Source organism: Aotus nancymaae, unplaced genomic scaffold (assembly GCF_030222135.1).
Source record: "Aotus nancymaae isolate 86718 unplaced genomic scaffold, 86718_ANA_hifiasm-v0.15.2.pri h1tg000006l, whole genome shotgun sequence".
Classification (NCBI taxonomy): Eukaryota; Metazoa; Chordata; class Mammalia; order Primates; family Aotidae; genus Aotus; species Aotus nancymaae.
In genome coordinates this window covers 9165244-9447988 of record NW_026988417.1, presented here as the reverse complement: position 1 = coordinate 9447988, position 282745 = coordinate 9165244, and the positions used below count along the sequence as shown (strand labels likewise).

The 282745-nt window shown below is 45.8% G+C and overlaps 2 protein-coding genes across 2 annotated transcripts; one reads left to right on the top strand and one right to left on the bottom strand.

Moving 5' to 3' along the window:
* The first annotated feature begins 58733 nt into the window (after positions 1–58733).
* Positions 58734–217118, top strand: SLC2A9 (solute carrier family 2 member 9). The gene is given in 9 exon segments (XM_064365677.1): positions 58734–58936; positions 61125–61223; positions 92771–92903; positions 118491–118559; positions 118562–118677; positions 128694–128804; positions 150091–150166; positions 184743–184870; positions 214068–217118. Coding segments are annotated over 9 exon segments (1119 nt in total). The 5' UTR covers positions 58734–58804; the 3' UTR covers positions 214323–217118.
* Positions 217119–264597: 47479 nt separating this feature from the next.
* DRD5 (dopamine receptor D5) lies at positions 264598–266290 on the bottom strand. The gene has a single exon (XM_012466993.3). It carries the CDS (start codon positions 266288–266290, stop codon positions 264860–264862), a length of 1431 nt encoding a protein of 476 aa, XP_012322416.1. The 3' UTR covers positions 264598–264859.
* Between the last annotated feature and the right edge of the window lie 16455 nt (positions 266291–282745).

The following is a 282745-nucleotide window of genomic DNA, read 5'->3' as shown; positions in this document are numbered from 1 at the left end:
TAAATTTGCAATCCCAGTTTTAAAAAACGCTTTGAAGGATTTAATTATACTGCTTCTTAGAAAAGTCAGGTAATAAAATGTTAGTCTATAACATCTGAAGCTGGGGCTGCCTCTTAAAGTCTGCATTGTTTCTATGTGTATTTTGGGTTAGGAGCAAGGTATCTTTTTTTTTTTTTTTTGAGAGCTTTCCGCTCTTGTTGCCCAGGCGAGAGTGCAATGGCACAATCTCTGCTCACAGCGACCTCTGCTTTTCAAATCAATGGGAGTGGTGAATCATACAGTAAATGGTGATGATAAAACTGGGTGACAAGAGTCTTACTTACCTTATCCTTATAGCAGACTAAATTAAAAGATCAAAGTTTTAACTTTAGACAATAAAACCATAAGAATTCAAGAAAATACTGAATTTAGTCACACAAACAGGAATGTTTCTCAGAATGACAAAAATGGTAAAGAATGGTTCCATTTGTGAAAAAAAAAAGCCACAGACTGAGAAGGTACAAACAAGGAAGGCCCTGAGGACCTTGTAAGGTCCATTGCAGAGGGGAGAGTACCTGTTTCATGTAGTGAAATTAAAGGCTTAAAAATATCTCTACCCAGGATCTCCATCAGTTTCAAGGAGGAAGATGTGTATACTCACAAGTAAGCTTTCAAATAGAAAACTAAAAATAAGCCATTTTTTTAATCCCTGGAGAGAAAAGAATGCAGGCAGCATTTTCAAGCTAATTGTTTGTTGGTAATCCGTGATCACAAGCCTGAGCACCAATTGGAGTCATTTTGGGAGAGGAGAGAAGCTGGACCCCAGGCATGACCCAGATGGACCCAATCCTCCACAGCTCCGTTCAAGGCAGGGTGATACCTTCGTGCACACCAGCTGCATTCTGCAGATGAGCTTTGGCTACCTAGAGCACTTCAGGATTCCAAGACCCTAGGCTGCACTGGAACTAGACATTGAACTGAAGTCAATTAGCAATGACCAGCAAGGATCAACACTTGTGGATGGAGAGGGAAGGTAGTGTGCAGGCATCTCCCATGCTCATCGGCCAGCTTAGGGCCTTGGAGACCTGACACTCACCCTAGAGGAAGCAGTGTAGTGAGAAGAAAGCCAGACTAAGGGATTCTGTTTCCAGCTCTGACACACTGACCTCTTGGTAAGAAGCAGCTCAACTAGAAGACTTAGCTCCTAAGAGCCTCCTGGGGATATATATAACAAAGTCTGTTTCCATTAGGGCACCGCCCATGTGAAATGAGCATGTAGATAACATGCATTTGAACAATTTGATCAGTTGTTGAAAAGTGAATATGTTTGTGTTTACCTGTGCACACTGACAGGATATGGTGGAATCGAATCCCTGCTGTAAAGGGGGATTTACGTTTACTGCTAATCACTGCATTAACAAAAATGTATTGATCACCAAACTGACAAATTGTTTAGCATAATGATTTTTCTTCAAATGATTACTATGTTAGCAAAAGAATGTTGGATTGGAAAATTTGTTCAGCATTTGACCCCGAGCCTGTGAGAACAATGGATCGTATCTGCACCTCGGAGAGCTGGGAACCCCTTTGTGCTGTAAACTAGTACAGTGTGGTACTCTTGACACTAGGAAATTATTGAATACCCAAAGAACTTTTGGTTATGTGGAGATGTACTATACCAAAAATGGAAAGTCAAAACAATTTTAAACATTTATTAATGTCCCTACAACTCATAAACCCATAACATGTTATCATAGCAAACTTTAAAGAAAAATCTTCAAAACAATAGAAGAGTAGCATTGTTTTACATCTTGGAAAATCTCTTTCATGCCCGGCTTCTCCATTCAATGTGTGCACTACATTGTTTTAGTTGAAATATATGAAGAAAATCTGGTTTCCCACAGATTCACAGTCGGAAAAGGGATAAGAACTTGAGTAGCATTTTCAGAGAACTGGATTTTCATCCTTGGCACTGTACCAAAATCCAACAAGTGAAAAGTTCTTAAAGGTTCATGCATTGTGAAATCTGAAACCCTATCAATGAACCTTTTGCCCTCTGTCAAAATCCACTTTGAACATATCTTTTATCTATGCACAATTTTGTACCATTCTTTGATTATTTGAAAAAAAGTGATTCCTTGAGTTTTGCTGATCTTTCAAATGTGGACAAGGTTCAGAAAGTATTTTCAAAAATCTTACTTCTCCAGATTACCACCAGTGTCGACAGAAACATTGTTTAACTGTTAGGGACCCATAGGACTCACAGAACTTGCATTTCCAAATGAACATTCCAGGTCCTGGGTGTGTGTGTCTTCATGCTTTCCCACATCTGTCTTGTTTGCCAGGGTGAGGTGTTGTATCTACATTTTGTTTTAGGAAGAGGCAGAAAGCATGGCAGAGGCACACGTGCAGTCTTGAGGGCCGCACACTCACCATATCCACTCCCATTTTATGAGGAACTCTTAGTCATGTGAGCACATCTACCTTGGAGGGGCAGGTGGCTGGAGTAGGAGGCTAGCAGCCCCGGGTTAGGGGGCCCCAGGCCCAGCTATGTCTCCATTGCTCCAGGGGTCAGAGGAGAGCCAGCCCACTGTTCATGAGCCAAATTCTAATATAATACGTCCTTGGCACATTAATTTGCCTTGCTAAGCTTGAGTTGCTTTGGAGCAGATCTGGGAATATAATTTTTCCTGGCATCTCTACTAACAGTATCCTTGGATTGCAAGGTGAATTTTAAAAAATACTTCATCAATTGTAAGTGCTCATCTGCCTGAACCAAGATTTTCTCAATACAGTTACTCTGCAGCGAAAACAAAGTGGAGAAATGTTTGATTACTGAGATTGACATGAAATTGCTGAGACTGATATAAAACTGCAAATGTCCATGATACAAACATGATATGAAGCTTCAGTCCCGATCTGTAATCTAAACTTACTTAAAAATAAGGACGTGATTATTGAATGGGTAAAAGATAAAAGGTGTTTTCAGCAATTTTGGGGGTCCACCTGGCGCCATGCCCAGGTCACCTGCCTCTTCTGGCAGTTCCCTTCACTTTGTTTCCAGCGCAGTTCGGAGGAAGGAACGCTGGGCTCGAATCAAGGACACTTACGTTCCAGACTCTTCTCTGCCATTGCCAGTTGGGCATCTTTTGCCACAGACAAAATGCCTCTGTGGTTTTCAGTTTCTCCCTTTGTTCACTCATTTCTTTATTCATCATTTTTGCTGTTTTTTTGAGCATTATGTCAGGGACTGTGCTAGGTTAGGGGCTAGGGATATGGGAACTACAAATTATAATAATAGCTGCTACTATTAACTAGAGGCTAAGTAATATGCAGACGATGTGCTATGCACTTCACAGATATTTAGGTTCGCCTGATAAAATACAAGGTAGGCTGGGTGCGGTGGCACACACCTGTAATCCCAACTATGTGGGAGGATCGCTTGAGTCCAGGAGTTTGAGACCAGCCTGGGCAACATAGTGAGACCCTCCATCACAAAAATAAATAAATAATAAAATACAGGACATCCAGTTACATTTGAGTATCAGATAGATACTTTTTTAGTACAAGTATATCCCAAATATTGCACAGACATACTAAAAACATTGTTGATGTGAAAATTAAATTTAACTGGGCATCCTGTACTTTTTTTTTAAACTAAATATGTCAACGTTACAATTCTCACAATCGTTCTATGAGGAGTGGATGCTATCCACATGTAGCAGACAATGAAATGGACAATTTTCAGCCGGGTAATTTGGGGCAAATGATTGAACTCCTGCAGGAAGTTAAGACTTGAAATTAATTCTGCCTGACACTGAACGCTGATGGAAGTTCTTTGTTATTTCAGATGCACAGTCAAGACCAAAGGGCAAAAGATGCAGGAAGACAAGTTGCAGTTGTACGGTTGCTGCCTGTGAAGCAGTGAGCCACCAGTCCCTGTTTGTGTGCAGCAAATGAATGGCAGCTCCAAGGGTAAAACTGAAGATAATTGAATGAAGGGACCCTTTGGAGAGGCACAAGGATTAGGGAAGGCAGGAAGGGGTGGAAGCACTCAGGAAGTAGCTCAGAAGGAAGCTGTTTCCCATGCTGGGCCTGCAGACACAAGGAGACGGAACCTGTACCCACCAAGAGTGGGAGCCCAGAGCGAGAGGCTGGGGTGTATCTTGAAGTCTCCCACTGGCCAAACCCAATGGGAGCCATAAGGGGCCCTGGTTCACAGAGCCCCTCCCCAGCTCTGCGGCTGCTCCCACTTGGCAGCTGCTCTTAGGTGCACAGCAGGACAGAACAACCAGTGTCCCTGCGGACGGGAGCAGTCCTGTGCACGGCCTCTATGGAACATCACTGTCCAGCTCCCATCCTGTGACTCCTCCAGCTTCAGATTGCGTCTTTTGTCCACATGCTGCTGCATCCACGTCCCATTTTGGCAGCTCGCCCTCCAGGGTAGCATCTGTATTCTGGGAAGGAAGCAAAAAGCTAAAGAAGGGAAGGTGGAGGAGGAAGGAGTTAGTGCTTATATCAGAGTAGCACAGCTTTTTTTTGAGGCAGAATCTCGTTCTGTCGCCCAGGCTGGAGTGCAGTGGCACAATCTCAGCTCACTGCAACCTCCAACTCCCGGGTTCAAGGAACTCTCCTGCCACAGCCTCCCGAGTAGTTGGAACTACAGGCAGTGCCACCATGCCCAGCTAATTTTTTGTATTTTTAGTAGAGATGGGTTTTCACCATGTTGGTCAGGCTGGTCTCAAACTTCTGACCTCAAGTGATCCGCCCACCTCGGCCTCCCAAAATGCCAGCGTGAGCCACCACACCTGGCCCAGAGCATCAAAGCTTTTTCCTAGAATGACTGCTGACTTTCACTTAGGTCTCATTATGAGAATTGGGCCACTGCTGGGTGTGAGGAGGACTGGGGCATGCAACATCTTAGCAGGACACACAATCACCTTGAACAGAGCTGGCAGACTTGTCTGTGCTCACCCAGTATCAATTGGCTCCTACGTTTCTTTCCCAGCCTCCTTACAGTGCAGCCAGGGCCCTGTGACTGTGACAGGGAGTATGGGGCACCCCCTGGCAGGCAGTTAAGAGCAGTATGCATCCACCACCTCTCTCAGAATACGTGTTCTTGGAGGACACATGTTCCAGAAAGATCTGGGCTTGCCAGACATGGTGGTCCATGCCTATAATCCCAGTGTTGTCAGAGGCTGAGGCAGGAGGATCACTTAAGGCCAGGAGTTTGAGACCAGCCTGAGCAACACAGTGAGACCCCATTTCTACAAAGATAAAAAAATTAGCTAGACATGGTGGTGCATACCTGTAGTCCTAGCTATTTGGGAGACTGAGGTGGGAGGATGGCTTGAGCCCAGGAAGTTGAGGCTGTAGTGAGCTGTGGTCATGCCACTGCACTCCAGCCTTGGTGACAGAATAAGACTCCGTCTTTAAAAAAAAAAAAAGATGTGGCCTTAGGATGGAAGAGTCACCAGATTTGCAGCAGACTGTGGTGTGAGCAAGAAATAAATCCCTATTTTACCAGCCTACTCAGATTTTATTGTTTGTTTGTTATCATAGCAGAACGTATCCTATGCTAACTTATATAGGCAAAAAAAAATGATGAAATGCCTGCCACAGACTATCAGCAGTGTCTACAATAGTGTGCGCCCATTTCCACATCTGCAAAATGGGAAATTTTGCATGTCTCATAGGGCTGCATGGGGATCACATGAAATACTCCAAGTAAAGCCCCAAATTAATGCTTGACCCACAGTAAATATAATTGATATGAGGCATTATTACTGCTGTTTTGTAGATGTGAAAGAAAGGCTGTTACTAAACTGTGAGTAATGTACACATGCTGGTTACCACTGTGAATGCAGAACGTGAAATAAGTATCCGACTAGTGATAATATACAACAAATTGTGACTGTACTCCTAAAGAAGCCAGGTGGAGGCCAGGGGAAATTCACAGGATCATCTCTGACTGGGAAATCAGGGCAGGCTTCCTGGAGCGGAGGTCCTTCAAGGCTGGAGAGGACACTGTGAGGAAATCAACCAAGACGCAGGATGTGACATTCCTGGAAAGTATCAAAGTGGAATTTAGTATCTTTCAGTGTTCTTCTTACGTGGAATCATTTGTTCATTTCTCCTGTGGAGATTACAAAACTACAAACCTCACATTCTTTAACATAAAAATCTCCATTTTAAAAAAATTCTTATATTTAGTCCTAGATTTCTGTGAGTCTTCTGTTTCCTCATTTGCCCCTGGCTATCATCATTCTATATAAAATCAGGGACGGCTGGCATCCTAACTGGCAGCTACTAGGAAATGGAAACTGAGAGAAGATAGGATTCTGAGGGTGCCACTGCTAACAAATCTTGTTAGCTCATGATGAAAGGAGCATTGATAACAACACACGAGTTTTTCACTAGTGACATCTAAATTTTGGGTCATCCAATTATCATCCTACTCTTTGCCTTGTCGCCACAAGAGTCTGAATTTATTAATTACCTATCAAGCAATTTTATCAATAATTTATTCGAATATTTTAAATAAATAGCAATACAGATTAATCATTCATGTGATTAATTCTTAATCAGCTAATTAAAAGGGAAAAAAAGAACCTTAGAAGAAATATTCCAGAGACATCCCAAGACATCAGCTACCCCATGCCGAGAAGGCACGTTTTCTCGTCCCGTGATCCAGGCTAGCCCAGGGACCCTAAACTGGGTCTTTTCACTTAGATTCTGTTGCAGCACTTTGCAATTATATACCTGATCTGGTACAATGACCATTCCACTCTTCCACTCCCTAAGTTTTTTTTTTTTTAAGGAGGATGAAAACCTCCTTGCCCATTGTACTCGTGTCTTCCATATAAATGGTTATCAAGGTTTGTGTCTTGATAGGGACTTGAACAGAGCAAAGCTATTCAGTCATACAACAAAACCAGTCATCACCACGGGCCCTGGTGGGATGTCAGCATTATCCTTTCCATGTTTTGTTGTGGGAAATGGAATTTCAGGGCAGCTAGGTTTGGAGTGACTTGTATCCCTGGGATGATGGAAGCGGATGCAAGACAAGAAGCCCGGTTCATAGCCGAGCGTGCCCAGTGGACGGGCCTCACTGCTACTGCAGCTGGACAAAACAGACTCTGAAGGGTCTTCACAACAGCGAAAGGAACGCAACTGCAGGACTTGCTTGATGGCCTTCAGGGAGCAAAGATGACCAGAGTTGGACATGTTAAGCTTGATGCAAGCAGATGTGGGCCGAATGACCAGTATAAATTGAAGTGCACTTTTGGGGCCCACCTTCAACATTAGACACCGTTTGGACCCAAACACGCTGCCATAGAGGTGTGTGCTGTCTGATGAGAAAAGCTCAACCCTTGTGTTCCTGCAGCTGCTTCTCACCTAGATTAATCCTGGACAAGGTAATCATAGACCCTGAGCCCCCATGCATAAAATGGCATAACACGCTCCCACCCCAACATACGCTACCAGGTTGGTGAGATGCAGGAAAGCCACGTTTGCGGGGAGTTTATTACCTAGGGTGATTTAGGCACACAAGCAAGGAATTAGTTCTTAAGAACATAATCTAGGGCTTGTGCTCTTGTATAATATATACTTTCATTTGAGCTAGCACGGCCATCACAGAAGAGCACATCATGCAGCCGAAAAATTAAAAGGGTTGTAACGGATAAGCTGGCTGCAGCCATCCATGTGGCCCCATGGAGAGCAGCATGAGGACATTTACAGATAGAGTCAGACACCATCTCGCGGGCAATTGAATTAGCATCATCAGCTTAGCTTGCTTCTGGTCCCGTCACAGATTAATCTAAATGGCACCCCAAGGAGATATCATTTTTTAAGCAGTTTGGGATTAGAAAAGGTCACACTTCTGAGAGTGCTCCAGAGAGAAACACAGTGGTACCCTTGTCTTCTGAATTCTAGCTTACTCTGATTTTGTTTGTCGGCATAAAGTCAGGTCAAGCAGTATGCCTCAAATAACTTGCCGGAGTTTTGACAATTACGCCTTCTTTCATGCCTGCCTTCCTGCCCTCCCTCTTGCTATTCCTCTCTCCCTCCTACCTCCCTCCCTTTCTTCCTTCTTTCAATTACAGCTTCTAGTTCATTGGCTTTGGAAACAAAATTAATATTGTTTGAAGATTGCAAAGTATTATTTATCAAAACTCAGTTTTGGCCAAATTAAATGGCCACAAACAAGCCACAGTCTTTGCCCTGGGAGGAAAGCTGCCTTGATCACTGTCTCAGCCACAAGAGGCAAACACATTCTTGGATATAGCTGACATGTCCCATAGAGTGTCCCATAGAGGTCTCATCTGTCTCTTCACTTTCTGGCACATGGATGTACTAGTTATTTAGCTTTTGCTCATGTAATCTGTAAAACCTTCTCTAAGTGGCTTAAAAAAATTGATGAGTCTCACTTGGTTGCCCGGGCTGGAGTGCAGTGGTACGATCATGGCTTTCTGTAGCTTCAAACTCCCGGGCTCAAGGGCTCGTCACATCTCAACCTCTTGAGCAGATGGGACTATAGGTGCGCACCACCATACCTGGCTTCTAAGTGGCTCTTGCTCTTTTCAGTTTTTCTCTTTTCTTTTCTTTCTTTCGTTCTTTTTTTTTTTTTTGAGATGGAGTCTCGCTATGTTGCCCAGGCTGGAGTGCAGTGGCGCAGTCTCGGCTCACTGCAAACTTTGCCTTCCTGGTTCAAGCAATTCTCATGCTTCAGCCTCCTGAGTAGCTGGGATTACAGGTGCACACCACCATGCCTAGCTAATTTTTGTATTTTTAATAGAGACAGTTTTCACCATGTTGCCCAGGCTGATTTCGAACTCCTAGCCTCAAGTCATCCACCCACCTTGGCCTGCCGCAGTGCTGAGATTATAGGCATGAGCCACTGCTCTTTTCAGTTTTTCCATCTTCACTTTTAACTGGAGCACAATTCTCAGCAGCAGCTGTTGCTGTAACTTGTGGCGAGCAGTGTCGACAGCAGCCCTCTTTCCCTGAGCTGGCTTCCTCCACCTCAGCACGACCAACTACTCACATTTAGGCTGGGACAGTTCCTTATGTGGGACTGTCCTGTACATTGCAGGGTGTCAGTGACATCCCTGAATTCCGTGACATACCAATAGCTCCCCCTGCCCCAGTCGTGACTACCAAAAATCTCTCTGGACATTGCTAATTCAGAAAAGAATTCCCTTTTATTTTTAACGAGCTAGGTTTTTGTTGCTGTTGTTACATAGAAGAGCTTTACAACTCTGTGATCTTAAGAGTAATGTTCTTAGAAAGAAAAATCATGATCAAGATATTTAGCTTCTTCACTTTATAATTCAAAATTCACTCAATCATTTATTCACTCATATAATCAGCTGCAGGGGCAGCAAAATTATACTTCCGTACTCTTAGGGTGGGCTGGAGAATTTAACTGACACAAGACAGATGAACAGGAGGAAAGCATGCACATTTTTAAATACAAGTTTGATGTAGCACAGGCACCCTCGTAAGGAAATAAAGACCCCAAGATGTAGTCAGTTACTGATATGCTGAATTGGACAAATAGTAGTAAGTCGTGAAGAAGCAGCTAAATGATGTGTGGAGGCTTAAAGGGTAAGAGTGATTTTCACAAGGTTGGTACAGAATTGTTTCCATCCTGACTCGAAAGTAAGGATGTTGCATCTTTCACGTAGGGATCTCATCTTTTGCTTTTAAGAGACGGCATGAAGGTCAGAGTGATCTTCTTGCACCGGCTGTTTTTTAAGTGACTTTAACTTGAAGAGACAACGTGCCCGCGTGGCATAATTTAACTTTTTCACAGCCAGTGTTCAATGGTCACTTACTAGGTACCAGACACCTCACCTGGCGTTGAGGACACACGCAGCTTTGAGAATAAAACAGACATAGGTTGTCTTGTGTCACTGCATTTATTTTATTTTATTGTTTTTTTTAAAAACAGCGTCTCACTCTGTCACCCAGGCTGGGGTGCAGTGGTGCCATCATAGCTTACTGCAGCCTCGAACTCCTAGACTCAAGCGATCCTTCTACATCGGTCTCCCAAAGTGCTGGGACTACAGGCATGAGCCACCACACCTGGACATTTCACTGTATTTATAGAACAGTGAGGAAGAGGTTAAACACGGGATTCCAGGAGAGTAGTGCCGTGTTGGTAAAGAATGTTCAGATAGCCGTGGGAGCCTGATGGACAGGAGGCCCAGCCTGGGATGGGTGGGAATGATCAGCCCACCTTTCTGGTTTCAATGAGGTCCTGAAGTACAGAGCCTGGCATACTGCCACGTCCTTGAGTGCCCATTTCCCATTCTTCCTGCCAGCCTTGATGCAGAAGCCCTTCTCCCACCTCTGGAGGCCTGCATTGTCTCTGGTTTCTGAGGTTCATGGTTGCAGTGCTCAGCTTAAAACAGCAGAGAGCAGCTTCAGAGCATGGCTGGGCAGAGGCTGAGTCAGCCTGCAGGGTAACTGGCTCCAGCAGAGGCACTAAGGAAGCCTAGTGTGGGCCGACAGACCAGACAGGCCCTCCTTCCAAGCCTCGGCCAACAGGAACCGCTGTTTCCTGGCTTTCAGCCTTGCAAGAAACTGCCTGAGTCTGTTTGGAAACATCTAGAGTTGGCTGGAAGGGACAGTTTCCCCATAACTGGCACTGGTTGTCAAGCCTGCTGGGCCCAGCAGGAGGAATGCCATCTCTTTTATCTCACCTTCTTTGTTAAGAGGATGGGCTGGCAGAGAACCGCTTTGCAATTATCTTGTTGAAGATGAGCAGAGGAGATAGTTGCTCCCTGCAGGGATAAGCCAGGTCCCCAAGCCATCTCCTTTTACCAGTAAATAAACGAGCATTATTCTAACCCATGGCCAGGGTGGGAGGAGGCTTGGTTGACCAGACACAAGTCTGGCACCTCACTCTCCCTATCAAATCCTATCAAAGCTTCTCTGTTCTCCGCTTCTTTCTCTTGGGCAAAAGAGGTAAATTGCAATAATTTGTTCCAAAGGGGTGCTAATGGATGGCACTCAGTTGATTTCTCATTCTCCCCTCTTCCCCAAATCACCTAGCTGGTATCTCCGTGTAAGCAAGCTCTTCTCTACTTGAACGGAGGACTAAAGGAAATATAGTTGCCCATACAATGGGGCTTTTATCCAAGTAGCACTTCTCACAGTGTGGTCCAACACCGCCCATATCTGTAACCACTTACAAAAATGTGAATTTCCTTCAGCTCATCTACATTGCCACAAATGACAGGATTTTCTTCTTTTTTTGTGGCCAAATTTGTATTCCATGGTGTATGTACGTTTTCTTTAGCATTCTTCTGCTGATGGGCACAGGCTGATTCCATATCCTGGCTGTGGCGAATAGTGCTGCAGTACACATGGGGGTGCAGACGTGTCTTTGAAAAACTGGTTTCCTTGCCTTTCCTTTGGATATATACCCATTAGTGGGATTACTGGGTAATATGGTAAGTGAAATAAGCCAGGCACAGAAAAGTTAATTACCACATGTTTTCACTCTTATGTGGAAGCTTTCTCACTCATATGTGAGCCTCTAAAAGGAGGGAATAGAACTGTGACTGCTAGAAGCTGGGAAGCATGGTGGGAAGAGGCGGCTAGGGAGAAGTTGGTTAATTGATACAAAATTACAGCTACACGGGAAGAAAAAGTATAGCATTCTATGGCCCTGTAGTTAACAATTTGTTTTCAATAATGGTTTCAAATATAAAAGAGAATTTTGAATGCCCCCAGCATAAAGAAATAATAAATATTTGAGGTGATGAATATGCTAATTACCCTGATTTGAACATTACACATTTATTTGCATGTATCAAAATATAATATGTGTCCCATAAATATGTACAATTATGTGTCAATTAGAAATAATGTTCAATTTTAAAAATAAGGATTTCTACTGTTTGGCAGTGTCTACTGGAATTAGACATATGCCTGTCCTGCGTCAATCAATTCCATGGCTAAGTATACACAGGAGAACGGCGTGTTTATGTGCGGCAAAAGATATGGTTAGGAACATTTGAGCGGCACTGTTCAAGAGCCCCAAACTGTAATCAACCTAGACGTCCATCAACAGGAGAACAGAGGGGTGAACAGATTGTGGTTTATCCTTACTGGGCAATGAAAGAATAGAAACTACAGATACAGATAACACGATTCATCTCATAAACATGACATTGAGCAGGAGTAGCCAGACATAAGGAAGCTCAAGAAAAGGCTCAACTAATCTGTAGTCCCAGAAGTTAGAATAATGTTACCTGGAGTGGAGCTGGGAGTTACTGACTAGGAAGAGGCATCAAGGAGCCTTTTGGATTATTGGAAATCGTCAATATCTTGGTCTAAATGGTGGCTACACAGGTACGTGCATATGTAAAAATGCACTGAGTTCTATGCTTATGATCTATAAACTTTACTATCGGTAACACACACACACACACACACACACTTCCCAGCCTTATTCCAGACCTACCAAACCCAAATCTCTCAGCGAATCTGCGTTTAGCATCCCGGATGGTGCCAATGCACGTTGACTACCGGTGTTGCAAGTGGTGTGATTGTGAGGGGGTGCTTTTGTCAAGCCCCAAATCACACCAAACCCCATTTTCCATCTGGGGTGGAACATCACAAGATTTTCATACGTCAGTCCCTCAGGGAATGAGATTGGTGTGAGATTTCCCACCTGTTAAGATTATGGACTAGGACCCTGTGAACAAGATTGTCACAGTTCCTACCAAGACAGAAGTCACACTGTTATGGAAATACATTTAGCCAACACTTTCACTTCCTTTAAATTGAAAATTAAAAGCAATTATTTCTATCTGTCAAACTTTTTGTGGACAAACATGTATTTTAAATTTATAGTTGGTCTATATGGAATGTTTGATTCTGTCCCTTGTTCTTTGTGTGTTACATCATCCCACGCTCAGCATTATTAACAAGAGGAGGCGCAGACGCTCGTCAGGTGTCTGCAATATGCAAGACTACTTTATTTAGTCATCTCATTGGATCCTTAAAACAAACCTGTGAGCAAAAAAATAGGCTCATAAGGATTAAGCAACTACCACAAAGGTACACAGCAAATAGGTGCGTCGTGGGGATTTGACCCTGATCCAACACCACAAATAAATGCTCTACTGCTAAGAGCCCACTGCAGGATTCCAATTTTATCTTTCTTTTAACTTATGGCCATGAGTTACCTTTGTCATTAAAAACTATGAATAAACCTCATCTTAAAATATCTGCATCTTACCCAACAAGTAAACCATTCTTTAATTATTCCCCTAATTTCAACATTATCTCCATGTTTGCCAATCAAATGTCTTGATAAATGTATTTTAACATAAACCTTGTATGTAGGATTAATACATTAGGAGAGATTATTACAAATGGAATAACTAGGACGAAGACCATACGCATTTGAAAGAGAGGAATAATTTTACCGAACTGCTCTCCAAAAATATTCTATTAATTTGTATTCCTTTCAATGGTGAGTGAAAGCCTGTCTCATCCCACCCTCGTCAACTTAAGGCATCATAACTTGAAACAAACTTTACTAGTATGGCACTGCAATTCAACTTGCATGGGTGAGTTTGATCATTTTTAATGTATTATTATTTGTCTATGTTTTTCCTTACATAAATGTCTTAGACTTTGAAGTGTGAACTCTTCATATATATATTCAGGAGCTGGTACTATTTTATATTTGTCATAAATATGCCTCATGGATTAAATTTTGTTTTCTAATGTTTAAGCTGCTGAATGGTAAAATGACTTTGATCTTTATGTAGTCAAATCTATCAGTAAGTTTCTTCATGACTTTTTATGTCTTTTAAACTTAGACATCTTAGAAAGTTGATTACAAAGTCAGAAAAATATTCACGTATATTTTCTTTTGTGTTGTGATTTTACTTTCTGCATATCCATCAATCAACCACCAAGGTAGAAGTATGTGGATGTGTGACACTGTGTGTGTGTGTGTGTGTGTGTGTGCAGCCATAAGCACACTGTGAGGTGAAGATTCAACTCGATATTTTTAACTTGCTACTTTATTGAAAAGTCCTTTTTTAAAAAAACTGTTATGCCAACATTAATTTATAGTAATTTTTCTCAAGATATTTTGTCTTTACTATTTATTTCTCAAGATCAATTTCAAAGTTACATTTTCAAGTTAAAAATTACCCCATTGACTTTTATTTATTTATTTATTTATTTATTTTGAGACAGAGTCTCACTCTGTTACCCAGTCTGGAGTGCGGTGGCACAATCTCGGCTCACTGCAACCTCTGGCTCCTGGGTTCAAATGATTCTCATGTCTCAGCCTCCCAAGTTGCTGAGACTACAGCCATGTGCCACCATGTCTGGCTAATTTTTTGGTATTTTTACTAGAGAGGGAGTTTTACCATGTTGGCCAGGCTGGTCTTGAACACCTGACTTCAAGTGATCCACCCGCCTCAGCCTCCCAAAGTGCTGGGATTACAGGTGTGAGCCACAGTGCCCAGCCCTCATTGGCCTTTTTAAAAATTGCTAGTTAGGTGTGTGCTTGCTATTTATATTTTCAAAACAAAACATACCTATTTAGTGATACATATATAGGTATTAACTCTATACAGAAAAGCAAAGGAATGATCAAAACAAAAGTCAGGATAGTGCTTGCTTCTAGGAAAGAGAGAGGAGCTGTGTTAGGAGGGGTGCATGAGGGAGTCTGAAGTGATGGTAATATTCTATCACTTAACTTGAGTAGTGGCCATATTATTTATCTTTGGTGAATAATAAAATCACAAATAATTTAGCAACTGAAGCAATAGATGTTTATAATCTCACATTTTCTGTGGGTCAGGACTCTGGGCACAGCTTAGCTGGGGCCTCCGCAAGACTATAATGAAGGCATTGGTTGGTTGGGCTGCAGTTTTATCTGAGGCTTAATTGGGGAAGGATTGGCCTCCAAGCTCATGTGGTTATCAGCACCATTTGGTCTCTTGCCTGCTGAGGACTGGAGGCTGCCCTCGGTTCACTAGTACTTGGCTACCACATAAGGTGGCTTACAACATGGCATCATGCTTCTTTATAGCCAGCAAGGGGCAGAGAGTCTCCAGCAAGACTCTTGTTGCAATCTTTTTTTTATTATTTTTTAGATTGAGCCTCACTGTGTCTCCCAGGCTGGAGTGCAGTGAGGCAATCTTGGCTCACTACAGCCTCTACCTCCCAGGTTCAAGCTAATCTCCTGCCTCAGCCTCCCAAGTAGCTGGGACTACAGGTGTGCACCACCACACTCGGCTAATATTTGTAATTTTTTAGTAGAGTTGGGGGTTTCACCATGTTGGCCAGGCTGGTCTTGAACTCCTGACCTCAAATGATCCACCCACCTCAGCCTCCCACAGTGTTGAGATTACAGATGTAAGCCACCACATCCAGCCAAGACTCATGTTACAATCTTATGTAACATAACACATAATCACATATGTGGAACACATACATGTCCTTACCTTTACCATACCCTGTATGACTAGAAGCAGGTCACATGTTCTGCCCACACTCAGAGGCAGGGGATCCCAGGGGTTCTGTGTTCATTTACATTATATGTGTTTATTTATTTGTCAAATTATAAATATACATTTGATAGGTATTTCTAAATCTATGATAGGTTTTATAATTTAAATATTTGTATATTTAATTTATATAATATAATATATTTAATTTATATTATATTTTATATTTATATTTTATATTTAATTTAATTTATATTTATTTATATTTATATATTTATATTTTATATTTAATTTATATTATATAAATATATATTGTAATTTAAATATTAAATATTGAAACAATTATTTTAACTGATTAATTTAGATCTGAGTGCACCCACATACATCCAAGCAAAAAGGATCTCACTGCCATCCATGGCTGAGTCTGAAATAAAATCTAAAATTGACTCAGGTGCCCAGGATGACTGACTAATCACTTCTGAGATGTTGGCACTTTCCATGAGCTCAGAAGACACGCTCTATATTGTACTTAGAAATATTTAAATTGTTTAGAAATTACTCCAATGCCCAATTTTGATTTGAAAAAAAAAAGAGGAATTCTTTTAATCTATAAGCAATTTGGAAAGAATTTTTAAAATAATATTTATGATGTACACAGACTGTATCTCCAAAGGTTGAATCTTCTTTGACCCCTTAAAAAAGTTTAGTTATTTTATTCATTCATAGACTACACCTTCCATGACAAACTTTTTCTATATTTTATTTTTGTTCCATTGTGAATGGGTTCTTTATTTTTAGATTTCCGTGGACTGGTGCTATTAACCAGGAACATGACTGAGTTTGGATATGCACCAAGTCTCCTGGCACTGTGCTAAACTACCATTAATTTTCCAAGAATTTTGACTTTTTTTTTTTAGGTTTCTACATACACAATGGTGACATTTGGAAACTACACCAGTTCTTGTTTCCTCCATTTCAGTGGCCATAACCTTGATTGACGTCTCAGGGATGCAAGTTTCATAAAAAGCTGTAGCTGTCAAAGTCATACATCTCAGACTGTCAGCATCTACAGCAGGCAAGTCACTTAACCACTCTGTGCCTTGGTTTCCTCATTTAGAACATGGAGCCATCATGGAATCTTCCTCGTAGGGTTATTGTGAGGATTAAATAAGATGATACCTGCTTTAGCACAGTGTCCAACTCAAAGGTCAATACGTTTATTGATAAAGCATCATCATTGTTATAGTTTAATAGGAACGAAAATAAAAATGAAAGAGAGGAGACTCCCAAGTTGTTAACTTCGTGCTTGGTGGCAGGAGCAGGCAACAGGGGACAATGATACCTACTGGGCCACCTTCCTCCCAGGGACAGGCTTGGGTGCATTCTAGGCAGCATTTGATTTATCAAGAGCTCCAGGGAGGTGAAAGGGCAGTCCCAGCACCCTATTACTAACTTGAAGAGAAGTGACACTCAAATCCAGCCCACCTCACTGCAAAGCCTGTGCTCACCTCCCCAAGTAACCATCCTGGAGGGAGGATTTCCTTGGCCCAGAGGTTCCCAACTCCGGCTGCACATAGGAATGTTGCAACATCTCTAACAATCTCTATTGATGCCTGACCCCACCTCAGACTAAATGACTTTGATGCTCTGAGGGTAGCTTGACTTCAGTATCTTTTCACAGCTCTCCATGTGGTTGTCACTACCAGGGTTGTGACAACTTGAGACCACAAGTGGCCTTAGTCCAGCATCTCTAACACTGACATTTCAGGCAGTAACCATGGAAACCTGGCCCAGATTCTAGATGAACTCACGCACACCCCTCTCTTGGCAATAAATGAATTCATCTATTGCTGCCTATAATGGTTATTTTGAATGTATCAACTTGGCTGGGCCACAGTGTTCAGATATGAAGGTGTTTTTTAGAATGAAACTCACATTTAAATCCATGGATTTTGAATAAAGTGGATTGCCCTCCATAATGTGAGTGGGCCTCATCCAATCAGTTGAAGGCCTTACTAGAACAAAGACTGACCTTACCCTAAGCAAGAAGGAATTCAGCCAGCAGATAACCTTTGAATCTGGGCTCCGCATTTTCCCTGGAACTCCAGCCTGTCTTACAGATTTCAGATTTACCACGCTTCCACAATCTCTTTGTAAGTGATTTTCCAAGTGATTTTCCAGCACAAATTTTTCGTTTTTGAGACAGAGTCTCATTTCTGTTGCCCAGACTGGAATGCAGTGGTGCAATCATGGCTAACTGCAGCCTCCACTTCCTGGGCTCAAGTGGGAATATAGCCTTTGCAACAGCTGGGACTACAGGTGCACTCCATCATGCCTGGCTAATTTTTTTGTATTTTTTGTAGAGATGGGATCTCACTATGTTGCCCAAGCTGGTCTAGAACTTCTGTGCTCAAGTGACCTCCCTCCTTGGCCTCTCAAAATGCTGGGATTATAGGTATGTGCTGCTGTACCTGGCCATGTACGTCAATTTTTAAAAATAAATCTCTCTCTCTCTGAACACATGTACACACACACACACACACACACACACCCTATTGGTTCCATTTCTCTGGAGAACCCTGATGAAACACTGTCATGATAAAACCTGGCCTCTTACTCAGCATAGTCATAAACAAAGCATCCCACTTGTATTAGTCTGTTTTCACACTGCTGATAAAGACATACCCGAGACTGGGAAGAAAAGAGGTTTAATTGGACTTGCAATTCCACATGGCTGGGGAGGCCTCAGAATCATGGCAGGAGGCAAAAAGCACTTCTTACATGGCAGTGGCAAGAGAAAATGAGGAAGAAGCAGAAGTGGAAACCCCTGATAAAGCCATCAGATCTTGTGAGACTTATTCACTATCACTAGAGTGCCACAGGAAAGGCTGGCCCCCATGATTCAATTACATTCCCCTGGGTCCCTCCCACAACACGTGGGAATTCTGGGAGACATAATTCAAGTTGAGATTTGGGGAGGGACACAGCCAAACCATATCACCACTTGTGCTTCTTTTAAAAAGCCTGAGTAGACAATGAGTGTCACAGAAGCACTGGATTTTCAACCTTGCTAGGGCAATGCAGACTACCTTGTCTAATTAAAATGGAACTGTAGTTAGAAATAACCCTGGGGCCATTATACACCCCAGGAGACATTTGGCAATGTCTGGAGACATTTTTGATTGTCACAACTGAACGGAGGTGCTGCTGGCATCTGGTGGGCACAGATGAGGGACAGTGCTCAGCATCCTAGAGTGCATAGGACAGCCCCTGCCACAGAAGTCTCCAGTCTAAAATGTCATGGTGCCAAGGCATTAGGAGGAGGAAACACTTTGTCATTGTGGAAACGAACTTCTCTTCTCACAAAAGGTGATTTGGATCTCACAAAATGTGATTTCGAAGGAGCCCTAAAGAGGCAACAAGAAACTTCTTCTTGTGTTTTTTTGTAGAGATGGGGCCCCCATTATATCACCCGGTCTGGTCTCAAATTCCTGGGCTCAAGTGATCCTCCCACCTCAGCCTCCCAAAGTGCTGAGATTATAGGCATGAAACACCATGCCTCACCAACAGGAACTTTTCGATGAACTGGAAAAAGAGGTTGGGGGAAAATACTACTGGCAAGGCCAGAACACATTGGAGAAATTATTTAGAAACCAGCTTTACCTTGGAGGAAGGACCAGAGTCCAGCCAATGGGAGCTTCACGGACATGGATGTGTGGCTTAAATTACGTCTCTATGTGGCCATGAATCAGACGCTCTGCCCATGAAGAGTTCTAGCACCAAGTCAGTGCGAGACCTGAGGTGGTGAGCGACCATCTGTGTTTTCTTGCTGCAGCTGTTGTTGTTTTAAATATCAGGAGCAATCTGATAAACTTTCTGGAGGAGCCCAGGACAGAGCACTAGGAGGCCAGACTGGCTCTCTGTCTGCTAAGAATTATCCCATTGTACTTGCTGTAAGATGTGCATGACTTCATATTCTAACCTCTGGAAAACTGGGATACATCCAGGCAGTAGCAGTCATGTGTGATGTTCAGAACACAACACCTCGTTTCCTCAGAAAAGGTTTATTAAAAGAGTACATGAGTAAGTGGGAAAAATGAGTTAGGTACTAAACAAAAATACCATATTTTTGTTTCTTCATTTGTTAATGGGGAGATCACAACAAAGTTGTACTAATCCATGAGGATGACATAGACAAGGATTGAAAAGGATTACGCGTCCTTTGATGTTCTTCTCTCCTGCTCGTCTTACATCGCAAAGGAGGTTTCTCAGATGACGTTAAAAATCAAAGAAAAACGGGAAAGTAGAGCTGCATTGAGATGAATCACCTCAACCTCAGGAAGGCAAACACACACTCAGCCAGAGGCACAGAAGCGGGTTGGGCAACAGGGTCATGTGAATTTCCAGTTGAGCATTTTAATGTATGACCGATTCCATATGAGGCAAGCGCAATGTGGCTGCCTTGAATCAAACTGGTGAGTCCTCTGGCGATCCTTGTAGGGGCACTAGAAAGGAGAGGGCAGACGTGGCTCCACTCCACGGCGTAGATGGGCTTGTGTCCCACCACACACCAGGACAGATGCAGAGGTTATGGGGCCCTGTTGATGTTACAGGGCCCCTGGCTATTGTCTCCATTCATTCACTTATTCACTCCATCAGCAAATAGTCATTAGTGCTGAATTAGTTTCCTGTGGCTGCTGTAACAAGTTTCCACAAACTTGGTGGCTTAGACAGCACAGGTTCATTACCTTTGAGTCCTGGAGAAATGCATCTCGCTGGGCTAAACTGAGGATGATGAGGTCCTTTGCTTTTAGCGCTTCTAGGGGCTGTCTGGGTTTTTGGCTCATGGATTCTTCCATCTTCAAAATCAGCAAGGGTGAGCTGGGTCCTTTCCATATCACATCTTTCTGACACATCTCTCTGACTCTCTTTTGTCTCCTCTCCCACCTTCTTTTTCTTTTGAGACACTGTCTCACTCTGTCACCCAGGCTGGAGTGCAGGGGGTTCCATCACGGCTCACTGTGGCTTGACCTCTAGGGCTCAAGAGATCCTCCCACCTCAGCCTCCAGAGTATCTAGGACTACAGGCATGCACCACCATGCCCAGATAATTTTTAAAATTTCTTAGGGATGGGGTCTCTGTATGTTACCCAGGCTGGTCTCGAAGTCCTGGGATTAAACAATACTCCACCTCCCAAATGCTGGGGTCACAGGCATGACCCCCATGCCGAGCTCCTCTCCCGCTCTCCTGTCCCATCACAAGGACTCTTGTGATGACAGTGGATCCACTCAAATAAACCAGGATGATCTCCTCGTTTTAAGGTTAGCCAATTTGCAACACTCAATCTCTCTGCCACCTTAATTTCCCTTTGCCAGGTAAGGTGACATATTCATAGCCTCCTGGGATTCAGATATGGACATTTCTGGGAGCAGGTGGGAAGCATTAACACGCCTGCCCCACCAGTTCCTAGGCTGTGCCAACACTGTTCTAATTATACACGGGGCAGATCAGAGGTGGCCTCTCCTCCCACAGGGAGTATGCACTGTAGAGAGGAAGACAGCTCTCAAACAGTAGTTACATATACCAAGTAGTAATAAGCGATACCAGAAGATACAATATGGTCCAGCGATAGCTAGTTAAGGGGTGTAGTGTGACTGGTTTTGAGAGCATGGTCATGGAAAGCCTCTCTGTAAAGGAGGCATTGGAGCAGAGACCTGGGTGTTGAGGAGGAGTCTCCGATCTGGGGCAGAGTAACCCAGGCAGAGGGGAAAGCAAGAGCAAAGGCCCTGAGGCACGCACAGGGAATTGCCAGAAAGCCAGCCGTGTGGCTGGGCCAAGGTGAAAAGGGGGCCAGAGAAAGGAGATGATGGTGATGAAAGCAGGGATCAGATTACTGGGACATTATGGGTCAAGTGGTTTGGGATTTTTTGTTGTTGTTGTTTTTTTTTTTTTATTTTTTGAGATAGAGTCTCTCTGCTACCCAGGCTGGAGTGCAGTGGTGCAGTCTCGGCTCACTGCAGCCTCCACCTCCCAGGCTCAAGCAATTCTCCTGCCTCAGCCTCCCGAGTAGCTGGAACTACAGGCATGTGCCACAATGCCCAGCTAAGTTTTGTATTTTTAGTAGAGATGGGGTTTCGCCATGTTGGCCAAGCTGGTCTCGAACTCCTGACCTCAGGTGATCCACCTGCTTCGGCCTCCCAAAGTGCTGGGATTACAGACTTGAGCCACCATGCCCAATCCCTGAGTTTTTATTTTAGGGAAATTGGGAAGCCACTGGAGGGCTTTAGGAAAGGTGGCAGCATGCTGTGATTGACGTTGAAAATGATCACCCTTGTTGCTGAGTGTGATCAGTTTGCAGGGACAAGGGTGGAGGCCGTGAGAGCTTGTGAGGAGGCCTCTTGGCTGACTGAGGGTAGAGTAGTGAAAGCAGGATCTGTTTTGTCGTGGAACCCGAAGCACCGCAGACAGCGTAGATGTCAGGTGAGAGAAATACAGATGGCTCAGGGAGGATTAGACTCTGCCTGAGCCAACAAGCTCTCCTTAAAGGAAGGGGCTGGTTAGCCTGGAGCAGAGATCATTTGGATCAGGGATTCATGAACACTCTCTTGAATTGCCTGAATGCCTGTCATGGGGGAACCAGATTCTCTTGATTCTCTATACCCTTATGAACAACAAAGCCCAAATGAAGGACAGATGAAGAGACGGAGATTTCAGCTAACCTAGACATCTCACATTGGAAGTGGTGTGAGCTGCGGGACCAGAGGAAATAGCGTGTAACCCTGACTCGGCTGTTCCAGGGCTGGGATTGGGACATGTTATCTGAAGTCTCTGAGATGCCATTTCAATGTCTCTAACATGATAGAGGTAAAGGTACTATAATACTAAAACCAACAGCAAATGCTTACATAGCTGTGATTTGTGATACAATAAGTTTATTTTGATCTCTGCTCTCAGTTCTTGAGATAGGCTTCCTAAAACCCTGGTAGGTAGGGGTGCTAGGAGAATATTTTGCTCTAATATATTTGGTCTTTGCCTCTTGGTTCCTGACACACAATTCCCAAATCCCTTGGCATTTCCAGGGTGACAGGGGCATTTTCTGTTCTAATGATGTGACTCTTGATGGGCTCCTCGAGGGCCTCAGGGTAGGGGGCTGGTTGCCAGGGGAACCAAGCACGTGATTAGAGGGTGGAAATTTCATCCCCACCCTTTAGGGAGAGGAGATAGGCTGAAGGTTGAATTGATTACCAATGGCCAGTGATGTCATCAATCATGCCTATGTAACGAAGCCTCCATAAACACCCAAAGGGACAGGGTTTGGAGAGCTTGCAGGCAGCTAAACACGTGGGGATGCCTGGAGGCGGGAAGGCACCACCAGTAAGGGCATGGAAGCTCCCTGCCCCCTCCCCACACCTTTTCCCATGCATCTCTCCCATCTGGCTGCTCATCTCTATCCTTTGTAACATCCTTTATGATAAATGGGTCATTGTAAGTCAACGTCTCCCTGAGTTCTGCGAGCCGCTCTAGCAAATTAATCAAACCTGAGGAAAGGGGCACGGGAAACCCCAATTTATAGCCAGTTGGTTAAAAGTACGGGTCACAACCTAGGGCTTGCGACTGGTGACTGGCGTCTGAAAGAGGGAAGTCTTGCGGGACTGATCTCTTAACTTGTGGAATTTGACGCTCTCTAGGCAGACAATGTCAGAATTGAATTAGAAGACCAGCTGGTGTCTGCTGGAGAATTAGTTCCTATTGAGGAGAAATCCTCATACATTTTTGGTGACCAGAGGTGAGTGCCGTGTGTGGGAAAGTAGGAGAGACTGTTTGGTTCTTCCTGTCTCTCACAATAGCACTTTTAACATGTGAAACACAGTTCTAATAGCTGTTTGTGTAGAAACTCATTCCTCATAGCAGCCTGAGGACACAGGTGCTCCTATCATCACCATTTTAGAAAGAAGTTATTTGCTCAAGGTCACATAGCAAGTACAAGACACTGTCATCATACATCATACAATCATCTTTACAAGATACAGACTGCCTATCCTTCACCTCAGCTTATCAAACATGTCAATCAAACATGGCACATGCCATTATTAACTGTTTTGTGATGATACAATGCTATTTAATTTCAGGATCAAAATTCAGCTCCGTCTCAAAGTCTGAAATTGTGGCTGGAAAGTAACACGTTGGCACATAAAGTGGATAAAAGGCAAGACAGTTCTGTCGTTAGATTCTAGATGCAATCACACAAACTCACTCTATAGCACTCAGACCACAGCTGGAATGTTTTGCCCCAGTGGTGATCCCTGGGGACTGCAGCTGACCAAGGGCTGTGGCTCCTCTGCAGAATGTCCAGGATGGCACCCTGGTGGACCCTGGAGAAAGGTATTCTCAAGTTGAGTGCATCACCAGGCTGTTTGCCTCTCCTTCTGCCCTCTGGCACTGCACTTCTGGTTGCATTAAATTTTGCAGCCCACTATTTTGTAAACATGGAGTAAAAGGGCTTCATTCCCATGACAGTGGCTGATATTGTCCAGATCTGAGTGTTGCACAAGAATGTACTTTGGTACTAATTCAGCCATCTTTTAATTGCATGTTAAGTCCTAACGTATCGCGCTTTTATTGAGCACTTTCTACGAGCTGGACACCACTGGGGATACAACAGTGAATAGGACAGACAGTTCTGCCTTGTACTGAACTTATGCTACCCTGGGGAAGGCAGCCAAACACCAGGTCAACAGACAGAATGATTGTCAAGAGTGACAAATACAGCATGTGCTGGCTGGAGCGTGAAGAGAGGACATGGTGGAAATGCAGATTGTCCTCCAAGTTCAATGAGAAGCACTGAGGGACGATCTGGCAGGAGAGTGATGAAGGCGGGGCTTGGAGTGGCAGCCAAGCCGAGACAGAGACAGAGCTGAGATACAGCTTGGATCAGAATCAATATCAGATTGACAGATGGATGAGGTTAAAAAGGAAGCAGAAGGACTCAAGGGTGATGCTGAGCTAAACAAGGAAGCTGGTGGGGTCGTCCACTGAGATATTGGGGCAATCACCGGGCCGGTGATGAGAGAAGACTTTGGCGGAGAAACTCAAGAGCCTGTGAGTCACCACGTGGTAATGTCAGGTACACGGCTGAATATGCAGGTCTGGAGCTTAGAAGGGCTGTCTGGACTAGACATTCTGGTCTAGTTTTTGTCCCCTGTGAATGCAAACTACTTCTGATCTCCCTTTCTGAGACACATGCGATTTAAAATTTCACTTGCCAATCAGTGGCTGCATGTGATATGCCTCAGGCTGTTCATCTGCACTAGAAAAGATGCCATGTCAGGCAGCACCTGCAGTTGGGGCTACCACTTGGCTTCGTTTCTAAAGTTCCACGGTCTTCTGCTATGATCCATACAATTTTTGTAGGATCAGGCTGGTGAATCAAATAGCATATGAGAGGCATCCTGCTCCTGGATGCTTCAAGACTCTGAGGGTGGCACTAGCTTTTGCCATTTTCCTGGGATGCAATATTGACAAGTAAGAGAAGAGAAGATCATTCCCGATCTTGGCAGGAAGTTGAAATTCTAGGCCTCCAGTTTGTCTTTTCTACTGTAACAACTTTTATGCTGCAAGTCAAGGGCAGAGTAAGGGTCCTCCCGATGGCTAAGAGTGTCCTTCCTACAAACATTTAGGGCCCAGAGAAATGACCTTGGGTGGGTTTGTGGACTCAGTGCACCACCATGAGACACAGCCAGGGTGAAACTCTATTCGCCACGTGACTCCCATATGGCCGATGATAATGCGGAGCTTGGGTGATGCTTTGGGTCCCTGGATACCAGCATCAACCCAGACCCTGTATCCAGTAGCCCTTGAAACTTTTCCCTAGTGTGTGGTTACTTTTCCCTAGTGTGTGGTTACTTGTGTAAGTAGCCTCAAGGTCTTTAGGGGTATTAAATGAGGGAGTCACTACTGCCTCTACTTCTGGTTCCACCTTGAGGGAAGAGGACCTGCCATTTACGCCCCTGTATCGGGAAGTCATTAGCCAAGCCTGAGGTTGGTGGCCTGCCTGGTAGGTTGCCTGTTGACTGGGGGCTGTTCTGCAGAAAAGGGAGCAGCTGTGAGATTCTATTAGCACTGGACTGCGGTGTGGACTAAGAGAGGGGCTGCAGGTGGAATATCGGTAGCATTCACCAGTCATCTGCTGAGGGCAAGGGATACATGGGGAGGCTAGAGGAGTACAAAAAACAAAGGAGCCTCAAGAAACACTTTTTAGAGAAGGAGATTTTGAACAGCATAGCCACTATCTGAGCATAGCAACATGTGTTGTGATGGAATCTGCATTAGCCAGTGTTCTCTAGAGAAACCTGAACCAGTAAAAACACAGAGAGAGAGAGAGAGAGAGAGAGAGAGCGAGAGAGAGAGAGAGAGATTTACTATAAGGGATTGGCTCATGAAATGATGGTGGGCTGGTAAGTCCCGAGGTCTGCAGTTGGCAAGCTGGAGACGCAGGAGAGCTGACAGTGTGGTCCTAGTCTGCATCTGAAGTCCTGACACCTATGAGAGCCACACAATTGGTGGCACAAGACCCACGAAGGGCCAACATTCCTGTTCAAATCCAAAGGCAAGAAAAAGACCAATGATCCAGCGCAAAGCAGTCAGGCAGGAGGGATTCCCTCTTACCTGGAACTTCTAGTCAGGCCTTCAACTGATTGGCTCACCCACGTGGGAAGAGCGGCCTGCTTTATTCATTCTACTGCTTCAAATGCTAACTTCATCCAAGACCTTCACAGAAATACCGAGAGTAGTGTTTGACCAAATGTCTGGGCACCTCCTGGCCTAAGGAAATTGATGCATACAGTTAAACCATCACAGAGTCCATCTTCCGGACTGGCCTGTCCACAAGGCAGAGGAGAAAGTGGAGAGTTGGAGCCATCTCGGCTTGGGATTCTGCCATAAAACTCTGAAGAAGGAAGGCAGCAGAAGGGTTTAGGATACGGGTGAATGTTAAGGTAAAATATGGGATCTGGCTTAAAAGAGGAGAACAGAGAGGGCTGGTAAACTTGGAAGAGGCTAAAGTGTCAGTGGCTCATCACAGTCACAGACGGAGCAAGCAGAAGCAGTATTGGATGAGGTCACTAGCATTGCCGTAGTAAAGTCTAACAAACCAGGTGGCTTTGAATAGCAGAAATGTATTCTCCCACAGTGCTGGAGGCCAGAAATCCAAAATCAAGGTGTCAGCAGGGCCGTGTAGCCTTTGGGCAGAATCCTTCCTTCCCTCTAGCAGCTTCTGGTGGTGCCCGTGGGCCCTTGGCATCCTGTGGCTGGCAGCTGCAATCTCTTCCTCTGTCATCTGTGGACGTCCCTCTGTAATCTCAAGGACGACTGTGTCACAGTCTCCTTTTTATACCCAGTCACACTGGATTAGGGCCCAAACCAATGACTTCATCTTGACTTGATTTCCTCTGTAAAGAATCTGTTTCCAAATAAGGGCAGATACGCAGTCCCGGAGGTTAGGACCTCAACGTGTCTTTTCAAGGAGGTGCAGTTGAACCATAACAGGCATAAATTCGAAACGTCACAGCTTACTATGTGACATGGCTGGGCTCTGTGTCCCCACCTAAATCTCATCTTAAACCGTAATCCCCACAGGTTGGGGGAGGGGTCTGGTGGGAGGCGATTGGATCCTGGGGCAGTTCTCCTATGCTGTTCTTGTGATAGTGAGTGAGTTCTCATGAGATCTGATGGTTCAAAAGCGTGTGGCACTTCTGCTCTCTCTCCTGCCCTCACATAAGCTGTGCCTTGCTTCCCCTTTGCCTTCCTCTATGAAAATAAATTTCGGCCAGGCGTGGTGGCTCACACCTGTAATCCCAGCACTCTGGGAGGCTGAGGTGGGTGGATCACCAGAGGTCAACAGTTTGAAACCAGCCTGGCTAACATGGTCAAACCCTGTCTCTACTAAAAATACAAAAATTAGCTGGCTGTGGTGGTGTGCGCCTGTAGTCCCAGCTACTCAGGAGGCTGAGGAAGGAGAATTGCTTGAACCCAGGAAGTAGAGGTTGCAGTGAGCTGAGATCGCGCCACTACACTCCAGCCTGGGAGACAGAGTGAGACTCTGCCTCAAAGGAAAAAAAAAGGAAGTAAATTTCCTGAGTCCTCTTCAGCCATGCTGAACTGTGAGTCCATTAAACTTCTTTTATTTATAAATTACCCAGTCTCAGGCAGTTCTTTATAGCAGTGTGAAAATGAACTAATACACCATATTGCTGTGAAAATTAAATGAGATGATGAATGATAAGATATTTTTGAAACGAAGAAAGGAGAGCAAATGATTGTTTCTTACACTAATTAGGTCACTAGTCACAGTCTCTTGCTTGTCTTGGAATGGAAGTTCATTCAGGTAAAGATGATTTGTCAGTCTCAAGGTAGAGAAACTTTGAACTAGAAGATTCTGACCTATCGGCATTTCTTTGCTTGAAATAGTTGCAAAGGCAAATGATTACAAAAACCACAAGCTCAAGCGTCTTATGAGCCATAAATATAACAGCATTCTTCCAGCCAGCAACATGGAACACGTTAATTATTACTGAGATGCGAAAACATGTCACAGCATTGACAGTGAGCTTTATTCATTCAAACCTCCTCACTTGGACTTTGTGATATTTCCACCCAGAGATTTAGTGTTTTTATCTGACTATCTCATAAAAAGGTATGTTCACTTTTCCTGCCCTTTTTTAATGGTAAAAATACATAGCATTAAAATTATTAACCTTCTGGCCGGGTGTGGTGGCTCATGCCTGTAATCCCAGCACTTTGGGAGGCCAAGGTGGACGGATCACCTGAGGTCAGGAGTTCAAGACCAGCCTGGCCAACATGGTGAAACCCTGTCTCTATTAAAAATACAAAAAATTAGCCAGGCATGGCGGTGTGTACCTGTAGTCCCAGCTACTCAGGAGGCTGAGGGGAGAGAATTGCTTGAACCTGGGAAGTGGAGGCTGCAGTGAGCCAAGATTGCACCACTGCACTCCAGCCTGGGCAACAGAGTGAGACTCTGTCTCAAAGTAAATAAATAAATAAATAAATAAAATAAACTTTCTTAACCACTTTTATGTGTAAACTTTCTTAACCGCTTTTATGTAAACTTTCTTAACCACCTTTTATTCTGTACACATAAAATATTGAGTATATTCACATTGTTGTGCAACAGATCTTTATAACTTTTTCATCTTGCAAGCGTAAAGCTATATCCACACGCCCTTCCTGCCTGTCTCCCTTCCCTCTGGCCTTTGTTAACCACCTTTCTACTTTCTGCTTCTATAATTTTGACTACGTTAGATACTTCATAGTCAAAATAGAATCCTACAGTACCTGTTCTTCTGCAGCTGGCTTCTTGTGTTTAGCATAATGTCCTTGAAATTCTTCCATGTTGTAGGATTTTCTTCTTAAGGCTGCATAACTGTCTACTGTATGCATAGACTATATTTTCTTCATCCACCCATCTATTGATGGAAATCTACATTGCTTACACCTGTTGCCTATTGTGAGTAATGCTGTGGTAATTATGGATGTATAGATGTCTTTTTGATATTCTGCTTTGAATTCATTTAGATATAAACCCAGAAGTAGGATTGCTGGATCATATGGTAACTCAATTTTCAATTTTTTTGGGGAAACTTCAGTATTTTTTTCTGTCATGGCAGCATCATCTTGTATTTCCACTAACAGTGCAGGAGTTCCAACTTCTCCACGTCCTTGCTAACGCTAACTGTTTTCCATTCTTCTGGTAGTGGCCATCCTGATGGATGAGGTGATAACACATTATGGTTTTGATCTGCATTTTAGCCACGCCCCTGCAGATATTTATGAAGGGAAGACGGTTCTTGGCAAAAAGAAAATGGCATGTCACTGATAGCTTTTACTCAAATTGTTCATTCGTTTGCAAACTCTGCGGCCTTCTGGCCTGCCTTGCCCCATTCCCCATTCTGCCTGCATAGGCAGGTCTCATCGCATTTTCCTCTTTTCCCATTTTTACCTCCTTGGGAACCAAGTGAAGGAAAAGCCAATTCCTGTGTTTGGAACAATTGGTCTGGTTTTTGGTTGTAATGAGAAGACCCATCAGGTGTTTCACCAAAAAACGGGGCCAGAAACAAGGGGTTGGTTGATTTTTGCCTTGGCATGGGAAAGTCAGCCATGGTAAGGAGCTCATTGCAGATGCTTGCTCCAGTGGCTGACGCCCCCAAAGGGAGGCGCGACTATTCTCCGCACACAGAGAAAAGAGCCTAGCTTGAGACCTGAGTCCCAGATGCCAAGAAGTTAAGGTGACGCTCCCTGAGTGCTGTTTGCACTGGAAACTTCACCTCCCTCCCACTCAAGTCACAAAGGAGTAATGACTTGAAATCTAGTTCACTGCAGGAAGGGAGATGTCGAACTGAGATTTGTGTGTGGCTAGGCCAGCAGCCATCAGATACTCTAGGTCAGGCAAGAAGCCTATTGCTTTAAAAGCCTCTAGAAGGCTCTTCACCAACACAGTGGAACTAATCTTCAGGCTCTGATACTAGAGATTATGTTCTCCTTCTCCAGATTCTTTGGACATTCGAATCTCTACATGATCAGGAAGCTGACTCTCCAGTGATCCCGAGAGCTGCTTCCCAGCTCTCACAAATAAAATCCTCTAAGCTTCAGAAGAGAAGGGTGGCTCTGCAGTGGCTATGGGGTTGATGCAGAGAACACAGGGCAACTGCATGGCAGTTTCTCTTGTGTCTGGTGGGTAGCTGGGCATGGGGAAAGATCAAGGGCATGGGGGCTGCTGAACTTCAGTTCCAGTTCCTGGCTGTGTGACCTCAGGCAAGTTATTTAACCTCTCTGAATGTATACAATGGGAATGGCAGAGCTTCTGTATCACAGGAGAGACAAGATGACTCGTAGAAAGCACTTACATCAAAAGGTAATCAAAAGTCAGTTTTCTCCCTGGGATGTGAGCAGCCACCTGGAAAGAGAGTTCCTCAATGGCATAGTGCAATGTGAGCTCCTTTTCTGTTTCTTTGCTTGGCATTACCGTATGATTAATTTTAAAGCATTACTCGAACAATTACAATTCAACTTGGCCAACATCAGTTCTCGCAAATGGAAGCTGACTCTTATTTATTCACTCAGTTCCTGTTGGCTGAGTGTTGGCTCTGGGACTGGCACCAGGCACTGGAATGAAACATTCTGGACTCCAGAGGGGAACATAAACTCTTCCTGAAGGCTACAGAGGAAAATTCGAACTGGAGGCAAACCCTAAAATGTAAGTAGGAATTGGTCAGGCCAAGAAAACAGGCAGAGGGCACTCCTGGTTGGGGGAATATGAAATGCCAAAGAAGCATTGGGAGCAGGGCAAGGTGTGTGAGGAAAGCGGAGCTCTCTATGCTGGGAGCCAATGGTGTCTGCAGGTCATGTGCCAGGCACGGGTGGGTGCAGAGGAGATGACGCTGGCACAGTGCTGCCCTGGAACTGGCACTCATCGCAGATGCTTGCAATTCCCTCCTCCCTCCCTTTCTGCTTCCCTCCCACCCTTCCTTCCTTCCTTCCTTTTCCTCTTTCTCTCTTTCTTTCTTTCTTTCCTTCTGTCAAGACTTAATCTAGAACTGAGCAACTGAAAGCCATCTAAGGGTTTAGAGCAGAGAAGCTCAATGATACCGCCTGCTTTTGAGAAAGATGACTCCAGGGATGCTGAAGAGAATTGGGCTGGAGGGTGGAGATCACCCATGGGGGGACCAGTCGGCAGGCTGATGTCCAGGTGGGAGAGGACAAGGGCCTGGACCAGGAGGATGACAGTGGGGATGGAGGGGACCAAGTCAGAGCCATCTTTGGAGATAGAACTCCCTGAATGTGGGGACCCGGGAGAAGGAAGGCAGCGGGGAGGATGAGGCAAGTTATTAGGGCATCACCTAGGATAAGCAGAAGGGACGCGTTTGATGTTATTGTTCATGAAGATAGAGAACAGAGGGGGATGAGGAGAGAAAAGAAGTGTTAGCTTCATGGGAAACTGGGTTTTGTAGGAAGTGGCTTTTGCAGGCCTTCCAGTTTCCTCTGGCCCTTCACTTCCCACCCTGCACGAACTGCTGTTCTGCACAGATGAACACTCGCTCATTCCCTCCTCCATGCACTGGCCCTCCACCAGCTTCCAAAAGGCTCACATTGCACGTGTATGAGGGTGTTCCGCGAGGCACTGTTAAGTGTGTGCGGCACTTACACTGTCAGAGAAAGGTTCTGAATAAGGTGGTTATACTGATAACTGTTAGGGGACATTCCAGGTCCATTTCTGAGACAGCATGAAGTTGGAGAGTCATTGAGCTGACATGAACTCTAGAGCAGGAGTAGTGAACTTTCACTCACATGCCAAATGGGCCTGCTCCTTGCTTTTTTAAATAAAGCTTTACTGGAACACAATCCTGCTCATCTGTTCACACATTTCTATGGCTGCTTCTACACTAGAACGGCAGAGTTGTGAGAGCAACAGAAATTGCATGGCTAGCTTAGCCGAGACTATGCAGACACCTAGCCCTTTACTAGTGTGACCCTCCTCCAGTGTGCTGCCATCTCTGTTTGATGTGAATGGGTGTTTGATGGTGATGGAGGGACCTCGGTGCTCCTTTGCCTAAAAGCCCTCCGTGCCTAAGAATCAAGTTCAGGATCCTTAACTTGCCCAAGTCCAAGGCTCTCCCAGGATGTGAAGCAGACATGCTCCACGTCCTTGTGTAAAACCTTGGTGTGAACATCGAGATCCATCAGGAGACTTTAATACGTGCATTGCATTTAGTTCTTCTACCTTGAATTTGACACAGTAGTTCCGTTGACTGAAATCTATTCTAAGGAAAGAATCCAAGCGACAGAGGGAACAGTTTGCTCCCTGGCCTGGCTATATCCGGTTGTCTGGACTAATTTTTTTTTTTTTTTAAATGGGGAGCCTCGCTTTGTTGCCCAGGCTAGAGTACAGTGGTGTGATCTTGGCTCACTGCAACTTCTGCCTCCTGAGTTTAAGCGATTCTCCTGCCTCAGCCTCCTAAGTAGCTTGGATTACAGGTGCCTGCCACCACGCCTGGCTAATTTTTATATTTTTAGTAGAGACAGAGTTTTACCATGTTGGCCAGGCTGGTCTCGAACTCCTGACCTTAAGTGATCCGCCTGCCTCAGCCTCCCAAAGTGCTGGGATTACAGGTGCGAGCCACTGTGCCCAGCCCCCGACTTTATTTAAAACGTTGATGTTTTGTTTGTGATGAAGTTGGGTTTCTGGGGTTTTTTTTGCATTCATTTTATTTTTTTAAACTATGTCATTAAATATCATTTATCTTGATGACTGAGTTTTTAGTATTCCCTTTAATTTTGATTCCCAGGCAAGTGCCTCAGTCACTTTACCCCAGCCTCAGCTCGGGGAGGAACACCTAAGGAAGTAGAGAAAATGGAAAGAGTGCTGTGTCGAGAGGCCAGGAGAAAAGGTTTGCCCAGAAATAGGCTGATGCTACAGGATGGACGTCAAAAACGTGGCACTAAGTGAGAGAAGCCAGACACAAAAGGTCATGCACCCTATGATCCCATTTTTATGAAATGTTCAGAAAAGGCAAGTCCATAATCTAGACAGGCAGAGCATAGATCAGTGGTTGCCAGGGGCTGAGGTCTCATTTTGGGATGATGGCAACGCTCCAAAATTAGATTGCAGTCATAATTCCATACTGCTGTGAGGGTACTAAAAAACATTGAATTGTACTCTTAAAATGAGTGCATTTCGTGGTACATAAATTACACTTCAACAAGGCTGTTAGGCTGAGTAAGGTGAGGATTGAGAATTAAGCACTGAATGACTAAATAAATGAGTGCATGACTCAAAGACAGGCAGTATTTCTAAACAAGAGAGTGCGGCAGGATTCGAGAGTGGGGAGAATTAAGTCCAGAGGCCCCGGCTGCTCCTTAGCAAGCCCAAGGAGAAGCAATGGGCCCCACAGCCTCCTGATACTTACCAGGGTGGAAATCCCAGACTAGACCACTTTTTGGAACATGAATCATCAATGCCCATCAAGAGATTTAAAAGTGGGCACCGCATGTTGTTTTTGTGCATTGCCTTTTGATACAATAATTCCATTTCTCGAAATCTATGCTAAGGATAGAATCCGAATGATGGAGAAACAATTTACTCATACGTGCTCACTGCAGAGCTGTGTGTGGTACTGGAAAAAGGGAGACACCCCAAATGACCAACTGGTTAAATGAAATGTGGCCAAGTAAAAGGCAGAATATTAAACAGCCGTGCAAAATGATGCTAATGTTGAGGGAACGTCCGCTGGAATGGAAACTGGAAAAGCAGGACAGCAAAGGGTAAAGAGAGTATTGAAAGCGGCATGTGGAATTGTGTGTGCAGCGTCAACACCCAATAGCAGCACAGCACAGTGTTACGGGAGAGCGATGAGCTGTGGACTGGTTGGATTTCACTGTGTGATAAGCACTTTCCACACTGTGATAAGACATTTCGTACATGATCTCTTTCATCTTGACTCCGAGTCTGTGACTTAGTTATCCTTTTTTTGGTCAATTTTACAAATAAGAAAACTGAGATTCAGGCTTAAGGAAATGTGTACGGGGTCACACAATTTGCAAGTGATGGAACCTAAGCCCAGAGGGATGGAACTGGGCCTTCTCAAGTGTTGTTTAGCCAGGGTTCTCTAAGGAGACAGAATATGTGTTGTAACCTATCTCTATATACAGGATATGGACAGCTAGCTAGCTAGACAGATGGATGGATGGGAATTATTATGGGAATTGGCTCAACGTGATTATGGAGGCTGAGGAGTTCCATGACAGGCCATCAGCAAGCTGGAGGCCCTGGGATGCTGGCAGCACAGCTCTGTCCAAATCCAGAAGCCCCAGCCCCAGGAAAGCCAATGGTAATTCTCAGTCTGAGGTCAAAGACCTGAGAACCAGAGCAGTGGATGGGGTGCTGGTGTGAGTCCTGAAGTCCAAAGGTCAGGGAGCTTGGAGTTCTGATGTTCAAGAGCAGCAGAAGAAGAATATCCCAGTTCCAGGAGAGAGACAGAGAAAAAGAGCCTGCCTTTTTTTTTTTGCCCATTTTGAGTGATCTAGACCACCAGCCAATTGGATGGTGCCTGCCCTCCTGGAGGGCAGATCTGCCCCCTTCAGACAAAGGATTCCCACGCCAGTCTTCTCCAGAAACACCCTGACAGACATCCCCTGAAGTGAGGCTTGACCAGCTCTCTAGGGATTCTTAATTCAGTCACCTGAAATTAACCATCACACCCAGGATCCATGCAGGTATCCCTCCAGCCAACCCATGAGGTGGGGTTCATTGCCCGTATCCACCTTAGAGATGCAGAAGGTGGAGTCTGGGATGGTTCAATTACGGCTCAGCGCCAAGCAACCAGCATTGAGGGGAGCTGGAACGCCCAGGATGAGCTCCTGAACATCTCACGTCCCCCAGGAGGCCGGAGTGTCCCTGATCTGATAGTGAACAGAAGGCCTGGCACTGGGCATCATTGAGGGAAGGACTTCACTCCGCTTCTTTTGAGAAGTGTTCTTTGTACCGTACAAAGACCAGGGATGCTAGTGATACAGCAGCACAAGCCCAGCCTGGGTGCCTAGGATGCAGCTTAGCAGGTCAACTCTCAGTACTGCCAGGGCTTGGCCCTCGGAAACCTGCAGGCTGGCAGTGTTCTACCAGGAGGGGCCAGCTTGACAAAACCAGAGAGGGTGAAACATCCTGCACCAGAGCCTTTCAGACATCAGCAATGGACTGGTTGACTGGTAGTGTTCTTGGTGAGACTGATGGTGGACTCCCCATCCAAGAGATCCTGGATTCCTTCAGGTCAAAGGTCAGCAGTTACACTGGAGCTTTCCTGACCCCTATGTCCAGGTACAAAGAAAACCCATCACCTGAGAGCCAATGGCCTCCAGAGCTAGTGTGGCAGAGGGGTCTTGGTTCATGTGTCATCCTGCTTCCTTCTTGCTGTGTGACTTTGGGCTAGTAGCTTTACCTCTCTGAGCCTTGATTCCCCTACTGGTGATCAAACATTTGTAGTGCCAGATGCTGTTCTAGGAGCCGTGTACCTACTATTTCAATCCTCGCAACACTCCTATGAGGCTGGCATCATTGTCTGCAGACCTGTTTATGGATTAGGACACAGAAGCCACATGAGGGGAAGGGACTTGCCTCAAATCACAGTGAACAAGGGGAGGAGGCAGGATCGGAACTCAGGGAGCATGGCCCCGAGTCCTGCACTGCTCACAACAGGCTCTGGCTGCCCTGGTGTGGAGTCAAAGTCTGTAAGGACGAAGGCACACAAAATGCCAAGTGAGAGCTCTGGTCACCTTCCCTTTCACCATTTCCCAAGGCAAACCCCAGGGCTGTGGCCTTAGCTTTGCCAGAAACTGATTCCATGCTGCTCTCCCAGTGGACCCTGAAACTGCAGGTGTGCCAGGACATTCCTGGCTGACAAGTGCGGGTCGCGGGAGGGCTGGAGGGCACGTCTCTGTGTGCATCAGCAACTTGTGTGCATGTGCTCATATACGGGGTTTAATGACTGAAATGATTAAAACCTGGAAAAATGCCATTGAATGTATACTTCAGTTCGACTCCATGGTTTTCTTAGTTCTTGTGAGTCATGAAATAGTAATCGTTGTCCAGATTTGTTACTTTTCTTCTTTTGTTTCCCCCAAGAAGATGTAGGAAGCCGATCCAGTAGGAGGCATTTTGTGGTGTATGTCAGGACTGGCTCGGATCAGGGTAGCTTGGTGGGTGTTGGGGGTGCTGCCGAGGGGAGAGTTTCAGTAAGAGAAAAACGTCCCCGGGGGCAGAGAAGGGGAACAGGGGCCGGCGGGGGAAGCCCTTGAAAAGGGTGGAAAGCTCTGCAGGGTGGAAGGACTTGGGGTGACATGAGCCCTGGGGTTTAAGGACACGGGGTCCATGTGATTCTTTCAGGGAGCAGTTTGGATGGACCTCGCCCTGGATTTCAGACAGCACCACCAGGGTGACAGCTCACAAGTACAGCCAGACCAGTTTCCCACCTCGGCGTCCCAGCCCCACCCAGGTCGGCCGGGCAGCTGCAGGTGTTGCTGAGTGAGTGGGTGAGTGGGCGAGCGTGGAGCAGAGAGCGTGCCCACTGAAGCAGAGAGTGGCCGTATCGGGGTAACTAACACAGAAGTCTGCCCCTTAGACATGGAGCAAGGCTTCAGTCACACAGCTGCTTTTCCCACATACCTATTTTAAGAGGGCCAGACACTCAGAGGAAGCCAGGCTGGGATTTCTTAGTACAGTGTTTAGAAAACATTGTTAATCATCCAGAAGATTTCTGGGTAGATATTGAAGATTTCTTGGAAAAGGAAAGACCGAAGCTAAGTTTTGAGGGGCGAGTGCATTCGTATAAGCAGAGCGGAGGGAAGAGTGTGTTCTACATTCATGCTTCGGCTGCTGGAACGCAGTCTGAGTCAGAAGGAAGCAGTCTGGGAGTAGACAGACGAGCCTCCAGCGGAGACGGGAAGGTGGGAAGCAGCCCGGCTGATAGACAGTGGGGGTGACATACCGAAGCTCTAACTCACTTATCCCATCTGTTGCAAGACAAACAACCTTAGCTCTTTCCTGTAACACAATCCCACATAACAGACTCCAGCGAGTGATAATAAGCCATTAAGAGCAGAGATTTGACTTTCATGGAGCCTTAGATAAAAGGAGGAAATTGAGTTAGACCATCAGAGACTCCTCAGCATGTGAAAAGAATGAGGGAGGAGTCTGTGCAGAGTTGGGGGCTCGGGGAGGACTCAGGTTTAGTGACCGGCTTGGCAGTGCCCGACTTTGCATGCATCTTAGTTCATTGCAGCTCTCGATCTGCAAACAGAGACTCAAATTTCTCTTTACGAAAGAAGCATTGGTGGCACAGCTTGGTTACACAACTTGCCCAGGCTCATGGTCAGGTCATCAGAACTGCAACCTCATCATGCCACTGAAGCCAACGTTCACTCCCTTTCCACAAGATACTTCCTGGAGAGTTTTGAAAGAGTGTAAGCATCACCTGTCCAGCTTAGTGTCGGGCTGCACAGGCTGGGTAATGACAGTAGCTACATGGGTCTCCTGTCGACCGTGGCCAGGGACTGTGTGCACGCAGGACTCGTCAGGGCTTGTCTCCTGTGATCCTTGGATTCGTTTACTATGAGTAGCCTTGCTCTGGTGTAAGTCTCCATCTTTTTTTTTTGAGATGGAGTCTCACTCTATCCCCCAGGCTGGTGTGCAATGACGCAGTCTCAGCTCACTGCAACCTCTCCCTGCTGGGTTCAAGCAATTCTCCTGCGTCAGCCTCCCCAGTAGCTGGGACTACAGATGTGTACCACCACGCCTGGCTAATTTTTTATATTTTTAGTAGAAACGGGGTTTCACCATGCTGGCCAGGCTGGTCTCAAACTCCTGACCTCGTGATCCGCCCACCTTAGCCTCCCAAAGTGCTGGGATCACAGGTGTGAGCCACCGTGCCCGGCCATCTTGTCTCTGTCATCTTTTATGTGGGCCAAATTAGGTCTCCCTGCTTCCACCTTGTCACCATCCCCCATTCTCCCCAACCCTGGCAGCCCAGCAGCCCGTGGCTACCACAGAGATCTTTGTAAAGAGCTCCCCTGATCATCCTCCAAACTCCTTGGCCAAATATAGAAACCATCTAGATTTCCCATGGGTCTCAGGCTGCAGTCCTGCATCCCTAACCTCATTACAAGGCAGGCCTTGCCAACCCCACCACACCAGTCTCTCGAACCCTCACACACACACTCCTTCCAGTCCCGGCCCTTGCTGCTCCTTCTGCCTGGACCCCCACCCCACCCACAACCCACATCTACACATGTGCAGTTAATTCCCACTCTTCCATCACGTCAGACTCTCCTGATATTGCCTCTCCCATGACCTCACACCACTTTCCAGGGTTTGCTGTAATTGTACCTGAACATCAATTTAAGTGTGTGGTTGGTTAGTCTGATGCTCCACTTGGTGTAAGGAGCTCAAGGCAGGGACTTTTCCCACCTTGTTGGCTCTGGGTCCATAATGCCTAGACTAGGATGGGTCTGACACAAGGTAGGTGCTCGATATACACCATGGAATGAGTAAGTGAATGCATGAATAAATGAACCTAGAACAACACCCCTGCACACCTCCTTTCCAGCGCTCTGTTTTGCCTCTGTCAGAGCATGAACGACAATATGCGGGAATGTTCTTTTTATGCCTGTGACCTCCCGGCCACCCTCATTTCCATTGCGTTCTCAGGGCACAGTGGCCAAACCTTAATTGTCACAGTATTTACAGTGCTCAGGATCTGGAATGGAGTCAGCCTCAGGACAAGGGACGTCCTCTTCCAGCTCTGCTAACCGGCCGCTTCACTGAGTCTTGTTTCCTGATTTCCACAAGGCAGGAATTCTGCAGCAGGAGTCCTCTGACCCTGTCCTGGCTAGGACTCGAACTTTCTAGAATTTCCTAATCAGAAACATTCACTGTTTTCTGTTTAAAAATAAAATAGATTTGGGGGATCTCCTCTCACATCCTACTGTGCCCATTAAGACGGTGCTTTGGAAGCCCCTCAAAGACTCAGCCTCCGACGACAGAGCTGTCTTGGGCTGCCCAGGAGCAGAGAGGCCTCCTTACTCGTGCTGGAGAACACACAATGCATCTCATTGATCTAACGCTGGTCTGGGAATTGGAAGCTAATTAGATTGGATCAGCAAACAATGCAGCCTGTTTTCAAACTGTGCGGAGCTTTCATGCGATTAGGCTTTGCCAGGAATGAAAGGTCATGGGCCAGCCTGTTAGCTATGCAAACAATTGAATAATGAAAACTCTGATCATTACAGTGCTGATTATTAAAGCTAGGCTTTTCTGATGTGAGTGAAACTTTATCCCTTTTTTCCAATGTTGGAAGAAACCAGAGGGAGTCAATGGCGTGGGTGAGAGTGCTAAACCTGGACTGTCTGCAGAGTGACGTGCTCATCCGAGCACTCCTGGTCCCTGCTGCCAGTCCTTTGGAAGGTCTCTGCTTAGCTGATGTCACAAACAAGTAACACAAATGGAATCCCAGCTCCTCAGTCTAACCCCCCTGAAAGGCGGGGCCGCTCACTTTTCGGCTCCTGACATGATAGAAAGCAGAGGCATGCAGCCGGGGGTGAGTTCTCTGCAACTAACTTTTTAGCTTTAGGAGAGTCAGCTTTGGGAGCCTCCTAGCCCTGTTTCCAGGTGTGACAATGACCTCTGCTGAGGGCCGCTGTCAGGTGCCATGCCGTCACACAGGCAAAGCGACCTGCTGGGGTCTAGCACAGAAGAGGGGCTCGATAAGAAGAACGCGGTCATTTCCTCGATTTGGACCAGAAAGGTGGGAAAGGCCGGAGCATCTAGTTTAGAGTTTCTCGGAACACGAAAGCTGGGATGACGTTTGGTTAGTTGTGGATGAGCACGTTTTTGTTTTTTTGTATTTAGAGCAGCTTTACAATAGGTTCGTGGAAAAATTATGAGGAAGGTACAGAGATCTCCCGCAGGCACCCACCGCCACACACATGAGTGGCCTACACCCCCACCCATGAGCAACATCTCCCCAATATGCGGCATTTATTACAATGTAAAAGGAACCTGTATTGACACATCCTAATTACCCAAAGGTCATTTGGACATTAGGATTCACTCTTGGTATTGTGCATTCTGTGGGTTTGGACAAAGGCATAATTACTTGTATTTACCATTATAGTATCATACAGAGTAGTTTACGGATTTTTGATTGACAGAGAGTTGTATATATGTATGGGGCACAATGTGATGTTTTGATATATGGATACAATGTAGAATGATTCCATCAAGCTAGCCCATCCCCTCACCTACTTATCAGTTTTCTGTGGTAAAAACATTTAAAATCTAGTCTTGTAGCAATTTCAAAATATACGTTATTATTAACTATGCTTGCCATACTATACAATAGATTGGGAAAACTTCTCCTCCTGTCTAATGAAATCTCTGCTCCCTTTGACAGATGTGAACATGTTTTGGGTATTCATATACATGCATGTGTGTTTATGTAGATATTTTACTATTAGATTTCATACACATCATTACTTAAGACAGTGATTATTTTAAACAGCACCACACCTTGCAACTGCCCAAAAAGCTTTTAAAAGAAAATTCTCTCTGCTGGGCATGGTGGCTCATGTCTGTAATCCCAGCACTTTGGGAGGCTGAGGCAGGTAGATCACCTGAGGTCAGGACTTCGAGACCATCCTGGCCAACATGGCAAAACCCCATCTCTACTTAAAAAAAAAAAAATTTAGCTGGGCATGGTGGCAGGTGCCTGTAATCCCACCTACTTTGGAGGCTGAGGCAGGAGAATTACGCCATTGCACTCCAGCCTGGGTGACAAGAGCAAAACTCCATCTAAAAACAAAAAAATTATCTCATCCAAAAAGGAGCCTGGCTTTGAGATTTTATACATTGTACATTTATACATTAATAAACAGCCAGAGTAAGAACCCCTGGCATAGGGCATAACCAAGTAAAAGGATAGCTAAGTCTACCCCATCATCAAGATGGGAAACTGAGCTAGATTCTGCGAGACTCTGAGAAGCCAATGGTTTGGTTGGAGACTGTGCGTCGGGGGTCAGGAGGATTGGTGCTTGGTAAAATTCAGATGCACTGCCCCAGCTCAGATCCATTAAATCGGAATTCCAAGAGTTGAACTTATGTTACAAAGGTCAAGGCCACACCCAGGAAAAACAGACACCCTGTGAATCTGCCCAACAGAGGAGACTGAGCAGATGTTGGCCGGCTGAGGATGTCAATCAGTCAATCGGACTTTGATGACTGGAAGGGACTGAGCTGAAGCTTCACCCCAGGGCAGTGAGGGGCATAGAGGCTGCAGTGCTGGGAGCACTGGGTGTTCTCTGGGGGAACTCTGTGATTAGTGCTTGAGAGGTAAGGCTTCTCCAAGCTCATCCGGCAGGTTCCCTAGGACAGAAAGGAGGCAGAGGCAGCCCCCTACCTAATGCCAGGGTGCCTTTGGCAGGAGTGTTCCCTGGGCTGCAACTTGCAGCAAGGTTCAGTTTAGACAGATTGCAGAATGGTGAGTAATCCCCTTCCTAGAAGGCATCAGGATTTACAGATATTAAAAGTCTCTACAATTTACAAGTCTCTGCTAGGTGTTGGGTATGATGTCCATGCATTATTATTGGTCCCTATGCAGGGACAATGTTGCCCTTCCCGCAATGCAGGTAGGGAAGCTGAGCTCAGAGAGGTTAACCCAGTCACCTGAGCTCACACAGCTGACTGCGGGCAGACCCAGGGCTGGACCCCGGGCCGATGTGGGTGCCAAGGCCTTGTTCTTCCTGCTTAAACCAAATGAGGAGCCAGGAGGAGGGTGAGTCTCAGGACATCCAACTCCACTTTTCAACCACTGAAATTCTGAGGGGGTCTCAAGTGCTGCATTTATGGGCCTCTCTCATGAAAAGGGAGTCATATAATTCACAGTCGTAAGTTGTCAGATCCATGTCAGGACCGACCCATGGAATTGCTTGGTCCCGTGGGACCCGCAGTCAACCAGATGGGGGAGCTGAGGGCAAAGTGGCCTGATGTGGTGGCCCGAAGGGGCTGCCTGGGCAGCTGGGTTCCTGGTAAATGCAGCAGAAACCCTTCTGGAGGGGCCCAGGCAGAAAGGGAATTTAATGGGAAGCTCATGAGTAAATCAATGGGGAGGCTGAGGATCCAGGTTCTGGAAATGTGCAGAAAACAGCCTGGAAGAGAGGTGGATTCATGGATAAAACAGACGGAAGAAATAAAGCCTGGTGCTCCGTAGATCAGCAGGGTAACTGTAGTTATTAATCAACCGTACATTTCAAAACACCTAGAAGACGAGAATTTGGATGCTTCTAGTGTAAAGATTGAAGGCGATGGCTGTCCTAATTACCCTGATTTTGATTATCAGGGTACCAGCTTGTCACATGTACCTCCCAGATGTGTACATCTAATATGTATCAATTTAAAAAAATGCCTGGGTAGGCAGTCCTACCCCTACCACCAACACTCGGCCCCAGTGCCCCAGACTCACGAGGCTGGCACCACTGCACCACCACGAGGAGTGGTCAACCTCCCTGAAGATGCTGGGAGGCTGTAGGAAACTGACCGTTGGCTCTGGCAAGATGTGCCTCACGGATGCGCTCATTCAGAGCAGTTTTAATGTTGTGTGCTGAGGAGAGAATGGAAGCTGGCGAAGTGAGTTCTCTTTGGGATTGTTTTGCTGTAACAGGGAGCAGGGAAATGGGTGGTTAACAGGAGCCTATGGATTAAAGACACTTTCTGTTTTTTCCTAACATGAGGTGAAATCACATAGCATAAAATTAACCATTTTGAAGTAAAGAACTCAGCAGCATTTACTACATTCACAGTGTTGTACAACCACCATTTCCATCCAGTTCCAAAACATTTCTGTCACTCCCAAGGGCAACTGCTCATCTGCCAGGCTGCTGCGTCCACTGCCCCTTTGCCAGTCCCGGGCCACCGCTGACCTGCCTCCTGTTTCCATGATTTACCAATTCTGGACATTTCATATAAACGAAGTCATAAAAGTGTGACGGTTTGTGTCTGGGTTCTTTGTTTGTTTTTGAGATGGAGTTTCACTCTGTCGCCCAGGCTGGGAGTGCAGTGGTGAGATCTCAGCCCACTGCAACCTCCACCTCCCGGGTTCAAGCAATTCTCCTGCCTCAGCCTCCCAAGTAGCTGAGATTACAGGCACCTGCCAGCACGCCCAGCTAATTTTTGCATTTTTAGTAGAGACAGGGTTTTACCATGTTGGCCAGGCCAGGCTCTAACTCCTGACCTCAGGTGATCCACCTGCCTCAGTCTCCCCAGCTGCTGTGATTACAGGCATGAGCCACCGTGCCCAGCCTGTCTGGGTTCTTGGCAGAATGTTTCCAAGGTGCATCCGTGTTGCAGTCTGTATCAGCACTTCATTTCTGTTTATTGCTGAGTAATTTTCCACTATATAGATAGACCACATTTTGCTTATTCATTCATTCATGGGTGGATACTTGGGCTGTTTCCACCTCTTGGCTGTTGTGAATATCATTGCTGTGAACATTCATGCCCAGGTTTTTCTTTGAGCAGCTGCTTTCAGTTCTGTTGGGCATCTACCTAGTGGTGGAATTGCTAGGTCATGTGGTGATTTTATGTTTAGAGGAATGAACAAACTATTTCCCACAGCGGCTAAACCATTTCACATTTCCACTAGCAAAGAGAATTGTGTCCAAGGGTTTCAATTGCTTCACGTACTCGCTCACAACTCTTAGTTTTTTTTTATATTTTTAAAGTGGGTGACACTAAGACATTTTTGTACATACCCTGGAGAGATCCAATAGAGAGAAAGAAATTGATGATGCAGAAGGAATGGGATCATTGCTGGAGGGAAATTTTTGGAAGATGAGGGGACACAAGACCCTCAAAATGGGGGATGCTCCGGAATGGGGCGTCTGCTGGGACGCTGGACTGCCCAAAGGAAAAAGAGAACTGTCTCTGACACTATGGCCCTGCGGCTCACTCTGGTGAGCTCATCCCCTCCCAGTGAGGGGCTCTCCCACAGAGCAGCATAAATGCGGGGTAGGGAGGAGAAAGGTAAGAGCGGAAGTCTCTCTTTAAACCTCAAGTCTCACCCACAGATCTGGTGCTTTTGGGCAAGTGGTATACCCTCTCGAACCTCACATCCTCAGCCATTGAATAGAGATAACAAAACCTCGGTGGGATGCTCTAGGACTCCATGAGGCTATGTGCGACATGTGTCTGCCATTTAGTGGATGCTTCCTAAATGTAGGTCCCTTCCATCAACTGGTCCTGTAGGCTAGCTTGCGAATTACCAGAGAGAAATAACAGCTTTGCACTTCTTTGTGGCTTTCTTAATATCTAGGACAATATTGGGCACGTAATAGGTGCTCCATAAACACCTGAAAATACATAAATGAACAAAAATAAAAATAATGATAAAGACATTTCCCAACAATAGCAGCAGCAGCAAACATTACTGAGCACTTGCTGTGTGGCAGGCAATCCCAGGACAACGTCTCCTTTGGTCTGAACAACATGACCTCGAGGACAGCACCCCCTTGTCCCCACTTTGCAGGGGAGTGACTTGCCTGCTGTGGCATGGCTGGGAAGAGGTGGGATTTGGATCCAGGCATCTGACATCAATTCTAATAGTATACTGTTATCTTTCTTTTCTTTCTTTCTTTTTCTTTTTTGAAACGGAGTTTCGCTCTTGTTGCCCAGACAGGAGCATAATGGCCCGATCTCAGCTCACCGCAACTTCCGCCTCCTGGGTTCAAGTCATTCTCCTGCCTCAACCTCCCCAGTAGCTGGGATTACAGGCATGTGCCACCATACCTGACTAATTTTGTATTTTTAGTAGAGGTGGGGTTTCACCATCTTAGCCAGGCTGGTCTTGAACTCCTGACCTCGTGATCCACCTTTCTTGGCCTCCCAAAGAGCTGGGATTACAGGGATGAGCCACTGCACCCGGCACTAATATCAACCTAAATAACAGAGGCTTTGTAAAGAAAAATATGTTTTTTTGGGATTGGAGCCTTGCAATGAGAATCCACATGCCATAGTACACTACGTGCATGTCTAGGGAGGTAAAGGAAGACACGGGTTTCTTAAAGAGAAAGAAGAGGATTACAAAACTGTTTTAAAAATAACTTATTGCACCTAAAAAGACGTCAAGAGAGAGGTTGGTTGACCATATGAAGAAAGGGTGTGGGCACCATCTGGATACTTAGGGAAGATTTGAACTTCCTGGGAAAGCAATCCCTTTGCCCACAGGGAGCTGCTACCTCGATGTGTTGGCATCTCCTCAAGCCTTAGCTGAGATCATCCTGGGCACGGAAATGTCATCTTTCCAGGCTCAGGTGGTGTCAGACATTGGAGGTTGGTTGATGAAGACATTTCACATAGGTGTCTCCCAGGGATTGGGTGATCTTTCTGCTCCAGGCCACCCCTTTGTCAACATCAATGCACCAGGGAGACAGAATTTGCCATGGCAAGGTTTCCTGGCTGCTCTGAATAATGCCAAGGGATTGAAGTGAGCTTTTCCAGGTTCCTGAGAGAGTGCTCTCTCCCAGGGTCCGAGCTTGTACCTGAGCTGGCACAACCTCCCTTTCCCACAGTGCCCATCTTTCTGTGCTCCTCCTAGAGAACCACCTGCCCTTCGCTTCCCATGCCCTCACCTCTCTCACTGCACAGGTCGGAAGGAGGCTTATCAGCCTGTGGCTGGACGTGGATTCTGCCCTGGGCTACCAGCAATACTCCCAGATCCTTCACCTGCTTCCATCCCATCTCCCTGACGCTCAGCCCTCCCCTTCTCTCAGGCTGCTGCAGAGTGAGACAAGCTCACATGGGTGCAGCCCTTTGAGCTAGGGAAAGAGGGCAACCAGGCACTGGTAGAATTATAACAGTGACAATGACCATGGGCGTGGCATTTTGCAAGTGATGGTGCTCAGGTATTTCACTATAGCTGAGTTTCCTGCCGCGTGGACGGAGCAGCCCCTCACCTTGCTCCTTTGGATGTAGGACTGAACCCACCTACTTCTTGGGTTCCTGCTTTCCCCCTCTTCCATGTCACTTCACTCAATCCTCCCCTCACACCAAGCAGGTGGGCCCTGAGCTGGGCACATCCTCATGTTAAAAAGAACGGCTCTGACCCCCCAGGAGGCGGAGCTCAGGTTAGTCCATTAGTCAGCAGTGGCTTTGCTAACACACTTCTGCCTTCGGACTCCTGGTTCAGAATATGCTAATGCACACGTGAGCACATTTGTAATAAGCTGAACTAGTCATCAATAGTCAGCCGTTAATCATTAATCACTTATCAAGATGGGCATTAGAAAATGTTTACAGTAACAGCTGGATGGAGTTAAATCATTAAGGCTATTTTCCTTGACAGTTTCCCAGGTTTACATCTGATTACATGGAGAGCCCATCTATGTATGAAGCATATTCCAGTTGCTCTTTAGACTAGAACCGGCAAGGGAAGCTCCAGGAGACAGGTAAGTCACACTCACAGACCTGGATCTGCTTCAAAGAGGATTTCAAGGATTACCGAGGCTGTTACAGAACAGCAGGAATGAGGGATTTGAAAACTGAGGGATTTGCAATCAACTTTACAGGATTCTGGTGAAGATTAAGGGAGACTATGCACATAAAGTGCTTAGCGTGGTGTCCGAGAAGTGTTAACACAGAAAATGAAGTTGATGATGAGTGATTATGGCTACAGCCATTACTGCAGTGTCTGATAACCTGGTAATCTCTCTCTTTTCTTTCTCACTCCAATCCCTCTATTCTCCCTTTACCTCTCGCTCTGTCTGTCTTCTCTCCCTTCTTCCTCCTCCTCTCTCTCCTCCCTGCCTGTTTCTCCCTCTCTCTTCTTCCTTTCTTCTCTTTTTTCCTCTTCCTTCCCTTCTTTCTTTTCTCCCTCCCTTCCTCCCTCTCTTCCTACTCTCCTGCACCCTTCTCGCTCTCTCTCCCACCTTAAAGCTGCTCTATTTTTTGCATTCGTTTTCAATTTCTTGTTTTGTGATCCACTTTAGTTTCATGCCAGAGTCAGCAGACAACCCTGGAAATTAAGAATAAAGTCACAGCCAAGTGTGAGTAGGAGAACTCGGGGCCCTGGGTGTGTCATGGGGCTCTCTGTCCAGAGCTGTTGGCCAGCGACTTGCAGGACGCATATGGCTTTGCCCTTGTAGGGCCACATCTTAGAGTGGACAGTATCTGAGGCAGCGACCGCAGGCACTTCAAGGAAGTGTGATCTCCAGCTGGCACGAGCGGGGATTGGGAGAACAAATCCACGTTCGCAGTTTGCCGACCTTTGTGCACACTGACGCTTACCATTCTTTTCTTCACCTTGGTCCTTCTACCCAACGCCAGCTTCCAAGTGAGGGTCTGCGTTCACGCCGTCTGGGCTCAGATCCAAGCTCTGTGACAGGTTGGGTGGATGAAGTTACTTCTCTGAGCTTTGGTTGCTTTCTTTCTAACGTGGACCCAGCAAAGCATCAGACACAAGGTCTTATTAGCAGCAGCAAAGGCCATTTTCTAAATCTTTAATCCTAGATGCAGCCTAGGTGGGGGCCAGATTGCCTGGAGCAGAGTCCTCATGCTCTGCTGTGCTGTGCTGTGCTGGATGGTAACCTTCCAGCCACTAGGTTATGGGGAGGCCCTGCCGAAAGGCGCGTGGGCTGCCTAGGTTGCAGATGGGCACTCAGGGAACCTGGGGAGGTGGCTATTTACCAATGGGCACAGCAGCATTTTGATCTTTTAAGAACCAGTATGACCGCAGCGGTGGGCACCAGCAGAGCATGAGTCTTGAATAGCAGTGATTTCGGTATTGTTGCTGCAGATGGGAAAGGCAGGGAGCACACATGCTCAGAGCTCTCACCATACACAGAGGTTGTGCTTTAATCTTGTGAATTTTATTTATTATTTCATTGAAGCCTTAGAAAATTATTTTGAGGAAGTTTAAGTTTCTCTAGTCAGAGACCAAATGCCCCCCCCTTCTCTCTCTCTCTCTCTCTTTTTTTTTTTTTTTTTGAGACAGCGTTTTGCTTTGTTGCCCAGGCTGGAGTACAGTGATATGATCTTGGCTCACTGTAACCTCCACCTCCCAGGTTCAAGCGATTCTCCTGTCTCAGCCTCCCGAGTAGCTGGGATTACAGGTGTGTGCCACCATGCCTGGCTAATTTTTGTATTTTTAGTAGAGATGGAGCTTCACAATATTGGCCAGGCTGGTCTTGAACTCCTGACCTCAAGTGATCCACCTGCCTCGGCATCCCAAAGTGCTGGGATTACAGGTGTGAGCCACCATGCCTGGCCCCTTTTTTCTTTAAACCAGTTTTAAGACAGCATCCCTTCCACAAAGCATTTATAGACAAGGAGCACCTTTTCTGTGTTCCACAGAGGCTATTACTTGCTGTGCCTCTGGGGATGATGAGGATCGCTTGGGTGCATCTAGCATTTGCTCTGTGTTTCACGTACACGAACTCACGTAATCCTCGCGACAGCCAACTGAGGTAGGTCCTGTTATTCCCTCCATTTGAAACATTACCAAATGAAGGTACAGAGAGGTGAAGCAGTTTTCCCCATCACACAGCTAGTAAGCCGTAGAGCTGGGATTTGAACCCCTGGCTCCAGAGTCCCTGCCTGGGATGCGAACTGTCTGCATGTGGCCTTGCACTGCACAGGCAGGCAGCTTCCCACTGTGACATCCCAGGTACAATGAAAGCATCTTCAGCTCTGTAGTGATCTCTGAAGAGTGAAGCACACAGTTTTGAGCCTCTGCTAGAGACAGCTCCCTGGCAGTGGGGTCTTATTGACCTAGCAACCTTCTTCTGTTTCCTTGCTGATGGGGAGTAGGAGAAGATGGGAGTTGACTGTGACCCAGGAAGAAGGACAACCCACCACCCACATCCTCCTGGAGCTGACCATGTTCTCTAGCTGCAGCATGATTTCTGGGAAGAATGCACAAGTGTCTCTTCGTCCTCGACCTCTTCTCTCTCAGCACAGAGGCTTCATCATTCGGGGTCTGCTGAGCACACTTCACCCACCTGCCGCCATGTTCCGTTGCCCTAATCACACCCCACAGGAATACCCTTTGCAAACGTCCCCTCGCTGCCTTTTCTTCTCCTCCCCCCAGTTTCTGTACTTGCTTCTTCATCCACATTTGTGGTTTCTCTTCTGCTCTGACCTCAGTTTCTGGGTGTCCCAACTTTGGATGCACACGGCCTATCCCAATGAAAGCTCGGCCACAGCTGGCATCACAGCTTCCCTCTGTTGTTCTCAAAGCTAAAGCAGGGGTGTCCAATCTTTTGGCTTCCCTGGGCCACATTGGTAGAAGTGTCTTGAGCCACACATAAAACACACTAACAATTGATGAGCTAAAAAACAAAAATTGCCCCCCTCAAAAATCTCATAATGTTTTAGGACAGTTTACGAATTTGTGTTGGGCCACATTCAAATCTGTCCTGGGCTGCATGTGGCCCTCGGGCCAAGGGTTGGACAAGCTTGATCTAAAGTGTTAGCTCTGGACGCCCACCATCTTTCTCCCAAACCCCCGTCTTCTCCACTACTGAGCCATGAATAGGCCCTCGACACCTTCTCACAACTTGACCGGGCTTGTTGTGAAGACAGCTCTCCAGACTCCCTCGTGGCTGCTTCATGGCTCCTCACTTCTGCCACCGTCGCCCTCCTTCTGTTCCCCACAGTTGATTGCTTTTCCCCATCCTTCATATGGGCACCATTGGACTCAATATAGACGCCATTGGAAGGTAGTTGCCATTGGAGAGAATGGCGTCTTCCCCATGGTCTTCCCTTCCACATCTGCAATCCTTGCTGTACTTTACCCGTGTCCCATACGTCGACCCACATCCCCACCACCTCTTCTGCTCCGACTCACATTGACTTTCTCTGATAACTTTCTGCACACAGACTCCTCTTGCGGACTCTCCAGCCTCACCCTAACCACTCCACTCAAAGCGCCCTTGTTGCAGTCTCCAAGGACCTCCATCTGGCCACGTGCCATGGATGCTGATCACGCCTCTTACTTGACCCCTGATTAATAATCTCTCACATCTCCTTATAGTTGTCTTGCCACTCCTAACGCTTCACTCTCCCTGTTTCTCTGACTATATCTCCTTTGCCATTTCCTATCTCTAGCTTCTCTCTAGGCTGGAGTTTCTTATGAAGTTTCTCCTTCGACCATTTCCCCCGGGTGACCTCACCTAACTCCATGGCATTAAAGCAGTTGATTTACCTCCAGCCCAGACCACTTCCTGAGCGCCACTCCTATTTCCAGCTGCCCCTGAGAGATTTATGATTTGATGTCCCACAAACATTTCGAGGTCGACAGTTCCTGTGCGGGTAGGCTGGTGGCCACGACTAGTGTTGTTCTGGCTTTCTTTGTCCCCTCCCACCCCACCTGGCTCCATTCTGTTTCATCTCTTCTCCCCTCTTCCACCTCACCTATTCTGTGTACCTCTGGCCAGAATTCTGTCAGAGTGTGACACAGAGATGAATCAGTTATGGTCCCTGAGCGTGAGGGGTGTAGGAGTGTATCAGTCAGGGTTCTCCAGAGAAACAGAGTCAATAAGATGAATAAATAAATACACATGCATGCACACACCATACACACACACCACACACACACACCACACACACACCACACACACACACCACACACACACCACACACCACACACCACACATACACACACCACACACACACACCACACACACACCACACACACACCACACACACACCACACACCACACACCACACATACACACACCACACACACACACCACACACACACCACACACACACCACACACCACACACCACACACACACCACACACACACACCACACACACACCACACACACACACCACACACACACCACACACACACACCACACATCACATATACACACACCACACACACACCACACACACACCACAGACCACACACACACCACACACACACACCACACACACACCACACACCACACACCACACACACACCACACACACACACCACACACCACACACACACCACACACACACACCACACACCACACACACACCACACATCACATATACACACACTACACACACCACACACACACCACACACACACCACACACCACACACCACACACCACACACCACACACACACCACACACACACCACACACCACATATACACACACCACACACCACACACATACCACACACACACCACACACACATCACACACACCACACACCACACATACACACACCACACACCACACACACCACACACCACACACACACCACACACACACACAAACCACACACACACCACACACACACCACACACACACCACACACCACACATACACACACCACACACACACACCACACACACCACACACACACCACACACACACCACACACCACACACCACACACACACACCACACACCACACACACACCACACACATACACACCACACACACACACCACACACACACCACACACCACATACCACACACACACACCCTGTCTATCTAGTTCAATTTATTTGAAAAAATCAGCTCATGCAATTGTGGGGCCTAATAAGCCCCAAATCCACAGGGCAGGCTGGGAGGCTAGAATTTCCGGCAAGGCTGATGTTGCTCGCAGTCTCGGTCTGAAGTTGGAAACACAGGCAGAATTTCTGTGCTGCAGTCTTAAGGCCAAATCCTCCCTCTTCAGGGGACCTGAGCTTTTTCTCTTAAGGTCTTTAACTGATTGGGTGAGGCTCACCCACATTATGGAGAGCCATCTGCTTTACTTAAAGTCAGCTGATTGCAAACGTTAATCATATCAAAAAATTACCTTCACAGCAATATCTGGATGGTTCTCTAGATGCTTAATCAGACAACTGGGCACCACAGCCCAGCCAACTCATGAACCATTACAAGTAGGTCACAGTCAGTGGCAAAGACACAGATGAGAGAACAGTCAGCCCACACCTTCTGCTTCCTGCTGGGCTAACGGATACACTGTGGGATGCACGGAGGAGTGATTCAGATTTCCAGAAGGGACACATGGATAGAGGAGGCGAGCCTTGAAGGTGAGATAGAGAAAGGAGCAAAGGCATCCTGGGCCAATGGTGCAGGCTGCGCAGTGGAAGACAGGCCTGAGAAGCACACGGCTTAAGGAACGTGGAGGTCCAGAGGCTGGTGCACCCCTCACATGCGTGCTGGGACGGGACAGGAGGGGCTGGCCCCTCAGTGCAGGGCCTCGCATATCACAGTACAGTTTGGCCCCGGTGGTTCAGCAACCATCATTCTTGTCAGACCAGCTGAGACCAAATCAGTAGCTCAGAGTTCATCATCCTGTAAGAAATGGATATTCTTCCAGAATTGTATTTTCTGCCCTAGGAAGCAGGACATTCAAGCATTATTCTAACTCTTCCTGGCTACTTGAGACTTTAAGGGCTTAAATCTTACATCAACTTCTTTTATTAATTTAAAGCAATTTTAAAAACTTGTTTAGTTATAGAAGTATTTTTTCACTGCAAAATATTGGAAAACTATAGGAAAACCAAGAATAAGATAACCATTGGCTAGAATATCCTGGCCAAGCGGTACCTGCTATTAACGGTTTGCTGTTTCCTGCTGGTCTATTTTCTGTGTCCGTAAATATGCATCTGTGCTCTGCTCATCTCCATGGCCGGTCCCTGCTGCTCTCCCATCCCGTGCTGGGCCAGGCCTCTCGCTTTCCACTCGCCCATGCATAGTCTGCGGCCAGTCCCTGCTACTCTTCCATCCCGTGCTGGGCCAGGTCTCTCGCTTTCCACTCGCCCATGCATAGTCTGCGGCCAGTCCCTGCTACTCTCCCGTCCCGTGCTGGGCCAGGTCTCTCGCTTTCCATTCGCCCATGCATAGTCTGTTGGCTCTTCTGAAACTACCTCTTCTCCTAAAATGTGAGCTCCATGAGGGCAGGGTGAGGTCTACCTTCCTCAGAATTGTATCCCCATAGCCTAGAATACGAGGCACTTAATATGTGTCAAATAAATAACTTAATGTATAAATATTATGTCTTAAGTTTAAGCAAAATGACATGTGAACATAGTTAAGAAGATATATTTTGTGACTCTATTAATAATTGCATCTTTTTTTTTTTTTTTTGAGATGGAGTTTCACTCTTGTTGCCCAGGCGGGAGTGCAATGGTGCAATCTCAGCTCACTGCAACCTCTGCCTCCCGGGTTCAATAGATTCTCCTGCCTCAGCCTCCCCAGTAGCTGAGATTACAGGTGTGTGCCACCATGCCTGCCTAATTTTTTGTATTTTTAGTAGAAACAGGGTTTCACCACGTTGCCAGGCTGGTCTCAAACTCTTGACCTCAGGTGATCCACCAGCCTCAGCCTCAGCCTCCCAAAGTGTTGGGATTACAGGCGTGAGCCACCGCACCCAGCATTTTTTTTAAAGGAGTCTCACTCTGTCGCCCAGGATGGAATGCAACGATGCGATCTTGGCTGACTGCAACCTCCACCTCCCAGGTTTAAGCGACTCTCCTGTCTCAGCCTCCCAAGTGGCTGGGATTACAGGCATATGCCACCATGCCAGGCTAATTTTTTGTATTTTAATAGAGACGGGGTTTCACGTGTTGCCCAGGCTGGTCTTGAACTCCTGAGCTCAGGCAATCCACCTGCCTTGGCCTCCCAAAGTGCTGGGATTACAGGTGTGAGCCACCGCGCCTGGCAATTACATCTATTTTTAATGTTGAATAATGTTTGTTTATATATCTTCCTTTTTCTTGTCAAGTAAGAATTTATTATGAGCATTTTCCCTGGCACCAAATGTTCTTCTATAACATAATTTTTAAGGACTTTGTAAGATTCCATCATATGGATGTACTGCAATTTATCCACATTTTTCTGCTAGATATTTTATCCTGTTACAAATACCATTTTTCTGAATTGTAAAATGCTGCAGTGAACATCTTGACCTTAAATCTTTGTGCACATTTTTATTCCTGCTTTAGAATTCATTTTTATAAGAATAGTGGTTGGGCCAAAGGGCAGAAATATTTTTATGATTCTAGAAACATATTTCCAAACTCCAGAAAAGCTAGGCAATTTTCTATTTGTGTCATGCCAGTGATTCAGGGTATGATTTTGGTGACTGTTTCCAATTTGACAGGTGAGATTGGCACTTCGTTTTAATTTGCACTGATTTTATTTTTGCATCTTGGAGACAGCCAGCCTAATGTTTTCAAAACATGCCTCATCATGACAATTACCATCTGAATGAAAATATTCCAGAGAGCAGCCTGTATTTAATAAGGAACAAGGCAAGTGTGGAAAGCCCTATATTCAAAAATAGAGAAACTGAGGCCAGAGGAGAGCAGGGAGGTACCCAGGTCTCCGGGGTACTTGGGGTCCAATCGAGGATGCTGAGTGTCCCATCCTGGCATCCCAGCCAGAGCCCCTCACAGCAAACCTTTCGCAGACTGCTCCGGGCCACCTCCCCTGACTTGCACATGGGAGACAGTAGCTGTCTAATGTCTAGTGGCTTCTTTCTTTTTCTCTTTCTCAGAAACAATAACAACAAAAGTTCAACACCTGAAAAGCGAACCATGAAGCTCCATGAAAAGGACCGAGGAGAAGACAAGGAAAGTGATTCAGCGAAAAAGAAATTGGTCAGTCCTGTTTTTTTTTCTCTCTCCCTTAGATGACTATTCTGGTCACCCACGGTGTAGTTGTCCCTTCCCCGGGTCAGGGGGAGGCTGTTAAGGTGAAGCCGGGCAGCGAAAAGATTGAGCAGCAGCTGAAAGTCAAGTTCTGTGGGAAGGGGCCATGGGGATTGTAGAGTGTACGGGGTGAGGCTCAGAAGAGTGAAATTGACAGTCCCGATATGTTGGTGACTTTCTGGGCTTGAGGCAAAAGTCTCCATTACAAAAGTCATTGTTCAACAAGGGACATTGATGTTGACAATGATTATGTCATCATCCTTAAAGATACACTAAAACCCACCCCCTAATCCATCACAAGGCTTAGTCCACCTGCCCCTTCCTCCAGGAATTCCTCAGCAGCTCTTAATAGAATGACTTTCTTCCTTCTTGGGACACATCAGACCCTCTCTTTAAACCTGATTTAAGAACCAACAGCCAGAGAGTGCCTACTCTGTGCTGGACCTTTACATAGGGCTCCCATTTAAAGAGAAACTCTTTACATGTGTCTCTCTGGATCAAACCATGGTGAAGGCATCACTAGCCCCATTTTACAGGCGATGAACTGAGGGTCAGAAAGGGCGGAAGCCACTTATCCAAGGCTATGTGGCTAGCACAGGTTTAAGTCGGTCTTAAACCTTGGACCATCTGTGCCTCGTCTCCTATGAAGGGTGTGGAAGCTACTGCAACACCAGGGAAGATGTATTTATATTTGTAACACACCTGTATTTGGTGACGGAGATCAACACAAGTCCATTTACCAAGTTACCAAGAAAGTGTGAAATTGGCAAGCTGAACATCATTGTCTCCACAGAGGTGCAAAATGGAGGATAAGGGTGTAGTCACCTGTTTGAGATCACCCAGGACCCCACGCAAGGATCATGTCAACAGACAGCACTTCCCTCTAAGTAGACACTATGTCTTTTCTTGGTGAGTCAAGGATCGACTGTCTAGGTATTTGGTGTAATGAAGGAAGGGATTTTAAACATTCTGCTTAAATGATGCTCAATAGAAAATGCCCCTTCTTTTCCAACTCTTCCCTCCTAGAAAATTTCCACCTTGTCCAAGACAACTTTCTAGCCTTAGGAAATCATCTGGAGGACAGTTTCAGGTCAGTTCCAGAGTGATGCCTAGCTACTGGACCCCGTCCCTGAGCCAGGCTGAAGGACGGCTAGGAATACAAAGAGGCTTAGAATACTGTGAGTTTGCTGGGGTTGCCGGGACAATGTCCCATGGGCCGGGCAGCTTAAACAACAGAAATGTATTGTCTCACAGTCTTGGAAGCCAGAAGTCCAAGCTCAAAGCGTCAGCCTCCCTTCTTGGCTTCAGAAGGAACTAAGCTGCTGACATTTTCCATGCATGCCTTCTCCCTGCATCCTCACGTGGTCATCCCTCTGGGTGCATCTGTGTCACCTCATCTCCTCTTCTTATAAGGACACCAGGCATACTGAATTACTGCCTCATGCATATGACCCCATTTAATCTTATTACCTCTCCAAAAACCCTATCTCCAAACACAGCCACAGTGTAAGATACTGCGGGTGAGGACTTCAACACGTCAGCGAATCTGGGGGAACGCAATCAGCCCACTGAGATGCACACCATCCCTGCCCGCAGTGAGCTCCTGTGCAGAGGGGAAGGTACATGTGAGCAGAAGCACGTAGAGCACAGAGGCACGTAGAGCACGTGAGGCCAGGGAGGCTGCTGGGAGGAGGTGGCGAGGCAGCTGAGTGCTGAAGGGTGAGCACAGTTCAGGGGAGTCAGAATGGAGGGCCTGAGCAAGGCCAGGAGAACCTGAATGAGTAGGAGCTCCATAAAGACAGGCAAGTGATGAGTGAGTGAAGAAACCAGTGAGTATCAGAGCAGGCGGAGCGTGCTCCAGCCCAGAACACCTGGGATGTTTGTCTTATGACTTCATCTATGATAGGAGTCGCTTCCTTTGCACCTGCCTGGAGCTCAGGGCTGCTGGCCGTGTGGAATGGGAAACCGGCCCTGGCTTTGGAGGCAGGCTCCTCTATGCTCCCCCCAAACTTCAGCTGTTGCCCTGAAATGTAGGTCTGATAGCTCCTCTGAGGACTGGACGATATTATGAATGTGAACGTGCTTGGGAAAGCCCCATGCACGTGTAACATGAGCTGAAGGTGAGGCAGGTGCTTTGGCTACCGGGAGCCCCGTTAGCTGCCATCTGTGTTTGGGAGGGACTCATCCTCCCTCTTACTTTCTGTCCAGCTGTGGTTACATATTTGCATTGACCACCTAATTTCTGGCACCTTTTGAGTTTTCAATCCCAACAGAGAACTATGAAACAATTTTTAATGAGATAAGGGGTCACCTCATCCAATTTGAGCTTTAGCAAAATCTGGTCAGGTCCCTGCTGTTACAGATGAGGAAACAGGAAGGGTACAGAGAAGGGAGTCACAGCAATGGCATGAGGAGGAGGAAATGAGAAGATGAAAATGCAGTCCCCATCAGGATGGCACAGGGGCAGAGGGGCCCTCCATGCACCGGGATGGGGCTGTCCCTGCCCCTCCTCTGCCCACCTCCTGCACTTCAGGCCCCAAACATGCCCCACTGACAGTGTTGCTCCCACACACACCAGGCATCTGTGCCTGCAAGCCCTGGCTCCTTGCCCTCTCACCCCATATCCTTCTCAGTCTGCTCAGAAGCCACCTCTTCCAGGGGGTCTCTGAGATACAGCTGAGATTGGTGCGGTGCCTTCTCCATGCTGTCCTGGGAAATCCTCCACTGTTTCAGGTCATGTTATAATCGAGGATTTGCACATCAGAATGCCACTCTAGGCCCACCACTCAGTGAGGAAACCAGGCTGCATGGCTGAAATCCAGTTCAAGTAACAGCCACTTCTCCCAGGGGCGTGCCTGACTCATCAGTATGCAGAAGGACGACTGCACTGAATGACAGATGCTCTCAATACACCCCAGCCTAACTCCTGAGCGGTGGTTTTCCTTTTGGGAAGTCTTGGTTCCCCACTTGCTTTGAGCGGCCACATTCCCACCACCGTGCACGTCCAGGCTGGATGCTTCCGCGTGCATTTCACATTCCAGGTTCCTGGCATGTCTGCTGTACTCCACACCTTTTATTTTAGTGTGTGCTTTTTACTAAACCTACTTTGCTGGCTTTTCAGTCTCTCTTCTGTGGACTGAACCCTACCTTGCCTCCTGGGCATCCTCCCTTCATCAAGCCTGTCCCTGGCTCTGGCCCAGCCTCTGCTCTGCTCTGATTCTGGGAGCAAACTGTCCTGGCCAAAATTGAAGGTGCTTCTCTGATATCTGAGGCAGCATGGCCATGCAATGAATTGGTTCTCAGAATGCCCTGTACCTTCTCAGTGCGGTCCTTGAGCCAGCCTGGGGCTGGCACACAGGACTGTCCCCTCAGACAATGACGAATGAGCAGGAGACAGTAATGAGACCAAGAGGCGAATTCTTTTTCTTGCAAACCCAGAGCCCTTGCCTTTGTTCTAGGCTGCGGGATAGCCGGCGCTCATTTCCAGCATGCCTCTTGGGGCTGAGTGTTTTCTATTTGAGCTTCCGAATAATTCTGCAGGACAGTCAGAGTGGGGTCAATCTTCCATTTTGCAGTGGTAGAAGTGGCAGCTCAGAGAACAGTGACCTGCCTGAGGACACACAGTTAAAAAGTGGAGGAGACAGGGGTAAAGCCCTACCCAGGCTTCTGAGTCAATGTCAGCCACCTCTCCATTCTGTCCCAAGCCTTAGGGAGGTAACCTAGGATAAGGGCAGTCACCCTGCTCCAGGCCTTGTTAAGAGAGAAAAATAAAAAGATGCTGAGAAAAAAAATCCGCCCCCTGGTGGTGATCCAGGAGAGGACAGATTTCCCTTTTGGACTCTTTCGTTGCGGTAATAACTTAGCAACAGTGAAAAAAATGTTGCCCCATTTCCTGTTCAGGCATGATCAAATTGCCACACTTCCTGTCGGAAACTCTCGCCTTCCTTCCTGTGGACTCTGCCTCCTTATTCACGGAGATGCCTTGGCAGAGTCCGGGGTCCCTGGGCCGAGCTATCAGCTGGGTCACCAAGACTCGTGCCAAGGAAACAAAATATGAATTCCAAGGAACTGGGCCTAATTTCCCTCACAGATGACACCAGCCATGCTGGGCCTCCAGGGCCAGGGAGGGCGCTGCCAAAGTGTGACCACCTGAGGAGCTGGGTGCCAGGTGGGAAGAGAAGAAAGGTAAATACGGACAGCGGCTCTGCGTGGCTGGAGGGCTAGGGGAGGGCAGGTGGGGGTGGCAGCCGTGTGACAGCACTCGACCCCAGCCTGGCAGCGTGTGGCTGGGAGGTCTGGGTCTTTGAGGCAGGGAGGGCCCAGTTTGAGTGGCACTTCCCCAGCTGTGTCACTTTGGCATACGCTCTCCAAGCCCCAGCTGACTGGGCTGACAGTGTCTTTGGTAGGCTGGCTGTGTACATGAAACGAGGCCACGGTGGAAGACTGCCCTGTCCCGAACCTGCGCGGTGGTGTCCCTCTTCTTACCCTCCCCAGGGCACGGCACAGGCAGCGGCACCATAGTCAACGGGCTCCCTCTGCCCCTGCAGTGAGTGGGGAGCAGGTGGAGGGCACAGGCGGGCCACACGGGCAGGGGGCTCCAGGGAGCACAGCTGAGGCAGGAGGAGACGACCCCCACCTGCCCTTCACTGGCCTCTGGCAGGCTCACTTCACACCAGGTGCTCCCAATCCATGGGGTGCAGACGAGGGAGGAGTCTGTGTCCTCTAAGGTCATCAGGGCTGGGAGCAAAAAAGGCACAGGGCACAGAAACAACGCCCAGTGCAGCCCAGGCACTCAGAAGAAGCAGAATCTGTGCCGAGACTCAGAGGATGGGTTTAAACAGAAAGGGTGATGGAGAGCAGGTGTTTTGTCTGAAATGTGATTCATTGGGGATCCCCATTCAGCTCAAGCTCCTCTTACGGCAGAAAAATATTCTGGTCCCACATTTCACTTGGCAGCACCCATCCCCAAGGCTTACGAACGCTCCCTCTCCCCCCTCTATGTGATCAGCAGCCTCTACCAAGCACCTCCACAAGCACCTCCTCTGCAGCAGGCTCCTCAACAACATACGCGTCCAGTGCTGCTATTGAGATCCCATTTCACAGGCGGGCAAGCTGAGCCTCAGAAAAGCAAGTCACTTGCTCAGGCTCCTACAGCTGAGTGGTGGGGCCGTCCCTGCAGGTAAAGCTGATATCACTTGACTCAAAGCCCCAACCCTGTATCTCATGGCTGGTGGCACTAGAGGAGACACATGAGATGGGCAGAGCAGGTAACTGGCGATCAGAGACCCGTGTTCCCTTGCAGATGGGATTTGACTGATTCCAGTCCCTGAACCATGGACTCGTCTGTCTTGTTCACTGCTGCATCCCCACAGCTTTGTCAGGGCCTGGCCTCTGCAAAACAGACACACACTCACAAATTTGTCAAATGATGGCAAAGAAAGTGCCTTCCGGAGCACCTGGTCCCATCCACTTGGCCCATATTCCCTGCCCGGCTGAGGATGGCCGTCCCTCCTGCCCTGGCTCATGCCAGCTGGTCAGCCTTTGCCAGCGGCTCAGGGGTTTCTGTCCTGTGGCCCTGTTCTGGCGGTGGCCATCCTTAGATGGGCAGGACAATGCCAGGGCCGACGCCCTGTTCTCTGTGCCAAACCTTGCATCTGTTTGCAGGTCCTTGTTCCCAGGCTTGGACCAGCCCCTGTAGATTGATGCCTCAGCCTGGAATTATGTGCACGTGCGCACATCTGTGTGGCTGTCGGCAGCCTCAGGCCCCTGGACACCGCACTCAGGTGATGAGTCAGCAGGGGACAGGCGGTGCAGTGCAGTGGTGACTACAGGGGCACTGCAGCCAGGCCACCTGGACTCCAGTCCCCAACCCAGATAGCACCGGCCACGGTTTCAGGCCCCTCTTTCCTCGTCTGTAATACAGGATAAAACAGCACTGATCTAAGGACTCAGAGGCAGTGCGCAGAAAGTGCTTAGAATCGCGCCTGGCCGACAGCGCTTGGAGTCTGGCTTTGCTTTTTTCTGTCCGGGTCAAACTCACCAAATTCAGCTAAAAGGATCCTGTGGAACTGCTCAGAGCACCTGCTGAAAACGTTAGGTCTGCGTTTCGGGGATCCTCACTGAACCTGGGAGGAAGGCAAGGGCGTGGCCGCTAGACCCGAGGGCGCCCGGCCTGCGCACGCGGAGCTGAACGAGAGCCCTGTCCGCAGGTCTCCAACTAGCGCCCCTTCCCTCCGTCTCTAGCCCGGCCAAGGACAATGACTTCTTCCCGGGAAGGCCTGCCCCAGCTGAGGAGGGGAGGCCTTCCCAGGCCGTCCCTCTGCCCTGGCTGCGCGCCCAGTGCCAGCTCTGACGCACTTTCCTTTCCCCCCAGGGCTGGTCCTGCTCGCTCCTCGTGGCCTCCCTCACCGGCGCCTTCGGCTCCTCCTTCCTCTACCGCTACAACCTGTCGGTGGTGAACGCCCCCACCCCGGTGAGTGCGCGGCAAGCCCGGCAGAGGGCGCTGCAGCCCCGCGGAAACCTTCTGGTGCGCACGGGCCCTGGGCTCCAGCGCCCCCTCCTGCAGTGCTCGCGGCGCGGGACAGCGCGGGGACAGAGACCAGCCCCCGCTCGGGAGAGAGGGGAGACACAGAAACAGACAGTGATGACACGGGGACCAGGGGCGGGGGGGATGCCAGTTCTTGCGGCCGGAGGGTGGGTGTCCTGGGAGAACGTTGGGAGACCAGATGAAGGGGGTTTCAGAAGTCCCGGGGGATCCTCTGGCCCCTAATGTCAGGGAAAGGAGCAGGAGGGGCCTTATGCATGGAAACTTGGACATTTTCTTGATTTGTTTTGTTGTTGTTGTTGATATTTCTATCTATCTATCTATCTATCATCTATCTATCTATCTTTGAGACGGAATCTTGCTCTGTCACCCAGGCTGGAGTGCAGTGGCATGATCTCATCCCACTGCAACCTCCACCTCCTGGGTTCAAGTGATTCTCCTGCCTCAGCCTCTCTAGTAACTGGGATTACAGGCGCCTGTCACCCTGCCCGGCTGATTTTTGTATTTTTGGGAGAGATGAGGTTTCGCCATATTAGCCAGGTTGGTCTGGAACTCCTGACCGCAAGCGATCTGTCCACCTTGGCCTCCCAAAGTGCTGGGATTATAGGCTTGAGCCACGGTGCCCGGCCTGTTTTTGTTGACTTTAAATTACAACCAGAGGCCGCTTGGGTGTCTGCTGGATAAGACCCATCTTCGGCTTTTGTTTCACTCTGAAGTCAGATCCAGGTGCAATTCCCCCAGGCCCTCTTCACGTTGTGCCTCTGGTTCGCAGTTAAAGGTTGGGTCCCACCTACCTAGGCTGTAAGGTTTAGGTGCTATCCCATGGGTGCTGGCTTTGGCTTTGACCTACCACCACCCACGGGTAAGGGCAGGATGGAGGTGTGAGGGAAACTTTCCTGCAGGAAGTGATGCCTGACCAAGTTTTGGAGGTGGAGTGATAGATGGAAGCCTGGGATGTAGGACGCATCTGGGGAAATGCGGGGAGCTCCAGGTTCTTGGAGCACAGGCTGTTTTGGGGACGGACAGAAAGCAGACCAAGGACAGCCCTGGGTGCCTTCCAGGCTTTTCTTGCTTCGGAGTCCAGCATCCTTGTGTATAAAATGCAGGGGAAGCCTGGGACAGTGAGTCTCAAAGGTTCCCAGGAACCCTGGAATTTTGCGGAGGTGCCTCAGGGATCTAAGCACTATTTGTGCAGGTCAGTTCTGTTCTGTTTATTTTTTTTTTAATTGTACTTTAAGTTCTGGGGTACATGTGCAGATCTTGCAGGATTGTTGCATAGGTACACACATGCTATGGTCTGTCTCCATCTCCCTGTCACCTACATCAGGCATTTCTTCCAATGTTATCCCTCTCCAACTTCCCCACCCCACACTGTTCCTCCCCTAGCCCCCCACCCCCCAATAGACCACAGTGTGTGATGCTCCCCTCCCTGTGCCCATGTGTTCTTATTGTTCATCACCCGCCTATAAGTGAGAACATGCAGTGTTTGGTTTTCTGTTCTTGTGTCAGTTTGCTGAGAATGATGGTTTCCAGATTCATCCATGTCCCTACAAAGGACATGAACTCATCCTTTTTTATAGCTGCATAGTATTCCATGGTGTATATGTGCCACATTTTCTTTGTCCAGTCTATCATTGATGGGCATTTGGGTTAGTTCCAGGTCTTTGCTATTGTAAACAGTGCCACAATGAACATACGTGTTCATGTGTCTTTATAATAGAATGATTTATAATCCTCTGGGTATATAGCCAGTAATGGGATTGCGGGGTCAAATTGTATTTCTAGATCCTGAGGAATTGCCACACTGTGTTCCACAATGGTTGAACTAATTTACACTCCCACCAACAGTGTAAAAGTGTTCCTATCTCTCCACATCCTCTCCAGCATCTGTTGTCTCCAAATTTTTTAATGATCACCATTCTAACTGGCGTGAGATGGTATCTCAATGTGGTTTTGATTTGCATTTCTCTAATGATCAGCAGTTTTTCCTATGTTTGTTGGCCTCATAAATGTCTTCTTTTGAAAAGTGTCTGTTCATATCCTTTGCCCACTTTTGAATTGGTTTATTTTTTTTCTTGTAAATCTGCTTTAGTTTTTTATAGATTCTGGATATTAGCCCTTTGTCAGATGGGTAGATTGCAAAAATTTTTTCCCATTCTGTTGGTTGCCGGTTCACTCTGATGATTGTTTCTTTTGCTGTGCCGAAACTCTTAAGTTTAATTAGATCCCATTTGTTTATTTTGGCTTTTGTTGCCATTGCTTTTGGTGTTTTAGTCATGAAGTCCTTGCCTATGCCTATGTCCTGAATGGTATTGCCTAGGTAATCTTCTAGGGTTTTTATGGTGTTATGTCTTATGTTTAAATCTAAAATCAACATCTGGAGTTGATTTTAGAGTAAGGTGTAAGGAATGGGTCCAGTTTCAGCTTTCTGCACATGGCTAGCCAGGTTTCCCTACACTATTTATTAAACAGGGAATCCTTTCCCCATTGCTTGTGTTTGTCAGGTTTGTCAAAGACCAGATGGTTGTAGATGTGTGGCTTTACTTCCGAGGCCTCTGTTCTGTTCCATTGGTCTATATCTCTGTTTTGGTACTGGTACCAGTACCATGCTGTTTTGATTACTGTAGCCTTGTAATATAGTTTGAAGTCAGGTAGCGTGATGCCTCCAGCTTTGTTCTTTTTACTTAGGATTGTCTTGGCTATGTGGGCTCTCTTTTGGTTCCATATGAAGTTTAAAGTGTTTTTTTCCAGTTCTGTGAAAAAGGTCAATGGTAGCTTGATGGGGATAGCATTGAATCTATAAATTACTTTGGGCCAGTATGACCATTTTCACGATATTGATTCTTCCTAACCATGAGCATGGAATGTTTTTCCATCTGTTTGTGTCCTCTCTTATTTCCTTGAGCAGTGGTTTGTAGTTCTCCTTGAATAGGTACTTCACATCCTTTGTTAGCTGTATTCCTAGGTATTTTATTCTCTTTGTAGCAATGGTGAATGGGAGTTCTGTTTTTAAAAATGCTGTTAATTCTTTGACAGTTTTGAGTTCTGTTGCTAAAAACAGTTTGAAAACAGGGGACCTAGCTGGCTTCCAGAGGCACTAGCAGCAGTCAGTGATCTTTGATTTTGTCATTGTGATGTCATCCCGAGATGGGGCTCTGGGTTGTCCATATTTGTCTTAGAAAGAGGACTGGAAATTTGGGCTCTTGTTTCATCTTGAAAGTTCATCAAAACATCCAGCAGAGAGCGGGGAGAACCTTTGCACTCATGGCTCGTGGAGCAGAGATATGAGAAACTTGCACCCGGCATAGAATGATATGGGTTCAAGCACTGATCGTGAACACGGGGAAGGAGCAATCCCATTACTCACTCATTCATTCAGCGAGCATTGTTACGAGTCTATAATGTGTCCAACTCTGGGGATCAGGGACGGCAACCTGGAGGAAGTGGTGTTTGAGCTAAGCCTTGAGGGATGTGTAGGATTTCCACGGGTGTCAGAGGGAGGTGGGGAGCTGAAGCACACACACGAAGGGCTGGCTGGGCCCACGTGGTAGTATATTAGGAAGTTAGTAGGGTGTGACGTGCCAGTGCCTGGGGGAATGGGAGCTGGGGTCTTCAGCAATGGACATTTATTTTCCCATCTTTCTGCAACCTGGAAATCCAAAATCAAAGTGCCAGTGGATTCGTTGTCTGCAGATGGCCTCTTTCTCACTGTCGGAACATGGCAGAGAGGAAAAGTTCATGAGAGCAATGTACTCATCCCACCATGAGGCCGCCCCATGACCTCCGCTAACGCCAGTAACCTCCCAAAGGCCTCATCTCCAAACACCATCACTTCAGGAGTTAGGGCTTCAACACGCCCTATCATTGCAACAAAAATCATGCAACATTTTTGGAGGGGACACAATTCAGTTCAAGGTAGCTAATTCTTGATGTGACCTTCATTTCACGAACAAGGAAACAGAGGCTCAGTGTTTAAGCAGCTTGCCCAGGATCACACAGCCGGGAGGCGACAGAGGTGGAGTCCAAACCCAAGACCCATGCCGTGCCCTCTGCCCCTCCTTCCTGCCCCTGACCACTAATGGCAGCCATGGGGGAGTGTGGCTTGATCAACAAAGGCAAAGGGGAAGAAGGGGAGACGAGAGGAGCCACAGCCAGCCCAGGGCTGCTTACCTGCCCATCTGCCAACCAAAGGCAATGCAAGGCTTCCCTACAGCAACCCTAGGGCCTCAAGAACAAGGTGGATGATGCTGCCATGTGTTACAAGTAGGAAGCTGTGATTGTCTGAATCCTGTTCTGACCCCTCCCTCTCTCTGGTACTTGTAAAGCAATCCTCATAAAGGACCTAATCCAACTGAGAAACCAAAGACGGCTGTATTATTAGCTAGAACCACTCCACAAACTCTTCCCTTCCCTTCGGGGTTTCGGGTCATGTAGCCTCTTCTCTGCTCTGCCTAAAGGTTCTGACGTTTTGTGTTTACTCATGTTGCTCTGTGAGAAGAAGGGCAGCTGTTCAGGCGATCCTTCAGCGCCCTTCCCTGGGTGTTGCCCTCGTTGTGTCACGTGGTTAGGGGCTGGGGTAGAAAGATGAAAAGGACACACGTCCATGTCCTCGAGGTGCCCCCGGACCAGCAGCACTGACAGATGCTCAATAGATAATCAGCAGACAGTGAGGCAGGCTGCATGGAGCCATGGGACAGCTGAAGGTTTATTCTACCTGGGGAGGCCAGCGGGGCCTCGCTGGGCTTGAAAGAGAGAGCTCAAGGCTTTCTGGGAACTGTGAAGACCTAAGTGTAGCTGGATGTGGGGTTCAAGGCAGTGGGGAGGTAGAGGCTGGAAAGGGGAGCTGAGGCCAGACCAGAAAGGTTGCAGAGGGCAGGACAGGAGCACGATCCAGGACCACACGGGCTATGAGCAGGCTGTGAGCAGGCTGAGGGCCAAGGATCTCCCTGGGAGGCCCTCCCACGTAGATGCCTCTGCAGAGCGTGGCGTGGAGCCCCTTGTGAGGTCGCTGTGACATGAAAGGAGACGTGATGCTGCAGGAGCTCAGCCCAGCGTCCAGCGATCACCTCGAGTTCTCTCTTCCCCTTCAGTGGGTGTGGGGATGGGTGAGTGAGGCAGCCCCAGGACCAGGGAGACCAGAAACAGCAGAGACTCTAAGGAATGGGATCTCACACAGGCTGGAAGGACCCAAGCCTGGCGGGGTGTTGGGGTGCGGGAGCCGGGCTTCACCTGGGCTGCTGGGCTCTCGAAAGGAGAAGAAACCCTTGGAACGGAAGAGGTGCAGATACTAGTGCTGGTCTGGAGTGGGTGGGGGTGTCTGCTCACAAAGATGATGAACAAAGCCTGCCTCCAGGGGATGGTGTGTGGATGCTGCCTCATGGGAGCGGGCACTGGCTTTAGCACTGGCCGGGTTCTCAAGGCCCCGGCCCAGCCAGCCTCGCGTCTCCAGCTGTTGGATAACTGGGAGCCCAGGTGATGGGGCACAGACTCCAGGCTGTGGGCGTTTACCTTAAGGGGAAGCAGCTTTCACCGTTAAAACAATCCATGCAGTAGCTGCCATCGGCCCTGCGGCCACCCGGACTCAACCTTAAAAAACTCGGTGCTCCTCTGTCCTCAGATATTTGGAAACTTTCTGAAATGCTGAAAACGAAAATAACTCACCTCTGGGCACCAGCTCTGCACTTGGCCCAGGTCAGGATTGTGCACACATTGGATCCTTGTTACAATATGCAAGGGGGCCATCACTAACCCCCTTTTTTTTTTTTTTTTTTTTTAGAGAGAAAGAGAGAGAGAGAATGGGGAGGAGGAAAAAGGAAGAGAAAGAGAGAGAGAATGGGGAGGAGGAAAAAGGAAGAGAAAGAGAGAGAGAATGGGGAGGAGGAAAAAGGAAAAGAAAGAGGGAGAGAGAATGGGAGTATTGCTTTCTTGCCCAGGCTAGAATGCAATTTAGTAATGGGTATTGAAAACCTCTTGTATACTGATAATTATACTTAATGATGTAGTCAGGAAGGAATAAGGGAAGAAGATAACAAACAAACAGCCAACCAATATTTCATTTAAACCTATGAAATGCTATGCGATTACTGAGGAGTGATTTACTTCCAATTATATAGTCACTCCCGGAATAGGTGTGAGGTGGTAATGTATGTTTTGTGTATTTGAAGTGGAGAGTTCTATAAAGGTTTATTAAGTTTACTTGTTCCGGGTCTGAGTTCAAGTCCTGAATATCCTTGTTAATTTTCTATCTCGTTGATCTATAGAATCGTTAGCTCTTCCTGTTACATTGATCCTTTTGCCATTATGTAATGTCCTTCTTTGCCTCTTTTGATCTTTGTTGCTTTAAAGTCTACTTTATCAGAGGCGAGAATTGCATTTCCTGCTTTTTGTTTATTTGTTTATTTTTACTCTCTGGTTGGTAAATCTTCCTCCTTCTCTTTGAGTCTTTGTGTATTGCTGCATGTAAGATGGGTCTGGATGCAGCATACCGATGGGTTTTGGCTTTTTATCCAATTGCAATATATATAAGTTTAATACTGGCGTTTGATGCTAGCTGGCTGTTTTGCCCATTAGTTGATGTAAATTTTTCATTGTATTAATGTTCTTTGCTTTTTGATATATTTTTGGAAAGGCTGATATTGGTTGTTCCTTTATATGTATAGTGCTTCTTTCAGAAGCTCTTGTAAAGCAGGCCTGGTGGTGGTGAACTCTCTAAGTACTTGTTTGTTCGCAAAAGATTTAATTTTTCCTTCGCTCTTAAAGCTTAGTTTGGCTGGATAGGAAATTCTGGGTTGAAAGTTCTTTTCTTTAAGGATGTTAAATATTGGTCCCCACTCTTTTCTGGCTTGTAGGGTTTCTGCTGAGAGATCTGCTATGAGTCTGATAGATTTCCCTTTGTGGGTAACCTGACCTTTCTCTCTGGCTGCCCTTAGTATTTTCTCCTTCATTTCAACCCTAATAAATCTGGCAATTATGTGCCTTGGGGTTGGTCTTCTTGAAGAATATCTTTGTGGTGTTCTCTGTATTACCTGGAGTTGAATATTACCTTGCCTTGCTAGGTTGGGAAAGTTTTCCTGAATGATATCCTGAAGAGTATTTTCCAACTTGGATTCATTCTCTTCATCACATTCAGGTACACCTATCAAACGTAGATTAGGTCTTTTCACACAGTCCCATATTTCCTGGAGACTTTGCTCATTCCTTTTTATCCTTTTTTCTCCAATCTTGTCTTCTCGTTTCATTTCACTGAGCTGGTCCTCGACTTCTGATATCCTTTCTTCTGCTTGATCAATTTGAATGTTTAAGCTTGTGCATGCTTCGCGAAGTTCTCGTGTTGTGCTTTTCAGCTCCATCAATTCACTTATATTCCTCTCTAAATTGTCCATTCTCGTTAGCATTTCGTCAAACCTTTTTTTAAGGTTCTTAGTTTCTTTGCATTGGGTTAGAACAAGTTCTTTTAATTCACAGAAGTTTCTCATCACCCACATTTTGAAACCTGCTTCTGTTATTGGAACACACTCGTTCTCCATTAAGCCTTGTTCCGTTACTGATGAGGAATTGCGGTCCCCTGTAGAGGGAGAGGCATTCTGATTTTGAGTATTCTCTGCCTTTTTAGGCTGCTTTCTTCCCTTGATTATATATTTATCCATCTGTCGTCTTTGTAATTACTGACTTTCTAACTAGGTCTCTGAGCGGACGTCCAACTTTTTGATTCCCAGCGCCGAAATCTGAGCAATCCACTGCGCCGGCCAAGACAGCGGTGTTAAGGTTGATGGTGCCTTTCTGCCCAGGAATCTCTGGACTCTGCACCAAGAACTGCCGCTTTAAGGCGCCAGCAAAACCGCCGCGCCGGCCACAAGAGTCACTCTGGCGACCCGTGGAGCTCCTCCGCTGGGAATCTCCTGGCCCGTGAGCTACAAACATTCGTCTGAAAGTGTGGCGTCCTCTCGTTCTCTGCGCTTTCACTGGGAGCTACGTGCCCGAGCTGCTAGTGATCAACCATCTTGGATCTCTCTCTCACTAACCCCCTTTTAAAAGCGAGGAAACTGAGGCTGAGGGAAGTCAATGCACCCAAGTTCCAAGGGTGGGACACTTCCTAAAAATTCTCACTGGCCTCTCCTCAACACAGTCACCTGGACGTGCGTTCTGGCCACTGGGCTTTCCAAGAATCCCCGGCATCTGACTAGGTTTCATGCCCCGTGTGGAAGAGAACACTGAGACTCGTGCATCCACAGGGTCCTTGGCCAGCTTGGTGGATGGGATGTGAACGGAGGTGCTGATAGGCCACGTGAGGCCTGGCTCCTGGCAGCATCCCGCAGGATCTTCAGTTCTTTCTTCCCCAGATGGCAGAGAACTGTTAAGCGCACACTGGACTTTGCATGAACTGGCAAGAGGTTTTATTGTCCTTAGCTGTTGAAACTCAGGGTCATCTGTGCTGTGGTGGTGGATTGATCGCCACGATCAATACCCTAGGAGCTACCCCTGTTCATTCTCCAGACTAAACCCTAACTAGCTTCTCTGTTACCATTCTGGTTCCTACAGTTGATTCTCTACCCAAAGGCCAAAGGGATCCTTGACAAATGAAGGAAGATTATATTGTCCCTCTACTCAAAACCCACCATACCTAGAAAGCAAGCCAGACTGTGGTGGCCTACAGGGTACCTGGTGCCTTGCGACCACTCTGTCACCATCATCAGCACTTTCCCCCTCACTCCCTCTTCTCTGTTTATACAACCTTCTCTCTGATTGCTGCCCCTCAAACACTGGAACCACAGGGCCTTTGCACATGCTGCTCCTGCTCCTGCTGGCTGCAGTGCTCTTCTCCTGATTTTCCTGTGTCCTCTCCTTTGATTACTTCTGGCCTCTGCTCAGATGTCCCCTCCTCAAAGATGTCTTCCCTAACCAGCCTATCCAAAATGGCGCCCCTCCATCATGCTTTAGCCCTCATGGAATTTATTTCTCCTCATGCTATTTAACACTACCTGAGACATGATATGTTCCTTTGCTTCTTGTCTGTCCTTCCCTTCACTTTAGTAGGGTCCTTGCTTCTGCAGTGCCAGCACCTAGAACAATGTCTGACACATTGTAAGCATTTATAACAAATATTTGCTAAATGAGCAAATGGATGCAATTAAATTTAAAGTGAACCCAGGGCAAGTCCTTAGGTCTCTTCACTCTGAAACAAATTGCCAGCTCTGAGTCTGTCCTATGTAAAAATTCCAGGACCACCTCTACCCTGTTCACAGGTGAGGACTTGGACCCAGGTCCGTCTAATTCCCGAGTATTCCTTCTTTCTGTTCCACTAGGCTGATGTGCTGCATTCTGTGAATCAGCAAATGTTCTGCGAAGGTCCAGTAAATATTCTGTGAGGGTCCAGATAGTGCGTGGTTTTTCCTTTTTTGGCCATATGGTCTCCGTTGCAACTACTGAACTCTCCTATGTAGAGAGAAAGCAGGTATAGATGATATGTAAATGATTGGGCGGGTGTATGTGCCAATAACATTTTATTTACAAAACAGATGGTGGTCTAAGATTTGACTTGCTGGCCAATCGTTGGCTAACCCCTGTGCTAGATGTTTTAGGAAAGGGAGGAGGCTCCTGAAGACGCCTTGTGTCATTAGTACCTCTGGGCAGAGGGCTGGCTGGCTGAACTTAATCCACAGCCTATGCTTCTTAGCATCTAAATGGGAGGTAAATCTTCCTGAAGATGTATGTTTTCTAATCTCCTTTCTTTTGTTCACGTATTGCTGATTGTCTAGGCTTTGTCCTTTCTGTTTCCAAGAACTAGCTCTAATTGGCATAGTTGTAACTTTCTGTCTATCCATCCACCTACCTACCTGTCTGTCTGAAACATCCTGAAGTCATTATAAAAGACTGCCAAATTCAGGGCTAATCTGCATGCCAATCAAATGTAGCATGATCATTGCCTGAATTTTCAGTCAGTCATGCACACAAGCGTGCTAATCTGAAACTTTGCAGATGGCTTCAGATTTATGCCATTGTAATCCTTGACCTTTCGTAGGAGAATGTTGCAGTGCCTGGAACCAGCTTCACTGTGCTGCTAGAATCATCTGGGATGATTGCCAGAGGTGTGCTAAAAGATGGCCTCTTGGTACCTGTGAGCACCCAGTGTCTAGAATCTACCTGAGAGGTTATTGAGGGCTGAATGGAGACCCACAGGCTGGAGTGGGGGGCTCTGAGCCCCAAGGGTCATTCTCTCGGGACTGAAATGGGCAGACAGGGCTGATACGGGCCTGGGTGGGATGATGGTGCCTGGGCAAAGCATGAGTCAAAGCTCCTCTTGCTCATGGGTGTTGTCCACACAGCCTACAGGAAGATTGTGGAAGCAGTGTTCTAAAGAAATGCAAGGTCTGCGACTGGGATGATAATATGGAGCCCAGACTTCATCCAAAAAGGCCCAACCAAGACAAATATCAAGCCAATGGGTGTGGGGTTCAAGAGTAGCTGATCCATGGAGGCGGTGGATCTGGGTGGATTCCTGACCCGGGACTCACACACTTCCCTTGACTGTAGGAGGAACCCACGTTGCAATGAGCCTGAGAGAACAGCCAGCCTAGGCAGAATGACCACTTGGGGCGGACATTAAGAAAACTCACCAAGAAAAAAGGACCAAAGTTGAGATAATGAATGTGTTGAATAGGAGACATGAGTGAGAATTAAAATGAGACGGCAAACAGGGAATGCAGTGGTTGGGGGAACAGAAGGGGAGGTGGGAGGGACAGTTCAGGGCTAATCACAAGGATACAGAGTGAACTTGGTGCCTGTTTGTACAGTTCCTGGCCTGTGGCTTAGGGGAAGTACTTGGAGACTTAGCAAAAGTATAGCAATGAGGATTGTACAGATCAAAGTGTCTTCCCAAACAATACTTCCTTTGTTTCCCTGGAGTCTATCAAAGTACCTCGCACAAAGCTTTGCCATGACTCCCTATGCTAACTAGCCAGTTAGGCCAGACTTCACAAGAGCACAGTCTTACACAAGACTGTGTAAGCCCCAACCCTCTATCCCATGGCTGGTCTTTCTGGCATGGCCAACCACCATCCTGAGTTATCTAGTTAACATACACTATCAAAGCGGGTCTAAGAGATCCACCATGAAGAACCCAAGAATCCCAAGAATTCACAGGCTACATCCCAAGAACTAGGGACAAAGGGCAGCCAAACTTTAGTATACAATTGTCTACTATATAAGATGTGCATCACACAAATGCATATTATAAACATAAAATGCTCAAAAAAATGTTTGTTGAATGAATTATTGAATGAGGGAAGGAAGGAGTGAGAAAGACTGAATGAGAATTTAACTTTAGGAGTCTAACACGTTGGCTCCACACCAACCAATATAAATTAGGACTTATTTGATGCAACACTGGCAGTCACACAGATGATACTGAATGGCTTTTATCAGAAATTACTCACCTTTCCAGTGGTTTTTGAGTTGGCAATGTTTTCTCTTCTTGGGAGGGGAGACACAGACTCTCATCCCCCGGGGTGTTAGTATTAAGCCCAGGGTTTCTGTAGAGAAATTAACTTGACTTCCCATAAATTTCCCAGCACAAATGGTATATTCTGTTATTTTCCCCTCTCTGATCCTTCCCTAAGGGCAGATAAACAAATGGTAATAAAAAGCAAAATCAACATTTCTCCCAGTAAGGGTAGAGCTGCCCAATTAGCCGCAGATGTTAGAAGCTGATCAAAGAAGAATTCAAGTGAACCAACAGAGAGAGAACCCGAAAGCAAGTTCTGGTGCTTTCAATTAATCCCAGCCCACAAAGCCATCTTAGCAGGCTGCTCTGGGAAGCCCAGCACTCTTAGAGAAAGAAGCCTGACCCATGGCAGTTGCCTCTGGTGTGGCCTGAGACCCATTCTCAAGGAAACCAGGAGGGAATGATGAGCATAGATTGTTTCAAATGACATAAATAAGTTCTGCTTTGGGTGAGGGGGAGGCGTAGCAGGGCTCAACACTGGTGGAAGAGGGCTGAGATTACAGGAGGACCCTGTGCATTTGTTCACTGCAGAAACAAGGGCTGTAGTGTCTATGAAATGGGTAGCTCTGAATTCCAGAGTCTCATCCCCTCACCCCTGCTCTTTTCATTTTTCCCTCTTACTTTCATCTCACTTTATCTCAGTAACTATAAAAGCAACAGACTTCCATTAGGAAAAAAACTCAGCACAGAAATTTGACAATGAAGCTGCGCATACAGATGTCGTTCTGTGAGTGAGAGACGATGTCTCTCATTTGTACACCAGCCCCGCATGGCAGATATTATGCTGATAACCCCATTTTACAAATAAGGGAGAGATGGCGTGACTGGCCCAAGGCTACCTAGCTAATAGACGGTACCCTTGGGTCTGAACACAGTCAAAACCCAGACTCCATCCAGAGGCTGCTTTTAATGTTTCATCTAAATCCACTCTTTTTTCCAAAGATCATCTATATATGCTGTTTAATACCCTGGTTTTTGGCTTACTATTTATAGTGTAAGTGCCTCTTTTTTGGCTTACTATTTAGAGCGTAAGTGCTAGTGAAAGTTCTCCATCACCAGGATGTTTAACAGCCGTGTGGAGCTGCCTCCCATGATGCCCCATCTTCCTAATGTGGGCCTCTGAGGTTGTTTCCAATTTTTCTCTAATATGAGACACCGCTGCATTGTTTAAATTGGGAGCTGTGAGTCATTGTTTGGTTTGGTTTGGCTTGATCAGAGCCAGCACAGCTGCTGACTGATGGGTGCCCAGGGACCTTTTCCAGCCTGGGGCATTGGTGTCCAGGTGTCCCTGGCTGTGGGTGCCAACCCTCCCTGCACCATGCCCTGGAGGTCCTAGGTATTAGAGCTGGATGACCCGCCTCTTTGATACAGAATTTTCTCATTTCATGAAGTTTCTCCAAGAAAAATGCCTTTGTTGAGCCAATTGGGGAAGGACCTCAGTCCCATCAAATCTCAAGGAAGCTCAGCTTAGTGTGGTATGGGGAGTGGTTGCTGCAGCCAGAGAGCTGGGGATAGCTGATCCAGCAAGATGGGAGGTGGGGAAACTTGGAGGGGGCATCATTGGAGTGGCAGAGCTGCTGGTGTGAACCAGCCAGACAAGTGAAACTAGAAGCACCCTATTTCTGACCCACAGGGGAAGACCCTGAAATTTATTGAGCACCTGCTGTATGCTGACATCATGCTCAGGACTTCACACACCTTATTTCATCCTTCTGTAGCCTCATCTACAAGCTAGGGGTTCTTATTCCTGTTCTATAAATGAGTTATTCCAGAATGGATGTTGCAGACAGGGCCCCTGCTACTTCAAGCAGCCAGAGGCGATTTGACTGGTAATGAAGACAATTGCCCTTTTCATTCCGGCCAACCGGAAAATATGCAGGAAGGAGAGCAAAATATCATCTCGGGTCTGCGTAAATGCACTGTCGCCTGTAAACACAGCTATAGGACCTCTCAGAAGAACGTTCATTCAGCAGGAGGAAGGTTCAGGATTGTGACTGAATAAGAATGATATTGGCGGTGCTTCTGCCTGGGGCAAAATAGACAATGAAACCTACCTTCTTTATGTTTTATCTAATTAAACCCAAGTGTTCGGCTGCCCCCTCACTACAAAGTGGTTGAGGGGAAACCCAGGAGGCTCTGAAAGCCTTACTTGCCTGGCTGTTGCTTGTAATTGATGTCTCCTCTTTCATCATGTTTCATTTCATGCTGAAAGCCAGCTATGGGAACAAAATAGTCTCAGGTGTCTAGAGGCACAGGAGCCTCTTTCCCAGCCAGCCAGCCAGCCAGCCTCCCCCGGGAGAATCACACGGGCAGGAGGAAACAAACACCACAAACCTGCAGACTAATGATCAAGTCAGCCAAAATAGGAGCTGCTTTCCTTAGGACAAGGAAGGTGTACTGGGGTCTCCCAACGCCATCCCCAGGTAGCATAATTCACTGGCATGAGCCACAGGCGTTAGCACAGGAATGCAGTAGTACTCACAGCTATGACCGATCGCAGTGGTGGAACCCAGCACTTAGTCAGCAAAGGAAAAAGGCGCAGGGGTGAAGTCCAGGGGAAACCAGGGGCAAGAGCCAAAGAACCCTTCCAGCAGAGCCCCACAGGACGCGCTTCATCCCCACAGCAACAAGCTGCGACAACTCCTGTGAAATTTGTCTAACAAGGAAAGCAGATATAAACCACACTGAGACAGCATAAACCACACTGTTGCACAGTTTAGGTGCAGTGAGTCACACTTATCAGATCTGGGAAGTGTGGCAACCCTTCTAACACCCAAGTTCCTGGATGCAAGCCCAGGGCTTACCTGGCAGCAGGTCTTTCTAGGAAGAGCCGACTCAGGCCTACCGTGCAAGCTCTTTTCTACACAGAAGGCCTTACCTCGGGGAGCCAGCTGACTTTAGGTAGCACTGCTGGGCTTGTGGAATTTTGTTCTTGTATAGCCCTAACTTCAGAAGGCCTGGGTCAGCAATGGGCACTTTTTTAAGGATGTCTGGACTGCATTCTTCCCCGTGCCAGTGTGTTGAGTGGTACAGAGTGTCTTTATAAAGCCCGAAGGCACTGTGGGCATGACTTGCTCTCTTATGCAATGCGTGTGTACTCTGGCCCAGCCACCAAGTGTTCTGCTTCTGTGTATTTTTATAGCACTCCTGAGAATAATTCCAAGTGAGTTCATGATAGGCTCTTTGTGAATCAGTAAGGTACATTAACATTGTTAAACAGGCTGCGAGGTAATTTGCCTCCTATTGTCTGGCAATTTCTTTTATTATTTGGAGATGCTGTAAGCCAGTCTTCTTGGCTGGGAATTACAGAGTTCAATTTTATATCCAGAAACTTGCCCCCCAAGTTCTTGGCCTGGGAGATAATGGTGATTCCTGGATTCTTGAATCTGACAGATAAATGAGTTTTAGGTCCCTTATTTTACAAATGCAGAAATAATATCAACAACACGCCCACCAACCCGTCAACCACCCCAACTTCCGGTTTTTATTATGTACTTCATATCGACCCAGCACTGTGCTATATCTTCATTCTCTCATTAAATCCTCACAATAACTCTTTAAGGAGGGCTATGATTTAACAGATGAGGAACGTGAGGCACAGAGAGGTTAAGTAACTTACTTAAGATCACCCAGCAAAGTAGCAGAGTTGAGAGTGGAATAAAGCCAATTCCCAAATCCTATAACATTGACAACACTGACAGAGAGGCACGCGGAGTGCCAAAGATCACCCAAGGCCACAGAAAGACTCAGTGGAGCAAGCAAGTGTTATACCCAGCACTCTTGACTCTTTGTTAAGCCTCCTTTGCTTTAACCATGTAGCCTCTTATTTAGTTGTTTAGGGTTTAGGGTCTAGTTAGTACTAGCTGTAATATCAATACTTCTGGATAAACTCATTCAAATTTTGATCAGACTCATCATCTCATACCAATTGCAGGAGCTTCCTAACAGGCCTAGCAGCCCCTAGTCTAATCCCTGAAATGGCCTTCACACTACACCTATAAAGAACATTCTTAACCACAAATTAGAGCTGTCAATTCCGTGCTAAAACCCTCCAATGGCGCCTCAGTGCCCACAGAATTTTGTGTAGACTCCTGAGGCTGGCAGGCAAAGCCAGGTACAGGCAGCCTCCAACCTTCTGCTAGGCTACCCTTCAACCCACTGAGTCTTTTACAGCTCCTCTGTGGCAACCTGTGGCCTCCAGGTTCTGCACCTTCAAGAATTCTGTTCGCTCTGTCTGTCATCCTCCAACTGAGCCTACTCCGTCGCGCTTCCTGCTTGCTTGACTTGGGTTCCACAGCCTTTCTTGGTTTCCTACTATCACGGCATTTTTACCTCATGTTATAATTGTGTGTTTACTTGGCTACTGTCTCCACAAGATCCTGAGCTCCCTGAAGGCAAGAAACAGCAGAATCTGTATCTAGAAGACAGGATGGGAAGCTGGGCCCCTAGTAGTGAGGAAGCAGACCTGTAAAGTCAGACAGAAAGATACAAGAATGTGCCTCGTGGTTGTTGGCTGAATGAAAAAGTAAAACAAGGAATCTCGCATGAGATAGGAATGAGTGAGACACCCCAAAGCAGGCTTAGAGCTTACCTATCACAATGGTCTTAAAGCAAATTTTTATTGCAGAATGTTTTTCTCAAACAGAATCAAATTCTCTGGGTAAAGGTTTATATTTCCACACCTTCGTGACTTGGCTTAAATCTCTCCTCTTTCTTGAAGCCTCGGGTCACAGTGCAATTGTGATGGCGTGGGCTCTGTAGTCGGGTTGATTGTGTCAGCAGGGTAAACTTGCTGCTATAATAAACAAGCCCTGTATCTCAGAAAGTTCCCGCTCATATCACCTCATTTGAAGCAGATGATCAGGAACACTGCTCCATGAAACCATTCAGGGACCCAGGCTCCTTCAGGAAGTGGCTCCACCATTCTCTAGGACTTTGGAGTCCTCTGCTGGTTCCTCTGTGGCTGGCCAGCTGACTGGAGCAAGTGTGGAGCAGAGCAGGCAAATAGACTCTCAATGCCTCGGTGAAGAGGTGACACATGTCCCTTATACTCGCACTCCTTACTTGAGAAGTAGTCACATGGCCCCACCTAGAGGCAAGGGACTGCGTAAGGTGGCCTGGCAGTGTGTCCGGGAAGAGGAGAGCACTGTGAGGTCTAGCAGGCTCTGCAGTTCTACCATCTTTGGCATGGCTATGGGATGTGTTCCTCCACCCCAGAGTTCTCTGTTGTGAATGAAACTTCTCAGGATGGCTACAAGGCTTAAGTGAGATGAGATATACAGATGTCTGATATGTACTTCGCAGTCAACCAATCTTCATTCCATCTCTCCTCTTCTCCCCTAAAACAGAGGGTATTGATATCATCATCTTTGTATTTTCTATACTTAGAGTTGAAATAAACTAATGGTTAAGAGATGGACTCTGGATCCCGGCTCCCTGGGGCTGAGTCCTGGTGACCTTGCATGCCAGTGGTGTGAGGTTGGGAGGGTCCTTTGTGGCTCTGTGGCTCAGATACCTCATCTGCCCAAAACAGAGGTAATGAACAGTACCCTTGTGGAGGGCAGGAAGTGAGTCAGTGTGCCTCCAGTTCTTAGAATTGTACACGGCATTTTTAACTATGGTGTGTGAGTTACCTGTTATTATCATGTGGTTACTGCCACACAGCAGAAACTCAAAATTCAAATTCTTTTTTTTTTGTTTTTGAGACGGAGTCTCACTCTATTGTCCAGGCTGGAGTGCAGTGGCGTGATCTCAGCTCACTACAACATCTGCCTCCCGGGTTCAAGCAATTTTCCTGCCTCAGCATCCTGAGCAGCTGGGATTATAGGCACTCGCCACCATGCCCAGCTAATTCTTGTGTTTTTAGTAGAAACAGGGTTTCACCATGTTGGCTAGGCCAGTTACAAACTCCTGACCTCAAATGATCCACCTGCCTCGGCCTCCCAAAGTGCTGGGATTACAGGCATGAGCCACCGCGCCCAGCCCACAAATTCTTATTTAAGCACCCATTCTGTATCATGCATGGCAAGTCACGTGTTCACATATGTGAGGTTCACAAATCTCAAGCTTGGGGAATGTTTGTGCAGTGGGTTCTCTGAGCAACTTCATCACCGGCTTCAGCCTTGTGGTAACAAGGCCTTTCGCCTGGGCCATTGCTGAATTCAGACCGGAAGACAAACATTCAGTTGCCGAAAGCATTGCTTAAGAAACAGCTTTCAGGGAACTTTTGACAATTGTGTTCCTGCAGGGAGCCCAGGCCAAGCGGCAAGTCTTCCGGGCCCCTCCCGATTCTATAGAGGCTTCTGGCAGCCATTTCTCAAAGTCACAGTAAGAAACTCCTACAGACTCCCAAAGCAACGCTTGGCAGTGGGTGAGCTGAAAACCCTCTTTTCATCAGGCTCCTGAGAGCAGTGCAACACAAAGGAAAAGAGAAAGTTTCCTCCTGAACAGCTTCCTTTTCGTTTCCTTACATTAATTCCAGGAAACCAGTCATTACTGCAAGAGTGGTCATCAGAGGCCTTCCAGAGTGGGTATTAGCCAGACTCCTTGCAAGAAAGCTGCAATTGCTTGAATTAGTATAAGAGGGCCATAGGGAGCACGTTCATGTGCAAGAATGACCTTGCACATGTGGAGGTCTCCCATTTATCAGGTGCAGGAGGGGTGTCTGTGAAGTCCTGGCTACTCATTACCTTTGCCAGCTTCTCTGAAGGGTCTTTACTCTGTATGTCCTTGCAGTAGCCCTTGGGGCGTCCTCTACCACCTGTCTTCCTGTGGCCCTTCTAATCCTTGGCCTTAGCAATCATCACTGTTTCTCCCACTAGACTCTGTGCTCCTTGTGGGTAGTTGCTACTGTATTCACCAGGGTCTGACAGAGTATCCAGCCCATGGCAAGGGCTTGGTTGATACAGTTGATATTTACTGTCTCTCTTTTTTCTTTTTTGAGATAGAGTCTTGCTCAGTCACCCAGGCTGGGGTGCAGTGGTGTGATCTCAGCTCACTGCAACCTCTGCCTCCAGGGTTCAAGTGATTCTCCAGCCTCAGCCTCCTGAGCAGCTGGGACTACAGGCGTGTGCCACCATGCCTGACTAATTTTTGTATTTTTAATAGAGATGGGGTTTCACCATGTTGGACAGGCTGGTCTCAAACTCCTGACCTCAGGTGATCTGCCTGCCTTGGCTTCCCAAAGTGTTGGAATTATAGGCATGAACCACTGCACCCAGCCAATATTTACTGTTAAATCAATAAATGCATCATTAGATTTATCTGCTTAACTTTCACGTCTTAATCATGAGTTTAAGAGTTCAGTTTGTGGAGCAGTTGCATTTGTGCCCTGAAGTTAGGCAGCTCCAGGACAAAAGCCCTTTGGGCACATAAAAGCCAAGTGACTGTGGACGGGTTATATAACTCTCAGGCCCCGTGTTTGTAAAGGAGGGCTTTTACCACTAGGGTTGTCATGAGGATGAAATGAGGTTATTTATGTGCTTTGCTAGACTTTCCATATATCCATGGTTGTAAGGAACAAAATCAACCTTATCTGATTAAAGCTAAAAAAGTTGTTGATAAAAGAGTGGGTTGCTCACAGCATCAGGGGGAGGGCTGGAGAGCCAGGCTTGGAAGCTCTGTAGCTGGAGATCCTACCCTAAATCGCTCCCAGAGCTGGTCCTGTGGGCTCCCTGGGAGCCACCACTGTTGTTGACTGCACCACTGGCACAGGACACTGCAGCTCCCCTGCTGCTGCCCCCAAACCCAATCCCGCCAGAGCATCCTCTGCTGCTGGAGAATCTTCTTCAGCCCCATGTCTTAGCCCCACTAGCGCCTTGATCAACGTTCCAGTGTCTGATTGGCTGAGCCTTAGTCATATGTCCACTTCTAGCTACAGAGGATTCTGGGAGAGCACATGCCTGGCATGTTTAGCTTCTGTAGTGATGTGCCCTCTGTTTCCCACTAACAATTCTAAGGCAGGAAAGTCTCCCAAGTGGGCAGAGGGCTTCTGATGCTGGGGATCCTAAAAGGCAGATAAATGTCCTATAAAGGACAGAAAGCCTTGACATTGACTAAGTGGTCAATGTCAGGTAAATGTCCAGCCACTGAGAGAAAACACAGTCCCATTCAGAAGACTGCTGGCAGCACCCTGATGAGGGCTTAGGAATCAGTGTCTTGGTAGCCCCAGTGAAGGGATGGCAGTTTGGACCAGCTGAGTGGTGGAATGGTGGAAGTGGTGAGAAGCCTTTTGGAAGCCAGGCAAAATATTAGTTTTCTATAGCTGCTATAACAAAGTACCATGGACTAAGTGACTAAAAGAACAGAAATGTGTTATTCCGTAGTTCTGGAGGCCAGAATTCCAAGATCAAGGTGTTGGCAGAGTGGGTCCTTTCTGAGGGCTTTGAAGGAAGGCTCAGTTTCAGCCCCTTCTCTCTGGCTCACAAATGGCCCTCCTCTCCCTATGCCTCTTTACATCATCTTCCTCCTGTGCCTGTCTATCTCCATATTTCCTCTTTTTATCAGCATACCAGTCATGTTGGATTAGGTCCCACTCTAATGACCTCATTTTAATATTATTCGATTTGTAAAGACTCTGTCTCCAAATAAGGTCACATTCTGGGGTACTAGGGGTTAGGACTTCAACATAGGAAGTTTGGAGGCAGAACAAAATTCACTCTACCAGTGTGTCTCTCTGAATCCTCTTTCTATAAAGGACATCAGTCATGTTGGAGTCTAACTCGATATAGACTAATTAGTTTAAAATCAAATCACCCTCCACTTGGGCTAGTTGTGACTTTACAAACTGGTAACGTCCATTGAATTCTGGAAAGAGAAGTTCTTGAGGACCCTGGCATGTTGGGCCCTGACCTTTCTGTTGCTGCTCCTCTTCTGTCTCTTGCTGGAGAAGCAATACCAGCAGCTCCTGTAATACCACAATATCGTGCCATGCATATGTAACGTATTAATACTTGATCTTGCTGAGCTGCAAAGGTATCTTTCATAAAATATGGTCCCCAGGAAAAGAAGGTCTGTGCTCTAAATCTCAGTCAGAGCTACGGCCTTCCCTTTGCCTTTAACCTCTAGTTTAGTCTTTTCCTCCAGGCATGAAAAGTAAGACTAACCTGTGGTGTGTCCATTCTTCCTTATAGGAATTTCCTGAGTTTGCAGGAGACATGAGAGCGGTTTTTAGAGAGTGAGCATCTTAGTGGGAAGTTGTCAACTTTTTAGGAATGAGCAGTTGACAAGGGCCAGAGCCTGTCCCTTGTCAGCAGTAGGATGTTCCCAGAGCTTAGGAATCGAAAGGAGAACTGCTGACTGTCTGGCACTGTACGGGAATAGGGGAACCCAGTAATGGATGGATAATAAGCCAAGTCTTGAATCATTCCTATCAAGATTAGTGTATGTTAGGAAGAGAGGTGGCATGGGGGGAAGGGGCTCTGGGAGTTCAGAGCTGGGTGCTTGTACCTGAGGGGAGGGGCCCCAGCGGATCTGGGCTGATCCCTCTGCATTCTTGGTCCCAGTTGGTCGTAACACCAAGGGCTTTGCTCTGCACTGCTTTGCCACTGTCCTGTCTGCTGCCCTCTACAGCTCCTGTCCTTCCATGTCTTTGGCCATGTAGATTAAGTCCAGGCATCTGTTTCATTCTTACCTGTGTTCTGCCATGTTATTTTATTGCAAAGTCACGTTGAAAGGGATGGTATGAAATGCTGCTGGTGGGCTGGTGAATCCAAAGGGATATGGCTTCAGTGCTGTTGGGAGCCCGTTGGCTCCAAATGTCTGACTATCTTGAGGGAGAAACAAGCAGGTTTCCACTAGTGGGTGTCTTCTGTTGTATTAACTTCTTTCCTCTGTGGTATCTTGTATCCTGTTTTAAAAACGAAAAGGGAACCACATTAGGGCCAATGCCAGCATCCCATTGTAGTGCCTCCAGCTCCAGTTAGATGGATTCTGGAGTTTGGAGAGGGTTTAAAGTTTGGCTGAAGTAGCCCCTCAAGTGGGGTTTAGTCTTCTTTTTACCAGTGGGCATCATGGGCGATTTAGAGGGAAGTACAGGATGGTGGTGTGATTTGAACCTGCAACAAGCAGGCATACTGGAGTTGAGTGATCCCTCTGGAGATGAAGGGTGGACATGGATTGACTGGGAAAAGGCCCGGGTCCATTGGAGTGAAGATAATCTGATTGATTGAATTGGCCGTGGGAGGTTAGGTCACAGTCTTATTAAAAAAAGTAAATGGGACAGAGACTAAGTTTTAGGGAGACATCTTGGCCTCCTAGGCTGAGTTTACTAAACGACAGTGAAGCTACAGTACTTTCTAGTTGGGAAAAAGTGTACACTACAGTTGAAGAGCTGAACCTTATTAGGTTGGATGTTGATCAGGAACCTGTTTGCCCTTTGCTGGGAAGCCTTCACCCTCCAGCTTCCCTGGGGTAGGGAAGATCTCCCACATTATGCAATAATAAAATAAGCATCTGGGTCGTTGCAGCTGTCAGTTGCTCTTTCAACTCTAGGATCCGTCTTTGGACCAGAAACCTAGTCTGGGCCTAGGATGACACTGGCCCCAGAGATGCTAGAGTCGACTGCACTCTCTCCTTAGCTGCAGACTGTGCGCAGTGCCTGGGGCGGAAGGAGGAGAGGTGTCCTGGTTTGGCCTGCTGCCTCCCCAGCAGGAACAATAGTCATAAATGCACTTTTCACAGTAAAGCTTTCTTTATTAGTTCTCCTGTTAAACCTAGACCCCTCCCTGGTAGATTGCAAACTCAAAGTCTTTGTGATCCCAAAGCCATTCCACTGCAAATGCCCAGCAGTGAAGATGGCCTCAAATTGGGTTCCTGCCTGCAATGTGTGTGGCAGCAGCCCATGTGCCTTTACCTATTGTCAAACTTGCAAGCATTTATTTGTCTTTATGACTGTCATGGGGACTGAGGTTCTTCAGAGAGAAAGAGAGAGAGAGAGAGAGAGAGAGAGAGAGAGAGAGAGCGAGCACTGATGACACAGTGGTTTTACACCCACCCCTGGACAGGGAGTTTGCATGTAGTTGTGAGCTGTGAGCGGTTAGTGCATTGCTGGTATTGCCAAAGGCAGGATTGATCCCTCACTAGCTTGATACTTCCCACTTGCATTCAAGATAATCTAGATTGTGTTGGGTAAGGGACTGACTGTTCTCATGGCTAACTTGAAGTATTAAAATAAGGCTGTCCCCTACAACCTTCTTAGTCACACAGGATCCCTGTAGCCAAAACAGTATATGATCCAGCTGCAGAGAGCAGACTGCTCTCAGCGTGCACAGCATCTTAGGTGAGGGAAGAATATATGGATAGGGAATGGGGTGGAGAAAGAAGGATGAGAATGTTGTCATCCAGGTGGCTTTAGGGTCCTAAGGAGTGGAGGAGGAGGGCACTGGGGAGGTCTGGATGGATCTGGTAGGAGTTCCCTGTAGATAAATTACTGATCCCCCATCTACTATCCCCAGTATGTAATGGCTGAATTAATATGCAGTCAACTGCATTGTATCTAAAGCCTTAGAACTGGTCAGGTGCTCCCTCCACCCAATACCATTTCTTACCCTCTAATCCTACCTGATCGTTAACAAAGCATTAATAATTCTAAGGATAATCCCTATTCTGTTGTGCTTTTTTGTAACTGCTTTAAATAAATCAATTTGTACTGTACATTTGTACTTTTGTGAGATCCTTTTTGCTGTTTCACCATCTTAAGTCTCTGTACTTGGCTACACACAGATTGTATTTTTATTGTTAATGCTCTTCTTATGGATACCTGCATTTAACTTGTGGACTATGTAAACATAGTATCTATCAATATCTATATGTCTATATATCTATCTATATAAACAACTAGCTTTTCAGAAAAAAAAAAAAAAATGGTATCAGATTCTTGGTTAATCTTTCCTGAATCAGGAAAGGACCTGGAAAAGAAAGGGGATTCTCTACAGAATATGGATTTTCCCGCACAAGACACAGCTTTGCAGAGCCATTTTAAAATATGTCAAAGAAACATATTTTGGGATAAAATACTTTGAATTTCAGGATGTGCTATCTGTCACGTGACGCTATACTAGAGTCAGGTTGAATTTGACATTTTATAGCTACAAAGAGTCTATTTTGTCTTCTTGGTCTTAAGATCTGTTTTAATATTATTGCTGGTCAGTTGTGCCTGAATTCCAAAGGGCGGAGGGTAAAATGAGGCATGTCCGACTCCCGCTTTTCATCATAGCCTTAACTAGTTTTATTTTTTTTAGATTCTTTGAAATCCCTTTGGCCAAGAAGAGGGGTCCATTCCATCAGTTAGAGGGCTTAGAATTTTGTTTCTGGTTTACAGATTCGTAGGGTGAGCAACTTTAAAAACAGCATGGATTTCTCTCTCTAAAATAGAGAAGGGAGTAAACTGGACTTCATAAATAATATTACAGCAAGACTTTCAAACAGTCTCTCTACCTCTTCAAACTGTTTTCTTATCTGTAAAATGGGAATAATCGCTTCTGACCTTACTTTCCTATAAGATTGCTTGAGAACTAAGCAAGGCAGAGGCCATCCAAACCCTTTGAAAAACAGAAAATGTTTTAGGAATAGGGGAAGGCCTGGCATTTCCTGAAAGATGACCTATGGCGGGACTCTGTGTGGGTACTTCTTTCACATTCAGTCCTCAAAATCACTTTTTGTGTGGTGAGTGTCGTAGCCTTGGAAGTTCACCTCGTTGTTATTTCCAACAGAGAGCCCATGTTCTTGAGATTCCTGTTATTGTTAGTGTTGAAATAGAATCAGACCATGAATGCACACCAAAAGTAGCAATTCCAGAACAACACATTTGCTGCAGTGAATTGAACCATCTTACTAGCTGGCTTGTACTCTGTGGGGTCAAGTGTGGAGAGGGTGACATTGACCCTCATGGCCAGTAAGTAAGGTTGGTAAGGCAAACACAACCACCCGCATGCACCCCAGCCCTGGATTCAGTAAAGCTGTGGCCAGCAGGGTCCTTCCCAGGGGATGGTTGTTGGGAGGGATGGTAAGGTCAGAGGAGCTCCATGAACACTTGCTGACTGGTGCTATTTCCCTGTGAGGCCCCACTCCTAAACAAGCAGGAAGCAGTCAAACATTTAACAAAGCAACCCTTCTGAACGTGAGTACAGGCTTCATGATCTTGATGTTTTTGTAATAGCAGGAGCTACTGGCGTCGAGCTTGAGTGATCACTGATGAGTTCTGTATAGGACCTGCCATAGAGGAGTGTGACAGGTTCAGCCTGATAGAATCTGCATATAAATTCCCTATTCAGCTAGCAGCTGCCACCACGAGGGAAGGGAAGGTGGCAAGGCGGCATTGTTTTGCTCCAAGAACTGCAGATCTGAGGAAAAATGTCAAGGAAAGAGCCCCATGCAAGGATCAGAAGAGCCAGGCTCTTGTTCTGCTGAACCCCCTAATTTCTCATGTGCCTTTGTGTGAGTTACCTGACCTTTGCAGGCCTCCATTTTCTCTTCTATGGACTGGAAATTATAATAATACTTCATGGGAGAATGTCATTTATAATACCATAAAACATCAGCCCCCTAACAGGACAACATATAGGAAACTTTTAGCATTTTTTAAAAGTATTTTAAGAGCAGGAGTGTCTGTTTTGTCCGGGGTTTCAGTCTAGCTGGAGAATCTCTCATCTGTGCTGTCATTCATCCTCCCCAACAGGCATTCAGTAAACAGGCATTTATTAAACACCTGCCTTGTACCTGGCACTGGGCAGATACATACAGGAACAAGGCAGCAGATGGCCTTTCAGGAGCTCAGTCTGTAGGGAAATACAACCATAAAAAGCACATTGCTATGCAGAGTAACAAGTGCTTTAATGGAAATTGGTACCAGATAAAGAAGTCATCCGTGGAAGGGAATACTATAACGTAAAAGATGAGTACATAGACAGGCTGTAGAAAGGGGTTCTTGCTAAACTGGCCTAGCAGCATCCTTTGCTAAAGCCAGATGTTACAGGGAAGTACACAGATGGGCCTAGGATGAATTTCAATTGACTAACTAATGTTTGGCCAAATAAATAATTTTCTTCAGATGTGTGATGTGTGGGTGGACGTGAAGATTTAGAATCGTGGGCCCATAGGTGTGTCTTAGGTTGAGCTCCCCAGAAAAGAGACCCTGAGATGGAGATTTGGGCAGGAAGCTGGAGAATGAGCTCAGACCAATGCCTGCAGTGGAGACAAGGGAGCAGGATTCAGCAGAGGGAAAAGGTGAGCAGCCCGTAGTCACCACAGAGGTCTCACTTGGGCCCATGGGGAGCTCTGGAGCTTGGATGGCCCATCAGAGTTAGATCATTTGAACGTGGAGGAACAGACCTTTATGCCCCACATCAGTCAGCCATTGGATGCAGTTTGTTCTTGGGGAGGCTTGGATAGCCTTGGTGGAGGGAACATCCTTCAAGGGCAATTCCAGGGAACAGGCCCAGCTGTGGTCCACATCCAGCAATGCTCCCAGCAGCTATAAGACAAGCCTGTCAGTCCTGGGCCATGCACCACCATCCACTGCAGGTGACACAGGCGTGGGGAAGCCCTAGGACAGTGGCCGTCAAATAGCTGTACGTTAGAGTCACCTGGAGAGCTTGAACAACCCCAGCACCTAAGCCGCACCCCCAGACCAATTCACCCCGAATCTCTGAGTGTAGGGAATGAGTATCAATAGTTTATAAAACTCCCTAAGTGATTCCAATGGGCAGCCAAGTTCAAGAATCACTGCCTGAGGGTGTGTGCGAGATGAGTGAGAGGAGGGCTTGCCTCAAAACCCCGAGAAGCTGGAAGAGAACCAGGGAGAGTGGTCACAGAAGGCAAGGGGTGGAGGATTTTAGAAAGAAGTAAGTGGCCACCTCCAGCAAGAACCTCCATGCCTGAGTGAGAGGGGCAACCAGCTGTTCTAAAATGTACTCAGAATTTGTATTAATCAGGTAAGGTGAGGTAATGGACATGGATGCAACTGTGTTTGAAAGAAGAATTTATTACTCACAGTTCCCTAGAGGAGGGCACATGCCACACCATGCAGGGCCACGCGGGGAGGCACTGGGGTCGGTCAGGAGGCAGGAGGAGGGAGGGGACAGCCTGCACCAGAGCCTTTATTGTGGGCCCATGGCAGGAGTGAGTGAGCAGGGGAGGCAGGCTTGGGATCACGTTGCCAGGCTCTGGGCTACAGGGCTGTTCCCTAGTTGTCTGGTACCTGGCTCTGGAGTGACCTGGGAGAGGGAGAATGTTGGCTCAGAGAGTGAGAGTTTGACAAAGGAAGTGATTGGAGTGTAGGCTTTGGATTGGTGGGTTTGCATATAAAAGGTGTGCTCTCAGGCAAGTTGTTCACTAGCTCTAAGAATTCTCAATAGCTAGGGAACTGCTATTAATGACTGCTCTGGGAAAGTCAGTCTCTCTGAAATCAGAAAGGCCATACGATATGAAAGTGTAATGAAATACAGGAAACATAAAACATGATAAATATTAATACACTAACCTCATGGCCACCTAGGTTGGGGGTCAGAGTGGGCTGGATTTAACCTCAGCTCACCCCCTTATCAGGGAGGTGAGTGCTGGGTGAATCTTTCACAAATATACAGAGTAGCCTTGACCCTGGATCCTTTGGGCTGCAGTGGAGAAACAGAAAGAGATGTAATCCTTGCAGCAGAGACAGAGAAAGAGCACCTGTACACCCACAGGCTAGGAGAACTGCAGGGGTGAGCAGGTGATCCCAAGGTTGGGACACTCCAGAACCCTCAGAAAGTGCTCATGAGGTGACAGTATCAGTTTTACACATCCGTCGGCCCCAGAGACCCAAGGTAGAACCTCACGCACTTGGTCCCTATAGCCATCAGACCTTGACTAGCGAGCCTGCGGAAGAGGCGTAGGAAGGAGAAGAAGAGAAATAGAGAAGTCAGTCATCTACCTCCCACCCCAGCTCTTTCCACTGCAGGCTTCCAGCCTAAAGCAGGCTTGGAGGAAGGGGGACAGGAGATGGAAGATGTGTCATTCAATCTATTCAATTGGGTTGATTTTGATTATTATTTTATACTCGCCATTCCGATGTCTAAATTGAAATTGTAATTCTAGGATAGGACCCTGCTCAGTCTGAGCAGAATAGAGCTGAGCCCCTAGAATGGGGCAGGGAAATAAAACCCCAGGGATTAAATTTTAGAGGAACAAGGAGACAAAGACCCAGGTTGTGTTAGATGCCGCTCTGGACTGTGTTTATGCAACACAAAGTTACATTTGTAACGCACTTAGCGGGGAGCTGGGCGCGTGGAGAACACTTGGTCAGTGTCAGCATTATTAGAATAGAAGCCTAGAATAACAGCCTAAATTCGATGAAATATAAAGAAGAACATTTCCTTTAATCCCCCAAATTGCTCTGTAAGGTAGGTCTTGCTCTTTGCCTTTCCAATCCAGCAGCATGGAGCGATGGCCACCTCTGGAGCCCTTTTGCTGTCAGCGGCATAAGTGGCCCAACCAGCATCCAACCTCCCCCTGCCTGTCCCGCTCCACTTGACTGGGGGCCATGGGCATGTTGGGATGTCCTTTATAAGAACTTGACTTGGAGTAAGAGCAATGCTTTCAACTCTACGTAAACATTTTTTGCTGATTCATCATAGTTCAGGAAGATATTATTTATGGACTAAAGCAGTCTATAGCTTATGAGAAATATGACCAGAATTCTATTTAAAAAATGGAAACCTTGCAGATTAAAGAACAAGATAATAGAGTTATTGCAAGGCCCATTCACCTGACCTGATTGGGAGTTAAAAATCACCCCAGCCGACAACACTGTCCTTTTCCCTCCTCCTGAGTGAAATAGCAGGTGCAAACTCTCTGCCCGTGTCCTCCTATATGGACGCTCTTGGGTTTTACCAAACCCAGCAGGCTGAACTGACACCACAGAGGCCCATCTTTGAGGCTGTCATTTGGTGGCACCTCGTGGTCTTGTGTCAGGCAAGTAATACCCAGTTTTTTAAAACATGCCTTTCTTTTGTACAGCCCCTGAGAAAGACACCCAGAGGGCACTGTCTGCAAATGGCAAGGGCTGTTTGTGAAAGGGACCAGTGTGTAGAAAAGCCCTTTCTCATGCTCATTTGTTCCTTCAGTAGACACCTATCTATCCGCTACCATGTGCTGGCAGGCCTCTGCCTCCAGGCCACGCACAACTATGTAAAATGCTGAGGCCTCAGCTCTGTGTCGGGACTGAGTGCCCAGGAGCTCCGTCAAGAGCCACTGAGGGTCTGAGGCTTCACTGGCCCTTCCCCTGAGTCTGGTGGCCATGTGGCTCCTCCCTGGTCACTAGGCATGTCTTACCAAGCCTCCTGGATCTAAATTCAGACTCTGGGATACCAGACTTGGTGGCTAGTCATGCCTCTATGACCCAGTTGTGGCCTCAATGAACCATTGAACCTCACTGTGCTGCAGTTAACATTTCTGTAGAGGGAAGATAGTAACAGTCTGTCTGTCCCGAGTTGCTGTGAGGATGAGAGGAGATGAACTATGCAATGTACTTGGTAATAAAAACCAATCTTTCCTGTTGAACACCTACAGTGTGTGCAGCCCTGCGCTCTGCACTCCAGACATCCAGTCATGGACTTCATCCTCCCAACAGCAATCCTCCCTAGGAACATGTGTTGTCTTTATCCCCATTTTACAGATGAGAACACTGAGGCATGGGCATTTCAGTAACTTGCCCACAGCCTCAGTGAATGGGGATAGAGGCAGAATCCAAATCGGGACAGCCTTCAAGAGAGCTGTGCCCAAAACCGCTCACTAGGTCGTCCTGACCCAGGCTGCAAGCCCCTACTCAGTAGGGGTTGCTGGTGGCGATTTCATCTTTACCGCTGCCATTGGGAGAGAAGACATGCGTGGTCATCGGCAGAAACTCTTCCATAAAGCACAGGGCACAGCAGAGTCTTTATTGTGGCCCCATGGCCAGAATGAGTGAGCAGGGAGGCAGGCTTCCTCATTGAGATGACGTGTGTGCAGGTCATCCGAGCTATTTTTATTATTTGGGTGGGCCACATTTAACACACACCTATCCACACACCCAATCGCACTTTTCTTGGCAAAAGGTGAGGGGAATAATCTCTTCTAACTACAATACCTCTCCCTGCAGCCAACTAATATTTCCAGGAAAACTCTGAACATTTTCTGGAAAAAGCCAGGTTCACAGATTCTGCTGCTGGCTAAGCTCAGTCCCTCTGGAGTAAACTCTTATCTGAGCTCCACTCTGGACACTCCCGACCCACACCTTTTCCACTGTTCACCCCAGGGATGTGTACAGAGTGGCCACTGCCATTTTCCTTCCCCAGTTCAGAAATGTTGGCATCCCAAGCTGGGGGTTGCCCACCCTGAGGTTTAAAGAATCCGCCTTTTGTCCAGAGGTAGAAATAAGACCACACTCACCCATGTGGCCTCCCTTAAGAAGGAGTCCCATGTCCTTGTAATTCAGACACCAGAGATCAAAGGCTATACCATGAGCTTGATAACAGCCTTTCAGGAATAAGTCATGCAAAGTTAAACGTACCCACTGACTGTATGATTTTAAAAACACTGAATCGTAGACTCAAGGAAATAGAGAGTGTCCATCTCAGTTAGTACATAGACCCCTCAAAGGCTCCCGTTGTCCTCAAGCCAAGTCCAAGAGCCATGGAAAGGCAGCCACCCATGACCTGACCCCTGCCCAAGGCTCCAGCCTCAGCTCCCACATCGGTGGCATTCCCAACCTTGCGTTCCCAGTACAGGTGTTGTTCCCGTGAGCCTGGGAGGATCATGCCTCTGTGTGGTTGTACGTGCTGCTCTGGGGGTGCCCTTCCATCCAGTGGCAGCTCCAAAAACCACCCCTGGGAAGTGCCCCCTCTGTGATGATGCTGTGGGGAAAGACTGGGCTCGATTTCCACGTGCGTGGCTCCTGGCTGGGAGGCCTCAGCACAGGAATCCCTCGCCACGCCTTTAATGTGCAGCAGCAGTGCTGGCTCGGTGTGGGGCTGGTGGCTGTGCGGTGGAAGGAGACAGCCGTGGGAAGGGCTCACACCACATCTGGCATGTGGTAGGAGCCTCATGGGGTTGGTTCCCTTGTGTTTTCTCAGATTCTGTTTTTGCCCTTACTGAGACAGCAGCCAAACCCCAAGAGAAAACAGAATCAACAACAATACCACAGACAGGCCTAGTGGGAATTCCACTTCTATGTATGTTGGGTTTTTTTTCCTTCCTGGTCTTTCTTTTTAATCAAGCTATGACACACATGCCATAAAATTCATCCTTTTAAAGTATACAGCTCAGCGGGTTTTGGTATCTTCACAGAGTCTGGCCACCATCAGCCTTCCCTAATTTTGGTTATTTGCATCACCCTAGAATGAAACCGCACATCGGGGAGCAGTCACTCCCCACACCCCTGTCCCCAGCCCTCCCAGCCCTCCGGCAGCCCTAGCCTACGTCTCCTAGCCTTCTAGCGATAGCTTCCCTGAAACTGGAAAGCTGACATTGGCCTTGCCAGTTCCTCAAAAGGCGATAGAAGGGCTATGCTGGCTGGAGGAACCAGAGGAGTTTTGTGAATAAAAACTGTTATTAAGTACAGAAAAGGGAATCAAATCTAAGGCACCCCTTAGTTGGAGATGAGGGCTGGACCAGCTGCTGGCCACGTGCTCACTCTGGGCCTTGGGGCCCTACTACTCTGGGGAGGTGGAGTCAAGCAGCCCCTATGGCCTTGGCCAACCTGAGCCACCTGCTTTTCAGAGCCACTACCCAGGTCACAGTCTCACAGGGGACTCTGAGGAGTCTCTGGACTCACACATGGAAAATGCTGTATACACGGGACTGGTGCCCTACCTGACTCAGTTCCTTCCCTCAGCCTTTGCTCGTGGGGATCATGCTGGGCAGGAAGACCTTCTGCAGGGTCGAAAACACCTGGCCCAGTTGCCCAGTCCCCTCAACAACGACCAAAGGCCACTGCATTCAGCAGCATCTCCTTCTCCCTCAGGAGAGTACCTGGCTGTACCTGTTTGGAGTGATTGCAGTCCCTGCCGTCGTCCAGCTGCTGAGCCTGCCCTCTCTCCCTGACAGCCCATGCTACCTGCTGTTGGAGAAGCACAACGAAGCAAGAGCTGTGAAAGGTAAGGGCCCTTTCCTTTCCACCACAGCTCCAGCCCCTGCACAGGTCAGCCCTGCAAGGCGTGCTGGGACCTGGGCCGATGGGCACAGGAAGGGGTGTTGTCATTGTTCCTCTTTGCAGGCACTGGGCTGGGTGTCATAGGGTACCTTCTCATTTCATCTTCCCAACAGCCTTGCTGGGGGGACAGAGAGGGGACACAGAGTCACCCAGGGAGTCACCCAGGGAGTCTGGAAAAGCCGGAACAGACAAGATTAGATGCAGGTCCCCTCACTTCTGTGCATTGTGTCCCCACTGCCGCCTCTCTGGTTGTTTCCAACCACAGAAATGAACCCATCTCAAATTTCTGAGTGACTTAGGTACATGGCAGCCCTCCTTCCACTCCTTCTCCCTTCACTAACTTCCTTTGCCTTAACGTTTACGTGCCAGCAAAGGAAAACATGCCATCACAGATTGAACACCAGATCCCACCAGGCACTGGCCTGAGTGCTTCTGCACAACGACCCATGGGACCTTGCCAGCAGCCCTTCGAGGGAGGAAGGAGTAGGCACTCATTTTACAGGAGAGAAAAATAAGGCTTGCAAAGGCGCTTGGAAGTCATCTCAGGCTTTCTTTAAATGCCCTAAATGGGGGGATGTTGAAGATTCAAAACCTGGGTTTCAGAATCAGAGACATCTCTCTACAGAGCCCTGAACAGGTAAAATTATGTTGCCTAGAGATAGATAATGCAGAATGAACAATCACATTCTCATTCTTTCAGTTTTATAAATCCAGAGGCAGTTGACAGCACCAGGGTTAGTTAGTCATGTGAAGGTAACCAGCACTACTTTCATATCCAGCTCTGCTGTCTGACCTTGAGCAATTTTTTTTTAACCTTTCTGAGTCTCAGAACCTTCGTCTGTAAAAAGGAAATGACACAAACTTCCCTTGTGGGGCCATTGTCAGGATTGAATTAGATGGCACATATATAAGGTTCGTAGTATTATCTGCTATCATTATTACTGAGAACTCTGTGCATTTTAGTTCTAATCTAAATTTCACCTATGTCCAAATCCAGGAAAATACTTGAGAATTATATATACAATTTGTGCAACATCTTTTGAAATTCACCCTACCTAAGTATTTTCTGAATTAACAAATAGCATAATGAAATAGTAACAATTGCCTATATTTGTCTAGCAGTTTATGGATCAGATTCATTTTCTCATTTATAACATTTCTCTGAAGTGAAGTCGGAGAAACTAATTGTTATTACCTTCATTTTGCAGATGAAGACACTGAGGCTTACAGGGATGAAGTCAGTTTCCCAAAGCAGTGGGTTTTGGCTGATAGAGATTTACAGAGGCTTTTGAAAATGTGATGGAAATGATAGTGTTTTCTTCAATACAATGACTGTATGCACAAAATTCTGCCTGTGGCTTGGTGATGGCCCTGGGACTTGAGTCCTCTTTTCTCCAGAGGACCCTGCTTACTAACTCCCACCCCCTGTCTCAAGTCCATTAGTAGCCAAAAGATTGGAACCCAAGGAAGATTTTCCTCTGTGTACCCCTTGTTTACAGAGAGACACCAGGAAAGGGAAGTAGTGGGTATTGTATCAGGTGACTTCCCATGGGGCCAGTGAGGAGAAAAGCCAGCTACAAGTTGAGTTCAGATGGTTGTCAGATGGCAGAGGCTCTGGAGTGAAAAGAAGGGGACTAAAAGAGAGAACCAAGGGGATCTGATTCCAGAAAGCACCAGGGCTGTGCATTATTGGAAGAGGGCGATCCCTCCAGCTCTGTCTCCACTGGGCTGGGAGGGTACCCCGCACCCCATCTGGCTCTACTTGGGAAAAACTCTTGAGAAATGCTTCAATTAAGTACAGTTGGAATGAATAGTGTATGTCAATGCCAGGCAGTGAAGATGGTTTTAAAGTTTTATTTCATAGCACAGTAGGGAGTGAGGGAGAAGTGCATTATAAATATTACATGTATGCTTTATAAAAAGAACAGATGCTGGCCTTAAGTTGAAATCGATTATTGAAATTTTCATCTCTACTTACAAAAGTGCTAATTTTACTCCAGACATTCAGCAAGCAATGGATATTTACCATGTTGGGCATTCTGCCAGGTGATGGGCTAAGACAGGGGCATGAGAGAGGGTGAGGTAGGGTGATGGTCTAGTTAAGGGAGATGGGCAGAAACACCCACTAATGACTCATCGGTTTTGAAAACTATTTCATTCTAAGCACTTCACATACATTAGATCTTTAAATCATCACCACAACCATAGAAAGTAGGTCACATTTTTATTTCCATTTTAAGACCCCCAAAAAAAACAAAAAACAAAGAGGATGGGATAAGTTGGCCAAGGGCATAAAGCTAGCCAGTGACAGCACTGAAATTTGAATTCTGACGGTCTGGCTCTGGAACTTTTGAATGTAAACAAAATCCACTTTATTACCTAGCACCATGCTCGGCACTGTGGGAGATACCCCTTCTGCAGCCCGTTGATAGTTTGGGGAAAAGGGGCCCTGTATCAGTCATCTATTATCATAATACTGCTGTATAACAAAACACCCAAAATACATTGGCTTGAGATAATAGCATTCCTTAGTTCACAAACCTACAGGTCAACTGTGTTGTTCTGTTAATCTTGGTAGGGCTTGACCTTAAAGTCCTTCTTGGGGCCAGTTGAAGTTCACCCACCTGTCTGACCTAGGTTGGTTCTGGCTCTGTTCGACATATCTCATCCCCAGCTGGCCAGCAGGGTACATTCTCATGGTGATCAGAGAGGAAACAGAAAACACAAGCAGTTTCTCCAAGCTTGAAATCTCCTAAAATCCTACTGGCTAAAGTAAGTCACATAGCTAAGCCTAAAGTCAGAGTAAAAGGGGGCTTCAGAATTTTAGGACAGAGGACAGAAATGTAGGGAGGCCACGAACTGGGGCCATCAACACAATCACTTTAGACAAGAGGCTCCTTTTGGGATGTTCCTATCCCCACTCCAGCCCCACCCCCAGTTCACAGTGACAGGGAATGAGTCCCAGGCCCTGGGTCTTATTTATTTATGCCACCCTTGTCAGTTTAGGAAAGCCCGCCCTCTAGTGCCTAAAATGAGGGAACCCCCAAACTTCTACTGTGAGAAAGGGAAATTTATTTAATTGAGTAAAAATGGAATATTACTATAGGGAATGTAAGAGGACGGACAACAGTTCAGAAACTAGTGTCAGGGAAGTTGCACTGAAGGCTGTAAGAGGCAGACACTGCATCCAAAGCAGTGTAAGCGAAAGGGAAACTTGACTCATGTTGCTCCTGATCTGAGGGCACCAGTAATGAGCACTTTCCTCTTTCCAGCCAAAGTTGGAACCAGTCAAGAGATGGATACACAAGTGGAGGAGGTGGGATCAAAGTATCACTTTTGGTGTGAATAACGACCACTAGGAGATTTGGCGTTAGGTCTGGTGGCCAAGAGAGCCTCATAAGGTTGTACTCCAGAGCTGAACCTGCCATCTCCTCACGGCTCTCTGACAGGGCCCCTCCCTGAAAGGCTTAGAACATGGAACAGAGTGTGCTCTTTTAGCTAGATAGGTCCCAAAAAGAAAGGGAGGAACTAAGCTGTACAGGCCATTTCTGTCCCCCAGCTTAAATGATTAGTTAAGTTCCCTCTCATCTCCTGGAGAGGAGCGAATGAGGTGAAGAATGACATACTAATGCCCTTCCATGAAGAAAGCAGTATCCAGAGCTGGTAATAAATATTCTCCCTAATCATAACCAGTGAAAGGGCTGGGTTTCCTTCAGGTATGGTGAAATCCCGGAGCTAAATCCAAGTCATTAAGGTACTGCCTCTCTCTCAAGGAACCTTGGCATTCTTAGTATTTCATTGGCTTCATTCTTAGACAGTCTTTCTGTACTTGATATAAAGACAGCCCTGAGCAGCTCCAACTTGGTAAGACTATCTCAGAAGGAGAGACATTCTCTTTCACACAACATACATTTCAGTCTCTGAAGAAACTAATTCTAATCAGTCCTTCCTGGGCCACAGCCATCCTTGAACCAATCACAGCAGTGGGAGTTAGAATTCCCAGATTGGTAAGTTACCATCCATTTTGGTGATTGGGAGATGGAGGGTTATGAGGTTTGATTGACATATCTGCTGAGATTATTCGGAGCACAGGAGGATAGCTTCAAGAAGAAGATGCAACAAGAGAAAAAAAGTACAGGATGCCCATCATCATGCAAAAATGACCCTTTTATCCCATCTGGACGTGCCTTCCCTGGTAGTGCTATGTCCCCTGTCCCCCATGGTCTGTGTTGGTCTTTGCTGTCAGAACTCCAACTGGGGATAGACTTGGTGGGGAGCTCAGACCACAGCCCCCAGATAAGCAATTCAGAGCGGTCTTGACGCGTCTCCTTTTTTGTTGCTTTGTGTATTGGAAGGAGTGTGTTTTTGTGGGATGTAGCATTTGGGAGATAATTATTGGCTGGAACCCTGGCCTAAATGGAAAAGGAAGATTATCCATTATTGGCCAGCATTGGAATGTCCCAAGTAGCTGGGAATTATAGGCACCTGCCACCAGGCCCTGCTAATTTTTGTATTTTTTTTTTAGTAGAAACAAGGTTTTGCCATGTTGGCCAAGCTGGTCTTGAATTCCTGACCTCAAGTGATCTGCCCGCCTTGGCCTCCCAGAGTGCTGGAATTACAGGTGTGAGCTACCGTGCCTGACCTCATGCCATTTCTAAGGACACTCTAGTGCCTTAGGGAATGGCACTGTGCAGCTTCTCTGTGGAGGCACTGGGCCACAGCCTCACTGGCCTGAGCTGGATCAAATGGCTGCCCCAGAGCCCAGAATTGGCCTTAGAACTTCAGACACAAGGACATATATCAGCAAGTCACAAGTGGGTCCCACCAGTAGCCCTGATGAAGACAGCTGACTTCCTTTTCTCCTTTGTGCTAGAAGCTAAAGTGTGTTGCCTTGGTTCTATAGGGTCTGGTTTTATTAAGGTAAGAAGGAAGTATACTCAAGTTAATTCATGCAAGAGGTGAGCTGAAAACACAAACTTTTTCCCAGACCACTGCAACACTTTGCCCTCAAAAAAAAGCATCAATTCCTTGGGGTGACCAGATCTGAAGTCCAGGTTGTCAGACAGAGATTCATCTGCTAGGTCAATTTTACCCACCACTCCCTTTCCTGACCATCTTCGCATCCCAAGCATGTTTTCTTATTACTGTTTTCATTTTGTTGCGTATGGTTGGTGGAATAATGGTCCCCATGTCCAGTACTCACATCCATGTCTCAAGCCCCAGAACCCATGAATATGTTGCCTTCCATGGCAAAAGGGTCTTTGTGGGTGTAATTACCTTAAGAATCTTGAGCTGGAGAAATTATATTGGATTATCTATGTGAATCCAATGGAAATACAAGGTCTTTAAGTGAAAAAGAAGGCAGAAAAGTCAGTGAAGGCGATGTGATGATGGAAGCAGAGGTCAGAGAGAGAGAGAAAGAGGAGATAAGATGCTATACTTTTGACTTTGAAGATGGAGGAAGGAGGCCAGGAGCTCAGGAAAGCTGGAAAAGGCAAGGGATACCACTGTTTTGGGGCACAAGAGGCAGGGCAGAGTAGTTTGAGAAAAAATAAAAAGCCATCTGTGGCCAAGAAAGTGTTTAGCTACCCAGGGAAGCATCTGCTCCAGGGGCCCCAGGAGATACACAGTGTCTTCGTCTACTTGGCATCATTTCTGTGCTTACCCTGGTGAAGTGGTGCAATGGGCAGACAAGCTGTGAATTTTGCTTTGTACAAAGAGGGGATTCGATTGGGAGATCTCATGACTTCCTTTGTTTGAGTTCCTCTTACATGCTAGTGTGGGAGGCAGAATAATGACCTCCACCCCACCCTGAAAGATGTCCACTTTCTTCTTCCCAGAACCTGTGAATATGTTAGGTTATATGACGAAGGAATTAGGGCCACAGATGGAATTAAGGCTGCTCATCAGCTGACTTTGGAATAAGCAGTCCTGGACTACCAGGGTAAGCCCAATGCAATCACAAGGGTTCTTGTAAGTGGAAAAGGGAGGCAGAGAGAGAGAGAGCCAGACAAGTGGCAATCTGAAAAGGACTTGGCCCAAGGTTGCTGGCATTGAAGATGGACGAATGGGACCAGAAGCCAAGGAATGAAGATGGACCATAGGAGCTGGAGAAGACAAGCATTCTCCCTAGAGCCTCCAGAAGAAACACAGCCTGCCACACTCAATTTTAATCCAGTGACACCTGCTTCAGATTCTGACCTCCAGAACTAGAAGATGATAAATCTCCATTGTAATTTGCTGTAGCAGCAAGAGGAAGTGAATAGAGCTCCGTACGTGGCAACCATTACCTTAGTCTGCCCCAGCCACCAAAAAAAGCCTACAAAGTTTCTACCTTTAGCTTTATAGATGAGGAGACCAAGACTCAGAGAGGAAATGTCAAGATCACTAGCTAGTGCATTGGTCAATGTTCCACTCAGGAAAGTGGAAGTAATATTTCAGAGAGGCACTGGATGCCAGGAAGTGGTTACAGAGGTGCCAGTAGAGCTGGGGGAGCAGAAGGAGTCAGGCAGAGTTACCCTGGAGCGCATGTGTTCATCCTCCTGCCCCTTTCCAGGAGAAAGGGCTCAGTCCCAGCTCAGCCACTGGCCCGCCCAGTGGCCTCAAAGTGCTCACCTCTCTGCAAAATGAAAGGATTGCGTTGACATTGGCTCACTTCTAACTTCTGAAGCCTAAAAGAAGCTCCTCTTTGCCTGAGCTCAACTACTCTCCTCCAGTCACATTCCATTTGTGTCAAACTTTGTCCTCCTTTTTGGGTCACACCATGCATACCCCAGATTCTATGGTCTTACAGAGCCAGCTGTGATGCCAGGTGAGTTTGGGTTCAAGAACTCATCCCACCTCTTCCTAACACTGCTGGAAGCTTGACCGTGGCAGCGGGACAGATGCTGGAGCTGCTGTCGCGAAGACGGCTGATGTCCTTGGTATGGATGACGTGGGAACCACAGCCTGTGAGGCTAACCAGGAGCCACCACTGATGGTGCTGGAGCTTTGATTAGCAGAAGAGGTCCTTTCTTCCTCCAACACTCAGCCATGCGTCAGCGCCTCTCACTGCTGGAATCTAACAGGAAGCTGCTAGCAGCAGAGTAAGGAGATGTAGTCTGTAGGGAGTAAGGATGTGCAGTTTGTAGGCTTCTAGCCCCCATGACAGAAGAGTCCTAAAAGGGTGGTTTAGGGGCTGAGTTCCAATGGGGCAAATGCAAAAAGCTCATAAATGGCGGGATGCTCTCAGCACATTTCATCTCAGCATCTGTGCGCTGGCTCCTTCACCTGGAAGGCTCGTTCCCCAGATGTCTGCACAACCCACACCTCCCTCACTTCCTTTAGGTCTCTAGTGAAATAGCATCTTCTCAAAAGCATCTTTTCCAGCTGCAGTAGCTCAGTGTCCTCTCTTCTCACTGCCACTTACCCTGATTTATTATTCTTAGCACTCATTATGACCTGAATGATATGTTTATAAATGGATTTGCTGAGTATCACTCCCCTCCACTAGAATGAAAAGCTCCATGCCAGGAGGGACTTTTCGTGTTTTGCTTGTTGCTGAAACCCCAGCACCTAGAGCAGTGCCTGGCATACAATCGGTGTTTACTTACTAAATTATTGTTACATGAATGAAGAAAACCAAAGTATACCAGTCTGTACTCAGCCCACTGTAGCACACTGCTGCTTAAAGTTCTGTGGTACATACTTGGAGGTGTTTATAGCAATCAGATGGAGACTTACTTGCTGTGGGAACATGAAGCAATTTTGCCCAGAGGAGAAGCAGGCATAGAGAAAGAAAGAGAGAGAGTGCCATTTTTACAAGGGAAATATTTCAAATCATTGCTTTGGGCCTTCTGTGATGTTTCTGTGTTGATAGTTTCTACCTCTGATCTGGAGAGGTCTTCCTCATGATAGAGATATTTCAAGTGGCAAGATACACACACACACACACACACACACACACACACCTGTAGTCATCCTCATTTCAGGTCTACCTGCAGGCACTCTCCATGTGGCAGGGAAGGTTATCCAGGCAAGGATATTTGAAGGTGTTCTGGGAAGGAAAGAACCAGACCGTGAAATGTTTACGAAGTTTTCAGTAAAGGTGCAGACTCTTCATGTTTACAGAGGCTTCAGTCCAAAGCTCTTTTAGCCAACCATGGAGATCTCCAACGAAGTATAAGAAGCTTTCTACAAAGTCAAATCCTGAGTACTAGGAACCGAGGTTAGGGCTCACAGAGAGCTGTCTTTTGGTATATAATGCATGCTCAATAAACGTGTGTTGAAGGAAGGAACAAACCGATGAAGCTCCTTAAAACACAGGTGGAGGGCATCCTAAATCTGTGCAGTGGTGTGAGAAGAGGCAGGAGAGGGGCTTGTCCTGTGCTAAGGCCCTGTGGCATACAGCCGCATTCTGTTGGCTCACCCACTGCAGCATTCTCTAAGTCTTAAGAGATTTTCTAGCTATGCATGGCTTTGGCGTGGTTCCCGTCTGTGTCACTAATCTCATTAGATTGTTTTGAACGTTTAAATAATTTAATTCACATAAAGAGCTTATCACTTTATACAGAAATTGGCTAGGTTGCAAGAGGTATTTCCGTTATTTTCTGGAAAGAGGCACTAAATTACCCTGTGAGCTTCCTGGTAGCCAGGGCAAGAGAAGGAGCTGGTTCCTCCACAGACTCTCTCTTTATAAATAGCAGACCAACTTACCAGAAGAAACATATAGTCAACTCTCAAAATCATGTATTACAAGGGGCCCTGCATATTACCTGGGACCCGTAACAGACAGGTTTTGAACTAAAGTCAAAACAACTGCAAAAGATTTCTCTCTGTGGTTCCTTTCCTTACATAGACCCTCAGGAGAGCAGAAGGAGCCTGAACTGCAGCCTGGGGAAGGCCATTGTAATATAGTCTGAGTTATCAGGCACCTTCTGGAGCCACCACTCACTCAACACCCACATACTCATTGAGTTTCTGTTGAATGCTGGGCACCATGTTAAGCCTTGGGGATAAAATATGTGTCAAAACCAGACAGGCCTCCTGAGTGCCCAAGTATGTGGTCAGCCAGGGACCTTGACAGGACAGGTGCCAGGTGCCCCATAAATGAGTGTGGGGTCACCCTGGACCAGGAGCTACAAAAGGAGGAGCTGGGAATGCCAAGTGGATTAGCATGGGAGTTCAGGGAGAGCTTCCTGGAGAAGGTAGCAGCTGAGCTGGGGCAGGTAGATGAGTTGGCATGAACTCAGTGAAGGGACACAGGGCAGCAACCCATCCATAGATGGAGAGTTGACTATAAGCTCATGAATACCTGTGGCTGGCTGGGGCAGATGCTGATCAGGGATGATGCCTGGTTTTGTTGTTGTTTGTTTATTTGGGGTTTTGGTTGGTTGGTTGGTTTGGGGTGTTTTTCGAGATGGAGTCTCACTATGTCGCTCAGGCTGGTCTTGAACTTCTGGGCTCAAGCAATCCTCCTGCCTTAGCCTGCCAAGTACCTGGGACTACAGGCACAAGTCACCACACCTGGCTCTGTTTATTTGTTTCTGACAAGTGCTTCCACTGTTGCTAACTTCCATAGCTGTCGTTCATCAGGGCTAATCCCTGGACTCATCACCACACATGCACCATGTCAGCTGATTCTTACAAGTAACCCCTCAAGCCCAGAGCAGCCCTCCGTAAATGTTGGCTAGTCTTGTTCATGTTGATATTGACTCTAATTCCTTACAAAAGAGAACTGAGATTTTAGCTGTCAAGTAACTTCCCAAGTCACACAAGGACCCTGTGGGCACAGGGGTGGAAACGTCAGCTCTCTATGGGACTTCATCCCTATGAGCCTCAATTTCTTCACCTACTAAACGGCAATGAGAGAGCTGAGTGTCAGGGGTTTCATGGGACTCCCGCAGTCCCTGCATCAAGCCCCACTGACCTCAAGTGGTAGTGAGTCGTGTTGGTCTCTCACTAGAGACCTCCTGGGAGCAGAAACTGTTCCTTGTTCTTCCGTTAACACGGTGGTCTTTGCACCCCATCCTGGGCACACAGCAAGCTCTCACAGCTGCTGGATAGATAATGGAAATGACCTAAATTTGGTTCCTTATCCTCTCAGCCCTGAGGTTTCTTTTGAGGTGTGTGGAAAGATCAGACAACAGACCTAGGTCGGAGCATGAACTCCTCGCTGTTCCCCTGTGGGACCTTTGGCCCAGGCTCAGTGGACTGAAACACACTTGCCTTGAAGGGCTGTTTCTGTAAGACCCCTCACACAAAGCCTGGCACACAGTAGGTGTGCAATAAACGTTAGCCTCTTCTTCCCTGCTCAGTGTCTCTTGACTTCCCCTTGAATAAAGGTGAGTCTGTAACTGAGGCAAGATCTGATTATGTAGCGGCTCCCTCTCCCAGCCTGAGAGTTTGCCATGCTACCCATAGGGTTTTTGGGTTTTTTTTTCCCCAGTTGGGAAATGCAATCTCTTATTCTTCTTTCATGTTCTTTGGAGTTAGTGATTAGAACATGGCCAGGAATATGCATGAGGTGTGAGCCATAGGAAGGCTTCTCACTTTCAAGTTGAAGGGAGAGGGTAGGGAACGTGCACTCAGAGGGCAGGGATGGGACGAACTATTGTTAAATGACATGGAGAGTCAGGAGAATGAACTCCTCTGAGACGGTTACCTTCCATAAGCTCATGTATTTTCTTAAGTGGGGTGATAGCAATTTCTCGGCCACTTCCTCATTCTCCAAGGGCAGCCAGTTTAAACTGGAGGTGTCGGCTCTGTTGCCCCCCACCTGTGGGTGACATTGCCCCATCTCCTCCCAGCCATTCACAAAGCTTGCACAGGTCTGGGGTTCTGGGCTTGCTTTAGAGACCCTGTTGTTCATCTTCCTCTGCAATGCCTGGGTCCCTTCCACAATATGCTTGACAGGTGGTCACCAGGTTCCTCTTGCACACCTTCAGGGACGGGGAACTCACTGCTCAAAAAACATGTTCATCCTTGGACACATCCATCAGGCAGTTCGTCCTTGTGGTCCCACACATCAGAGCTCCTGCCTGGGGCCCTTGTTCTGACCTCAGAGCCAAGGAAAGCAAATCCCAATCCAGGCCTCTCCTCTTGGAGGACTCCCTTCTTCAAACTAGACATCTGCGAATATGAGTAGGGTTCATTACCTTCATGCAGCATGGTGTGAGCACTTCTCTATTCTAGGCGCAAAGAAAAAAGTCTCTTCCATGTCTGCCACAAGCCTTACCCTAGTGCAAGTGCTGCCCTGAGCCAACAGGACTGTGAGAAATGGAGCCAGCACAGGTGTGGCCACTTACCAATCACAGCACACCCCCAACACTGCACTACAGGCAATTGCAAGATTAGCACCAATTTTGTGACATGTTGGAAGCACAGAGAGGATTTTCTGGCTCTCACTCCTGTCCTCTTTTTCACCCTGGGCCCGTGAGGAGCTACATTTCCTTCCATCCGTCTTTAGGGGAAGACCTGGCATCTGCTAAACTTGCAACACAGACATCTGTCCTGCTCTGATGAAAGTGATGGCGAAGAGAAGGTTGGGTGAAAGTCAGAGAGTCTGATAAGTGTCTTTCAATTTCAGATGAAATTGAGAGAGAGAGGAGGAAAGGTGGAAGGGAGGAAGGAGAGGTGAAGGGAGGAAGGAGAGGGGAAGGGAGAGAGACAGGCGGGATTGGAGGGGAGGACAGCGTCCCAAAGCTCTGAAGGGTCTGATTCTAAGTTCCCGTCATGGTCTGAATGTTTGTGCTCCTTCCTCACCCCTAATTTCTATGTGGAAGCCCCAACCCCTCAGAGTGATGGTCTTTGGAGGGGAGTCTTTGGGAAGTGAGGAGGGCTGGATGAGATCATGAGGGTAGTGCCTCCTGAAAATCGAGAAGACAGCGTCTGCAACCAGGGAGCTGACCCTGTGGACACCCTGGTCTCAAACTTCTGGCCTCCAGGACAGTGAAGCCTGTTGTCTAAGCCACCCATCTGTAGTATGATGTTATAGCAGCCCCAGCTGGCTGAGCTCCTGGGGAGCATTGCTGAACATTGGGAAAGCGAGACTTCTGGAGCCCTAGTGTGGGTTCTAAGCCCAGCTCCTTCACTCCCCTGCTGAATGACAGCACTAGCCCCTTCTGGTGTCCCCTTCACATCCTCCCTCTAATTTCAGCCCAGCTGTGGCAGACAGTCTGTGTGGGCTCAGGTGTGGGCCAATGCTTGCCCATATTAAGCACAGCACATGCCTCTCCAAATGCTCAGGCCCTCTCCATGGCCAGGAAGCTGCTCAGCCATCTGCTGCGCAGTGTGGAGGACATTCAGGGACTTAATACCCTTAGGGGCAGGAACTGGTGGATAAATGCCCCAGCCTCCCCTGTGACACAGTTCTGGAGATATTCCATGTGCTGCTCAGAAGCCCTGCAGAACTGATGCCCTTTGCCCATAGAAGCCTCCCTGAGATGCACCTTGGGCTGCCTGGCTCTCCAGCCTGTAAACTTCCCACACCTAGCGTGTGTCTCGGGCTCTGCTGCGAGGGCACCCAGGATCCCTGCCCGTGGGCAAGCTTCTTCCATTCATCACCTGCAAAATGGGAATACTGACTGTGTCTACTTCAGGGGATAGTTACATGAGAATTAAATAAATAAGGGCACATAAAACACAAGGAACCCTTCGCAAGTGTGGCCAATATTATTGCAGTGTTGATAGTTCAAAAATGAACCTCCTGAAACGATGTAGCTCCAAATGGAAGCAGCTGACAAGGCTGGCTGAACTCAGTGCAGCGATTTCCACCTGTAATCCCATCTACCAGAAATGAAATGTTTTGGGAGGTGAAAATGCAGGCTGGTGAATTCCATCTTCCTTAGCATCAACCGTTTGTCCTTGCTGAGTAGTAAGAAGATGGTATCATTTATATTTTAGCAATAATCTTTTAGCAAAACCTACTGAAACTTTTCATTTGAAATATTTTTAAACAGAAAGTTTTTAAACTGCTTGCAAGTTTTTCTTTTTGAATGTGCAGATCCGAGAGATTTTTTTTTTCTTTTTTTTTTTTGAGATGGAGTCTTGCTTTGTCACGCAGGCTGGAGTATAGTGGTGCAATTTTGGCTCACTGCAAACTTTGCCTCCAGGGTTCAAGTGATTCTTCTGCCTTAGCCTCCTGAGTACCTGGGGCTACAGGTGCCTGCCACCATGCCTGGCTAATTTTTTGTATTTTTAGTAGAGGCGTAGTTTCACTATGTTGGCCAGGCTGGTCTCAAACTCCTGATCTTGGATGATCTGCCCGCCTCAGACTCCCAAAGTGCTGGGATTACAGGTGTGAGCCACCATGCCCAGCCAAGATCTGAGAGTTTTTATCGGTGACCTGTGTGCATAACTTTTTCTACCAAACCACATGACAGACACATCTCTTTTTCTGAAACGTTTCTTTTCTTTTCTTTTTTTTTTTTTATTGGAGACGGAGTTTCGCTCTTGTTACCCAGGCTGGAGTGCAATGGCACAATCTCAGCTCACTGCAACCTCCGCCTCCTGGGTTCAGGCAATTCTCCTGCCTCAGCCTCCTGAGTAGCTGGGATTACAGGCATGCGCCACCATGCCCAGCTAATTTTTTGTATTTTTAGTAGAGACGGGGTTTCACCATGTTGACCAGGATGGTCTCGATCTCTTGACCTTGTGATCCACCTGCCTCAGCCTCCCAAAGTGCTGGGATTACAGGCGTGAGCCACCGCGCCCGGCCCTCTGAAACAGCTTCTTATAAAAGATTGCTACTTTGTCACTCCTGTTAAAATGTTATCTTTATCCTGAAGTAACAGATTGACTACATCTTGAATTTTAGAATCTCTGCAAGGCAGCATACTGTCAATGGTCATTGAGGCTAGCAGCAGGCCGGTACCTGGAGTAGAGAGAACGGGTTCTCCTATTGATTGCCCTGTCTTTCATTGTGTGGGCATTGTTAGTGTTACCCTTAATTTGTGATTTCTTTTGGGGATTTTTTTCTTTTCTTGAGATGAGGTCTTGCTATGTTGCTGAGGCTAGCTTCGCACTACTGGGCTCAAGAGTTTCTCCCACCTCAGGTTCCTGAAGAGAATAGCTGGAACTACAGGCATGTACTACTATGCCCAGCTTTTGGAGATTCTTTACAAGACAACTGTACATTCACTGGGGTTAATTCAGTTGAAACCAAATACTACCATTCCCAAATCTGCTAACTGGTAAATCGCACAAGTAAACAGTAAAGTATCAAAAGACAGATCAAAGGCACCCTGTCAGCTTCTCCACTCAGTGGAGCCCTGCCCCCCACTCACATAGGCCACGTGAAGGCTCCAGGTTCAGTCCATAATAAAACGTTATAAAACTAAGTAGGAGCTCCAATATCTCCTCCTACACCCCTTCTTATATACCCCACTTTGGATCCGACTGCTGTGGGTAATAAAAAGACACTGAACCTAAGTTAAAAACCCAGTCTTAAGTTCCATTAGTAGTTGAAAAATAAATGCTTTGATAAAATCTCCTACTTTTAGAAGCATGAGGCCTGCAATGTGCAAGAGGGAACAAGCTCAATGCCACTCTGGGCATGCGACCTACACGAGGCTATGACCCGCGCTCCATGTGAAGTCCCTTTGCCTGTCTCATCCTGGCACTCGTTCCACCATCGCAAGAGGGAAGAGGCCCCTGGGTTGTTCTACACTGTGCTCTAGCAGGAGGTGATAAAGTGTGGCTGCTGCCATAACAAAGTGAGAATTGGTGGCTTAGAACAACAGAAATGGAGCCAGGCACAGTGGCTCACACCTGTAATCCCAGCACTTCGGGAAGCCGAGGCAGGTGGATCACCTGAGGTCGGGAGTTCAAGATCAGCCTGACCAACATGGTGAAACCCTATCTCTACTAAATACAAAAAACTAGCCAGGCGTGATGGTGGACACCTGTAATCTCAGCTACTTGGGAGGCTGAGACAGAAGACTCTCTTGAACCTGGGAGGTGGAGGTTGCAGTGAGCCAAGATTGCGCCATTGTACTGCAGCCTGGGCAACAAGAGTGAAACTCTGTATCAAAACCAACCAAACAAAAACCAGAAATGGATTTCCACACAGATCTGGAGGCCCAAAGTCCAAGGTCAAGGTGCCAGCCGGGTCATGTTCCCTCTTCTGATGGTGACCAGCAGTCCTTGGCACTCCCTGGCCTGCAGCTGCATCCCCCAACCTCTCCTCCATGATCACGGGCTTGCCTTCCCTGTGTGTATCTATCTGCATCTCTTCTTCTCTTGTAAGGACAAGAATCAAATTGGATCCGGAGTCCATCCTCCTACAGTATGACTTCCTCTTAACTTACATCTTAATTGTATAGGCAAAGGTTTTATTTCCAAATAAGTTCATGTTCACAGGTACCAGGAGTTAGTACTTCTGCATATGAAGACACAATTCAACCCACAACAGAAGGTTGTGGCATTTTGTACCCACTGTCAGGCTAAAGATGAAAGGGAGAGGGAGAATGTAGCAAGTACCCACAGTGATAGCACATATATTCATAATGTCCCTTGCTCATCAAGAACCAGGTACCAGGCCAGGCATGGTGGCTCATGCCTGTAATTCTAGCACTTTGGGAGGCCGAGGTGGGTGGATCACGAGGTCTGGAGATTGAGACCATCCTGGCTAACATGGTGAAATCCCATCTCTACTAAAAATACAAAAAATTAGCTGTGAGTGGTGGCACATGCCTTTAGTCCCAGCTACTCGGGAGGCTGAGGCAGGAAAATCATTTGAACCTGGAAGGCGGAGGTTGCAGTGAGCTGAGATTGCACCATTATGCTCCAGCCTGGGCGACAGAGTGAGAATCTGTCTCCAAAAAAAAAAAAAAAAAAAAAAGCCAGGTACCGTTCTGAGTACTTCGTGTGTGCCAACATTGAACACTGATTACAACCCCAATGCTACTATGTTTATTTTACAGACAAGGAAACCGAAGCATAGAAACATGAAGTAATTCACCTGGTATCATACTAGATGGAAAGTGGTGCAGCCAGGGTTTGAAATTTGAACCCAGGAGGGTGGGCCCTGAGTGGGCCGTCATAGACACCACTTTGTACTAGTGCACAGCCAGGACACAGGTGCACGTGAGCTCAGCAGATGTTATTCCACTGAACTGACACACTGACCCATATCAAGGCTGAGGAAGGGAGGTGTCTGAGGCGACAGCGCCCTGCCAGCGTTTCACAGTCATGGGCAGCAGACTGGGGATTTGAGCCTTGTTCAGTGTCTCCATCCACTTCAGGTTTTTGCTTCAGGACACGGTATTTTTCTGGGTGTTTGAGGGCCTGAATCAACTTCCGGTTCTCTCTCTGAGTCTGCTCATGGTGTGCACAACTTCCAGACACCGCTTTGTCGATCAGTGGGTCAGACCTTCTCTCCTGTGTGTCATGCTGAGGGCATGGAGCCTGGGCTGGCAGAGTGCAGGGGCTCAGCAATCCCTGCCAGCAGAAGAAGGGGCTTCAGGCATGTACCGTGGGCTGAATCGTATCTCCCAAACTTGTGTTGAATCCCTAAAACCCCAGTGTGACTGTACCTGGAAATGGGAACTCTAAGAAGGGAATTAAAATTAAATGAGGTCAGGAAGGTAGAGCCCTGATCCAACAGAGCTGGCTTTTTATGAGAAAAGGAAGGGACACCAGAGCTTGCTGTCCTGCTCTCTCTCTCTTCCATGTGAGGACACAGCAAGCAGGCAAGAAGGCGGCCATCAGCAAGCCAGGGAGAGAGGCCTCACCAGGAACTGCACGGAGGAAGAACCTTGGTTTGAGACCTTCTGGCTTTCAGGACTGTGAGAAAATAACTGTCTGTGGTTTCAGCCTCTTAGTCTGCAGTACTTTGTTATGGCAGCCTGAGTAGACCAGGACAGGATCGTACAGGCTTCATTCAGTACCCGTTTCCCTAATCGGCACTCCAGCCCAATACAAACCCCAAAGCCATCCATGCTCTGGCTGCGAAAGATCTCACAGTCGAGTCCCTTGGAGGCTCATAGCCCGTGTTGTCCATCAGGGTCCAGCTAAAACGTGTCTCCTGAGTCACCACCTGCCGTTCTGCATTCCTGGAGCCAGCCTCAGTCCAGCACCCATACCATCTACACCCTTTCCCACTGGGCAGAGGTGACTACCTCGAATCTTTCTCAGCCCCGTCCTCCAGGCAGCTGCTTTTTTTTCCCACTGCTGCTGCAATGAATGAACACAGACTTAGCAGCTTCAAACAACACAAAATTATTATCTTATAGTTCTGGAGGTCAGATCTCAAAATGGATCTTCTAGAGCTAAAAGCAAGGTATGACCCGGGCTGCATTCCTTCTGGAAGTTCTAGGGAAGAACGCTTCCTTGTCTTTTCCACCTTCTAAAAGGCTCCTGCATTCCTTGGCTCACGGTCCCTTCTCCCACCTCCAAAGTGCATCCCTCCGGTCTCGGCTCTCGTGGTCGTATCTTCTCCTCTGACTGTGACCCTCCTGCCTCCCTCTTATAAGGACACTTGTGATTATATTGGGTCCATCAGATAATCCAGGATAATCCCCCACCTGAAGATCTTTAATCACTTCAGCAAATCCCTCTATGTAAGAGAACATATTCACTGTCTCCAGGGATCGGACACAAGCTTTTCTGGAGGGTCATTATTCTGCCTAGCACAGGCTGTCTCTGCTTCTCAAGGTGCCTCCTGCAAGACAAAGATGGAGAGTAGCCTGGTAGTATTTGCTTCTTCTCTCTGCTCAATGCCCCTATGGGATTTCTCCTCCAAGCCCCCAGGACATTCTGAATTCATCCCCTCTGTGACACACACCGTGTAACATTAGAACAGCATCTCTCAACGTATTTCTTCAGGTTCTTGGTCACTTCCTCAGCAAATGCATTTAGGAAATGTGGAACAAAACATGAGTAAATGAGTACCATTGCTGCAGGACTTATCAGAACCTTTATTATTCTAATGTGAAGTTCCAATCACCAAAAACTAGAGTGAGCAATGATCCTCAGATTCTTTGACCAGGGAATCCTATTTCCATGGAACCTCTCGGAGGATTCAAATTACATAAAAGGCACATAAGGAAATACGTTGTGACTATGCAGATGAGGACACCACCTGAACAAAAGCCTATAGCTTTTGTTCCTTCAGCTCCTACGTATAGCACAGTGCCTGGCACAGAGGAGGTGCTGAGGATGCTGAGCACAGGCTCTGAATGGAGCCATGATTTCACTCAGTTCGCTCAGAGATTCTCCCTTTAATGGGTTTTGCTTTTCCCCAGGAGTGCGTGCTCCTTAGAACTTGCTGGAGCTGCTGATCAGCCTGGGTGCCTGAAGCTCAACTGTCAGTCAGTCAGTGGGTCCTGATAAAGCCAGACTGTTTCCCCGCAACAGGCCTCGGGCTGCTGCCAGGAGCACGGACTTGTAGCTGAGGCCGAGGAGGATTCAAAGCCAAGTCTCCACTTATCAGCAGGAGTCTGGCCTCCAGGAGAAAGAGGGCATTTGAATTTACTGAAGGCAGCCGCAGCCAGGAAGCTCCTCACCCCTTCCCTGCCCCACAGGATCCAACACCCAACTGAGCGCCATGGGCCATCTTAATCAAAGCAAGCTCTAGTTCGCAGTGGTGAGCAGCCACTGCCCCGAGACAATGTGAAGCCCAGGTTTCTCCAGCTCCAAGGCCCGCCCTCCCCAACTGTACCACCGCGTCCCTCAAGTGGCCCTTGCTCGGGGGGCACTCCCAGGGGTGGACTCAGCAGGTGTGCAGACACCTGGAGGGGTCTCCAGGCCAGGATGACACCTGTGCTGACAGCATGGCTCTCTGAGGACCCCGAGGGAGGCTGGCGGGCTCAGTCTCATCTCCTCGCAGCCGTGTGTGGGCCACCCCCACATGTATCAGTGTCTGTCACTCTGCTGTGCTCCACGGGTGTCTGAGGACCATGCGGAGCCTGCCATTGGAAGACCACACCATGCCGGGAACAGAAGGGAAAACACCGCGCAGATGCTGGCTCCCCTGCTGATTCAATTTGGTTGACATCTAGCATAATTTTCCTGTTTCTATTTGCTCAGCGCCCCCCAATTCTGTGTTTACAACATGCTCCCTCTCCTTCCCTGTCACCTGAGTCTTGATTGTTACGCTTTCATTCAAAACACATGGGTTGGATGTACATTCTATGTCAGGCTCCACAGAGAGGAAATAAAACAATAATAATTGCTCAGTGAACACCAGTTATGTGCCAACCCTTAACACACATTGATTTTATTCCCAAAACAACCTCATAGGTAGGTTTTATGATTTCGTGGAAGAGCAAGCACGGGGCAGAGAGAGTAGTCCAGGGTCTCCTCGCAGAGACAGGGCTGGGTGTGAAGCCCAGGTTGCTCCCCAAGGCCCCCCCGTTTCCACTGTACCACAGCATCCCCTAAGTGGCCCCTGCTCAGGGGGCGCTTCCAGGGGTGGGCACAGCAGTTGTGCAGACAGAACACCCCTGACAAGAGTGAAAGTGCCCAAGAGAGACGACACAGGTGCAACAGTGACCCAGATGCGAGAGTGACAGTGATTAGCCATCATGGGGACAGGGAAGGCCTCCAGATGTGACTGCTGAGGGGGTCCTCGGAAAAGGATGTCCTAGGCAGGCAACAAAGTGGCAGGGTGCTCTGCGCACAAGGAATGGCACGTGCAGGGCACAGAGGCAAGACCATGCGGGTATGTGGGATGGAGGAGGAGTGCTCTTCCAGGGCAGCAGCCAAAAGAGATGGGTAGGAGCCTCCAGCTGCCACAGGGAGTGAGAGTGGAGGCTCTGCATGGTGGATGAGAATTCGGGCGGATCCTGTGGGCAGGGGCAAGACAGCACAGACTTGCATGTGGAAGAGTGGCCTGATCATCTTGGAGAATGGAGCCTGGGGGTAATGAGCCCAGCAGGGAGAGGCTGAGGCCTGAACTAAGGCAGGCCTGCGCTCAGGCAGAGAGGAGCACGTGGACTCCAGACACTGAAGGGGCCCAGTCAAATCAGATGGCGGAAGTCGTGTCTGGGTTATGTGACCACGGCATCTAGTTTAAGTGATTTTGTGATTGTTGTCAGGTGTCCCCAGAGCCTGAGTGAAGGTTTTGAGACTGGGAAGTTTATTTAAGAGGTGACTTGAGGAAGCACCACTTCCCCATCTGCGAGATGGGACAGGGAAGCAGGGAATGCAATTGAGGAAGCCTCACTTCCCAGCTGGGAAATGGGACAGGGAAGCAGGGAATGCAATTGAGGAAGCCTCACTTCCCAGCTAGGAAACTGACAGGGAAGCTGAGGGGGCAATTGAGGAAGCATCACTTCTCAGCTGGGAAATGGGACAGGGAAGCAGAGGAGGCAATTGAGGAAGCATCACTTCCCAGCTGGGAAATTGACAGGGAAGCCGAGGATGCAGTTGAGGAATCATCACTTCCCAGCTGGGAAATTGACAGGGAAGCCGAGGATGCAGTTGAGGCATCATCACTTCCCAGCTGGGAAATTGACAGGGAAGCCGAGGATGCAGTTGAGGCATCATCACTTCCCAGCTGGGAAATTGACAGGGAAGCCGAGGATGCAGTTGAGGAATCATCACTTCCCCAGCTGGGAAATTGACAGGGAAGCCGAGGATGCAGTTGAGGAATCATCACTTCCCAGCTGGGAAATTGACAGGGAAGCCGAGGATGCAGTTGAGGAATCATCACTTCCCAGCTGGGAAATTGACAGGGAAGCCGAGGATGCAGTTGAGGAATCATCACTTCCCAGCTGGGAAATTGACAGGGAAGCCGAGGATGCAGTTGAGGCATCATCACTTCCCAGCTGGGAAATTGACAGGGAAGTGGAGGATGCAGTTGAGGCATCATCACTTCCCAGCTGGGAAATTGACAGGGAAGCCGAGGATGCAGTTGAGGAATCATCACTTCCCCAGCTGGGAAATTGACAGGGAAGCTGAGGAGGCAATTGAGGAAGCATCACTTCCCAGCTGGGAAATGGGACAGGGAAGTGGAGGATGCAGTTGAGGAAGCATCACTTGCCTAGTTGGGAGGGGAGACAGGGAAGCAGAGGAGCCATTGAGGTTCATCAGTGAGCAGGAGCTGTGGGCAATCAGGGCCCCACCCACGCAGGCACCTCTGGGGGACAGAATAGAACTCACTCAAGTGTCTGCAAGGAAGCGAGGTATACCTATGTTAACATTAGCCTTGTCATTAACTGAGGGCTGCTCCTGGGGGTGTTAACTGCTGAGGGCTGAGCACACACCTGTGCCCAGGGATAGCTGCAGACAGAGGCCCAGGTGCTGGGCGTCGGAAGCTGTCCATGTGCAAGGGAGACCTGGGTGGCATGCAGTGCCACCTACAGGGACACAAGGAACACGTGCAGCAAATTAAAGCAAACAGGTTCTGTCTTTGTGCCTTGTTGGTCATAAGACAGTGAGTCTGGACCAGAGGATGGAACAATCTGGGTTTTTTTTAAATCACCATATGCCCAGCTCCTAAGCCCATGCCTGGCACCTTTGGGGCTCTCAGAACGATTGGTCTTGCCACCAACCATGGCCTGTGGGCAGGAACTTCATCCCATGCAAACACTCAAGGCCCTCCTTGGCCTGCTCCTCCCTTGCCTTCCAGCCAGGAAAGCATCAGAGAAGGCTTCCTGGAGGTGTCTGAGCTGAGGCTCAAAGAACAAGGTGAGTAGCCAAGTGCAGAAAGGTCAAAAGAACATTCCAGATTGAGGAAAGAGCCAGATGTGCAGACCAGTGTGTCAGGTTCTAGCCCCAACTGAGCCCCAAGGAGGGTGGGTAGATGGATGGGTAGCTGGAAAAACACTCGAGCAGGGGGCGGGGGCCATAAGCAGGTCAATGTGGTTTTACTCAGCAGCTCTCTCATCAGCAGCTCTCTTACACTGTCCATTCTATCTCAGCTGCCTGAGCCGGCCGCTCCCACACACAGCTGCACAGCCAGCTCTCCCTTGCCTTCAGGGGCAGCAGCTTAACTCTTTCTCTCTCTCGGCAGGACTGTGAGCCATGCCATGCGTGCTGTGCCGAACCCTGCCCTGGCTCCCCTCTGTCCATCTGCAAGATGGACAGCTCTGGTTCTCTCTCTCTCTTTCTCCGGGCACCAGCGCCTGCACAAGAGCGATGTGGCACCATGCCTAAGAGCCCCTGTTCAGTGTCAGCAGGGCAGTTATACCTTTGCAAACAATAGTGGCTCCAAGCCAAGTTACTTACACAAACAGGTTCTATAACAAGTGGAGTATGCACCTGCACACCAAAACTCACTGAGTCTTTCTGGCCCAGATGTTCGCCTCGGCCTATTCCTTGACCAGAGCACATCCATGTACCTTATAGAATATCTCTCGCTTTTCCCAGTGCCAGGAATAGAAGGTGACTTTCTGTCCTTCTGCTTCCGTCCCAGAGTGCCCCCACCTTCTCTGACAACCTGAAATGCCCCCTCCTTGGTGCCCCCTCAGGACTCCAGCTCAGTCTTCTGTGTTTGCTAGTTTCAAAAGAATATCTGTGAGCCCTCATCCAGAAAGGGTACATGTGGAATAGGGAGGACCCCAAACCCAAATCCCAACAGACCGTTGTTAGGAGTGATTGAAAATAGTGAGGGATGACCGGGTGCGGTGGGTGGCTCATGCCTGTAATCTCAGCACTTTGGGAGGCCAAGGTGGGTGGATCACGAGGTCAGGCATTCGAGACCAGCCTGGCCAATGTAGTGAAACCCTGTCTCTACTAACAATACAAAAAATTAGCTGGGCGTGGTGTCAGGCACTTGTAATCCCAGCTACTCAGGAGGCTGATGCAGGAGAATCTCTTGAACCTGGGATGTAGAGGTTGCAGTGAGCTGAGATCACACGACTGCACTCCAGCCCAGGTAACAGTGCAAGACTCCATCTAAAAAAAATATAAAAAGAAAGAAAATAGTGAGGGAGTCATGGAGGGGTTGGGGTCGGGCTTCATTGGCAGTTAGGGAAATAGAAGGGTGGCCCTCTTGGGCCCGTGTCCTGCAGGGCTGTCCTGCACTGAAGAGGCAGGGGCCGAAGGCTGTGGGAGATCCCAGCAGGTTTGCGTTCTCCCAGAAGCAGATCTGAGAACGAGTTAGGAGTGCAGAAGTTTCACTCGAAGGTAGCCCCTGGGAAGTGACAAGGTTAGGAGAACTGGGCAGGAGGACCTATGAGGCCACAGTGCCCCTGGCAAAGTCTCAGCAAGTCCAGCAGAGAGCTCTGGAGAAGCTTGTGCATTACAGGAGCTCCCCGACAGGGTAGAAATGGCTGGGCCCTTGGATTGCCTTCTTGCCCAGTCATGGGCTGGGGGTCATTCTGAAACCGTATCACCCGCTTTTTGAACATATATACAATAGGAAGGTTAAACTGAAGATTTAAAAAAAGATCAGAATTCTTTTAAATTTTTATTTGTATTTTAAGTTCCAGAATACATGTGCAGGATGGGCAGGTTTGTTACACAGGTGAACGTGTGCCATGTGGTTTGCTGCACCCATCAACCAATCACCTGGGTATTAAGCCTCCCATGCATTAGCTATTTTTTGCTAGTGCTCTCCCTTCCCCCACCCCGCCCCATGACAGGCCCCAGTGTGTGTTGTTCTTCTCCCTGTGACCCTGTGATCTCATTGTTCAGTTGCCACTTATAAGTGAGAACATGTGGTGTTCGGTTTTCTGTTCCTGCGTTAGTTTGCTGAGCAATATTCACAATAGCAAAGACATGGTATCAACCCAAATGCCCATCAATGATAGACCAGATAAAGAAAATGTGGTACCTATACATACACCATGGAATACTATGCATCCATAAAAAAGAATGAGATCATGTTTTTTTCAGGGACATGGATGGAGCTGGGAGATAGGAAATTTTAAGAGAATGAAGAGAGATTTTTTTTTTCCAGGAAATTCTTTTAAGGGCTAAACATTGAATTTGTCTGAGAGCTTCCTGGCAGCCATTGTGAAAAGAGAAAAAAAACATAGGTTATGAAGTTATCCTTATTTTATAATAGAAAATATGTATCCCACGAAGGAAAGAAATAGTTTTCTACTCCAAAAGTCTAGAGTTATTTTATCCCATGGATATTGCATTTTGAACTTTGAGGAAATAGTAGAAACATTATACTTAATGAATGAAACAGAAACATTACTCATTCAGCTGCTTTTCTCATTTACCCTTAATAAATGCTGGGGAAAGCATTAAATTATAGTTTATAAAAAAAAAAAAAGGCTTTCTGAAGCAGTTTTTAGTACTCTGCTGGAAATAACACTCTAAAGCTTTCAGAAGGGTACTTGCTTGTTTACTGGCTTTTGCTTAAAAAGAGCCTTTTCACATACCCTGAGGTGCAGTGACTTTTTTTTTTTTTTTTTTTTTTGAGATAGAGTCTCTCCTTGTTGTCCAGGCTGGATGATCTTGGCTCATTGCAACCTCTAACTTCTAGGTTTAAGTGATTCTCCTGCCTCAGCCTCCCGAGTAGCTGGGATTACAGATGCCTGCCACCATGCCTGGCTAATTTTGTATTTTCAGTAGAGATGGGGTTTCACCATGTTGGCCAGGCTGGTCCTGAACTCCTGACCTCAGGTGATCCACCTGCCTCAGCCTCCCAAAGTGCTGGGATTATAAACCACGGCACCCGGTCAAGCCATGCTTTAGGGATGCTGCCTGCTGTGTCTGGAATGACTGTCCACAGGAACCATCACAATAGCCACCTTTCCCTGTAGGAGTAATAAATATCAGAGCAATGAATATTTAAGTCTGTATTCTAAAAGCGTGCCCCAGGATCTGACAATTGCGATTTCCGGGGTCTAATCAGTCAGCTCGCCTTCAGGCATACATTCTTGGAGGTTTGCACAATTAAGGTCTTCATTCAAAAAAAAAAGACAGGTTTTCTGAAGGGGGAAGTTAGCAGTGTTCAACATGAGAAAGGCATAAATCACCAGAATGGGTTTGAATCCTGGGAAGATTCATTCTTTGGAACTATTTCCACTCACGTTTTCTTGTATTTCTGAGGGTCACATGGAAAGGGCCATGTAGTCATTAAGTTCAATCTTCTTTTCATGATAGAGTGGACTGCAGGGCATCCTGGCCAAGTGACATGCCACTGCTCTCAGGAAACCTGTGATGAGGATGAACTCATGGGCCAGGCAAACAGGAGGCGCTTAATGAGTATTCAGCGAACGAGTCCCAGTGTGGGAAGCTCCGAGCCCTGGTTTCATGTATATGATATCACGCAATTATTACAATAGCCATTGGAGGCAGGAATGATAACAAAAGCTGAACAGGGACACAGCTGCCCAATGGTATAGATGGAATTGAACCGTGGGTGTGCTCTGCCTTGCGTTGGAGGCAGTCAGGAGGCTCACATTCTCTCCCAGCTTTTCTCCCAGCCAGCTGGGTGGCATTGGGCAAGTCATGGCATCTCTCTGGGCCTCTGTTTTCCCATTTTTAAACTAGGGCTTTGGACTCCATAGTTCAAAGGCCCCTGACAAGTTCCACCCCCTGCTAAGGTATGCGGCTGGAAGGTGGGACCTATCCCTGCAGGGCCCAGCATGAGACATGATGAACACTCTAATCCCTGCTGAAAATCCATGTATGCCCCTGTTTGCAGCCTTCCACACGTTCTTGGGTAAAGCAGACATTTCCCGAGAGGTAGAAGAGGTCCTGGCTGACAGCTGCATGGGCGGAACATCCGCTTGGTGTCTGTGCTGGAGCTGCTGAGAGCTCCCTATGTCCACTGGCAGGTGGTCACCGTGATTGTCACCATGTCCTGCTACCAGCTCTGTGGCCTCAATGTGGTAAGTTCTGGAGCCCGGTGGGCATTCCTGCATGACTAGAGGGACCAGTAGGGAGGTTTAGGGCTTGGGCCCTGGATGCCCAGGTTCAAATCTCAGCTCTGTCATCGCCACAAACTCTGTGCTGTTGGACATTCATGTAACTTGATTGATCCTCAGTTTCCTCATCTGTAAAATGGGATAGCATAGTATGGAAAGACACGATCCATGCAAAGTGTTCAGTTCAGCCGCTAGCCACAGAGATTGCCCATAATAAATGCTGTCACTGATTATTTATCCCTAGATGTTTCTAAAAATCCTATTTCTTTAAAAAATGGATATTAGGAAGTCAGAGTGAGAGATGTTGAGATGATTTAAATAAAAGTACTCTTGGCTGGACTGTCTTCAACTCACAACTTTGGCTTGAAAGAAACCTCAAAGCTTTAAGTAAGAAATGCTCTGGGGCTTCAGCTGCTGCAGGCAGGGAAGTCAGAGGAGGTCTCTCCATGAGGTTCCCCAGACGCTTGGATGTTCACCACAGTCTCCTCTCTCTTGAGGGCATGCGAAGGTGGAATTTCTGGTTGGAGACTTAGGGAGGCAGAGTCTGGATCTTTGCTGTTAGCTGCTGACAGATGGAGTGTGTTGCTTCCAGGGCTGGTAAGCTCCCCATCTATGGAGGTGTGCAAGCAGGCTGGCCGAGCACTTGGCAGGGAGTGTAGAGGAGATTCTTGCATAAAGCATCCAAACTGCCCCTGAGGTCACTCATGTCTCTTGGGAGAAGACTGGCTGAACCCAAAGGGAGGGAGAAGGGGCAGCTGCCAGCGCCCTTCCGAAGAGCCCCAGGTAGGAGAGCTTGCATTTATACTAAATGAGCATGAGCCCAGCACCCCAAAGGTGGGCAGGGAGGGTGTTTGGGGGTGTCTAGGGAAGGTGAGGTGAAGGGGAGTCATTCCTGTCCAGAGAAGGAACGGCAGCAGCATAGAAAGCTACAACCACAACGTTCCACCTCCTATTTTCGGAAACGCTGGGATGAAATGAGATCCCCTTGCTTCTTGCTTTTACCTTTCTCCCTGGTCTGGTTGAAGTCAGCAGACTGAGCAGTCACCTGGGTCAGTGGCTCTATTTCCATTAACCGAGTGACCCTGGGAGAGTCCTGCTGTCTCTTCCTGTTGATGAGACCAAGGTTGTGCCAGACAGTCTTAAGGAGGCGCTCCTCGTTCCCGGAGAGTAGAGAGGGGAAATGCTTCGCTTCTTAAACCTGACGCCTGAAGCCTTAAAGACTGAATACAGAGCCTGTAGTGAACAAGGCATTTACACTGGGAACCATGACAGTGCTCAACAGAATTCACTTCCCACAGGGACATACTTTTCCCATTTGCATCACCCTTAAACTTCATAGACTCCGCTAGGGTGTACCTGCAAGGCCCGCTCCCTGAGCACATGATGAAAAAAAAATCTCAGCTGCTCCCAAAGCCAGCAGTCGTCAGGCGCCAGCCTCAGGCTGTTCCGCTGATCTTCAGTCTTTAAGTCGGGAGTGGTATTTCCAGCTGAGCCTGCTTTGCCTGACCTGGAACAGAGTTCTGGACCAAGAGTCCGAGGCCTGACTTCCCATCTCAGTGGGACACAAACTGTAGTGAGAAACCGGGCCAGCTGCTCCCCCTCGCTTGGCCTCCACCTGCTTCGCTGCAAACCTAATTAAGTGTGCTTGCATGTAGCACTCAGTGTGGACCAGGAGCTGTCCCCGTGGCTGCCCTGTGAGTTAGGCCCCACTGTTAGGCACAGAGACATTGAGACACTTTTCCAAGGTCAAACAGCGAGGAATAGTAGAAAAAGGATTTGAGGCTGGGCGCGGTGGCTCACGCCTATAATCCTAACACTTTGGGAGGCCGAGGTGGGCAGGTCACAAGGTCAGGAGTTCGAGACCAGCCTGGCCAATGTGGTGAAACCCTGTATCTACTAAAAAATACAAATACAAATACAAAAAATTAGCCGGGCATGGTGGCATGCGCCTGTAGTCCCAGCTACTCGGGAGGCTGAGGCAGGAGAATCACTTGAACCTGGGAGGCAGAGGTTGCAGTGAGCTGAGATCACGCCACTACACTCCAGCCTGGGCTACAGAGCAAGACTCCATATAAAAAAAAAAAAGAAGAAGAAAAGAAAAGAAAAAAGATTTGAGCCCCAGCTCTCTGGCCCCAAGGTCATGCATGTCACTCAGCCTGTGTCCCCACGCCATCCCTAGGCAGCCAATGGGACAAGTCTTCTTCCGTGTTACATACAGAGGGACCCATACTGTTTAGTGGTGAATGCCAGCATCACAGCCGTGCTGTGGTCCAGCTTTCCTCTGCACCTGCTGCCTTGTCATCCAAATTCATGGGACAGAGAACTAACATGGACCCAAAACTTTAGCTGCCTTGGAAGACCTGCTTTGTTGTCTTCAGTTTCCCAGACATTATTTAGGGACATGATCTGTCACTTGAGACATCCATAAATAGTGCCAGACATCTCTGTGTTTGTCATCTTATTCCAGCTCCAAACAGGCCCACAGGGTAGGTGGCATCATGCCCATTTTCTAGATGAAGAACTTGTGGCTCTCAGAGGGTCAGGCCTTGCCCAAGGCTCAGGGGTAGAACCTGCACAGACAAAGTCACACCTGCTGCTGCCAGCCGCACTCCCTGGACTGCCCGCCCAGGCACTTTGTACCAAACTTGCATTTCTCAGCCTCATAACTGTCTACATGTTGAGCTGGAAAGTTCATTGTCACGGGGGCTGTGCTGTGTGCCTAGGCTATTCAGCAGCCTCCCTGGCCTCTTTCCATTAGGTACCAGCAGCACCATCTGCCCCACCAGCTGTGACCACCAAAAATGGCTCTGGACGTTTGGCAGTCAGCATGGGAGCAAAACTGCCCCCTTTGGTATGGAATCTTTGCTCCCATGGGAGCACAATTGCCCCCAGCTGAGAACCTTTATATCAAGCAAGCATCACAGACAGCTCAGTATATTTGTGCTAAACAGTTGATGAACAGTTTTCACGTACTTTAGAAGGCACTCAAAAGTTGGCTGGGCACAGTGACTCATGCCTGTAATCCCAGCACTTTGGGAGGCCGAGGCAGGTGGATTATTTGAGGTTAGGAGTTTGAGACCAGCCTGGCCAACATGGTGAAACCCCATCTTTACTGAAAATATAAAAATTAGCCAGGCGTCGTGGTGTGCACCTGTAATCCCAGCTACTCAGGAAGCTGAGGCAGGAGATTCACTAGAACTTGGGAGGCAGAGGCTGCAGTGAGCCAAGATTGAGCCACTACACTCCAGCCTGGGTGACAGAGCAAGACTCCATCTAAAAAAAAAAAAATCACTCAAAAGTTGGATCGAACAACATTTATTTATTTATTTCTAAATTCCTTTTCGGTGTTGAATTTTTTTTTTGTCCTGCCTCACACAATAAGCTTCTCTAAAATTAGACCTGTCGCTTAAAATGACTTATTTTAGGCAGCTGCCTTCCTTTGGAGCAGTTTCTACTTGGCATGAAAACCAGGCTTTGCTGTGCGTGTCAGTCTGTTGCCAGTGTGAAGGAGGCTGCTGGCTTCAGGGCCATCCCCCTGTCCCCATTGCTGGGGTGGCCACAGCGGTTCCTACCCCTCCACTGTGCTCCCCTCACCTGGAGAGAGCTATTAGTGGGTCTCCATCCTTGAAGATGGAGACTGCATCTTATCAACCCTGTGTCTCCAGCACCAGAGCAGCCCATGCCACGTGCTGGGCACCTGAGTGGCTGGGGAAGAAAAGGAGGTGAGGGCAAGAGATAGGGAGTTCTTGGTCTGAAAATTGGATCAATACCAAATGTCAAGCCCAGTGCAGGGAAGCCTTCATTTTCTTGAACCTTCCTGAATCTTCCAGAATGCTCAAGGTCATGATGGTTCTCTTATCTACCTGGGATGACCCTTCCTTCCTTGGGGTTTCTTTTTTCTTAAACATAGTTGCAAATCATAGTCACTTCCCTGGGCCTCAGTCTCCCATCACGAAAAATGGGGATGATAATACTCAGTTTGCACAGCTGCTGTGAGGGATCTGGAATTGTGTAAAATATCTCACAGGTGGCACCTGCTCAGCTGGCATGAATCTTCTCCCAACCTCGCTGTCATCAGCATGACTTTCTAGCCTTGTTTTCTCCTCTCTCTATGCCATGCAGTTTCAAAATCTGCTGCTTCCTGATATGCAGTCATGGTTGGGAAACAAGACACCCAAGTGTGTTAGAAATAGATATAAAATAAGAGTGAAGAGGAGCAGAGTGCCGGCTGCGAATGAGCCATACGGGCCTGGTGACGTTGGTTCTGGGTGCACACTGGCGGTGAACTGCTGCCTGGCTTTTTGCACTCGGTGGGATGCCTGCGCATTACAGGGTTCCTGGTGTGTTTCCCTAACCACTTCCTTGGGAAATTATTGTGTACTCCTCCCTTCCTCGCTTGACTAAAAGGTCTTCTAGGGCAGACTAGGACTTGTGTTGTCTGCTGTCACCTTAGTGCCTAAGAGACTCCCAGATTTCTTACGCTTTCTGTAAACAGTTGAGTGGAGGGGAGGGAAGGGAGGTGACTGGGAGGGACAAGGGGAAGGAGACACAAAAGCCTTAGATGTGTGTACAGAAAACTGTGGTCCTTTCCTCCTCTTTTGGCCTGGAACCATACGAAGGTCCATCTGATTTGTTGAACCATTATTAGGAGTTCTAGAGCCCAAATCAAGTTTTGTACAGAATCTCAAATTGCAATTTCAGAAGCAGTTCTTAATAGCTTTTGTTTTGAAAAGATTCTCTTGAAATCACTTCCTAAATCAAATTGGAAGAATCTAAAATGTTCTGTAATCATAATAGTGGAGACCATCTCACTGCAGCGGTTCTCTGTGTCCTGATGAACAGGGAGAAAGCTGAGAAGAGACCCTCCATATGGGCACCTAAACTGTCGTCAGGAGCCAGCCTTGGGGTCATCTGTCTTCATGCAATGTGCAACAGTGAACTTTTGAGTTATGGGACCTTGGCCTGCCCCATGCCTCAGTTTTCCCAACTGTAAAGTGGCGGTGAAGATAGATGAAAGGAGACGTTTAAAGTCCAGCACTGGGTCAGTCACATAGGTGGTGCTCCGTAATCTCAGCTGTTACTTTGTTGAAGGAGCCCCACCCTGAGACCACCGGGGAGACTGTGGTTCTAGCCTACATCCTCCGACTTCCCGGCTGTGTAACCGTGGGTGAAACACTGCACCCCTCTGAGCCTCAGTCACTCGTGTCAGAGTTCAAAGGAGACCATGCCAGACAGGTATTATCATTGGGCTAACGGCCGGATCAGTGTGAGCTTATGTTTTTATCTATAAGATGAAAAGCGAGACTGGGTGATCCGACACTTTTAGAAAACCTTTAAAAAGCAAGCATTTTCTGGCCACTCTTAAAATTTGAGTCCTTACTCTGTATTCTTCTGGATTTTTATAAAGAAAGAGAGTGGAGGTCAGAGAAGGAAGCAGCCCTTTGCTGAGCATGGACCGGCTGTCAGGCATCTATATACGCTGTCCAGTTTCATGCTCACATGTGCTGTAAGGATATAAAGCGAGGCTGGGGTGGTGGAGATGTGTATTCACGTTCTCACCACCATAGACTGTCCAGCCCACAGACTCCCTTCCCTCCAATGAATATGAGCTCATAGAGAGGGGACGTTAGCATGGTCAGTTGCCCTACCTTGAGGATTCAGCCACCAGGGGCCTGAGCTTCAAGCCCTGCTAGTCCTTCAAGGCCAGTGAGTGACCCACGGGTCCTGTTTTGTGAAGCATAAGGTGCACAGCTGTAGTCAGGGTGCAGCTGGTCCCACTGAGAGAGGCAGGAGAGTCAGCTCATTCCTCCGCCTCCACTGCCAAGCTGAAGCGAGGTCTGATGAGAATGGGAGCTGGCATTTGCTTGGGGCTGTGGATCAAGCAGCTCTGCTGAGAGGGAGCAGGCTTCCATGCATTGCCGAGAAGCGCATAGCCCGCCCCTTGCTTTGCTTGGCAGCTGCAGGCAGTGATCTGTCCCCAGTGCCCCCGTTCCCTCTTACCTCTCGGATGATTCCACTTGCCCTGCTCCATAGGACTTAGCACCCTCCCCCTAGCATCTCTGGAAGGAAAGCAGATTCCTTCTCACCCAGAGGCAGCAGAGGCCAGTAGAAATGTTTGAGATGACCTGGGTTCGATCCCAGCTCTGCCACTCATAGCCGGGTCACCCTTACCTGGCTGAGCCTCCGTTTCACGTCTGTTAAATGGAGACAGCAGTGATAGCTACCTCACCAGGCTATGGCAGGAATGCAGTTAAGTCACATAGGAGATAGGTTTGGGAATTTACAATTGATAAGCCTCCTTCTCTGAAATTCAGAACAGGTTAGACAGGTGGAGACAGAGAGAGGCACAGGAACCAGATGGGGATGAAAATGTTAGCTCTATTTTAAGTGGAGCTGGATGAGGCAGCATGGCTTCATAAGCGGCAGATAGTTCGGCACCTCCAGCCTTAAGGTGCTGAGCAAGCCACAGGCAGAAGGAGCAATCCCAGACCCCTCTACAGGGCAAGTCCTTCCCTGGGTGGAGGCGGCAGACAGGTGTCCAGCTTCCTGCAGGAGGCAGGTACAGAAAGAGCCCGGGGATGTAAGAGGGCAGCCTCTAGCTGCGTCGCTCCCTGTCCTGTGGGCTGAGAGGGAGGCATATTCTCTAGTGGACGCCCCCAAATGGGAACAGGAAATAGAAGGGAAAGGAGGTCCCTGCCCAGCAGTAGGTGAGGCATCGGCACAGTTCCTGGAACACAGAATTTAATGAATGGGCAAGGTCTTCTCTGTCTTCTGCACCTCAAAATAGATCGTACACATCACCATTTGTTTGTGGCAACCACCTCTGTGTTTACAGCTCTCTCTGTCTCTCTCAATCTGTTTCTCTCTCTCACATACACACACACAGGAAATGCATAAATGAATAGTGTATATGAATTATATCTTTACCCAGTATATATTAGTTTTCTATTGCTTCTGTAGCAAATTACTACAATAGCTTAGCCATTATTTTGTTGAAGGAGCGCCACCCACAGGGTGGCTTAAAACCCCACCAGTTTATTATCTTACAGTTCTGGAGGCCAGAAATCCTAAAATCAAGGTGTTGGCAGGGCCACGTTTCTTTTGGGGACTCCAGTGGAATTGCTCACTTCCTTGACATTCCGACTTCTAGATGCCACCTGCATCTCTCGGCTTGTGCCCCTTTCTGCATCTGCAAAGTCAGCAGCAGATGGTCACGCAGGTCACGAGAGGCAGTGCTGGGGTCGGAATCCCTACTCCAGACCTTCAGAATTCTGCTCCTGCCACACGGCACAGGCAGGCTGGGGGCAACCTGAGAGAACGGAGCTGTGTGGTGAACAAGGTCAACACAAACACACTCCATGGGAGCAGGGGGGCTCTCAGGCAGAATGCACTCTTAAGTGTCCTGGGTGCTTTCTTATTTTACAGCGACCTCAAACTGTCCAGTCAAATAAGCGTCAGTGTGAGCAGAGGTAGAGCTGAAGGCAGTCACCTTCCCACTCTGTCAACTGGCACAGGGGAAGGGCAGTGGCTTCGTGGCACAAACAGACTAAGACTGGCAGTGTGTGTGACATCCAGGCCTGCCCCGGTGGGGAGAGGGCCAGCCTGGCAGGACCCCTGCAGGGCCTGGACTGGGAGTGAGGATCTGTGGGCTGATTTCTTGCCTTTTGATGCATGAAAGAATATAAGAACAAATATGGCTTCGATTGCTGTTTTTATAACTGTCCCTCACTCAACTTAGAATTTTATGCACAATGGCTCTCTTCACTAACCTGCTAAGGGACATCTATAGCAGTGTCTCTATGGGGAGAATTGAAACCAGGGAAGATGGGGTTGTGGGGAGTGAGAGAAGCCCGGAAGGAGACGGAGGTGTTGGCCACAGCATAAGAGGACTCATATTAAGTGGGATCTAGGGCTGAGAGCCTCAGGAACACAAGCTGGGCAGGGCACGGGGTTCAGAGCCACAGCTGTGAATAACACAAATGTCAGACACCTTCACATGGGTGACAGCCTGGCAGCCTGAGGGCGTGAAGAAGGTCCCTAGAGAACTTTGGCCATGGAAAATCAGTGAATTTGGCTGATGACTAAAAAGGGCTCTTACACTTCTGGAATCCAACCCCGAAGGTGCACTGGGAATCACAGTTACCTTCTAAAGGGAAGGCGATTGTATAAACATATTCAACGGACACAGGGTTTTCAGGACAACGTTAGCTTCAGTCACAGCCCTGAGAACTATAGGAATTAGTGGATTTGTTAGGCACTACCTCTGTACACCATGGACGTGACGGCAAAGGTTCAGGCTAACGATGGAGTCTAACGTTCACTCAAGTGAGGGACAGGTGCAGAGCCTGGAGGTTCTTGTTTTACAAGCATATTAAAACCAATAGATGTATCGATGCCTGAAAACTTGACGAAATGGGTGTAGTAGGTTTCAGTGGCGTCTCTCGGGATGCCCATAACTTTATGGAGATTTACTTTCTTCACAAAATTTAACCATCTCTAGATATAAGTAGGTCCTAAATCTTCCCCACAACATGTGAATAATTTTTGCTAAAAACTTCTAGTAATAAGATAAATCTACAGAAACAAGAGCTTCATCCAGAAACAAAGAGCAAGATGCAAGAGTGTGGCCAGCCGACACTGGGCCTGACAGATTATGAGCAATGTGCTCTAACACTTCTGCTGAATGGGGATCAAACTGTTCACAAATGTTCATAAGGGCCTTTAAGGAAGAATTAATCAATTAGGACAATGTGGTTTTCTATCATTCAGCAAACTCTTGGTTTTAAAGAAATAGCTGTGATGGGGAGAAACCAGACATCGTTTGTGTCCAGGCTAAAACCCTCATAGTGAATACTGAAGAGTGACAATTCTCACCCGGTTCCTACCACCTCACGGGACAGGCAACATAAGCATGGCCTTGTTCATTTGGCTGGAGAGGAATAGGAATCTCCGCAGGGCAGAGCGAATTGCCTGAGGTCACACAGCTAGCTCGAGATGGAACCAGGTCGACAAACTTCTAATCAGTGATTTTCTGATGCCCGTGAGCGTCAGTTAGGATTTAGCTCTAACCTCATGTGGCAGAAACTCCAACAGAGACCTCAACCAGGTGGAAGTTTTCTGTCTCACATGAAGTAAGTTGCGAGGCTGGTATAACAACTCCAAGACCACACACGCTGGTTTTCCTAGGACACACTCAATTTACGTGTGTTGTGCCAGCATAGTTATCAACACTCTCAAAAGTGCTCATGTTTGGATAATAAATTACAGAACCACTGTGGTCAGTGAGGGCACAGGCTAACTCTGTAACTTCCGGGTACAGCATCCGAACAAGCAGTCTTCATCCCAAGCCAGGGGCTTTATGTATAGTTAAACAAGTTGTGCATTACACAACTCTAGGGAACGTCTTTCTCCTTGTATGCGTTGTGGATTTACTATGGCAATTTTTCAGTGGACGACAGTAAAGGATTTTGTGTAGTGGGGGCCTTTTCTGGTTCTCACAAAGTTGCTGAGGGTTCATGGCAGTGCTGTTCTGAAGTCACCTAGTAATTCATAAAAGGCTGCTGAGGCTCCAGCCATCATCTCCACCATCCTGACACAGAAAGGAGAAAGGACAAACAAAAATAAAAAACAAAAATGGAAGCACATCTCCTTGATGAAAAGTTTCTTTTTAAAAAAGGAAACTTCCTGGAAGCTCCACCACCATTACTGTTTCTGTCTCTCTGCCACACTTAGTTGCAAGGAAAACTAGGAAATATAGCCTTTTAGCTGGGCACTCCCACTAGTGCAAGAGTTCTTTTAGTAATGAAGAAAGGGAAAAGGTGAGATGAAGGTGAAAAATGAGCATCCACGCCACTTCACCTTGGGACTCTCTGAGTTTGGCAGTGAAATCCAGAGGCTACCTTCTACCCAGATTTGATTTAGAAAATAGATTAAGTCCTTCCACTGACCATTTTCCCTTCTCGTTCTTTCCCGCATTACAGATTTGGTTCTATACCAACAGCATCTTTGGAAACGCTGGGATCCCTCCGGCAAATATCCCATATGTCACCTTGAGTACAGGGGGCATCGAGACTTTGGCTGCCATCTTCTCTGTAAGTCAACTGAGGGTTACTTTTGAGAATGCCACAGGGGGTTACATAGGACAGTGGGAATGTTCATAAGGTCCTTTAAGGTAGGAGGGTTCCCCATCAGAATTATTCAGTTAGGACAATGTGGTTTTCTATCATTCAACAAACTCTTGGTTTTAAAGAAAGAGCTGGGATGGGGAGAAACCAGACATCGTTTGTGTCCAGGCTAAAACCCTCATAGTGAATACTGAAGAGTGACTATTCTCACCTGGTTCCTGACACCTCATGGGACAGGCAACACAGCACTGTGGGAACCCCAGGCAACAATCCGGCATCCCTTTAAAGGATCATGTCCTCTGTCATGCCAAAGGCATCTAGATTTTAGGAGTTCGTCATGCAGTTCTTCGCTGAATTTTACCCATCTAGAGAATATTCCTTTCTACATTTTGCTTCTTTGTCATCTTCCTTTTAATAAATAACTCCATCCTTTGAATTCTCACCTGGTCACAAATGATGGCATATGAATGCCCTGTGAAAGAGGGCCATATTGTCCCTGGGAGTTCAGATTAGAGAATTGGTGTGAGTCTCCAATCTCAATCTCTTGCCCTGACTTTAAAAATGTTTCAAAACCGTTATCTGTCATCTCATTACCCCAAACGTGGGAGTTTGCAAGGCAAAAAAGAAAGGACATTCCATTCAACCAGTATAATAGTAGAGGAAAACTTTAATAATAAGCCAACATGTTCAAAAGAAGGCATAGAACTTGTCACTTTTTCAACCTCCAATACGCAAAACAAACGTTTGGTGAAGAGGAAAGTTTGGTGGCTTCAGAACCTAGCAGAAATTTCCAGATCTTGGAATCAGACCAAACTGGATTTGAATCCCGGCTCAAGCCATTCTTGGCCGTGTGGCATTGAGCAGTGCACTCAACATCTCTGAGCTTCAGTTGCTCTCTTTATGAGATGTTTGCGTCTCTTCTTCCTTGTAGGCACGTGGTCTGTGCCTCGCATTTTAGGCACGCAGTACACAGTCAGGTTCCCTTCCAAATGGAAAGAGAAAGGGCTAAAAGTCGAGAGTTGTATTCTCTGACCTTGATGGAGTAGTTCATTTCTTTTCACTCTTGCTCGCTGATTTGCACTGACAGGTTGATGCCCATGCAAACAGGCAGAGGCTTGCAATTGTATGTCTGACTTCTTGTTGACAGAACACTTTCCTTTGCACCTTGCACTTAATGGGTCATTCTAGCAAGATACTTTTTAAAAAAACAAGTATCATTAAAAATGTAGAGGAATGATGTCTTGTCTCTTTCCCTTTCCACTTCACAGTCTTTTTGTTAGAGGAAAACATTTCAACGTTTCATGTTCTGGAAGTTTCACAAGACTCATTCTTGCTATTCTCAAGTTATAGACTGCACCGAGTTTTGTTTATTTATTTTTATTTTGAGCAAGGGAAAAACACAGTCAGTCTGAGATGAAAATTACGGGGAAAGTACAGGAGATTTTTGTTTTTGTTTCTTATAAAGTATTTTATTGGTATTGTTAAGAAATCAATAGCAGCTCATTAGGGCAAATTAGCAAAATTCAGAAAAATAGGAACAAAGAAGAAATTACCTACAATCATAGTAACCAAGGAAGTTTGGCAAATTCTTCCCTGTCCTTCTATGCATAGATGTATATTTCTTACACAGTAGCGCAGTAATCCTATTCTAAATACTAGCTCTAATCTGCTTTTGTTCACATAATCTTATGTCAGAATGATTCCTATTTTATTATTTATTAAGTAATTTTTGTGGAAGTATATTATATATGCAGAAAATTATGTAGATTATCACCCTCCTTGAATTAACACTGGTGCTGAAAGATTTATCCTACTCCAATAGTTTTCTGTATGATAATTTCCTTAACCATTGTCTTGAGAATGGAGTTGTTGAACATCTCTGCTCAGAACCTGATGGCAGTGCCATGCTTCTTGGGTTCCAGTCCCAGCTCTGTGTCTTTTTTTTCAGCTGTGTGACCCCAAGTAAGTTATTCAGCATCTCTGTGACTCAGTTTCTCCACTTCTAAAGGACATCATCCCTGCTCCTAGGGATGGGCTGAGGATTGTACAAATGAATATACATTAAGTGATTCCAGCAGTGGCTGTCAAATGGTGTGCACTCAGTAATTGGCAACTATTCTTGTCTTATTTAGGTAGATTTCCATAATTTGTGATTTTAAATAAGGCTGTGATGGACATCCTTGCAGAAGGCAGAATTTTACAGGGACTATTGCCATCTTTTGATAGTCGAGGAAGCCAAGACCCAGAGTAGTGACTTACTCTGGGTCACACGGTCAGCTGGCTCAGAATCCAAGGGAGTGGGGAGAGAGAAGATCATGGGGCCCCTATTGCCCCCCAGCCGAGACCCCGAAGTGTTCTACATGAGACCTCATGAATGCTCACGTTATGCCTCAAAGTCCAGTGATTGCCCTTGTTTGAAAGAGGAGCACACTGAGGAAGTGGCTACACTTCTTCCCTTGGCCAAGAAGGACTTCATGGGAAGCCATTCTTATTCATTCCAGACTCCAGAAGCAGCTCCTTCTCATCCCCATGCTCTGGCTAGCAGTTCATTTTCCTTAAAAGCTGACAATATTGGGCAACGTATTCCTTGGAAATACCAACCCCAGCAAGGAGGGTAAATGACTTCACAGTCCTGAAAGAGAAGGAGGGGTCCTTTCTAAAGTCAGGACTCAGAGTCACAGCCTCTGGAGAGTGCTCCTGCCGCCACCTTTAAGTGTAGACCTGGTGGATCTCAGTCATCTGGACCATGGCCAGTTGGTCCCCTGCCATTTAGTGAGCTCTCACCAGCTCCTCCCGTGGTCAGGCTGTTGACCCTGTGCTGGGGCTTATAGAGGACTGTTGCCATGGTGCCTGCCTGCAGAAGTTCACAGTCCAGTGGAGGAGGTTGACTATGACCCAAGGATAAATGATGTCTTGCTGTTCTAGAGGTGCAGGAACCTCGGTGTGGGAGTCCTCTGAGCAGGAAGTGATGTTTCGGAGCTTTGGTGATGGATTCATTCATGCAGGCATCCATTCTTCCATTCCACAGACACCTAAGGTGCATTCATATGGTGCCAGCTGTCACAGGTGAAGCTGCCAAGATCTAGAGAGAAAAACAAACCCAGAAACAGACAATTACCACATGCAACACTAAGACAAGCTTCCCTCTCAAATAAGGGGTTCTGGAAGAGCTTCCTGGAGAAGGGAACCAGGAACCTGAGAGCTGAAGGACCAGAGTTAGGTGAAGGGAAGAGAAGTGCATTGGGTGGTCTGTCCCCCTTTCATCTTTGCAAAGAGCTGGAGATGCAAGGACAGATGCAGAACAGTCCATCGGAAACAGTCCTTCCAATGGTAGCATTTACCCCAATTCCTGGAAAGCCATGAGATTAACTTCAGCATGAAGCTGAGAGTGTGGAATGGAAAAATGTTCTGGGAAGAAAGAGCTTTGGCTTTAGGATGAGGCTACTGTTAATTCAAATTCTGATCACCCATTTACCAGCTGAATGGTCTTGGGAACACTGCCCAGCACCTCTGAATCTATTTGCTCATCTGTAAAATGGACATAACCATGCCCACCTGTGGTAGGCAAAATAATGGCTCCCCAAGATGTCCACACCATGATTACCTTACACAGCGCAAAGGAATGTTGCAGGTGGGACTAATCTTGAGATAGGGAGAGGACCCTGGGTTACACAGGTGAGCCCAATATCATCACGGGGCCCTTATGAGTGAAAGAGGGAGGCAGGAGGGTCAGAGTCAGAGAAGGGGATGTGGTGGTGGAAGCAGAGGCAGGAGTGACGCCATTGCTAGCTTTGAGGTGAGGAAGGGGTCACAGGCCCAGGAATGCAGATGGGCTCTAGAAGCTGGAGCAGGCAGGATTCTCCCCTGGAGCCTCCAGAAGGAACCAGCCCTGCCAACACCATCGTGCTTCACTGCAAGATCTACTCCAGACTTCTGAGTTCCAAAACTGTAAGATAATCCACCTGTGTTGTTTTAAGCCACTGCGTCTATGGTAACTCGCCGCAGCAGCAATGGGAAACTAATATAGCATCTGACAGAATTATGGAAACAAAATCCAAACTGTGTGAAAGCCATTCTTCTGTTCCTGACAGAGTGTCAATATAAAGTAAATTCCATGCCCTTTCCAAAGTTTATATATATATATATATATATATATGTAGCATATTTATGTATATCATATATTATAATATCATGTTATAATTTATATAATACATTAAAATTCCATATTATATTTGTATATAAAGATACATATTTGAAAACAAGAAAATAAAAATATACAAATATATATTTATATACGATATATAAACATATCTATCAATAACATAAATATATGATACATAAGTATATGTGTTTATTACATATATAATTATATATATAAATATATGTATTATCTTGTTTTCAAATATACATGAATTTATTACACACATAATTGTATATATAAATATGTATTACCTTGTTTTCAAATATACATATTTAAATATATTGAAAATGTATTACCTTATTTTCAAATATACATATTTGAAATGTATTTGAAAACAAGGTAATACATATATATTTATATATACAATTATATACGTAATAAACACACACACATATATACACATATTTCATCCAGCCCTTTGAAGTGATTGCCTATCCAAAAAGATTTTCCAATTTTTTTCATCTCTCTTATGAGATTTTTACAGTCTATTAAAATGGCTCAGAAGGCTAATAAAACTGAGAAGGGAAAGACATTTTTGCTCATTTGATCTGCAGTTAATTTTGGCTCAGGGCATCAGTCATCAGCTTGAGCAACCGTAAATCATTGCCATCTTTCAGAAACAGCTGGTTTTCCAAATCGATTTGCTTGGCACCGAGTTAACTCTCTGATGAGTGAACTTCCAGTGAGCATCGTTCAGGCCACATAGGGCAGGGGCTTTGTGGGGTGAGGGTTTACTCTTGAGAAGCAGACTGCGCTTTTCCAAATCAGGAGTCAGAGTTCACAGTCATTCTTAATCATTGCAGTAAGTTTTCATAATTGTCAAGAATGGACTATGCTATTGACTTGTGGTAAAAACAAAATCCTTATGGTTTCTGCTGCCTGTAGTCCCTGCTGCTTCCCAAGAAATTCCACAATTTCAGAATCAAAGGCCTCGGAGTTTACTGCTGGAACTTGGGACACCGGATGCAGCACGTGTGAGAGGAGAACATGGTAAAAGTGAGAAAGCAGGGTGATATAGGCTCTGTGTCATACACACGTTGTCACCCGCACCTGCTAGCTGGGTGACCCCGAGCTAGTCACTTAACCTCTCTGATCCCCATTTTTCTCTTAGGGAAAGTAGCAATGATAACAGACCTAAACCTCGACAGGTATTGTCCTGATAATCATACTGTAATTCACAGTGCTTGGCGTAGAGAAGATTCTCAATAAATGTTAACTGTTGTTATGGGTTGAACTGCGCCTCCACCAAATGCGTATGTTGAAGTCCCCAGTACCTCAGAATGTGACTTGAATTGGAAATAGGATCGTTGCAGTTGTAATTAGTTAAGCTAAGATATGGTCATATTGGAATAGGCTGGCCCCCTAATCCAATACGATAGTCCTTATGAAAAGGGGAAAGTATGGCTGGGCATGGCGGCTCATGCCTGTAATCTCCGTACTTTGGGAGGCTGAGGCAGGTGGATCACAAGGTCAGGAGACCAACACCATCCTGGCTAACGTGATGAAACCCCGTCTCTACTAAAAATACAAAAGTTAGCAGGGCGTAGAGGTGTGTGCCATCCTAGCTACTCGGGAGGCTGAGGCAGGAAAATCGCTTGAATCAGGGAGTTGGAGGTTGCAGTGAGCCAAGATTTTACCACTGCACTCCAGCCTGGTGACAGAGCGAGACTCTGTCTCAAAAAAAAAGCGGGGAAGTGGAGAATTTAGATGAAGACACACACACAGGCAGAACACCCACTAAAAATTAGAATTGTGCTGCCCAAAGCCAAAACACACCAGAAGCCAGGAGAGGGCCCTGGGACAATCCCTTCCCTAGCTCCCCAGAGGCAGGGCCCTGAAGACACGTTGATCTTGGACTTCAGCCTCCAGAACTGTGAGACAATGCCTTTCTATTGCTGGAGCTGCTCTGTCTGTGGGACCTGATCATGGCAACCCTGGGAAACTCACACAGTTACTCTTGTTATTAATATTCCTGAAGAGAAGCAGACACAGAAAATGCCAAAGATGCCCTGATGCCTCTCAAAAGCCTAGAGGATGAGACCAAGGCCGGGGTGTTTCTTCCTCCAGCATTCAGCAAGTGCTCACTGGGGCCCCTGCTCTGTTCCTGTGGGCAAAACAGGCAAAGGTCCCTGCCGTGGAGAAGGAGAGCTCCTCATGGGGGCACAGACAGTGTACCAAGGGAGTACCCCACCCGCACCGTGTTTCAGAAGGTGAAGGATATTTTGAGAAAACAGTAGAGCGGAGAAAGGGGAATGGAGAGGCAGGGGCAGGTTGCCATCTAAAATACTGTGGTCAGGCTCCAGGTGAGCCCAGATGTCTGGGAAGAGCAGGCAAGGAAACAGATGAAAGGAAAACCTTTGGGAAAGAGGGACACGGTGAACCTGAGCAGCTCGAAGGCAGATTAATTCAGGGCAGCGGAGGGCAGGTAGGGTGGGTAGGCCACCTATCAGGAGCTGCAACCTTTGGTAGAGGGACAAAGCCAGCCAAAATGTCCCTGTAGGAAGTGAACCAGGAAACCAACCCCTGGCCTCATCCTCTTTCTTCTGCCTTCTGATTTCTGACCGCTGATTTCTGATTTCTGCTGAAACCTCTCAGAGGTCAGAGGGCAGGGAGCTTGTTGATTTGAACCCGTGAGTCTCCCTCTAGGACAGAGAGCAAGAATCGGAGAGGTGACAGGAATGTCTGCAGCAGGACAAGGCAGGAGCAGGGATGTGTCTGCCGCTTGAGGGACCAAGGGGCTGGTGGCGGGGGCGCGTGGGGCTTGAGGGATCCAAATATGGTTTACAAATGTTTTCTCCATTGTGTAGGTTTTCTCTTCACTCCGTTGATTGTTTTCTTTGCTGCCTATGAGGCTTTTAGTGGACAGGGGTGTTAAAAGGAGAGTGCCAGGTCATGCTTTAAATCCCCCTGGCTGCTGACAAAATAGATAATGATGGAGGGTGACAGGAGTAGAAACAGAGTTGTCACCAGGCTTGTAGAGAGGCTGGTTTTCCCTGTGAATTATCAGACTGACATGTGCTCTAGAAATGGAATCAAAAGGACTGAGTTCAGTTAATTTCCCTGGACAGACATTCCTTTTCATTGATAAATAATGATTCTATGGCATTTCTATAGGTCACAGACTAGAAGAAACTACACCCTTCATCCACTAAAATATTAGAGCAAGTCCCCGGTTTATTTAACAAGGGTTACAGGACCTTATAGAGAAAATCTGCTCTGCCAGCAGAGGCAGAGCTAGATTTTCCCCTTGGCTCCCGACCCAAACCCCCTGGAAGCATGAGTGGCTGCCTGAGCTCAGTCTGATCTGGGCAGTACCCCTAGATCTGAGAAGCTAAAACTCAGGCTAAATGGCTCTTCATGTTCAGAGCTTATTGTTCCAAAAGCATTAGTATTACCATTGCCTGAGCAGGAAGCAGGCAAAGAAGTGAGGACCCTCCTTGATATGTTTTGCCTGTGTCCCCACCCAAATCTCACCTGGAATTACAGTTCCCATAATCCCCATTGTCATGGGAGGGACCCGATGGGAGGTAATTTAATCATGGGAGCAGTTACCCTCATGCTGTTCTCATGATAGTGAGTTCTCACAAGATCTGATGGTTTTATAAGGGGCTTCCCCGTTGACTTGACTCTCATTCTTCTCCTTCTGCCACCATGTGAAGAAGGACATGTTTGCCTCCTCTTCCACCATGACTGTAAGTGTCCTGAGGCCTCCCCGGCCCTGTGGAACTTTGTCAATTAAACCTCTTTCCTTTGCTGCTATAAAGAACTACCCAGTCTATAGCAGCATGAAAATGGGCTAATACATTTCTGATTATGACAAGTCATCCTCATGGGGTGGGGACTGGGTGGGGATGAGGAAGGGGAGAAGCAGAGCCAGTGCCCCAGCATCCCCACGCAGAAAGGGTGTCATTTTACCCTGGAAACCCATTCCCTGCAGTCCCCATTCCCACCCACCGAAGCTCTGGATAATATCTTTTAAGTAAGTAGCACTGTTTTTGAGTTTGGCTAAGGACATACCCACAAGTCCATTCCTGCAGCTCACCCTCTGACTCTTGGGATGTGCTCCTGAGTCTTTTACTTCCCACCAATTTTTTTCCTAATTTCTTCCCCGTTCCTCTGATAACATCCTTTGGCTCCCCTGTATCTGGACTGGCCCCACCAGCTACTCCCCAAAAGAAAGTGAGGATGTGGCTCATGGGATGCAGGTGGAGACAGCACACAGCACCCCCTTGTGTCAGTTCTAAATGGTGGCTGTTCCCACCATCCCCTGCCCTCTGCTGACTCGATGCTCCTGGTATGAAAGCCCTGATTCCTTTTTTTTTTTTTTTGAGACAGAGTCTTGCTCTGTTACCCAGCCTGGAGCACAATGGCACACTCTCAGCTCACTGTAACCTCCGCCTCCTGGGTTGAAGCAATTCTCCTGCCTCAGCCTCCTGAGTAGCTGGGATTATAAGCACGCACCATCACACCCGGCTAATTTTTGTATTTTTAGTAGAGACGGAGTTTCACCATGTTGGCCAGGCTGGTCTTGAACTCCTAACCTCAAGTGATCCACCCACCCTGGCCTCCCAAAGTGCTGGGATTACAGGCATGAGCCACCATGCCCAGTCGGAAGCCCTGATTTCTAAGCCATCTGGACATCCAGTGTCTTTTTCTCTGCTCCTTGAAGAACTAAATTTTTTTTCCAGTTGCCCAAATTTGAGAACCGTTTGAATGTATATTCACAAACCTGTTTAGAACCACCTTTTTCTTTATTTTGAGTAGGGTAAGAGGATGAGGGGGCGTGCTTCACTTAGAAACTGCAGAAGCTATGGCCTCAAGCCAAGGTTGTGAAGTAGCCCAAGAGAAAAGACATCCACAGGACTGGAGAACCTGGAGAAGCCTGTCTGCTGCCGACCTTTCCTTCCAGCCCAGCTGGCCCCGCCACACGTCTGTTTTGCACTTTGGTTGAAATATCTCAAGACGTTTTAATTTGTTACGCTTAGAGATCGTGGGCCACCCTGGAATGACAATTATGTAAAAGGCAGTGCTCGTTTCTCACAACTTTGGCCCAAACAAATATACAGGTAGTTTTTATGCACATTCATCTTTTAAGCAGAAATTTTCAAAAAAGTTTATAGTTCAATGAATTATTATCTATTTTTGATTTAGAGAGAGCCTGTCTCAAGCAGAAAATTATTTTTGGCACTCTGTCCTCTGAACATAAATTTGAAAATTTCACTAACTTGCAAGAACCACAGCTTTCCAAGGTCTTGGCTTCTTTTCAGAGAGAGATTTGTGAAAGTAGAGATTAACATTTGCATGTTTAAAACAGAATTACTAGCAGCTGAAAGTAATACTGGACTGTGAGGTTTCTTTTCTTTCTTTCTTTCTTTTTCTTACATTGCAACATATTTAATAATAAAGAATTGGAGACAACTAAAATTTGTAATATAAAATAGATGGAAGAATGTACCTTGGCCTTCTTTTCTCTGCTGAGGGAGCTGAGTCAGTGATAATCATACCATTCCCCGCTCCTTTCTCCCATCCCTTTGTTGCTAAAACTTTTACAGTAACCCTTCTGACTAGAAAGTCAACAGTTGCTCCTGTGTCAAGGGCTCCTCAGGAACTCCTCTTTTATACACTTTATTTAATCGTGATAAATATTGTAATACACATTGAATACAATATAGACAAAGAGCAATGTGTCAAGATTAGGAAACGTGAGGTATGCCTGGGGCCTGGCCCTCCTCTGGGCAACATCTTGCCCCAGCATTTACACTTCTCTCTGAAAGAGTTTCAGTTGTCTCCACCGCTTTGGCTGAGTTATTAGGGGAAGTCTCATTGAGTTGCTTTAACGTGTAAATTTCAAAGAGAGAGGGAGAGTGTGTGTGTCCTGCGTCAGGTTTAAAGAAATGGCAATGGTAATTGCCATTCATTCAACACCATTAATGGTTGCTCAGTGGAGTACCGCTCAAGTAAAGCCTGTTGGGAAAATCACACCAGCTGACTAAAGAGGGCGCTCTTGCCTTTGGCTGGGCTCCCTTCAGGGAGCAGTCACAGGGGATGTCCTGAGAGAGGCAGAGCCCACCAACAGGGCTCCCTCTAGTAGGCTTCTGGGGCCCCTGTGCACAGTAAGTCCACAAGACCCACAGACCCAGAAGGATCGAGCCAGGCAAGGACAGGGATTAGGCAAATCAGCAGAATTAGAAAAGGCCCCAGCCTGGAGTTGGACATGGAGAATGGGGCATCTTCTATGATCAAAAGGCTCACCCTTGCACAGGAATGAACCCATGCAGGACACTGTAGCCTGAGAAAGTCAGGAACTCCTGCCAAGCACTGAGTACCGCATGCAGTTTATATAGAGAGATGTTCACATGGAATACAATATACGCAAAAAGCAGTAAACGGAAGTGTATGTAAAATAGTGTAAAAGCACATTAAATCAGATTTGAAAGCTGTAATTGAGATACATTTGACATAATGAAATTTTAGGCAATATTTTCCTTCCCTCCAGCTCTTCCTTTTTAAAATTGTGTTTATTGACATATAATAGTTGTACATATTTGGGAGTACCTTCCTTCTATTTTTACATACATTCAATCAGTCAGCAGACAGCATTACAAGCCCTGCCCTTCATCAGACGTTAGATCCTGGTATTGGTTTGCCCAGGCTGCCAAAACAACATACCATGAACTGTGTGGCTTAAACAGCAGGAATTTATTGTATTACAGTTCTCGAGGCCAGAAGGCTGAGAGCAAAGCATCAGCAAGGCTCATTTCTCCTGAGGGCTGCGAGGGAGGATGTCCCGTGCCTCTCTCCCAGATTCTGTGAACTTGCAGGTGATCTTTGGTGCTTCTTGGTTGGCAGAAGCATCATCCCAACCCCTGGCTCATCTTCACATGGCATTCTGTCTGTGTATGTGTTTTTTGGTTTGTGGATGTTTTGTTTTATTTTGTTTTTTTGAGATGGAATGTCTCACTCTCCCAGGCTGGAGTGCAGTGCTACAAGCTCGGCTCACTGCAACCTCCGTGTCCCAGTTCAAGCAATTCTCCTGCCTCCGCCTCCCGTGTAGCTGAGATTACAGGCACGCACCAACATGGCCACCTAATTTTTGTATTTTTTTTTTTTTTTTTTTTTGGTAGAAATGGGATTTCACCATGTTGGCCAGACTGGTCTCAAACTCCTGACCTCAAGTGATCCACCACTGCCCCTCCTTGGCCTCCCAAAGTGCTGAGATTACAGGCGTGTGTGCAGGTCTGTCTCTGTGTCCACACTTTCCCTTTTAACAAGGACACCAGTCATCATGGATCGGGGCCCATCCAAATGATGTCATTTTAGCTTAATTACCTAAAAATAAAGACCCTATTCCCAAATAAGGTCACATTCTTAGGTATAGGAGATTAGGATTCCAATACTTCATTTTTTGAGAGGATGCAATTCAGCCATAAAGCTCCCCAAGGGCAGAGACTCCTGGCTCTGTCTTGTCCGTGCCCCAGTGCCAGTGCCGTTGGAGGCTCTCAGTGACCACAGGCAGCTCACACAAATGAAGGGAGAAAAGCTTTGGGAGCATGTGCATATTCTTTTGATAAATATGGATGTGTACTTGCCTCCAAAACACTAGAAAGAGGAAGTAGAACACAAGGGTTAAGAGCAAGACTCTGGAGCCAGAGTACCTAGACTTGAATTCTGACTCACTGTGAAACCTTAGCCAGGTTGCTAAGCTTCTCTGAGCCTCAAGTTCTGGATATAATAGTGGATGACAAAAAGCACCTACCCCAAGATAATGTTATCAGAATTAAGTTATTAATATGTGTAAAGTATTCAGAACTATTCCTGGTACATAGTAAGGGCTGTAATGATGTTCAAACATGGGAATGAAGACAGCATGAGATTGGCATAAGGACGGCCTCACAGATCAATGGAGCAGAATGGACAGAATGGAGTCCAGAAAACAAAAAGTTGCTAAAGTAATTCAATGAGGAAAGGATAGTCTTTTCAACAAGTAGTGTCATAAAAAGTAGACATCTAAATGAAAAAAAGTGAATGGCAACCCTTATTATACCACACAAAAAATTAACATAAAATGGGCCGTGTACCTAAACATAAAAGCTAAAGTCTAAAATTTCTAGAAACAAAGGAGAAAGTTTTGCCACATTAGGATAGGAAAGATACAGAATCACAAACCATTTTTAAATGATAAATTAGATTTCATCAAAATTAAAAACTGTGACTATTTAAAGAGTATTGTTAAGGAGATAGAAAGGTAAGTCACAGGCATGGAGAACATACCTATAAAACACATCGGAGAGGGGACTCGAATTCAGAATATATAAAGAACTCTTAAAACTCAAGAAGACCCGCTACCCGCTTGAAAATGAGCAAAATGTCTGAACACATGCTTTACTAAATAAGGTATCTAAAACATCAAAAAGCACCTGAAAAGATGCTCAACACTGTTAGTCGTCGGGGAAATTAAAACTAAAAACCACAGTGAGATACCAGTGTTCACCAAAAGGGTGACAGTCATTTAAAAGGCTGATAAAATACCACGTGTTGCCAAGCATGTGGAGTAACTGGAAGGCTCGTCCACCTCTGGTGAGAACGTAAAATGGCACAACCCCTTCAGAGAACAGGTTAGCAGTTTCCGATAAAGGTTTTACCCATCCAACCCAGTCACTTCCCTCGTACGTATTTACCCAAGAGAAATCAACACACATGTCTACATGGAGACTCAAATACTAATACTCATCATGGCTTTATTTCTCAGAGCCGAAAACGGGAAACAGCTATTGAGTCAACAGGTGAATGGAGAAACAAATTTTGGTACATCTATGCAATGGAATACTGATCAGCAATACAAAAGAACTGTTGATATGTACAGCAAGAAGGAGGAGTCTCAAAAGCACTGTAATTAGCAATATGAGATGCTACAAATGATAAATCAAATCCTTGTGCTAGAAAGCGGATCGGAGGTCACCTAGGGTTGGGTGAAGCGGCACAAGATAATTTTGGAAAGTGATGGAAATGTTCAATATCTTAATTGTAGTTGTGGTTATAAGGCATATAAATTTGTCAAAACATACCAAACTTTGCAATTCAAATGAGTACATTATATTGAATGAAAATTATACCTTTATAAAGTTCCTTCTTAAAATCCTAACCAGAACAAAAGGTTCCCATTATTATTTCACCAGAGGCCCCAGCGCTGTGGGGAAGGGCACGAGATGCTGGGTGAATGGCTGTTGAGCTGTTGAGTGCATGAGTGACCCCATGGCTCCAGAGTCCCCAGAGGGGGTTTCCGGGGAGCATCAGGATTCTGACAGTCATCCCCAGCTGACATCAATAACCTTCAGTCTGCTGTTCATCTGAGTTAATGTCTCCACTCATGATTTTAATGTCAAGTGGAAATACCATGTCGCTCTAATCTCTTCCGACAGGCTGCACTTTTAACTGGACTTCAAGCAGGGAGAGAGGAAGAACAGAGCCGGGAGACTGACTGTGTCCGCCTACTAGGATGGGAGGGTGGTTTTTATTCCTTCTTTCTCTTTCAAGGCTGTTTTCCTGGTGTCTTCCTAGACCATCTTTAAAGACCATTTCCAAATCAGGGAGAATGTGTTCAGCTTTTCATTGGCTCAGGTTACTGGCTCATCAAGAGACTTTAGGGAAACGAAACAAAAAGCCACATGCCCCTCACCCCACCCCTTCCAAAGCACTTGAACATCAGCATCATGGTGTAGGAAATGGTTCTCAACTGACTCTGTAAGCACACTTTCTGACTCTGAACTTGTGGGTGGTGCACTTGAAACTTTAAAAAAAACTTAAAAATACTAAAGACAGTAACCATATGTGTTAATTTCAGTGTAACAATGTAACACATGCTGATCTTACAACAGTATAACACATATTAATCTCATTATAACAATGTAACATGTGCTGATCTCAGTGTGACAATATTTCCCAGCAACTTTGATGCTCTTCCATGGCACGCTCTGTTGTCATTTCAGCAGCAGGTCACTGGATACGCTAATCCAACTCCCCTAAGAAGCTTAGGAGACGAAGTTCCTGTGTGTTCCAGTTATGAACAGCCTTCGTTCTCAGTGACAGCTGAACTTTGGGCTCTGTCCTGTTAGCCACAAGAAAAACTGTAGCATCCTTAGATTGTACCAAAAACATACTTTACATAGTTATGGAAAATTGCCAGTATGGGTATTGGAAATACTTGGTGATAGGAAAAGAATAAAGACATAATACAGGGGACAAAGATTTGCATCCACATACTTCAACTAAATCTACTTTTTGATGTTTTTAAGTCAAAAATCCCCATAGAAAATCATGAAAACTGACAGACAAATAAAATAGTAATCATATATTCCCCCAACCAGAGGTAGCCATTATAAACTATTTCTGCATGTATTTTTCCAGGGTGTATTTGCTTAAAATAATATACTTTATGTTGTATAACTACATGTTTTAGTATATACAAATACTCTTTTCACCTAAGATTGTACCCTGAGAATTTTTCTATACCATTTTACAATTCTTTAAATTATGTTAATTTCTACATATTTATTATTTAAATATTCCAGTATTTATTTAACTAATTTAATTGTTGATGGATTTCTAGATTATTTTTATCTCCTCATTAGTATACATAACACATGAACGAAGATCCTCTTCCATGCGTCTTTACCAAACATCTGTTTCCTTAGGATAAATGCCCAGACGGTGAGTGACTGAGTCCAAGCGTGTGGACGTTTTACAGCTGCACCTTGGTGTGAAACAGCATCTATCCCACTTCCTTCTCTCTGAATAGTTAGCCCCGGGTGACTTTTGATAAATCCGATAATCACTCTTGGCCTCTGATCCTGGGCCCAGATTACTCTGACATGTGTTGCACTAAGATTAACGTGTTGCACTGAGATTGACATGTGTTGCGCTGAGATTGACATGTGTTGCACTGAGATTAACGTGTTGCCCTGAGATTAACGTGTTGCACTGAGATTGACATGTGTTGTATTGTTACACTGAAATTAGTATGAGTTACACGGAGATCAGCATAATCTCTCTGGGCACATAATTTCATAATCTCTCTAAGCCCCTGATATCTCTGGGCCCTTCCTCCCATCACCTTTCCAGGGGACCCTCCTGGCACTGGGACCCAGCTCTCTCACTCATGTTGCACTGCTCCTGGCACGGCAGCCCCAGCAGTGTCTCCCTTTGATGAGACCCAGCTCATGAGGGCCTAGAGGGAAGGGATACTTTAAATGCAGGCCTCTCTCTCTCTCCCTCTTTCTCTCCTTCCCTCCCTTCCTCTCTCTTTCTTAGAAGCTGCTGGTCTTTGCTTCCGTCATGACTCTCACTTGGCCTGACTTCCCTTCCCACTTCCCACCAAGTGAAGTTACTGTCCCTCAGCTTTCTCAAACCTTACTGTCCTCCTCTGCGAATAAGAATCATTCTGCCTACTTATAAAGACAGACACGGGCTGGGCATGGTGGCTCACACCTGTAATCCTAGCACTTTGGGAGGCCAAGGCGGGTGAATCACAAGGTCAGGAGTTCGAGACCAGCCTGACCAACATGGTGAAACCCTGTCTCTTCTAAAAATGTAAAAAATAGCCAGGCATGGTGTTGCACACCTGTAATCCCAGCTACTTGGGAGGCTGAAGCAGGAGAATCACTTGAACCCAGGAGGCAGAGGTTGCAGTGAGCTGAGATCAAGTTGCTGCACTCCAGCCTGGGGTACAGAGCAAGACTCTGTCTCAAAAAAAAATAAAAAATAAAAAAAGACAGACATTTACTCCCTCTGCAAACATTTACACCACACCTATCAGGTATTCTTCTAGGCTCTGGGGAAGCAAAGGTGAAGGTGACTGGCCTTCAAGTGAAGAAAAACAACCAGAGAGCCAGGAACTCGGAGGGCCGGGAAAGTGATCAGTGCCCTTCCTTCTTCGGGTCCAGGAGCTGGACATGCAGGTGGGACACTGAGCTGTTACCAAGTGGTGGCAATGTCTATTTCTAGTTTAATGTCAAGGAAATTTAACCTCTCTGCAACCAGAAAAGATTTTGTAGATGACCCCAGCTTTGCCGCTTGCCAGCCATGTGACCTGCACTAGTTTCCAAAGCCTCTGTTTTGTTTTTTTTAACCTGTAAAATGGAACAAATAATAAAACCTACTCAAAGTTATTGTTAGGATTAAACAGGTTGATGCACGAAAAGTGCTTAATACAATGTCTGGCACATAGTAGGTGCTCAGTAAATGATCATTAGCTATTGATATCTAGATTAACTGCGTTAACATCAGAAAAGATGAGAAATTAATACATGGAAGGGTTAATTATCTTGTTAGGCCACACAGCCAGCTACAGGTAAGGGTTGGGGACAGACCCCCCCAGGGCATTCCTTAGTTAAAATCAATAAGATACTTTCTGCCGTTCATTAGCGACCTCTTTTGTTCATGTGTCTATTTCAGACACTGTGAGTTATTTCCCTTTATCTCACAGCCCCCCCGCAAAGATGGTATTATCATTCTCATTTTCCAGGTGGGGAACTTGAGGCTTGGACAAGCTGAGTAACCTGTCCTGGGTGCAAAGAAGGCTAAGTGGCAGAGCCAGGACTTGAGCTCGGGTCACCCGTCTTCGGGCTTATGTGCCTCTGGATACCACTGGGCCAGGTTTCCAGGAGGCCAAGTTTAGAGGCTTGAGTCTGCCCTTCCTCCCTAGGCAACAGGAGAATGGCATTTCTGACCAGAAGTCTTGGGTGCTTTTTGGGATACGTAGTCATCAGCCAGGCACTTTTACCTCCCAGGCCTCTGACTTTCTGGGCTGGCACCCACCGGTCCCCTCAATGTTCATGCCTAGGTGACTGAGAGGTCCAAGGTCCCAGGCAGCACCACATGGCCAGGTGCTCAGCTGACCACAGGGCTATACCCTTAGACAGGCAGCTGTCACTCACCCCTCAGTGCCCGCTCTGCCAAGCAGAACAACAGTCCATGCTAAGCTTGGGGGAGAATGCCCATTGCCTAGATGGCTTCTCATCTGCCTCCCTCTAAGGAGCAGGGTATGAGGAAAGAGGAAGAGGTAGAGGGCACTGGGTCCCTGCAGTTGAACTGCATTGTGGAGAAGCCCTGAGGCTTTGGCACGAGATTGCAACTGTTCATCTCAGTGCTGAGACTTTCGCACCATGACCCGAAGCTGGCAGGAGGCATGTGTGCTCTGGCTTCATGGCCCTCAGCAGCGTCACCCTTCCCCTTGTCCAAGCCAAATGACTGTCATGATGGGGACCTTCCAGCCATCAAACCTTTGCTCCCACTAATCCCTCCACCTGACAAGCTCGCCACATCTCTGCCTGCTACTGCCTCCTGCAGGAAGGCTCACCTGATTGCCTTATTGAGAAAAGCCATGGATTTTGATTCAAACACTCTGGGCTCAATTTCTGGCCCTCTCTCACTTACTTGCTCTGTGGTATCTGCTCAGTTATCTCACCTCTCTGACCCTCAGTGTTTTTTCCGTGAAATGGGTGTGAGAGGAGGGTACCTCACATAATCTGAGTACCTAACGTGTATGATGCGTGCAATCTCTTATTTAACATACCCTTCCACTCCAGACACCCTTGTTAAAGGATATTTTGATTCTCTTGTCACAGATAAAGGCCCTGGGGCTTTGAGAAGTGAAGTCATATGCCAAAGCTCATACATCTGGAAAGTAGTAAAGCCACAATAGAAACCCAGGTTTTCCTGTCTCTGACATTTGGCTACAATTACTCTTTCAGTTATTGGCAGTCAAGGAGCTGTTTCCTGACCAAGTGGACAGGGGCCAGCCAGATGGAGGTCAGTGACAGTCCTAGGCTGAGGGAAGCTGGCTTGGAGGACACAGCTTCAGGGACTTCCTCAGGGACTCCCCACATCACGTCCACAATGAAATTGACTCCCCCAGAAAAAGGCAGAGTGGAAAACGACATGGGCTTCTCTGCCTACTCCCACCCCTGTGCCCCGCTGTGGGTGCCTACCCCTATGAAACCCTCAACATGGAGACCCAGAGGAATTGCCTTCCATTCAGGCTGGCTCTGAAGGAGGAGAAGGACTGTGGTGACCATATCCATCTGGTTCCTTCTCCCAAACTCCCTGTTTGAGGAGTCCACCCTAGCAAGGAAGATTGGGAGGAAAGATGCTCATATTAACCCTGCAGGTGCTCAGGAACTGTGACTTTCTCCCCCGCACTTTTTCCTTTCTCATAAAGAGCATTGCTTCTAGGGCTGTGGCCGTGAAGATGGTGGCCTAGCTGTCTCAGGGTCAGAGGCCATTTTTAATCACGATGCCATTGCTGGTTCCCAGTGCCACATTCCCCTGTTGTGGCTAGAAATGGAATAATAGCTTTCTCTCTCTCTCTCTCTCTTTTACCCTGGACTAGGGCTTGGTCATGGAGCACCTGATGAGACCCCTTCTCATTGGTGGCTTTGGACTGATGGCCCTCTTCTTTGGGGCCCTCACCATCACACTGACCCTGCAGGTGAGAGGATGTGCTTGTCACACCTGAGGGAGATAAGCACGAAGCTGGCCTCTGGCTTCGTGATTTTTGGGGCCTTTGATTTGTGGGTTCATACTTCTACAAATGCTTGTGATAACGCTCTCCCCAGGGCATCTCAGCTCTGAGCTGCTCGGGGCCTCAGGGAGGACGGTTTGGTGAGGGGTCCTTGGGCTGGGAGATGAGAGACCTGACTCCTGGTCCTGTCACTCCCGCTGATGAGCTGTGTGATCTTGGGCAAGACACTTTCCCTCTCTGAGCCTCAGTTCACCCATCTATGGAATAGACGAGCTTGCACTAAACAGCCCTAAGATGCCCCTTCCAGCTGTCACCCCCCGGCAAGAGTGCCAAGTGCTGCATACCAGCCACTTCCCCAGTTGTCAAAATTTTACAAATGGTGGCTCTGGAGCGAGACAGCCTGTGTAGACTCTGGCTTTTCCTTACTCATAATGAAACTTCTGCAAGTCAGCTCCTCTCAGGGCCTTATCTCTAAAATGGAACAGTCATCCCTTCCTCCAGGGGTGTTGTGGGATGAAATGAGAAGACGCAGAAAGCACTCAGAACAAGCACTCAGTGGATGTACATGGAGGAGGAGGGTGATGATGTACTTCATCCCTACAGCATTGGTATTCCTTTCTTTTATGGGGATAAGGAAACCGAGAGATAAATATAAATAAATAAGCTGCCCAAGGTGACACCACCAGAAGGTGGCAGGCTGGGATTCACTGAACACTGCCTCAGTGTCTCCAGCTCATCTTGGTGCCATGGGAAGGGTGAAACAAGGTTACAGCAATTGATCAATCTTTGCATTTTTCAAAAATGCATCTGGAAATTGACAGGTGCATGTTTTGATCACCTGTCAAATGTCTTAGTGGCCCAAATGTTTCTAGAAAAAGCCACTATTATCATGGTGGCATCTGATGGGTGCCCTTCGAAGAGGTGGGGCTGGCGAGCACGCTGACCCGCAGGAAGTGGAAGCGTTGCCTTCAGGGACAATGTGCCTGCAAACGCAGTTCCTTCCTGACAGCCAGGCCCAAGCTGTCCCGAGCCCAGCCATCTTGACAGTCCTCCGAAGTTCTCAGGAAGCCAGTTGGGCAATGTTCCGGGCCATTGTCTTTCTGAAACTTGTGCCGGAAATTTATAAACGAAGCCTGAAGCCCACGAACCCCAACTAAGCCTCACTTCACAAGGTTTCGGAGCTGTTCCTGGCTTGGCCCACACTTGTCCCCCAACAAGTGGCAGCCAGTGCCCCACACCCTGCCCCCTGCATCTCCCCAAGGGGCCTGGCAGGTTCCTCTCCTAAGGCTTTCCTGTGCTTGGCTAGCTTCTTGCTTTCTGGACTCAGGAAGCCTTGGACACTCCTGGACACCTCTTCCTGCAGGAAGCCTCCCCTTGCTTCCGAGTCTGGGTGAGGTGCCCTCTCCTGTGTTCCCATAAGCCCCAAGGGGGAAAGCTGTGAGATCACTTATCACGGACCATTGACTTTCACTGTTGATGCATCTCTCTCTCTGAATACACAGTGAGTGTGTTGTGTAGGGCAAGGGTCATGCCTGTACCGTATCTGCATTTCTACCTCCCATCCCAGTGCATGGCACCCAGGGGCAGCTGAGACCGATCAGCTGCATGAGTGAGTGAATGACTTGGTGTAGAAGCAAGCCTTACAGTGTACAAGAGTCCATGAAGCTCCTCTCAACCCCTACAGCTAATAGATTTGGACACAAAACAAGGGGAAGGAAGGAGTTCCCCATTCCTCTGCCTGCCCTCTGTACACCTTGTCCTCCATTCAAACTGTTTGCAGCTCAACCCCACACGGCGCCCTCTCAGGCTTCTGTGCCCTTGTGTATGCGGAACCCCCTCCTGGAACCTCTTTGCTTTCCTTTCCCACTAGGATGACTCTGGCTCAGCCTACACAGATAAGCGCAGGCTCTTACCTTCCCTTGAGGTCAGCTGACCTCTCCTGGGGAAGCCCTGGCACCCCCACACACTCAGAACTGGTGATACTGTGTTCTAATGCTCAGCCATCCAGCTGCTAGAGTAGGAGCGATCCCCAAACATCCTTCTGCACCCAGCACCAAGCTGCCCACCCCCCAGATGAGTGACAGCTTCTCCAGACACATTCCATGAAATGAATTAACTCATCTCACACCTTGCAGGATGGCAGAGGTACAAATACAGTCTTTTGTATAATAATAAAAGAACTGAGTCAACTTTTATAAATGTGATAAAGCTGTGAAAATTTCTCATATTGCCTGCTGCAAACTAAGCACTCAATCCATGCGAGTTATTCATTTATTTACCACTTCCTGTATGCCAGGACTATGTAAAACTCATCACTGGCTTCCTCTGATTTCATCACAGCTATAAAATAAGCAGATGGAATGTCTGAAGGATTACCATTGTCACCATGTTATAGATGCTGAAACTGGGGCTTGGGGACATTAAGTGACCTGTTCAAGGTCACACAGATGGATGGAGGAGGAGCTGAGGTGGGAACTCCGGTCCTCTGGACACACTGTCACCTCCTCACCTGACCACTCCCTGTTCTCTCCCAGGACCGTGCCCCCTGGGTCTCCTACCTGAGTATCGTGTGCATTCTGGCCGTCATCGCCTCCTTCTGCAGTGGGCCAGGTAAGGTGCCTCTCCCTCCTCACTGCCCCGCCCAGGGGCTCATGACATCACCAAGCTGGGGGGACTCTCCTCATACAGATGAGGAAGAAGCAAAGCCTGATTGGGGATGTGTGACTGCTGCCTTCCCTTTGGCCTAATTTAATTGTGGCCAACTGTCTACGGTCTCGCCCGCAGATGGTGAGCAATGTGCTCACCTCAAGATGAGTGAGGATGACATCCCACCGCACAGCGAGAGCACTTCACACTGGTGGGCTCTGAGCCAGAGGCAACAGTGGTTTGTGATGAATCAAAGTCAACCAAGTCACAGTCTGTGCCTGAGCAGTTACGGTCTAGGGTGAAAGATGTGGCAATAATCATGGCCATGTCAAAGACATATTAATCATTGATTTTGTGTTTTACTTGGCTAAGAACTTGACTTGTGTGAACTCATTTAAGGCTCAGGACAGTTCCAGACAAGACAGAGATGGAAGGTGACTTGCATGAGTGAGTAGGTGGAATGGCCTGACTGCCAGGCGCAGGCCCCAACCACCAGCTTACATGGTACCTGCATGAGTGTGTGGCTGGAGTATCCCAGCCTCAGTTTACCCAGGACTCACTTCTAGCTCTGCTGTTTATTTTCTAGCCATGGATCAGTAGGAAAGACTTCTCCTCTTTGTTAGCCTCAGTTTCCCCATCTGTACAATGACAAGGATGCAGTGCAACTGAGGACCCTACCATCCCTGGCCTGTGCCCACATCCAGCAGGGGCCTCCAGCAGAGGCCAAGGTCGGACTGAGAAGGTGGGCTCAGGGCAGGCTCTGACACAGCCATGCGTTCTCACCATGGGATGATGTTCATGGCTCTTCTTTGGTTGTGTTTCTCGGTTGATGAAAACAACACTAAATTTCTATCAGAACAAAGGGAACTGAAATCCTGTTTCTCCCTTTACATTGTGATTCTCATGGGCCATTACGTTCCAGGTTCTATCGCATTCATGGTGGATGGAAACTGTCCATTCAGGATATCGGGGTGTTATAAGATGGCAAGGTGGGCCATGGAATGGTCTGGGAGGGCATCAGGTGCACATACATGCACACAGCACGCGCGCGCGTGCACACACACACACACACACACACACACACGGTGCTATGAGGGTGGTCAGAACAGCTGCAGGAAAAAGAAGGCATCTCCCAGGCAGGGCAGCAAATGGGCGGGATGAACACACAGCACATGTCGCAGTTGACAGTGGCCGCGAGGAGTACATGTTTTTGGTTCTCCAGGGCGTCTGCATCACCAGCTCACATCCACATCTTCACATCAGTGCTCTGCAGGTGTCCAGCCTGTGGCCTACGCTAGCCTGGGGACACGGGTGAGCAAACCAGACAGAAACTGTCTCCGCTCCCAGTGGGCTTGCCTCTGGTGTGGAAGTCCCCTCTGAGATGTCAGCTGCTCAGTGAGGCCTCTCCTGGCCACTTATTCTAAAACCAGCACACACATGAGTACCATATACACACGTACACATGCACACCTACTCTCTGTCTCATCACTCATCATGGCATTGTTCACGGGCACATCTGTTTCCTGCATACTCATTTGTTTAATGCAGACCTGGGAAGCTATTTTTCTATAAAGGGCCAGGTGTAAATACTCTTGCTTCACAGGCCATGCATTCTTATCACAACTACTCACCTCTGCCACGGTAGTGCAGACACAGCCATCAATAATGAGTATGGCTGTGTTGCAATAAAGCTTTATTTACAAAAGCAGGCGGTGGGCTGCTTGTGGCCTGTGAGCTGCAGTCTGTCTTTAATGTGTGTCTCCTCCAGGCTAGAAAATAAGCTCCACGAAAGGACCTGGTGTGTGGTTCACGATCTTATCCTGATAACCTAAACTGTGCTGAAGACATAGTAAAGGCTCCACAGGTGCTTGTTAGAGAGGGAATGAAATAACTGGGCAGAGGGCTGGAAGGGAAGACGTGTGCTTCTGTGAGCACTGTAACACTGGAGCCTGCCCTGGCAGCAGGGTTTTTCAAAACAAAGCCTTGGAGGAGAGAAGTGGAGACACAAGACCCCTTGTCCCGCAGCATCCCTGGGCTCTAAGGAAGAGGCAGCGGGGCTTAATGGTATCAAAAATATGAAGGTGGCATTAGCCAATTGTATGGAGCAAAAGGATTAGTCGAGCTAATACCAAGATTCCTTTTAGAGAAAGAACAAAAATAAGGTTTAATTCCATTCAGATCAATTTTTTCAAGTCTTTATTGAGCACCTGCTCTGTGCCAACCTGGAGGGAGAGGAGAGCGGGGGAAGATAAAAAAGAACCAGATTTTTTTAAATGGGATACACGTTTCTGTTTTAAGTTCCAGAATACATGTGTGGAACTCGCAGGTTTGTTACAGAGGTAAACATCTGCCATGATGGTTTGCTGTACCTATCGACAGCAGTTAAGGTGTTAAGCCCAGCATGCATTAGCTATTCTTCCTGATGCTCTCCCTGCATCCACCCCACCCCAGACAGGCCCCAGTGTGAGTTGTTCCCCTCCCCGTGTCCACGTGTTCTCATTATTCAGCTCCCGCTTATGAGTGAGGTCATGTGGTGTCTGGTTTTCTGTTCCTGCATTAGTTTGATGAGGATAATGGCTTCCAGCTCCATCCATGTCCCTGCAAAGGACATGATCTTGCTCCTTCTTATGGCTGCATAGTATTCTATGATATATATGTACCACGTTTTCTTTATCCAGTCTATCATTGATGGCCACTTGGGCTGATTCCACGTCTTCGCTATTGCGAATACTGCTGCAATGAATATATACATGCATGTGTCTGTATAATAGAATGATTTCTGTTTCTTTGGGTATATACCCAGTAATGGGATTGCTGGGTCAGATGGTATTTCTGAGAACCAGATTTTTAAAACTTTAAAGTCAAAACTGAAGGGTTTGTCTGTTACCACATACATTCTCCCACGCTTTCCTCCATTAAACAAATGCACTGTTACACAGATGGCCAACGGCTTCTTAATCGCCAATCCCCCAAAAGATGGTCTTGTATCTTCAAACTTTACTAATAAAAAAAAAAGATTTCTAGCCAGGTGTAGTGGTGGCATGTACCTGTAATCTCAGCTACTCAGGAGACTGAGGTGGAAGGCTCACTTGAGCCCAGAAATTTTAGGCTACAGGGAGCTATGATGGCACCACTGCATTCCAGCCAGGGTGCCAGAGAAAAAGCCCATCTCTTTAAAAACCGTTTTTTAAATTTTTTTTTAAAATAACATGTTCCTGAGCAGGTACCTTGAATGATTCACATGTGCACTCTGAATTCGGAGTCACTAACAGAATGTATTAGTCAGTATAATGCTAGCTGCCTGACAAGTATGTCTCTGAATGACAGAGGCTTCGCACAATAGAAATTCATTCTCACTCACAGAACCACCCATGGCTAGTGTCCCAGGTAGATGAGCACATGCACCCAGTTTCCTTCTGGGCTGTGGTTCTGCCGACCCCGAGGGTCTCTGGTCTACTGCATCCAGTAGGCAGAAAGAAGAGACTGTGCAGAAAGCTTTTGAAGAGCCCTGACCAGGTAACATCCTCTTCTCCACTCATATTCTAGTGGCAAGAACACGTTCCATGGCTGGCCCTGGATGCAGAGTTGGCACTTTAACACCAGCTTCCCCCAAAGTGCCCAGTCCTGGCCTGAGATTTAGAAGGTTCTCAGGATGTATTCAAATGTGGTTTAATCATGACTCAGATAGAAGGGGCCAGGTAGACACTAAGCTTTAATGTGTGGACTGGGAGGTGCTGAACCCACAGGGCACCCTTAAAGTGATCAGTCAAACCCAGAAGCAGTGGCTTAGGGCTTCCCAGGCTCGGTCCTGTTCTTTGCCCAGTCCTTACCACGCTTACTCAGTTTCCACTCATAATGGCATTCAGGCACTAGCCTTTCTTGAGCATCAACTTTCACTTAGACACTGCGCCAGCTGCCTTACATATATCACCCCTACTGTGCAAGATGGAATTGCAAATTAGGATTACCACTCCCATCTACAAATGAGTAAACCGAAGTCCAGAGGGAGTAGGGGCTCCCCTGATAAGAAACAGCTAGGAAGTGTCGGAACTAGGATTTGAACCCAAGTATTAAAAATCTATGCTCTTTTCATTCTACAACAAAGCATAAGAAGCTACCTGTATGCACTACCCTTGACTCTCCATAGCACATTCACATCTGTCCCCAAATCCAGTCTCTGATAATAACTTTTATTGAGCACTTACTCTATTCCAGGTCCTGTTCTAAGTGCTTTAATTTTCACAAAAATGGTGGGTAAATATAAGACAACACAGTCAGATTTTCAAATCTGTGTGTGTGTGCATGTGTATGTGTATGTGTGTGCATGTCTGTGTATGTCTGTGTGTGTGTATGTGTGTACATGTGTGTATGTGTGTGTACGTGTGTGTGTGTGTGTGTGTGAAGCCATCTCCCCATTCTTCCTTGCCATATTAGGATGCAGAGTAGTCCAGATTTAACATATGAGAGCTCTGAAAAGGACATGCATGCATCACTTCCATGAAAGAAGCTATTTTCTGCATTTTATACACAGTTAATTTTTTCAGCTGACACTGACATTTTCCAGCAAGCTAGCCCCATAGCTATACCTCCCAATCTAAGTAGACCAGGTATAGCCTGCTGAAAGCACTGTGTATATAAGGACTCTCCCTTATCGTTCTGCTAATAAATCCTCTCGTGAGGTTGGTGCAGGAAGTTTATGTGGAGAATGGATGAGGCCATTTATTTCCCTGGTTTCTGTCTATCTGTCCTAGAGGATAGGAGACGGTTTATAGATCAGCTGCTAAATCCTTCCTTCCCAAACTAACTTTATTCCCATTTTACAGATGAAAAAACCAAAGTTCAGATTGATAAATAATTTTTCCCAAATCACATAGCTAAGAGGCAAATACTGGATTTAAGTCTTCACCATCTTGTTCTAGAACCTTAGCTATTTGCTAAAGATTAATTTTGAAATTTACTTGGAAGGTTAAAAACTATTCCAAGGAGAAATGGCCTAGACAGAATTGAGGGTAAGAGGAGAAGACTTCTGTTTTTATCTTCTCAGGATGGGGTGACTCTTCTTTTTTTTTTTTTTTTTTTTTTTTTGAGATGGAGTCTTGCTCTGTCACCAGGCTGGAGTGCAGTGGCATGATCTTGGCTCACTGCAACCTCTGTCACTAGGCTGGAATACAGTGGCATGATCTTGGCTCACTGCAACCTCTGCCTCCTGGGTTTAAGCAATTCTCCTACCTTAGTAGCTGGGACTACAGGTGTTTGCCACCATGTCCAGCCAATTTATTTTTTGTATTTTAGTAGAGACAGGGTTTCACCATATTGGTCAGAATGGTCTCAATCTCCTGGCCTCGTGATCTGCCCGCCTCAGCCTCCCAAAGTGCTGGGATTACAGGCGTGAGCCACCGATCCTGGCCGGGGTTACTCTTGATCATCATAAATCAGTCCTGTTTGTGTTTACATGGAAAGAATCATTTTGTCATTTGTATCTAGTAGTCAGATCAGCTTGGCTGAGGATGAATTAAAAGCATGTTGATTTTCATGGTTCCAGCCTTTCCTACTTCGGGTATTATCTCAATGCAGAGGCCAAGAACAATCTTTGGTCTTTGTCTCTTAAGTTCAAAGACACCTAAATCATAGCACTCAGTGTTGAAATGAAGTCTGTGCTGACACATGCAGACCTCTACAATGAACTAAGGCAGAACACAACATGAGAATGACTTCAGAGCTGGAGGGAGATCCTCCGGCAGATGAGGAAACATTCCAGGGGCTCAGATGAATTAGAATTAAGGCATCCCAAGTTTGGGAAAGACCATAATGATTTTCTAGTTCAGTCATTTATCAGAAACTTACGTCCTAGTCATGGGCTCCCTGCCAGGAATTCCTTCAGCCACGGCTTGATTGCCATCTATTGACAGGGAACTCACTGCCTGACGAAACAGGCAATTCAGTAGTCTACAGGTCGGATTTGGTCCCTGGCCTATTTTGTATGATCCACCAGAAAAGAATGGCTTTTGCATTTTAAAAGGGGGAAAGAAAGGATGCATGTCAGGGACCACGTGTGGCGTAAAAGCCTAATAGATTTTCTTTCCAACTTTTTATTTTGAAAATTTGTCAACCCCTGCTATAGTTCCTTAGCTCTGAAATTTGGAACTTAGAAGAGTGAGCTAGCTTGTGAGTTAGGGAAGGGGGAATTTCCAGGCAGTGAGAGCAGCCACTGCCAGATTATAGAAAGAAGTTCATGTCGAAGGAACCTTAAATAAATAAACCACCAGGGCCGGAACAGGGGTGCTCAAACATTGCTCAGTCACCTGGGAAGCTTTTAAAGCACTGGTGCTCAGGCTACACTGAAGGCCAACCAAGCCACCGTCTTAGAGGGGTAGGGCCCAGGCTTGGCATTTTCTAACACTGCATGGTTCCAAGGTGCAGCCAAGTTTAAGAACCACTGGGCTAGAGCAGTTTTTAAAATCTGGCTGAATATATTACCATCACTTGGAGGCTTAAAAAGAAAACCACAGCAAACACTGATATTCCATCCTCATCCGATGACAGCTAAGTGCCCTTCAAGAACCACTGCCCAGAGTGCAGGGCGAGACACAGAGAAGATTTAGGAGATGAGCTAGACGCAGATCTCAGAGGGTCTTGGATGTTGCACTAAGGATTTGCAGTTTTGTGGAACTCCCTAGAGATCTGTTGGGGAATCGTGTGCATGAATTTCATAAGGCAGATCTGCAGTGAGAAGAAACTACAGGCAGAGGCACCAGCCAGGGGCCTGGAGCAGCCAGCCCACGGCAGTTATCTGGGACAGTGCCACCCCTGCAAAGGGTCCCGTGGGCATTGCCACTATGAGAAGTGCAGGTCATGAGGGCAAGAAAGCTGTATGTTTCATGGTATGACTTAGTGCTTCTCGAGTTATCTTTTTTCATAACAGCTATCTTCCCAGAAGAAACAGTAAATGTTGGCATTGTATCCAAGTGAAAAGGTTGGCCTTCCTCCCCACCCATTTATACAAATAAGACAGATTGGACTCATCCACAAATCTGCCTGAAGTTCTTTGCTAACCAAAACCACAAAGCTTTGCCTTCTCTGTTTTATTCCCAAGCCGTCTTGCAATGATCCTGACTCTGTTCCAGGTGTTTGCATATGTGGTTTTCTTTTGACTGTAGAACATGCTCCATTTCCAGGCTTTCAATGCTGGGTTCCCCATCAGGGTCTTTGGGACTCCCTGGAGGCAAGGCCGCCTGCACCTCCCAATCCCAGATCACCTGTCAGCCCTTGCCCTCTGCTTCCCCAATCTACCTTCAACACCCTGTGTTGACCCAGCAGCTGGGCCTCGCTGGCTAGCAATGACTTTAGCCACAAGATTGACCAGGGCTTAGAAGCTTCATTTAAACTCACATTGACAGCGTACAGTTTAAGGCCAAAGAGAACTTAACTGTCTAAAGAAAGCTGCCATTTAGACTGTGAGATCATCTCGAATCTTCTGTAGTGGACAGGGCAGAGCAAGTCCCCAGAGGAGCCACCCCGGGAAAGTGTGGCAAGAAGATGCTCAGAGCTGAATGGCGGGGAGACTCACTGGCCTGCTCTCTATGATCAAAGAAGAGAGCTGGATCTCCCAGGAGAGGGCCAGGAGGCCGCCTGAGGCAGCTTCTGTGAGGAACAGCTCAGTGTGAGAAGACTTGACAAGGAGTTGAAATTAGGTGAGAGGAAGGAAAGAAAACAAGACAGGCAGTTTCCTGCAGCATATTTTATTTGCGTGCATGACCCCAAGGCAGTGGCAGAGAAGTCTAATAAATGAGGCAAATTAAAAGAGCTTCACCTTTTAAGAAAAGAAGGTCATTGCCCAAATGTGTCAATTCCAGTTTAAAAGATCTTATGATACCCTGATTCTGTACCCGGCACCAAGTTAAGTCCTCTATGGGGAGTTTGGTTTAAGCGGGGTGGACAGAGGCAAACAAGATGGAGAGGCAAGGCCGCTGCCATTATCAAGGTGCAAATTAAGGTCTGAGAATCTCAGAGGATAGAGCGGTCCTGATGGAAGATGCCTTACTCAGTGCATACCTTGCTTGGAAAAAGGACCCCTCTGTTTATCACGTTGATTTCACCTGGAAAGACTGAAGGGACATACTAACATTTGAAGGGACCCATGTGGTTGGCTCTGCCTGCCCTGCCTGCCCCTCCCTGTCTACCCCACATTCTCCCTGCGCTGCAGCCATCTGGAGTCACAGGCAGCTGCCTCCCTACCCCCCACCACACTGCATGGTCCCAGTCTTTGCATGTGCTATTTCCACTTGCAATACCACCCTTTTTCATCTATTTGAGGTATGGCTTCTCATCTTTAAAAAGTCAGCTCATACTGCATCTCGAGGCTTTCTTAGAAACAGACAGACAGTCCCTCTGGGCTCCCACAGCCCCTGGATTAACTCCTAGTGTATCCCCACCACCCCTATTACAATGGCCATGGTTGATCAGTTCTCCTAATGTCAGGGACTGCTTCAAAGACAAGAACCTTGTTTCTATCACCTGTCTCCAAACACACAGCCTGACAATGGGTCAGCACTCAATACATGATTGTCTTTTTCATGGATTCATTCAAAACATACTCATTGAGTTTCTACCGTGTGATATGTGATGTTTTCTACCACCACACCTCACACCAAATGTGTGTGTGTATTCTGACACCAAATACATGTCCTTTTTCTACACCACCTCTCCGATTTGTCTCCACCAACAACTGGGTGTCCAGCAACTCAACTCAGTTCTGACACTGCCTACCCAGAGTGAGCACAGACCCTACAAGGTAAAGGGTTCAGTCCCACAAGACAGCCCCTCACTTCAGACACCAGCCGAAACTAGAGTCCCAGGGAGCCGGCACTCCCACCCTGCTGACTACAAATTCAGGGGTTCCCAAGGCTACCCTCAGGTTTGATAATTTGCTAGCTTGACTCAGAACTCAGGAAAGTGCTCTACTTACAATTACGGCTTTATTATAGAGGCTACAACTCAGAAATAGCCAAGTGGAAAAGAGGCATAGAGAAGATATGGGGGGTACCAGGGGCATGGAGCTTTCATGCCCTCTCTGGGTACACCACCCTCCCAGCACTTCAATGTATTTCCCAACTGGGGAGCTCCCCAACCCCGTCATTTCAAGGGTTTTATGGAGGCTCCATTACATAGGCATGATGGATTCCACCACTGGCCATTGGTGACTGAACTCAGCCTGCAGCCCCTCTCCCTTCCTTGGAGGCTGGAAGATAGAGCTGAAGGTTCAACCCTCCAAGCATGGCCAGCGCTGCCCTGAAACCATCTAATGGCCCACCTGAGTCACCGCATCAGGAGTTCATTATAAATGACAAAAGCCACTCCTGTTACTCCAGAAATCCCAAAGCTTTTAGAAACTCTAAAATATTTACAAAAATCAAATACATACTTTGCAATTTTATATATATGTATGTATTATGTCACATTGCTGGCCCTGGGCTGAGAGCTGGTCACAGTGCTGGCCCTGGGCTGGGAGCTGGAGATAAAAGGATGAACAAAACAGTGTCTCTACACCCATAGAGGAAGAGGAGAGGACAGGGACCAGGTGAGAATGACCACTGTAGACATTCTCACCTCATCTCTGGCCTGGCACCATGGAGCCCTTATGCAGCTGGCCACAGAAACTCACTGGGGGGTGAAGGAGGAAAGGGGCTGGTGCTCTCAGCTGCATTGGCTGCTGGCCCCAGCTGACCCCAAGGGAGATATCTTCCTGCAGATGAGGTTGAGAATCCCAGCCAGGCTCTTAGGATTGCACACAGCAGGTGTTCCCCAACAGGAGCCTGGTGAGATCCAGAGCGGTGAAGGCTGTGTCCAGCAGACCCAGGAGAAGAGCCCGGCACAGGAAGATGGGAGGGGCATCAGATGACATAAAGAGTCAAAGCCACGCTCTTGTGCAACATTATCCCAAGGGCAGGCCTGCACCTGCAACATCTGGAAAGAAGGAAGCATGAAACATCCCGGCCCTGCCTAAGTGAAAGGGCTCAGTCCTTTAACTGAGTCCTTAAACTCAGTTCTTTCACTCCTCCTACCCTGGAGGAGCCCACAGAAGAGACAGACCTGGGGATGAATAATTGCTGTTTACTGGATTTACAGTAGGCAGGAGAGGGAAAAAGGAAGGAATTCTTGTGTGTCAAATGCCTGATATTCATCCAAACATTCTTCCTTCGTGATCCCTTTCAATTCTCTCATGCCTGCAAGGTTGAACCCATGATCTCAAAGGTGATAAGGTGGAGTCCAGACTCAACCCTAGCTATGTCTGCCTCTGAATCTCATGCCAGGGGGGCAGGCGCCACCCCAAATTGTGTGGGAGGGCTCTGTGCACCAGCCTGCACTGCCCCGAGAGGGAGTTCGGCCAGCACACAGCAAGGTCTCAGCTGCCTAGCATGGGGTGCTTAGGCAGGTATGGGCACCTTCTTGCTTGTTGAGTAAATAGGCAAGTGAACGAACCAACAATAAATAAAAGAAAGAACCCTACCCATGACCTGGGCCTCCCCTCAATTGCATTAAGTATCCCAGAACTTCAGGGGGAGTCAAATCAGATGACTCCTTTCCACTCAGAAGTTAGGAAATTGTAGGCCGGGTGCAGTGGCTTACGCCTGTAATCCCAGCTCTTTGGGAGGCTGAGGTGGGTGGATCACAAGGTCAGGAGTTCGAGACCAGCTGATCAACATGGTGAAACCCCATCTCTATTAAAAATACCAAAATTAGCTGGGGGTGATGGTGCGCACCTGTAATCCCAGCTACTCTGGAGGCGGAGGCAGGAGAATCGCTTAAATCCAGGAGGCAGAGGTTGCAGTGAGCCAAGATCATACCACTGCACTCCAACCTGGACAACAGAGGGAGACTCTGTCTCAAAAAAAAAAAAAAAAAAAAAAAGGAAATTGTGTGCAAAGAATGACAAATTACTTTCTAACTTTCCTGGTCAAGCAGAAAGTATTGGATAGAAGAAATATATAAATATACATTAAAATAGCTAGAGCTGTAAGTTAAGAGACATATGACACCAAATTGGTATATAGCCATAATTTTTGAAAAATTGTTTAATGAAAATTAAATGGAAATGTCTCATAAACCTAGACTTAAAAATAAATAGCAGCCATTGTTCAGAACACATCAATCTCTCTAAAATGAATTTATACAGAAGGTGAGATTTAACTCCAGCATTGGGACCAGTCCCTGTCCAGAAGCAAAGACCTGGACTCCACACCCATGACCACACAGGCTTTTAGGGAAGGGACTTACAAGATGAGCTATGTGAAACTACCCTGTGAACTCTAAACTATTATATAAATGTGAAATTTCATCAAGGTGCAGCAGGAATCAGGACATACAGTCAGGAGGAGGGGTTTTGTTGTTGTTTTCAGAGACAGGGTCTCACTTTGTCACCCAGGCTGAAGTGCAATGGTGTGATCATGACTCACTGCAGCCTCCACCTCCTGGACTCAGGCTATCCTCCCACCTCGGCCACCCGAGTAGCTGGGACAGGTGCATGCCACCATGCCTGGGTAATTTTTTTAATTTTTTTTTTGTGGAGATAGAGTCTTGCTGTGTTTCCCGAGCTGGTCTGGAATTCCTGGGCTCAAGTTATCCTCTCACCTTGGCCTCCCAAAGTACTGAGATTACAGGCAAGCACCGCCAGGATTTTAAAAGCAGTTGCATGAACGGACTATTTATAGCCCTGTGGGCAGGGTTAGGGAACCAGGGATGGAGGCCAACAAACGCTGGGACAAAGAACAATGGGAAGCGGCCACCACCACCTGTGGGGTAAACGAATTGTCATCAAATGTCTTCCTAACAAAAGAATATAAACACAAAGAAGTAAGATTTCATTAGGTCGGGCTAAGCTTTTGCAGCTCCACAAACCATTGTGATATTTAAGATTTCTTGCCACCTCCCAAGAATCAGTTCTCACCTCTATCGACAATGCATGATAGAAATTCATTTCCGCTTTTATCAAAAACTATTTTGAGATTCTGAGAACCAAACAGGCAAATTCAGCCATGTGATGTGCTCTTGCCTCTAGCTTTCCTGGGTGTCCCATGTCAGCCCCCACACTCTGATGTCCTTTTACAGGGCAATGCCCAGTGCCAGTGGAGGTTAAGTCAATGACACTGTAATTAGTCCTTCAGCCCTGGGAGCACAAGGAGGAATAAGAAAGGTCCCAACCATGAGCTTGGAGTTCAGTTTTCAAGTAAAGAAGAGGAAGAGGTAGTCATCGGCTCTGTCACTGCGGGGAGAAGGGGAGGTGCATAAAGGAAGTTGAGACTCAGAGAGGTTAAGAACTTTACCTGGATCACACAGCGATGAACCAGAATTCCACTTCCTATCAGTTTGATTCCAGAGCCTGAGTTCTTAAGGTCTACAATAGGCAACTAAGTAAGGCAGGTCCCAGGCACTAAGGGAGCACAGAGATGTGTGTCTGGACGAATGGGCATCAGATTACCTAGAGGACTTACAACTTAGACTGACTTCTAAATATTGAGTCAGAGCAAGCAGAGCCACCAAGTATGGGTTCTCAGGGTGTGCACTGCACACGAAGCCATTTCTAAAACAGCATTCCCTCTTAGATAGACAACGTGGGTGCCGATGTGGAGATGTGAGGTCTCTCAGCCAGGTTCTGACACAACAGGGCTGCACTATCTCTTACATCAGCCCACAGGCAAAACAGTCGTGCACACAGCTGGGAATACATGGTGTCCACATACACTGGTTCACACACGTGCACATACACATGTGCACTCCACTCTCCAGGTGTCCTCTGAGCTTCCTTTCTAGCCCGCTCTCAGAGGCCTGATTCTCATCCTCTGCACGGTTCCAAGACTGGCACAGGTATTCCACTTTGTGGGAAGAGCACAGAGCCTAGATGTATGCTGGCTCATGGGTGGGGCAAACAGCTTTGGGGGTACACATCCACAGGGCTGCTGCCATCAGATAGGGCATCTGGAGAACTTCCCTGGCAAGGCTGTGCCAGGTCACAGAGTGTGATTGTTCTGTTTATTCAGTAATGCACTAACTTGTAAAATATTTTATTTGAGAAAGGGGCACGTTTTTTAAATCAGCAAAAGTGCCATTTGGGTTAGAAGTAGCCCTGGAGGTGGCCAGCTAAAGGGAAAATGAGGAACATCTGAGTAGAGGACAGACATCAGAGAGGGGGTGTGCTAATGGAAGCCTAGGACACGTGTATAACTGGAGAGAAGCTCTGGAGGAAAGGGGACTCAGGGGACATGAGGATGCGGGGAAAGTGGTGGCCAGATCATCATGGGCCTCACAGGCTGAAATCACTAGACTTTGTCCTTGTGGAAGCGGCAAGCCACCAAAGAGTTTTGAGCTGGGGCATGGCATTGTCAGACTATTGTTTAAAAGGTCTGCAGAGGGAATAAACCAGAGGTAAAATGTGGAATATGGGAGAGGCTTGGTAAGAGTGAATTCAGGAAGATCACTAAGGACTTTTTATCAGTTAGCTATCACTGTGTAACAAATAGCCCCCAAGCCTCGTGGATTAAACAACAACCAGTTATTATTGCTCCCAAGACTGCGTCAATGTGGCAGTTTTGCTCTTCTGGCCCAGGCTTTGTTGATCTCTGCTAGATGATTTCCACCTGTCTACATCCAGCTGGCAGGTCATCTGGGTACCAGCTAGTCCAAGGTGGCCTTACTCACTGGTCTGGCATTGAGAAGAGTGGCTTGACCCATGTCCATCACTATCCCACAGGCTAGGCCAGGTTTGTTTATATGATGGTAGCAAAGGTGCAAGAGAAGAAGGGGAAGTGTGCAAAACTGCCTGAGGCCTGGGCTTGGAACTCCACACCATTTCTGCTGCATTCTATCAGCCAAAGCAAGTCACAGAGCCGGCCCAGAATCAAGGGATGGAGAAAGACTTTACCTGCCAGGGAAGGGGCTGCAAAGAACTGTGGCTTCTACAAGTGCCCAGAGGTAGTAACTCTGGAATAGGCAAGAGATGACAATTATGGGCTTTCCCTCACTTACCCCGTTCCACAAATAATCACTGAGTGCCTACTAGAAAGTCGGCCTCCTTCTAGGCCTGGAGATGCAATGGAAAAGCAAACACACAAACAAACACATTCACACACGCATGCACGCACACACACACACACACAGTCTCTGCCCATGGGGATCTTACCTTCAATAACAATCATGAGCCAGGGTCCCCACTGGGAACATGTGGTACACCCAAACTGGGATATTTTGAGGAATGTTCAATAAGGACACAAATCGCTGTGGTGCAGGAATGCCACGGGGAATGTGGAAGACCTTGACCATTCTGGCAGTCTCAACATAAGATGGTCATTTCCAAGGGTCCACCTCTCCAGCAATTAGTGGTGAGGAAAACACAGCAACTTAATAGAAGTTAATTCATCAAAAGTCAACGCACTGAATGGTCACATTGCTGAAAGTCAAATCATAGAGAAACACAATTTGCTGGATTTACCTTATCTCTTATAACTATTTATGAAGAATGTTCACCATTGTGCATAGAATGGAATAGTTCTGACAGCTTTGACCTATTCTAAGTTATTCACTATGTCTGCATAGTGAATTCTGTAGAATGTTTCTCTTTGTTCCCTCTGCTTCAGGTCCCTGTTGTTATAGCTGGAGGTTACTAAACAGAGAAAAGCCTCGGCCAAGTGGCATAAAACACTTTTATTCACAATAAGAATATACATGTCTTTCCCAAATCCATTCTGTTCCAGAAATTGATACATACAACAGGAAATAGGATTTGGATAGCAAGTGATGTATCAACACAATTGTCTAATTTATTTCATTCCTGTGTTTGGAAAACAAAGGTCCAGATAGCAAAGGTTCAGCTAGGGAGGGATACCTGCACATTCACAGGGTTTCTTTTGTTAACGTATTTTTATTCAAAAATGCATTTACCAATCTTTGCTTTTTCATGAATTGACCTTGAGCTGACAATGTGACTGTCATTTGTGGCATCTCTGAGCCCTCATTCCTGGTCAGGACTCAGAGGCACCACACCCCACTGCACCCTGCCCCAACTCACAGAGAGGTTGTAGGGCTCAGGAGAGAGGGTCTGGGATGTTCTTGGAATCTTGCTGTGACTTTCCCAAAATCTACAGTAACTTGGGCAAGTCCCTGTCCCTCTCTGGCCTCATTTTCCCCATCAGTGAAATGAGTGGATGACCCAGATTAAGGGTTCTCTAACTATATGGCTGCACTTCAGAACCCCCTTCCCTGGGGAAACATCCTCCATCCCGGTCCCTGGATGAGGAGGGACCTCATTCCTCAGTTGCCATCCCAGCCCAGGCCACTTCTGAGCATGTAAGCCTCCAGAATTAGTGGCCAGATCTACCAACCCTGTGGCTATGCAATCCACCTCATTCAATCCTCATGGCAGCCGAGGAGACAGACCATCTTATTCCCACTTTGCACACGAAGGGCTGAGTCTCCGAGAGGTCATAACTCTTACGGGTTATACAGGGCAGGTGCCCCCGAAGTGGGTGGGGTGGCAGAATTTGTCCTCTTAGCTACTGTAGTGGGTCGAGTAGTATTCCCCCAAAAGTTCACGTTCTCTCAGAACCTCAGAATGTGGCCCTGGCTAGAAATAAGGCCTTTGCAGCTGTACTTAGTTAAGGATCTCAAGATGAAACCATCCTGGATTTAGGGCAGACCCTTAATTCAATGACTGGCATCCAGATAAGACAAGGAGAAGACAGAGAGGAGAAGGGCACACGAAGGTGGAGGCAGAGATCGAGTGAATGATGCATCTAGAATCAAGGAACACCAAGGATTGCCAGCAGCACCAGAAGCCAGGAGACAGCACGGATGGTTTCTTCCTCAGAGACCGCAGAGGGCCCCAACCCTGCCAATACCTTCATTTTACACTTCTGCCTCCAGAACAATGACAGAATACATTTCTGTTCTCTTAAGTCTCCATGTTTGTGGTGATTTATGACAGCGGCCCTAGAAAGCTAATATAGCCACTAAGTTGGCAGCAAAGTGTTTCCTAATCCCGCACACAGCTGTAGATGCAGGGCACGAGGGCTGTGGAAAGGAGCGATTTCCACCATCCGACACTTAACGCCTGACAATGGTGGGTGGGCACGCTGCCTGCCAAAGTTATGGTGCACTTTCTGCTTTTTCAAGAAGACTAGGGAACTTTTAAAATTAATAATATTATCTTCCTGGCCAGGCACAGTGGTTTGTACCTGCAATTCCAATCCTTTGGGAGGCCAAGGTAGGAAGATCTCTTGAGTCCAGGAGTTCAAGGTCACTTGAGCTAAGAAATTGCACCAATGTACTGCAGCCTGGGGGACAGAGCAAGACCCCACGCACTCCCTGGAAAATCTTCCTAAGTTAAGCACCCAGTCAGTGCTAGATACTTTGCCAGACTCACCCTAATCTCTGCAATGAGACCCTCCTATCCCCACGAGGACACCGCAGGTCCAGGGAGCCCTGCCTCGGTCACATCTCACGGCACATAGTGTAGGTGGCCCAGCCAGGATTTAACTGTCTGTCTGCCCAACTCAAAGTCTCTTTTCTCCAGCCATTCTCCCTTGCATTTTCACATGTTCAGTTTTGCTTCTTATCACTTACCCACAGCCTATGGCAGAGTTAATTAGCAAGCTTATCGCCTGAAACTTGTCTGAAAACTGCCTGAAAACACGGCAGTGTTCCTTATGATTTTTTGCCAAAACCCTCCAGAAAACCTCTCCCCTCAGAAGAAGTCCAGGCAAATGCTGCTCTGAGAAAGATTTTGAGCTCTTCAAAGTTTCGGTGCATAAGCTAGGATTTTCAGCAGAAATGTAGAAAACCTCAGAACTGGCTCTGCAGTCCCTGAAATCAGTGACACCTGCCAGGCCCGTAGGTCTTTCTCGTGGTTTCTGTCAGCAGCTATCTTCCTCTTCACTGTCACTTGGGCAATCCCTGGGAGTCCAGCAGAGGAATTTGTCACTTAATTATACCTTGCAGCTGCTGAGATGGTGAGAACACAGTCCTCTGTCGGGCTGCAGCCATTTTCTGTGGCTGCTGTGACAAAGTTCCACAAATGACAGCAATGTGCTCTCCCAGAGATCGAGGCTTCAGTAGGGTTGCAGTGCCCCTCCAGAGGCTCTGAGGGGAGTCCCTTCCACGCACCTCTCCTGGCCTCTGGCGGCTGCCGGTACTCCTTGACTTGTGGCCGCACCACTCCAGCCTCTGTCTCCACCTTCACAGGCCTTCCCCTCTGTGTGTGTCCCAAAACTCCCTCTACCTCACTCTTATAAGGACACATGTGATTGCATTTAGGAGCCAGGCTAATCATCAAAAATACGCTCCTCCTCTCAACATCACTAACCTGATCATATTTTTGCCATTTAGGTAACATTTGCACACTCCAGGGATCAGGACATGGATGTGCATTTGTGGGCCGCCACTCAGCCCACTGCCCTGGACTAGAGATAAGCATCTGTTTTGTCAGATGCTTTTGTAAACACTTTGGCCTCCTCTACCAAAAACAGTTCATTCAAGTCAGATCCTAGTTTATTGGACACCTACTTACTGTCTGCCAGTCACCGTGCTAGGTCAAAGCTACGGAGATGAGCAGGAGACAGCCCCCAGACCCTTGGGAGAAAGATTGGTGTGAAATCAAGTAAGTGTGATAATGAGGGCCAAGCCTTCCCTTCTGCCTGCTGTGTCAGATGAGTCCCAGAGCGGGAAATGGTTGGCTGCGGTCTCACAAGATAAGGTGGAGGAATTCACTGGGCAAATGTGAGGAGGGGGCATTGTCAGAGGAAGGAGGAGCCCAGGAGCCCAGAGCCGGAGGTAGGAGGCTGACAGTGTACCCGGAAACGGGGACCAGCAGCCCGTGAAAGTGCAAAGGTAGGCAGAAGTTAGAACACAGAAGGCCTTCATGTGTAGAACTGTCCTGAGGCCAGTGGGAAGCTACTGCTGGATTTTAAGCAGGAGGCGTGGACTGACCAGGTTTGCATGTGAGAGTTGATTCTGGAAGCTGGGTGGAGACGGAGGTTGATGCTGAGCCCTCAGGCTGGAGACAGCTCCCGGTTCCATCCACCTCTCAGCTCTGTTTTCTCTGAGGAAAAATCCAGATCCTGACTTACACTGTTTCTCTCTGATGGATTAGTGTGAGAGACAAATAAGATCATGATTGCTAATAGGCTCTGTCAATAAGTAGAATTTAGTTGGCCACTTTCATTGTCTTCACTTGTGGATTAAATAAATACTAAAATAAAAACCATCAGGGAGCCTGGCTGCGCAGGGAATAACGTCTTTGATGAAGGAAAACATTCCCCTTTATATGTCAACAACTTTGACCAGAGGAAATGAGAACCCATGCCTTTGGGGGTGTTCCTGCAGACACAGCGCTGTCCTCTCCCTGGGAACCTCACCGCTGCTCAAAATGTGATGCAAACATGAGCTGACTTAGTTATCTCAATGTTTAAACTTGAAACAAAATAAACATTCCGTTCCAAAATCTTCAGCATTAGTCACAAAATTGCTGGAGAGTTCTGCTCTTGGCTTATGAAGTGCTCAGTTAATCCCACAGGTGTGAGGGTTTCTGGGGTGACAGGGGAGAGCTTTGAGCTGGCTGCCAGCCCCACAGACAATTGACTTCTCATATTCCCTACATATGAGCTCCTTAACAGGTGACAACCGGGATGCGGAGGACGCTAGGGGCTTTGTTCAGTTCACGCACTTTTATGAAGGTGCAGGTACCCAATCGAAATAAATGGGTGGATAGCATTTCCCCATCAGGGTAGTAAACAATTCTGGGGAAGAAGCCTTGGATGCTTTAGCTGGATGCTTTAAAGTCAAGAGCTTTCCAGCCAAGCAGGAGTTGATTATTATCAGGTCACCTGGCTTCTAATTATATGATGGGCCCTGTGCCCAAGGTTGTTTACAGGAAAGGCTGCCTGCCCTGCCACAGCCGACTAGCAAAGGCACTAGACTGCACTGCCAGGCAGTTTCTGAGGTTAGAACACTCCTGAGCCCCTGCTCTGGGCATGGCCCCATCAGAGATGAGTGGCGCTCTGGTTAGGGAGACAGGCGGAACTTGACTAATGCCCACCAGAACAGACCACTTTCTCCAGCGGGAACATAGCAGAGGGCTTGGAGGACGACAGAAGAGGGCATGGGACGATCCCCGGTCAGGCACAAACCCACTGCTCGGGGATCTTTCAGCTCCAAGGCTGACAGAGGGGAAAGACGTGCCTGGTGGAGAAGTCGGCATGCGCAAAATCACCAAGGTGTGACTGTGCAAGGCATGTTCTCAGAGGCCCACAGTTGAGTGTGTCTGGGCAGTGCATTCCAGGGCCTCGGGTAGGGGAGGCAACTGTGTGAGCTGCATGTGTGAATTCACTCCACGGTTCACAGAATGGGATCAGCATGCAGAAGCTTAACGTTTAGTCCCCTGCATAGGGGGACAGTCCATCAGATCTCAGGACAGTTATTTCAGCCCCTACATCCTTTTAAGCAGTTGGTCATTAGCACATCTCTCTCCCAGGCAGTCAGACCTCAGTCCACGGTGTTCCCAGCTCTCAGGGGGTACTGCCTGAGTCCCCTCCCACCCAGGCTTGGATTGAGTGGGGCTCCCTTGTGCTCCCCATGGTGGGGCAAAGGAAAGGGGCTTATGGCTCAGCAATAGCCGCCCCTCTATCTCTACAGAAATCTTCCCTGTTCCTCACTTTCTCTTCCATTTCTAACGTCAAAGTAATCATCATTATCATCTTCTTCATAATTATCATCATCACCAATACTACAATAAATACCAACACTCAATAAATAGTACTATTTATTGAGTACTTATTATGGGACAAATATGGAATTAAGTACTTTACCTGCGTTATCTCCTTTAACAAGAAACTAAAGAGTTAGTTGAGAAAGAAAGGGAGGCTTTCCAGTCGCCTTAGCCGACATGAGAAACCCACATGGCTGCAGTGGGGTGGAACCAGGCCTTGAAGGAAAAACCTTCCACTTTCTTCTTTAGCAGCTTTAATTACCAAGCTCTTGCGGAAGCTGAGGGAATCAGCATTAACTCTGTTTTAATTTGTACTTTTGCAAATGAGATGTAATTACATGACCAGGATTCACTTCTCTGAGGTGTCAAAAGTAAACTGCTGGGATGGAAAAGTGCCCATCGCATTCACACACTGGCCACTGTTTTTCTGTTAAACTGAGGAAAGGCAAGATTCACGCTGACAAAAAGTTCTTGGAGGACTACTGTTCTCCCCATGTTGGGAGCAGTGTGACCAGCATTCAGGAGATTCTGGGCTCCAAAAATGAATGTGCAAAGAACAAAAGATGATTTTCCCAGAGAGGCAACATGAAGCGGGGCGGACTGTGGGCTCTGAGTCCACCCACCGTGGTTTGAATCCTCCGTGCAACCAGTAGAGTGGTGCTGGCCTGTTCCCACCCTCGGGCATCAGCTTACCTACACGTAAAATGGGCACCAGGTGCTGTGAGGATTAAAGGAGACAACACACAGGAAGCGAGTTAGATGCAGCCCACACACCTGGCTGTGCAGTATGTCTAAGGTGCTGGCTGCCACTCCCTTCCTCACGGCTCCTGCCTTAGGATGAGTAATGACAGCATTGTCCCCGTATCTACGGATGTGCCATTTGGCCTGGGATCCCAGGTCTTAGCGCCATCTCCCTTCCCCAGTTCTCAGGTTGTCACTGACCTGAGCGTGAAGACTGAGCAGTTCTAGAAAGAACAAGGAAGCACGTGTGACTGGAATGGAATCAACAGGGTCAAAGTGAAGGAAAACAAAGTCAGCAGGAAGGGAGCAAACCGCATGGCCACAGAGCTTGGGCAGTTTAGCAGCTGGATTCCAAGTGCAATGGGAAACTCTTGGAGAGTTTGCATCAGAGGACAGACTTCATCTCAATTCTATTTCAAATGATCGCATTGGCTGTTGTGTGGATTAAAATATTGGAGGAGGTGTGCCCAGTGTGTTCTCAACAGAGGGGAGCCGCACTGAGGCAGATCTTTCAATAATGATAATAATCATAATGGTGTAGTAATGATAATACAATAGTAATTAACATCTATGTTCATATCTATCATTCTGTTGGATCAGTGCATCCATTTTACAGATGAGAAAACTGGGGAAAAAGTAACGGGCCCTGCATATTACAGTTAGTATCAAAGCAAGGACTGGGGCCCTTTTCCCCACGCCACAAGTCCCTCCTTGCTCTCCTGAATGGCTTGAGGTATGAAACCACTAGCTAGAGGCGGAGGGGTCCCGGGTGAAGTGCTCGGCCATGCCTTGTTTCTCTGTATTACATCCTTGCATCTGGGAGCCATACGCTTTGAAATGCTCTGTTTGCCAAAATGCCAATCATGAGCCCCAGGGCCAGATTCCTGCAAACCAGTATTACTGCAGGGACCTTGGGCTGTCTCATCAATCTGATGGTGGCAGATCTTCAAAGACCATCAAACAAAACCAGCTCCTGCCCACTCCCTTCCTTTACGTCCTGGAAAGAATAGGAAACAGCCCTGCCATGTGGCATCGAGGAAAAAGCATGAGCTTGGATCAGACACAGGCTACACCTCCAGCCATTCATGATTCCTTTGGAAAGTCACCTCGCCCCTCAAGCCTCCACCTTGAGAGTTATTATGCAATAAGAACTATTTAAAGACTGCTGAGCAGTATGTATGGTGCCTGGACACAGAACGTGCTTAGCGAGTTTGAATTTCCTTCCTTGTCTCCTTGCCTTTATTAAGGCAGATTTAAATGTATTCTGTAACAACATAAAATATAAATCCAGAGTTCAAGAAAGAAATGATAAATGGTCTCATACAAATTTGTTTTCTTCACAAACCCACCAAAAATGATGAGCATGTGATAATTTAATGACTTAAACAATGAAATCAAAATTGAGCTTGCTCTTGGATGCTCGGGCAGGAGTTAGTGCCAGTGCTCTTGGCCCTGGCCTGGCCACCTCCACGTGGTGACAATTCCCCATGTGCCAAGTAAGCACTCTCAAGGTTTTGACTTTACTGAGATTTTAAATAGCTCATTAAGTGAGATTATAGGCAAGGAACCTGAGGTCTAGGGAAGGACCAACACCTCCCACCTGGTGGTCAGCAGAGCCAGAGGCACCCACTGGGAGTCAGGGTGAGTCAAGGCTCTGTAAGGAGCCCCCAGGAAGCATCTGCCACACCTCCTTATTCCTGGTTGCTCAGCAGCCTCCCCTGCTTCCCTACCTAGGAAGCACATGCCTGAGGAGATGGGCATCTAAGCTGCTCTCAGAAATGAGAGGACAGACCTCAGATACATCCTCTCAGGGGAGGAGCTTCCTGCATGCACTCTGGTCCCAGATCCCCCAACAGGCTGCAGGCCATGAGTTCTGATTGCTGATACATCTTGGCTGTTGTTATAAAACAAATCTGTTTGGGAACCTGTGCATTTGCACTTTCTCAAATGTCTCTCCTAGAGAAAGGGCAGAGGAGAGAATCTCTTACCTGAATCCGGATCTCTTGGATGCGAGGCCAAGTCTGTCATCTCCTGCTTGTGCCACCTTGAGCAAGTCACTCTCTACTCTGGGCCTTAACTTCCTCACCAGTTAAATGGAGTTAAAATAACTGCCTCCTAAGAGAGTTCTTACATCAACTGGTAGATTCTGCAAATGCTTAGCCCAGGACTTGACATGTAAATGTCGATGGAAATGGATGAATGAGATTACGTCTATTGACATAAACAAAACAGAATGCCCATGAAGAGTTTTCAAAATGATTATATTTCAATAAAAGAAAAGAGCTATTTTTAAGCCTGGAGCTTAAGAGAAAATATATTTAAAGGATGAAGTGGCATATGAATACACTTATGGAAATTTTAAGGGGGTTTCTAGACATTTTCAAGGGCCTAGAAAATATATTTAAAGGATTAAGTGACATATAGACACACTTATGGAAGTTTTTAAGGGGGTTTCTAGGCAATTTCAAGGGCAAGAAATTGATGATAGTGGTTCCATTGGAAGAATTCTAATAAATATGAATTAAGGAAAAGTTTAGGCAGTTGCCCTTTTTTTCTTATATTCGAAAATGAAATTAAAATTGAACGTTTTCTAGGGTACATGGGCAAGAGTTAGAAAATAGAGAGGAGGGAGAAAGGGCCTAAAGATAATATGTGGGAAAGATTGCTGAAAGCAGAAATGACAAAGCTGGCTTTGGAGAAATACCACAGGTGCACATTGCTAAGCACCCCTCATTTAATGCACAAAACAAAACTAAGGAACTATTGTTAGCTTCATTTTATAGATGAGAAAACTGAGAACCATAGACACTTGTGGTCAGATAGCTAGGAGGTAAATAATGGGAATTTATATCGGGTTTATCTCTGCAGAAAGTTATCAGGCAGTTCCTCATGATAGACACCAGGGGTGCTGTTGCCACAAGATTGGTTGTGAGACCAGCTGAGCTGGGGCACAGATTCACAGAATAGAGATTTGGAGGAAAAGGCAATTTTCAAAAAGTAATTTTTATATGAAGAACGTGCATAATTCAATTCCTTTTCACTTGAACATAACTAAATATAGCTATTCGAAATTTACCAATGAGGTGGAAAAATATTTCTTTGCTTTTAAACATTTCTGAAGGAAAAATAATGGCATTATTAATGAAGTAAATGGATACATTATTAATGAAGTAGATAACTTATCAAAGTGATAAGGAATACTTTTAGAATATCTACAGAATTTTTAATTACTTGGCAATTTTTCACATAGAATACACGGTTAATCAGCACATATTTTCTACTTTTCTGGCAAGAAGGGAGAAAAATGAGAGGGGAAGGGAAGAGATGGGGAGAGGGGAAGAGGGGAATAAAATAATTCCAAGTTGAGGGACATACACCTCAATCCATATCACCTCTTGATATTCTATAAAGAAAGAAGTCAGAGGGACTTTTTCTTTTTTCCTAAATCTGGCCCTTCCACCAAGTTTTATGACCTTGAGCAAATGTATTTCCCGCTATGAGCCTCATTTTCCTAATCTGTAAAGTGAGAGTTGTTGGTTTTTTTTTTTTTTTTTTCCCTAGAGTCCTAGGAAATATCCTGGGATTCCATGCCTCCAATGCGTGGATTCAAATCTGGTTTCCTTCTCTACAGTGTATGTGCTTCTAAGGCAAGAGCAACTATATGTTCCTGGGGAAGCTTTTTTCTGCCAAAGCAAATTGGCGGGCAAGCCACCCACTCAGGAAAACAGTCAACCAGCGTGGCTCAGTGTCCGTGGGCTCCAGGAGCCAGGAAGCTTACTCGGATCACAGGATTAATATTCTCCTAGAACACACTTCTTGTGAAGAATAATAATAATCATGAAAAGCTATTGAGTGTTCATCACACCTCAGACACAATTCAATGTGTATTATCTGCATTTGGTCCTTTGAGCTTTGCAATGACCCCATGAAATCAGTTCCATTGTCCCTGCTTTACAGAAGAGGAAATTTGAGCCAGAAAAATGAACTAATGTGCCCAAGGTCACATAGAGTCTGCAAGTGGCAGAGCCAAGACTCTAATCCAGGTCTGATTCAAGCAGCATGCTCCAAACTGTAGTATCAGGCCCTACCGAGGCCCCTAACTGTGGTGTTAGACCCTCACCCCAGGCCCCTAACTTTAGGGCAAGACTCCCACTCCATGCTCCTAATTAGAGTGTGAGACCTCCACCCCACGTTCTTCACCCTAGTATTATACCTCAACTCCTGAAACTAGTTCTTAGATGTCTAAGATATAAAGATTTTCTTCACTGCTGTAATTAGTAATGGCTACATGATTATTGCAACAGTCACTGAGAAGTTAAAACCCTTAAGGAACAGATGTAAGTAGCAAAGATTCCGGTTACCTTCCCCCAAATCCCCTCGTCCACACCCTTTTGTGGTTCCCAGACAGACCTACAACTGCTCCCATATGCGGCCTTTTGCCCAAGGACTTCTCCAGTCTTCTCAGCCCACACTGTGGCAGGCCAAAATCACTGCCCAAAGCTCAGTATTCAAGGAGTGACGGACGGGACATGGTGGATAAATAACCCAGCCTTCTTGCCCCTCAGATTGGGTCACTCTGAGGTATGTTTTCCACAGTCTCCCAAGGGTCCCAGTTGGATTAAGATGTGGTTGCCTGTGGTGGTGTGTTGCTGATAACACACCCTTATCCACCTCCTTCACTTCCTCACACTCTTACCTGCATTTCCTGGGATCAACTGGCACAAAAACTGCTGCTCAGGGTCTGCTGCTGGGGCAATCCAGAATAGGATACTCAAGATAGCAAAGAAGACTCTGAGATAACAAGATGAGTGGACCCAGATACATAATTATTTGGGGCTAATTTTCAAAGTTTAAGCTATAGTGCACTATTGGGTAGCATATATTGAGTCCTGTGATACGAAGAGGACCCCGTGCAAGACACATGGATGCAAACATGACACCTTCTCCGTATTTCTGTTCTTTTGAACTGAGAGGTGCTGTCAAAAGAACATGGTCAGAAGACCCAACTTCATGTCCTATCTCTTCAAGTCACAATCAGGACTAGTAATTGGGCAAGGCCCTCTATTTCCTGAAATGTCAGTTTCCTAATCTGTAATTTCAATTCATAATTCATAGTTTGATCATGAAGAAAAATTTGATGAGATAAGGTGTGCCTAGCATTTTTATGAACAAAAATGTCCACAAAACCAGGAAAATGTGGCACATATACAACAGGAAATATTATGCAGCCATCAAAAATGATGAGTTCGCGTCCTTTGTAGGGACATTGATGAGCCTGGAAACCATCATTCTCAGCAAACTGACACAAGAACACAAAATCAAACACCGCATGTTCTCACTCATAGATGGGTGTTGATCAATGAGAACACATGGACACAGGGAGGGGAGCACTAGACACTGGGGTCTGTTGGGGAGAAATAAGGGAGGGACAGTGGGGGGTGGGGAGTTGGGGAGAGATAGCATGGGGAGAAACGCCACATATAGGTGAAGGGGAGGAAGGCAGCAAATCACACTGCCACGTATGCACCTATGCAACAATCTTGCATGTTCTTCACATGTACCCCAAAACCTAAAATGCAATAAAAAAAATTAAATAAATAAATAAATAAATAAAATGTCCACAAAAGTAAAGGTCTCAAACCACAGAATTTTTAAAAAGTCAGTCTCTTGGCAAAATCCTTTATAAGAGACTGTTTTCACCTGCTCTTTAATTTTGAATCATATCATTTTCAGGTGACCAGCACCTACACACCTACCACAAGAAATACCAATAATTTACCTATGAAAAGCTAATAATAATGGGATTTTGGTAAATATGGTCATGTATAACCTTGTTACAGAACTTTCTCCTGCAAATACCTAAGAAAATGAGCAGGAAAATAGTCGCTAAAAAATGATAACAATACCAACAAAGCAAACCTTTACACATATTGAAAAAAAATAGCAGGCAGTAACCAAACAAGGAAATATATCACATGCCTAGAAAACTAGCAGCCAGCAAAGAATAATTGTAGCACATGAGATTCTGTCTCCACTCTTCAGAAAACAGCACTGACCAGAGAAGGACATTTGATAAACCCTAAGAACTCTCACTTCCACCTTGATTTTGTGGGGGAGTTGGAGTGAGCAGGTGAGTCAGCAATTGCAGAGAAAGATCAAAAAATACCTTCCCCCAAAACAACCCTGCCAAAGGGTGCTGGGGATTGCCAGTTTCTAAGATTATGTCCTAATTTGAGGAAACCAGTTAAAGGCCACTGGAGTAGAATATGTCCCTGACCACATGGAATGGGTTCTGGTGCATGTCACTTTACAAAATCTAAGAAGAGAGAGAGAGAGCAGAACCCAGATCCTCCACAAGGGCTGCTGACAGCCCTAGCCAAGTTTTCCACCCACCCCACCCCTGCCACATTTTCCCACAATTTATTGAAAACTTACTGAAAGATGATACTCAGATCTCAAACTGTGACGTGGAAGCCAAGACAAATTAGAGGATAAAAAGAAAAGGTATCAAATATGGGTCTTCTACCATATCACAGCAGGTGGAAATCTGGACAAAGTAGCCCGCTCCAACAAGGATAAGAGAAATGGAGGAAAATGTACAGGGAAAGAGCCAACCTGGGAAATAAGAGAGAAAGGAAAGAGAGGGAGAGAAGAAGGAAGAGAGAGATTCCCCAGAGCATACAATATCTATGCAGAAAACAAGAGAATAAAGTCACTCAAGAGATGGCCAATAAGAAAGGGAGACAAAGCTGATCCAACACAAGAATAATTGGTGTATCTGAAGCAAAGCATCCAACATGTAGAAAAGAAGGCATTTTCAAAGGTATGACATAAGAAGTAAATGAAGAGTGGATCTGCAGCTCAAAGGGACATGCTATGTTCTACAAAAAGTTGTTACAGGAAAATCAACACTAGTAATATGGGTTGTCTCTGTGTCCCCACCCAAATCTCATCTTGAATTGTAATTTTACATGTCAGGGGAGGGACTTGGTAGGAGGTGATTGAATCATGGGAGTGGTTCCCCCGTGCTGTTCTTGTGATAGTGAAGGAGTTCTCACAAGATCTGATGGTTTCAAAGTGGAAGTTTCCCCTACTCTCTCTCTGTCCTCTTTTGATGTGGTAAGACTTATCTTGCTTCCCCTTTGCCTTCCACCATGATTATAAGTTTCCTGAGGCCTCCCCAGCCATTCAGAACTGTAATTCAATTAAATCTTTATTCTTTATAAATTACTCAGTGTCAGGTATGTACATAGCAGTGTGAAAATGGGCTAATACAACCAAAACATCATAGTTAACGAATTTCAAAAATAATCAACAATTTCCTCAGGGCTCTGGGTAGAAAAAGCCAGTCACCTAAAAGAAAAATACTCAACTAGCCCCAATCTTCTTCACCAAAACATTTAATGTCAAAGCTAAATACCAAAATACAAATGGAGAACATCTCTAGGTGGAAGGCTGATGGGTAATTTTCATTTCCTTTTTATACTTTGCCATGTTGCATGCTTTTAAAAAATATTTTACATGAACAAATATTATTTATGAAAATCAGAAAAAAATAAAACTATTTACATTTTGAAAAACAAAATAAAAATGAAAGAAGGCATTCCTGAAATTCATTCTGTTTCTGTATCAAACCCCATTCTTTCTCATTTTGCCTTGGATTGGAAGAAACAGACCTTGAGAAACTCTTGGGAAATTAGGCCACCAATGCTTTCAGTAAGAGAGACGAATGAATTGCAGGGTTTGGGAGAGCATTCGGATTAAAACTATGAAGATAGCTAAGTTCTTTTTAAGTATTTTAAGTTTTGTTAGTGTCCTAGACTTGCTTGGAGCATAAGGGAGTAATTAAGACTCATGCTGTGAAGTTACCCAGAGCAACTGAGTTTGCAGCCTACTGGTGATGTGCTGTTGAAAAAATTACTTAACTTCCACAAGCTTCAGTTTCTTTATATATTAAATGGAAAAATAATGGCAGTAACTATCATATCACAGTGATAATTAAATGTAATAATATATGTAAAGTGCTTTTCCTAACTTTTATTTTTAAGTTTAGGAGTACATGTGCGGGTTTGTTACATAGGTCAACGTGTTTCATGAGTGTTTGTTATGCAGATTATTTTATCACCCAGGTACCAAGCCTAGTACCCATTTGTTATTAATATTTTTTCTGATCCTCTCTGTTCTCCCACCTTCCAATAGGCCCCAATGTGTGTTGTTCTCCTCTATGTATCCATTTGTTCTCATCATTTAGCTCCTGTTTATAAGTGAGAAAATGTAGTATTTGGTTTTCTGTTCCTGTGTTAGTTGGGTAAGGATAATGACCTCCAGCTCCATCCATGTCCCGGCAAAGGACATGATCGCATCCTTTTTTGTGGCTGCGTAGTATTCCATGGTATATATGTACCACATTTTCTTTATCAAGTCTATCATTGATGGGCATCTAGGTTGATTCCAGGTCTTTCCTATTATGAATAATGCTGCAGTGAACATACACATGTATGTATCTTTATAATAGAATAATTTGTATTTCTTTGGGTATATACCTAGTAATGAGATTGCTGGATTGAATTGTAGTTCTGTCTTTAGGTCTTTGAAGAATCACCTCACTATCTTCCATAATGACTGAACTAATTTGTACTCCCACCAACAGTGTATAAATGTTCCTTTTCTCCACAACCTAGCCAGAATCTGTTATTTTTTTAGTTTTTAATAATAGGCATTCTAACTGTTGTGAGAATATATCCCATTGTGGTTTTGATTGGCATTTCGCTAATGATCAGTGATGTTGAGCTTTTCTTCATATGATTTTTGGCCACTTGTATGTCTTCTTTTGAAAAGTATTCATGTCCTTTGCCTGCTTTTTAGTGGGTTTTATTCTTGTAAATTTGTTTAAGTTTCTTATAGATTCTGGATCTTTGTCAGATGCATAGTTTGCAAAAATTTTCTCCCATTATATAGGTTGTCTGTTTACTCTGTTGATAGTTTCTTTTGTTGTGCAGAAGCTCTTTAGTTTAATTAGATCACATTTGTCAATATTCACATTTGTTGCAATTGCTTTTGGTGTTTTTGGCATGAAATATTTGCCTGTGCCTATTTGCCAAAACCGGTATTGCCTAGGTTGTCTTCCAGGGTTTTTATCATTTTGGGTTTTACATTTATGTCTTTAATTCATCTTGAGTTAGTTTTTGTATATGGTGTAAGGGAAGAGTCCAGTTTCAATCTTCTGCAAATGGCTAGCCATTTATCCCAATGATATTTATTGAATAGAGGGTCCTTTCCCTCTTGCTTGTTTTTGTCAGGGGTGTCGAAGATCAGATAGTTGTAGGTGCACAGTCTTATTTCTGTGCTCTCTATTCTGTTCCATTGGTCTGTGTATCTGTTCTTGTACCAGTACCATGCTGTTTGGTTACTGTAACACTGTACTATAGTTTGAAGTCAGGTAGCATGATGCCCCCAGCTTTGTTCTTTTTGCTTAGCATTGCCTTGGCTATTTGGGCTCTTTTTTGGTTCCAAATGAATTTTAAAATAGTTTTTTCTAGCTCTGTGAAGAATGTCAATGGTAGTTTAATGGGAATAGCATTGAATTCATAAATTGTTCTGGGCAGCATGGCCATTTTAACAATATTAACTCTTTTTAATCAATGAACATGGAATGTTTTTCCATTTGTGTGTCATCTATGATTTCCTTGAGCAATGGTTTGTAGTCCTCCTTGTAGAGATCTTGTAAAGTGCTTTTACAATGCCTGCCACAGTTATCGTCATCATCATCACCAGCAACTGCAGAAGCACCATCGTCGTCATTACCGTCATCATCTTCATCACCATCACTTCTTACTAAGAAACCTTGTGTGTGTCACTCCTCTTCTCTGAGTTTCAGCTAACTCATAAAATGGGGAATATAATGCAGAGGAGTTTTGATGATTATTATTATAGCATCTCACACTTATTGAGTGCCCCTCATGTGTAAGACTTATACTAAGTTTGTGCATTCAGTAGTTCATTTCATGCTCACAAACACCCCTAGAAGTAAGCTCCTACTATCATCACTTGACAGGTGAAAGAACTCAATTCTAGAAAGATTTAGGTGAGACACGACTTAAACCTATTCTTACTAACACCAAAGCCCAAGCTCCAGCCCACAGTGCTTTACCACCTTCTCTGGTTGTGAAGATCAAGGGATATAATGGGAGTGAAGACACCTGTGCACAATGGAGCCATCCAGCGTTCTCATGGTTGCTTAGGGCTTGGTCTGAAGGCCCAGTGAAAGAGAGGTTCTGATATCAATGTACCATGAATTCCCTGGCATGCTAATTATTTGCTCTTTCATCAATCCTGCAAACACTTACGGAGCACCTGGTATGTGTTCAGCACTGTGCTAGGAGCAGGAGCCTTAACCAACAAACAAGTCATGGCCTCAAGCCCTGAAGAAACAAAGAGATGTACCTGGAGGCAATTTGTCAGTGTTCTACTGCATTGTACATTGGTGTACCACATTCTATTGTACCAGCATCAGAATTACTGAGTTATCCACAGGTGCTTCCAAAATCACACCTAGGAAAGTCACAGAAAGTGAAATGACAACACCCAACCCTGGTCAGGCTTCAGAATTGCTGTGAACTGATTCCCAGGGGGTGACACAAACACTTTCTGACAATGAAATATTCTGCAGACCCAAAGGCTGGTTTTATTATATTTTACTGTGTAACCATTGTTCTCACACATTTCCATAGATACCTTTAAGATATAGAGTCTAATTTCTTTGTAGTGAACAGCATATCAAATCTTATCAAAATCAACTTTTTGAGCATTTAACTTATATAAGTAAATATTGATGGAATATTTACTCTGGGGGAAATGCCAGGCAAATGGAGATAATGCCTGGTCTTGAGTGACTTTTCACAGCATAGTGGGAGGTGAGGGAATGGCCCGTTCCAAGTCATTTTTGATTTGTTGGAGTGCAGACTTTGCTGGCAACATAGTGGGGTGATAATGGTGAAAAGTCTGGAGAGATTCGGACTTGAATTGGTCCTGGCTTTGTGGCTTTGTCATCCTGGGTTGCTTGGTTGGGTCAACTTGCTAAGTGATAGCATATGTGCAATGCTCACCTGGAAAGCTTTATCTCAATGGAGGAAGAATTGTCTCCAAATTCAGCCCCTTCCTTTCATCCCCCCTGCCGTGATCTGAGCCTTCTGAAACGACCATTGCCAGGCTAAGCATGGTGGCTCACAGCTGCAATCCCAGCACTTTGGGAGGCCAAGGTGGGCAGATCATCTCAGGTCGGGAGTTCAAGACCAGCCTAGCCAACATGGAGAAACCCCATCTACTAAAAATACAAAATTATCCTAGTGTGATGGCACATGCCTGTAATCCTAGCTACTCAGGAGGCTGAGACAGGAGAATTGCTTGAACCTGGGAGGCAGAGTTTGTGGCAAGCCAAGATTGCACCATTGCACCCAGCCTGGGCAACAAGAGCAAGACTCTGTCTCCGAGAGAGAGACAGACAGACAGAGAGAGACAGACAGAGAGAGAGAGACGGGGGGAGGGAGGGAAGAAAGAAAGAAAGAGAGAGAGAGAAAGAAAGAAAGAAAAAGAAAGAAAGAAAGAGAGAGAGAAAGAAAGAAAGAGAAGGAAAGAAGGAAGGAAGGAAAAGAAAGAAGGAAGAAAGGAAGGAAGGAGAAGAAGAAGGAAAGAGAGAGAGAGAAAGAAAGAAAGGCAGGCAGAAAGCAAGCAAGCCAACCATTGCCTCCTCCCTGGACTGCCCTGACAGTCCCCTGCATCCACTCCTACACTCTTCCAGACTTTTGTCCAAACAGCAGTGACCTCTGTGAAATGCAAATCGATCACCTGAACAGCTGCATAGAAGCCGGAAGAGATTTTCTTCAACTGTGAACCCTTCTCCATGACCTAAAAGAGGCTGCTTCATTGGCCCTGCTCACATTTGCTATCTCACCCCTTCAGGTGTCTGGACAGATTGACCCCTGTAGACCTTGGCCCAATCCTTTCACCCATAGGCCCTCTGCCAGCTCCTCCCTCCACCCAGCACGATCTTCCCAGATCTTCAGGAGCTGCATCTCCTTCTTCAATCCACATCTCCTCCATCCCCTCCCCACAGCACCCTTCCCCGCCCACTGCCAAAATAGACAGCGCGTCTCCTCCAGAATGCTGATCACATTTTGTATTTATCTTTATTTATTCATTTGCTCACTCCCTTTTTATTATCTAGTTCCATAGGCTTTTGGGGAACAGGTGGTGTTAGGTTACATGAATAAGTTCTTTAGTGGTGATTCCCAAGATTTTGATGCACCCATCACCCAAGCGGTATACACTACTCAATTTATAGACTTTTATCCCTCACCCCCTCCCACCCTTTCCCCCCAAGTTCCCGAAGTCCATTGTGTCATTCTTTTATCTTTTTTTTTTTTCTTTTTGAGATGGAGTTTCACTCTTGTTGCCCAGGCTGGAGTGTAGTGGCACTATCTCAGCTCAGTGCAACCTCTGCCTCCCGGGTTCAAATGATTCTCCTGCCTCAGCCTCCTGAGTAGCTGGGATTGCAGGCATGTGCCACCATGCCCAGCTAATTTGTGTATTTTTAGCAGAGATAGGGTTTCACATGTTAGTCAAGCTGGTCTCAAACTCCTGACCTCAGGTGATCCACCCACCTCAGCCTCCCAAAGTGCTGGGATTACAAGCATGAGCCACCACGCCCAGCCCTCATTGTATCATTTTTATGCCTTTGCATCCTCATAGCTTAGCTCTCACTTATGAGTGAGAATATATGATATTTGGTTTTCCATTCCTGGCCTCACTCCCTTTCTAATGAACAAGTCATCCCAGCAGACAAGGGATTCCCATGAAAGCAAGCTCGTGTTGCCTTTGACCTCACTGTTGGAACAGCCACAGTACATATATAATTGGTAGATGTTGACACAATGAATAGCTCTAGTCTAGTGATTTCCAAATTGTGTTCAGTGTCTCTCTAGAGTTTGGTAAAAGTCCCTGAGGGATTTCCCATCCATTGCCCACACTGTCTTGTCTGAGAAACACTCAGGTATAGATCTCATTGGTGGCTCCAGTTGGAGATGGGGAGGGGACAGTGGGATCCCAGCAGTCATGCTGAGCCCCAGGTCCTGGTCTGGGCACAGGGCATGGTTGCCGGTCTCACTGAGCAGGACATGGAGGAATGGAAGGATACAGACCTCAGACTACGTGTGGGTTTGGAAATCTGTGGAGGTAGTTTGGGTTGTGGTGGTGACTGGAGGTTCTCCTGGCATCAGAAAGTAAAGGGTAATACATGCCCTCAATTAAATGCCCTGCAATTGCACAGGACAGTCTTTGAAATCAAGACTTGTCCCACCGCAGTGTCAATGATGTCTCCACTGAGTCACGCTGAGCCACCAGGGTGACTCTGGAACTGGGGCCCACTACACATTCAGTCAAGGAGTGTGAAGGAGACCAAAGGTACCAAGCTGGGCAGGCACTTCTGTCCTCTCTCAACAAGGATTAGCAGGAAAAAAAAAAGGCTGAAATTTGGAGGCCAGAGTCCCAAATCTGTGCTCTGCTACTCAGGAGTGGAGTAACCTTTGGCAAATCAAGTAACCTCCTTAGGCTTCAGTTTTCTCGCCCAGGGATATGGTAGCCAATACCTTCCTGACTCACTTATTCTGAATATTAATTGTAAACATTCATAGCACAATATAGTCAGTAAATGTCAGTGTCCTTACGCATCAAATTGATATATACAGTATTCAATTTGTGATGGGTCACAGAGTGACCTGGAGGGCATTTGGAGAGACAAGAGGATGATGAATCTCTCATTTAGATGATACAGGTCAGAGAAGTAGTTTTTATACATTTAGGGCTGAAGGGCTGAGGGTCACCTAACTCCAGCACACCCTGCTAGAGCTGTCATCCAGACAGGCAGAGTCAGCTCCTGCTGAAAGAACATTCCCCTGCTGCAGGGGTGGCTCTAAAGTGTGGCAGATGGAATGGATGTTGGAAGCATGACCTTCTCAGAGCGATTAACGCCATGTCCTGGCTCACATGTTGCAGGTGGCATCCCGTTCATCCTGACCGCTGAGTTCTTCCAGCAATCTCAGCGGCCGGCTGCCTTCATCATCACAGGCACGGTCAACTGGCTCTCCAACTTTGCTGTTGGGCTCCTCTTCCCATTCATTCACGTATGAGTGACAAGGAGTCTTTTGTCCCTGGTATTCCCTTTGATTCTGCAGCCCTTGAGGGGTGATTTATAGAGCAGAGGTTGATCTCTCCCCTGTCAACTGGAAACTCATGCTATTTTCCTAAGGAAGAAAGAAACTATGCTTTGGGCAAAACCTTTCATCCCTTTCTCTTTCCTGAGCCTTCCTAGAGCTGCTCTAAATGCTATGGGCTGCTTCAGAGGGCGTGGGCTAACCATTGCTGAGGGTGTGCAAGGACTCCTAGGCTAGCAACTCAAACCTACAACCTACTTACCATTTTTGCAATGTGCTCATCACTGTCTAAGACAAATTCCATCTAATAATTCCAGTGCACACTGCAAATCACCACCCATTTGACATCCACATTGTCATCATCATAACCACAGCTAATGGGATCATCATCCCAAGGGTGACAGTGATCAGTAGGAAAATGCCCATACTCAAGAATCCGATACAAGTTCTTTTTGGGTAGGGAAAGAATCTGATCTCTTGCTCACTCATTAATTCAATACATATATATGTTGAGTCCCAGCTGTGTGCCAGGCACTATTCTCAGCAAAGAGGATAGAGTGGTAACAAAGCCTGTGGTTTCTGTCCTGGAGCTGAATGGAGAAGCAAAGAAGGCAGAAGTGCTGTTTTAGATGGAGCAGTCTGTGATGGGCACTGGAAGGAGGTGACAGAGGAGCAGAGGCCTGAGTGAAGTGAGGGAGCTGAGCGGTCTGGGAATGGTGAAGTCCTGGCTAGAGAAACAGCAAGTGCAAGGGCCCTCAGGCAGGGCTATATTCGGCCTGTGTAAGAGACCGCCCAGAGGCCCATATGACTGAAACAGAGCGAGCAAGGAAGATGGGTGAGATACAGGGTGAGATCACAGGGTTATCTGGGAGCAAGAACACAAAAGACAAGAGCTTTGCAAGCTTTCTGCACAGAGCAAGGGGCCCAGAAGCATTTGCAGAAGGAGGATGAAACTTCCCTGCTCAAATGCCCACCAGGGCTCCCTGCCGCCCATGGTACTGGGTGGTACCACCTGGAGAAGGTGAGAATCCATCAGATACATCACCATCCATTCTCGGGGGCTATTTGAATCCTGTCCTCCTCCCCTCACCAACTATTCTGGACAATTGCTGTGTAAGACAAATTCCATCTAATAGTTCCAGTGCACACAGCAACTCAGTTCAGTCTGCCTGCTAATTTACTAGTGCCAAGCCCAACACATCCCAGAGATTCTGCTGCCAGCTTGGGTGAGCTGAAGATCAGTATTTACTGTACTCCAAGCCCCAGCCACCCCAGCTGGAAGCCTGCATGGCGGCTGTTCCTGCATTCACAGTTACAGAGCAGTTGCTCTGTGCCACCTCCCTCCCCCATGCATGGCTTTCTGTGCCCACATTACCCTCACACGTCCTGAGCTGGAGTTTCTGATCCTTGCCCCTTTACAGGAAAGGAGGTTAAGGAAGTAGACATGGTCAGCCCAGGTCCCACAGTCAGCATCAAACCCAGTTTCTCCATTTCACCACTTCCTCCTCATCTTCGCTCTCCAGCAATCACTTGCTACAGCCTCCCCGTCTCAGAGTTAGAAGGCTGCCATACCCTGTAACTTTCAAGGCATCTTTGACTGTGTTTTAACAACAACCTCTCTGTTTCTGAAACATAAATGCTGTTGGGGGCTCCGCGGGCCATGGAATTAGGCAAGGTTCCACACTTATTTACTCCCATCCTGGAACACCTTCACGTGGCTGCAGTTAGAACATAACGAGTTATCTTTTCAATTGACTTTAAACCTTAAGGGACTTTTTACAGTTTGGCTCAAAGCCAGCAAAGCCAGGTGTCAGTAAAATCGTCATTATTGTGACAAAGTTAACTTCAAGCTGCTTCTGTCAACGCAGTTCCCCCATCACATTTATAAATTAAGTAGGGAAATTCCAGCATCTTCACGTGGCCAGGTACTGAGATTTGTATATCTGAGAAGCAGGCCACTATCTTCTGAGTCACTTGGGGGTGTGGGGTGTGAAAGACGTTGCTTGCCTGCCACAGTTTGGGCGTTAACAGCACCAGCATGCCACTTCAGCGTAGTGTTTACTGAGCGCTTGCTGTGTGCCCACGGTACTCACCGCTGCCCAAGCTAGGAGGTAGTACCTGTATGAGCTCAGAGAGCTACCCCACTTCCAAACTTACGTAATTTTTTGTATTTACAAAAACTGGAATCCATTCTTTGCTTTGTTCTTGCTTCCCTTTTCTGTCATTTATGAGCCTTTCCTTACGCCTGTGGGTATTTTCCAAACAAATCCCCTCTGGAAACAGTTCCTGGGTGGTTGGGTATCTCCAGGGTATCTGGGTTTTCAGGGGTCATTCGGGAAACATTGCAGATATGACTGTTGATGAACCTTCATCGAAGCAGGAGCAGCCAGTCTGGACACACGGATGGAGACACTGGGCAGGCATCTGTGTTTAGTATTTTGTGAAATGTCAGCCTTCTGACCCAAGCCTGGGAAGGTAGCCACAGTTAATTTCCTTTCTGTGGAGGAGCTTAGCAGGTCGGAGAGCTGGGCTTAGGGGCTGCTGTGAGCAATGATCAGTGCATTAGAGAAATGCAAGGCTAACAAGTTCTGAGTCACATCCCCCAACCCCAGCCCACCCCAGCCCCACCCACTCCCACCCACGGGAGAAACGCATATGTGCTATAGCCGCCATAAATGAACCATTTCTGACCCACCTCCCTCCTCAAAGCCAGCTCAGCCACAATCAAGAGCTACGGTAGTCTACTCGGGCTGCCATGACAAAACAGCACAGACTAGGGGGCTTAAACAACAGAAATTTATTTTCTCACAATTCTAGAAGCTAGAAGTCTGAGATCAAGGGGCCAGCAGGGTTGGTTTCTCTGAGGCCTCTCTCTTTGGCTCGTAGATGGCTGTTGTCAGGTTCATGACTATGCCAATTATCATGCCCAGGGTCAGGTTCCAGCTCATGCTTAGGTCTGAAGGGAGTAGGTGGATAGCAAATAGCTGGAAGAACACTCAGGGGACTGTAGGCAGGTGAAATGCTCTCTCGTCAGCAGCTGCTCATGCTAGTTCTCTCACACCGTCCACCTGTCTTGGCTGCTTAGTCCAGCATTCCCACACATGGTGGGCTCTCCCTTCAGGGTCAGCAGCTTAACTCTTTTTCTCTCTGGGCACCAGAGTTGAAGCTGTGTCCTGGTTCCCCTCTGTCCGTCTTGCAGATGGACAGCTCTGATTCTCTCTTGCTTTCTCTGGGTGTCAGCGTGAAAGAACCTGTATAGTGTCCGCAGGGCAATTATACCTTTTACAGACAATAGTGGTATAGGCCCAAGGGATGGCCTTCCCATGTTGTGGCTACATGGACGTGATAACAAGTGGAGTTATATGTCTGCACTCCAAACTTGCTGAGTAACTCTGGATGCTTACCTCAGCCTACCCTTGACCAAAGCACAATCTTACAGCTGTCTTCTCCCTGTGTCCTCACATGGTCTCCCTTCTGTGTGGATCTGTCTGTGTCCTCATCTCCTCTTCTGAGGATAGCAGGCTATTGGATTAGGGCCCACCCTAATGACCTCATTTTAACTTAATCACCTCTTCAAAGGCTGTATCTCCAAATGCAGCCACATCCTGAGGTGCTAGGACTTGGGACTCAATGTATGAATGTAGCAAGGGACATGGTTTAGCCCACAGCAGCCTCCAAGAGAAATTACTCACATATCTTGATTGTTTCACTTATTCCAATAAGTGTCAGTGGCAAATGTATTCCAGTCCTCAAACAGACCCCTAAGAAGCCTGAACTTATTCCTCAGAATAAAATATCTGAGCCAACAGAGCCACAGACAATGGCACGAATCATACCTCTATTGTAGCCTATGTATTAGCAGAGGGCCCTGGGCATGCTCCTCAAGCATGGATTTCGTCTCTAAGCATGAGTTTCCTCACCTGTAAAACAGGGAAAACCCTTAACCTTCTCATCACCAACAGAAAAAGGAGGCCACTGTGGTTGTGGGGAGGATCCAATGTGGGCTCCTCATGCTCACCACCACACGCTGGCTCTGGGATCCTGTTGCCAGCATTTGCTGTGGTCAGCGTTAGTGTTGCTTGCTTGGGCCATCTATTATAAAGCATGCAGAAAAGTCAGTGTTCAGTGTGAGTGCCAGTATTTTCTGATTTGGAAAAAAGTTGCATGCAAATATATGCCTCTTTGATTCTACTGGAGTTGTAAACCTGTTTGAGTTCAATAAACTCTGGAAGGGAGCAAATTATTCTTTTCCACCTGAAGAATATTAGGTCATATTCTGAATGCCTCAGCAGAGTGAGATGGACAAGGTTAGTCAAACTTTTTCTGATCTTTTTGTTTTTCTTCAACTTTTATTCTAAGTTTGGGGTACATGTGCAGGGTGTGCAGGTTTGCTACACAGGTAAATATATGCCATGGTGGTTTGCTGCACAGATCAATTCATTACCTAGGTATTAATATTAAGCCCGGAATCCATTAGCTATTCTTCCTGACACTCTCCTTCCCCTACAATCCCCTGATAGGCCCCAGTGTGTATTGTGCCCCACAATGTGTCCATATGTTCTCATCATTCAGCTCCCACTTATAAGTGAGAACATGCAGTGTTTTATTTTCTGTTCCTGTGTTAGTTTGCTGAGGATCACAGCTTCCAGCTCCATCCATGTCACTACAAAGGACACGATCTCATTTTTTATATGGCTGCATAGTATCCCATGGTGTATATGTACCATATTTTCTTTATCCAGTCTATCACTGATGGGCATTTGGGTTGATTCCAGGTCTTTGCTATTGTGAATATGCTGCAATGACTATACAGATGCATATATCTTTACAATACAATGATTTATATTCCTTTAGGTAGATACCCAGTAATAGGATTGCTGGGTAAAATAGTATTTCTGCCTCTAGGTCTTTGAGGAATCACCATGCTGTCTTTCACAATGGTTGAACTAATTTAAACTCCCATCAACAGTATAAAAGTGTTCCTTTTTCTCCACAAGCTCACCAGCATCTGTTGTTTCTTGACTTTTTAATAATCGCCATTTTGACTGGTGTGAGATGGTATCTCATTGTGGTTTTGATTTGCATTTCTCTAATGATCAGTAATGCTGAGCTTTTTTTTGTAAGTTTGTTGGCTGCATGAATGTCTTCTTTTGAGAAGTATCTGTTCATGTCCTTTGCCCACTTTTTAATGAGATTGTTTTTTTCTTGTAAATTTGTTTTAAGTTCTTTGTGGACTCTGGATATTAGATCTTTGTTAGATGGATAGATTGCAAATCTTTCTCTCATTCTGTATGTTGTATGTTCACTCTGATGATAGTTTCTTTTGCAGTGCAGAAGCTCTTTAGTTTAATTAGATCCCATTTGTCAATTTTTGCTTTTTTTGCTATTGTTTTTGGCATTTTTGCTGTGAAATCTTTGCCTGTGCCTATGTCCTGAATGGTATTGCCTAGATTTTCTTCTAGGGTTTTTATAGTTTTGGGTTTTACATTTAAGTCTTTAATCTATTTTGAGTTAATTTTTGTTTAACGTGTAAGGAGGGGGTCCAGTTTTCATCTTCAGCATATGGCTAGCCAGTTATCCCAGCAGCATTTATTGAATAGAGAGTCCTTTTCCCATTGCTTCTTTTTGTCAAGTTTGCCAAAGATCAGATGGTTGTAGGTGTGCAGTCTTATTTCTGAGTTCTCTATTCTGTGTGTGTGTGTGTGTGTGTGTGTGTGTGTGTGTGATGAAGTTTTGCTCTTGTTGCCCAGGTTGGAATGCAATGGCACAATCTTGGCTCACTGCAACCTCCGCCTCCCTCCCAGGTTCAAGTGATTCTCCTGCCTCAGCCTCCCAAGTAGCTGGGATTACAGGCATATGCCACCACAGTTGGCTAATTTTGTTTTAGTAAAGACAGGGTTTCACCATGTTGGTCAGGCTGGTCTCAAACTCCTCACCTCAGGTGATCCATCTACCTTGGCCTCCCAAAGTGCTGAGATTACAGGCATGAGCCACCACACCCAGCCAATTGCCACATATTTTTAGCATAATTTATCATTATATAATAGTATATTCTGAAAAGAGGTTTTTTTCTCCAAATTAAAGAGTATGGAACATTTTCATAACCATTTCTAACAACATGAAAGACATATTTACAGAGGTGATGCAACTTTAGCTAATAGTCTGTATGTAAACTGGAAAGGAGGAGTTTATGCGGAGGACGAAGTGTCCCTACCTGGTGTGGTTCTGCTCTCTCTGTCAGGTCTCTGCAGCTTCAGTTCTTCCTGGGGCTCTCGGGAGATTCCCAGGACCTCAGGGGTCAGCTACCTTGCCTCTGATCTCCAGGCTGGGCCGTGTGGTGTGACCTGCTGCTTGTGTGAGTTTCTTTCTTTCTTTTTTTTTAAGTTCTTGTATCTTACTCCACCTTTTTCCTTGTAAAATCTCATTTGGTGCTTGTTCACCATGCATGAAATACTGCTTAAGTTTAGATTCTTTTACATATACTATATTAAATGGGTAATTTTTATTAGTTTGATTTTAAATATATCATATACATAAATAGTATGAAATCATATATTTAAGAAAATTCTTTTTATTTTTTATGGGTACATAGTAGGTGTATATATTCATGTGGTCCATGAGATATCTTGATACAGGCACATAATGTGTAATAATCACATCAGAGTAAATCGGGTATCCATCACCCCAAGCACTTCTCATTCCTTTGTGTTACAAATATTCCAATTATACTCTTAGTTATTTTTCAATGCACAATGTTATTGTTGACTGTAATCACTCTGTTGTGCTAACAAATACTATATCTTATTCATTCTACCTTACTTTATTTTTGTACCCATTAACCATCCCCACTTTCCCCTCCATACAAACCCTTACTAGCATCTGGTACCCATCATTGTACTCTCTATCTCCACGAGTCCATTTGTTTTCATTTTTAGTTCCCACAGATAAATGAGAACATGCAAAGTTTGACTTTCTGTGCCTGGCTTATTTCACTTAACATAATATCCTCCAGTTCCATCCATGTTGTGTAAATAACAGAATCTCATTCTTTATTATGGCTGAATGGCCCTCCATTGTGTGTAAATACCATATTTTCTTTATCCACTTGTCTGTTGATGGACACTTAGGTGACTTCCAAATCTTGACTACTGTGAATAGGCTGCCACAAACATGGAAGTGCAGATAGCCCTTGAATATACTAATTCTCTTCTTTGGGGTATATACCTAGCAGCGGGATTGCAGGATCATGTGGTAGTTCTATTTTTAGTTTAGTTTTTTTTTTTTTTGAGACAGAGTTTCACTCTTGTTACCCAGGCTGGAGTGCATTGGCACGATCTTGGCTCACCGCAACCTCCATCTCCTGGGTTCAAGCAATTCTCCTGCCTCAGCCTCCTGAGTAGCTGGAACTACAGGCATGCGCCACCATGCCCAGCTAATTTTTGTATTTTTAGTAGAGACGGGGTTTCACTATGTTGACCAGGATGGTCTCGATCTCTTGACCTCGTGATCCACCCATCTCGGCCTCCCAAAGTGCTGGGATTATAGGCGTGAGCCACTGCGCCCGGCCTATTTTTAGTTTTTTGAGAAACCTCTAAACTGTTCTCCACAGTGGTTGTACTAATTTACATTCCCACCAACAGCGTATAAGGGTTCCCTCTTCTCCACATTCATGCTAGTATTCATTATTGCTTGTCTTTTGGATAAAAGTCATTTTTAGTGGGATGAGATGATATCTCCTTGTAGTTTTGATTTGCATTTCTCTGATGAGAAGTGATGTTGAGCACCTTTTCAAATACCTGTTTTCTATTTGTATGTCTTCTTTTGAGAAATGTCTATTGAGATATTTTTCCATTTTTAGATCAGATTATTAGATTTGTTTCCTACTGAGTTTGACTTTCTTGTATATTCTGGTAATTAAACCCTTGTCCGATGTGTAGTTTGCAAATATTTTCTCCCATTCTGTGGGTTGTCTCTTCACTTTGTTGACTGTTTACTGTGCAGACTGTTTTAAGTTGATGTGATCTCATTTGTCTATTTCTGTTTTAGTTGTCTGTGCTTGTAGGATATTTCTCAAGAAATCTTTGCCCAGATCAATGTCCTAGAGAGTTTCCTCAATGTCTTTTAGTAGTTTTATAGTTTGAGATCTTAAATTTAAGTCTTTAATTCATTTTGATGTTTGTATATGGTGAGAGATAAGGTGTCTAGTTTCGATTTTTTTTCGTATGGATACCTAGTTTTCCCAGCAACATTTATTGAAGAAACTGTTTTTTCTCTAACATGTGTTTCTGGCACCTTTGTCAAAATGAATTCACCGTAGATGTATGGATTTACTTCTGGGTTCTCTATTCTGTTCTATTGGTCTTTGTGTCTATTTTATGTCAGTACCATGCTGATTTGGTTACAATAACTCTGTAGTGTAATTTGAAGTCAGGTATTGTTATTTTTTCAGTCTTGTTCTTTTTGCTTAGGATGACTTTGGCTATTCTGGATCTTTTGTGGTTTCATATAAATTTTAGGATTATTTTTTCTATTTTGTGAAGAATGTCACTGGTATTTTGATAGGGATTGCATTGGATCTGTATATTGCTTTGGGTAGTATGGACGTTTTAACAATATTGATTCTTCCCGTCCACGAATGTGGTATATCTTTTCATTGCTTTGTGTCCTCTTCAATTTCTTGCATTTCTTTCATTTCTTTGTGACCTCTTCAATTTCTTGCAGAGACAATGAAAACTATTAAACACTATGCCATGATAAATATTAAACACATTTCTCTGATAATTAGTGATATTTCATTTATTTGATCAAGTTTATTCCTAGCTACTTTATTTTATTTGTAGCTATTGAAAATGAGATGACTTTCTTGATTTCTTTTTCAGATTGTTGACTGTTGCCATGTAGAAGTGATACTGAATTTTTTGTTGATTTTGTATCCTGCAACTCTACCAAATTTGTTTATCAATCAGTTTTAATATTTTTTGGCTGGGTGCAGTGGCTCACGCCTGTAATCCCAGCACTTTGGGAGGTGGAGGCAGGTGGATCACAAGATCAGGAGTTCAAGACCAGCCTGACCAACATGGTGAAACTCAGTCTCTACTAAAAATACAAAAACTTAGCCAGGAGTGGTGGTGCATGCCTGTAATCCCAGCTACTTGGGGGACTGAGGCAGGAGAATTGCTTGAACTGGGGAGGCAGAGGTTGCAGTGAGCTGAGATCATGCTATTGCACTCCAGTCTGGGCAACAGGAATGAAACTCTGTCTCAAAAAAAAAAATGTATTTTTTGGTGGGGTGGTTTTTTTTGCAAATATAAGATCATATCATCTGCAAACAAGTATAATTTGATTTCTTCCTTTCCAATTTGGATCCCCTTTATTTTTAAATTATTATTATTTCAATAGTTTCTGAGGAGCAGGTGGTGTTTGATTACATGGATAAGTTATTTAGGTGTGGTTTCTGAGATTTTGGTGCACCCATCATCTGAGCAGTTTACACTATACCCAATGTGTAGTCATTTATCTCTCACCCCTTTCCTTCCCCTCAAGTCCCCAGAGTCCATTACATTGTTCTTATGCTTTTGTGTGCTCATAGCTTAGATGCCACTTGTAAGTGAGAACGTATGGTGTTTGGTTTTCCATTCCTGGATTACTTCACTTAGCATAATGATCCCCAACTCCTTCCATTATTTCATTCCTTTTTATGGCTGAGTAGTATTCCATGGTATATATGTATCACATTTTCTTTATCCACTCATTGGTAGATGGGCGTTTAGGCTGGTTCCATATTGTTGCAATTGTGAATTGTGCTGCTATAAATATGTGTGTAAAGTGTCTTTTTCTTATAATGACTTCTTTACCTCTGGATAGATACCCAGTAGTGGGATCACTGAATCAAATGACAGTTCCACTTTAAATTTTTTAAAGAATCTCCATACTGTTTTCATACTGGTTGTACTAGTTTGCATTCCCATCAGCAGTGTAAAAGGGTTCCACTTTCACCACATCCATGCCAACATCTATTATTTTTTATTTTTTAATTATGGCCATTCTTGCAGGAGTGAGGTAGTATCGCATTGTGATTTTGATTCACATTTCTCAGATAATCAGTGATTTTGAGCATTTTTTCATGTTTGTTGGCCATTTGCATATCTTCTTTTGAGACTTGTCTATTCATGTCCTTAGCCCGCTTTTTGATGGGAATGTTTGTTTTTTTCTTGATGATTTGTTTGAGTTCATTGAGATTCTGGTTATTAGTCCTTTGTCAGATGCATAGTTTGAGAATATTTTCTCTAACTCTGTGGTCGTCTGTTTACTCTGCTGATTATTTCTTTTGCTTTTTGGTTTAATTAAGTCCCATCCACTTATCTTTGTTTTTGTTGCATTTGCTTTTGGATTCTTGTCATGAACTCTTTGCCTAAGCCAGTGTCTAGATGAGTTTTTCCGATGTTATCTTCTAGAACTTTTATGGTTTCAGGTCTTAGATTTAAGTATTTGATCCATCGTGAGTTGATTTTTCTATAAGGTAAGAAATGAAGATCCAGTTTATTCTTCCACATGTGGCTTGCCAATTATCCCAGCACCAGGATGTCCTTTCCCCACTTTATGTTTTTGTAGGCTTTGTTGAAGATCAGTTGTCTGTATTTGGCTTTATCTCTGAGTTCTCTATTCTGTTCCATTGGTCTACATGCCTGTTTTTATACCAGTACCATGCTACTTTGGTAATTATAACCTTGTAGTATAGCTTGAAGTCAGGTAATATGATGCCTCCAGATTTGTTCTTTTTTCTTATTCTTGCTTTGGCTGTGCGGGTTCTTTTTGTTGTTGTTGTTCCATATGAATTTTAGGCTTGTTTTTTTCTAGTTCTGTGAAGGATGATGATATTTTGATGGGAATTGCTTGAATTTATAGATTGCTTTTGGCATTATGATCATTTTTACAATATTCTACCCATTCATGAGCATGGGATATGTTTTCATTTGTTTGTGCCATCTATGATTTCTTCCAGCAATGTTTTGTAGTTTTCTTTGCAGAAATCTTTCACCTCCTTAGTTAGGTGTATTCCTAAGTATTTACATTTTTTGCAGCTGTTGTAAAGGAGGTTGAGTTTTTTATTTGATTCTCAGTGGTCGCTGTTGGTGTATAGCAGTGCTACTGATTTATATACATTGATTTTGTATCCTGAAACTTTTTTTTAATTCATTTAACAAATCTAGGAGTTTTTTGGATGAATATTTAAAATTTCGTAGATATACAATTATATCATTGGTGAAGAGCAACACTTTGACTTCCTCTTTACTGATTTAGATGTCCTTTATTTGTTTCTCTTGTCTGATTGCTCTGGTTAGGACTTCCAGCACTATGTTGAATAGAAGCAGTGAAAGTGGGCATCATTGTCTTGTTCCAGTTCTCAGGGGGAATGCTTTCAAATTTTCCCCATTCAGTATAATATTGGCTGTGGATTTGTCATAGATGGCTTTTATTACATTAAGGTATGTCCTTCTATGCTAATTTTGCTGAAGGTTTTTATCATAAAAAGATGCTAGATTTTGTCAAATGCTTTTTCTGTATCTATTGAGATGATTATATGATTTTTGTTTTAAATCCTGTTTATGTGGTTTATCACATTTATTGACGTGGATATGTTAAACCAACCCTACATCCCTAGTATGAAACCCACCTGATAATGACATATTATCTTTTTGATAAGATGTTGGATTCAGTTAGCTAGTATTTTGTGGAGGACTTTTCCATGTATGTTCATCAGGAATATTGGTCTGTAGTTTTCTTTTTCATTATATCCTTTCCTGGTTTTGGTATTAGGCCACTCTTCATAGAATGATTTAGGGAGGGTTCCCCGTCTCTGTCTTTCGGAATGGTTTCTGGAGGATTGGTACCAATTCTTCTTTGAATGCCTGATATAATTCAGTTGTGAATCCTTCTGGTCCTGGACTTTTTTGTTATTATTGCCAATTTTTTATTACCGTTTCAATCTTACTACTTGTTATTGGCTTGTTCAGAGTTTCTATTTTGTCCTAATTTAGTCTAGGAGGGTTATATAGTTTCAGGAATTCATCCATCTCCTCTGGGCTTTCTAGTTTGTGAGCAAAAGGTGTTTATAGTAGCCTTGAATGAGCTTTTGTTTTTCTGTGGTATTGGTTGTAGTATCTCCCATTTCATTTCTAATTGAGTTTTTTGGATCTTTTCTTTTCTTGGTTAATCTCACTAATGGTTTATTGACTTCATTTATCTTTTCAAAGAACCGGCTTTTTGTGTCACTTATCGTTTTTATTTTTTATTTTTTTGTTTTGATTTCAATTAGTTCTGCTCTGGCCTTTGTTATTTCTTGTCTTCCGCTGGGTTTCAGTTTGATTTGTTCTTGTTTCTCTAATTGCTTAAGGTGCAGGCTTAGATTGTCTATTTGTGCTCTTTCAAGCTTTTTGATGTAGGCAATTAATGTTATGAACTTTCCTCTTAGTGCCACTTTTGCTGTATCCCAGAAGTTTTTTTTTTTAATGTTTAAAATTTGTGTTTATTATACTTTAAGTTCTGGGGTACATGTGCAGATCGCACAGGATTGTTACATAGGTATACACATGCCATGGTGGTTTGCTGCACCCATCCCCCCATCATTTACATTAGGTATTTCTCTTAATATTATCCCTCCCCAATCCCCCTACCCCCTGCTATCCCTCTCCTAGCCTCCCCCATCCCCCAAGAGGCCTCGGTGTGTGATGCTCCCCTCCCTGTGTCCATGTGTTCTTATTGTTCAACACCCACTTATGAGTGAGAACAGGCAGTGTTTGGTTTTCTGATCTTGTGTCAGTTTACTGAGAATGATGGTTTCTAGCTTTATCCATGTCCCTGCAAAGGACATGAACTCATCCTTTTTTATGGCTACATGGTATTCCATTTTGATAGGTTGCATCACTACTATTATTCAGTTCAAATAATTTTTTAATTTTCATCTTGATTTCATTGTTGACTCATAGAACATTCAAGAGCAGATTATTTAATTTCCATGTGTTTATATAGTTTTGAGCATTCCTTTTGGAGTTAGTTTCCAATTTTCTTCCATTGTGGTCTGAGAGAGTACTTGATATAATTTCAATTTTTAAAATGTATTGAGACTTGTTTTGTGGGCTATAATATCATCTATCTTGGAGAATGTTCCAAGGGCTGATGAAAAGAATGTATATTCTGCAGTTGTTGGGTAGAATGTTCTGTAAATATCTGTTAAGTCCATTTGTTCTAGGGTATAGTTTGAGTCCACTGTTTCTTCATTGACTTTCTGTCTTGATGACCTGTCTAGTACTGTCATTGGAGTATTGAAGGCCCCAACTATTATGGTGTTGCCATCTATCTAATTTCCTAGGTCTAGCTCTTGTTCCCAAGAGCCAGACTGCAGTGATTGTTGTTGCCTTTCTGGGTCTAGCCGCCCCAGTGGGGCTGCTGGCCTCCAGGCTAGTGCTGGGGTTTGTCTGCAAAGAATCCTGTGATGTGATCCATCTTCAGGCTTCTGGCCATGGATACCAGCACTTGCTCTGGTGGAGGTGGCAGGAAAGTGAAGTGGACATTGTCAGAGTCCTTGGTTTAGTTTTGTTTAGTGTGCTGTTTTTCTCAAATGCTGATTATGCTAGCAGCTAAGTTGTCATATGGACAGACTCAGGACCTCTGGTTAGCCAGGGTGTTGCAGGCGTTATTTTCTCCTTCTTTGCAGCAGGGTCGTTCTGTTATAAGTTGCTGTAATGGCTTGAGTTGCTTGGCCTCCAGCCAAGAGGTGGTGCTTTTGAGAGAGCACCAGCTGCGGTACTAGAAGGGGAATATCTATTTTTTTCTTGTCTGTTTGTTCCAGATAGGATTTCCAGTAATATTTTGAATAACAGTGGTGAAAGTGGGCATTTGTCTTGTTCCACATCTTAGAGGAAAGGCTTTCAGTTTTTTCCCATTCAATCTGGTGCTACCTATGGGTCTGTCATATACGGCTTTTATTGTGTTTAGGTATGTTCCTTCTATACTCAGTTTTTTTGACAGTTTTTACCATGAAGAGATGTTGAATTTTATAAAAAACTTTTTCAACATTAATTGAATTAATCATATGGTTTTTGGCCTTCATTCTGTTAATATGAGGTATCACATTGATTGATTCGCATATATTGAGCCATCCTTTCATCCCTGGGATAAATTCCACTTGGTAATGATGAACGATCTTTTTAATGTGTTACTGAATTTGGTTTGCTAGTATTTTGTTGAGGGTTTTTGCATCAATATTCATCAGAGATATTGGCCTGTAGTTTTCTTTTTGTGATGTGTCTTTGTGTGGTTTGGGTATCAGGGTAATACTGGCCTCATAGAATGCGTTGGAAATACTCCTGCCTCCTCTATTGTTCAGAATAGCTTGAGTAGGACTAGAATTAGTTCCTTTTTTTTTTTTTTTTGAGACAGAGTCCAATCATTTGAACCTCCCAGGTTCAAATGATTCTCCTGCCTCAGCCTCCCGAGCAGCTAGGATTACAGGTGTGTGCCACCATGCCCAGCTAATTTTTTGTACTTTTAGTAGAAACGGGCTTTCACCATGTTGGCCAAGATGGTCTTGATCTCTTAACTTTGATTCGCCCACCTCGGCCTCCCAAAGTGCTGGGATTACAGGCATGAGCCACCACGCCTGGCCATATTAGTTCTTCTTTAAATGTTCAGTGTAAAATTCAGCAGAGAAGCCATCAGGTCTTGGGCTTTTCTTTACTGGAAGACTTTATTATGGCTTTAGTCTTATTACCTATTATTGGTCTACTCAGGTTTTAGATTTCTTCATGGTTCAATCTTGGTAGATTGTAAATGTCTAGGAATTTATCTATTTACTCTAGTTTTCCGAATTTATTCACATATATGTATTTATAATAACCTATAAGCAAGTATATGATTATTTGAGTTTCTGCAGTATCCATTGTAATGTCTCCTTTTTTATTTTTTATTTTATATATTTGGATCTTCTCTCTTTTTCTTAGTCTGGCTAAAGTTTTGTCCATTTTGTTTATCTTTTTTAAAAAACTAACTTTTCATTTTCATTGGTGTTTTGTATATTTTATTTCAGTTTCACTTACTTCTGCTTTGATCTTTATTATTTCTCTTTTCCTACTGATTTTGGATTTGGTTTTCTCTTTCTTTTCTAGTTCTTTAAGATGCATTATTAGATTGTTTATTTAAAGTTTTTCTACTTTTTGGATGTAGTCTATTGCTGTAAACTTTTCTCTTTTTATTTTATTTTTTGAGACAGGGTCCCACTCTGTCAGCCAGGCTGGAGGGCAGTGGCCTGATCAAGGCTCACTGCAACCTCAACCTCCCAGGCTAAAGCTATCCTCCCACCTCAGCTTCCCAAGAAGCTGGGAGTACAGGCATGTGTCACCATGCCTGGCTAACTTTTTGTGTTTTTTATAGAGATGGGGTTTTGCCATGTTGCCCAGGCTGGTCTGGAACTCCTGAGCTCAAGCAACCCACCCACCTCAGCCTCCCAAAGCACTAGAATTACAAAACTTTACCCTCAATACTGCTTTTGCTATATCTCATAGGTTTTGGTATGTTATGTTTTCATTTTCACTGGCTTCAAGAAATTTTTTAATTTCCTTCTTAATTTCTTCATTGACCCATTGGTCCTTTGGGAGCATGTTATTTAATTTTCATGTGTTTGTGTATTTTAAAAGTTGCTTTTCTTATTGATTTCTAGTTTTATTCATTGTAATCAGTGAAGATACTTAATATGATTTCTGTTTTGTTGAACATTATAAGACTTTCGTTTTGTGGCTTATCATAGGGTCTATCCTTGAGAAGGATCCATGTGCTCAAGAAAGAATGAATATTTTGCAGCCATTGGATTAAATGTTCTGTAAATATCTATTGGGTCCATCTGGTCTATAGTACAGATTAAGTCTGATGTTTCTTTGTCGACTTTCTGTCTGGATGATCTTGTCCCATGCTGAAAGTAGGATGTTGACATCTCCAGCTCTTATTGTATTGGGATCTAGCTCTCTCTTCTGTTCTAATGATAATTTGCTTTATATATCTAGGTGCTCCGATGTTAGGGGCATATATATGTACAATTGTTTTATCCTCTTGCTGAATTGACCTATTTATCATTATATAATGACATTCCTTTTCTCTTTTTGTAGTTTTTGTCTTGAAATCTATTTTTTCTGATGTAACTGTAACTACTCCTATTTTGTTTTGGTTTCTATTGACATGGACGTATGTGTCTCTATAGGTGGAGTATGTTGCTTGTAGGCAACAGATCATTGGTCTTGTTGGTTTTCTTTTTGTTGTTTTTGTTTGTTTGTTTTTTTAAAATCCATTCAGCTGCTCTACTCTATGTCTTTTGGTTGGAGAGTTTAGCCCATTTATATTCAATGGTATTATTGAAAATTAAGGACTTGCTCTTGCCATTTTGTTATTTGTTTTTTGGTTGTTTCATGGCCCTTCCTTCCCTCCCTCCCTCCTTCCCTTTTTTCCTTCCTTCCTTCTTTCTTTCTTTCCTTCCTTCCTTCTGTCTTCCTTTTTGTTAAGGTAATTTTCTCTGATGGTATGTTTTAATTTATTGCTTTTCATTTTTGTGTGCCTGTTGTAGGTTTTTTGATTTGAGGTTACCATAAGGCTTGCAAATAACATCTTATATTATTTTAAACTGATGACAACACTGATTGTAAAAACAAACAAGCAAATAGAAGACTAATAAAAACTCTATGCTTTAAATTCATCCCTCTCTTCTTTTCAGCTTTTTGTTGTTTCTATTTATATCTTATTACACTATCTATGTCTTGGAACATTATTGTAGTTATTATTTTGATAGGTTTATCTTTTAGTCTGTCTTCTCAAGATGTAAGTAGTTTACACACAGCAATTACAGTGTTATACTATTCTGATTTTTTATCTACTTACTATTATCAGTGAGTTTTGTACATTCAGATAATTACTTAATGCTTGTTAACATCATTTTCTTTTCTTCCGATTGAAGAACTCTCTTTAGCATCACTTACAGAACAGGTCTAGTGTTGATAAAATTCCTCAGCTTTTCTTTGTCTGGTTAAGTTTTATTTCTCCTTCATGTTTGAAGAATATTTTCACTTATATACTATTCTATGGTAAAAGCTTTTTCTTCAGCATTTTAAATATGTCATGCTACTCTTTCCTGACCTGTAAATTTTCCACTAAAAACCCTACTTTATTTATTCAGATGTATTAGAGCTCCTTTGTATGTTATTTCTTTCTTTTCTCTTGCTGCTTTTAGAATCTTTGTTTTAATCCTTGAATTTGGACATTTAATTATGAAATGCCTTGAGATAGTCATATTTGGGTTAAATCTGCTTGGTGCTCTATAACTTCTTGTACTTGAATATTGATATATTTCTCTAGACTTGCAAAGTTCTCTGTTATTATTCCTTTGAATAAACTTTCTACCCCGATCTATCTCTACCTCCTCTTTAAGGCCAATAATTCTTAAATTTGCCCATTTGAGGCTATTTTCTAGATCCTGTAGGTGTACTCCATTCTTTTTTTTTTTCTTTTGCCTCCTCTGACTGTATATTTTCAAATAATCTGTCTTCAGACTCACTAATTCTTTCTTCTGCTTGATAATTCTGCTGTTGAGACTGATGCATTCTTCTATGTTAATTAAATTTTTCAACTCCAGGATTTTTACTTGATTTTTAAAAATTATTTTAGTATCTTTGTTAAATTCACCTGATAGGATTCTGAATTCTTTCTCTATGTTAACTTAAATTTCATTGAGCTTCCTCAAAACAACTATTTTGAATTCTATTTGAAAGGTCACTAGTTCTGTCACTCTGGAATTTGTCACTGGTTTCTTTTTTAGTTTGTTTTGTGAGGTCATGTTTTTCTGGATGCTTTTGATGTTTGTAGATATTTGTTAATGTCTGTGCGTTGAAGAGTTAAGTATTTATTGTAGACTTCACAGTATGGGTTTATTTGTACCTATTCTTCTTCAGAAAGCTTTGCAAGTATTCAAAGGGAATTGAGTATTGTGATCTAAGCTTTGATCACTTCATCCATTTTTGCATTATGAGAATCCTAAACCCAGTAACTCTGTGACTCTTGCAGACTCATAGAGGTACCACCTTGGTGGTCTTAGGTAAGATCCCAGAGAATTCCTTGGATTACCAGACAGAGACTTCTTTTCTTCCCTTACTTTGTCCCAAACAAAGAGTTTCTTTCTCCATACTGAGCTGCCTGAAGCTGGGAGAGGGTTGACACAAGCACCCCTGTGGTCATCACCACTGGAATTACACTGGGTGAGACCTGAAGCCAGCATAGCACTGGGTCTTGCTCAAGGCCTATAGCAATCACTGCCTGGCTACTACCAATGTTCACTCAAGGCCCAAGGGCTCTATAATCAGCAGGTGGTGAATCCAGCCAGGCCTGTGTCCTTCCCTTCAGGACAGCAAGCTTTACTCTGGTCCAGAAATGTCATCTGGGAGCCAGGGCCTAAAGTCAGGAATCTTAGCAATCTACTTGGTGCTCTATTACACTGTGGCTTACCTGGCATCCGAGCTGCAAGACAACATCGTTCTCACTTTTGCTTCTTCTCTCCCCAAGTAAAAGGAGTCTCTCCCTGTGGCCACCACTGCCCCAGGCTCATGAGGAGTACTGCCTAGCTACCACCAGTGTTCACTCGAGGCTCATGGGCTCTTTGATCAGCTTGTGGTATATGTTCCCAGGCCTGGGACTCTCCCTAAGGAGCAGTAGGCTCCCTTTTGGCCCAGAGTAGATCCATAAATGCCATCCAGGAACCAAGGATGGGAACTGGGGACCTCAAGAGCCCACTTGGTGCCCATCCCACTGTGACTGAGCTGGTACCTAAGCTGCAAGACAAAGTCTTCTTCTTTTTTTTTTTTAAAGAAGAAAAAAAATAATGAAGAGGAAGAAAAAGAAAGAGAAAGAGGGAGAGAGAATGGGAGTATTGCTTTATTGCCCAGGCTAGAATGCAGTCTAAAAATGGGAATTGAAAACCTCTTTTATGCCAATAATTGTGCTTAACAATGGAGACAGGAAGGAATAAGGGAAGAAAATAACAAACAAGCAGCCAACCAATATTTCATTTAAACCTATGAAATGCTATGCAATTATTGAGGAGTGATTTACTTCCAATTATGTAGTCACTTTTGGAATAGGTGTGATATGGTACTGATAAGAATGTGTGTTTTGTGTATTTGAAGTGGAGAGTTCTATAAATGTTTATTAAGTTTACTTGTTCCGGATCTGAGTTCAAGTCCTGGATGTCCTTGTTAATTTTCTATCTCTTTGATCTGTCTAATATTGCCTTCTTTGCCTCTTTTGATCTTTGTTGCTTTAAAGTCTATTTTATCAGAGGTGAGAATTGCAACTCCTGCTTTTTATTTATTTATTTATTTATTTTTGCTCTCCGTTTGGTTGGTAAATCTTCCTCCGTCCCTTTGTTTTCAGTCTTTGTGTATCATTGCATGTGAGATGGGTCTGGATACAGCATACCGATGGGTTTTGGCTTTTTATCCAGTTAATAATATATATGAGTTTAATACTGCCATGTGATGCTAGCTGGCTGTTTTGCCCATTAGTTGACGTAAGTTCCTCATTATGTTAATGCTGTTTACTTTTTGATATATTTTTGGAAAGGCTGATACTGGTTGTTCCTTTATATGTGTAGTGCTTCTTTCAGAAGCTCTTGTAAAGCAGGCCTGGTGATGGTGAAATCTCTAAGTACTTGCTTGTTCGCAAAAGATTTTATTTTTCCTTCGCTTGTGAAGCTTAGTTTGGCTGGATATGAAATTCTGGGTTGAAAGTTCTTTTCTTTAAGGATGTTGAATATTGGCCCCCACTCTTTTCTGGCTTGTAGGGTTTCTGCTAAAAGATCTGCTGTAAGTCTCATAGGCTTCCCTTTGTGGGTAACCTGACCTTTCTCTCTGGCTGCTCTTAGAATTTTCTCCTTTATTTCAACCCTGGTGAATCTAACGATTATGTGCCTTGGGGTTCGTCTTCTTGAGGAATATCTTTGTGGTGTTCTCTGTATTACCTGGAGTTGAATATTGTCCTGCCTTACTAGGTTGGGGAAGTTTTCCTGAATAATATCCTGAAGAGTATTTTCCAATTTGGATTCATTCTCTTCGTCACATTCAGGTATACCTATCAAACGTAGATTAGGTCTTTTCACATAGTCCCATATTTCTTGGAGACTTTGCTCATTCCTTTTTATCCTTTTTTCTCTAATCTTGACTTCTCGTTTTATTTCATTAAGTTGGTCTTCGACCTCTGATATCCTTTCTTCTGCTTGATCAATTCGACTGTTAAAACTTGTGCATACTTCGCAAAGTTCTTGTGTTGTGTTTTTCAGCTCCATTAATTCACATATATTCCTCTCTAAATTGTCTATTCTCATTAGGATTTTGTCAAACCTTTTTTCAAAGTTCTTAGTTTCTTTGCATTGGGTTAGAACAAGTTATTTTAATTCACAGAAGTTTCTTATCATCCACCTTCTGAAGCCTACTTCTGTTAATGGAATGCACTCATTCTCCATCAGGCCTTGTTCCATTGCTGATGAGGAACTGTGATCCCCTGTAGAGGGAGAGGCATTCTGATTTTGGGTATTCTCAGCCTTTTTATGCTGGTTTCTTCCCATCATTGTAAATTTATCCACCTGTCATCTTTGTGATTACCGACTTTCAAATTAGGTCTCTGAGTGGACGTCCAACTTGTTGATTCTCAGCGCCAAAATCTGAGCAATCCACTGTGCCGGCCAAAACAGCAGTGTTAAGATTGATGGTGCTTTTCTGCCCAGGAATCTCCAGTCTAGCTCCTTTCTTGAGTCCGTCCTTCAATCAGCTGAATAGGCAACTCTGTCTTCCCGGAGCTCCAAACATCATCAGTCAAAAGGGGACCCAGCCCCGCTCACTCTGCACCAAGAACTGCCACACCAAGGTGCCGGCAAAACCGCCACGCCGGCCACAAAAGTCACGCTGGCGACCCGTGGGGCTCCTCCGCTGGGAATCTCCTGGTCCGTGAGCAACAAAAATTTGTCTGAAAATGTGGCATCCTCTCGTTTTCTGCACTTTCACTGAGAGCTACAATCCTGAGCTGCTAGTGATCAGCCATCTTGGATCTCTCTTGACAAGGTCTTCTTTACTCTTCCTTCTTCTTTCCTCAAGTGACAGAGTCTCTCCCCATGGCCAGTATAGCTGAGAATGTGCTGGGCCACCTATGGAGCTAGCATGGCACTGAGTCTCACCCAAGTCCCATGGAAAATACTGCTGCCTGGCTACCACTGGCATTTATTCAAGGCCTGAGGGCTCTTTAGTCAGTGGGTGATAAGTCCTGCCAGAACTTGGTTCTTCCCTTCAAGGCAACAGGTTTCCTCTGGCACTGGGGTGTCTAGAAATGCCATCTAGAAGACAGGGCCTGGAATGGGAGCCTCAGGACTCTGCCTGGTACCATATTCTACTGTGGATGAGCTGATATCCAAGTTATAAGATAATCCCTCTTTAGTGTCCCTCTATTCCTGGAGCTGTGAGCTACGCTGCCTGGGTTTGGAGGAGGAGTGATAGAAGAATTTCCTTTGGCCACCCCAGCTGTTGTCTTACTAGGCTGAGTACACCCTAAGTCCACTGGCTCCAAGTCCAGCACAGCACCAGGACTTGCCTAGAAATTGCACTCCATGTGGCCTAGATCACTTTTCAAGTTTATTTAGAATCCCAGAGCACTTTAGCCCATACTGGTGGGACTAGCTGGAACTCAGATTTCAACTGGCTGGGCTGTTCTAAATATTCCTTTGGTGGATGCCAACCAAATTCTGCCCTGTATTGCTTTCCACTCTGACAGGCAGCATAGAGTTCCAATGCAAAGTCCCACAGTCATTCCACCCTCCTGCCCCAGATGCACAGATTCTCTCTCTGCACCACATGGTGCTGCCCAGGGATAGGGGAAGTCTTGACAACTCAAGACTGTCTTTCCTACCCACTTTACTGCCTCTTTCCTGACATGATGTTAAAACCAGGTACTATGATTACTCACTTGATTTTTGGTTCTTAAGGAAAGTGATATTTTGTGTGGATAGTTCAATTTGGTATTCTTGCAAAGAAGACAATTGCTGGAGCATTCTACTCAGGCATCTTGCTCCATCTCCTCCTCAGAACATTTTTATTATTGTATTTATGGAATATATTATATATATAAATAGTGGGAAAAAATCAGTGTACCTTCTCAACCAACTGAAGCTATTGAAATACCGCGTGTGCCTCTCGCTGATCCCAGGGGTGATTACTAGCAGGAATCTTGTGTTAATAATTCTCTGGGTTTTCTTAATTATTTCATCCTTATATGAATGCATCCCTTAAGAATCTAGTGTTTTGGTTTGCATAATTTGCATATTTATACAGAACATCATCCTGAAGATACTTTTTTGTGCCTTGTTTTTTTACTCAACATATATGTTGAGAGTTGTCATGTTGAAATGTATAACTATTGCTTATTGGTTTCTCTGATCTACAGTACTCCTTTAGATGAATGCATCCCAGTTTATTTATCCATTCCCATTTCCAAAAGCATCTGAGCTGTTTCCAGTTGTCTTGCTCAAGAAACTGTTGCTATGCCCATCCGTGTACAACATGCAAGGGATTATGTGCTGATGCCAGTATTTTCTGTCTGAGCTTTGCAACGAGGAGGCCTCCTGCCATGTGCCACTATTGAACACCTGAAACGTAGCTACTGCTACTGAGGAAATGAATGCCTGATTTTAATTGGTTTGAATTTAAATAGCACAGCTCTGGAATATGTACACTCAGGAGTATCAGTGTGGGGTCACAGGGCACACACAACTTCATCTCTGCTTGGTAGTGCCAAGTTGTTTTCCAAAGCAGTGGTAGCTAGTGCCAGCCTCCCCAGTAGGTGTAGAAAGTCATACTACTCATCAGCATTTGGTATTATCATTGTGAGACATTTTACATTTTTGTCAGTCTGATAGATGTGAGTGCAGTGGCGTGACCTCGGCTCGCTGCAACCTCCACCTCCTGGCTTCAAGTGATACTCCTGCCTCAGCCTCCCAAGTAGCTGGGACTACAGGTGTGTGCCACCATGCCCAGCTAATTTTTGTAATTTTGGTAGAGACAGAGTTTCACCATGTTGGCCAGGCTGGTCTTGAACTTCTGACCTCAGTTGATCCGCCCACCTCAGCCTCCTAAAGTTTTGAGATTACAGGTGTGAGCCACTGTGCCCAGTCTGAGCACTTGTTCATCTGCTTATTTGCCATTTGTATTCCCCTCTGTGAAACGCCTGCTTGGCCATTCTTCCCTTTTTGCAGTAGGCTTTTTCTTAGTGACTCCTAAGAGTTTTTGTTGAATGTTGTATTTTAATTTGGAATACTAATTATTTGTTAGTCATGTATCACAATAGCTCCTCTCCTTTTGTACTCTCTGTACAGTGCCTTTTGATGAAAGATATTCTTAGTCTTTAAGTAACCAGATCTATCAGTTTGTTCATTTATCAGCTAAGCTTTATGAATATAAAAGTATTTTCACAGAAAATCTTGAACCAATGGAAAAAATAAGGCCCAAACAGTGGGGCACTTCCCAGGGTTGTGTGATGGGTGAGTGCTTGGTGGAGCCAGATCTTGAGGCGAGGTCTGTTGGAAGGCAGGGTCCTTCTCACTACAGACATGCTGAGTAAAAGCTCCTGGCTGTAAGGTACTGCATAGACCCTACTACCCCAGCGTCAGCTGAGGAATGGTCCAGTAACTTACTCTTCAGCAGCTGGGCAGAAAGTGGCTTGCTCAGTCACTTTAAAGTAGAAGAGGAGACAGGAACAAAGTGACACACACATCCTGAATCTGCACAAGGGAGGCAGGTACAGAAGTGAGACCACGGCCTCCAGATCAGCCCCACCTGTGTTCAAATCCAGACACAGTCCTTACCAGTTGGTAACCTCAGGCAAGTAACTTTCCCTTTCTCATCTCTATTTTCTCACATGTAAGAGAATGGTATAGAGACCTACCTCCCAGGTGCTATGGGGGATGCTAAAGGATCATTCCTCCTCCACCCTTGACACACACGCATAGTGAGGAAATCACAGTGGATCATGGGGTAAGCGTGAGCTGCTAGTCAGGTTCACTTTGGTGTAAGTCCTGATTCTCCCGTTTTTCCCTCACTTGCCTTGGACGTGTTCCACAACCTCTCTAATATTCAACCTCATCTTTTTTTAAATGAACATATAAATAGTGCTATTGCGGTGTGGACTATAGGCATCAAATGATATAACGTCTGTCATATTGCTGGTACATAAGAGGTGCTTAAAGATGCATTTCTCTTCTCGGATTAAGTTCAATCACACACTTGCAGTAACACCAGGTTGTCGTGTAATCCCTGGAATGAAATTATTTCTAGCAGATACCAATAAACTTCCTGGGTGAATTCCAGATCCTAGCCAGGAAGGCTTGGGGACAACCCCAAAGCCATTTTGCTCCTCCCATCCATATTATCCCATCAGTCTTTGTCCAGATCTGGCCCTGACTTTTTGTTTAAACCTCATTTATTTGAGTAGACTGAGGATTTGGGTTTTTTTTCCCCCATTGACTCTGTGGCCAGGACTCTCCTGACTTTCTATCTTGTCCTTACTTTCTCAATAGTGACCACAGCATGACAAACACAAGCTCTGGGGTTGGTTTGCCAGATATAAGACTTCACTTTGCCTCACAGCCCAGAAAAACTGGACCAATAACTTTGCCCCTCTCGGTGCCTTCCTCTATAATAGCAGCTACACCTTAGAGTTAGTGTGAACATTACATTAGTCAACAGCAGGCAGCACCATTAGTGATCCACAAGCAGATCCTGCTCTTATCATTAGCCTCATATCCTCTTCTCTCCAGCCCAAGCCCTGTTCCAACAAGAGACCGTGTGGCTCAGGGGAGTTTTACTCCCAGCTCTGCCAATTCCTAGTAGTGTGACCCTGGGCAAGTAGCATGACCTCACTCCGTTTTGATCTTCTATTCTCTAAAAAGGAATCAAATAGACCCATTTCTCAGAGGCAACAAATAAGCCTGCACATGGAAGATCCAGCTCCATAACAGCAGAGTAAGTCTTCATTTTGTTAAGTTCCTTTCTTTCTCTCCCTCCTTAAGCCAGACTCATAACACCTTCCTACCAACGCCCCTTATTAAGAGCCATTGTCTGCAGAGCCAGGGATTAGGATTGTGGCTCCTAATTTTGTGTGCAAGGTAGGGGAGGCAGTGAACATGTGTATTAGGATTCTCTAGAGGGACAAGACTAATAGTATACATGCATATATGAAGGGCAGTTTATTAAGAATTGACTCACATGATCACAAGGTGAAGTCCCACAATAGACTGTCTGCAAGCTGAGAAGCACGGAAGCCAATCTGAGTCCCAAAACCTCAAAAGTAGGGAAGCCAGCAGTGCAGCCTCAGTCTGTGGCCAAAGGCCCGAGAGCCCCCAGCAAACCACTGGTGTAGATTCAAGAGTCCAAATGCTGAAGAACATGGAGTCCGATGTTTGAGGGCAGGAAGCATCCAGCAAAGGAGAAAGATGGGAGGCTGGAAGACAGCCAGAAGTCCTTCCACATTCCTCTGCCCTTTTATTCTCGCAATGCTGGCAGCTGATTAGATGGTTCTGGCAGCTGACTGAGGTGGGTCTGCCTCTCCTAGCCCACTGATTCCTTTGGCAACACCCTTGCAGACACACGCAGGAACAATCCTTTGCATCCTTCAATCCAATCAAGTTGACTCTCAATATTAACCATCACAGCATGTGCCTGCTGAAGGCTCCAGGCCCCACAAAAGGGCAGTAACCTCCGAGGGGCAGGACTCTCTGAGTCCTTTAGTGCTGCTATAACAAAATACCACAAACTGGGTAATTTATAAAAACAGAATTGATTTTCTCACAGTCCTGGAGGCTGGGCAGTCTCAGGCACCGGCAGATTCCGTGTCTGGTGCAGGCTGCTCTCTGCTTCCAAGATGGCATCTTGTTGCTGCATCCTCAGATGCAAGAAGGGCAAAAAGGGCCTGACTCATTCCCTCCAGCGCTTTCATAAGGTTCATAATAACCTCCTCAAGCCCCCACCTTTTAATACAATCACATTGGGATTTAAGTCCCGACACATGAATTTTAGGGGACACGGTCAGACCATAGTGGGGACCCAACAGAACTTTTCCTCTGTGGGCCAAAGCAGCAGATCCTGTGCCCGGGAGGTGAAGCCTCACCCTGGTCATCTTACAACTTTGCTCCTGACACTGCTGAGGGAGGGAGCAAGTGTTCCTTCTCAAAATGGCTGCAGCAGACATGTGTTCTTTTTTTTTTTCTTGAGGTGGAGTCTCGCTCTGTGGCCCATGCTGGAGTATGATGGTGCTACCTCACCTCACTGCAACCTCCACCTCCCATGTCCAAACAATTCTCCTGCCTCAGCCTCCCAAGTAGCTGGGATTACAGGTGCCTGCCACCATGCCCAGCTAATTTTTGTATTTTTAGTAGAGATGGGGTTTCACCATGTTGCCCAGGCTGGTCTTGAACTCCTGACCTCAAGTCATCCACCTGCCTCAACCTCCCAAAGTGCTGGGATTATGGGCGTGAGCCACCACGCCAGGCTGAGCCACGTGTTTTTGATTGAATTTTGTGAAACTGTGAGAATAATTCTTGCGACACCCATCAGGTCTCTTGGGAAAAGAAAGCCAAGCAAGATGCAGCTGTGTGGGTGTCAGACAGGTCCTAGGCAGCCCCATGTGTGACCTGAGATAGGGCAGGAAGCCTCTCTGAGCCTCAGTCCATCCATGTACTCAATAAGATACTCAGAGCATCTACTGTATATCAGACACTTTACACGCTCTGGGAATACAAGAAAAATGATGACTCCTGCCCTCAAATAGCTACCTCTTGGTAGGGAGAGAGTTAATAAACAGGCAATTGCACACCATAATGCTGCATAGTGGTGAGTGTTTTTGAAGAGCAAGGAAGCAGGGCTGGGAGGGGCTATTTAGAAATGAGAGTCAAAGAGAACCTCTCTGAGAAAATGACGATTAAGTCAGATGAAGAGGAGTAAGAAAGCAGGACATACAGAGGCCTAAAAGAAGATTATTCCAGCAAGAGAGTACAGCATGTGCAAAGATCCTGAGGCCAATACTGGAGGAGATCATGAAGGCAGTGAAGCTGACGCAAAGAAAGTGAGGAGAGTGAGATCAGAGAAATAAGAGAGACCCAGGGTCGGCGGCCTTGGAGGCCATGGTCAGGACTTGGCTTTCCTCCAGGTAACTTAGGAAGTCATGGTGGGTTTTGAGCAGAGGAGTGACAAGTTTTGTTCTTTAACAGGATCACTCTGGCTTGTCTCTTAAGAATAATCTTAAGATTATGCTTAAAATGAAAAGCTGGGAAATCAGTTGACAAGCTATTGCAAAAATCCAAGCAAAACATGGTGGTGGCTTGCACCAAAATTGGGTTGCAGTAGAAGTGGTGACAAACCCTTAGATTTGGATTATATTTCAAGGTAGAGCAACATGATTTCCTGATGGAGCAGCTATGGGTGGAAGAGAGAGAGATGGAGAGGAGGAGGGGGGAAAGAGAGAGAGAGAGAGAGAGAGAGAGAGAGAGAAAGCTCAGCCTGCCTCCGAGTGTTTTTGTTTCCTTAATCAATCAGAAGGATGGAGGTGCCATCAGCAGAGGTGAGGAGGGATAGAGCAGGCACAGTTTTAGAGGCTCCACTTTGGACTTGCTAAGTCGGATGTCCATTCAGCATGCAGGTTGGGGAGTAGAGGATGTTGAGTGCAAAATTGGATGTATCTCATTTCATCTTCAAAGCAGTATGTGGGTATATATCACCATGCTGCAAATGAGGAAACAGATGCTCAGTGGATTGAAGTTCTATCTTAAATGGCACATCCTAAGTGTTAGAACAACTTGTGAGGAATGGGATCAGGATTTGAATCCCACTTGACTGGCTGCAGAGCCCATACACTCCCCCTTCTCCACATTGCTCTTGAAGTCTTTGTATGAGCAGAAGGCACAGTCTCAGAGCTAAGCACCCCCAGGTGTGGTACATTTACTGCATGTGGCACTTTAAAGGAAATATTTAATTCATACAACAACCCTACCTGTACCATTCAATCACGAAAACTGAGGCACAAAGAGTCTCAGATTTAGTCAATAGTAGATCCAGGTTGTGATCCAGAGATCAAGCTGTAAGCACTCTGCCATTCTCCAAAAATAAATGTGTGTCAAATCAAAGGATAGAATGAAATTGACTGAAGTCTGGATATTGCTTCTTGGGAAGTATCATTCAAAGACAGTGTCACCTTATCTTTGGATCAATAGATGTTTGTTGCATGTAATAGTCACAGTCCTGATAGCTGGCACCCAGAAAGTCTTTTATTTCTGGAGTGGTGGCTCACACCTATAATCCCAGTACCTGGGAGACCAAGACAGAAGGATTGCTTCAGGCTAGAAGTTCAAGTCTTTTATTCCAAAAACATTTCTTGAATACGTCCTATAAGGCGCAAGAGCTACAGAGGTGACGAAGTCACTGAGAAGCTCAAGGTCTAGTGCAGTTGGCAGGGTTATTCTAGTCCAAGCACTAATCAGGGTACATGAAACAGAGTGATGGCAGCAAACATTTCTATTTTTTCTTGTCTCTCTTATTTGTGCAAAGCTGTCTCAGAGTATCAATTAGTGAGTTAGACCATTTGCATATCAGAAAACCTGTCATTACCTTGGCCTAGTCTATGCTCCACATTCTTCTTATGAACTGGGGCATTTCTCTTCCCTTTTGATGTCATTCTTGCCTCATGTGTATAGCAGAAGCAAGGAGACAATGTGGTTAATTGTAAATATAAGCTTAAGCTAATATTCAGCAAGTATTCCATTTTGCTTTCATGATGATTAATTTTTAAGTGCCAAATTTGCAAGAACAACAACAACAAAAGTGCCATTTTCTCATCTCTACCAGAGATTGAAGCTGATTTATTCAAGCCTCATGTGAGAACACTCTATGTAGAGCACACTTGCCTTAGAGAGCCAGCCTCACACATGGTGTTTTGTCTAGGAGTGTTGGTACATGAATATGGAGCTATTTTAAAAATCTGTGTAGAGATGGTTTAACAGCAAGTTTACTGACTGTCTATTTGATGGTTTTTGTCTCTGCCTTTTCCACAGAAAAGTCTGGACACCTACTGTTTCCTAGTCTTTGCTACAATTTGTATCACAGGTGCCACCTACCTATACTTTGTCTTGCCTGAGACCAAAAACAGAACGCATGCAGAAATCAGCCAGGCATTTTCCAACAGGAACAAAGCATACCCAGCAGAAGAGAAAATTGACTCAGCTGTCACTGATGATAAGACAAACGGAAGGCCTGAACAAGATTCCTCCTCCATGTTGGACAATTATGTCAAAAACAGGATTGTCTAAATGGATGATCTCACCTTTCAGGAAACTAAAAATTTAACCTATAACCATTATAGGCTTAAATGAATTGAAGCTATGCAAGTCTTTTACATTATTAAGTATTTACAAGTAAACCTGTACTAATCTAACTTTGCAACTATGTTAGCATTATTCACGACTGAATCTCCCAAACTCTTCTGGAAGCTGCAAGGAATCACTCTATGTTTCAGTAGACCCAATGTTCTTCCATGTAGGCTGATGACCTGCCTTCATCATGACTCAACCCATGATTTCAAAATGAAATTGGAGAAATAGTATGTTAATGCTTTATCAAAGAAAAACAATTTGGTCTGATAGGGGACTCAATGGATTGGAAATCACAGATTGAGGTTCTAGTTTCAGCTTTACTACAAGCAACCTTGACCTGTCCTCAACCTGAGTCCCAGTGCCTCAATGACCCTAGGCTTTCATCCCGGATATAGGCTTTCAGAAGTCAGTGGAAAGATTATTCATAGTGCCTAAGAAATGTCTTTTCCAATATTTGGCCTTGTGGATCTCAGGCTTTGGAGAACCTAATACCAACCCACCAGCCTGCAGATTTTGTCTTTCCCAAACTGTGTTCCAGGAATAGGCTCAAGACTTCAGGGCTGACGCCGTCCTCGCCCCAGACTATTAGAGTCCTGTGTGCTCACAGGGAACATGAAGAAGACCAATGTGTGGAAGACAACTTCCCGTAACTGCGGCAGGGACTGACCTCTATCCAAATGAAAAACAATATTGAGAATGATTCTAAAGCTAAACGTAAGCTTGGTGAGGGGGAAAAAAAAAACGTTGTGCTTAATTGGTGATTCCTGCCACAAGTGTGTGGCCAAGAGTGTCAGCATATATACCTCAGTTTACCAAGTCTAGAAGAGATTGCTCTAGAAAGGTAATGAACTGTCTTAAAAGATGGGAAGTTCAAAAAAAAAAAAAAGATGGGAAGTTCACCATCATTCTAAGTGCTCAAGTGAAGACTTAGTGATTTCTCATCTTGACTGTTGCTAAGAAAATCTGTATCAACTTTGGAGGACGGTGTTTGGAATAGATATGTTGAAGGGCTCTTCTAATTCTTACATGCTAGGGTTGTTTGGGTCAGAGCCAATTGCAGCCTGCCATTGTAATGTGTGACTAGTAGTTTGGGTGATTTCCTATACTTGTCTCTAAAACAAAGTGCCCTAAAGTAAATTAAAGTGCACTTGAATTAGCACCAGTGTGTTTGAATTTGGTATCTCATAGGAGTAGGGCCAGAAAGGACTTGACTTAGCAATACCACTAGAATCCTTTTGGCCATAATCCCTTGGGTTTCCTCATATCATTCTTGACAATGGCAGCCTTAGCCAAAACTTGAGTTCTGAGCTCCCTTTTCTGTGGAGTATTCTTTCATCCTTGGGTCTTCCTTTTGGTTAATTGCCAACTCAAGGCACTGTGCCATCCAGCTTTGGGTTGGCTGAAAAATTTGGACAGTGTTTGTCAAGACAAAGAGAAAGTGAGGCGTGGGTTCCAAAAGTGCCTGAGACCAAAGGAACCACATGCAATGTAAAATAAAAATCTTAAGGTTTTGGTGTTCTCTTTTATTTGGAGACTTGAGTATTTAGGCAATAAATATTTACTAGGTACCTACCACAGAGCAGGCACTAGCTACGTACTAAAGATGTATCAGTAAGCAAGAAAATACACTGGTCTCACCTGCAAAAGCCCATGTCTTCAAGAGAAGACAGAAAAACAAAGCATTAACTGTAAAGTTGTCATCAGTACTGTACTTTACAGTACAGTAAAGAGTCATCAATACAGTGATATAGGAATATAGGGATGGTTGGGGTGAGAGGTGAGAATCAGGAAAACCTGCCCAAATAAGTGACAGAAGTAGAATGGGGAAAAATATGACTCTCAGGCGATAGGCCAGGAATTATTCTTACATGTTATATTACATTTGAAAAGCTCATAGAGCCATTTCTTACTCTATTTTCTATTGCTTATAACAGAATACCTGAAGCTGGGTAATTTATAGAGAAAATAAACTTATTTTTTCTTGCAGTGCTGGAAGCTGAAGGGTTCAAGGTCAAGGGGACATCTGATGAGAGCCTTCTTACTGGTGGGGTCTCTACAGTCCTGAGGTGGCACAGGGAATCACATGGTGAGGGGGCTAACTGTGTTCACTGAGGTCTCTCTTCTTTTCACAAAACCACCAGTCCCACTCCCATGATAACCCGGTAATTCATTCACTCACTAATCTGTTAATTCATATGGGCTCTCATGACCCAATTACCTTTTAAAGACTCCACCTCTCAATGCTACCACATTGGGGATTAACTTTCGACATGACTTTTAGAGTGGACATTCAAACCATAGCAGCCACGTTAAGGAAATTTTTGAAAAATAAAACAAAAAGACACTCACAATCTCATTTCCTTCACTCCCCCAACATGAGCAATTTAATTTTTAGACACCTCTGTCCATTTATTGCTTATTATTCATCCAGGTGCAATCACAGAAAACATGAAACACAATTACAATCATCTTGTCTGTTACCTTCTATTTTTTCCACTTTGTATTAAACAAAATGCGTCATATCAATTCCAAACCCTTTTGTTTATACTCTGATATTCACTGCAGTGAATTTTTCACATATAAAGTTGTTTATCAGGTACCCAAAGATGGGGGAGTGGTGAGTCAGAGAGACAGACATTTTCAGGCTCTAGTTCTTGGCTGAAAGGTACTAGCCACTTACAGCACCCTGTATCCATTCACAGACCCTAAAAGCATCCCTAGTCAAATTAATAGGTCTCCTTTCCCAATTCCTGACCAGGGGTTGGAGATTAGGTCCTTGTCTTACTATTTTACATATTCCCTCAACTCCAAGCCATGGAGGTTTACATTTCTTCTTTTCAGGCTCACTAAAAGTCATTCTTCCAGCTGCTAGTTCTGGCTAAGTAAGCACACTCCACCCTATTTCTCCCACTCATCATAACTAGCAACTCTGGACAGAATCATGATGCAAACATATAAGGACTCTGAAAAATAAATTATATTAGGCAAATTGAAGAGAGAAATCAAAACTCAAGGGATATTTAATATGGCAGTGAGTATCTCCCGGCTTATACTCCAGGAAAGAGCAGCTTTGGAAACTGCAAAATGGATGTGGACTGAAAAAGCTGCAGGAGAAATCTCCTGCCTCGATTCCTGCCAGAGGGACAGGAAAGGGGTGAGCACTGGGGGGAAAAAATGATCAAACTGATGAAAATCAAATATAAAGGAAAAATTCTTGAAAGGCACCTTAGAAAATCAGCACATTACATAGAGTGGAAAATGATTTGGATGACTTTAGATTCCTCATCAGACACCGTGTAAACCAAGAGATTGGAACAATATCTCAATATTTTTTTTAATGCTGAAAGAACTGTCAATCCAGTTTGAATTTTGTAAAGGCCCACATATACGCTATTTATAAGAAGCCCACATTAAACCTAATGACATAGATAGGTTAAAAGTAAAAGAATGAGGAATGATACAGTATACAAATGTCAATCAAAAGAAAGCTGGCATATTATATTAATAGTAGAAAAAGTAGACTTTGGAACAAGAAGAATTACCCATGATAAAGAGGAAATTATGTAGTTATAAATAGGTCAATTCACCAAAAAATATACAAATTCTAAATACACATATATCTCAAATCAAGCTTCAAAATACATGAAGCAAAAGCGATCAAACAGAAAGGAAAGCTAGACACATCTTCAGTTACAGTTGGAGACTTTTAATGCTCCCCTTTCAATAATCAATAGAATAAGTAGAAAATAGCAAGGCTATAGAAGGCTCAAACAGTATTAAACAATTTGACCAAATGACATCTATAAAAAACTCCAAATGACAACTGCAAAATATATATATTTGTTTTAAGTGCATTTGGATCATTCACCAGGACGGATCATATACTGGGCCATGAAACGAATTTCAACACATTTAAAAGGATTCAAATCATTAAAAGTATGTTCTCTGACCATATGGAAATCAGTAGCAGAGATCTGGAAAATTCTCAAATTTTGGAAACTTAAAACATGTTCTAAATAACCCATGAGTCAGAAAGGACATCTCAAAGGAAATAATAAAATATTTTGAACTAAATGAAAGTGAAAGTAAAATAGATTGAATTTAGTGGATTCAGGTAAAGCAGTGCTTAGAGGAAATTGTATAGTGTTACATTCTCTAAACGCTAGAATGCTCTCAAGTGAATAATCTAAGATTTCACCTTAAGAAACTAGAAAAATAAGAGCAAACTATACAAAAACCAAACACAGGGAAGAAAATAATAAAGATAAGAATAAAAATACATGAAATCAAATATGGACATATATCAAAAACAGGACAAGATAAGAAAATCAATGAAACCAAAAATTGGTTCTTTGGAAAGATCAACATAATTGATAAACTTCTATCTAGGCTAACCAAAAGAGGGAGTATGGAAGAAGTGATGTTGTGGAGAGGGAGGGAGGGAAGGAGGGAGGGAGAGAAAGGATGAGAGAGAAAGGACAAAACTTGCCAAGAGTAGTAATGAAAGAAGTGATATTCCTATAGACCCTACAGATATTAGAAGGGTCATAAGGAAATACTGTTAATAACTCTGCCTGTAAATTCAACAACTTTAAATAAAATAGATAAATTTTCAAAAGACACTATCAAAAGTCACTCAAGAAAAAATACAAAACCTGAATAGTTCCATGTTCTTTTTAAAAAATAGAATTCTTAGCTAAAAATTTCCAACAAAGGAAATTCCAGGTCCAGATGGTTTCACTGGAAAATTCCACCAAATACTGAAAGAAAATATCTACACAATTTATCCCAAAAAATTCAAAAGGGAGAAATGCTTCCTAACTCATTTTATGAAACTAACACAAACCTGATACCAAAATAGTATAAGAAAATAAAACTGCAGACCAATATTCATCATAAACAAAGACACACAATTTCTTATCAAATATTAGCAAGTTAAATCAACAATATAAAAAGGATAATACACCACAAGGTGGAGAAATGTAAAGCCATTTCAATATTCCAAAATCAATCAATTTAATTCCCCATATTAACTGACTGAGGGGAAAAGAACATATGATTATATCAGTAGATACAGGGGAGACATTTGACAAAATTCAACATCCCTCTGTGTTCAAAACACTTACCAAAACAGGAATCGAAAAAAGCTGTCTTAACCTGAAAAAGAGCATCTACAAAAAGCACACAGCTAACATCATATTTAGTGGTGCAAAACTAAACGCTTTTCCCCAACATCAGGAACAAAGTAAAGATATTTTCTATCACTGCCTCTCTTCGCCATCATACTAGAAGTTCAAATCAATGTAACAAGGTGAGAAAAATAAATAAAACACAATCAGATGGAAAAGCAAAACATAAAAAATAAAACTGCTTTTATTCACACGCAACATTATTGTCTACATACTAAATCTCAAAGAATCTACCTGAACTAAAAAGTTAACGAGGTCACAGAATAGAAGTTCAACACACAAATATTCATGGCATTTCTCCGTACTATCAATGAACAACTCAAAACTAAATAAAAAATGTTGCTATTCATAATAGTTCTGAAAACAAGAAATACCTGGTTAAATATCTAACAAAACATAGTCATGTTTTTCAGTTTTCTCCCAAAACTACAAAACACTGATGAAATAAATCAAAGAACCAATAAATGGAAAGGTATACTGTTTTCACTGAATGAATGACTTTACTGTTAAAAGGTCAATCTTCTTTGGCAGGGCGCAGGGGCTCACACATGTAATCCCAGCACTTTGGGAGGCTGAGGCAGGCAGATCATGAGTTCAGGTGATCAAGACCATCCTGGCCAACATGGTAAAACCCCATCTCTACTAAAAGTACAAAAATCAGCTGGGTGTGGTAGAGCATGCCTGTAATCACAGCTACTTCGGAGGCTGAGGCATAAGAATCGCTTGAACCTAGGAGGCGGAAGTTGCAGTGAGCTGAGATCACGCCACTACAATCCAGCCTGGCAACAGAGTGAGACTCTGTCTCAAAAAAAAAAAAAAAAGAGTCAATCTTCTTAAATTTGTCTATAGATTTAACACAATCTTCATCAAAATCCCAAAAATAAATTTTGTAGAAATTAACAAGCTCATTCTAAAATGTATACAAATGGCAAAAACAGTTTTTTAAACAAAGAATGAAGTTAGAGGACTCATACTACCTGATTTTAAGATGTATTATAATTCTACAGCAATCAGGGCACTACAATATTGGTGAAAGTGTAGACACAAAGATCAGTGGAATAAAATGGAGCATCCAAAAATAGACCCACACAAAAGTGATCAGTTGAATTTTGACAAAAGTGCAAAGGCATACTTGTTTCTACAATGGTTCTGAAATAGTGCAGTATATCTACATCTCACTCCTTAAAAATGAATTCACAATGAATCATAAACCTAAATACAACACATAAAATTAGAAAAAGTATAGAAAAAAGCTTAGGAGAAATTCTTATTAAATTTAAGCAAAGGCTTTAGGATATAACACTAAAACACCATCCATAAAAGGAAATTTGGTAAATTATACTTCATTGAAATTTAAAACATTGTTCTTTGAAAGATACCAGGATTGTTTTTGTTATTGTTTGTTCTGAGACAGAGTCTCGCTCTGTCACCCAGGCTGGAGTGCAGTAAAGCGATCTCAGCTCACCACAACATCTGCCTCCTCGGCTCAAGCAGTTCTCCTGCCTCAGCCTCCCGAGTAGCTAGGATTACAGGTGTGTGTCACTGCACCCTGCTAATTTTTGTATTTTTAGTGGAGATGGGGTTTCACCATGTTGGCCAGGAATGGTCTTGAACTCCTGACCTTGTGATCCGCCTGCCTTGGCCTCCAAAAGTGCTGGGATTACAGGCATGAACCACCACACCTAGCTGAAAGATACTTGTCTTTTCAGACAAGCTACAGGTTGAGACAAAAATATGTTCACATATTTTTATCACACACATATCCACCAAAGAACTTGTGTCCAAAACACATGAAGAGCATTCAAAAACTCAGCAATGAGAAAACAACTCAAAAACTGGGCAAAAGCTATGAACAGGCACAAGGTATACAAGTGGCAAATAAGCATGAAAGGCAAGAAAGGTGGATCATGATTCGTTATTTGGGAAACCAAAATTAAAATCATAGTGAGATACTCCAAACCTATCGAAATGGCTAAAATAAAAAGTCCTTACAGTACCAAGTGTTGGCAAGAATGTGGAGCAGTGGGAACTCCCATAGTGGGCTGGTGGGAATGAAAAACAGAAACAGCCAGTGGAGTGGTGATTAAAATATTGTCTGTTACTGACTGAAGCTGTACTGGAGGAAACATCTTAGGCATGGTTCCTAGTATGGAACTAAGCTGACTGTACTACCAAAACCTATGGGCTTTTCACCTGCCCCCACCAAACACACACACTTACAAGGGCTAGACCATCCCTGGATGGAGGAAAAGAGACTTTGTCAATCCTGTGGCAATTCCCAGCATAGAGAAAATAGTACTTGTGACAAGGACTTCCACCTTGACCTAACTCTAGTCCAGCTCCTCTGAGCACTCTTCTCCACTAGACCTTGGTCTTGGCCTGCAGCCTCAGTGTTAGCAAAAATCCTGCTAAGACAGTTCAGTGAAAAGCCCCCTGCCCCTGACTCCTAACCCAGGCACTCTCAGTAATTTTCCATCCACTGACTCCCTCATCCTGCTCCTTGCTCTAAATCCCCAGCTGGCCTTGTTATAACCAGAGTTGAGTTCAACCTGTCTCCCCTATTGCAATAGTCTTGAACCCTACTGCAATAGTTTTGAACAAAGTTTCCCTTACCTGTTTCAGTCTGCCAAGTGAAATTTTTCTTTGACAATACTCACAGCTCTATATTTTTTATCCAAAAAAAAAAAAACTTGAGGCAGAAGATCAGTCCTCCTTGCTTGGGAGAGGAGTGAGTAAAAAATGTAGAGCTATTTAACAGACCCAGGAAGAAATACCAGAAGGACATAATGGTTGGTCCCACACACAGTGTCAGATGGAGATGAAAGTCTTGCACGGGACACCTGCTCAGCATGGCCAGGGTCATCCATGATCCAGCATCCATCTCTGGAGTGCAGACAATAAAGGGAACTGAAGACGCTGGGCCTCTGACAAGGAAGTGACTAGTGAACCTATAATCCTCAACCCCAGTTTGTCTTACAGTTTGGAAAACTATAAGTAATGTAGCACTGGAAGGCAGTCACTCAAAAGAGTGTTTAGCCACGTATTCACTGGTCAATCCAAGAATGCCGCACAAGTGCTCTACCAAACACCAGCAAACAGGAGGGAGAGACAAAGCCAGTGATTGGTCGAGCTCAGCTTCTGGCAGCAGGGATTGTCTGCTGTTTTTGCAAAGCAGGATGGAGTCACCCATGGCTTCCAGAGAGATTAGGGAGCTGACATTATCAAGACGCAGATTTGGTAGGGGCAAAAATCTCCCTGCTTTTTATTATTTAATAAGACTGACAATTAGGAGAGTAGCACTGAGAGTTAGGGGTGTTCCCTTATAATGAAGGTTCATTCATTTAGCAAAAGGACACAGAGTGGACATTACACAAACAAAAAATATTTGTAAAACATGTTTTAAACATTTACAGTAAGTAGGACACTTGTACAGATGTGACTATGTGAGTGGATATGTTTGTGCACGTGTGTTAAGCATATGAAAGCAGTATTATTGCATATGTTTACCCACTCTGGGATGGATCAGCTGGTGCTTATCTGGAAAAATGAAGAACTGCTTCAGGAGGACAGGAACCTTGTCTGTTTAATTCTCCACTGTATTCAGCCAACATAGTATCTGGCCATGCATAGAGGATGCCTAACAAATATTGATTGAATGAGTAAATTAATGAATGGATAGGCAGCATCATGGCCCCTTCAAAGATGACCAGGGCCTAATCCTAAGAATCTTTGAGTATGTTAACTTACAGGGCAAATGGGGTTTGGCTGATGTGATTAAAGTGAGGATCTTGAGTTTGGGTCATTAACACGGATGACTGAGTAAACCCAGTGTCTTCATAAGAACATAAGGGTCCTTATAAAAGGGAGGTGGCAGAGTCAGAGTCAGAAAGGAAGTGATACCAGAATAAGAGATGAGAGAGAAAGAAAATGATTTGAAGATGCTGCACTGCTGGTCTTGAAGATGGAGGAAGGGGCCGTGAGCCAGGGACTGCAGGCATCTTGTAGAAGCTGGAAAAGAAAAGAAACTTACTCTCCCCTAAAGATTGCAAGGTGTTGCGTCTCTATGAACACTTTGATTTCAGGATTTTTGATCTCCAGAACTGTAAGATAATACATCTGTCTTGTTTTGAGCCACTAAGAGGGTGTATGTGTGTGATCATTTTTTTAAATTTTAAACTTTTTGTGTTGAAATATTTTCACACTTACAGAAAACTTATGAAAAGAGAAAATGACCTAGATTTCCATTTTTTCAGCTACACTGAAGTATAATCAACTCACAAGGGCTAGACATTTAAGATACAGAACTCATGCATCTTAAATTGCATATAAATTGCATACATTTAAGATGTAGAACCCAATGGTTTAAGTATACATTATGAAACCATCACCATAATCAAGCTAATTAACATATCACCTCATATATTTACCATTTTCCTTTCTTTTTATGTATGGTGAGAACACTTAAAATCTACCCTCTTGGCAGATTTTAGGTATACAATGCCTGAAACTGTAAATAAGTGTTCTAGATAAGCACCATGAGATCTCCAGAACTTACTCAGCTTGCATAACTGAAACTTTGTACCCTTTGACTATCATCTTTCCATTTCTCCCCTTTCCTCATCCCATGGAAACCACCGTTCTCCTCTCTGTCCAGCCATAAGTTTTTAGTAATTAGTTACAGTTGCAACAGAAAACTATTACAGAGAGCCTAGAGCGGTTGTCTCCAGAGCAGGTAATGAGTGAGCAGAGCACAAGATGCTTTATTGTGATGTGAGAAGAAAATGTTAGGAAGTCTTGTTATGTTCTTTTTTCTTTCTTCTTTTTTTTTTGTTTGTTTGTTTTTTGAGACAGGGCCTCACTCTGTCACCCAGGCTGGAGTGCAGTTTCAGCTCACTGCAGCCTCCAACTCCCAGGTTCAAGTGATCCTCCTGCCTCAGCCTCCTGAGTAGCTGGGACTACAGGCATGTGCCATCATGCTCGGCTAATTTTTGCATTTTTAGTAGATATGGGGTTTCACCATATTGGCCAGTCTGGTCTTGAACTCCTGACCTCAAGTGATCCACCTGCCTCTGTCTCCCAAAGTGCTGGGATTACAGGTGTGAGCCACCGTGCCCAGCCTCATTCTTTATTTTAAAGCAAATATTATTGGATTTCATTTTACATGATTCAAACACTTTCCTAACCCAGACCAGCCTCAGCCTCCCAAAGTGCTGGGATTATAGGCATGAGCCACCACGCCCGGCCTCATTTTTTATTTTAAAGTAAATATTATTCGACTTCATTTTACATGATTCAAATACTGTCCTAACCCAGACCAGCCATTACCTTGCTTAGACACCTTGGCTGCTGCTTCTTACAGACATTTTGAAGGACTTTTTTCCACCTTCCTTCAGAATCCCAAGAAGGCTGACTTTTAATCCCACACATGTGACACCTTTTACTCTCTTTCTAGTATATAGTAGGAACCAGAAAAGTTGCCTTTGTTGGAGGGAGGAACAAATAAAGCACGCAGATGTAGTGACAGGCTCATCGGTCACCCTCCTTAGACCATGAAACTGAAGGCCACACCCAAAGGGCATGGGGCAAGGAGCTTTAAGGATCTTAGGTCTGGACTTCATGGAGCAGAGCTTCTGTAACAGCTGTGATCTGCCCACCTCTGCCCTGTGCTTGTGACAGTCAAAACTTCTATCTAATTCAAGCTACTCTTATAGGGTTTCTTTTACTCATGACTAAACCTAAACTCAATCCATACAGGTTATGACAGGAAAGGGCACAAGGCAAATGAAAATACATGAAGCCAACCCAATTCTTTAGACACCTGGCAAGTTGTTTCTGCGGGGCACCGGTGCCTCCAGGTTAAAGGAGCCTGGATTCCTAGTCCTGGATTCGCTATTCACAATAGCTTTGCTGGAGCTCTGGAGCTGTCCGTGGTTCTGGCGTGGGCTTTCCACCTAGCAGTGCGAATTTCTCTTCAAGTTTGCATAAATACTTTCACTCTATTGCCTATGATGCTGGAAACAACCTGTGAAGTAAATATCATTGGGTTATTTTATATGATTCAAACCCTCTTCTTCCAGCTTCAAATCCAATCAGTTTTAGTGCTTCGATCACTACGCCGCAGGACTTCCCTGCCTCCAGAATGATGACTGATCTGTTTCCCTACCTGTGTGTACCACATTTGCCTGTTAATCCCTTTCACCGTGGCATCTTGACATCTACTGACCCTGTAGCCTTGGTGGACCATGCCTACTAGCACATGCCCGTGTGTAATCCTCTACCACATTGTCTCTTGACTTAGCCATGCAATTTCCTTTGACCACTGAGACATCAGAAAATGTGACACAAGCAGAAGCTTGATAAACACCTGTGCTCTAGCACTTTCTCTCCCAGAATGCTGATATCATCACATAAGGAAGCCCAATCTGTCCTCCTTGAGGATGAAAGACCATGTAAAGGGAGAGCCCAGCTGTCTCCACTGTCCCAGTTAAGCCCAGATGCAGGTGACCCTCCAGCTAAATACAAGTGAGCCCAGGAGGAAGTAACAGAAGAACCACACAATCAATTCACAGAATCATAAGAAATAATAAATTATTGTTGCTTTAAGCCACCAACTTCTGGCACGGTTTGTTAAACAGCCATAGATGGCTAATACAGACCTATTATTTCTGGCCACATTTTTCTCCCCATTCAGTGAGTTCTTTAGCACTTCTTGGATCCCCAAACAAGACCATAGTTAATATTCTCTGGATTAATGGTTCATTCATTCATCTACCAGAACTTTTTATTGAGCATTTGCTTTATGCCTGTGCTAGGTAATTGAAATACAAAAATAGCTGAAACAAATATCTACCTTCAAGAGGTTGAGAAAATGGCAGAGAAGACAAACCACCGATAGCCAGAATGAGTCTAGTGTTTCCTCTGTATAGAATGTCCTTCTCCTCCTCTTTACTTGGATAACTTCTATTCATTCTTTTTTTTTTTTTTCCTTTTTTGTGACAGAGTCTTACTCTGTCACCCAAGCTGGAGTGCAGTGACACAACCTTAGCTCCCTGCAACCTCCACCTCTCAGGTTCAAGCTGTTCTCTTGTGTCAGCCTCCCAAGTAGCTGGGATTACAGGCACGTGCCACCACGCCTGGCAATTTTTTATTTTTATTTTTTATATTTTGTATTTTTAGTAGAAATGGGGTTTCACCTTGTTGGCCAGGCTGGTCTTGAATTCCTGGCCTAAAGTGATCCACCCACCTCAGCCTTTCAAAGTGCTGGGATTGCAGGCGTGAGCCAAATCACCCGCCCCATTCATTCTTATTGACCATGCTGAGGCACCCCTGCCTCTGACTTCCCAGTCTGGGCTAGATTCTTTCCTTTTGACTTCCATAGAAGGCTGTGTTCACTTTTACTGATGGATTTATCACTGCTTTAGGATCATTCTGATTCCTTTTCACTTGCACATCTCCCATGATAGACTCTGAGATCCTTAACTACATTAGTTTATCTTATGGCTCCATGTTTCTGGTACCTAGTAAGTGCTCCTTACATATTCACTGAAGAAACGAATACCATCACAAAGATATAAAGAGAATGCGATGGGTGCCTTGTGAAGGGAATGAGTGTAGCTCCAGGTGATGGGGGCAGGTGCACATGCAGATGTGCGCTGTATCTCCAGGGAGGATTAGGATTGCATCAAACTGAGAAGAAGGAAGGAAGAAATTCAATACAAAGGGCTGCAGACATGGGAATAAACAAGTAAATGGAATATTCAGAGAACAGCAAACTGTTGGTATGGACAAGTGTGGTGGCTATGAGAATAAGAATGAGACATGAAACTGGTTGACGATTTTGGTCTAGACTCTGAAAAACCATGAATGTCACATGAACACCACTTCCTAAATATTTCTGCAACCCACCTGCCCCACATTTTCCATATATGGCTGAACATAGGTCTATGCAGAAAACACTCAGTTCTGATACTCCCTCTTACTTGAATACGTGCTGAGACTCTGGGAGCTCAGATCATTATAATCATCCTTCTTGTTTTGTTTTCACTAAACATTCATTAGCCAGTTATGAACCCCAAAGAACAGAGGTCACATTGAGTGACAGGGACCCAGCAGCTGCTCACGGTGTAAGATATTTGCTATAATTTACACTAAGATGTGAATGTAATTATCCTTATCAAAATCACTTTCCCTGGCAAATTTGTACATTAAGTCAAGTAAATTTCCTCTCATTAAATCACAGTATTTGGGGACTGCAGTTTGTCTCAGCCAAGAACTAGAGCTTGGAAGTAATAAAGGCAAAGAAAGAAAACACTTGGGTTCCCAGCAGGAAGTGTGGGTGGTGAGGAGAGAGGCAGTATTTCAGAAGTGTGTCGGAAGCTCAAACCTCCAGCAGTTCCATGACTATGTGCCTCGTGAATTTAGAGCAGTCTTTAAAATGTGGCACTTCTCAGCTACCTCCACATTTGGCAAATTGAGAATGTTGCATCTAGAGGCAAGATCAAGATTCGGAAAGGACATCTAAAGACAGATATTTTTAGTGATGAGAGCAGGTACTTTAGAAAGGGGCTTATAGTTTCAAACCATCAGTAAAAAGAAAAATAAACATGTTTATGCTGGAGCTATGTTAAGTATTTTCACACATATGATTCTCTTTGGTTTTCACAACAAGACGCAGGATAGGATATTCACACTCTCGTAATGCCCACTTCTTTTTCTTTGTGGAATTTAACATAATTCTAATTAAATAACTTTGAGTAGAAGTTGGGAACACTGGATATGTCATTTCCTGCTAAATCCCCAGCAGTTGCTGCAGTTTCTCCATATAGTAAGCGCTAAATAAAGTGCTGCTGGATGAATAAACTAATTTGTGGATAACATAATTGTTAAAAATCAGGGATTGTTGAGGGATATAGGAACTAACTTTAAAAGTGCTGAAAGTCACCAGGCCGATAAAATTTGGCTGAAACCAAGTGGCATGTAATAACACAGGCAACAAATGAATGTTTATTACTTAGGACTCTTCCAGTTACCTGTGACAGAATCCGGACTCACAATGGCTTTAACATAAAAGAAGGAAGTTTCTTATTTGATTAACTAGGAAGTCTAGTAAGGCTGATGTACAGTAAGCTCATCTCATGTCTGGATTCAGGGGCTCAAATAACATCTTTCAAAGTTTCAACTCTGCCTCCTTTATTTTTTGCTTCTGCTTTGCTCTGCTTGGTTTTATTCTTCAATTTCTCAAGATGGCAGCCTCCATAGCCCCAGCCTTGTGTCTTCTCAGCTTGGCCACTTCAGTGGGGAAAAACCTTCTGTCTCCCAGTGTACCAGTTATCTATTGCTGAGGCACAAAATATCCCCAAGGCTTAGTGGCTTGAATAAACAACATTTTCTTTCCTTGCAATTCTATAGATCAGCAATTCAGGCTCAGCTGGGCAGTCCTGTGGGTCCCTGTGGTGCCTCCTGAATTTAATCAGGCATTTGTGGCCAGGTGGTATCAGCTAAAGGTGATTGGTCTCAAATGGCTTTATTCACATGTCAGGGGACTCAGCTAGGACCTCAGTCTCTCCCCCTCCCCCCTCCCCTCTCCCCTCTCCCCTCTCCCCTCTCCTCTCAATATGGTCCCTAGACCAAGTGTTACCATCTTCAAAAGGCCCCAGCCTGACATTCTGACAAAGCAGCAGTATTAGAGGCGAGAGCAGGAATAGAACCTGCAAGGCCTCTCAATGCCGAAAACTCAGAACTCATACAGCTTCTCTTGAATTGATCAAACCAAGTCATGGGACGAGCCCAAATTCAAGGAGAGGGGAAGTAGACTTCAGGTCTAGGTGAGAGTCCCCCAAAGTCACATCCCAAAGGGGCATGCAGGATGAGGAGTTATTACGGGCAGCTTTGCAAACAATCTGCCACCCCCAATGTCCAGACTTCAATCTCATGAAGAGCTATATCAGCCCTATTCAGGACATTTGTGTATCCCTAAGTCCATCCCAGTGGCCCAGGAGGGTTAGTTACTCTGATTGGCCAGCTTGGTCACGTGCTCAGCCCAGAAGTGGTGGGCAGGGGAGAGGACAAGAAGTACAGTAATCTCATGGACAATTCTTTCAGAGCTACCTAGAATCAGGGAGGGAATCTCCCGCAAACCAGAAAAAGGTTGGAAAAGTGTGTTTGGAAAACAAAACTAAAGCTAGCGTGGTTCAAAGCAGGCTCTGTTCATCATAAGGGGATGATGATCAGCCGTGAGAGCCTGAAGATAAAGTCCAAAGTGTCAAAGGGTATTACCCATTGGCCCCTCCAGGATGAAACTCCCCTAACTTACAGACTCAACCTGTCTGATCTCTCCTTCCTTTAGAAATGAATGCATAACTCTCCAAGCCAAGTGCCAGAAATGGCAAATACATGAATTAACCCATGTCCCTTTTTCTCATTCCATAATCCCTCAACAGATTTCTGACTATAACTTGGCTTCCTGAGAACTGGTTAGACCAATTTGAACACTGACTTTTCTTAATAATACTATTTTTTGCAGCAAAAATTAGTAAATTCTCATGCCTGGCTCATATATCAGTCTCTCATGAGACTAGTAAGTGTGATTCATTCCCTAGTCCAACTAACTCTCAGATACTAAAGAAGATTTCATCTTGAAGGCTAAAAGACATACCACGGTGAATTTGCCAAAATCTCATTCCTTAAAGGGTCTCCCTGAGGCCTCGCTGGAGATGCCTGAGCTCATGCTGCACCTGCCTCTAGGTATTGTCCCCACTTCATCTCAGAAGAAACTAAGGATGAGAAAAATGACTTGCCCACAGTCACAGCTGGCAACCATAGTGCAGAAAGGGGCTCTTCACCACTCATTCAATGCAATCCACTCATCGCAAAACACTTAACTGTGGCCCTACTATGCACTTGGTAATGTTCTCGGTGTTGGAGATATGGTGGTAAAGAAGACCGAAGATGTCCAGCCTTCTATGAGGCTGACATTCAAGTGGATAAATATGGGAAGTAATCAAATAAATAAATAGGTCACCAAAAAGATCACATGATGATGAGTGCAATGCCAACAATTAGAATATGGTGATGTGCCAGAAAGTGGCTGGGTTGTGACTTTAGATTGGATGACCAGAGAGGAATATAATAATAGCATAAAAATGTCACCTGTGGGCTTCAGGTGCCCACCTATAAAATAGCTTGCCTGGACAAAGTGATCTTTGCATGCCTATGTCTAGATGGGAGGCCAGACTTAACAATATGTCACATGAATTAAAAAAAAAAAAAAATTGAACTTGGTGATGGTGACTAAATTAGGGTTGTATAAGTTGGGATAAGTTAAAACCGTTAATAGCAATAGCAATAACTGTAATTTATTCAGTCCTCTGCTAAGTGCCTACAATGAATTATCTCTAATTCTCACAATATGCCTGCCAGTGCAGGAGTTGCTCTCACTATGTAACCAGTGAGGGAACTGGAATTCGCTGAGGTTAAATAACTTATCCCAAGAGAGGCTGGGAGAAGGCAGGTTGTGGTAGATCCTGCAGGCTAGGCTGAAGGGTTGTCTGGAATATGCTCAGCTGTTTGCTTCTTGGCTCTAGCCTTTCCACGATTCTTCCTCTTCTACCCGAGCCACGCTGCTCCCTTCTCTCCACCCCAGCACACACAAGAGACTGGAGTCAGGCGCCCTGTGGTCAGTATAGTATTTCTGTTCGAATGGAAAAGACAGTGGGTTACCCACAGCCAACCCTGTTCCCTCCAATCCTCACTAGCCAGGTGGTTTCCTGGCTTCAGAGTCCAACACTGATGCTTCCATGACCCCTGCAACCAAGACAGCTGGGCCGGGGACAGCAGGATGTGATACCCGAGGACGCCTGATCCACACACTCTTCACCCACCAGGAAACTTCCAGGCAGGGATCATTCGTCCACTTTTGTCTATTTATATAATTTCAAAATTGAGTCTGACTCTGACCTGCTCAAGATTTCCTAGCTGATGAATAATGGAGCTTGGATTTGAGCTGAACTACTCTAAACCCTCATTCCACGTACATTCTACCAAGTCACGTCATGTCGAGAAAATGAACAGATTTTCCCAACTAGGGCAAATTAGAATCATTCTTTTCCATTGCATCGGGGGCTCCCAAGAAAGGCCAGTTGACTCAAATACAAATGCTGCCCATTTCCAGGTCTGCAGTGAAAATCCTGATGTCTGATTCAAGAAAGAACCAATGCCTCCCAGCTGCAGTCCAAGCCAGAGCCATTGTGTTGTACATTCTTTTGTGTGAATGGTGCCCCAGGAGTTGTACAGGGCAGCTCTGACCCCAAGTCCACATAGGACAGAGAAGAGATATTTCTAAGCCAAAAGACAGTGTTCTCTCTGGTTCACATTGCTGCTCACTTTGGAAGCATGTTGGAAAAGGGAGAGGACATCCTTTCTCAAAGACTGGATCTGTGAGGCTTCATCCTGCATATGGGCAATCTTTATTTGTGGGTATGAGATGCTGGTGGAAGGATTTCAAAGTCTCTCTTTTAAATGTGGAATCATGCTAATAACTGAGGTTAAGTAATTTATCCCGAGAGTCTGGGAGAAGGCAGGTCCCAGTAATAATTATTACTACTATTATTACTATAAATATAATAATTATTGTTACGGATAATCCCAGGGACTGGGAAAGTGTATAGAATGTGGCTTGTAAGCTGGACAGGGCTCTGGGATGTAAGAAATTGCCAGTGGGTTGGTAGCAGCTACAACAAAGAATATTGCTCTGGAAGAAATGTTACTGGCAAGCTCAGTCTCTGCTTCTTTCCATTTTTCCATTAACTCAAAAACCATGATGGGGAGCACCCAGTGTGTGCCCAGCACTGGCAATATGGAGGTGAATCCATCATACCCCCTGATAGGGAAAGACAGCCAGATGCACAGTCTTAGGGCAATGAGGGAGTGCTGGAATGGATGGAAGCATGGAGCACTATGGGATTAAAGCAGGGCACCCAACCTCACCAAGAGAGTCAAAGAAGGCTTCCTGGAGGAGGTGGGCTCCCACTGGAGGGAGCCACAGATAAAGCAAAGGGCCTGTCCAGCCAAAGGGAAAGAGCCACTGTTCAGAGGCCCTAGACACATGACAGTGTGGCACATGGGGAACATGCATGGGGCTGGAACAACTGGCCCACAGGGTGTTTTGGGAAGTGGGAAGGTGTAGGAAGGTTCTAGACTCAAGAAGCAGACAGAGTCTTGCATTCTGTTTTAAGGAATAAGGCCTTTGTGTTGAAAGCAAGCTGTTCCCAAAGTGTTCTTCCTGAAATTGCAGAGCCCCAGGACGCCTGGGAAAGACAGTTCCATGGTCACATGCATTGGGGAAAACCCTCACACTGTCCAACTCCCTTGGAAAGTCACAGGGTGCATTCACATAATAAAAGTCCTGAGAGGCCCTGCAGCAAAAACCTGTTTCACTTGGTCTAACTCCTTTGTCCATTTTCATACTGCTGTGACGAAATACTCGAGACTGGGTAATTTATAAAGAAAAAGAGGTTTAATGGGCTCACAGTTCCACATGGCTGGGGGCGCCTCACCACATGGCTGGGGGGGCCTCACCATCCTCGTGGAAGGTGAAGGAGGAGCAAAGGTACGTCTTACATGGCGGCAGGCAAGAGAGCAGGTGCAGAAAACTGCCCTTTATAAAACCATCCGATCTCATGAGACTTATTCACTATCAAGAGAACAGCACGGGAAAAAATCGTCCCCCATGATTCAATTACCTCCCACCAGCTCTCTCCCATGCCACGTGGGGATTATGGGAGCTACAGTTCAAGATGAGATTTGGGTGAGGACACAGGCAAACCATGTCATCCTCCCTTCCTAAGCCTATTGGGCCAGGAAGAATGGAATAGCTATCACCATCCCACATAACACTCTGGGAAATCTGCCAGAGCCTCTGGGGAGATATCGAATGCTTTTTCTAAGCCCAAGAATAACCTTGTCAGCTTGGTGTATTGTTCAGAGGGAAGCAACTTTCCCTTTATTAGTCTGCTCCACATTTCTCCAGAAATGTCACCAATTACAATTGTTGTAACAGGTTATTCCTTAGTGTGCCCTGAGCTTCTCCATCCTCCTGGCATCCTTCCTTCACCAGCTTCAGAGCCATTTTTCAAGGCTCAGTCTAGATGCTACCTCCTCCAAAAGCCCTCCCTGACCTACCAGAGAGGTAGGATGGTCCACACTCAGTGCCCAGGGTGACTTGTAGCCCAGTGAATGGTGACACCATGGGCCTCGGACACTCCTTCCTCTCTGAGCATTCCTGCTTGGCTTCCTTTGCTGCTCTTCCTACACTTACAGAGGCCCCATCATCAGCCTTCATCCCTCTCACATCCAAATGCCATCCCTAGACACTATTTCCCATCTCCATGATTTCAACCACCCAACATGCGGAAGGCTGCCAGACGGGTATCTCCAAACCGGATCTCCCTTTCGAACAGCAGACCTGTGTTCAGATACCCACTAGACATCTCCACCTGGACACTCGCAGGCACTGCTCATCAGCATGTCCAAACCAGAACTCACCTGTGCTGAAATCTGTTTCTCCTTCTGTGCGCCCTGCCTCAGAGAACAGCAGCCGCCATTCACCTGTCCAGGCTAGAAACCAAAGGGCCGTGTGGATCCAGCTGGCCTCTTGGCCACCACGTGCAGTCAGCATCCAAGTCCCGACACCACTCCCAGAGAGCATGCTTCCTTTCCTCTCACCCTCTGGCACTGCTCCCCGTGTCTGGACCTCAGTGTTGCCTGTCTGCATCGCTGCATTGCTGCCATAGCTCTGCAGCTGGTCTTGCTCTAGCTGCTGTGACGGTGGTCCACACTGCGGCCTGCACCCACTCCCCCACTTCCTTTCCTGAGTCCTTGCTCCAGCCATACTTGCCATTCCTGGCTCTGCCTCCTTCCTTTACCACTCTAAGATTTTGCATATGCTATTCCCTTTGCCTTGGATGCTTTTCCATCTCTTTTACCCTGGAAGACTCCGAGCTATCCTCCAAGTCTCATTTCAAAGGTCACCTGGCCTTGGCTGCCCCTCAGGGAAGCTTGGGTGCTCTTTCTCCCAGCCTCCATAGCCCCACTGAGCCTCTGTTTCCTCATAGGGAAGTGACAAACCCTACATCAGCCATTTGTTGGGAAGAAAAAATGAGAGAAATTCGGCAGCGTCTACACCATGCCTGGACTAAAGAGGACACTCAGTCAGCAGCTTGGAAGTGAGAAGGGACATTCTGCACCATCCCCAGGACAGTCGCTATGACCCCCACTTGAGACTGACCTCTAAGTCAGACTGCAAGGTTGCTCAGGTCTTGCCAGCCAAGTCCATCCCCTCAACAAGGGAAGCTATTTTGAGAAGCTTCGTCCTCCAGAGAGTGAGGGTAAGAAATGAATAGATACACCCTTTAGACAACTTAGTCTAAGCTTTATCAAAACACAAAAACACAATCTATCTTGGTGATTATTGTATCAGAGGATCTAACATATCCACTAGCACAAAGGCAGTATTTAATAAGTATATTCTTCATTCATTTATTCAACAGTTCTTTATTGAGAGCATACTGCATCAGCTGGGTTCTAAGCACTGAGAACACCATGGTTAAAGCACTAAGTGCTTGATGTTCAAGAGCTCTGTCCCTCTTAGTGCTGACATTCTACGGGGTCAACAGACCACAGACACCTAAAATCTAGTGATAACAAGTGGTACTGAAAATACTTACATTGAAAGGTCAGAGTGTGAGAGGGCATGTCTCCATAGCTGTCAACAAAGGTTTCCTCAATCTCTCATGGTGGACAGTGAACTGTTCTTTTAGTGGCAAAGAGATTTCAGGCTGGAATTGAATCCTGGCTTTGCTGTGTACTGGCTTTGGGACTTTAAGAAAGTAACAGAAATTCTTTGAGCCTCAGTTTCTAATCTGTAAAATGGGGAGAATAGTGCCTATGTTAAGTGTCGGTGTGAGGATTTAAATAGATAATTTATTTGGCACGGTTCTTGATAGATACACAACCAGTAAATGACAATGCATACTGCTAGAGGATGTAGTTGAATCACAGGTACAAAGTCCCATATGTCATCAACATCAAAATCATCATCGTCACAGTAACAACCTCAAGCTCATATTGTGTTCAGGCTGTTTAAGAATTTCCCATGGACTCCATTTAATCTTCAAACAACCCAACAATTATTAGCCTTATTTAATAGATGAGAAAACAGAGAGAATTAGACATATTGAGACCTACAAAGGCTAAGTGGTTGGCCAAGGACAAATAGCAAGATAGTGCCAAAGTCAGGCCGAGGCCCAAACCTTCCAATTCCCAGACAATATACTTGCCAAGCAAGTTTCATCTCCTCTGACACCATATATCTATCAAGAAAATGGCTGTGAAGTGAACTCCTGCAGTCCAGCATCTACAGAGTATTCTGGGAAAGTTAACTGGGGTCTTCAGAAAGGGTTCTGTGATCAAATACACTTGGGAAATGTTCTTGGGTTGGGCAGGATTAGAAAGCTCTTTCCCCGGCGGGCACTGTGGGAGGCCTAGGAGGGAGGATCACTTGAGCTCAGGAGTTTGAGACCAGCCTGGCCAACATGGTGAATCCCTGTCTCTACTAAAAATACAAAAAAATTAGCTGAGCGTGGTGGTGGGCACTTGTAATATCAGCTACTTGGGAAACTGAGGCAGGAGAATCACTTGATCCCAGGAGGCAGAGGTTTGGAGTGAGCCGAGATCATGTCATTGCACTACAGCCTGGGTGACAAGAGCGAAACTCCATCTCAAAAAAAAAAACCTCTTTACTGCTCACCTTTTGGGAGAGATAAATATGCTAATTATGCTAATGAGTATGGAGATTCCCTCAGTCCCATCCTCCACATCGGCCACAGAGCCCTTCTTTCCCAAGCATGGCACTGGCTGTCCCTGAATGTCCCGAGGAGGTGCTGTGGGGCCAGCCTGCAGGCCTAACATTGGATTTTCCACATTGCCAGGATTCTCAGATCACCACTTCTTTGATATTCATTGCTTCTCATTATGAGCTCTATTTAAAAAAAATGAGAGAACATTTTTAAGGAACATTTTTCCCAAACCCTTTAATCTGTACATTCCCTGTCTCTAAATATATACATATACATCCGTATTTCTCTGCTGGAATGGCCGTCTAAAAGATTTGGTCCCAAGTAAATAAGCCTGGCTAGTAAGCACTTGTCTCACGCTGATAATCCCATCATTAGAGAAGCAGGAACAAGGCCACACTTGGCGAAGCAGGTGGCCTCCTCCAGGGAGCAGCTCAAGTGGATGGAGTAGAGCTCCCGGTGCTGCAGCCCAAACACAGCTGCCCAATCAATCAGCCGGGAGTCCATCTCCTGCTCACCCTTGCCTGAAATGTTCACCGTTAAGTGATCCCCTGAGTTAGATTAAGAAAAGCCTTTAAAAGGCATCACATTCTGCAGTTTTCACAGTGCTCCCAAACCCATTGTCCTCAGCTGGTCTCCCTATCCTGCAATCCCCCCTGTTTCTTTGCATTGTCCATGTTATAATTTAGATTCACCACATGCAGGAGATGCCCCCTTACTAGACTGCAGATTCTGCTAGGGGGGACAGTTCCTGGGCACCCTGATGGCTTCTCATCTCAAGGCCCTCTGAGGCTCAACTTTTCTACCTCAGAGCTTCTCTGAAGCTACAGCAGCTGGCTCAGCCACTAACCCAGCAGTTCAGGAGAGTTAAAGTCTGCGGGAACCACTCTCAATGATGGGGGACGAGGCTCACCGGGTTCGTCCCTCAGCCTCTTGGGCTTCAGAGCTGCAGTGTTGACTGCATTCTGCACAGCTCACTAGGGTCTCCAACAGGATTGAACCCATAGTGTGCACCAGCTCAAAAACACACCCTCAACGAGATTTTCCTCTGTGAGGTTATAATTATCCTCAGTTAGTGGTAGTTACTGCTGGAAAAAAACCACTCCAAAATTGTATTTAGCCCATAGTTGTACCAGACAGTGACCCAGGAGGGACTCTTCTGGGTTGAGCTAGACTGATCTTGGCTGAGTTTGCTCACGTGTCTGTGGTCCAATGGTAGCAAGGCTGAGAGACTGTGGGAGGAGGTCTCGGATAGCTTTGCTCACCTGACGGGTGGTTGACTGCCTGTCCGCTGGAGTAAAAGAGGGGACTGAGCCATGTGTCTTTTTCCCCCCTGACAACAAAAGCCACATTCAAATGAGCCACGTGTCTTACACATGTGTTAGAAGCAGGGTTCCCAGAAGCAGCCAACACCAGTCTGCACGTGCCTTCCAAGCCTCTGCTTGTGTCATGGTAGCTGGTGTGGCAGCCATGAGAAGAACCTGGCAGACCTCCAACTACAGGACCATGCCTGACTGCACGAGTTTACTAGGACTGCTGGAACAGAACACAGTTGTCCCTCGGTATCCATGGGGTTTCAGGACCCCATGTATTTGCATATGACTGCACACATCCTCCCATCTACTTTAAATCGTCTCTAGATTACCTGGTACGATGTAAATGCTATGCATAAATAGTTGTTATACTGCATTATTTTATTGATGGATTGTTATTTTTAGAGTTCTTTTTTTCCTGAATATTTTTGATCTGTAGCTGCTTAAATCCAAGGATGCAGAACTCAAAGATCTGGAAGGCTGACTGTACCACAAAGCAGGTGGCTTAAACAACACGAATGTATTCTCTTACAGTTCTGGAGGATAGATCAAGGTGTCGTCAAGGTCGATTTCATTCTGAGAGCTCCCTGCTTAGCTTGTAAATGGTCACCTTGTTTCTGTGGCTTCACATCATCTTCTATGCATGCCTGTGTCCAGATTTCCTCTTTTTATAAGGACATCCATCATCTTAGATTGAGATCCATCATACTCCAGTAGGGCCTCATTTTAATTAATCATATCAACAAGGACCTTTCTGAATAAGGTAACATTCTGAAGTACCAGAGTCATTCACGTGAGATTGAGAGTGTGCTGCTGGTCCACATCAAAGGATGGAGACTACTATGGTCTGAATGTCTGTGTCTCTCCAAATTTCATACGTGGAAACTTAATCACGGTGATAGTTTTAAGAGGTGGGGCCTTCAGGAGCTGATAAAGGCATTTGGGCAGAGCTCTTCAACATAAGAATTTGGGGGGAACAATTCAACCCATGTCCATGACCTAGAGCCCAGCTGCAGCACTCTGAAATTCAGCTCTGCATTGAGTTCAAGCTCCCCACAAGCCGCTCCCAGCCAGTAACTGAGCTTGGCAGGGATACTGAGGCAGGCCCCTTCCTGGTAGAAATAGGATTCCAGAGGTCCTGGACCCTGTCTATTTCTTTTTATACCTGCTTACAATTTAGCCAATTCGTTTCCACACTCGTCTCTTTCTTACAGTAGTGACCAAGGGATACTACTAACATTTAGTTTCTGCATCTTTTCACCTTAAGCTTCACGTTCCTTCAGTACATTATCTGCTTTTCAAGTTATACTTACAACAGCTTTACCAAATATTTCACAGATTACCATCTTTCCAAACCTCAGTAACAATTCTTTTGCTGACTGCCATCTGGCCCTAGAGCCACATATTTTAGGGTTTGTGTTTTGGCAGCTCCCTGCTCCTGGCACCATAACACCATCTACCAAATCTACCTGTAGGTCATGAAATTATGTAGGGCTTCACCAAAACTGCTATGGAGGGAAGGAGAGTAACAATTGGAACGGAGCTCAGAAAGCTGCACTTGCAGAGTCATTCACGTGAGATTGAGAGTGTGCTGCTGGTCCACATCAAAGGATGGAGACTACTATGGTCTGAATGTCTGTGTCTCTCCAAATTTCATACGTGGAAACTTAATCACGGTGATAGTTTTAAGAGGTGGGGCCTTCAGGAGCTGATAAAGGCATTTGGGCAGAGCTCTTCTGAATGGGATTAATGACCTTATAAAAGAGATGAAAGGGAACTGTTGACCCTTTCCACCATGTGAGGACATAGCAAGAAGGCACCTTCTCAAAGCAGAGATCAAGTCCTCACCAGGACACTGAATCTGCAGATGCCTTGATCTTAGACTTTCCAGCTTCTAAAACTGAAAAAAAATAATAAACTTCTGTTGTTTACAAATTACGCGATCTTAGATCTTTGTTTGAGCAGCACGAAGGAACTAAGACAAAGGTCATGGAGACCATGGGGTGAGTCTCGAGACTTCCTTCAGCTCCAGTTTGCTGGTCTCCTGCTGGCATTTTCTGTCTGTAGGAAGGAACAAAAACTTTCATCTTGCTTACCTGCACTTAGGAAAAGTCAAACTGAGTCATGTTGAGAGCCAGGAACATAGGAGTCTGTTCCTCTGCAGAGGCAGTCAGCTAGCTGAAGGCAATGTGGAGTGATGGGAAGAGAGCAGTGATGCTGGCACTAACTCTTTTACTATGGCATCCATCGTACCAGCTGCCATACACCTGGCTACTTCTACACTTTATCTCTATTCATCCTACAATTCGTATTAGTTTCCCCATCTTCCAGAAAGGAAAACTCAGACCCAGAGGCATGAAGCAAGTAATTCAAAATCACACACATTATCTGTGATTAAGCCTGAGTTAGAACTGGACCTCGGATTTCCACATTTCTGCGCTTTTCATGAAACTACCTGACTTTGATCCTCAAGTTTTTCCATCTATGACATGGGACTCCTGGACTAGAAATCTCTAAGTCCCTTTTAACTCTGAGATTCTGTGTCTCTAAGGATGAGAATAACAAAACTCCTTTGTCTCTAGCACTTTCCAACTCAAAGCCCTGTCACGCTCATTACACCTAATCACTGCAGCCAGAAGCATTAAATAAAATGGATGAATTGACATTGGGGGCGGGCGAGGCAGGGGATGCTGGTGGTGTGGAGAAACAACTCTCTTTACATAATGATTGCTACTATGATTTGGTTATAAATAACCCATGAAGACAATCAGGCTTCTCTGGTAGTCCCTGATTGTAGCGGATGCTGGAAAAGAGTGACCACGCAAATGCTCTAGGCTGATTGGGAAGGTGGCACTTATAAATCAGCTGGGCTGAGTGCATTGCATAAGCTGAGCATTTAGCTTAATAATTTCAGCCAGTTGATTAAACACAAGAATATGGAAGTCTCCTGTTACTTCTCAGAAGATAAGACAATGGCATTCCACAGCCAGTGTTTACTGTGGTCCCCAAAGGGAGCTCCAGTTACTTCCCTCTGTACCTACATCCCCTGGATCACCTGGTTGCACCAGAACCATCCTGACTAAAATCCCTGCAAAGGACCAAAGAGGGGATAAGGACAAAAATCAAAAATAAATCTCATCTGCTGTCTTTCCTAAGAACCCAGCAGCCTCTATCCATCCACCGTTCATTCACTCCTCATTCCACACACTTTCCTCTTGCCCCTGCTGAATGCCAAGCACTGGGCTGGAACTCTGGGGACTATGGAGATGGAACAGGAGAATATAGGCAAAGGAATTTTGTTATTCTCATCCTTAGAGACACAGCTTTCTGTGAGCAGTAATTGATTAAAATATATACATCAAAATTGTAGGATTATGTGCACTCTAGCCTGGTGACAGAGTGAGACCCTGTTTCAAAAAAATTTAAAAATTGTAGGATCGTGGAGAAAGCATCTTAAGTGTCTGGTGCTATGGACAGGCAACACAGGCAGAAACTGGTGGCTAGGGAATCAGAGAAGTTTTTCAGGAGGGAGCATTTGACTTGGGCTTGGACTGAGCATCACAGGGCAATAGAGAAACAAGTTTATGGATAATACACTGACTTGGTGGCAGTTGATAACTTGAATCTTCCTTCAGATGATTGAAGTTGGTAGCCCAGCTATGAAAGTCTAGGTTACAGATGTCTCAGTCAGAGCTTGCAAATGTGTGGACGAGGCTCATCTGTAGGTAGAGATGGGCTTCTGCCAAGTCATTAGAGTTTTGGTCTGTCGCCTTCTCACTTCTAATGTCTGTGCCTACATGCTTGAGTCCAGAGTGGTCACGCAAAGAACAGAACCCTGGAAATATCACACCAGGGTTTGGTTCTAAGCTTAGCCATTTTCTTTTTCTTTTTTTTTTTTTTTTTTTTTTTTTTTTTGAGTCTCACTCTGTTGCCAGGCTAGAGTGCAGTGGTGCAGTCTTGGCTCACTGCAACCTCTGCCTCCCTGGTTCAAGTGATTCTCCTGCCTCAGCCTCCTAAGTAGGTGGGACTACAAATGTGCACCACCATGCCCAGCTAATTTTTGTATTTTTAGTAGAGACGGAGTTTCACCATGTTGGCCAGGATGGTCTCGATCTCTTGACCTCATGATCTGCCTGCCTTGGCCTCCCAAAGTGCTGGGATTACAGGTGTAAGCCACCGCGCCCAGCCAAGCTTAGCCATTTTCTAGCCATGGGAACAAAAAAAAATTACTTAACCTCTCTGAGTTCCAGTTTACTTGTATATAAAATGGGGATAGTGATACTGGTGTTATGGGGAAATCGTGAGAATTAAAACAGTTTAGGAGAGGTTAAGTTGTTCTGGGGCCATCTCTGTCATTGCAGTGACCACACTCTGTAGTGAGAGCACCCTTGAGAGCAGAGCTGCTATGTGATTCATCACTGAAGCCCTGGTTCTTGGAACACTTCCTGAGAGCTATTAGGCACTCAAGAAATGTTTAGTGATATTGTAGTAGAACATAGTATTGTATTATTATTCAGCAAACATCTGTTTTCCCTCCTTTCCATGGAAGTGGTATACTTCCCCACTCCACTGACATTGGGCTTGGCCATGTGACTTGCTTCAGCCAGTGGAATGTGAGTAACTCAGTGAATGCCACATCCAAGCAGAGGCATTAAATATAAATGCTCCTGCATGGCCTCTAGTGATCCTGTCCTCCAGCATGAGATGAGCATGCTTCAAATAGCTGCTGCTACTTCCCTGGATCCTCTCCCGAGAGCCAAGTGAAGCAAATAGGAACCCAATTCACCACCTAGATCCAGGCCCATCTGAATCTAGCCAAGCCCAGAAGAGCCCTGTAGAACCGCAGCTGACCTATGGATACGAAAAGTAAATGCTTGTTGTTGTTAGCATTGAGATTTTGAGATTACTTGTTATGCAGCATCATTGCAACAAAGCCTGACTAATACATTGTACAAAGTTAACTCAGTACTGACAATGTGCCAGGTATTGTTCTAAGTGGTTTATATAAAGAATCCCATCTAATCCTTACAGCACTGCGTGGAGTGGTGTGATAAGTATCCCCATTCAACAGATTAGAATTGAAGCATCTAGTCAATCCCATTCATGTTACTCCTCCCCACTTCCTGCATCCAAATGAACCAAGCCTCCTGTGTTCATTAGAACCACAGACCAAGCCTGCTGGAGAAAGACAGGGCTGTGGAGATGGGAATGAATTGGCAAACAGCTTTGGGATGACAATGTTAAGGTCAGGGAAATACTCTCAATAACCTCAAATGAGTATTGATGTTCATGAAGGCTGGTCAAAAAGACGCAGAAATTGATGTCTTCAGGTGGGATATCTGAGTACCCTTCCTCAGCCTCAGGACCTAAATCTATGGGAGCATGAGCCACATAGCCATGAGAGGCAGGGGGTTCAGTGAGAAGGATAAGCTCTAGAGTCTCACTCACGGGTCTGAATCCCAGCCCTGCTGCATGTACAGTGCGATCCTGAGCAAGTCACTGACCTCTATTCCTCAATTTTGTGACCAGTAAAGTGGTACTATTACTTGTACCTACCTTCTGGATTTCTTGGGACATTAAATTAGTGTTTCCAAGATGCTTAGCACAGAGCTTTTGCATGCAGCAAGCACCCAGTCGATGCCCATGACCATGGCCCTCTGCTCATGCTGCTGCTCTTTAGTTCCCCCTGAGGTCTTTTGGAAACAGAGAGTGTGAAAATGCCCTCTACCCACACAAGGAAACAGGACTTGGGGACAGAGGACCTGTGCCCTGACCAAGGCAAGGCATCACTCACCATACCAGCAGGGGTACATCCTTTCCTATTGCCTTTTTTTTTTTTTATCAGCAATTAAGGCTTTAGTCCTTTTTGTTGGCAGGCAAAGGTATTTTCTTAATGGCCTTCCAGCCCAGCCATCACAAAAATGCTTTCCAGCTGTCAGGGAGAAAATTTCTAATGCACACTAAATCCAGAATTCAAATGAAGAAAATAGAGGCACCAGGGGGCTCTTATGAGACTGAGTGACTCAATTACAGGAGATGTGGAGACTTGGGGGGTAAGATTGATCATGAATCACCAAATAGAAAAGCCCTGGAATGGCTTTCAGGAAGAATCCTCCTTGCGGTTTTAACTTTCACCTACAAGCAAGTTTTCTCACTGCTCAGTACAGCAGGGTGAGGACAGCAGACTCAAAGCATCCATCTGAGGATAGAATGAGTAAATGCATGAAAGCTCCTTGGCACAGGGCCCAGCACAAATTAAGCAGTCACTCAGTGTTGGCTATCATCTTTGGTGACATTGGTCCCAAACCCAGACCTCTGCTCTGGCCCTCAGTTCATACACCCACCTGGATGGCCCATATGCACTTTAAATGTAAGTCCAAAATGGAATCCAAAGTATCAGATCCCTTCATTGCCACTACCAGGTTGCTTTCCTCTCAAGCTGCCGAGGGGTCCGCAGAAGCAGAGAGCATCATGAGAACCCATCTTTAATTCTGGGTCACTAGCACTGGGGCAATGAGTACGCAGTCACTACATCTTCAGAGCTTGTGAGTTTTAGTTTGCTTTGTTTTGCAATCTGTCATCCTCACACTCTTACTGTATGAGACAGTGCCAAGCCAGACAAGTATAGGTTTAAATCTCTACCATTCACTTCTTAGCTGTGTGACCCTGAGCAAGGAGCTTGAGCTCTCTGAGCCTCAGTACCTTTAGCTGTGCAATGAGAATGAGCAGGCCTCCTCACAGGGCTGCTATGAAGAATTAATGAGGCCAGGCATGGTGGTTCATGCCTGTAATCCCAGTACTTTGGGAGGCCAAGGTGGGTGGATCAACTGAGGTCAGGAGTTCAGAACCAGCCTGACCAACATGGTGAAATCCCATCTCTACTAAAAATACAAAAACTTAGCCAGGCTTGGTGGTGGACACCTATAATCCAAGCTACTTGGGAGGCTGAGGCAGGAGAATTGCTTGAAACCTAAACCAGGAGACAGAGGCAGAGGTTGCAGTGAGCCAAGATTGCACCATTGCACTCCAGCCTGGGTGACAAGAGCGAAATGCCATCTCAAAAAAAAAAAAAAGAATTAATGAGATCACTCTGCACAATTCCTAATGTGGCATCTGATACGGAATGAGTTCTAGTAAATGAGCATTTTTTACACTCATAATGACTCTGAGATGTATCATGATGGTTTCATTATTAGAGATGAGAGAAACACATTCCAAAATGTTAAATCGTTTACTTAAAATCACACAACTGAGCTGGGCACGGTGGCTCACGCCTGTAATCCCAGCACTTTGGGAGGCTGAGGCGGGTGGATCACTAGGTCAAGAGATCGAGACCATTCTGGTCAACATGGTGAAACCCCGTCTCTACTAAAAATACAAAAAATTAGCTGGGCACAGTGGCGCGTGCCTGTAATCCCAGCTACTTGGGAGGCTGAGGCAGGAGAATTGCTTGAACCCAGGAGGTGGAGGTTGCAGTGAGCCAAGATCGCGCCATTGCTCTCCAGCCTGGGCAACACGAGCGAAACTCCGTCTCAAAAAAAAAAAAAAAAAAAGATGGCATAATTAAAAGTTGCTTATAGATACCCAGAGACCTTGGACAACATGAACCATGCATTTGAGGAATTAAAAACATGCAATAAAAATAAACAGAAGTATAACTGAAAGCCCATTTGCTCTAAAAAAAAAAAAAAAAAAAAAAAAAAATCACACAACTGGGACTCATACCCAAGCCCCTTGCTTCCTGGTCTGATGCTCATTCCTTGTGGTCTGAAATGTCAAGTCATTTAGCAAAATGGCAGGGGAAAGGGAGACGGACAGTTGCTTAAATTATTGATTTCATTTTAACAGCCTCTATTCCTGCAGGAGGGGCTTACAGTAACAAAGGCCTGGCACCTTTGAGTTTGTTTTCAGTCCATTTTTAAAAATCTTCATTCCCTTTAGCTCTTATTAAAAATGGCTTCCTACCACTTTGCACAGAAAGATCTCTTTCATGAAATACCAAAACCAAACAAAACACAGGTCTTTGAAATGCTCTTTTGCCCCATCCTAAGAGCTAACATTTGCCAGTTGTAAATTAACATTCCTTCTGCTTCTTTCAATAGAAAATCAATCAGGGCCTTAAAATCCCTGCACATCTGTATTTAATCCACAAATAATTTAACAATGTTCCATCTTAATGGGATATTGGGAGAAAAGCATAAATGGCAGCAACTTCTTTTACATGGAAAGAACAATAGGATATGAACTTGTTTGTGCTTCTGATGTCCTTTGGAAATGGATTCCCCAGGACCAGGAGTGCCCTCTCCGCCAATGATGCACAGTGCCGCAGCAAGGACAGCGAATTGGGAGTTGGGAGACCAGGACTCCAGTTCGCACCACCTTTCTGGAGTACTTGGACAAGTCCCTCACTACTCAGGGCCTCAGTTTCTGCATCTGCACAATATGGGGAGTAGACAACGCGATTTCTGAAGTCTCTTGCCAGATTTCAAATTTGCTTAAAGCACATAGAAAATTGCTAAAGAGAAAAAATTATAATGGCTGTTTCTGTTCAGGCTGCAAAATCTTGTGGATTAATTACATATTTAGGTATGAACTGTCTCAAAGGGTCTTTCATTTAAGAATGATGATGTAGGCTACAGCCATATACCCTGAACATGCCCAATCTCATCTGATCTTAGAAGCTAAAAAGGGTCAGACCTGGTTAGTACTTGGATGGGAGAAAATGAAGGTGGAGATAGTTCTTTTTGAATACAGATGTGTCTGCTTATTTGTGCATATGTGTACTCACAATTGGATCTTGAGCACACGTATACTGTGGAGGCATCTGTGTGCCTGTGGAGTGTGTGTGAGTAAGTAGCTGGTGTATGTTTGGCTGCGGAGGCACAGGAGTTCAGTAACAGCAGGTGGCTGCATGCTGAGACACTAATAATTACTCATTTCATACAAACTTTGTAGCAACAACATTAGCTATTCTACTTCTGACTTTATGAACATAGAAAATGTGGCCGGACACAGTGGCTCTTGTCTGTAATCCTATCCCTTTGTGGGGGCTGAGGCAGAAGAATCGCTTGAGCTCAGGAGTTTGAAGCCAAACTGAGCAACATAGTGTGACCTAGTCTCTAATAAAATTTTTTTTAAAATTAGCCAGGTGTGGTTGTACATGCCTATAGTCCCAGCTACTTGGGAGGCTGTAGCAGGAGGACCACCAGAGCCCAAGAGTTCAAGGCTGCAGTGAACTATGATTGCTCCACTTCACTCTAGCCTGGATGACAGAGCAAGACCCTGCATTCCTGCCACAAAAAAAAGAAGAAGAAAAGAAAAAAAGAGACATGAATAGAAAACCTCCCCTGGTTTGCATCCCAGAATAGAGAAATGAGCAGAGGCTTTCAAATCAAACAGCAATGATTTCATGTACTTCCCCTCACCCAGCATCTCTGAACCTGAATATTTTCATCCAGGTTGACTTAGGATGAAATGGAAAAAGGTTTACAAAGTTTCAGGGGTATAGTGAAGGACTTAATAAATGTCTTTCTCTCCCATTTCTTCTATATTAGTTATCTATTGCTAAGTAACAAATTAACCCAAAACTTAGCAGCTTAAAACAGCAAGTGTTTATCTGATAATGGTGGGTCAGGAGCCCAGGCAAAGCTTCACTGGGTCTTCTGGCTCATAGTCTCCCAAAGGCTGCAATCAAGGAGTAATACAAGGCTATGGTCTCATCTGAAGGCTCAACTGAGGAAGGCTTCCTTTCCAAGCTCACTCAAGTGGTTATTGGCAGGTTCAGGTTTTGGCTGGCTCTTGGTCAGACACTCCCCCACCTCCAGTTTCTTGCTACTGGGCCTCTTTGTAGAACACCCCACAACATGGCTGCTGGCTTCCATCAGAACAAGAAAGCAAGAGAGGGTGAGCAGGATGGAAGTCACTGTCTTCTTATAATCTCTCAGAGGTGCTCTTCATCAGTCTCACCATATTGTGTTTGTTAGGAGCAAGACATTAGGTTCAGCCAACATGCAAGGGAGTGGAGAGGATTATACGAGGGCATGAATACCAGGAGGCATGGATCACTGGAGGCCTTCTTAGGGGCTGCCGGAAAGCCTGTCTTCCAGCCCCCAGTGATTCACATTTCCCACCCCATGCAAAATACACTTGCCTCCTCCCAAGATCCCTAAAAGTCTTCTCCGCCTTCTGCATCAACTAAAGTCCAGAATCTCATCATGTCAGGTCTTGGGGTGGGGGCTTCTTGGGAATGACTAGTCACATGCAGCTCCTAGAGTACAGTTCCTCCTGATCTGAGGGCCTGTGAAACTAAAGAGACACACTATCTGCTTCCATATGCCTAGCATTAAATGGTGTAACAGGCATGGGTTAGCTCTATATCTGTCTCCTTTTTCTCTAGATGTTTCATGAGACAAGTATTTTAATTTTGTATTCCACTAATTTATTAATTCAATAAATACTTAATACATACTTACTATAAACTCCTTATTTATTTTGCATTCCCATTTTAACAAGGAGGAATCTGAGAATCAGAGGCAAAATGTTACAGCTTGACCCACTGAATTGTTTTCTCTTCTGTAAAAGGACCTCTAGGATTCTCCATCAATAAGGACTTTCTAGTCACAGCTACAGTGAAGTTTGAGTTTAACTATTTAAACCACCAATCACAAAGACTATACATTCAAATTCTTTTATGTGGCAGAGTATCTAAGAATAATTCAAGCTAAGAAAAGATCTAGAGACTCATTAGATTTATTCATTGCTAATAAGAGTCCATTTAATATTGTAGCAAAGGCAAGATCAGGGCAGGATCAAGGCAGATAAATTTCAAACATGCCTAATGAGAGTGTAGTCCAATGGTATTTCTCAATTGTGGCTACACATTCTAACACATTCAAATTTTTTTAAAAAGTGAAGCTTAGGCCCTATCCCTTAGAAATTCAGATTTAACTATTTGGAGTGGCCCCAGACATCAATATTTTAACTTTCTTTTTTTTTTTTTTTCTAGATGGAGTCTTGCTCTGTCACCCAGGCTGGAGTGCAGTGGTGCAACCTTGGCTCATTGCAACCTCTGCCTCTCAGGTTCAAGTGATTCTTCTGTGTCAGCCTCCCGAATAGCTGGGACCATAGGCGTGCATCACTCCTGTAGTTATCTCATGAACGAAGGAGGACAAATGCAAAATCAAAGACAAAGACAAAAGGTTCTGTCTGAAAGAAGGGGTCAGGGGCTCTTTGCTTCTAGTGAACAAAGCCCTGAGCTTTTACAGCCCTTCGTATTTATTAAGTAAAGTGAACAGGGAGGAGGGTGATTGTCAGTCAGCTACTTGACTTATCACAGGTACTGCTTTCCTTGTTCAAGAGGTTCCAGATGTTCAGGTAGATAAGCTCAGGAGCACAGATAGCCTCAAGGAGCAGGGGACCTGGGGCGTGACTGTCCTCAACATTCCTTCTGGCAGCAGACGCAGTTTGTCAGTTTGCCAACATCCTTCTTTCCTGAGGACAGTTTTCTGTTTGCTCATATAGCCTCCAGAGGCATATTGAGTTGGTCACACCGCACCTTGTTGGGGTCAGCAGCATCTCCCCCTTTTAGTTTTTGCATTAATTGAATGAAGGTAATTCCAGGCTGGGCAGCTTTCAACTGTTGGTTGGTGGTCCACCCAATCCTACAGACTACGAACAGAAAATAGAGACATAATAGCATTATTCCTATAATGATAAAGGAAACATTGAGATTGTGTTTAAGATGAGTCCAAGGGTGAAGGCTCTCCAAGCCCTGCTGGAATTCTGTCCAAGCTTCTACAGAAGGTTGATGCTCTCGAGTTTGCTTATTCAAGTCAAGAACCTTGTTTTGTAAATCACTGATATCAAAAGTAACATTGGATGTAAAACCTCCTTGTAAATGACCCTTTACAGGGTTCCGTGGATATTCACTTTGATTGTATTCCAAATTGGTTACATAAATGTGAGTATGGTTAAAATGACAGCGCAATGGCTGCTGCAATTGCAAACTTTGTACTTGTTCTCCCAGCCACAAAATAGTAGTCTTCAGCATTGCTACTTCTGTTTGTAATTCAGCATCAATTTTATTTTGGAGCATCCATGCCTGGCTGGCCATATGTGTCCAATTTTCTACATATTGGGCTGTTTGAATAGAACTATGTAGTGCTACTGAGGACACTACAACAGATGTTATTAGTGTGACCAAGGAGACAATAGCAAAAATTATCATGCCTAAGGCTCTACGAGCACACTGAGTGAGCCGGGCAAGAAGAAATTTCACAAAACGTAAAGCAGAGGTAGCAGCCCATGGTTCAGACAAATTGACAGGAATCCATAATCCAGGAACAGGACTTAGAATTATTAGGGTGGATATGTTGTGTGTTTGTATAGTACTATGATTAAGGCAATGATAGAATTGACAAGAGACACAAGTCAGCTGGGTGATGTTTACCTGGAGTTGACCCTTCTTAGCTGCTAGAAAAACATAAAGATTGAAAATACAAACCATAAATTGAGCAGTAACGTTTCTAACAAAGGTGATATTAAAGCTACGTTGAACAGAATTACTATTATTGGATAGCGTTCTGACCCAAATGCTACCATTCATAAATGGGAGCACTGCTTTCCAAATTGACTCCTGAATTGGGCCCCTTTTTCCTAGATAATGCCACCGAGGTAAGGGTGGGCTAAAGCCAGTGCCGTGCCAAGCAAGTTGTGTGGCAGATTGGGATTGAATCACAGTTTGATGTGACAAGGAAGTGCTGAAGGTCCGCCACTGGTGCCAACGAAGTTTATACCAAGAGGTCTGACTTACGTCTTTCCCATCTAACTGGCCACGAGGACCCCAGTCAATACTGTCTCCTATTAACATGAAGTGCTGTCTGGCCAGGGGGCCAAGACACTGGGCCCAAGGAGGGGGGTGAGAATTTTGAAAGGGAGTCAATTTCGCATAATCAGTACAATGTGGGTGATGGGGCCAGGAATAGTTGGTAAACACACCGGTAATATTAATAGAGCTGAGGCCTAATAAATATATATTTTTTCCTGGTGACTTAACCATCCCTGAGATTGGACTGCAAGACAGCCATGCTTGAGAGACGTATCCATGGTGATACATAAAGGGAGTCCTTCTAAAGGAGCAGTGTAATTGATGCTATTGTTCTGGGTGTTTAATTGTTCTGTGTCTCGGGGAGTTAGGGTCCTGGAGCCCATGCTCCCTGATCATGATGTATTGCAAGAGGAGTGTCACTCCAGAGTACCAGTCGCACTGCTGGGAGGTTGGGAATATATGCCCAAAATGTTTTTGCTTACACAGGGGAAACACACCACACAGGACACTACAGCTAGCATTGCCAAGAACATGGAGTCAGGGGTTTTTGCCTGACCCTGGCGCTTCAGCAGTTTCTCAGCTTCCTGCGTGGTTTTCTTGATCTGTCCCCATGTTATGGGTTTGGTTGTCACTGTGACTCTTCCCGTCTTCACATTCAGATCCAGTTGGCTCACGGCTCATGCTGGAGGGACTATGCCCTTGGTTGGCCACCAGGGATCCCTCCAGTCTGCTGTTCCATGGTTGCACCCACCTGGAGGGCACCCACACCGTTTGTCCATCTCCCATAAAAACACAAGCATACCCTCATCCCCACGCCAGCAAATCCACCGGGACTTTCCATCATCCTTCTTCTGGGGATTTCCATAACACTTATAGATTAACTCGCCTCTTTTTCTCTAACACTTGCCGATGTCCTTCTGCTGAAGTCTTACCATCTGTACTAGGAGTCAAAAAATTTAAAGTAAACAAGGCTAAATGCAACTTTGTTTGAGGTGGTGCGTGGTCTCCCATTCCCCCTTTTAGGGTTTTCACATTCGTGTTTGATATGCCCCCTCAATAATCCCTTATCCTCGGGGATTGTATGCAATTCCTGTTTTGTGTCTGATTGCCCATAATTGTAAAAAGTTCTGGAAAGCATGACAGACATAAGTGGGTCCATTGTCAGTTTTGAATTGTTTAGGGACCCCCGTATGGGCAAATGACGACAGACAATGTTGTCGGACATGACCAGCTGTTTCTCCTGTTTGACACATAGCATGTAACATATGAGAGCAGGTATCTGCAGTTACATGAACATAGCTAAGCTTGCCAAAGGCTGCTATATGTGTAACATCCATCTGCCAAATTTCTTCTGGAGCTAAGCCTCGTGAGTTACATCCTTCCACGGGTGTAACAGCAGAGATGTGTTGGCAGGTGGGACAGGCTTGCGTGATGGCTCGAGCCTGGCTGCAAGATAAATGAAACACGCGAGTGAGGGCAGAGGTGTTTTGATGTAATAAAAATAATGCATGGGAAGTGTGGGCCTGTTGAAATACAGAACCAATTAACTATCTGCTTTGTCATTGCCTGGAGATAACGGCCCAGGAAGTTGTGCGTGTGATCGGATATGAGAAATATGAAAAGGAGCAGTACAAGAACGAATAACTTGTTGAAGTCTTAGAAATAAGTTAAGCAGTTCTGTCTGGTTCTACGGTGCTTTTAATAGTGGCAGTCTCAATATGACTGGCTACATTTATAACATAGGCTGAATCGCATTCAATATTGATAGGAGATAAGGCTGTGAGCTGAAGAACCTGAATAGCTGCCAGTAATTCTGAACGTTGGGCTGAAACCCCAGGGGTCTTGATTGAGTGTGTTTAGATCCATAAACACCTGCACAGCCTTTAGAGGAGCCATCAGTAAAATAAGTCCGTCCACCTGGAATAGGCTTGTGATAAGCAATCACAGGGAGGATGAAAGGGTGAACCTTGTAAAATTGCAAAATCTTATCTGACGGATAATGGTTGTCTGTAACTCCTACAAATTCCTTGAGAGTGATTTGCCATGCAGTCCACATTTCCCAGGCCGCAGCCTGTCGTTGGGAATCTAAGGAAACAATAACCTTATCAGGGTCATATCCTGTAAGCATTTTTGATCTATGTCTGCCAATTGTTATAAGTTGTGTGATTAAAGAAAGGTAAACTTGCAAAGATTTTACTGTTTGATTGGATAGAAAAAGCCATTCTATTCCCATTATAGTTTTGTCTATGAACTGTCCTAAAAGTCCTGTTGGAGAATGGGGAGCGGGAAGAATCAACAAAAGCAAAAGCTTGTGTGGGTGGAGTCGGGAACCAGGTCGTTCCTGGAGCATTTGTTCTACAAGCTGCAACTCAGCTTCTGCCTCCCTAGTAAGTTGTTGGGGAGAATCTAATGAAGAATCTCCTCTGAGTGTTTGATAGAGGTGGTTGAGTTGATAAGTAGCAATACCTAGTATCAGGTGCAGCCAATTAATATCCCCCAATAATTGCTGAAAATCATTCAGTTTGTAATCTGTCTCTTCCCAGAGCTACCTTTAGAGGCCAGACACTTCTTTCAGTAACAGTAGTTCCTAAGTACTGATATGGGGAGGTTCTTTGCACATTTTCAGGAGCTATTTTGAGATTCAATTCAGTTAAGTCTTGTTTTATTTCTCTAAATAGAATGTAGGACTGTTGACCATGACTTGGGGTAAAACTTTCCACTGATAGCAAGAGACAGGCTCTCTGATTGATAGATGGCACAGAGAATGCAAATCGAGGCTTGTCCTTCTCATGTAATAGAATAGTAAAAAAACAATCCTTGAGCTCTGTAACTATGAGAGGCCAATCTCTTGGAATGCCTGTTGGGGATAGTAAACTTTGCTGTAATGCACCCGCTGGTTTAATCTATGCATTAATGGCTCTCAAGTCTGTAGCAGTCTCCATTTTCCTGATTTTTCCCAAATCACAAATACTGGTGAATTCCAAGGGCTAACTGACTCTTCCATATGTCCTGCATTAAACTGTTCTTTTACTAGCTGATGAAGCTGAGTCAGCTTCTCCTGTGATAGGGCCACTGATCCACCCACACAGGTTTACCAGTCAGCCACTCTAACAGCAAAGAGGTGGGTGGAGAAGTATCAATGACCCTCATTAGAAATCCCGAAAGCCCAGCCCTTTTCTATTTCTTTGCCCAGTTAGAGATATTGGATCAGGGCTTCCCTGCAGGAACTTTCCTAAGCCTTTTCCACTCTGATAACCCATCTTTTTCAACATACCCCATGCTGTAAGTAAGTCTCGGCCCCATAGATCAACAGCTATATTTGCAACATAAGGTTGAAAAGTACATGATTGCCCATCTGGACTGAGGCAGGGTAAAATTTCAGTACTCTGCTGAACATTCTGAGCTGCTCCTATTCCCACTAAGGATGTAGAGGTTAATTGCAAGGGCCAAGATGAGGGCCAATTGCTTTTAGATATTACTGATACATCCGCTCCCGTGTCCATAAGCCCATAGAACTTCTTTCCTTTAATTTGCACTACATAGGTGGGCTAATTAGAAGCTACGGGTTGGGATAGGTAAATTTCCTGTGTAGCTGTACTCCCAAATCCTTGATTTCCTTGTCTCCCCTTTCATGGAGAAGGGTGAAACTTGCAGGGAATACGCAATAGCTGAGCAATATATTCCTGCGATCCAAAAACCCAGAGATCCTGTGACATTACAATTACTTTAATTTCTCCTTCATAAAGTCAACAACTCCGGGGACAATGGTAATGCCTTGTAAGTTAAGACGGCTTTTACCCAAGATGAATCCCATATATCTTGTTGGCAAAGGTCCCCAAATGCCGGTGGAGACTCGTTCTCTAACTGGGAGATTAGCACCCTGCACTTCCGGGTGTTCCTGAGGAGAGGGAGTTAATGTTCCTCTGGGGACTCACCCCTGAAGTGGGGCTGTGGTCTGGATAGGGAATGCCCTCATTGTTTGAGGGGCCCAGGTACAGGACCCCCTCTCGTTTCCCAACAGGGAGTGCCGTTCTGATGAAATTTTGAGTGGCATTGATTAGCCCAATGGTTTCCTTTATTATAGCAAGGGCAAATTCCTGGCGTTTTTTTCTGGAGGGTGAGGTGCCACGTTATAAGATACCTTCTGCCCATTAGTCTGAGGACATTCCTTTTTGAATTGCCCAATTTTTCCACAGTTGTAACATTTTCCCACTTTAGGGCTTAATCCTTGCGGGGGGGGGGGTTAGATTTGTTTACTACTAAATTAGCCATGACTTGAGACAACTTCATAGAACGATGGGACTCAGTTCCTACATCCTGACTGGCTTTGAGAAAATTTGCCAAGTTTTTTGCACATTTTACCGGTACCAATGCACATTTACAATCCACATTTGCATTTTCAAAGGCTAGAGTCAGAGTAAGCATCTCTGCAGCAGCAGTATGAGGAATCTGGTGCTGCATTGCCTCTTGTAGTCGTGTGATAAAATTTGCATACGGTTCCTGCAATCCTTGCATGACATGTAGAAAAGATTGCACTGAGACCCCTTCCTCAGGGATGGCGGCCCAGGCATGTTTGGCAGCTAAGGCTTACTTATGGTAAGCAGCGTCTGGGAGTTTAGATATTACTGATACAATCGCTGCACTAAATCTGAATAAGGACCGCTACCCAACAGCATATCCTCCGCAATGTTTCTGTGTCCAGTGGCACAATTCTGTCTAGCCTGGTCTGCACACATTTCTTGCCAATTTAGATTCCATGTGAAATATGCACTAGCAGGCAAGCAAGTACAAGCTAAATGCTTTATATCAAAAGGTGGGAGGCGCATAGCACTGAATACAGATTCTAGCAATCCTAAAGTAAACAGGCTCTGTACTCCATTACGAACCACACTAGCTTTTAATTCTGTTAATAGCTTAAATTCTACAGGAGTGTGTTCACAAACAAGTTGTTGTTTGGATCGGGCATTACAGCAATAGGAAAAGCCTCAAGGTCCTAAGGGCTCTCCAGCTATAGCTGCAGCACATGGAATTTTTTTTGTATTGGAGTCTCTATTTCTGCTACTGAAGGAGGCGGTGCAGACCAGCTCTCCTCCTCTCTCTCCTGTCTCTCACTTTCAATGGGTGCTGTTTGTAAGACAGAAGGCTCTTCCAATTTTTGAGAGTCAGAGCATGGCTCCTGCTGTCCAATTGAATAAGAAGGGGATAATGGCAGGAGGACAGTACAGACCAAACTCCAAGCAAAGAAAACAGAGGGATCTACCTTAAAACCTTTTTGATGAGCCCATTTCAAACCTTCTACCTGGTCCCAGTTTTCCACATCAAGGGTGCCTGTTTGTGGAAACCACGAGTTATATGTAATGACTTCCTGTAGAAGCTTAGTTAGTGTTTGAGAACTGACGTGAGCACCAGATTCTTTAAGTAAAACTTCAAGCAACTGTACATAATGTTGTTCCTCAATAGACAAATTCTGCCCCACGTTACCCTGATTCAGAAACTTCCCGCTCCCAGTACCTCTTTAGGGCACTGACCTTACATCCACTGCCAGCAGATTCGTCCTGGGGTTGCTGTCTGTCTGTAGTTTCACTACCTCTGCTCCAGGAGACCTTCTTCATTCAGGTCCCTGTTCAGGCGCCACTTGCCATAGTTATCTCATGAACGAAGGAGGATGAACACGGAATTGAAGACAAAGATGAAGGGGTCAGGGGCTCTTTGCTTCTAGTGAACAAAGCCCTGAGCTTTTACAGCCCTTCATATTTATTAAGTAAAGTGAACAGGGAGGAGGGGGTGATTGTCAGTCAGCTACTTGACTTATCACAGGTACTGCTTTCCTTGTTCAAGAGGTTCCAGATGTTCTGGTAGATAACCTCAAGGAGCAGGGGACCTGGGCGTGACTGCCCTCACATTACTTCTGGTGACAGATGCAGTTTGTCAGTTTGCCGACTTCCTGCTTTCATGAGGACAGTTTGCTGTTTGCTCATATAGCCTCCAGAGGCATATTGAGTTGGTTACACCCCCACATTCTTGGGGTCACCAGCACACCACCACACCCAGCTAATTTTTGTATTTTTAGTAGAGACGGGCTTTCACCATTTGGCCAGGCTGGTCTTGAACTTCTGACCTTCTGATTCACCCACCTCAGCCTCCCAAAGTGCTGAGATTACAGGCATGAGCCACTGCACCTGACCAATATTTTAATTTTCAATTTGTTCTAGGACAGATATGTTTAGGGGCTACTGAGAGACCAAGAAAAGCAAGTACTTAGAACATTCAAGCATCCCCCACCTCCCAAGCTCAAAGTAGAAATCATTTATTAACCAGGCCCCTCAACATCATTGGTTGAAATGCAGCCTTGGAGTCTTTCTCACCCCGGGACTCCAGGCAGCCCCTACCAATGAAGCCAAGTTGATACAGGAACAGGGGCATATGTGTTAGCCCTGACAAGCCATACTGGGTATGCTTTCCCAAATCTACAAATCACCAAGGGTGTGGAAAAATAGAGCCCTCTCCATGTTATGCAGATCTCACTCATGTAGGAAACTGAGGTCTAGTTACCTATTGGAAAGGGCCATTGGAAAAGCACAGGAAAAGGACCGAGATGGAGAGAAAATTCACAACCAAGTCTGATGAGAAATAGTTTCAGAACCTCAAAATGCTTCTCCTGGAGAGGACCCATGGGCAATATACGTGAAGGAGCTCTCTTCTTCCTGGGTGCCTCCGAAGAGTTGTGTAAAGCCCAAAAGGGGGTCTCTCCAGGAGCAGATGCTCTTCAAGTCCCATTTCTGTCACTTAGTAGAAGCATAACCTAGCTTGCTATTGAACCTCTCTCAGCCTCCTTTTCCTCCTTTTTCAAATGAAGACAGTGATGCCTATTTCACAAGAATATTGCGATGATTGCATGAGACGATGTTTACAAAGCACCTCACAAAGTATGTAGTCAACAAATGCTGGTTGTCACCTCTGTTCTGTCAGTGTTGGCGGAGTGCTGGTACTCTCAGTTCACTACTTTTGAGGACAGGAATAGAAGAGAATAGATGAGAATCAGAACAATGTTCTGAGTGTTTTCCCTGGAACTGGCATTGTGTTAATATCCTACAAATGGGAGACATGTGTCCCCTGGTCTCATACCTGGAATATCAAAATGATACTTCATTAACAGTGTCAAAGCAAAAGTCTGATGGCTCTGTCTGCTCTTGTGAGTAGGGGTACTCATATTCCCTTTAAGCTTTTCCCCAAATTTGGCCTAGAGGCCTGGGGGTTCCACATGGGCTCAAGAACCTTCTCCTCTTAACTCTCCCCTCATGTCAACAGCTTCCTCCTCTCAAGCTTGACATCTTGTCCTGTTTCTTCCTGTTCTAGGTGTGGCAAAGTCTAGTTTGCTGTTTAGTCTGTCTATCCCTCTCCTGGATGTTGACTCTTTAGTTCTCTATCCCTAGTAGCTTCCCACACTGCCTATAAAATGGAGTGCAGGACCACTACATAGAAACAGGAAGATTCTGCCCTGTACTCTCAGGTCCTAAGAACACAATCACAAGCAGACTGTTTTTTTTGTTTGCTTGTTTGTTTGTGACAGAGTCTCACTCTTGTTGCCCAGGCTGGAGTGCAATGGTGTGATCTCAGCTCACTGCAACCTCCACCTCACAGGTTCAAGCAATTCTCTTGCCTCAGCCTCCTGAGTAGCTGGGATTACAGGTGCCCGCCACCACACCCAGCTAAGTTTGTATTTTAGTAGAGATGGGGTTTCACCATGTTGGTCAGGCTGGTCTCAAACTCTCTACCTCAGGTGATCCGCCCACTTCAGCATTGCAAAATGCTGGAATTACAGGCATGAGTCACTGTGCCCACCCCATTTTTAAATTCTCATTGTGTCCATGCCCTTACACATTTCACATGAATCATATCACATAACCCTGACAATAAACTACAAAGTAAGCAACTAATCATCCCCATTTTAATATTTTTTAAAACCTAGGAAGGTAACTTAATCTCTTTGACTTCCAGGTCTCATGAAACATTAGAGATTCAATATTTGAACCAGAGGTTATAGTTTTTAAAATATGTTTGCTAGGTATCAAAATGAATGCATGGAATTTGATATATGTGCATAGGTAGGCATGAAATAGATACAGATGCTCATGGTATGTGTACATGCACATATGAATATGTTTGCATGGATATACATGTATCCATTTCCCAGCTCTGTCTTTTGAGAGGATCTAGAAACAATGCTACCCCAGTAACAATAAATACCCTTGTGCCCAGATCTTGATTTCTACATACCATTCTCTGCTAGAAGGAACCCAGGTCTCCTTGGAAAAATGGCTGACTGGGAGGCTTGGACAGAGAATATACAAGATGAGTCTGACATATCTTGTGTTGAAAAGTAACTAACTACTCAAAGAATAATGACAGCATGTCAAAAGGACACAGGAACCAATTTAAAAGGCTCCCACTAACCAAATCTAAGGCAACCTAAACGTCATGATAAGTTAGTATAATAGGTATGAATACCCTCTGAGAGATTTGAGGGCAGACACAGTCTTAGAAGACACTAGAAAACAGTGTCCTGAGTGTTGCCCCTAGACTGAGCATTGTGTTAATATCCTACAAATGGAACACATGTGTCCCCAAGTCCCATACCTGGAATGTCAAAATAGTATCTCATTAACAGTGTCAGATAAAGGATTATAACCTATTATAAAAACTAGAGACCCAGGCTGGGCATGGTGGCTCATACCTGTAAATTCCAGCACTTTGGGAGGCTGAGGTGGGAGGACTGTTTGAGCCCAGGAGCTTGAGACGAGCCTGGGCAACATAGGGAGACCCTGTCACTACAAAAAGAAAAGAAAAAATACCTTGGCACAGTGGCATATGCCTGTGGTCCCAGCTGCTTGGAAAGCTGAGTGGAAGGATCGCTTGGGCCCTGGAGTCCAGGTCGCAGTGATCTGTGATCACGCCACTGCACTCCAGCCTGGACAACAGAGGGAGACTCTGTCTCAAAAACAAGCAAAACTAGAAACCCAAGATTCTATGCTGATGTAAATAAATATATAAACAAATATTCTTCCTTACAGTGGAAAACCAACAATAAATTTAGAAAGATAGTAAATTTTTAAAAAAAAAAAACACTGTTTGACAACCACAGTAATAACTGATTCAGGTAAGGGTCACTAATAAATGCTAAAAACAATGGGTACAAATTTGAGAAATAATAGGATATTTTCATAGTCTCAAAACATTTCTCCAAAATAAATACTTATTAATTAGAAAGGGTAAAACAGTGGACAGCACCACAACCCCATGAGCAAAGTTAACGTTGCTAGTGATGGAACTAATTGACAGCACCTGCCCCCCACGCAACGCGCTGGAGGAGCTCAGCATGGCATCTGTGATATTCCTGCCCAATGTGCATGACAGAATCTAATCACAGAAAAGCACCCAAGAACCCGAGTTGAAGGACAATTCTACCAGGTAACTGATCAGGTAATCTTCACAAAGGTCAGTGTCATGAAAGACAAAGCGGCAGAAACTTTCAAATTACAGGAGGCAGCTAAATACAACACATGGTCTTGGATTGTTTTGTTATAAAGGACATTATCATGAAGTCTGAATAGAGTCTGTAGATTAGATGAGAGAATTCCTTGTTTTTAGGAAATACGCAACAGAATATTCAAGGGTAAATGGGCATCACATCTTAGATGACTCGGAAGATAAAGGGAAGAACAGAGGTAAGTGATACGGTGAAATATTGACGTTGGGGGATCTGGGCAAACAATATTTAGGAATTCTTTGTACTGTGTTGCAAGGTTTCTGTAAGTCTGAAACAATGCGAGAACAAGTTATTAAAAATAAAGCATAAAATGTAAAACATCTCTTCTGCAAATTCTTTGGCACTCTTCCCACAAAGAGGTAAAGTCTAATTCCCTCCCCTTGAATATCCTTTGGACTTAGTGACTCACTTCTAACAAATGAATATGGTTTATGGAGGTCTGGTCATAAAAGCAGATTCAGCATCTATCAGAACAAGGAAGTTCTGTGCCTTGTGTTATACACACTCTGTGCGGTTGGTGTGCCTATTGATCAGGTAAGGAAGCTGGAGCTCAGAAAGCTGCCCGGATTCAAATGGCTAATAAGTGGTGGAGCCAAAATTCAACCTCAGGGTGATGGAGCCTCCGACTCCAGGCAGGTGACCTTGTGGACAGGGAGCTGGGACCTAGCGCGTGGACAGGGAGCTGGGACCTGGAGCGTGGACAGGGAGCTGGGACCTGGCGCGTGGACAGGGAGCTGGGACCTGGAGCGTGGACAGGGAGCTGGGACCTGGAGCGTGGACAGGGAGCTGGGACCTGGAGCGTGGACAGGGAGCTGGGACCTGGCGCGTGGACAGGGAGCTGGGACCTGGAGCGTGGACAGGGAGCTGGGACCTGGAGCGTGGACAGGGAGCTGGGACCTGGCGCGTGGACAGGGAGCTGGGACCTGGCGCGTGGACAGGGAGCTGGGACCTGGCGCGTGGACAGGGAGCTGGGACCTGGAGCGTGGACAGGGAGCTGGGACCTGGAGCGTGGACAGGGAGCTGGGACCTGGAGCGTGGACAGGGAGCTGGGACCTGGAGCGTGGACAGGGAGCTGGGACCTGGAGCGTGGACAGGGAGCTGGGACCTGGCGCGTGGACAGGGAGCTGGGACCTGGAGCGTGGACAGGGAGCTGGGACCTGGAGCGTGGACAGGGAGCTGGGACCTGGAGCGTGGACAGGGAGCTGGGACCTGGAGCGTGGACAGGGAGCTGGGACCTGGAGCGTGTCCACCTGGTCACGGCCTCTCAAGTGCTGCAACATGAGTGTTTGGGGCTGGATAATTCTCTGTGCACCATAGGTTGTTTAACAACATCTTTGGCCTCTACTTACAAGATGGCAGGAGAACCTGACACCCAGTCGTGACAACTAAAATGGTCTCCAGACACTGGCAAATGTCTGAAGCGTGCAGGGTGCAAAATTCCCTCTGTTGAGAACCACTGACCTCGAGGTAAACCCTGGTTCCACTGCTTACTTGTCACATGACCTTGGACAAACAACTCTTCAAGTTCCTCTGTGCCCCCGTGTCCTCATCTGTAAAATGGGAAAATAATAACATGTGAGGTTAATGTGAAGAATAAATAAGAATCCAGGAAAGCACTTGGCCCATCATGTAAGAGCTACTTTGCCCATAACCCTAGGGTGCCTTCCCTCCAAACACAAAGCTATTCACAGAGCAGGTACACAATGAAGAGCTGCTGTCGTGTAGCTGTGGGGATGAACCAATTAACAGTTTCAGTAATAAATGGACAAAAAACTGAATGTTCTGATCTGTGTACTGGTGCATTTGCTGACTGAAGAAGTTCTGGCATCGTCTCTCACCATCAAAGAGCAGTTAGGATTAAAGACTCTGTGGCCAGGCTACCTGGGTTCAAGTTTAGCTCTGCCACTCAGGAGGTGTGTGACCCCAGGCTGGTTATTTAGCCTGACAACGCCTTCATTTCCTTATCTATAAAAAATGGAGTAATGAGAGTGCCTACCTCACAGGGCAGCGAGAGTCAAATGAATTAATACACGTGTTGTATCCAGCACAGACCGAGTCTCCATCATGCCTGCTGTGATTGCTGCTGCGGCAATTAACATTAATCCTATCACACTCCTCTTTTATGGCCCTCCAGCCACACTCCTCCAAGGGTGCCAGGAACAAGCCCATTTCCAAGCCTTTGCACTTGCCGCTCCCTCTGCCTGGATTACTGTCCCACCCAGACATTAGCAGCGCTCCAGCTCTTACCCAATCAAGGTCTCTCTTCATGTGGCTCTTTGGAAAGGCCCCCCCCCACACCCTGACCTCCATAAATAAAACAGCAGCTTCACCACCCTATTCACCCCGGGTATTTTGCAACATAGCAATATCCTCTGCCTGGCATTATCTATCCTGTTCAATACAGCACAGTGCAATGCAGCGCAGTATAGTGGAGCAATCTTTATTGGCTTATCTCTCCACTGACTCACATAAATGTTCCAAGACAGCAGAGAATTTGATTGACAACTATATTCCCAGCATCTAGAACAGTGCCTAGTGCATGGTACATAATTATAAGGAATGGTGAATGATATTTTACAGAAGGGAATTCCAAAGTCTTCACATAATCCATTTTCCATAACACAGGACTTATCTAAACTGGAGCCTAAGACAGTGTTTTTCACAAAAGATTTTGCTTCTAACAACCCATGCTTTAGAACAGAATGTTGTAAAGACTTCCAGATCAGTTAGATTTGAGTTTCTCAAACCATGACTGTGGATTCCAGAGAGACAGTAATAGGAATTCCACCAAACAAGGTTCACAAGGTGAACGGCAGTGGGAGATAATACAGAATCTTGCCCCACGGGAGGGTGCATCATGCACAGGAGAAGCTCTAAGAAGTCCTGTTGAGAAGACAGATATTGAACCTGGGTTTGCTGAACTTATTTCACCAGAGACCCCATCCATTAACATCTGCATCACAAAGCACAATTTGGTAAACAGTGATCTAGCATAAGTCTTTCCATTTACAGATACAGACAGAAAATGAGTCCCAGAAAGGTTAATTGACTCACTCAGGGTCACGTGGCGGTCTCCTGAATCCTAGAGCAGTGTGCTTTTCACTGCCCGCAATGTTGCCTAATGGTTTGCTTAGCTATCCATTCACAGGAGGTCAGAAACTGAACGCAGACCTCAGGTTCCAGTATCATTTTGACTAAATTACATATAAAAATTGATGTACTGGATAGGATTTGCTTTCAACCTCACTGTTCCAGAAATAGTCATTCATTCAACAAATATTTATTAAGTGTTGTATGCCAGGAACTGCACATTTTGCAGTGATCAAGATATGGTTGCCCAGAAGAGCGACAATAAAATTATCCTTAAAGAGATCAAAATTGATTGAACTGTCCTCGATAAAACTGCTTCAAAGCAGGGACTTGTAAGAAATTACATATTCACATTTCATTTGCTTCCATTAACGGCGCTCATATTTAGATCTGATGTTAATAACATGCTCTCAACCGGTGTGGGTCTGGAATAAAACACTCCCCTTGACTGTGACGTGCACACCACAGAGAGGAAAAACAAAATGATTGGAGTTAGTTGGGCTCTTCTATTGAGCTTCTAGACCTACAGATTTTCCAATTTCAAGTTCATTCACATTTCGTCTCTGGCTTCTACATTTTAGTTAAAAAGCATTCCCCTATTTGCTATTGTCCACTAAGGAAAATGCCTATTTAAAAAACAGGATTTCTTTTTTAAAGCATCTTGATTCACACATTTCAAAGCTCTTCAGGAAACACGATTTCTCAAAAGCCATGTCATTCTAAAACATGCTACAGATTTCATATGGAGAAAGAGCGAGATATTTTTCTACATGATCTTTTCAATGAACTGATCGCATCTGTCTAGGAATCAGGAGAGTTGTCTTATTTCAAAAAAAAAAAATTCTAAATGAGAAAAAAAGAAATCTAGGCTTGAGAAGATCTAATGCCTTGCCACTGAAGCCAGGTTGGGGCACAGACCCCACATGTGTATAAGTAATAAAAAGAAACCTGAGAAAACAGAAGCTCCTCAAGGTCCTTTGCCCTGTGTGTATCTTTAAGGCCAAACTGTAAAGAAAATAAGCATGCAAACATCTTTGCGTTTTAAGGATGCACTCACGGTTTCTTCAGAAGCACTTCTGAAACACAAGGTAGCAAAGCAAAGATAGTCTCCCCATCATACAAATAATGTATGTTTATTAGACACCAGAATAAATGAGGGAGACTTCCTCGGCTATGATATGGAGACACCCACCAGCACAGAGAGAAGAAATGACATAAGCACAGAGCCACCAGAAGCCAGACCCAGGAAAGCTATGCCCCCACTGAATCACTGCACACACAACCAACCTGCTGTTTAAAAATCAATTTAAACACTAACAATGACTGAAGAAGCCATTTGTTTAAAAAGGGAGGGGAGAGCATATTTTTTAAGGACCAAGTATCACTTTTTTTTTTTAAAGGACCCAGCACCATACTCTCTTCTCTAATAGGATCACCTGTGGCAGGCTGGGTATATTTGACTGAGTTTATTGCAACTGCTTCTGCCAATTCTTTGAACTACCAATCAATGGGGTGAGGTTTCTAAGCACATGAGCCACTACTCAGAAACACATGATAAACGGGGTAGCAGCACTGGAAACGCATGTATTTGCATGTGTATGCATGCTTGTAAATGTCACTGCAGTTATGCAGATCCAGGAGGGAGTTTCTTAATGCCGTTTAATGGAATCCATTTGGGGTAAAAGGTGTTATTTTGCCTAAAGAAATCTCCCCCTCGCAGTCCAGCTCCCAGACAGACTCTGCCACAGGGTCACCATCTGGAGATGTCTGATAGATCTGGGACATGCGATCGAAAGGGCCCTCCTCCTCGTCATCGTCCACTTCCCGGTCGCCGGGGGTCACCGCGTTGGGCATCATGTGGATATAGGCAGCTGTGATTTCCTTCTGGAAGACGGTGTCCTGGTTGTAGGAGATGAGCTCATTGCTGATGTTCACGGTCTCCACCGGCGTGCGGGAGCAGAGGTGGCTGCACCCCAGCAGCTGGGCAAACACCTTCCGGAAGTCTGCGTTGAAGGCGTAGATGATGGGGTTGAGTGAGGAGTTGGCCCAGCCAAACCAGACGAAGACATCGAAGGTGGTCTCACTGACGCAGGGGAAGCCGGCCTGGGGGCCTTCGGGGTGTCCACTGCAGAAAGGGACCATGCAGTTAAGGACGAAGAAGGGCAGCCAGCAGCACACGAAGACCCCCATGATCACCGACAGGGTCTTGAGCACCTTGGTCTCCTTCTTGATGGAAGCGCGCAGGCTGGTCTCGGGCGCGCAGGCGGCGCTGCTCCTGCAGCTCTGCGCGTGCTCCGCGGCTCTCTCCAGGGAGGAAATCCTGCGGATCTGCACCTGGGCGATGCGGTAGATGCGCGTGTAGGTCACGATCATGATGGCCACCGGGATGTAGAAGCTGACCAGAGAGGAAGAGATGGCGTAGGTTCGGTTCAGGCTGGAGTCACAGTTCTCTGCCCTCATGTCGGGTTCCCAAACGTCCTCCCAGGGCGTCCCGTTAGCCAGGTTGTTCGGCAGGTCCAGCCCGCCCCAAGAGCCCTCCTGGTCCCTGTGCCAGTTGAGCTGGACTGGAAGAAAGGAGATGAGGATGGACAAGGTCCAGGCCAGGCCGACCATGACCAGGGCCATGCGCTGGGTCATCTTGCGCTCGTAGCGGAAGGGCCTGGAGATGGCCCAGTAGCGGTCCACGCTGATGACGCACAGGTTTAGGATGGAGGCGGTGGAGCACATGATGTCGAAGGCCACCCAGACGTCGCAGAACGCTCCAAAGGGCCAGTAACCGGCCACCTCGGCGACCGCCTTCCAGGGCATGACCAGCAGCGCCACGAAGAGGTCTGACACGGCCAGAGACACGATGAAGACGTTGGTCATCTTGGCGCGCAGGTGGCGGCTCCGCACGATGGCAGCGCACACCAGCACGTTGCCCAGCAGGGTCCAGATGATGAGTAGGGTCAGCAGGCCGGCGGTGACCACCTGCGCCGGCCCCAGTGGCAGTGCCCCAGACGAGCCCCCCACGGCGTTTCCCTGCGCCAGCTGCTGGTGCAGCGCGAAATGCCCCGGGTACGCGGTGCCGTTGCTCCCCGGCGGCAGCATTTCTGGCTGGGCTGCAGGGGCGGTCTGTGCGCGGTCCCAACTTCAGCCCTGCGACCCCCGGGCAGCCCCATCGGGCACCCCGAGGATGCGCCCCCTCAGCCAAGGGACCCTCGAGCCCCGGGTGGCTCTCACCGTGAGCTGCGCCGGGCCTCGGGGAGCGCGGGGACTTCTCTCGCCGCCTGAAGAGCCTCTGGCTCGGTGGCCGCGGTGCGCCCCTCTGGTCTCGGCGCTGGGGACAGGAAGCGGCTGGCGCTCGCTGACGGCCAAGGCTGTTCTCGGGAGTTCGCAGCGCGCCGGGCGGCAGCGGCAGCGGCTGTGTCGGGTTCGGAGCCAGAGAAGAAGAGAGCGAGCCGCCACTGAGGGGCTGGGGCAGGCAGCCGCGGGCGCCGGGAGCTGCGGCGCTGCCGCGGTCCCAGGCTGCTCCCGGGCCCCGCGTCCCGCCCCCCGCGCCTCCGCTCTCGGCTCTCTTGCGCTCCCGCCCCACCTGTGCCTTGGAGCCGTCGCTCGCCGCGCTCAGCGCTCCAGAGTCTAGGGGCGATCCCGCAGGTCCGAGAGGCGCCCCAGCGCCAGACCCTAGCCCCGGGAAGGGAAAATTCTCCCCGGGAAGACGGAAGGGTGCTTGGAGCAGCCCTGGAGCCCTAGCCCTGGCCACGCTTGGGGAACAAGAGGCGGGGTAGGAAAGAGGACTCGAGGGCTTCCAGAGGGGAAACGAGCTTTTGTAGGGTAAAGGGGGCGGCTTTGGATTGCCCACAGACCTGAGTCCCAATCCGGACTTTATTCTTCGCTTTGCGACTTTGAGGGCCTTTACCCGGCCTTCCTTTCCTTCTCCGCGGCGTGGGATAATGATTCCTATTCCTGTGGCAATGTCAGGGGAAGCCGTCTAGGAAGAGGTGCCCAGTAGAAAATGTCTCCTAGGAACAGGCTCCTGCTTCCCCCAGCCCCTCCCTCAACACCCTGAGGCTGGGGCTTAACCTGATCTCTTGGGAGACTCCCCTTTTCCCCGCCCCCGCCCCCAATCCTTGAGCGATCTTTCCGTTGGGGAATAATTTGAGATGAACCCAAAAGACCAGAGGAGGAAGAGAGCTCCCCAGAGAGTTGGAAGCCTCTTCTTTCAGGGCACTTTTAAGAGGGATGGATAAACAGCTCAGTGTTTAACAAAAAAGGAACTGAGGGCGCCCAAAACCCAAACTGGAAAAAAAGAATGGTGGAAAAGAGTGAAGAGGGAAAACAGTATTCCTGAGCTCTCAGCACACCTCCCAGCTGACAAGTGGCATTTATGAAGCGTTTCTGCCTCTGCTGGTGTTAAGCTCAGCTGAAGGCAGCTGGGAGAGAAAGAGATGTGACAGCAGTCGGCTGCACAGCTCCGTCTGCCACCGGCTGGCCCAGACACCTGCCGCATGGTGAGGTCTAGAAACAGACTGGACTGTCTCCTCCCTTCCTAGTCTCCCACTCCACCAAACCCACCTGCACCCAGGACCAACACCTGCAAGTGTCCCAGCTTCTCAGACATAGGCTGCTCAGCCGAAGCAGTCCCTTCCCCCTGCCTCCTTCCCTTTCAGTGCTTTCTGCTGTTGGAGAGGGCAAGACTAACTGTCCAGGTGCCTAAACCTGAAACTAAAGAGTCATCCTCACCTCCTGTCTCTCCTCATCTTCTGGGAGCTGGACCACTCCTCTCACCACTGACATCCCTGTCCAGAACTGTGCCTCCTCCACCCTGTTTGATGGTGGCACTCTCCCGGCCTCCAGGCTCTGCCCTGACCCTCTGTCTTCCTGGCAGGCAGTGATCTTTCCTGAATGTGACTATGATCATCTCACTCCCATGATGAGACACACTCACTGTGTTTCACGGTCACGCCCTGTGGCCCATGTTCCTGGCCAAGCATGCAAAATCTTTTCCGCATCTTGCCCTCGTCTTTGTCCACAGCTCCTGCTGCTTCTCCTGCCACCCCTCCACATACAGCCTGGATTCAAGCTGCCACCACCATCACCACCGCCAAAAAAGAACACCCATTGTAAATGGTCATGTGATAATTCCTTAACCTGGAATGACCTTCCCCCATCCTCTCCTCCTGGAGAACACCAACTCATGATGTCAGAAAAGAACTTGGATTTTGGAGACAGGGGTTTGAATTCTAGTCATTCATTCTTTTATTCAGCAAATATTTAACAAGTACTGACTTGTCCCAGATGTTGTTTTACTCACTGGTTATACAATGGGAGGCGGAGAGAGAGAGAGAGAGAGAGAGAGAGAGAGAGAGAGAGAGAGACCCTACTCTAAAAGTTTGAAGCCTAGATAGGCTTTAAGCCAGGAATAATCCAAAGAAATGCACAATTACAAATGTGACAAGGGCTGTGAGGGAAAGTTCACAGTCTTATGGAAGTGTCCAATAGTTGGGGAGGTTGGCCAAGGCAAGATGTTTAGGGAAGGCTTTCCTGGAGAAGTTTCTCTTTGGGTTGAATCACAGTTAAGTAGGCAAAGAGGAAGCCAGAGGGAAGGGAAGTACGGCAGACAGGAAGAATAGGCACTTTACCAGCTTTGGGATCTTGGGCAGGTTGCTTGATCTCTGTGAGCTTCAGTTTCCTCATCTGGGAAATGGATTAATAATAGTCATTTAAAAAGTGTGATGAGACCAAAATAATTAATGCATGTGTTCAGAGCCACCCATTTTTCTCCCTCTACTGTATCTGTGCAGTTTCTTGACCTGGGCTGCCCTCTAGAAAGGATTCCATTCTGGCTTTTGTGGTGGTCAGAGAGTGGATGCATGACTAGATCTGAAAAGCTGGAGGAGGAAGGAATGGTCCCAAAAGGAAGAGACTGTGCTTGTCTTCACAATAAAGAGCAGAGAAGTGGGGAGAGGGCCTGAAAGCTGGGAGTGGAGTTCTGCAGGGAAGATTGCATGAAAGAGGTGAGGGAACTGGAATTAAGTGGACAGGAGATTAAAAGGGAATTCTAGAGAATGATCCCTACTGATTTCACAACTTAAGAAATGAAAGTAAAGGTCCAGGTGCAGTGGGTCATGCCTGTAATGCCAGCACTTTGGGAGGCTGAAGCAGGTGGATCATTTGAGATCAGGAGTTCGAGACTAGCCTAGCCAACATGGTGAAACCCTGTCTCTACTAAAAAGGCAAAAATTAGCCAGGCGTGGTGGCTTGTGCCTGCAGTCCCAGCTACTCAGGTGGCTGAGGCAGGAGAATCACTCAAACCCAGGAGTTGGGGGTTGCAGTGAGCCAAGATTGTATCACTGCACTCCAGTCTGCTGGGCAGGAAAGCAAGACTCTGGAATTTAAAAGAAAAAAAAAAAAGGAAGGAAGGAAAGAAGGAAGGGAAGAAGGGAGGGAGGGAGGGAGGGAGGAAGGAAGGAAAGAAATAGAAATTCAAGTAAAGAATTTGAGTTTGAAAATTGCCTTTTGTCTACCAAACTTGAGCCTGCTTAAAGACTGGGCAACACGGATCTCTGTAAGTTGTGCAAAGCACTCAATGTTAGAACCTCTCCATCCTTTAAGAGCCAGCTCAATCACTTCTCCAGAAACACTTACTGAGTCCTCTGCACTGAGCAGGTGTCCTGTGCTCCAGGAGAGCACTGGGTTGGCTCCTAGTGCAGCTGTTATGACCCTGGACTGCACCATCCTTCACATCACTGTCCAGCCTCCAGAATCCCAGCTTCTTAAATCAAGAAATTGTGTCTTGTTCATGGCTGAATTTCCCAAGTGGGTGCTTGACAAATCTTTGCTGGTAACGAATGAAAAAGGGGATTTTGTGCCCAATACCATGAAATCAATGCACAGAAGATTCAATCAACCAAGAAAGGTAGACAGATGCTGGCCACACACACTGACATTTGTTTTCAGATAGTCCAGTCCAGTCCCCCTGACTTCCACCAATCCATTCATTCATTCCACAAGCATCTCTGATGGGGTGGAGGCAGGGCCATTCAGGGTGTGTAAGTCACCAACAGGGTAGGTTTGTATAATGAATATAAAATCTTCCAGCAGAAGATGGTAAATTATATCAAGAAAGGGCTCCCTTCAACATCGCACAACTGCACTCCAGCTTGGGTGACAGAGGGAGACTCCATCACAAATTTAAAAAAAAAAAAAAGTGGGGGTGGGGGTGCTCTCTTTTTCTAATTAACACAAGATTGTTCTGCTTCGGGTTCTGCTGCAACCATCTCTCAGACCCTATTCCTTGTCTTTCTTGGGCTTATATTATTGAGGAGAGAGAGAAATAAACAATTTCAAAATAATGTCATATAATGCTAAGCGCTATAAAGAAAATCCAACAGAATAATGAAAGAGACAGCAGCAAGACTAGAGGGAAAAGCTGCTTCAGAATGAGTTGTCAAGGAGGCTTCTTCGCAATCAGAAAGGTGACAAGGATTTAGTCAGGCAAATATCAGAGGTAAATCATTCTTGGAGGAAAGTAAGTCCAGGCAAAGGCCCTGGGGCAGATTGAGCTTGTTTGATAAAGAGGTAAAAGGGTCAGAATGTCTGTAACAATAGTGGCCAAGGGAGGGAGAGCTATGAGAGAGAGGAGGTGAGCCCTGTTGTCATGGTGAGACCATGAGGATTTATTCTAAGTTCCGGATACCTGGAGTTCAAGTCCCCTGAACTGGATGATAACTACAAGCCCTCATATCTCAATGCTACAGTCTTTAAGCCCCTGTTATAAGAGCTTGGAATCTTCAGAGACGACAGGAAACACCAGAATGCTATGGCGGAGCGTATCTAGGGGCCTTCTCCCAGCTCAGACCCTTTGACTGTAAAAAGACACAGGTTTCAAGGCTGAGATCCACAAAACTCTAGCAAAGGCAGCACAAACACCCACCAATGACAGTAGATGCTGCCTGTCACCCTGGAGCACCAGGCAGGTTCCAGAGCACCCTTGCTGCGCTGGCCTCTAATTGTTGATTATAGGAAGGTCTGGGGTAGTCCCCAAAGCTGGGATGTCCAAAGTAGCTGGGATCAGTCAGGAGGCTCGGGGCAGTGGCAGGAAAATATTTTCCTCCCTGGTAGAGCCACAGTGGGGTATCCAGGCTGGATATCCGTGGCGAGAAGGACCATGGCACAGCGCCAAGACCTGGGGAACAAACCCCATTGGAGTTGAATCCAGAAAAACGACTCTTTTCTAATTCACTCTCCTGCCCCTCATGTAATCACTGTACTTTTGGGTGTACCTGGACTGCTCTGAAACATTCAAAACATCCTTCATCGCCTCCCCAATGTGTGCGTCAGTCTTGGCTTCCTTTTTACTTGCTTTCACTTGCTTCTTGTGGCAGAGATGACTCCAGCAGATCCCTCCCTACATTTGCTGGGTTCCCTAGCTGTCATGTGGAGGCTAGGGAGCCAGATTCTGGCCAACAGAATATGGGTAGAAGTGATGTGAACCACAGATCTGAGCCTTAGAAACAACCCACAGGACCCTGAGCTCCGTGGGTTTGGAAGCCACGTGTGTTCTAGAAGTGTAGCTACAGATGGAGAAGGCCCATGTGCTAGCTAGTCTCCAAAGATGGTGCATCAGGCCATTCTCGCATTGCTATAAAGAAACATCCGAGACCAGGTAATTACAAGGAAAAGAGGTTGAATTGGCTCAGGGTTCTGCAGGCTTTACAAGAAGCATGGTGCTGGCATCTGCTCTGCTTACAGGGAGGCCTCAGGGAGCTTACAGTCATGAGCAGGCACATCACGTGGCCAAAGCAAGAGCAAGCAAGAGAGTCGGCAGGTGCGGGACAGGACATGCCACACACTTTTAAATGACCAGATCTCACAAGAACTCACTATCTGGAAGACAGCACCAAGCCATGAGGGCTTTACCCCCATGGTCCAAACAACTCCCACCAGGCCCCAACTCCAGCACTGGAGATTGCAATTTAACATGAAATCTGGGTGGGGATAAATATTCAAATTATATCAGAGGGCCTCCCCTGCAACCAGACCTCCTGGTTTCCAGGCTCCTCCCATGCTGCTTCTGGGCTGGCCCCCGGGGAAGCCAAGAATGCAGTGGATCTGATGCTGCATGGGGCTGAGGCTGGGCCATGAGGGGGCTTGCAGCTGCCGCTTTGGTCTTTTGGAACCTTTGCTCATGAGAGTCTCCCTGCTGGGCCCCAGCCACCATGCTGTGAGAAGTGAAAGTCATGTGGAGAGGCCACGTGGAGGTTTCCTGGTCTAGAGCACAGCTGAGCTCCCAGAAGGCAGCATCAATGGCTGGCCATGTGAGCCAGCTGGCATGGACACTCCAGACCAGCCTGTCCTTCTGTCACCTTAGCTACAAGGAAGGCCCATAACTCCAGAAGTGCCCATCATTATGCTGAATCCCCTGGCCTCAGTGGTCCACAAGGTGTGGAACCATGTCCCACAAGGCTCAGACGGAGTTCTGGCCGGGATCGATGTGTAGATGCTGGTTTTCTTTCTGCTGGGTGGCTCTGATGTGGCGTAGTGGGCCTTGGGTTTCCAGGTGGTCATTTTCCTTATTTGCAGTAGAAGGAATGAGACCCATATAGAGAAGAGAGCAAATTACAGGGAGAGAAAGAGAAAGAAGTAGGGAGAGGGAGGAAGAGAAAAAGAAGGAGGGAGGGAAGGAGGAGAGGAAAGAAAAAGAGAAGAAAAAGGAGAAGGAAAGGAAGAGGAGAGAAAGAGAAAATGACTTCTTTCAACCTCTACCTTGAGTCACACCATGGTCTTCACAGTTACAGAGTCAGTAAGTCACCCTTTAGCTGAAACGTGTCTATGTGGAGTTTCAGTTGTCACTCACATCTGACAAAGCCCTGCCTAGCACACGGAATAAACCATGTTCAGCAGTGGCACGAGAACAAGGGACTGCCTGGTTGGTGGGCGGCACGGGAAACGGCTGTCCAGAGGATGACACTTGGGCTTCAGGGCAAAGTGGAATTCACAGCCTGTGGGGTGGAAGTGCGTCCCTAACAGAGGGAACAGCATGGGCAAAGGCTCAGAGGCAGGAAGCTTTACATGGGAAAGGATACATTTTTAGAACACTAAAGAGTCTCCCTGTAATCGAAAACATTGAGTTTCTTATCATTTTTTGGCCAGGCAGGGTGGCTCATACCTTTAATCCCAGCACTTTGGGAGCCAAGATGGGCAGATCACCTCAGGTCAGGAGTTCAAGACCATCCTGGCCAACATGGTGAAACCCCATCTCTACTAAAAACACACAAATTAGCTGAGTGTGGTGGTGGACACCTGTAATGCCAGCTACTCGGAAGGCTGAAAAAGAAGAATTGCTTGAACCAGGTGGCAGAAGTTGCAGTGAGCCAAGATCACACCACTGCACTCCAGCCTGGGAGACAGAGCGAGACTCCATCTAAAAAAAAGACTAAATTTCTCATCATTTTTGGAAACTGAGAGTTTTCTCTGTACCCATAAGACCTTATGATGCAAAATAGAATATAATATGCAGCTAGGACTCCACAGCCTTCAATCTTCCCCGGGGAGGGCTCCATAAGCTGCTTGTCTGGTAGGGATGGGGGTTCTTGTAAGCAATGGGTGTCCTCTCTTATCCAGGCTCTTTCCCACAAAGAGTTGGGCAGAGTTAAAAACTACTGGAAACCAAGATATCTCTCTGACGTTGGCTTGTCAGAGCTCAGCCTCATCGGCACAGACTCTAACCAACTAAGCAGCTAATAAACTCCAGCTTCATTTCTTCCAGCCAGAGCCCTGATCTCAGGGGCTGACAGCAAGGAAATGATCCTTTCACGTGCCTGGCTCCTGCAACATTGTGCTAAGAGGATTTTCCTCAAACAGTTTAGCACAGGCGAGTTTTCCTAATCCAGTTAGCAAATATTCTTCTGTTTGAACTCACTGACCCTCCTTTTTCTGAAGATGTATTTTAAATTGGATTTGCTTCACTGAGAGAAATGGCAAAACGGATAAGAAAATGGGTGGGATTTTGCTGCAGCCACTGCTGGTATCAAAAGATGACTCAACTCTGTCTTACAGCAAGAGAAGCTCTGTTCGTGGCTGCAGGACACACTCTGAGTTCCCAGCCACCAGCCCTGCCAATGTGCCCAGCTTGACACAGGGCAGGGAACGTTGTGTGTGTGGGGAAAGGGCAGGTGGCCCAGGTGATGAGCCAGCCACCTCATCTCCAGCACAGGCCCCTGATGGTGGCCCTAAAGCCTCCTCTCGAAACCCAAAGCTCAGCTCCCCAGTTCGGGAGCAAGGAGGTTTCTGGCAGGTTAAAATGGCTAACTCAGCCAGGCACAGTGGCTCATGCCTGTAATCCCAGCACTTTGGGAGGCCAAGGCTGGTGGATCATGAAGTCAGGAGTTCAGAGCAGCCTGGCCAAGATGATGAAACCCCATCTCTACTAAAAATATAAAAATTAGCTGGGTGTGGTGGTGGGTGCCTGTAATCCCAGCTACTCGGGAGGCTGAGGCAGAGAATTACTTGAACCTGGGAGGCAGAGGTTGCAATGAGCCGAGATCGTGCCTCTGTACTCCAGCCTGGACAACAGAACGAGACTCTGCCTCAAAAAAAATGGCTAACTCAGGAGTTTGACACCTTTGAAAGGCAGCACTGTGTAGACAGAGGGAGAAGGATGGGCTTACAAGACAGTCCTGGGTTCAGATCCCTCTCTGACTTACCAGCTCTGGAACCTTAAGCAAGTGACTTAATCTCTCTAAGCCTCATCTTTAAAATGGCATCCCTAATCCTTACTATGAAGAGACATCGTGGGTAAGTGAGATGCTGTGCTTAAGAAAGGGTAAGTCCCTGTATTGGTCAGGTTTTTTTTTACAGTAGTGCTGTATAACACACAGCCCCAGCGTGAGATCAGCAGCTTAAAACAAGTGTTTATTTCTTGCTAATAATTTGCGGTCAGCTGGGAAGCCTTGCCTCGGACTGGAGGCCAGGCTCTGTTTGCTTCTGTGTCTCATTCACAGGCCGGTGGATCCCTGGAGCTTGCTCTTGCCCTGTCTGAAATGTCCTTCCCACTTCTTCCTGACGGGGGTGAATGCCCCTCACCTTTCACACCCCACACCAATGCACAGTGGGGTCTCCCCAAGACTTCAGGGTAGTAGCCACCATCTGTGCTTCTGCACCTGCCTCTAGCACAGCTCGACGCCCCACTGAAGTGGCCGATCTGTTCACTCGGTGCTGACTTGCCTTTCTCTCGGCTGCAAACCATCCAAGGTGAAGTCATCTTAGCCTCTTGGAGTCAGCCTGACTAGGGCGAACCCATTGATATGTATTGCATAAATGAACATCTGGCAGCAGTGACGAGGGCTCACCACCTGTCTGTGTACTCTCCATGCTTTCCAGGCGCTTTGGGAGTTGCACTGGGTACTGGCTGAGTTCTGGAAAATGGGAATGTGGCAGAGTGCTGCGGCTCTCCTTGCCAGGAGCACCTAAGAACTGGCATGACTCTCACCCTCTCTTCTTCTGCAGTGACCTTGTGTCAAGAAGGCAGAGCTGCAGAAATGAATCTGCCTGGATACCTGAGTCACCAGGTGGAGGAAGGATGCCCTACAACTGAATTTCAGATGGTTCCGGGAAAGATAATGAGTAGAATAGACTATATAGATGGAGAAAGTAAATGTGGCAAATAGCAATTGGTGAATGTAGGTGAAGGGCATGAAAGTTCTTTGCCTTACAATTAATTCTTCTGTAAGTCTGAAATTATTTGAAAATGAGAGAAATGCTTTCAGCTGTGAGTAACAGAAAGCCTGACTGCTCGTGACTTTTGCAGTAAAGACATTTAGTTATCTAACATACCAGGAATTAAGAGGAAGAAGGCAAGGGCTTGCAAAGGCTCAGTGATGTAGCTGAGTCCCCAGATTCCTTTTATCATTTTGTCCAAAGGCTCCACCTTCCTAAATATTACTGCTTTATGTTTTTGCAGCCTCATGGTCACAGGATGGCTGTTATAGCTCCAGCCATCATGACCAAGTTCAGACTCCAGGAGCAAGACGGGGGAAGCTATGTCAAAGGGGCTTTTCTTGATGTGTCTTCGCCTTTAACCAGTGAAGAAAATCTTCTTTGAAGGACCGAGCAGACTTTTCCTTATGTCTCATTATCCAGACGTGGATCACAGGACAGTCCCTACCATAAACTCTTTCAAGTATCAGGCAAAAAAATAAAATAAAATGCCCCAGCCTGGCTTAGACCAACCGTGAGTCATCACCTGACACTGGACACTTTGTTTCTCCAAGCAAGATTTTCTCTTAGCAAGCAAAGCAATTGCTTATGGGATTTTCTCTTAGCAAGCAAAGCAATTGCATATGGGTAAGAAATTAACAGAGTGTGCCATAATCATTAATATTTGCCACCGAGCGTCTCCTCAGGCTGACGCTGTGCCAAGCATGGGATGATAGAGCTCAAGACGCAGTTTCCATCCCCAAAAGCTCACAGTCTGTGCCCTCAGGGCAAGCCTGGTAACTTCCTCATCACAGTTATCAATCCAGACCATGGAAGCCCCTTTACTCCTCAAACAGGAAGGAGTGCCAGGAAAAAGTGACCTCACCAAGCCGATTTGAGTTTTTCCAAAAGCAAATAAATAAATAAATAAATTTTAAACCTGCAAAGCCAAATATCAAATAAATCATGTATGTTTTTTGGGGAGGATGAGTTTTGGGGTATTTTTTTTTTTTTTTTAACTTAGCTTTCTGTAGTATTGAAACTATCTCCCACTTCCTCATTTTTGTCTCAAAAGACGTTAAGCATTGGGCCAGATACAGTGGCTCCTGCCTGTATTCCCAGTACTTTGGAAGTCTGAGGCGGGCAGATCGCTTTAGTCCAGGAGTTCGAGATGAGTCTGGGCAACATAACAATAGCCATCTCTCAAAAAAAAAAAAAAAAAAATTAGCCAGGCATAATGGTGGATGCATGTAGTCCCAGCTACCTGGGAGGCCAAGGTGGGAAGATTGCTTGAGCCCTGGAGGTCAAGTGCCTGGGCAGCAGAGCAAGACCCTCTTTGCTTTAGTGGGAGGGTTCTAGGTTCTGTGACCCACCTTAAGAAAGATGAATCTAAAATAAAAGACCTAAGCGTTCATTCATTTTAGTTCATTTGAGTATAATCATTGAGCTCCTCTTCTACCAGCACTAGGGATACAGCAGGGGAGCAAACAGACATTCCACCTTCCTCTTGAGGCTCACAGTTAATTGCTAAAGAGGGACCACTATTTGGAAAGTCCCACACGTCATCGTATGATCAAAAGATATGGCAGACGCAAGGAAGGTGTTGTGAGACTTCATGACAGGGACACCAGACCTGGTCTAGAGGCGAGGGAAAGCTTCCCTGAGGCACTGGTTTAAGTGGGGTCTGAAGGAGGAGGAAGAATGAACTAGATGAAAGGGAGAGGAAGCAGCAAGGCCCTGCTGTGACAGGAGGGAGCATGGCACATTCAAGGTTCCTTGATTCAAGGCTTACGTTCAAGGAACTCAAGAAGCTGGCAGTGTGGATTACAGAGGAAGAGTGTGGCACAAGGGCAGGGGCTTGATGTGAGGATGGCATGCAGGACCGAGGGGACCAAGGCAAGGATTTTGGTGTCCATCAAATTGGAGGGTGCCGAGCAGAGGAGGGGCAATCGTGAAATTGCCTTTCTCACATGCCCCCCTAACCACAGCAGACAGACTGGTAGATGCACAGATGAACTGGAGAGATCGTGAGGAAGCTGCTCCAAAAGGTCCATGGAGAGATCATGCTGTTAGGGAATTAGGTGGTAGGAATGATGATGGAAGAGATGAGTGGAATCCAGGTATCTGTGGGCAGGAGGTGATGGTGGAATGATGGTGGAATGGGCGCTTCTGAGGCCCTTCCAACGTCCTTCAGTTCAAAATACTCAGGCTGAGGCATCACACTTCGGGGTATCATGTTCTGAGCCTCAACAGAGCACAGTAGTAGGAATGATGATGTGAGATGAGCGGAATCCAGGTATGTGTGGGTAGAAGCGGCAGGTGTGGGTACTGACTGCAGATGGGCTGCAGGGCTGCGAAGGTGCGAGGCCTTTACTTTCCCATCTCGAGGGTCATGACTGACACTCCTAGAACAAAAGACACATTAACAAGAGAAAAGCAGAGCAAGTTTATTTAATCCCAGTTTTACGTACACAGGAGGCTTCAGAAATGACGACTCAAAGACTCAGGGAAAACTGTTGATTTTTATGCTTCGGTTCAATGAAGAATGGACAGCTGGGTAGAAATGTGATTGGACAAACAGGTGCGACCCACTGGGAACAGACTGAAAGCGGCCCCAGCAAAGCTCATATTCTTCTCAGCCTCTCTTTGTAGGATTCCTTCCTCCCAGATATGGGGCAGGATCCCTTCCGAAATGAAGCTTTTCAAAGGAGAAGGAGAAGGCAGAGAGTGACCTGTCTAGGTTTTATGGTGTGCTTCAGCGGGAGGGTTTCTAGGTTCTAAGGCCCACCTTAAGGAAGATGAACTCTGGTTTCTGTGACTTACTTTGGAGGAGAAAGACGAGCAACAGAGGGGCGTCAGGAGAAGGTTGGAAAGACCTTGCTTCTGAGGCCCTTCCAATGTCCTTCAGTTCAAAATTCTCAGGCTGAGGCACCACGCTTTGGGGTATCACATTCTGAGCCCCAACAGAGCATAAGGGCAGCGTCAAGCCGGCCTTTGCAGCCTGGCTTGCATACTGGGCAGATGCTGGTGCAATCCATGGGGCTGGAAATGTGGAGGGAGAACCAGCTGGCGGTGCCAGGAGCCTCGAGCTCCGTGTTGGACACCTTGCATGTAAAGAGCCTTTGAGACACCCAAGGAGGCATTGGAAATAACCAGCCTGGAGCTGAGAGGTCAGCTTGAAAAGCAGCATCCGGATGCAGGTGAGCCCTTGGCTGTGAATTAGTCAACCAAGGAGAGCAAAGTGAGAAGTCAAGAGGACCCAGCAGGGCCCCTGAAAACTCCACATGGCTCGAGGGGGCAAAGAGCTACAAACAGTCCTGAGAGGGGGCCGAGGGCAGAGCCACCTGGAGGGAATGTGTCATCGAAGCCACACCTGCCCCTACACCCACCCCTCACTCTGCAGATGGGAGCTGGAGATGCCGAGGGGCTTCCTCTGTACCCAGGTCACCTGGCTTCGTCCTGGGCAAACTGAGATCACAATCCCTGGCTCTCATTTGCCCTGTTTTCTGCTTTTTTTTTCTTTCATACTCTTTACATTTTTTGTGGGTACATAGTAGTACATATACACGTGAGGTGCATGAGATGTTTTGATACAGACGTGCACTGTGAAGTAAGCACATCATGAAGAACGGGGCATCCATCCCTGAAGCATTTATCCTTTGTAATACCAACAAGCCAATTCCATTCTTTTAGTTATTTTTAAATGTGCAGTTATTATTGACTACAGTCATCTTCTGTGCGATCAAACAGTGTGTCTTGTTCACTCTTTCTCACAGCCTCCTCACCTGCCCTCAGCACCCCACTCCTCTTCCAGCCTCTGGTAACCATCCTTTGACTTTCTAGCTCCATGAGTTCAATTGTTTTGATTTCTAGATCCCACGGATCAGTGAGAACATGCCATGTGTATCTTTCCGTGCCTGGCTCGTTTCACTCAACATAATGACCTCCCATTCCAACCATGTCATTTTCTGCTTTTGTACAAGGCACAAAAAGCAGGGCAATGGGACTCAGTGGATCTTCCATGCTTCTCTAACACACTACTGCAAACCCAGTGGTTTCAAACAACACAGATACATTCTCTCATAGTTCTGGAGGCCACCAGTCCAAAACAAGTCTTGCTGGACTAAAACTGTGCTGTCGGCAGGGCCCTCGGCAGAGGCCCTAGAGGAGAATCTATTCCCTGCCTCTTTGGTGGCTTCTGGCATTGTGAATCATGCCCACATCATTCCAATCTCTGCCTCCATAGTCATGTCATCTTCCCTTCTGTAGTCGAATCTCCTCTGCCTCTCTCTTCACCTGTAAGGATGCTTTGTGATTACATGGTGTATCCACAAAGATAATCCATGATAGTCTCCCTGGCACAAGATCTTTGAATAATCACATCCACAGAGTGTCTTCTGCCAACATCCCGGTCACTAGTTCTGGGGGTTAGAACATGGACATGTTTGGGGGTTATCATTCCCCCTTTCACAGGCTCTCTGGGCCACGTACAGAACCAGTGATCTGAGAATCGTCTTGCTAGCCTCACTCTGTGAGAAGAGAAATGCCTGGTCTATACTCAGCAGCAATCCGTGGAGGCAGAGACCAGAAATTACACATGCCACTGTAGTAAGAGCTTGCCATGGGCTGGGCACCATACCTAGAGCAGTACAGGCATCCCCTCGATTCCCTCAGCGGCCCTTTGAAGTTGCTCTCTTATTGCCACCAAGGTGCAGGGTGGTGAAGGTAACTCACAGCAGAGACCTGGCCTCAAAGCCTCATGCCCCTGGGGAAGGACCAGTCATCAGGAGCCTGTAAACACAAGCAGAAGAGGCAATCCGAGCCTTTCCCCAGAAGCCTCACCCTTCGCCCTGGCTGGAATCCTGCCCTCCCTTCAGGGCCCAGTTTAGGGACAAGGAGCAGCCAGATCCCACCTCCAGGGCAGACCCTCACGTATGTCTGCAATGCATCTGCAGCCCATGGTCTGAATGAGCATCGTGCATCATAGCACTTGTCAATGGCTGGCGGGCTCCACGCTGAGGGAATGTGCTTGTTCAGGGAAGGGCACAATCCCCCATTTCTCCCCGAACCACGCTTCTGCCCTGGGACCCTACGGACACAAGGGCCCTCCCCTAGCCCTGTTGCTTCGTGTGGCTTAGTCTTGCTTAACAAACCTGCTAAGTGTGGCGGCTAATGCCTGCATGTAGGGGAAGCAGGGACCACCTGGAAATGGTGAAAGCATTTTGTTAAAGTGGTGACTTCCCATCACAATTGCTAGGCCCATGATGAGAAGATATTGCAGGAAAGCAAAGCACGACTCGGACTGCAGAAAAGACAGATCAGTAGGTGGGGCTTTATGTGGTTATCCCACCACCCCAGGCTGCTGACCCCACCCACACTCAAGCTTAGCACCCAAGGGCGCTTCTGAGCTGAGGCAGATTTCAGGGAGTACTAGTTAGGATAGGTCAGCTGCAAGTAACCAACCAACAAACCAAACACACAGCGAACTCTGGCCCTCAGGGCTAAATCCAGCCCACCACCTATTTTTATAAATAAAGTTTCATTGGAACATAAGTCTACCCATTCATTTACACATTGTCTGTGGTTGTTTTTAGGTTTGTAGTTGCAACGCAGATCTTATGGCCCACAGAGCCTAAAATATTTTCCATGGAGCCCTTTATGGAAAAAGTTCACTCACCTCCGGCTTGAACAATGACAACATTGAATTATCTCCCGTCACAAGAGGTCCAGAGGAAGGTGGTTCCAGGGTCACGTGGAGGCTCAGCAGTGTCATCGCGGCCCCAGGCTCCTGCTCCCTCCTCGGCAGGTCGGCCTTTCTTCTCCAGCTGGTTGCTTCATGGTCACAAGCTGGCTGCCACAGCACCAGGCTTGACTGCCTCTCACAAGCACATTCAGACCAGGAGGAAGGGCAGGCTTCCTCACAACTCTTCTTATTTAGGGACCAAAATCCCTCCAGGGCAGTGCACCAGAGGCCCCTTACCTCTCAGTGTTCAGGCCGGGGGTCGGCAAGCATTTCCAATAAAGGGCCAGATAGTGTTTCAGGCTTGGCAGGCCACGTACGATCTCTGGAGCATGTTCTGTGCATGTACACTCAAGCTTAGACCCCATAGCTTAGAACCCAAAGGTGCTCTGTGTGTGTGTGTGTGTGTGTGTGTGTGTGTGTGTGTGTGTGTGTGAAAGAGCGAGAGAGATGACCCTTTAAAAATGTATACTCCATCCATTCTTCTCACGAGCCATAGTTTGTCAATGCCTGGGCTGGCACTCCTCACGTGCCCACCTCCATGCCCATCTCCAGCAAAGGGGTAGCGGGCTTGCCCCTGATATCAAAGATGCTTGGCTTAGAATGATCATCCAAAACTGATGTTCCGGAGATGCCTGCCAGAGGCGTGCAGGCAGCCGCTGCCGCCGTCAGAAAGACAGTTTGAGCTCCACTTCCTTCTCCAGCAGAAAGGAGTGATTGGCTGCTGGCTGTCCCCTGTCCGAGGAGGAGAACAGAACCCACCCGCCAAGCTCTGGAGAGGTGGAGACACGGATCCCCTGGCAAGCCGGGTCTGAGAGCGAGCGGAGGGAAGGAATGTGTGTTTGCAGGCCTCCTTCTCAACAACCAGGCTTAAAGCGCCATCTTGTGCCTTGAAGGAGAACGGAGATCAGGGCGTGAGTGCTAGAAGCCGGCTGGGGATCTTCGCCAAGGTCTCAAAAACTAGAGAAGGAAACGTGGGGATCACCAGGGCCCGCGATGGCTGCCCTGGACCTTTCCACGCCCTGCCACAGTCTGATGCTGGGAGGGTGGCCCACGTGTCCACTCAATCACCTCAGGTAGGCCCTGGGAGAGGAGGGGGCACAGCTCCTGCCCTCATGAGGCGGGCA

Excerpts from the sequence above, each read along its gene's own strand:
- DRD5 (XM_012466993.3), bottom strand. The coding sequence starts at position 266,290 with ATGCTGCCGCCGGGGAGCAACGGCACCGCGTACCCGGGGCATTTCGCG.